This window comes from Neolamprologus multifasciatus, chromosome 11 (assembly GCF_963576455.1).
Source record: "Neolamprologus multifasciatus chromosome 11, fNeoMul1.2, whole genome shotgun sequence".
In the NCBI taxonomy this organism is placed as follows: Eukaryota; Metazoa; Chordata; class Actinopteri; order Cichliformes; family Cichlidae; genus Neolamprologus; species Neolamprologus multifasciatus.
The window spans coordinates 15,056,629-15,344,986 of record NC_140449.1 but is presented as its reverse complement, the minus strand read 5'-3'; the positions used below and the strand labels follow the sequence as shown (position 1 = coordinate 15,344,986).

Here is a 288,358-nt window from a genome sequence, read left to right as displayed (position 1 = left end):
TTACAAAAAAACAGCTGAACATGAGAGGTTTTTGGACCAATTTTGTGTTTTCCATTCTTTAAGCACCGGTTTGGGCACCGTTTAAGCACCGGCACCGTTTCAAAAGTACCGGTTTGGCACCGGTATCGGATAAAACCTAAACGATACCCATCCCTAGTGCTAATGAACTCTGACTCGAGTCAAAAAAACCAGTAAAGCAGTACATCAAAGTAGCACAAGTACACTTTATTAGTTTGTGAAAATATTTCCTATTTAGACTGATGCTTTATTCACACCATGAGTTACAAAACAGCCAAACTTTTCATCATCTGTGGGCTTGTATATGTGTGAAAGTGTAAAGAACATTTTAATAAATCCCATAGTCATGCCTGCTAGCATAACCTGATATTTCCCACTCATCTGACATTGCGCAAGTTAAGAATGATGCTTATTTCTCCTTATATGCATAGTTAGATTAAAAAAAAAAACATACATACTAAAGTTGCAAATGACTGATTACATTTAATGCATTGCTTGCCCTCTTTGTGATGCTGTAGTCGTTTCCTGTTTAGGAGTTTTTCCCTTTAGTGGACAGCACTGCTGCTTTACACACCATTAAATATCTCACTAATATGAAAATGTGCAATCTGCTAACTCTCAGTTTCAAACAGCTCTTTACTAGGTAGAACTAGGAAATGGGAATAGAAACAAGTTTCTAAAATCCAGGTTCCCTGTGATCCCTAACAGATTAATTGTTATAGAAAACTGATGGATTGAAACTTTACCAATATATAATTAACTTTCAAAGGTTCTTTTCAAAGTGTATAATGCATCACATAATTTAAATGTAAATTTATGCTGAATTAAAATGCATGGTGCAAATAGATAAGATAAGATAAGATAAGACTTTATTGATCCCACGACGGGGAAATTTTTGCATTACCTCAGCTCAGGTACAGATACCAGAAGGAAATACAAACATACAAATAAGTACAATCAATGAAAAAAAGTAAGATAATACACTACATACAACGGTAGCATACACAGTATGGGATTATGGATATGGTTGGAAATATGCAAGACATAAACTATATAGCTTAACATAACTATTGTACCACTTGGTGCAGGGATTTAGGATATGCGTGCAACATTTTTTTTCTTTCCACATCTCCAGGAGACAATCATTACCAAACATTACAAAAGCTAACTATTTAAACCCTTGCTCCTATTGAAAGCCAATTCAGAGCGACTTAAGAAGAGGTTTTTTAAAAAAAGGAAGAAAGGGAGGAAAAAAGGAAACAATAGCCAATATAGACTTGGAGACAACGTGGAGAAGAGAAAGAGGACAGGAAAGGAATGACGGAAAAAGCTAAAGATGGAAAGAGTGAGAATAGTATAGAGAAAAAGATGGAGAAGGGAAGGCTCTTTTGGAGTGCACTGGGCTGTGAGACAGGCCCATTCAGTCCGATCTAAACACTGTGTCACACTGCGCATCAGCGCTCTCACCCGGGCAGCCAGCACTGTGGCCACAGACTCAAAGTTAACCAGTCAACTCCATTACAGTGCAGGGGGCGTGTACAGACCTGCCACACCAAAGGGATCACGCCGGCCAGCCAAGAATATTAATTGCTTTTAAATGAAGTGGAAGTCTCTTTATTGGGTGTCTGGTGTTGGTTTGTTATCTGCACGGCTGAAAAGGCCCCACTGCTCTTTGGTCTCGCCGCCTTTGAAAGAGAAACTGACTCTGGATGAGGTCACTGATCAGTGGGGGCTATATACTCCCGGTGGGTTTTTGTGTGTCCTGCCCCTTTAACTACTCCCATTGTACTCTGCCCATTGTGTCCTCAATGCGTTGGGGTTAATAAACATATTTGTTAATGATGCTTCCTCCCAGGCGTAAATCCAGTCGAGTGTGTGTTTATGTACTCATCGTGCGTGTGTTAAACCTGCAACTTTTGATAGATAAGGAACTGATGCATGCTGTGGTCTTTCACACTTTTTTTTAATCGCAATAGAATTTTAATGGAGAGTTGATACTGGCTTGATGTCACTGTGCTCAGCTAACAGAGTGGCAGCCTGCTGCAAGGACGGGAGGGGACAGATATCAGGGGAGAATCTTGAACTTCTACAACCTGTAAGACAAGAGTCACATGATCAACAGAGCCAACTGAAGCTGTCTGTGAGCTAATTGGCAGTTTGCTACTTTCTCTGCTTGTGTTGTAGGCTTGTCATGTGGTGTAAAACACAAATGCAGCTTGGAAAAACAGTCAGTAATTCTCTCTCTCTCTCTGTGTGTGTTGGTGTTAGAGGAAGATAGCTACAGATAGTTGCTACATTAACATAGTCTGATGAAGAATTAGAAAGTGGCAACAGATATAAGTTTCTAAAAGAAACAACCTAATAATCATTTCCATTGCAGAGGTTTACACTGACGCATGACTAGGTGACAGTATTAAAAGGTTAAAGGCCTAGTAAAGTATTATATTTTACTGACAGTTAGAATTGATTATAAGATAAAGATGTAACATGTGGTGCTAACATATTTTTTAAGATGTGGTGATTAATGTAGTAAAGTAACAAGTACTGCATTTTTGCGCTTTTCAGTAATTAGTAAAGAATCTACTTTAATGAATGTTAGATGATTCAAAAAGAGTCAAATACTTTGCTGTACATCAACACTGCCTTACATTCTTATTCTGTGTAATAGTTTGGCTAATGCAGCATTCAGATTAATAAATCTAAAGTGAAGCCTATATGTAGTCTGCTGTACGAACACATTTATAGAGATCCAAACACTCAGTTGGCTATATTAATAGTTTTTTTTATACTTTGACCTTTTAGTCCACATTGTATGAAACTAGAAAGACAGTATCTAAAATAAAAAGGTATGAATTTTGAGTTTTACAGTAAAAAACTTTTTTGTTATCCCTTAGTTTGGTTTCTGAAAGATATTTCGATGCCTTAGAAGGTAAACAATGTAGTGCATCTTTTATGTGATGTTACTTGAACAGTGTCTGCTCTGTCATTTGTTGATTAGCTAGACCTGCTTAGTTAGCTAGCTACTACTATGCTTACAGGCTGAGCAACTAATGATTAGTGATTACAAAGGAATTATGAATTATTTCTGAATAAATTTGCAAAATGAGGTCAGCAAAACCAAAGGTTGGATTGGTTTTCAAGAGGTCATCTTAATGCTCACGCAGGTTTCATTCATTTGATGTGCTCAAATCTTTTCTGGATTTGCATCACCCCTTATCTGTCAAACCCATTATTGGACATTGCTCAACATGGAGGTTTTCCCCAGCTGATAAAAAAGGACTGAGTGCAGAAAGTTCAATATTTTCCTTCAAAAAAAAAAAAGAAAAGGTCATCATCAAAAATTAAGTTACATCCCTTTGATGTAGCAGGAAATAAACGATGTGGACATTTATTTCTAGTTTTAATTTGCATTTCAAATTCATGCATTCAGTTCTGCTTATAGAATGACCTGTAACAAAATGTAATGTAACAAAAGAAGTGTGGGTCCCACATAGCGCACCCACTTTGTTATTACGTCTCACGGGTAACTCCTCGCCACCTGGCTGTGAGTAAATGCGTTTCCACCCGTGAGCCCTGTTGGAACTACTGCCTTCCGAAGCTCAAATAACGTACAGTGCATCCGCCTCACTAGTCCCCACTGAGCTCCGTGTCTGAGGCCTAGCAGGCTAGCAGGGGAAGAGGATAGAAGACATTATTTATAATTCCCTACGCCATCTCTATCTCGCTCTCAAAAGGGGCCCGAGCACCAAACAAAGCCCTGGTGCTAGACATCTCTGGAGATGAAGACGAGCTGAGGTTTCACATCCCTGTGAATAAGGTTAGATATTAATCCAGCTAAGAGAAGAAAAAACATGCTACAGGTTGCTTTCTAAGCTTCCTTTGTGGGAGTATTTCTTTGTGTTTCTGTGTGTCTGGCTTTTGAATAGGAACCCCCTCCTTCTCACTATGTCCATTGAAAAAATTGGCTTCTAAATACAAGCTATTAGAATATTTGTGTAGATGAGTAATAAGTTATTAGTTGCAATTACTGGTCATCTATTAGTCTGGTATAATAGACTGATTAGGCAGTGAGCCTTTTAACTTCTGAAGAAGTAATTTGGAAGACAGCCTACCTTTGACAAGGCAAAGAAAGGCTTCCTTTATTCAGGCCATATCTAGCTATTGTACTAACAGACATGTTATAATGGGATTACTAGCGACTACAGTGGACTGATGAAATCAATGGCGAACGCATCATTTTGTATAATTCACAGGTACTGGAGATGAGAAGAGATTTTGGCTAGTGAGAGGGCACTTCAAACAGGATGAATAGGGAGCAGTATATGCATTACACAACCTATATTTAATGTAATTTACTGCCTATAGAAGACGATGGTGGGATTTTTTTTTTGTCCCTCTGTGTTTGTTTAGGATGACTTGCACAATTTGGGACTTTTAGAGCTTTTGGAGCCATCATCACCCCGACATGTTACATTTTGGCCTGCTTGACAATGAAATGCATTTGACCTCGGAGAAATTGGAAGCACAGCCTTCTCTGTACAGGTTGTACTGGTCTTTTGTCAAAGAGGATGACAAAACCTCCATTCATATTCTGCCTGCGTTTTCCAAGGACGCTCCATTGTTGTTTTATATTCCTGCCTGAAATCTTTCATTATAAAGAACAATTACAGCTCTTGTGGTCATGGTACTTTGACTTTCTCTGTTTTCATCCATCTTTCTCTTGGCTTCTTTGTTCTTTTTGGTCCAAGGAGAAACTGGTAAAGAAAATGTGGCGCTGTAGCAAGTAAACTGCTCCCACACATTTTTTGCACATGAAAAAAAAAAGTGTATCCAATACTAAGGGCGGCAGTGTGAGGGAGAACCTGAACTGCAGCACAAGGTGCTGTAATCTTGAGAAAAATATTAGAGAAACGAAATTTAAGATTTCCCTGAGCATAGCATGACCAGTTTCTGCTCTTGAAGGCTGTGATGCATCACACAGATGGATTTCAGAAGTTTCTTATACCCCTCCCACCCTTCAGTTACTGGCTCAAGTTGTGCTTCCTGCCTCCTTGTTCACCAGTGGCCACAGATGGAGCACCATCATCTTTCCGTACGCACTTGTCTCCACTCTTTGTACCTCTGCTTCTTCCCTGCCTGTTGTTTATTCTAATGTGGTCCGAATGGAGCAGCTGGTGGTGACATGGGGTTGATTATGCTGTTCCCACAGTGACATTTTCAAAGGCGGCTGAGGAAGGCGCCGTTGTTGTCTGTGATCTGTGGATGACAGCCTTGCCTGTTGCACCAGCTCCACATTGACAATTGCATGGTGTGAGGGGAGCAGGGGCGAGTGTGCAGGGACGTGTGCAGAACAGAGCTCAGTTTGACCGATACGTGCTTTTAAAGGGAATTCAGACTACTGCTAGTCCATGTAAAGGATGCACAAGCGTGCATAAAGCTTACACCTATACCTTCAAGCCCACTAGCTCTAATCTGTTTAAAAGCATATGATGATACTCTGCACACAAGCACAGAGTGCAGCTAGTCACTCAGTCAGTCCAGCCCCTTCATTACAAGGCCCAGTTTGGATCATTTGGTCGGTAATTGCTGCCCACAAGTGAGCCACTCCACATGAATGGAAGTGCAGTAAAGCGTCAGCGGCCATGATCAGCGTCTGCTCCCAGGTAATAGCCTTTTCCCTCCCCCCTTTCTATCACTCCTTCCCTCTCCCGGGCTGCTACTCCTGTTGAATGAGAGGATAAAAGTAGTGAGGGTGAGGCAGAAGGCTTTTGGAGAAAGAGGAGGGGGCAGAGAGGCGGTGATATAGGCAATCCATAATTACCTGTAATGAGACTTTTGTCTTGGAGCATTATAGGGATGTTCTTGAAGTCACCCCGGAGGTGGTTTTCAGATGGAGGAAGAGCTGCACACGCCTCAAGTCCTCTCATGCCCCATCTCATCCATATGTGCAGTAATAAGTAATTACTGAAGTCTCATTGAAGTCCATGTGGAGTATTCTCCGTCTCTTTCTCTCGAGGCAGATGAATACCCGCCACTCACCCATTACACAAAGTGACACTCCTGGAGATCCGACGTGTCATCTCAATCTTCCTCTTCAGTCCTACTCGTTCTTCTCTTCCACCCCCATCAGTTTGAGAAAACAGCTGGCACCCTTTGATGTCTGACTGGCAGCTCACTGGGTCACCTCCACTGCTGCATCTGACAGGGTATCTATTCAAGCTAGTCTTGGGACGCTGAAATCATTTTCTGTATGGCACCATGATAGAAATTCTTATCATGGGCTTCCTGTGCTGCTTCCTAACACCCGGAGTGTGATAGCTCTCATGCAGGGACCAAAATGACAGAATTGCCTTGACTGTGACTTTGACTTTAGCCTATGGGTCAACATCAAAGATTCTATCAAGATGAGTTCTCCCACCAAAACTGGTAACTGTTTATTGTTTCCATTGTTGATGGATAATTCTTCACAGAGGAAGAGACTTTATTACTTCTTTTTTGAGGAAATAAGCTGCTGACTAACAGGCCTGAAACAGCACTCTTTGAAAAAAAAGTCATAAAAAGTTGTGGGTTAAAGTTATTAAGCTAACATGTTAAAGTTGCTGATATGGAGCAGACGTGTAGACACATTAATATTCAGTAATTCATTGTTTTATGCAATGTAGGGTTGAGGATTCCTTTTTATTGAGAATTGCAAACCCTCCAAACATTTGTAAGGCTAGTGCTGCTTACACTGTTATTAGCCTATAAAATTTGGGCTAATATGAGCTGAAGACCAAAACATTGCCCTAGGAAGTTGCAAAACACTCCTCGGGATTCATTTTGTAGGTACAAAATGCTGTTACTTTTGATTGATTATAGAGTCAACTGAGGAAATGGGCCGCTAATAACACAGTGCATAAAGATATAATTTAGAGTTGACTTGTTTATAGGGTAGTGATTAGTGGCTCAACAAACAGATAACAGAAACTGTAAATATACAGAAGTATAAGCCTTTGACTTAAAGTGAGTGAAAAAGCAACCAATGTCCAAAGAAAAACTTTGAAAGATGAGGGAACACATCTAAGGACCACTTGAAAAAATGACAAGAAATTCAAAGCAAAATCGAGAGAAATGAAGGGTGGCTCAAGACTTCTGCACAGTACTTGAACTAAGGGTTAATCTTTCCAAGTGATCCTGCTCATCGCATGCGTGGTGATTTTATTTATTATCTATATAAAATGTGGGTGAGTGGAGCTTTAAGGAAACGTTTAAGCACATCTCAATAACATAGCCCTGTTGAAGCTCTGTTAATATGCCATTCTGAAATCTAATACAGTTTCCTGAATGGACACCTCATATTTTCATAATGAGTCTTGAAGTACACTCACAACTTGTACAATAACACAATGTATGTGGTTTCAAGTGCTCATTTCCTATTATGTAAGCACATATCTATGCATTCCCTCTTAACCAATGAACTTGTTTTCAAGGCCTTGGCTTCTTGACATACACCATGAGGACTTACATTACTGCAACACAGTGGCAAATTCTAGTATAAATTAAAATTTTTTGAAAGCTCCCGGAATAATGGCATCATTTGACCTGCCAGTAAGGTGCACACCTCATATGGATATGAACTTGAAAATCAAGCTGAAGGGCTAAAGCTTTATTGTTTGAACCGATAAAAGATATTCATCTTAGCGCCGCTGTTGTGACACAAAGGCACTGAGAGGAATCTGAAAAATAACACGAGCGCAATGAGGGGGTCACCAGTAGGTACTCCAAGCTTCATCTCTCAGGTGGAGTTTTAAAATGAAGTGCTTTAATTGTGTGTGGGTGTGGTTTGAGCTCTTGAGACTTCTACCAGACTTTTTTGTTGCCAAAGCAGAAAGTGACCCTTGGTCACCGCACGTGCTTAGACTCACAGTCGCGCACACTCTCTCTCTCTCACACACACGCATTTGCACACGAACAAACAAAACAGCTGTGCGGGTGGGCCTTGTCGTTGGCTGTGCCTGTTTTGTCTTTCGATTGCGGGAACTTGCATTGCGGTGCAATTCTCAATACATGTTCGAGAGCGATCGTGCGCGCCATGTGGATCAGTTCTCAGTGTCCACTCGGCGCTGGGACTAATTTGCATTCCTTTGTGCGTGAATAAAGGACACCTATTCTGAGGACAGAGTTTACCAGCTGCCATCCAGGACTAGTCCTTATTAGAGTCCTGCTGTTCCTCTGAGAACGCCAGCACATGTTCCACACACGCTGCCGCTCACACACTACCTACACACACGCACACTCAAGGACACGTGCACCCCCTCAGTTATAATCTGTGCATAAATGAAAACACACTAACACAGATGCACAAAGAGAAACAGACACACACTTTCCTTGCGGACAGTACAGGCAGTGATTACAGGCACCAGTGGCAATATTCTGTGGTTGTCAATATGTCAATAACAGGGCAAAGGTCACTATCTCGCTCTCTCTCTCACACACACACACACGCACACACACACACACACACACACACACACACACCATATTTTCATTCTGTTTACTCATATACTGCAAGTTTGGATATGAACAACTATGGCACCTTCAGTTTGGCTCAGTTTTTCAGTGCCCACAGACTTGGATGGAGTTATGGTTAAATCGAGGTAAGAGGCAGTACTCATCATTCCTTTTAGTAAAAGAATAATACTTTCTTAGATAGACAAAAGCCAGAAAAACCCAGTACTCAAGGTTACTTGATTGCTGCCAACAATAACCTGCCATCCATGTTTTTCTTCCATTAAAAATCTTTAAAATGAAATGAGTTGGTAAAAGTTAAATACCAGTTATACAGGTATAAATACCAGGTAGCTCGCTGTTAATTAAATATAAAAATGTGAAGGAGTGAGAGTTAAAGGATGATGAAAAAGACATTTTTGAGTAAAGTAAATGGATTATACTGATAGTTGTCTTCTTTAAACACACATTGCGTAAGTTTTGGTGATACTGCTGCTGGATTGCAGTTTAAATGGTTCTGAATGGCAATATGTACATGCCCGTGCCATGGCGATGTCTGAACATGGTGGTATCCTCCATACAGTCAGCTCATCTCGGGTTTGCAGACACTCCATGCAGAAATCCAACCAGTCACACATTTTTTGTTCTGAATGAAATAGAAGAGATAATGCGCTATTGTAGGGTTTTTATCTTGCAATATACAGCACCTCGGGGTGACTGTTTTTGTGATTTGGAGCTATATGAATAAAACTTAATTAAATTGAACCTTAGAAGTGTTGAGTTTTAGCTTTAATTTGAGCATTTTTCCATGAAGATAGGCAATACTATGCGGAAGATACAGCCCTTTAACACATAGTCATGGACATGCAAGTGTCCAAAAGTAACTGCACACTTGATTATTAACGTTCGCTGAGCAGCTGTGTATCTAATGGTTCCTAGATGGATACATGGATCAAGAAGGATAAAGCCAAAGGGAGCTCACTAATGACTGATGCCTGTTAGCTTGATAACTAGAGCATTCAGTATGTCTATTTCTATGCAAATATACTTCATATTCTGTAGTAATACTTAAAGATATATTCATATGTTTTGTTGACAAAAATGCAGCTTTTGTAGTTTTGCTTGTGTACACACCCACAGTGGACTTTAAGTCAAATAATTAAGGAGTGATTAAAGAGCAGACTTTCAGCTTCAATTCAAAGGTTTTTGAAATAGACTTGCACTTTCTAGGATTTATAGACATTTTTTTTTAGACGTAGACATTTTCAAAAACATTTGGACAAATGACTAAAGAGAAATTTAATTTCCAGGTGAGCACGATCCTCCATTATTCCATGACAAATCAAGCAGACATAAAATCTGGAGTAATTCCAAGTGATGAATTTGTGTTTAGAAAGTTCACAGAAAACTCACAATAAAAGGTCCAAAGAGCTGCTGGACAGCATCGTGGTGGAGTGGCTAACACTGTTGCCTGTAACTGGGGGGACACTGGAGGATCTATTTTCCTTGGGAACTTGCAGATGGAGAAGGCAGACGAAGTTTCCAGGTGGTGGTGACATCGGAGATCGGATTGGCAGAGGATTCACAGGTTTTATGATCGATGGCCAGCTTGGTTTTTCTGGTAAGATCTTCCTTTTCAGATTAAACAACTCAGAGATTTCTTGGGTTGCAATCAAGGATTCTTGATGCAGCCAAAGGGTAATGAATTAATGAGAGACAGGTGTGCTGGCTGGAACAGGAGGCAGGGGCAACCCTGGTCAGGGGCCTGACAAGACCTGAGCCCTGCCCAACGTGGATGTGAGGTAGACAAAGTCTTCTAAGCGTTATATGAATGGCTGATTTTCCTACACCTAGACACTATTAGGATAGTATAAGTATAGAATTCAGTGAGTGAATCTAATCAGCATCATCATCTTAAATGTAAATGAATGCTTACTACCTTTGGTGTAAACCAGTCCAATATGGTACATTATTGTAAATTTCACCACAATACTGCAAACTAACCAGTTTAGCTTACTTAAACGGTGCCACACTGCTTAGTAGACCCCCGTAATTTTCATGCAGAGGTTGAATAACACAAAATCAAAAGGCTGTTCCAGATCATTCCAGCCCATGTTAACAGCTGGTTATACTGAAAAACTGAAAGGATAGATGACACTTTGACACTTTGCCAGAAAAACCTCTAATAGAGCCTGCACAGTTTTGTCAACAGATGAAAACAAGTTGAAAGTGTGGAAAAGGAGAGAAACAGCTCACTTTGTGAAGTATATCACATTATCTGTTTAAAATGGTGGAAAACCTGGAAATCAAAGTGACAATATACATATACATACATAAGTTATAAGTGCGGTGTTGATGGAGAATTTAGGATTAGTATGTAGCGTTTATTTTGTAGTTAGAGAGGCAACAAATATCAACATAAAGAAACGGTATTTGGGGAACATATTGTTATCGTGAATGAAAAAGTGCCCTAGTGAGCACCTTTACCTCTCCATCAATTATCAGCAGCACTTTGTAATTTAATTCAGATGTACTTGTGTAATGAAGAGCTGCAGAAGAACGCCCATCGGTGTCATTTCCCATCACTCCTCTGAATGTAAATGACTTGCAGATCAGAGGATGATTTGGGATTTAAAAGGAGAAATAAATTGCTCAATTTGTGCTAATTAGAGAAGAAGAATGCAGATAGTGACCAGTGTGGTCTTAGGATGAATACCTAATTACAGAGTGGGAAAAAAATCACTCTCCATTTTTTAGTCCACCCCCAAAATCAGGCTCTCCCACCAAAATTACAGCTGAAAAATTAAAAGTAGGACCATAGAGTTTGTATGTTTTATGCATTTGACAGAAAACATACACTTCAGTGTCTCCTGTGGTCATGGATCCATGGGTGTGTGTGTGTATATGTGAAGTGGTTGCTGATATTCAGGCCCATATAATGTTTTTTCAGCCAATATTATGGCACTATTGTCCCAGTTTTCTTTATGCTTTTCTTTTTACCAGTTCTCCTTTATCCATTTTGCATTAATCGCATCTGTCCTAATTGTTCACGCGTTAAATAGAGAGTTAGTATGGCGCACAACAAGTGAGGAAGGACAATGGCACTTCAGAAATGTTGCACGCAAGCTAATACTCAAGCACACTTCAGCACAGTGACAAAGTGCAGTTTTTAGTGCTTAATCAAAAATCATTTTGAAAAATAAAAGCTATGTTAATTAGGTTTGTTATTGCACTGCTATCAATTGGTGCAGACACACTGATCACTGAGGGAAAAAAATTAAATAAATAAAGATGATAATGTTGACCAGTAAGAGCAGAGACATGGAGGAGAGGAAGAAAAAATAATTTACATTTAAATTCTTTGCAGGCTGAAGCAGTGCTGGCAGTCTTTCTTTTTTCTTCTTCTTCCTTTGTTGTCATTGGTTGTCATTTTTCAGAAAACATTAAGGATCTTAGAGGTTGGGAGGAAGCTTGATGTAGGTGAGCCACTGGAATTTCCAAACTCCTCATACCTGCAGCACCTCAAACTGTTCACGCATCAGCACCACATCTTCAAAGGTCAAAAGGTCTGTAGCTCCAGAGACGCTTCGACCATATTTTCTGTGCCGGTCAGAGTGCAGTGCGTGACACAAAAGCAAGATTTTCTGCTTTGGTTTCACGCACATATAGTCTTAAAAAAATATTTAAAAAAATGAAAGGACTTCTGTCAGAAGTTTACGTATTTAATAACTGAATCTTTTTAGATCGGGACAAATAGCTACCAGTCATTCGAGCTTCCCCTTCATTATTAAACATAAATCTCCAAATGATAGATTCTGATTTTGTCTTCCCAGGATGAAGAAAAAGAGGCGACGCAAAATCCTGCAAAAGATTAATTGGATCACCTCAATCAAAACTTATTTAATTAAAAATGATCACCATTGAGATGAATGCAAATGAAAGGCAGCTATTGAACTAAACCCATTCTTCTATTCACGAGCTAAAGGTGGGATGAGACTACATGGTTAATACGCTGTTTGCTCTGCTCGGATTGTGTGTGTCTGAGTGTGTTCACCATTACTCCGATTGTGGGATACTCGTAGCTGAGAGAGGGGCTATGTGATGGAGTATGACCGCTGTCACAATACAGACAACAGAAAGGCTTGGTAAAAAAATGTAATTTTCCCCTCCACTGTGAAGCAGCAGCAAAAAAAAAAAAGAGAGAGGGAGAGAGGGAGAAAAAAATGATGATGAAGAAGGAAAAATGTGGGGGTATAAAAAAAGGACCCAGCAGAATTATTTGCCTGTAACAACTAGGGCTTGTGGTAATTATTATAATGATGTCTCCGAGTCAAGGCAGAGGTAGTGCCGCGATCACACGAAGGCTGATCAGAAAATACAAAATTTCAGGGGGTGCATAACGCAGCCACATTCAACTCATTAATGTGTGCTAATAAGGAGAAATGACAGAATGATGCTGGTTAGCCTTCTGCAAATATGACGGGAGGTAGACAGCTGTGATCGTTTTCTTTCAGTTACGTGCTGAAAACCTGTACAGTTCTCTCTGAGGCTTCTGCTATCTGCAGTCATTCATACATCAATGAAACTAATATTCCATGTGAAACTTTTGGATTGTCGATTGTATTACATGTCATGCAAGTTGGACTTGAGTAACACACAAGCAAAAACAATACATCTGCTTACATTGTGGCATGGGTTTGGATACAGCAGAAAACTTTATGCACAAAAAACAGTAAATAAATGACAAATATGAACAGTTTTTACAGATGATAAAATGACATGCAGAAGCTGATCATCTGTTAGTCGCTTGTAAAAAAAAAGAAAGAAAAGAGAATCAGCAATGATCCTTGTTACACTAAATTAAGTGTGTATCAGTAATTAAGGATACACTTATATACTGGCCAATATTACACTACTATTCAGGTGTATCAGTAGAGTTTTTTGTCCTGGTTATAAATTAAAAACTACTGTGACGAGTTGCTGAAGAACTTTAAAACACGTCATTTATTTTACTGACGCTGGAACCTGGAACAAAGTAGAAAAACAACACAATAAACTTAAAAAAATGTTGGTAAAATATCAGTATTCCTTACCTGACATTTGATCATTTTAAACATTGGTATCAATACAGGCTCAACATTTCCGTGCATTTCTGTGCATCCCTGGTAATTAGTATAATATAGAGTACGAATGGCCATTTAAACACACCAAAAACCGCAATTGCGCAATTTTTAAAAATGTAATTTGCATTCAAATTTTAATCATATCTGAAAATTGAGCTCTATTGTGTACACAGCACGCACGGCTTCATGTAATGTTTCTCAAAGGACTGGATTTATTCAGGCTACATGCTGAAGATCTATTGTAACTTCTCAGGTAATAATGGCGTGCTCTTTTTTCTTGTTCCTGTTTGTCAGATTAGCAGATGTTACATGTTTCCCAAGTATTTCACTGCAAAACAATAAAGTTACTCAAGCAATAACAAGTATTCAACATCTTTGTCTGCTTTCTAAAAGAGCCCGGGCTCTCTTATCTTTTGCAGCTGCAGAGCAGTCATTAAAGATGCTGTTAAAAAGCTGAAAGTCCCCTCACACTTTATTTTATCATTATTAATATTATTGATTTATTAAGTTATTTGAATAACATACTGTAGTATCTGTTTTTTGGAAGAATGCATACATGTTCTTTACAGATGTGCTTTAGATGACAAAAAGACCCTCTTAGAGCAGGAGTCCTTTCATGAGAGGGGAAGATGTGGCGTGCTTGAACTAGATTTCTTTATGGAGGATGGATTTTGGCAAACAATGTTTTGTGACCAAAAGCATTTTCTCTGTGACTCTGCGACTGGCCCAAGAAGGCATGGTGGACATGCAGGGATAGGGTAGGCTGCTGATATGCACAGATGTTCGCCCTCATATCCACGAGCGTGTGACCAGAGTCACTGGTTCATCCTTGCCCGGCGCCCGCTTACGCATCTTGCCTCTTGGTCTCTCCACATTACACAGAGCCCTGTTTGATTCTGATAGGTCCTGAAAGCCAGGAGACATACACAGCTGTAACAACATCAATGCGCTTCGTCAGGTTTTCAAGTCGGGGACATGTCTTATTATAATTACTACCTTTGCATTATTTATTTTGCTCTACAGAGGCAAATTGTTTTGGTGCTTACTGGATGGTTTTGCGTTTTCCTCTTTTCCCTTCCTTCCCTCCCTCCTTCCTGTCCTCCTTTTCCTGCTCTGGGAGAAGAGAGAAAACTGGAGTTTGGGAAGAGGGACAGGGTGAGAGTAGGTGAGGGGAGAATGGTGGGGGTAGCAAATCATTTATTTACGTTTGGCATCTGCATAATGAGGCAGGGAGCCAATGGCAGCCCTGGCCGGCTGGAGACAGGGTGGCATGCCTTCAGTTTTAATGGGCACACTGAAGAAACTTCCAATCCTTCTTGACATTTCTCATAGCGAAATAAACGTGCTCTGGGTCAGAGTGTCTATTAGCAAGATAAGAGACGAACAAGTCAATTATACTTCAATGACTACATAGCCAGGGGACCTCATTAACATGATCAGGGAGGTCCATGCTGCAGCAGCCCTCTCCTGTGTGTAGCCCCTGATTAAGTTGTGGAAGAATGACATGGCCTTTTCCCTTTGCTCCATGCAGGAAGAGAAGAAAAAGCAGCGCAAAGGACGTAAATATATTCAAATATACATAAGCAACCACAAACACAACCCCCCCCCCCCCCCCCCCCCCACACACACACACACACATGGGCATGCACGCGGTGGCAAAGACACAGCAGACATCGCCAGGACGTGGTGTCTGACCAGCCAGCCAGAAATTGTTGACGCATTCAAAAAAAGTAAGAGGCACACTTCATCAGAGGTTTGTGGGGAGGTTTTTTTTTTTCTGCTGATAGGGTCACAGAAGTGGATGCTTTGGGAAAACATTTGTGGCAGGGGATGTAGCGAGCTGTCATGCATAGCCTGGACGCATGGCCTTGGGTTGCGAGTGGAGGGTGGGCTATGTGGGGAGGAGGGGGAGTGCGGCGCAGCAGCCGAGGCGGGGCACAGGCAGAAGCGGAGGCGCGGGTTTAAAAAAAGCAGAGCCTGGGGTTTGGTGGGCGGAGTGGTGCTGTTTTTTTTTTCTTTTTCCCTTCCCTTCTCCTCAGCGCCGGCTTGTTTTCTCGGCGAGGACGCTGCGATCTGTTGACGCTGATGCGATGAGTGCAGACAGGGTACAGGGAACACGGCTTGTCTTTTCTAGTGCTTGCATAGTGTGCATCATATACAGCCACTGCTTGGCCAAGGCTCCAGCTAATTAATTTGTATGCCTATTTGGACCAGTGGGAATTGATCAGCAGTCAGCTTAGCAGCAGCAAAAGTGTCGACTGCTGCTTCCGACTGCAAGAAAAACACTCATTCACCCAACACTTGCAGTCTTTTATCTCGTGAGCTATTGTGGCTCTGCCTCTTGGCTTGAAAAGCAGTGTTTATACATTTATCTTTCATCTCCATAAGTGTGTTTGAAATAGTAAAGAGAATGGCATTGATTTGGTAACCCTGGCCAGGATTTAAGGATTGCTAAACACTGGCAAAAGATCACAAGTGTTTAATAGTATAGAATCAAAGTAAGGCACTAAATGGAGAAACTTCTCTGGGTTGTGTGTAGCCCTGAAAAGTAAGAGGAGAAGGAGAGACGGTAACAAGCCTTTGTCTACAGGCACACCAAGCACACACAAAGGCATCCCACTAGGAAAGGTTCCAGACGTATTTGCTCACATACCTCCATTATTGCTCTGTGAAACATGAATGATTTGATTATTTGATGACAGCTTATTTCTTAAATCTGTTTCGGCACCATATGTGTCTAATATGCGGCTCGCCCGCAATATGAATGCGTTGCCCTGGGGACTGTAAAAGGCCAGTGCAGTTTTCAAACCTGGAGGGAGGATTGGCTTGTGAGCTCAGACAGGCATAGTGTGCTACGCAAAAGCGCAGCGGACTGGATTCAAGTGCATGTTCAAGGAAACGTCTTCCTATTGCCGTGCCTCTTGTATTCTCCCAGTCTTTTTTTTTCTTTTGGATTATGAATTAATAAGACTGCTTAAGGCTATAACTACTGTTTTTGAATATCTTGGCCTTGGCAAGCCAAATAAATCAAGCTGAACAGAGCCACAGAAAGACTCCTTCTTTATGTCCACTGTCGTCCTGAGGTAATATTCTTGTTATTATAATTGGTTCCTGAGTTTTTTTCTCCCCTGGCAGGAATGTCAAACAATGTGTTGCAATTGAGACTAACTTTAACCTGCTTGGCAACCTGTGTCTAATCATTCTAATTGGCTCCTTAGAGGAGCTGACTGGATGACAGTGATGCTCTGATGATAAATCACATCAGGCTGTTCACACTATTGGCACAAATTCGAAATTAATTGAATTAATCCATAATTCTTGCAGAATTTAGTGGTGATCCAGAGCCGATGACTTTGACATTTTTCTGTGAGAGGTGATGCAGTTTCTGCTTTCTGTCGGGCTTCATCAAACATATATTTTATATATTATATATATAGTATATATTTTCATTTTTTCATATTTAGTATATTTTTGGTTTCGAGGTTTTAAAATTACATATTACATGTGATTTATATTTCCAACACTTAGGAAAAACCACTGCTAATTAACTCATAACTAGTTACATTTTAGTAGCATTTGGTAGTATTTTAATATCTGTTACACAATAGAAATACTTTGCTTAATAAAAGTAATTATTTTCCAAATTATAATATTGTGTTATGTATGTCTATTATGTCTACATATATCATAAATTACAGCTTTTTTTTAAATAATTGTGTTCTCTTTATGGTTTCACATGCCTTTTGTGTTTCATGTACTTTAATGATTACCAAATGTTATTTTTTTGTAATAATGTAATTTTTGTACATTTAGTCATTTTAAGCCTTTATTTGACAGCAAGGCAGTGTTGTGTTTTAGTTTTAACTACAATCCTTCCATATCTAAATCTAACCAAGTAATTTGGTGGGAAAAGCCAAAGTGAAAAACAACAGATAACAAAACTGAATGGTTAGAGAAACCAAATATGAACCCCCTCGTCTGAGTTCACAGTTTTACTATTTATATAAACTACTCAATAAATTGTAGTAGAATGAAACTCTATGAAACCCACTTTCATGAAACAGCCATTTTATTGCTATTGTACTCTTGATGCTAAGCTAGAAATCGCTCAGAGCTTAAAAATATCTTCTTCATAATAAGAAGAGCTATATTTTTTAAAATGTGCAGGGAAAACATCCTCTAGATTGGGAGTCAATAGTGCTAACAAAATAAGCTAAACGTGTGCTAACTAATAGTGGCCCTACCTATGTAATACACTTCACTGTTATTTTCCCAGTCTGTTGTTCCACTGAGAGTCAACCTAGTAAGTGTTTTTCAGGATTACATTTGAAGTAAATCAGTAAATGGAATCATAAACCTTGAGTACCTTGAGTGTTTCACACGGCTCTTTAGCATAACTATAGATATTAGCTAAAGTGCGTACACCTTTAAAATACTGCTATATGCGGATTCGTTTATTTATTATTTTATTCCTGAGGTCCCTCTATCCAAAGTTTATTATACCATATGTCAGCTACTACTCTATCTTCTATCTGGAAGTGGCTGACATCCAGAAATCCTACCAGTGGATGGACAAAGCTGCACTGAAGACACCTCTGTGACATAGAGGCACTAATCATGGCAGTACAGGAACAAGCTCTAAGTACAAGATGCATAGAGGTTGGGGCCTATCGCACCAGACTAAACCCCAGGTGCAGGTTGTGTAGAGATGTTCCTGAGACAATCCAGCACATAACAGCAAGGTGCAAGATGCTAACAGGCAGGGCATACATGGAACGCCATAATCAAGTGGCCGGCATAGTATACAGAAACATCTGTGCCTGAAAGTCCTGATGTTAAAATGGGAGATGCCCCCTAGCGTGGTTGAGAAGGACCGAGCTAAGATCCTGTGGAACTTCCAGATACAGACAGACAAACTGGTGATGGCTAAGGTCGCAAACCGGCACTGCATCCCTGCTATAACTCATACCTCTAGCACAGAAACACCTGATGTTATTCTTACTGAAGTGCAAACAGACATAGTTAGCTTTATGTAATGCAAATGACCTTGTGGCACTGAAGCACATTATAGTATAAAATTGTATAGTGACATGTACAAATTGCTTAAGAACTGAGAGACTGGAAGATAAATGCGGTGTTTTGATTATTTTTCTGCTTTCTCAAAGAACCTTTCCAACAATCGGAATATACTGACTTGCTAATTCTCCACTTCTGAATAAAATCAATTCATGAGCTATGAAGGAGGTCGCACTGCGGTCTTGGGATACAAGTCTTCTTTTATCTAACTGCAAATAAAGCCCAGCACCGCTTCAAGGTTTGTGCTACAACAAAATTTTCCAGTGGAGAAAACTGGAAACTCAACAAGGGCAAATTCAGACACTTTTGACCGTACACAGAGATTTTCACAATTAATCTTGCAGTACTTCTGGAAAAGGTAGTTTGTAGGTGTCACAAAGGTGAGAGACATCTGAGGTGGGCTGTAATTCTGTGTAGACGTGTATGTGGTTCCTGTGAGGATTTGAGGGGGGTTGCAGCTACGGGGATTCTTTCTGGCCATTTAGCCCAGCCTCTCTGCCATGCCAAATCACCCTTCTTGCCAAACATTCAGACCTGAACTCCTGACATCCCCTCAGGGGATGGAAGAAGCGCTTTAATTGATATACTGCATCTCAAAGCCTTTGAATGTAAAGGAAGGAGGAAACTGGTGTAACTAGAAGAACAAAAGGCTACAGCACAGAAAGCAGGATTCATCTTCTTCTAAGCATTGCTGGTGTCACACTCGGTGTTCCTGCTGCCTCAGATCTCTACAGCAGGGATAATGCTGGCTGTGCCCTAACAAGACATACAGTTATGGTTGATTTCTTGTTTCTCAGGTCTTCTCACAGACTGGAAGAAATACTCCCTTTATTCACTTCAAATGCGGTAACTACACCCGTCTGCTTGTTCTTTTGACATGTGAAGAATAAACAGAAACCTCAGATGAACAAAAGACCAAAATCACCAGCAGGAATTAATATGCTGGAGTTTCTTTTTGTACAGATTTTCATTTGGATGGTCGGCTTGTCTGTGACTGTTTAACATTGCTTATTACAGCAGGGAAGTGAGGCATGTAATAGTCATCCCTTCAGTAACCTCTGAGCCATACGAAAGCTGTTAAGTCTGGAAGAGAGAACAGCATGAGTGCCACTACGCTCTCTCACGGCAGGTAGTTTTACTGCGAAAATCAATAACAAAGACTTCAAGACACTTAAAGGCTGTGGATTTTATATTAAGAACTTATTGACATTAGATTTGAATACACTCACTAAGGGTTAATATTACTAAGGGTTAGGATTTTTAATCTTTAGTGCTTTGTCCAAACCACCGAGTGAAAGTGATGGCAAAGGAGTGAAAACACATTAAACGAGCAAGTGAAAACAAAGCCCCTAAAAAAGCACACAGATCACAGCTGACTAACTGATAAAGCTTCAACTTGGCCACTTCCAAATGAAGACTTTAGTCCTCTTTAAAGGAGGACTGGTGTCTCTCCGTGTCCTCTGCACAGAGGCACCAAGGCCAAAGGACAGAGATTACTAGCAACCTCTAGAACTTGAGATCAATATGATTCAGCAAAATGTTGCAGAACACAGAACATATTGCACATCATAGCAATGTTGTCAAGAAGAGTGGGTCAAAATTCCTCCACAATGATATGAGAGACTGATAAAGTCATACAGAACACCATTACTTCATGCTAATGTTTCTAAATGTTTTTGCACTAATTTACTCTTAGTTGCAGAACCACAAACCAGTATGTCACACAACGTCATACAACGTCTTCCTTGTCAAACGGTGGATCCTACATTACCCATGATTAGTGTTGGGAAGGTTACTTTTAAAATGTATTCCATTACAGATTACAGAATACATGCCCCAAAATGTATTATGTAACGTATTCCGTTACGTTACTCAATGAGAGTAACGTAACGGAATACTTGGATTACTTAATATATTATCATGCTGTTTACAACAATGTATTATTGTTGTGATTTATTACTGTTACTGAAGGTCCGCGGCTCCGAACCGTAGTAAAGGGACCTCTGACTAATACGGTGGGTTCTGTGTCGAGCTCATAGCCGAAAAATAGCTTTACTTTTTTGTCTGGGTCAACTTTGCTTGCTAGAGACAGAGAGAGGCATTGAAAGACTGCTCCAACGGAACTTATTGTTTCGGAGGAAAACACGAACAGTGTACAGTCGAGTCTTCTTACTTACAACTGGGCTCGGCAGGCACTCTTCTTGGCTGCAGTGGTTATTGTTATATTTACATGTTTCCAGCTTCCGTTTCTGCTCCGTGACAGCTCGTACTTTTCCTTTTTGTCCCTCCCTCGCTCACAGACACATAACAGGTATGGCAGTCCATTCTCCCTGCAGCACGGACTACACTGCCTATGATGCTACATTCTTTAGAGCTATACCTGTAGCATTCTGCCTATTAGCTTAGCACAACAACAACAAAAGAGAGAGAGAGAGCGTCACCCTGTAACCATGGCAACCGTAACGCTGCCGCCTGGAACAACAGAACGTAGCTGTCAAACAAAACCCAAACAGTCCTGACCCGCCACAATATGAAAGAGGGAAGTACCGCAGTGTAATCCATTTATTTCAACAAAGTAACTGTATTCTAAATACCACTTTTTTAAACGGTACCTGGAACGGAATACAGTTACTCATATTTTGTATTTGAAATACGTAACGGCGGTACATGTATTCCGTTACTCCCCAACACTGCCCACTAGACATCTCACTCACCAACACTGCTGATTTAGGTGTATGCTAGTGCATGCTTATGTAGCTTATAGATGAACAAACTAGAAGCTGCACACAGTTGTTAACAGATTTGTCTCTTTAGAATTGTTTGTTTGAAAGATTTTGAGTAATTAGTAACGGAAAGAAAGACCAGATAGAGAACCATGACTTGTATTAAACACATTTGTGATTAGATAATAGTGTTGGAGATCAACATACACATGCACAGACACAGTTGTCGTGTGTATTACGTGCTAAGAAACCGTGGCTCCTAAATATCTATTTGCCGCCTGCAGGCTAAAACAGGTCACAGTGTCATGCTCATTTGGCCTGCTATATTTTTCACACTTGTACACGTGCCGGCTAATTTACCATAATTACCAAATTAACTGGTGAATAATTTCATTTTAATTATTACATTTTTTTCACTTCTCGTTCCTTCATCTACCTTCATAGTGTTGGATTTAAAGACGAGGCCTGTTTCAAGTGTCATGTTCAATAAAGTGGGATGGGAAGGGACCCAATTAATATCAGATAGCTGGAACCTTCAAACAGAAAAGAAAAAAAAACTGACTCTAACAGGGACATTTCCTCAGGACATATCTGAGCCTGACTAGACTAGCTTTAATTTGAGCAGTGAAGCCCACAGGGTATAGGTTTGTCTTGAAGGTAAGCACTTTGGACCAAGAAAAGACCCGAATTAATAATAATAATAATAATAATCTTCCGATAGTAAGCTATGCAACTGCAAAGCTCCTGTTGTTAGCAGGAGATGTAGTTAAACAAAGCAAATCTAAAAAAAATGAAAAAAAGAAAGCACATGCTTCCATACTTTCCCACCATACCCTGTTATATTTGTGTCACTTTAAGGATATCCAGCTCTGACCTGATTAATTATCAAGTCCATGCTCATTCATTGATTTGGTGAGCTAGTTTTTTTGACAGCTACTTTAAAACTCGAACATATTAGATAAATCCACATGACTATACATGGCTACAAAGGTGAACTACAAAGGCAAATTTTTCTATGGGTGGGATGTCACTGTAAAAGAAAAAAAGGAGAAAATGTATATATTTAAGTGTACCTATTCTCTAATAGTAATTTTCTGCATTGAATAATTTTTTTAAATGACGCTTTGACTTACATTTTCAATGAAGGGGATTTTCTCATAACAGGTTACTTCTGTTCAGTGATGTTGTCACTATAACGGAAGAAAAAGACTTCAATACTCCTTCCACAGTTTGTGTGAGCTCCTTCGTCTTTACAAAAGATGTCTGTGCAACCCCTTTAAAACTCAGACAAATATTTTCGGTGCTGTTTTGGTGCAATTATGATTAATTACATAAAAACTTAACTGAACCCTAGTGAAAACTCAAACCCACCCCGTGCCATCAATGACCAGTGCAGAAGTTGCTGTGAATGTTTTTCTGCTGTGCTTCCCCTTCTGCTTCCACGTCCCAACCCTCTCGCCTCTTTCTGTCTGTCACTCTGATACTCTAATAGCTCTTCTGCTCCCTGGTAGTCTTAGAAGGATCTCTGCGCTGTGGTCCTTCAGCTCACATTACCCAAGGCTAGTCCACACTCTTGAAATTGTAACCTTATGATTCTCCAGGCCAAAGTTAATGGGACACCAGAGTCCTAACCCGCCCCAACCAGCACCGTGGATTAGTGCTACTCGGATCCAATCACATCCAGGCCCGTCACAGAGGCCCTTCAGACCAAGTAGCTGCAAATCTGAGGCGGCAACTCTGGGCCCAAGACCTGCCTGAGTTTACCCATAGCCCCAGGTCATGTGGCTTTGCTCACCAGCCTTTGATGGCCTCAGGGGACTGAAAGAGCAGAGGCAGAGAGAGGAAGACAGCTAGACTGACCCAGAAAGTCTAGCATGGTGAGACACATGATGGTCCCATGGTAACCTCCCCTGGTTTTCAGTTGACGAAGATGTGGACTAAAGAACATCTGGAAGGCATCCCCATGAGCAGCAAGAGGCATGTCTGTGGCTGAAGTGGGGCTGGTCAACAGACCAAGATAAGGGAACGCCTTCTGTGGGTCACAGAGGTAATCTAAAGTGAGCATGTCGATAAGGTAATGCTAGCTAACCCACTAACTTACGAAACAGTTAGCCACTAAGATAAATACCTTTAGCCCTATGAGGTGAGTTGGTTGTACAGTCTGTGTCCTTTTTTAAGATACAGTCATGTGACAATACAACCGCAGATAACCCACAAAACTCGATATGTATGCACTGTGTTATTATTTATTTAGCAAAAATTGAGCCAAAATGCAGTAAATAGAAAGCTTAGTAATGCTTCCATTGGAATAGGAATTAAGAAGGTAAATAGCCACCAGGTGCTGCAACATAACCACCCCTAACATAAGCAGAGGATTTGGCAGTTTGTTAAGGAAGAAAGATATGAGCAATGAGTTTAGATAAGCAATAGTTGCTGCCCATCAATCTTTGACTTTTTAAGACCATTTCTAAACAGTTTGAACTCCATTAGTGCAGTGAGAAAGATTATTCACAAATGGAAAACATTTAAAACGGTTGCCAGCCTTCCAGGAGTTGGAAACTCACTCCAGTAACCTCACTCCAAGATCAGACGGATCTTGTTTCCTCAAAGAAACAAGGAGAAAGCCTCATCTCTCTAAAGAACAGTTCGGCATGACTTAGATTTGCAAAGTTGCATCTGAACAAACAAGACTCCTTGAATAATGTCCTTGGGACAGGTGAGACAAAAGTGAAGACGCCCGGCCACAATGCAAAGCAATATGTTAGTTATAAAGGTTTGGGGTGGGCCACAAGACCTGGGCACCTTGCAGTCATTGGGTTGATCGTGAGCTCCTCTGTACACTAAAGTGTTCTGGAGTTAAATGTGAGTATGACAGCTAAAGCTGAGCTAAAACTGAGTCATGACAGTGGTAATAATCCCAATCACAGCAGAGCAATGTTGTCAAGAAGAGTGGGTCAAAATTCCTCCACAATGATGTGAGAGACTGATAAAGTCATACAGAACACCATTACTTCATGTTAATGTTTCTAAATGTTTTTGCACTAATTTACTCTTAGTTACATGGCACTAGAAGTCAGAGGTGAAGTCACAAATGAAGGATAAAGTTGTATTCCGGAGGACGACACTCTTAAGGTCTTTTTGATCAAATCTTGCCAATTTATTCTTAATGAACACAATCTCCAAGCCTTATTTTTTCCAAATACTTCTAAAGGTTCCTCAAAAGCCACAGAAAATGTCAGATGATGCCATTATCTCACTATTACACCTGTTTTGGGGTTTTTTGTTGTTTTTCTTAATGGCGTCCTTAAATCCGTAGACAGTAGAAGGCTGATGTATGCTGCTTCCAGGTCTGTAAAGAAAGGCTATTATCAAAGTACCTTAAACCTTTCGTCACCAGCAGGGGGCAACTCCTGTAGTTGCAAAAAGACTTCCAGTTGTGTACAAGTCCATGTGAAAACAGCCCTTGGCTCACTTAATCCATGCCTTCAAGTAAACACTTTCCTGATGAGATTATAGGCTCGATGACTAGTTTCAGGTCATACTGAACAGAGCTGGATCACTGCGATTGCGAACCTGTTTATTTTCACCACAGCTTTATTAGTTTTCTTTGAACATCCACAGTCCATTTCACGGACATTCAAGTCAGCGTGACCGTGAAGCTCAACAGCTGAGCAGCAGGATCCACGAGATGTCAGATACTACAGTAACCAGCCAGTTGCCTTGAATGAAGGTGCACTGAAGAAACGAGGACAAATCAGAACAGAGGAGCCACTTGGTTACAGAGACAAAGAGATACATTAAGAGAGTACAAAGACAGAAAGGGAAAGCGAGGTGAGGCTGATTGCAAAACTCACTTAAAGAGAACGTCAAAAGAATTAGGTCCATTACATCCGACTGAGCGTAATGGAAGCCAGCGGGTTGACGGGGAGCTTGTGAATATGCGGTGGGCGTGCAACGGCTGAAATATCAGGCAAAACTTCTATGTTGACTAGTCTTTTATTTGACTGGATTAATGTTACTTAGCCCACATGCAATGAAGCGCATGTAATGCAAAGATCTTCATACAGACTGACTTGATTTCTCTTGTTGTTTTTAACATCCTTAAAGATCAAAGTGTAGAGACGTACACTCAATGACCTGTATGATGGACAGTTCAACACTTGTCATTCAAAAGACCCCACAGAACTGTTCTAGTTCTGATTTTAGTACCAGGACGCTCATATTAGGGGCACATTGCTCAGTCAACTCAGCGGGAGCTTAATGCTAGTGAGCTGATTCATAGCATCCACGGTGAATGGCACCTGATTCTGCATTACGTTTTGTTAGCACATCTGTTAAAATCTGGTGGTTGTGGTTGTTTATGTTAGTTGTCAGTGCAGTGTGATACAAACTACAGTTTGAAAATCAGTCATCAGTTTCACTGCTGCAGCCATTCATTTATGGAACATGCTCCCACCTTCAACACATAAAGCCTTTCGTTTTAAAAGCCCACCTCCCTATTCATCAGCGTTGTCATTGTGAGACAACATGGTCATGCTAGGCCGTGTTTTCAATGCTGTTTACAGGTATTGTGTTCAGGGCTATTGGGCCAGCGTAGCCTGGCCTCCAGGCCATTGTGCCTGCCCACAATAGATAATGAGCTATCCACCCATATGCAGCCAGCAGAATATGGACATACACCCACACACGCACGCAGTATGATTTCACCAAGACAGGGACACAAGCACTCAGTCGGTGTTGTCCACAGATTTCATTGATTGAGCTATTCTGCTTACAGTTATTTTCTGTCATGAAATATTCTGACCAGGGCAACTTTGTCAGAGTATTTGGATTGAGATTTGTGCCTGAAAGCATTCAGCGGAAGGTCAAGAGCCCGATCAGGTGTTGTTCACAAGCCTGTGAGACATTCAATGACCAGCACAGTGGATGACTAATTTCAGCCACCTTTGGGGTGTAAAAATGGTTATTCAGGCTGCATGTTTTGAGAAATTTATATTGCAGCAACTTTATAATTAAATACCTCACATACTGATTGTCAGCTTGTCAAGTTCAATTCAATTCAATTCAATTCAATTTTATTTATATAGCGCCAAATCACAACAAAAGTCGCCTCAAGGCGCTTCATAGATACAGAGAAAAACCCAACAATCATATGACCCCCTATGAGCAAGCACTTTGGCGACAGTGGGAAGGAAAAACTCCCTTTTAACAGGAAGAAACCTCCGGCAGAACCAGGCTCAGGGAGGGGCGGCCATCTGCTGCGACCGGTTGGGGTGAGAGAAGGAAGACAGGATAAAAGACATGCTGTGGAAGAGAGACAGAGGTTAATAACAGATATGATTCAATGCAGAGAGGTCTGTTAATACATAGTGAGCGAGAAAGGTGACTGGAAAGGAAAAACTCAATGCATCATGGGAATCCCCCGGCAGCCTACATCTATTGCAGCATAACTAAGGGAGGATTCAGGGTCACCTGGTCCAGCCCTAACTATATGCTTTAGCAAAAAGGAAAGTTTTAAGCCTAATCTTAAAAGTAGAGATAGTGTCTGTCTCCCGAATCCAAACTGGAAGCTGGTTCCACAGAAGAGGGGCCTGAAAACTGAAGGCTCTCCCTCCCATTCTACTTTTAAATACTCTAGGAACAACAAGTAGGCCTGCAGAGCGGGAGCGAAGTGCTCTAATAGGGTGATATGGTACTACAAGGTCATTAAGATAAGATGGGGCCTGATTATTTAAGACCTTGTATGTGAGGAGCAGGATTTTGAATTCAATTCTGGATTTAACAGGAAGCCAATGAAGGGAAGCCAAAACAGGAGAAATATGCTCTCTCTTTCTAGTCCCTGTCAGTACTCTTGCTGCAGCATTTTGGATTAGCTGAAGGCTTTTCAGTGAGTTTTTGGACATCCTGATAATAATGAATTGCAGTAGTCCAGCCTGGAAGTAATAAATGCATGAACTAGTTTTTCAGCGTCACTCTGAGACAGGATATTTCTAATTTTAGAGATGTTGCGCAAATGGAAGAACACAGTCTTACATATTTGTTTAATATGTGCGTTGAAGGACATATCCTGGTCAAAAATGACTCCAAGGTTCCTCACAGTGTTACTGGAGGCCAAGGTAATGCCATCCAGAGTAAGAATCTGGTTAGATACCATATTTCTAAGCTTTTCAGCATCGAGTACAATGACCTCAGTTTTATCTGAATTAAGAAGCAGAAAGTTAGCGGCCATCCAGGGTCTTTTATGTCTTTAAGACATTCCTGCAGTTTAACTAATTGGTGTGTGTTATCTGGCTTCATGGACAGATAGAGCTGGGTGTCATCTGCATAGCAGTGAAAATGTATGCTATGTCTTCTAATGATGCTGCCTAGGGGAAGCATGTATAATGTAAACAGATTGGTCCTAGCACTGAACCCTGTGGAACTCCATAATTAACCTCAGTGTGTGAAGAGGACTCTCCATTTACATGCACAAATTGGAGTCTATTAGATAGATATGATACAAACCACTGCAGTGCAGTACCTGTAATACCTACAGCATGTTCTAATCGCTCTAATAGGATATTATGGTCAACCGTATCGAATGCTGCACTAAGGTCTAGCAGGACAAGCACAGAGATGAGTCCACTGTCAGAGGCCATAAGAAGATCATTCGTAACCTTCACTAAAGCTGTTTCTGTGCTGTGATGAACTCTGAAACCTGACTGAAACTCTTCAAATAAACCATTCCTCTGCAGATGATCTGTTAGCTGTTTGACAACTACTCTTTCAAGGATTTTGATATGAAAGGAAGGTTGGAGATTGGCCTATAATTAGCTAAGACTGCTGGGTCTAGAGATGGCTTTTTGAGTAAAGGTTTAACTGCAGCCACCTTGAAGGCCTGTGGTACATAGCCGATTATTAGAGATAGGTTGATCATATTTAAGATCGAAGAATTAATTAATGGCAGGACTTCTTTGAGCAGTTTTGTAGGAATGGGGTCTAAAAGACACGTTGATGGTTTGGAGGAAGTAATTATTGAAGTTAACTCAGAAAGATCAATTGGAGAAAAAGAGTCTAACTTAACATCAATGGTACTAAGAGTAGCTGTAGATAATATTACATCTGTGGGATGATTATTGGTAATTTTTTCTCTAATGATAAAAATTTTATTTGTGAAGAAGTTCATGAAGTCATTGCTAGTTAACGTTAAAGGGATGGTTGGCTCAAAAGAGCTCTGACTTTTTGTCAGCCTGGCTACAGTGCTGAAGAGAAACCTGGGGTTGTTCTTATTTTCTTCAATCAGTGACGAGTAGTAAGCTGTTCTGGCTTTGCGGAGGGCTTTCTTATAAAGCAACAAACTATTTCTCCAGGCTAAATGATGATCCTCTAAATTTGTGACACGCCATTTCCTCTCCAGATTACGAGTCATCTGCTTTAGGGTACGTGTTTGAGAATTATACCACAGAGTCAGGTACTTCTGATTAGAGACCTTAGTTTTCACTGGAGCTACAGTATCCAGAGTCGTACGTAGTGAGGAGGTGAAATTATTAACAAGATAATCGACCTCTGTTGGGGTAGCGTTCAGATAGCTGCTCTGCTCTGTGTTGGTACAGGGCATTGACGATGATAACAGTGGCTGGATTATATTCTTAAACTTAGTTACAGCGCTTTCAGAAAGACATCTACTTTGATAAAGTCTACTCTCCACTGCTGTGTAATCAATTATTGTAAATGTAAATGTTATCAGGAAATGATCGGACAGGAGAGGGTTTTCAGGAAACACTGTTAAATGTTCAGTTTCTATGCCATATGTTAAAACAAGATCTAGAGTGTGATTAAAGTGGTGGGTGGGTTCTTTTACATTTTGAGAGAAACCAATTGAGTCTAATAACAGATTAAATGCCATGTTGAGGCTGTCATTTTTAGCATCTACATGGATGTTAAAATCACCCACAATAATTATTTTATCTGAGCTCAGAACTAAATTAGATATAAAGTCTGAGAAATCAGACAGAAACTCTGTGTAAGGCCCAGGTGGACGATAGATGATAACAAGTAAGACTGGTTTCTGAGTTTCACAGCTGGGGTGGACAATGTTAAGCATCAGGCTTTCAAATGAATTAAAAGTCTGTCTTGGTCTTTCATTAATTAATAGACTGGTGTGAAAAATTGCTGCCACACCGCCCCCTCGACCTGTGCTTCGAGATTTCTGGTAGTTAGAATGACTCGGGGGTGTTGATTCATTTAAACTAACATAATCATCCTGCTGCAACCAGGTTTCTGTAAGGCAGAGTAAATCATTTGTTGATCAATTATTAAGTCATGTACTAACAGAGACTTGGAGGAGAGAGACCTAATATTTAATAATCCACATTTCACTGTTTTACTCTTTGGTTCAGATGTGGATACGGTATTGTTCTTTCTTTGTAATTGTTTATGTTAAGTTGTTTGTTGCTGGTTTTTAGTTTTTTTTTGTCTTTTTGGAGAGCTGACACAGTCCTCTATGGAGATGGGTTTTTTTTTTTTTTTGGGGGGGGAGGGGGTAGCAGGAGGAGAGAAGCTGCAGAGAGGCGTGTAAGACTGCAACTCTGCTTCCTGGTCCCAACTCTGGATAGTCATATTTTGAGGGGTTTAATAAATTTGTCCATATTTCTAGAAATGAGAGCTGCTCCATCCAAAGTGGGATGGATGCCGTCTCTCCTAACAAGACCAGGTTTCCTCCAGAAGGTTTGCCAATTATCATATGAAGCCCACATCGTTTCTGGGGACACCACTCAGACAGCCAGCAATTTAAGAAGAACATGCGGCTAAACATGTCACTCCTGGTCTGATTGGGGAGGGGAACAGAGAAAACTACAGAGTCTGACATTGTTTTGGCAAAGTTGCACACCGATTCAATATTGATTTAAGTGACCTCCGATTGGCGTAACCGGGTGTCATTACTGCCGACGTGAATTATGATTTTACTGAATTTACGTTTACCCTTAGCCAGCAGTTTTAAATTTCCTTCAATGTCGCCTGCTCTGGCCCCTGGAAGACAATTGACTATGGTTGCCGGTGTCTCTAGCTTCACATGTCTGAGAACAGAATCACCAATTACCAGAGTTTGACCCCCAGCGGGTGTGTCGCCGAGTGGGGAAAAACGGTTAGACACATGAACGGGTTGGTGCTTCCTCCTCACCGTCACCCAGCCGCCGTCTTTCCCCAGCTGCTTGGGATCTGCCGGGGAACAGCTAGCGGGGCCTACGCTATCTTCGGCTGCACCAGCTACAGGGGACTGGCTAGCTAAGGGTGAATGAAGGGTGCGAAGCCGAGTCTCCAATTCAGTAATCCTGGCCTCCAGAGCTGCAAATATGCTACATTTGTTACAGATATCATTACTGCTAAAGGAGGCCGAGGAGTAACTAAACATCTGACACAATGAGCAAGAAAGTGCAGGAGGGACAGGTGAAGTAGCCATGGTGCTAACGAGTCGGCTACGAGCTAAGCTAAGCTAGCGAAACAGTACAGAGAGAGTGAGTGAATACTTTGGCTATAAATTAGGTAGTGAGTACACAGAAAGTGTGCTTCGGATGAGGCACGTGAAGATTATACTCTGAAAAAAGAATGTATTTAAAAGTTGTTAATTAAACTGCTAAGCAAATAAGCTACTCAGAAACACCACTGTGTTTGAGCAGGAACAGGAAGTGATACTCTACCACAGAGCGAGCGAACACCAAGTGACAGCGCCACCAAGTTATCAATAACACATACAAGCTTATGTTTCTGATGCTTCAACTGAGATTAAATTGGGGGATATGATGATCTGATTTTGGTGTTAAAAATATTATGCTAAATTACTGGACACAATTCAAATGCAGCCATTAGAAGTTTCATGTGAAACCAATGGCCTGAATCTTCTTTAAATCTTCATCTCTCAGAGCCGTGTAACAGTGGTTTGCTATTCAACATTGTGACATATTGATTAAAAAAATAATACAGCCTTTGTAGGTAGGCTCTTTAAATTACCCACCAGGTGGACAAACTTAGATCCTCGAGCAGTTAAGGAGGTAACACAGCAAGTGGATTTACATGCCGCAACTGATGCAAAAAGAGAGGCCACCTCGCTCACGGCGGCCACATCAAAGGAAACCTGGTTATTAATGGGCACTGGAAGCTGCATTACCATCACATACACCTCGCTGTCCTCATTTACTCTCAGCAGCACACACAAAATACGCACTGAACATATGTGCGGCAAGACGGAGACACACACCACGACCACACAAGCTACGAGGGACAAACTGGGTTCTATAGTCAGAATAACCAGAAGCTGTTGTTGCTTCACAATTAATTAGGCAACTTATTGAGCTCAAGATGCAATATGCATGTTAATTTAATGGGTTATGTCTGGTTTTAGAAAATAGAGAAAACGCTTTGATGTTCACAAAACTTGGCAGTAAATCACTGGCAGCAAACAATTACAGAATTAATGAAGATGGAGAAGACAATAGCGCAGGCTATTGTTGCAAATACATGCATGTTATTATCTTAAAACGCATGCATGGTAAATGGGAATCAGCCAGTATTGTGCCACCGTGTTTATTCAGGCTTAGTATCAATGCTCTCTTACTGGTCATGAGTGCATCAAGTGTGATGGTGGGCACAGCTTTCCTTGTTGATCACTTTGATTTATTTTGGAGCGGTTTCATACCATAGACTGTATATAAATGATGGATGTGGCCACTGTGTCATCACCCAGTGCTTTGTGAATTGTCATTTTGAACTTTTTCTTTATGTTTATCACCATGTTGTTATTTTTGGAGCCAGACATGACATGACTTTGACACTTGAAGCTAATTTTTCAGCTAATGCTAGTAAGCTAGGTTAGCAACGCACTTCCAAAGATACCTGCTAATAACCAGGAGTAATTTACAGGTATAATACTTGTATTTCAATCATTCAATCACCAATACTGGAACTTAGTCTTCTTGGACAGGTTCTTAGTACAAAACGATAAGAAACCTCCCCCCCTTACACACACACACAAACATTTTCCTCCACTATTCAACCAGACAAACGGAATTGGATTAAAAAATACCATTCGTGCTGCTTGCCTGTGCTCTACATGGACATCGTCAACTCTCTGCACACCTTCCTGGCTGAAGAATTGTAAAATATTATTACTTCTATAGTTTAATAAATATCTACTATATCACCAAATTAGTTACTATTAGCTGACAGTCCTAGGTGGTGTAGGTGTAGGTGTTTCAAACCATTCCTTTAAGAAAAGAAGCAATTAAACCCCACGAAAACACCTCATTAGGTATAAAACTGCATTACTGGAAAATTATGCATAAAATATCAAATATGAAAAATAATTATTTAGCTGGAAAATGATCCTTATCAGTGTTAAATGTATTAATATTACTGCTTTACGTTGCCTGTTTTATTATCATCTTGTTCAGAGACGCTGTCCTCTCTCCATCATTGTCAGAGTGTTTCTTGCTAATGCTTTTTCATCCTCCATCTTCTTGTGATGCTAAATCACTGATGTTCCTTTACTTGCTAATGCTAGCTGTGTTTTCAAATAAAAGTGCCAATCATAACTGATCTCATTTGCCCCAAACCATCTGTGAAAGAACAGAGATTTGTCCACAATGCTCAAACCACCAGAAAACAGATTTCCCAGCCTACCCAACTCAAGTCAATGCGATGGTAGATGGACTCGCCTGTAACACAGAGACAGCTACATTTTCCTATGAACACGAAACGAGCAGAGCTTTCAGGGACAATAGCTGACTGCGGCCACAAGATGGCAATACAGTGGCGGTAAAGGATGAATCCAAACAGGCGAGGAACTTTGTGACAGCACTGTGTGAGATGAAAGGAGAGCGATCGCTTTACTTTGGCAAGATTTAGATTATGTCTATGTTTAGATTTCACTTGCCTTGCTTATCCTGACAAGAGGCCACAGCCCCAACCCAACTGAAAGGTCCAGTTTACTAACTCAAAGTATCTACCATACCTGCCAGTCAGTCAGTGGGCAGACAGTAAGCAGAAAAGCCCGTAACTTTAATAAACTTTAATAAACTTTAATAAGGTTTAAATTGGTAGGCCATAGAGACAACCAAATAATTTAGTTTTTGATCTTACATAGACCTACATGTTCTTACATGTAGATACAATAAGGCAAACCAGTAAAGTTTTAACACACACATTAACATATATCACATAATACCGTTACACTTAACTTCAAATTCAAATTATACTTCAAATTATAGCTTCAAACATTTACAAAAATCATGCAAACTTAAACTATATTTCTTGAATTTCCAAGATGTGCTCTATAAATTCTCTGTAGGTTATATAGGTCTCCATGCGTTTCTTTTATCTGTTTATTTAATCATTTGTATTAGTGTCATTTCAGTTACTACATTAAATGTAATATAGTACAGTATGACCATGTCTAAGCTGACAGGAAGGATGCTAATGCTAATGGCCCACTAATTTTTATTTTTCTCAGTACTGAAAATCTCAGTTTTTGCAATGTTCTAATCCAGGACTTTTATAAGGGTGTCTTTGGACTGACTCGTTTTGCATGGTGGAGCAGAAGTGAGTGATTTAGGTCACATGCAAATGTCTTGCTTGTAATATTTTCAGCATGTGTTGATCCATCTGGAGCTTGCAGCAAAATAATAAGCACAAGCCTGGCTAGCATGTGCCGACATTCAAAAGGCGGCAAAGACATGCTCAAGAGCTAAAGGCAATGTGCTGTAGAGAGACTTTACAGAAGTAGGTTAAAACATTTTCCTCCTCTTGAATTTGTAAAACACTGAACAATGATCAATGATAAACCACACATTTGGACCTGTCACTTGTTGATTTTTGTCTAAAGAGCAGGTTGAACTCGGTAAACGTTCACGTAATTGTTCACAAATACTACAATGTGGTCTATTTTAGTAGAACACTGTTTTGTTTGGTGGCGAGAGCTGCAGGGAATGATGTCTGCACACACTGTGTTGCAACAAAAATTAATTAAACACGACTTTGGGTCGTGATCACACATGTCATGTTAGATTTCAGTGCGAGAATGCCCACGCTGAGCGCAAGGCCTCATCTAATTATGGAAAGGTTGTCAAGGCGTTGGCGCTCCTGCTTGGTATCTGCGCGTGGTACCCGCCCGAGAAACAACAGGCTGTCGGAAACCTGCGCCCACCACTGCCTCTCAGGCTAAAACCTGTGCGACGTGCAGGCCTCACGAACTGTCTGCGAAACAGAGACGTCCCTCCGAATTACTCACAGAATCACTCACAAGGATGGCTGAACGGTAGGGAGCTGCTGAGCAGAGGTTCCTTGATAACGGTCCTCATTCAGTCTACTACCAGCTAGGCAGGGCACCGAATTTGCTGAGGAAATAAAAGTCGGTTTTGGTAGCAACTTGTGTTGACTTGCATCACAAAAGGGGTTGTTTTTGTCGTGATTGCAGGAGGTTAATTTAGTTTTAGCTACTAAACTAAGGCCAAGTGTGCCAATCTGGTGCGTACTGTCCACACATTATGATGCAGATTTCTGTCGCTACAATCTTTTTGTGACACAGTCACAGGTAGGAAACTTTGATATTTGTTGAAGAAGTTTAGCGTTGTTGTGAAGATAAACACAAAGCATTATAGCAAATGAAGAATTTTATTTTCATTTTGTTGCGAGCTTTTGTGCGGTGATCCTTTCACACGCTGAGCAAGGTTAATTCAAAAGGACATAGAAAAGCTGCGTGTTGGTTGCGTCCCATTCTTATTTAGCGGTTGTACTCCACAATCAATACATTTCAATTTTTAATGCAGCCACCTTTATTGAGGAAGAACAAAAAGTGGCATAGTGGTGCAAACAGAATCCTTGAAGTGTAAACTGCTGTCCAGATGACGACAGAGCTGCTTTAGAATTCACATAGCAGATGTTGCTAGCTGATACACAAACAGGTTACACAAACAGGTTTTACAAACCTTCTTCTAAATACTTTATTTTCTTGCCAAGGCTTATAAGTCTGTGAATGACTTGGGGTTTTATACAATGTACTTGCAGACAAATCAAGTTTTGGCAATAGAAAAAGATGCCTATTTGTTTTCTTCGGTATCCACTTTAAGCTGTGAGGTCCAAAAACAAAGTTTCATTGCAGTGTCTTACCTACCAAATAATTCGATTTAACATTTTTTTAAACTAAAATCATCTAAACCTTAAAAATTACAGTTGATAGAGAGGCAATGACACACGAAAAATAGCTTCTATTATTTGATATATATTTATTTAGAAAATCTTTCAATTCTATGGTAAAATACTAAATACTAAAATATAATAAATATACTTTAATATAATAAAATATTGATCAGAATCAATAAGATATTAAGTGATGTATTCTATTTAGGCAATATTAACCAGTTGTTTACCACATACTGTCGATGATTATTAAACTGGATAACACCATCTCCACCACTGCCCTCGAGCTGGTGCAATGAAGTAATCTCTTCATTCTTTTTTTAGACATAGGTGGTGAAAATCATGGAGGACTTTGTTTGTGGGGGATTATTACTGTACGTATAGTAGTCATTATCTTCATGCATTAGCTACACAAGTTGCATTCGATGTAAGGGGAAATGACTATAGAGAAGGTGCTGCTTGGTTGGAAATATAAAAGATGCACTGTCGAGCTCTGCTTGAACAGTGAATAAAAGCGCCCTCTGCTGGCACAACTTCACCTGAGCAGGAGCATTTTTAAAAAAAGTGTATAAACACAGAATAGTAAAGGCTGGTGTATAAGCCCTGGGGAGTGTTTCACAGCATCAAGCGATCTCTGCTGATGCACAGGCATCTAAAAACTCACAAAAAGAATTTTTTATATTATCATTAAAGTCCAAGGCTGACAGAACTGTGGAGGCAAACTCAGACAAATAGGAGAAACTGCATGTCCTGTGAGGAATGAAAGTTATTCTGACCAGTTGTGCGGCCTGGTGGATGTGCAGATGGGGGAGGTTGTTTGGATAAAATGTCAGACAGGCGAGTGGGAGGATGGGTAGACAGACACGCAGGCGACTTTCCCCTGGGGGTCTTTACTGATTGGCACTGATCAAAAGGTCTTAGCAAGGTGCCATTTAACATGAGACTGTAAACAAGGTCAAAAGGATGTCGGGTTACAGCTGCATGTTACCCAGCCTGTGACCAGCAAGGTGCTAGAGAGGGCTGCAGGGTGAAGCAAACATGAAAAGGAAGCAAGGAGCACAAACAGAATAAAGTTCAAACTAAAGTAAATAAATAATTATATTTCACCAGCTATAAAATCTCAGTGTGTCTGTGACAATGTGGAAATCAACTAGTTACCTCAAAGTAATGAAGAACTGTTAAATCTGTTAGCTAAAAGTCTTCTCAGGTTTACCTTAAAGAATGGTTGTAGCTGCATGAAGTAAAATAGCTCAAATCGTTTACAGTACCCAAGCTTATCTTAGAAATTCTGAAATGGCTAAAAGTAACAGAAATACAATGAAAACTGCTGAAATGTAAATAAACAGTTCAGCTAGCTACCAGTAATAAAAAGAGCTATAACAGCTAAAAGTAACGGACAGCGAAAGCATCAGTTTTGTTAGCTCATGGTAACACATGCTAAAAAAATAGAGCTAAAGCTAAAACAGTTCAAAAGTGTAATAGTAGGTAAAAGTATTTGTTAAAAATGCTTAAAGATACATAAAAGTAATGATTAAACAGTATAAGTATAAATAAGTTGGATATTGTTTGAATTGAGACACTAAAACACTAGCTAAATATTTAAATAGCTAAAGGATAGCTAACAGAAATATTACATTTTTTAAAAAGGAGGAAATGTTATCTAAATGTTGTTACTGGGTTCTAATCAATAAAGAAATGATGCAATGAGATCAAAAACAGAAACAATAGACCGTCTTGCTAGATGAATACATTTGAACCTGACAATGAGGATAAAGGGTTTCTTCCTCAATAATAGGAAGTGCTGTTAACATTCGCCATTTTGCACATAACTCATGGAATTACTGGTGTGTTCTGCTTGTGCGATTCTAAGGTTGAATTATATCCTTAAAAATTTTAACCATGTTAAAATTTCCATATTGTGCTTTTATGTTTGTGAAGACACATCTTGAGTAAAATAAGCAGTCAGCAGCGCCACTGATGAACATTTACACCTTTGAACTGCATCAGGAACAGGATTTACTTGCCTTTAATGACACATTAGTGGCTGTTTGATAAAGCTCTGAATTCTTTTGAGTGCTACAACTCTCTGTTAGACTGTCTGGCAATAAGAAAATGTTAATCCTTTTATTTGCCTACAAACCAACACAGCCTTACAAAAGTCAATTATGTGTTAGTTTTATTGCTCCTGGGGCTCGCACAGCCACAACTAATAACTGGATGGTGTTGACATTGAGACATATTGATCCTCAGGTCAGAGCAGTGGTTGCCCAGGGCAGATTTGGGGGTTTTAAATGGAGGCTGGAACAGTGAAAGTGTAAGGGGAAATTTTTTTTAAAATAAAGATTGTCTCTCAGATTTTTGCCCTGGGTGAGACGCTGAACACTGGATGCTGACTGGTCTGGTTGTTTCTTTATTGATTTCAGACTGGGATGGGCAGTGGGCTCACCAAGGCCTCTGGTACTGACTGTCTGGCGAGTGATTGATTAATTAATTCATGTAAAATCCTCCTCAATTTAATTCAAAAGGCACCAGAAGGACGATAAAATATTTGGATTGAATTTGGCTCTCTTTGATACATGTGTGCCTCTTTTTTTCTGCGTGACACAGTTTGTGAATGTATTTCTTTGTTTGAATTTGCTATTAACAAATATGCGCCAAACGAGTTTTCAGCTCGAACCACATCATTAAAAACATACATAGAGAAAGGTGATTCAAAAGCTTGAATGATATGTATAAGCGCCCTGCAATGACATAAGGTGGCCTCTAGAGGGAGGCAGAGCACAATATCATTCAGTGGCAGGACCTTTTACACAGCGATTCTCTACAAAACTCAGTGAAGGTTTTATTCAAAGTCTCTGTCCATCTTTGCCCTTTTGTCAGTACAAATGTGATCACTGAACATGGAAAATATTAATCAAACAATGTTTATTTGAGAAAGAATTTTTTGATTTCCACTGGTACAGTCATAATGCAACATCAGTTTACAGACTTTCCTCAGATTATTGTGAAAAGATGCCTTTGGTACAACACTTCATGACTGCTTTGTCTTCCAGTACTTTTTTTAAAACATTCCAGCGCTTTTCAATATTTGTGTGTTGTCATCCCTTTTTTCACAGTAACGCATATCAATAAGAAAATTCTAAACAGAGCTTCTCTCATATCCCAACATCACATCTTGATGATGACAGTGCACATCAGTAGTCACCATGCCTTCCCAGGGTCTCTATGTCCAGTGCATTAAAGTTTGTATGACTGCACAGTCATACTGTCCTCAGGCCAGCGGTACGAGTCAACAACAAAGTCATCATAGTCAGAGCTGTAGGACAGTGAGCGTATATAGGCTCCTTTGTCGGACGGTTCAGGGCGAAGTGTGGCCATGTTGTGCTTGTAGGCAAACTCCATGATCTGTAACACACAGGTTTTCATTGTTTCATATAACTGGACCCAGATATGACAAGATGTATCTCTTGCACTGTGTGCATCTGCTGAGCTCACCTTGACTGCCAGTTTGAAAGAGACATCCCTGATGGTGCTGAGAGGAGGATACAGTCTTCCCTCTGCCAGGTCCTCCTCAGTCCACCAGCTGAGCAAGAGCCTGTTTCAAAGCAAAGAAAGAGCAGGTACTAACAGAGAGCACAACAAATTGAAAAGGATGCATATAGACTATAGACTGTGTGAGTGAATGTTTTACCTCTGCTGTAATCAGGAATATTTCCTCATTAATGTGCGGTAATGAGCAGGCAGTGACTCCCAAGCCCACACCAGGGAAGATGTAGGCATTGTTTCCCTGACCAGGGTAGAAGGTCCTCCCATCAGGCAGCGTCACGGGATCAAATGGACTACCACTGGCAAAAATGCCACGCCCCTGCATCACAGAAAAGTATTTATAAAGTATTTACAATGCCTGTTTTCATTAGGGATGATCAAAAAAATCCTTCAAATTGGACACGGATTGGGATGCACAGTCTTCAGCACCTCTGTGAATGTATAGCACTGTTCAGCAGTACATTCAGCTTTGCTGGTCGGGTTGCTGAGGGCAAAGATGATGGGGCGTTCATTGAACGAGGCCATGTCCCTGATGATCTGCTCAGAGAAGGCTCCAGCAACAGCTGCTACACCTGGGACAGAAAGCCAGTAATGTGCTGTTTATTCCATTTGGCAGCTTTTAGTCGTTTTAGTCTTCATTTTCAGCATATTCAAAATGACCTCACATTCTCACTGTAGTCTACAAATGCATTGGTGACAGATAACATTATACAATGTTTTACCTATGATAGCTGTAGGTTTCAGTTCCCGCACCACATCCTCCAGTTTCTTCATCTGTGGGTGCTCATGTGCGAAACTCTTTTTCTCATGAGTCAGGTGGTCCCGACCCTAAGAATGAAAATTAAAGGTATTCAGTTATTATTAGAAACGTCAGAGAACAGAAAAAAAATGGGTCTGAGTTAAATATGCATGTTTATAACAGATGTTTGCAGGTTAAGTAAGGTACCTTGACAATGAGACCTTTAGAATCAACCATCCAGATCTTTCTTATGCACTCCTCTTTGGAGAGCCCCTCCTTCACCATGGCCATGGTGATCAGTTCAGCAATCCCCATCGCTGCCTGTGAGCAGACAGAAAGGATAAGAGTAGGATGGTGGGAGCTGATTGGCAGATTTAGTTTCACATGACTAATCCTGCCATAAAATCGCATCAACCTCACAAAAAGAATATTAAACCATAATGTCTTCTTTGTGTTAGAAAGTGCTGCTAACTGTGGTGAAGAGGATTGTGAACAGTCTTGATTAATGGTAATGAAATCACTGTACTGTTCACTAGTCAAGAGTGCTGGTGCTCTCTTTTTACAGCAGAATTAGGTATGTTCTGTCAGCATTAACAAGTCTCTTCTTCAGAATGAATTTTGCACCCACCTCTCCTGCTCCTTGGAACACGATGGTATGGTCGCTCATTTTGCTTTTGGTGATGCGAAGGGCGGCCAGTAGTCCTGCTACTGCTACTGCAGCAGTACCTGCAGATTAAGACAGAGGAACTTTAGTGCTTGGAGATAATGCAGCTTCACAGGGTTGTTTTTTTTTACCGCAACTCTTCCAGTTTTACATTCTGTGTGATAGAAACATGATTCCATAACCAAGCGGGACACATGGGATAAGAGACTTTGTATGCGATCCTGTCACATGATCACGTCATGTGTCATCCAATCTTAGCTGAATGATAACTAAAGTATGAGCTATTGCAGGACACCAAAGTGGTATAGAGCCCAGATATTGAGAGGTGAGGTGTGCATTTAACTTGCTGGGGACACTGCATCATTTTAAACTGCAAAGCCAAGCAAGTGGACAAGACTCTCAACATAAGTCAGCAGAGGCAGCCAGGAGAACTCTGCTTTGAGAGACATTTTTAAATAGAATCTAATAACTATTTTTGAGATTTTCTGACTCATTCTTATCAGGACTCAGCTTATCTTAAAGACCTCATAGTAACATATCACCCCATAAAGCAATCCTCTCCCAGACTGTGGGCTTACTTGTGGTTCTTGTGTATTTGAGCGTAGTCACATTTCTATAGGCCTAGGCTGAGGCTTAGTTCTACTTTACTAACCTCTTTTCACTCTCATTGTATTTATACATCACTCTGCATTTAATTATTAGTTATTATTAATCTCTGGGTCGCTTCGACAGCGTGTCTTTTGTTCTGTCCCTCTCTCCTCATCCCCAACTGGTAGCAGCAGATGGCAGCCCCTCCTTGAGCCTGGTTCTGCTGGTGGTTTCTTCCTGTTAAAAAGGAGTTTTTCCTTCCCACTGTCACAAGTGCTTGCTCATAAAGGGCCATCTGATTGTTGGGGCTTTCTCTGTATTATTGTGTATTGTATTGTATACTGGGTTTTTACTTTAGACTATAAAGCACCTTGAGGCAACTGCTGTTGTGATTCTGCACTATAGAAAAAAGATAAAATTGAATTGAAATGTAACTGAATTCTTTGTTTAACAACACCTTACAGAATCCAAAGAGGCTGTAAGTAGAGCAGAATGTGAGCAGGAGCAAACTTCAGTGCTGACTGATTATTGTTACTGCTTGTTTTTATTCCTATTGACTTAATTTTTTTTACTGTATTCAGTATAAAACCTGAAGTTAAAGTAGGAGTTTACTATCCTTATAAAAGTCTGACTGTTTTTCATGTGCAATTAGCTGCCCTCAGTGATGTAAAAGTAGAGACTGTGCCTCTGCAGTAACATTCCCTTCAGCAGTAAAAATGTACCTACAGCTAAAAAAAAAAAAAGCTGTCCACTTTTTACATAGCGGGCAAGCTGTCATTAACTTAAGTGTTTTTTTAGTCTTCTTGGGGGCTGGTTATTAAGGATGGATAATGAAAAGTCACACGGAAAACTTTTGGAAAGTTAAAAAAATACAAGAGCTGAAGGGCAGTTTTGTTTTGACATCTGGTGTTTTTCTTCAGCTTTTATCAGCTGTACTGACGACTGGTTTATCCGTCCGTGTGTGCGTGTGTTACCTTGGATGTCATCGTTGAATGTGCAATTACTTGTTGCGGGTACTTCCTCAATAGGCGGAAAGCGTTCACATTGGCAAAATCTTCAAACTGAATCAGGCAGGCCATTCCATACCTGTGAACACAAGAGCCGCATTACATCAGGCAGAGCCAAAACAGAGGATGAAAAGGAGCAGGGGAAGGAGAGTCGCTATCTTAACATCTCAAATTCAGCCCACACGTGTAAAGAGAGCATTTTTTTTCACTCCAGAGGGAGGTGCTCGGCAACAGCACTGCTGGCTTTTCGGTGCAAAAAGTTAACAACTGGTTGAATTCAAGGTCTCAGCTTACAGAAGAGCACTGCTTTGTAAAATGTACAACAGCTGGTCACAATGAGCTTCAGTGAGAGAGGTCAAACATCCAATAAAAGTCACGAAAAAGGTGAGATCGGAGCTAAAGAACACCGAGCAGTGTTGGACTCGGGCCACCCTATCACATGCAATCAACACAGGAGTCCGGTGCTTATGAGCTCCTACAAAAAACTTTAAACAACCAACCAAACATCAGCCCAGCTTTTCACATCTGTAAACAAGATATAGCAGCCAAATGGAAGTTTCCATGTCTTTCAGGGATTTCCTGATTTTTGGAGAGCAGAAAAAGGTTTGCAGATGTAGGAGAAGGAAAGCTTGGCCTGGTGTTTGTTATCAGCATACTCGAGCTTGTTTTTTTTTTAAAGTGTTACCCTTATTGCAGTCTTTGACACTTTGGATTATTTTTATGTTAATTTTTGATTTCTGCTTATATTTTATTATTGCTATATGTTATTTGAGTTCTGATCCTCTTTAGTTTTCTAGGGCTTTTTGTACCAGTTTAATTAGTATTTAAATTCTTGGTTTCCATTAAGCATCAGTTCCTAACCCAGCCATGGGGGGCTACAAGCCAGTGTACTCCTCCAGCAGTATTGAGCCCAGGCCTTGGAATCAATGTAGAGGGTTGCATCAGGAAGGGCATCCACCCTAAAATCTTTACTTAAAGCAGACATACAGATCATGAAGAATAAAGATTTCCATACACTGGTTAACAATGAACACCCACCGGTGCTGTTGACCAGCGGACAAGATGCTTTGGTGACCCCTAAAGGGAGCAGCCAAAATAAGTATTACGTTTAATTCTTATTCTGAGTTTCCTCTGTGTTATCAGTTAGTAAACTGGGTGAATGATGCTGCATTCAAAGCTGAACCTTATTGACAGCTCTAGATGATCCAGCTAGTGCTAAAAAGTCAGTCTATGCTGAAATTTCAAGGATATAGCTCCGTAGTCAAGAATCATGAACTTCTCTAATTTTTGTAAGAAACAGCTGTCACAATAGTTTTTTTCCTTTCTTTTTTAAGCATTTTATGTAAAATACAGTCTTTAAAATAATTTACACCAAATTATACTCTCTTAAAAAAGAAAAAAAAAGCATCTCTCATCCAAAAAACTTCAGACTCCTCGGGCTCAATGCAACAAGCCCACCAACTTTGAGTTACATCGCATGAATGGATGTCATAAAAGTGAAAAAAACAAATAAACCACACACCTGCCTAAACACAGATTCATGAATTTTAAATGAGATGGGCACTCTTACCTAAGCACACACTGTAAATAGCTGTGTTTTTATTTGCTCCCAGACATTCGCTTTGCTGCGTTCTTCTGTGAGGAAGAAGACTAAAACAGATACAGATGTATACAGTCACAGGTAGAGAGGCAGATAAAATATAGTACAATGAAGCTGAAGAGCTTTGCCATTCTATTTTATTTTGTAATGGTGTTTTAAGAAGACAGCTGGAATCTATAGTAATGATTGTGAAGCAGTAGCACATGAAGCTAGTAGCTGCTATCCGTGAATGTCCACTAACTCCACAAATATGCGGCTTTTTCTCTTTGAAGAAAAGTCTTGCACTAGGTACATTACAAGTAAGACCCTGCAGCAGACTTTGAAACTCTCACATTAACAAAAGATGTGTGAGATTACTGCATCAAAGTCCTGTTATGCGACTCTCTAAGAGCATTCAAGAACAGCAGAGAACTGTTTGTGCACTAAGTCAGTTTCAAGACCATAGGAACATTAGGAAAGGGTGAGGTTGTCCGAAAACCCATATGAAAGCAGAGCTCATGTTTCAGCAAACTGAGTGATGGAGGAAATTGGGGACAGGCCAAGCAAACAGAGCGGGTCTCTTCTAACTACCTGCAGCCCTGTCAGTGAACTGAGCAGAGAGAGAGGCCAGACATTTTTAAAATCCAAGTTCCTCACTTTCTTTTTTTCTGTCCCTCAGTCATTTCATAAAACCCCCATCTCGGACCACAAAGGTGTGAGATTGTCCTGCGCTGTTACGCAGACGTCTCACTGAAGCTGTTTCCCACTTGTTTCCAGTGGCTGCTAAACTGCTTAGATTTGGAGGACGGATGAGGATGGAGCTGAGCGGAAAGCGAGGCTGTAAAATGAACGCATGAGACGCAAACCTGAGTTCAGCTGTAATAAAACTCGATGTCCTTGTGAGAGAGTGGCATTCCCTTGGTCAGTGGTAATCCGCGCTGCAGCGCACAAATATCTTGTGCAGATACTGACAGTGTAGCCTGACTTACTGCCAAGACTACAGCAGTGCTGAAAGAGAGAAATGTGTTTTCTATAAAGCAGTGAGCAGCATTAAAGCACAGAGAGCCTGTGCAAAGAGGAGGGATAATGAGGCCAAGAAGGGAGCTATAAACTTTTCATTGTGTTTGGGCTTCAGGAAAAAGGAGACAGAGCGACGGGCAAGGATAGATGTGGCCTTGTCCCAATCGCCAGCACAGCGCCTCCTGGTACGGTTTGGTGTAACTCTCTGCCGGGAGAGGTCACACCAGGTTCACGTAAGAGCAGAGGGAGCGTAGTCCTCTGTGAGGGGAGAATAGTGCTCACTCAATGCAACTATTCTCACCAAACCGTCAAAGCGCTGACAGATTCAAGATCTGAATTCAAGACAGGTCTTTTGAGAGATATTTCAGAATGACTAAGCTGAAACACACGCATATTTATGTGCATTCACTGACCATAAACTACAGACTGACCTCTCTGTGGTTGTGGCAGAAAGAAAAGAGCATCTTCCTGCTCCAATAAAAGATAGTTGAAGTGTTTCTGACAGCATGTACTTGTGTGCTTTGCTTAAAACACAGCTCACATTGGAGGCGTTGTGAAAATCTGTTATATTTCTTGATGACCTGCTGAAAACCTGACAACGTACTGCTTTTCCAACTGAATTGAAAAAGTGAGGAAAAAAAACTGGAAAAGAAGCAGGATTTGCTTTATGTCAAGGGCATAAACCTAACCAAGCCCAGGCCCAACCCAAAAGATGAAAAAACACTCGGCATACTCCTGACTGTGCTGTGGAAAAATGCATTAATCTCTGAGCACAACTGGGGAGAGGTGCACAGGCTGTGCTAACGCAGAATGAGCCGTTAATGTACAAAAAACAAAATGCAGATGTTTAAAACAGAAGGTTCCACTGTGGATCCTGTGCCATCGGTTTGTTACGGATTGGCAGCAATTAAATTAATCATCATTCAAGTCCACTTTAAACTCAAGTACACCATCAATGAAACAGTCAGCGGGCATCAGCACTGGAAGAAAGAGCCGTAAAAAAGAAACAGGAGAGTAGTTAAATGCTGAGAACAAGGAGTGAAAAAGCTGGTATTTGAGGGCAACTCACATGTTGTTTTTAATTAAGTGTGTACTTTTTTAAACACTTAAAGGGCCTGTGCTTGGGTACAACACAAAAAAAGGTCAATGTAACGTTGATAATATCTCAGTGTCATTTAGTTTTACAGTTATTTGTATGAAGTATAATTATGAATCCTACTAATAAACGTAAAATAATTTATACGTTTCTTGCATTTACTATTGCTTAAAGTTCAGCTTTGAAATGCTGAAAGATGTAGTGCGTAAGAACATTACAATTCAAAATGAAGAAAACAGGACTTGCTGGGGAGGTTTTGCGACTTGATGCTCATCTACAATTATATAAAACAGTGACTTTTTTTTCCCCCTGTGTTTATTAAAAGATAGAGATGGATTAAGCCTGCCACTGGATAGGGGTGAAAGGTCATGTTTGGGTCTTGGAGCCTGTGCTTTGTCAACAGCAGTGTCTGTTCACAGAGTTTCTGAGTGTAGCAGAATATGGGCCTCGTGTGGAAAGACCCATCAAAATTGGGACAGGAGGGCAGGGAAAAATCAAAACAGCTGTTTAAGAATGTAAAACAAGACAGTGAAAAGTGTCAATTCTCCTATGGCTGAAACCAAAGGCTGTATACAAAAGATGGACTTTAACACCATGAACCAGAACAGTAGCTAACAGCAACTTGTGGCACATAGTCATTGTTTAGTCTGGTATAGAGTTTCAATATGAATTTTACTGTTTTATTTAAATCAGTACATTATTTTCACTGTAGAAGACTAAGCAAAGGACTGTCGTCAGCCCTCATATTTTACATACCATCCTTATCCTACACCACTGGTTGTCTCTTTTATTCCTTGATTATGCTCCTAGAGGTTTCTGATGCTGACTGAGAAAACAGGTTTTCAAAGCTATATTGAAGATTCTGCTATATTAGTGCTAGCTTTAGTGTAAAGCCAATCAATCATCAATCCTCCACTTCTACGATATAAATGATCATGTGAAGCAGGTGTTTTAGTCAATTTAAATCTATTAAAACAGGAAACAACCCACACAGGCAGTAAAGCATACAGCCCAAAGCTTTTTCTTTCATGGGACCAGGAATCTGAGCTACGGATTAGAAAAAAATAGGTCCTATTTTACTTAAAACCTTTTTTCCCCTGTGATTGTGACAAAAATGTTGTCAGAAAACGAAAAGGAAAGACTCTCAGCTCACTGTTTTCAGATTTTATAGTCTCTTGGCAACTTACTGCGAAAGCAGTCTAATATATTGAGAGTAAGTGCTTACGGCCAATAATATTAATGGTTTGACAGTATATAAAAAAGAGAGGACAAGAGCCGACAGACGCATTCCCATGTGGCGAATCACTCAGACGTTTGTGTTATGTCTGTATTTCTGAGGAGTTTAACGGAGTGACCCAGCTCGCCACCAGGAAATGTGATCTGGCTTCATCTGAGACTTAATGAAACTTGACTCTCCACTTAGAGGAAGTAGGTGGAAGTCATTTATGCTCGCACTGGTCGAGGAGGGGGGAGACTGAAAATCAGAGGAGAAGATTTGAACTTCTTTTGGTGCATTCATGATGGCTGCAAGGAGCCAAGGTGGACCTCAGCAAAGAAGGTCACGGACAACGGTGGCTCTGTCCAAAACACAGCTGTCGAACCAGTGTGCATACACGTGTGTTTGTGTACACACACACGGCTGTCTGCTCCCTCCGTCCCTACAGGGGTTTGTGGCTGAGGCTTAATAAATTCCAGCCCCTCTCACTCTCCAGAGAGCAAGCATCTCTCAGCACACATTATTTCCTCAATCCTGAGCCGTCATTAAAAAAAAGGCACATTCTGCATTCTTTCTATTTTCCTCTGTTGGTCCTTTTATCCTATATACGTCCATCAGTCTGTCTGGCTGTTTCCTTAGTCCTCCCGTTTCAAAAATTTAATATATTTTGATTGCCTCCTATAGTTTTTTGCATGCTAGTCAGAATTATCCATGAAATACCCTTAAGTCTATTTCTGTAAAAATACAGCACAGCCTTCCTATGAAATGAACAACACTATACAGTATGTCAGAGAGTACTTGGGCCTCCAAGGGTCTTTTTAATGAAGTCTCCAGGTAGGGCCCTAAAACTATTTTGGGCACACCTTGCAGGTCTCAAATGGAGCTCAAATACTTTGGCCTATCCATTGTCTTTCTCCCCCTCATACGATCCACGCCTTGCTGGTTATTAGTCTGTTTTTACTTTCCATAAAACTGACTTTTATCTGATTATTGTTGCCCTAACTGAAACAATCAAAGGAAAATTGTTTTCCCCATTTGCAATAATTTATGCTTGGCTGTATGGCTCTGTTCTGGGATATCCTCTCACTCTAAGCAGGTAAGCACAGCAGCAGCAAGAACAGAACAGCGTCAGTGACAACACAAACCAGATGTGGATGTGTGTGCATTGCATTGAATCATATGTGTTATTAACCTCTGTCTCTCTTCCACAGAATGTCTTTTATCCTGTCTTCCTTCTCTCACCCCAACCGGTCGCAGCAGATGGCCGCCCCTCCCTGAGCCTGGTTCTGCCAGAGGGTTCTTCCTGTTAAAAGGGAGTTTTTCCTTCCCACTGTCGCCAAAGTGCTTGCTCATAGGGGGTCATCTGATTCTTGGGTTTTTCTCTGTATCTATGAAGCGTCTTGAGACGACTTTTGTTGTGATTTGGCGCTATATAAATAAAATTGAATTGAATTGAGTATTTCAGTCGGCTATCTATTATATTAATTATACATTATTTAATATAATTCATTATCATCTCAGTGTGTTGGTCCAGTACAGGACTGAATTCTTGAATACAGCTTACTTTAGGCCTTTCCTTTTTGAATTCCTGTGTCTAATACTAAAATGGCACAGATGGCATCTAAATCAAACAATTTCCATTTACTTGTTTATCTCACTGGCTTCATCTGACTCTTATTTATTTTTTATTTTTTTGCCCAAATCTATCTTTTAAAGTAATGAACACTTTATTGTGACCTCTCTGGGTTTGGATAACTTTCTCTAGTCTCATTCAGACCACCACTGTGGACAACTGTGATTTCACAATAGACCACAAACTTGCACAAAGGGCAAAGATACTCTTTTGTGTCAACCCCATGTGGCCTTCGTGCTGGTGGTCACCACTGGTGATGGGACGCGGCTGTGACCCACAGACAGAACAACCTAAAAATGTGTTGTGTATCTGCATGCACTTGAAAAGTTGAGATAATTCTTAACGAATCCAACAGAAAAGATGTCTGCCCCCAACTTGGCTCTGTGGGACTAATATTTAAATTGAGATGCACTGTTTTGACACAGTGGAAGAAATCCAGGTTACACCAGAGTATGCAGGTAGCCGTCTAAAAGTAACAGCAGTACCTGAATAATCACAGTAGTTCAAAAGGAGCTGACCTTAAAGTAGAAAGCAGAGAAATTTAAATCTGTTTTGGGCTTTTTATGGCCATTTTTTAAATGGTAATCTTTTTTTTACTCGAGTCTAAAAAAGTTTAAATCAGCTTTTTAAGGAAAAAACCTGTAGAGCTGCAATGACGGTTGCAATGCAATGAAAGTGAATTTCTAAGTTTGAAGCAAATTATCAAAATGCTGAGCAGAAATGTGAAGTTCAGAGTTTCCGAACCTCGGCAGAGCTGTGGCTTACCCTGTGCTGTGGGTGTGTGCAGGAGCAATGAGATTATGAGATAATTACTTTCATTTCTGCTAGCAGACAAAAGCACCACTGAACCTGATTCTTTTGTGGAGTTGGGAGTCTGGCCTGAAATCAAACAGCGGGTTGCATCACCAACCATTTGCCTTCAAACTAAGAAGTATTCTTGAAACAGCGGATTAAAAAGACTTCTCCTTATTGATGATGAGTCAATCTGGAGTATTTTAGTTCACGTTTAGTTTCTTAGAAAACTAAACATGAATATTACTTAAAAGACTGCAGAGCTGTAATCATTCATTGAATCTCTGAGCCCATAATTATTCATTTTCCACCAATCTGGCTCCTTTGGGGAAAAAGCATTGCTGTTCCCTGTAGTTGGGAAGCTACCCGGTTATTAGAGTCGTGGCTTGCTGTTGCCAGCTGGAGGGGGCCCAGACCCAGACTTCTCCCTCTGGACTCCAGCCTCCCTGGGTTAGGATGAGGCTCTACCAGCCGTGTGTGTGTGTGTGTGTGGTTGTAATGGCTCCATGGTACACAGACATGTCTGAGACTCCAGTAAACACAGGAGGTACCAGTCCCAACAAGAAGCAATAGCACGTCCACAATAATTTTAGGTCAGAAAAGCAATAAACTTTAGCTCTGATAATACGAATCAAGTAAGTGACCATACAAGACACTACATAGTTCAGTGCCTTACTGTGGCTCCAAGTGAAAGAAGCCAAAGCTAACCACTAATAAGGTTTTGCATGTCAACATGACATCACAGATCTCAATTACAAATTCTCTTTGATTGGGAATAACACGACCAGATACTTTCCCTGCACTGGATTACTGGGGTAAACACACAGAAAAGGCACATTCCTCCACAAACCAGAGGTCTCCACCAGTTGTGTGAGCGTCTCTCACATCCTTTGTCACATTCTCCAACCATTTAGTATAAACCAGTTTATGACAAACAACAAAGCTTTCCCTTTATCCTTGAAAGAAAAGAAAAGAGCTCGATCTTGATTTATTAATAAGAAACAAATGTTTGTGGACAGGTCCAGAATAGTTGCTGCCTACTCAATAGCTAGTCAGCTGGTTTCAGTCATCTCTCTGAAAGAAACATGCCAATAAAATCAAAAGCTTCACTGACTCTCTGATCACTTTTCAATAAGCCAATGCTGCCACTCAGCCAGTAAGCAAGAGTTTTGATGAATATTTCTTAGAAACCTAAACTTCAGAAAAGTTCAAAGAAGGTGAATCAATGTGACTCAAATTCCAGACCCCTGAATCCCATGAAATTTGGCTGCATGGTAAAGCATGCACTGACCATGCTAAACTGCTTAACGTATTCCCTTTAAGAGCGCAGCGCGCTGAAATGGCGATAGCAGGCCCCAAAGAGGAAGTGGGCAAATGATAAATTGAAGGTAAATATGACTATACCTGTCTGATACAGCCTTCATAAATTCATCCAGCAGGTCATCGTAGGCCTGGCCTCGCACTCTCTTATGTCTCAGTCCAATGTAGAGAGGGTCTTTCAGCAGAGCCTGTAAAATCACAGGAAGGAGAGGAAAGGGCAACACATGAGAGAAGAACGTAAAAATCCTAGGAAGACTGAAGCTATGCAAAATAGCACTCCTAAACTGATACTGCAGAACCAGAGATATTGCCTATTTTTTTTACCCTATTTCTTTGTCAAACTATGCAGTAGTTTGGGGGTTTTTTAACTAAAGATTGTAAAAGCGAATCCAATTAAAAATTTCCACTTTTCCATCATCTAGAATGAAAGATAACACTGATGGTAGAGACAAATGAAACTAAGAATGTAAACGTGTGACTGCGTGAGCTATAAAAAACTGTTTTCTAAATGTACAGCAGCTAAACAGTCAAAGGGACCCTTCAGGCTGAGGAAATGAAGGATTGACCTTTGACCTTTGAGTGAAGTGATAAAGCAAGTATGTGTTTAAGAGATGGGGATGAGAGGGTGACACTGTTGTGTGGTAGGTGAACCAAAATTCCTCACTAGAGTGACAGAGTGCCCACAAAGTCTGCTTTGATGCATCAGGGTATATTTCACCTGAAATGTGACATGGTCAGGGATGGAGGAAACAAATTACAATTGCTCTCATGTCCGTAACAAAGCTGATTTTCGTGGTGTGCACACACAAAAATTAATTGGTAGGAAAACCTCTGTAAAACACTCTTCAGGAGAATTCATGAGCTCAGTTGCAAGTTTTCAGGTCATGAAGTTCATTTTGGTAAATGATCAAGTAAATGAGTAAAGTAGTACTTTTTAAGAACAAACATGACAAAATGTGTTTCAATACAAAATAAGATTTAAAAAAATTGCTTATTGGGTAACGACTTTTCAGCTTGCAATGGTCCTTATTTTCATAGTCAGGCCCTTTCCCATTTGTAAAGTCTATTTCAATACCAAGATGGCGACAGTGAGAAACTGTTTTATCATTAATGGTTTGTTTTTTGTATCTCGTGGTCCACTAAACGACAGCTATCTAGTTTGCTTACTTAAGCCTGAGTTTACACCTACCACCATTCTGGCTTGATTTACAACCTGCTTCAGATGATAGATACTGATGGGTGAAGAGAACTCAAATTTAAGACATTAGTAATAATAATATCCTGTGATAACAAGTGCTGAACACAAGAACACACAAGAACACAACCTGAAGCACAAATTCAGGTCTTTCATCCTCCAGCATGGTGCACCTGTCACATGCAGTGTCTAATAATACAAAAAACCAATTTCTAGCTAAAATCTACACGTGCTGCACTCTATAAACACTGACTTAATTTGTGATGACCAAATTTGGGGGAACTGGTCCACAGTGCAGTCTTGCCTCCGCTGGGACAGACGACCTTTACTTATGGAAAATGTATAATTAAAGGGTGGCACTACGATTCAATGCGGCTTGGAGAAGGGAGAAGCCACCTTTCCATGGCAGGGTCGATAGTCACCATGTCCAAGAACAGCTCAAAAAAGCTTATTTAAGACAATATTTATTTGAAGTTGACAAGTCATTTCCTGGCAGTGGTGGCCAAGTTCAACTGTAACCAAAACAAGCAAAACATTTTCATGTGGGTCCCACAAGAGTTTCTGATATCCCTGATATCCGAGGGAGCAGCAAAAGTTTTTTGTGTCACTCAGTTCATTTAGTAAACTGCAAAAAAAAATCAAACCCCTGCTTTTTAAGGTGAAAGAGAAGAAGTCGTGAGTGATTTTCAAGTGTTCTGACCCCGTTGACACTGTGCTGAACTGTTGACATGAGTTGTCTTTCTGTCCCAGATTATCTGCTGCTGATTGGCTAAGCTGTCCTTTGTGCTGCGCAGGCCCTCTTCTCTCAGAGGGGATTAGTCCTCGTGTATGGCTTTACAGTCTGTGCTTGTGAGACACAGGAGCTCCTATTTCACTCGTTTCCACACTAAAGACTTCAACTTCAAGATAATAATATAGATCTATATTCAAATGACTTGTTGTGCCTAGTTGAGTTTAATATACGTGTCGCATACAACATTAAACTTTGAATAAGAGGTGAAACAAAACTGAACGTTAACACTGCACATCTTCTACCTGTCTGAGCCAGAAGACACTCAAGCGCTGAAGTCTGATAGCCCACCCAGGACTCGCACAAACAGCATATTGTTCAGGATGACATCACACTCTCATTTCAGCATGAGTCAGACCCAGAAACAGACAGACAGACACAATCAGGGGAGATAACAGGGTGAAGCAGAGGGGGAAAAAATGAGACTACTGGAGAAAATGTTTACTTTCCTTCATGCTGTGTATCTGCTTCTGAAACCCTCTCCCTGCAAGCTCAAGCTGCTTTGTTCACATGTTCTCTGTGTGAGAAAGCAATAAGAACTGTCCAGATACAGATATTTTATTGCCGGGTCTCACAATAGTTTACACAGCTCACACATGTGCTGCTTAAAAAATAATAGCAAGATAGCTACAGAGCATGCTCATAAACTAGTCCAGTTCTAGTTATTAGGAGGAGTGGGCTCAACACTTCCTCGCAATCCATCCATTATCTTAAACACTTTTTTAAATTCAGGGTCACAGAGGGTGCTGGAGCCTATCCCATCTGTTCTAGGGTAAGGGCAGGGTACACACTCGACTGGTCGCCAAGCTATCATAACAGTCGCTCACACCTACAGCCATTTTAGAATCACCACTTAACTGGGGGAAGTCTTGGGACTGTGAGAAGAAGCTGGAGTACATAGACACAATGCAAACTCCACACAGAAAGACTCCAGTTTCGATTACAACCAGCACTGCTGTGAGATGTCAGTGTTAAACAACATACCACCAGGCCAACTAAATCTAACATATAAAGAATAAAAGTACATTCTAATTCCTGCAGTGACTGCTGTCCTTCAGTCCAAAGAAAGCAACATACAGCTGCAACACATAAATAATGGAGCCATTATGCTCGCCGTGTTGTGTGCTGAATTTGGCATCACATTCTGTGTTGTGCGCCACAATCTTTGTGCTTTGGCCAATCGTGCACCTCTCGATTTGTGTAAACTGGTACGCTGCGCCGTGGTGAAGACATGAGTTTACAATCGTGTTGCTTCAATGATTTTGCTGTACGGAAGCTCAGAGACATACAGATATACAGAGGGAGATGTTGGAAAGTTTGAAAACTTGAGAGTTTGTGGAAAAAACATTGCAAAAAAACACTCGAAAAAGTCTTGGCTTCCAGTTCTTAATAATAGGGTTCTTAATATTAGTAGGTTGTTTTACAATCCTTATTTGTGTCGTGGATTATATACAAAAAGCACTCATCTCAGGGATGCTACAGGAAACCTCCACCATACTAGTTGGCTGCTCTAACCTCTGGTCTTTTTTTCACTCACAATGCCCACCTAGGGTTTTTAGCTGCCCACCAAAATGGCTAGATTCAGCACTTCTCATAAGGTGAAACAATCAATATAATTTTAGTTAAATTCAGTTTTATTTATAAAGCATTCAAATCACAACAACAGTTGTTGAGCAGATGCTTTGTATTGTGGGATACAGTATTAACAAGAAAGTCCAAATATCAGACAGCCCCCTATCCTCATGCACTTGGAGACAGTGGGAAGGAGAAACCTCCAGCTGAACCAGGCTCAGCCGTCTGCCATGACCAGTTTGGGGGTGAGGGGACTGAGACAGGACAAAAGACGTACTGTGGAAGAGAGCCAGAGATTAATAATAACTAATGATTAAATAAGTGAAAGGAGATAAGGGAAGAAGAACTACGCCCCACAGTAGTCTAAGCCACTCTAACATTTGTTATCAAGACAAATATGGAGCAATAGTCAGAGGCTGGTTAGCTTAGCTCAAGCAGAAAAGGTGGAAACAGATTAAAACACCAAATTTACATGTTGGTACGGATTACCATGTAAGGTGTTGGAGTGGTGTGAGTTGATTGTGTTACCTCTGGACAGACGTGCTTTGGTTTTGCTAAGCTAAGCTAAACAGTAAAGCTGCTGGCCTTACAGTGGCAGCAATCTTTTCATCTAACTCTTGGCATGAAAGCAAATAAGTCAGTGTCACAAAATGTGAACTTTTGGTTTAAAGAAAAAACAGAGGTATGTCTAGCTTGTGGGGGCCTGCATTCTTGACTGTTTGGATGGATGCCTGCCTCTCTCTACCCCTACATCCACTCAAGGACACACATAATCCCATAATAACAGCCATTTTAATAATTAGCTAGTGCTACCACTACCACATAGCCTTCCACCTCCATCTGCTCCCATCATTCCTGCAGAGTGAAGCGAGTTACCAGTGGAAGCAGGCAAGCCTCCCTTCCATATCAAACTGGTCCTGAAGAACCACACATGTACACACTCACATAGCAGTCTATTTATCCTATTACGTCTCATTTATTCTGTCATCTCTTTAGAATAACAGAAAAATGGAAGTCATCCATGGCCAGGCAGACCACAGCAAAAGCTCTTGTACAGCTATGTATAGGTTGAATGAGCAGCAGAAATATATATCTGTATGTTTGTGAGTGTCAGACATGTATAGTAAATCTTATATCTAACACAACATTAAAGGAATGTGCTGACAAAGAAAGACTCTTGAGCTCCTTTTCAAGATTTAAGAAGATTAATAGAAATCTAATATACAGTGGTGGTGAAGTCGCTTGAAAAAGCAATACAGTTTATTTATCAGTGTATGTGACTCAACATGGAGCAGAAACACTCAAAAAAAATCCATCTGAATCCATCTGTTTCATAAGGCCTTCAATCTTAAACATAAAAATAGCCTGAACAGAAATATGAGATATGTGGAGTTCTCCTCTTTGTACAAGCTAACAAAGTATCTCTGAAATAATCAATCAACATCCAACTGAATGAATCAGTAAGACAACAAATAAGCTGGCTTTCATTAATCAAGTCTTAACTGAGATTAGCAACTATATGCTAAAAATTTTCAAACATGAACAATTTATTTATTGGGAGTTATATGCTATATCTATAGAGTGGGTTGTCTACCCAGCACAAATACAAAACTTCTGTCCAAACACAAAAGTAAATTGTGTTTGGACAGAAGCAGCATAATTTTAATTTTCATGTGACAGAAACACTCTAACTTGTAACTGGTTTGGAATTACCCAATCATCATGTTATTGGACCAGAGAAAAAACTTCATGCAAACACAACAGAGCCTACCAGGTGATTCAAACAGGGAACCTTCTTGCTATGAGGTGCCTGTGCTAACCACTGCAGCACTGTACTACAAGAACTCCTCCTTTATAAGATGGCACATACTTAAGCAGTCAAAAAACTGTGTCACTGTTTTGAAATGAGGTTAAAAAGACACTCTGGGATAAGAGCAAGTATGGATCAAGACATTCTATAAAGACCTGTTAAAGCTGTGCTGTGATGCCCATAAATGTCTAAAACTGCTGTCATGTACTCAAAGATCTGCAGACAGTATTATCACCCTAAAATAACATCACTTAAACAGAGCAGAAGATTCAATGTGGAAAACTAGAGTCTGTAGCGATGACAGTACGGGAAAAGGTCAAAAGGTAGAGCAGGCTTATAAAGATAAAGAGCTGAGGTGCAGGACTTGGAAGAATGACTTATTCCAGTTAGAATGGCAGGACAAAGACTAATGTAATATTTTTTATGAGGTTTCTAGGAAGAGAGCAGTGTTTGTGTTGTTATTATGCAGGGGACTTTTGCTCTGAGCCTAAATTCTCTGATGACGACTGCACTGAGTAAATGTCGTCTACAGTTCATCAAAGAAGACAGCACCTGCATGTTCTCAAAGGTTTTCTTGGCCTCTGTCCAGTCTTACTGCTCTTTGAATTTCTTCCTGCTGCTTAATATTTCTTCCTACACTTTATTTGCACACTCCACTACTCTTTGAAACGTCTCAGCCTTAATCCATTTGAGACATCTGCTTGGAATGAAACTAAAGCCCAGGACTGAGTCATCCAAAGATGGTCTTGGAAAAATGAAGGATATCTACTGACGGATGAATCTCAGCTGTGCTGGGCACACAAGCATCTGAGTGTGCCACGCCCTTAGCCAAGGCCAAGAGTTGTGTATATATAGAAGCACACAAAGACTATTCTTAGTCTGTTTAAGGCTACACAAACACGTGCTCCATGCCCAGTTTGCATCGTCTTTCAGAGCTGCTGACATGCAGAACAGGGTCCATAGATGGATGACTACAGCTCTGTTGGCTGCTACTCCCACAAACTGGCAAAGAGGAAAGGTGCTTTCCCAACTGGCACCCATCAATGGAGCTGCTAGCCTTGGTTAGGTAAAGGGTATTTCCTGGTTGTAAAGTGTGAGATTTGTTTTCCTTTCTCGGCTGATTTCTAGTCTTGCCCACCAATGGGGGGGATTAACCGCTCTAGCCCAAGGCTATTTTATTGAATTAGTGCCTGAAAAAAACATACCTTAATTTAATCTGTAAAAGCCCCACACGTTGGACCAACGTGAACAATCTTGGGCTTTATGGATAAATGACATGGGAGAGAAGTTTAAAAGACGTTTTTCACCATGGCCACAAACGAAAACAACTTCAAGAGGTAAATACTTCTAAAAGATGCAAGATACTTCATGAGACAACAACTTAATAGACCCGTGATACAGAAGTCATTCTTCATCATAACCACGTAGACAGCCAAGTGTGCCGTTCTTTTCAATTCAGTAGAGTATTATAAAGTACCAGAAAAGATAGAAAAGATGCTGCTGTAGGGACTCAGTCATATTCATAGCTCAGCTCTTACCTCATTGTCTGTGCCAACGTCCAGCATGACAGGTAGGCACTGCTGTGGTGGCATACCTCCACAGGCTGTGTAAAGGGCCAGCTTGCCAACTGGGATTCCCATGCCATTGCAGCCGAGGTCCCCCAGCCCGAGGATCCTCTCTCCATCCGTCACGCACACAGCCTGTTAATAGATTAAACTGTCAGCCATAAAAACAGCATACAGAGGTCACACCAGAGATCTTATTATCTTATTATTTTTATTAAAAATCTGTGCGTGGTTCAACTACATTCTGGTTAGAAGAAATCCCTCAAACCTTTTTTCAGCAAGAATCAGATATCAGATTCTTGCTAGTCACATTAAATTTGCTTAAATAAATAACTTTGCTTAGCCTTATTTTGTTTCAACTCCAAATTTCTTCATCAATACAAGTCCACCCCACTACCAGAGAACATGTTTTTTTCCTCAGAGTGAGCCAGGCACTCCTACACCACCTGGCTTTCCACTCACAAGTCACTTTACTTATTAAGAGATAAGTTTCTCAGTGGGTTGTTTCCACAGTATATATATATAAAAAACAGTTGTGTAATGTTTAATATCGGCAGCAGAACAGTTTAATGCAAAATGTTCCTAATTCGGAGCGTTTTTCTGTTTTTCTTTTTTTCTTCAGTTCTTTTTTCCAGCACTGCTATGACGCAGAAAACTCTGGCCCAAGGATTTAACAGCCTTTTTCTCCCATAATCTGAATGTTTAAAGAGTGCCGTTAGCTTTCTGAATTTAAAATCCACAGCACCCTTACTAAATACCATTAGCAGCTTGTTTTTTCTATCACTTGCTAATATGTGACAGAAAAGCAGCCAAGTCCTGTCAGTGGATGGCTACCTTGGCTCCAGCGTGCCCTCTGTTAAAGTAGGGCATATTAGGCGAGCTTATCATGAGACCACCCTGACAACGAGAGGCGGCATGTCAGTGCCGAGGTAAATGCTCTGCTGTTGACAGCTGCGAACAGGTGGCTGAGGCTGCAGGTATATTTGACATGCCAAGAATGCCTTCTGGTGTCGTCATTCTAAATATGGCTAGATTATGACTTGCACATAGTTGTGCTATACACAAGATTAAAGAAATAGTTGAGGTTTTTGGGAAATTGGCCAGTAAGACGGGTCAAGGAATCAATGCCAAAGTCTTCCAAGCCCCAGAGACTACTGGATTTAGAGAGAGCCCTCTAATCATCTGAAATATTTAGTGTAGTCATACTGTATTAAATGGATAATCATGCATCTCACCATTAAATATCACCATCTTATGGTTTGTACATGGTCTTATTTTTTAAAAGAAACACCTTCAGTATACTTTAGTAAACAGTTCAGTATTTTATTTTATTTCCATTAGCAAACAGTCAGTATTGATTTAATTGCATAATAGGACCAAAGCCAATACTTCCCAGCTTCACAACCCTGTCATGTAATAATGTCAAGTCCCATCTTTCATTCATCATGAAATCTCCATATAAAACACAATGTAGCCGACACATGGTCATGCACATTTCCATACCTCGTAAATATTTCTTGCCTTATTTCAGTCACCAGTATTCTTCCGTCCAGCTGGTAATCACTTCGCCGGCTTTCAAGTTGAGTAAAGTTAAACACACCACCCATTAGCTTGTTCTACATCAATCACCACAACACTACAGCACTACTCTCTTTCTGTTTTCACAGCCCTTAGTGTTAACACAGCACACAAGCACTACACATTTGAAAGCAGTGGTTTTTTGCTATGCTGTAAATCTCCATGCATTTCAAACTGTCATGGCCCTGGGTCTGTGACCCAGCATTTTATGTTCTGAATTATCATTAATAGTCTCTGATTTCATTGTTATTTATAGTTTCTAGTCTCTTGGTTTCTGTCTCTGTGCTTCCCCTGTGTTCTTTGTGTCACGTCTAGTAAAGGGATGTTTTCATGTCTGTGCTCCGGATTGTTTCAGTGTCAGCTCTGTGTCCTCTGTGCATGTGTTTCCTGTTTACTTTGATAGTCTTGTATGCTATGTTAGTGTTTTCAGTTTTGCTTTCCCCGGTCTCGTTGTGTGTGGAATATAATAACAATAGTACCAGACTTTTTTTCTATCTGGAACACATGACAGCAGGTGACCACAGGACATCAGAAAAATAGACCTGAGTCAAAGATCACTAAAACTAATTACATAATTTTTGCATCAGTGTTTTTATGACTCTATCACTGCTGACCTTATGTTGATTTTAAGTATTTTGGATGTATAACAAACTGATAAAAACTGAGTTAATGCCACTGTTTGAGTTATTACCCTTATGTCCTTTCTGGCCAGTTCTGTAGTATTGAAGCAATGTGACCACAGTCGTGAATAGTGATAAACAGCCCCCTAGAACAAAGAAAAGCAGACATTTTACATTTTTAGATATTAGACAGTTAACCAGAAAATCCTCTTTCTCAGTCTTTAACTTTGACCTTTCTGCTCTATCAAAGCAAAATGTCACTAAGAAAATCTTGGCAAAAAAATGGCAAACACATCAACACTTTGTGCTTAAAGAACGAGCCTGAAATCTTTACCTCAGTAACTGTTTGAAGTGAACAGCTATTTCATTTCTGCTTTCTTTCTTCTGAACAAAACTATGTTGAGTATTGGAGTAGTGTTAAGCCCAGGGCTTCTTCAGCGACTTTGCTTTGGACCCCAAATATTCACTGATCTTAGTCCACCTAACCCACCCCACCCAACCCTACCTCCCTTACCAAACCTCCGTCTTTGTTTTTGTTTTTTTTCTCACTTACATCAATTTCCTTTGCTCCAGGACAAGGATAAAGAGATCTTCTCAATGTGTGGGGTCCCACTATAGTACCTTTCCTATTTTACTGACCCATCTGGTTATAGTATGTAAGGGCAAAACCTCCCTCGTATGCCAACAACAGTAAAAACATCACTATTTATAAGGATCTGCTCATAAAATGAAAAAAAGCATCTCAGATCAGTGCTTATGGTGGAAACCAGGAGGAAAATGCAAACAGTATGAGACGCTGTTAAATGTAAGAAAAAACAGAGTAAGATAAAGAGAAAGACGTAAAAGTGTCAAATAAAAAAAAGGCTGTGATATGGCAGGAAAAAAACACAGCAGAAAAGATTAAATTAAAAATTCAGTGGATATCCCACATGTGAACAGCCTTGAAACAGATGCTTTAATTAAGTGCACTCAATATAGTTGTTTTCCTTATTTTAAAACAACTTTAAAACTCTATCTATGTATCTATTATGTTTTTATCTATAGACAGACAGGTAGATAAACAGATAGATCCACCTTCAAATAATGAGCGTAATACTAATTGTGAATCAGTTAGTGTAATATCTGGTATTATCTGTGACGACAAAGCTCAGACTCAGGGACAGCCAATAAGAGGAAGGTTGGGTTAGTGGCAAAGTGGCAGAGTATAAGATAAATATGCAATATTTTGAACTGTGAATCAAAAGTACTCTAGCAGAGTCCTGGAAATGAGCAAAATGGATTCAATTTAAACAGCTTTAAAACCACATGCTCAATAGCAAATCTTTTAAACCAAACCATCAGCTTTTAGGATAAACTTTAGCCACTTCTGAATTAAGATGTGTGTGTTTGGTTTGAGCAGTTGTAGCTGATCATGCGATGACCACATTTAAATGGAAGAGATGCTTATACGTGGTAAACAACATCAGTAGTCCCGGGGCTCTCCTGGCTCTCCACGTGTCCTTCTTAATCTGTTATTGAGGAGGCCGGGCTCATACACAAAACGCTTTCTTGAACTTGTTGTTTTCAGGCTTTTTGTTTTGTTTTATTTTATAGCCACTACACACAGGGCTCACCTTTAAACATGACTATAAAAATTTACTATACAGCAGTGCAACTACTCCATGAAGCAGACATTTCAAGTGTAAACAGTAGTGTTTTGTTGTGTAGCATGGCAAAAGCTGACATTAAGAGACCATACGTTTGCAAGAAAGTAAAATGTCAAAAAATGTCATACATATTTTTCTTAAATGTTTTTGAGCAAGACCCAATGTATTAAAAGTCACACCAACCCAGTGAGCACTCCACCCTATACCAGCTGAAAACCTCAGACCTGGAGTTGGTAGTTCTCATTCTTACCATTTCACGTTTCTCAGCTACAGACTGCCACAGTGTAAGCTAGAAGTCACCACCTGATGAAGCCAAAAGAATGACATCATCAAACTCCCATGTACCCTAAATATCATGAAGAGGACAAGAGCTGATATAGAGTTCTACAACCAGAACAAAAAACACGTTGTTCCTCTTGAATCTTAGTTCACCTAATGGACAGATTCTCCTCTCCAGTATCTGGGAGCTTCCAGAGAGGGTAGAGGAGTGAGATCCCCCTGAAGTTACAGCATAGCCTATCAGCCATGACCTCCATGTCATATTGGAGAGAAACATCAGCCAGGACAGCCCCATAATATCCAGAGCATTAAAAAAAAAAGCAGGACAACTATCATACACCCCAGGCACCCTGTCACTTAGAAGATGTTTATCTACTTCAGTGACAGGGGGCCTGGAGTGATGGATGAGTTTCTGCATTATGTCCAGGAAAAAGAAAGTTTATTGGACAACAGATACACTAATAATAAATCAGTCAGGCTGATTCATGCTCACAGAGCATGAATGACCTAAGACACTGCTTGTTGCAAAGCCTTTAAAAAGTGCAGTGGTTCCTCTAATAAAAAGAGGTCTGGAGGTCAAATAAAGGTCATATGGCCACAGACATCTGGCATTCAAAAAGTTTCAACTCTTCTGACGCACATCTGCATGCATCTGCACATCTATGCACAAAAATGTTTAAGAGCCGGTTCAAAAGCAGCGCGGAGAGATCATTAAGAGAGTCTGCAAAATGTCTGCAGCTGTAAGGGGCTGTAGGGATCAGGACAAGAGCGAGGAGAAGGAGTGGCCTGCTGTGTGTGTTTATGTGAGGCCAGGAGGACATGAGCCACTGCCAGCAACAGCATTATGATGAATTTTTGGGGAAAGAGAGGTGATGGAGCTGAAAGGTTGACCTCAAAATATGACTGTTGGAAAACAATTTCATACAATGAATCAAAGCAGACAGGCTGGCTGGCAGTAATTCCTAACCTCTGTCAACCTGAATATTACCAAAAACATTTCAGGTTCATGTTTTTCATTATTTCTCTTCCTCCAATACTAATTTTCTGACACTTTGTACTTTCCGGGGAGCTGTAGACCTCATGACCTGAGCCACTCCTTTGAGCTTAATCAGGATTACAGCTCATAGAATAGTAAATAAATGTATCTCATAACGTCACAAGTCATAGTGTTTTAAATCCATCATCACTGTCTATCTAGGATAATACATCTGGAACACTGATTTTACATGGACAAACCAAGCTGGATGAGTCACTGTCAATATATGGCATCTATAAGGGAGTTGTGTACGATATGAAGCCTTTCACCCACAGATCAGGGAACAGTACTGTAAACTGTGTGTGCAGTGGACATCAACAAACAAACACAAGGGAAAAGAGAAGTGTGTCTTGCATATTTGTGTGAGAACATTGTTGCAGAATGAAGTCATTGCTGCTAGTTATAGGTTCAGATTTGGGTTGAGGGTAAAGGAAAATTCCACCCTCTGATAGTTTGATCGTTGCTTAGCTAACAAGAAAAAATAAGGTGGACCGCATAATTTCTTGGCCATAAAGATTTGTGGCCAACACTGATATTGTTTTTCCTACAACAATGATTTCAAACTTTCTTTGTAAGAAGTAAGTCTGCTGCTCTGTCAGATGAATTCAAAATGTCTTGCAACTAAACCTTTCAGCAGTTATTTATTCTGTGTATTTATACCACATTTTTTGTTATATTTGTTTCCTATTTGAATAGCTCATACATATTTATATCAACCTTTCATAGAAAGTTTTATGTAGCCTGGAATTTTAATGTTTATTCTTATCTACATTTAGTCTTTCTACCATAATTTCCAGCTAAGGAATAACTAACGGACTATAGTTGACCCTTTTTTACTCTTTTATTCATTTTATCTAGCTATTTAACTATTAATGGTAAATGGACTGATTCTTATATAGCGCTTTTCTACTCTTTTGGAGTACTCAAAGCGCTCTATACAACATGCCATATTCACCCAATCACACCCAGTCTCACAAGCACTTCCTCTAAACTGAGTGATCCTAATTCAGACATTCATACTCAGCAACTTGGGGTTAGTATCTTGCCCAAGGATACTTGACATGCAGACTAGAGGAGCCAGGGATTGAACCACCAACCTTCCGTTCAGTAGGTGACTAGCTACAGCTAAGATAATCCCTAATGTATGTTTGTTCCCTGCTTTAAGTAAACCATTCTGGCCATCTATCTTATCAATTTAAAGCTTAACAATTAAATGTTTCCTCTTACTTTTTACCTAACGGTTCCTCCAACTTTTAGCTAACTTTTAGCTAAGCAACTTTAGCAATTGCTTTCACCAAAAGATTAACAATAACTTGGCAACTATAAGTTCAATTCTTATTTGATGGGTAGTTTTTCCTACACTCTAAATTCCTGTTGTTTAGGTGTAACACATAAAGCAGTAAGTAAACAACATTTTAAAAATGTTTTCACAGTAGTTGAACAATCTTTATGGCCCATTCCCAACCACTGGAGTAAATATCTCTGGTTAAGGGGCACATTTTCATCCTCGGATTGATGCTTTGGCTTCTACTAAATGATTTCAATATTCCATTTTTTTTAAAGTTTGCTTTTTAATGTGCCTGTTTGTGTGTGTGCGCATGTGTCTGGCTGCTGCTGATATAATGACCACAATGAGTAGCAGACGCCCTATTTTCTAGATGAGAGGACAGCCACAAAGCATTGAGCAGCCACGTCTGGCTCCTCCAGTGTAAGAGTGTGGAGTGAACACAGAAGGAAAAGAAAACAACCTGATGGGCCGAAACAGCCCAACGGCTGACCTGCAGCCCCATACAAAACACACCCCAGGGATTGTGGCTGCTGGACGCCGTCGGGAGGGAAAGCTGCTTTCTTCACCATGACCCCAAAACACACCAGAACCCCACGAGAAAAGCAACCTCCAATCTTTGACCCGTGTCCACACCAAACCAGCCACCATTCTTCACTCCCGCCGTGTAACCTTGATCTTCACTATGCTGGACGCCCTCAGTTAGCAAGGTTCAACTGACACAATGGACACAAATCACTGAGTGTGAAAACAATGTTAAAGGTCACAGCCGCGCAATATGAGAATTTGACAACTAATTAAGCAACAAATCTAGCATGAAAAACTTTTTATGGTTTGTCTCTGGCCACTGAGGAAAAACATTATGACAGGATTTAGTTCTTGATTTTAAAAACTCCTTTGAAGAGTCTAACTGAAGCTGAATGGCGCCTGCATGTTATTAGTGTGACTTTTCCCAGAGTCAGGAGGTAAATGTCCATTCAGTCGAGAGGATCCAGCGGTGACTGTATGACTTCAGGTTTTTCACTTAAAAACTAAATTAACGAGATTTTCTTGGCAGAGCCTTCAAACACACACAACACACAGCATGAAGGCTACTGATTCATTTAACAATTAGAAGTTTATTTAAAAGGTATTAAAGAATAATTAGAGATTAGAGTTAGGTTTTACAAATTGGGCACAGTTTTAAAAGAACTCTATGTAAACCGAATCTTATGTTTCACTTCTGACCCCACCTTTTTTAGCACTGCATTTATTTTGCTGTCTCTAGGCCACAAGATAAAAAATAATACACAATATTTTAGAATTTTAGTCTAGCTAAACCTTCCTTAACTGTGTTCACTGTCTAGTAGGTGCGTAATGTAATATGCATATCCATCGTGGAAAATTCTGGGCTCACCAAAAATGGTAGTTGGTATTTAACCAAAGTTGTGATAAAAACAAATGGCACCAGGTCAAAATGGCATTCCATAAATTTCTAGACTGCTTATCCAACTTGGGTTTGCTAGAGCCTATACCAATTTTATTCTAGTTTTTAGATGCTTATTTTTATATACAAAAGATCGTAACTCGCATGACTAGAAGGCTAGTCATGCGATTTAGTACTGAGCTGCTTGAGATCACTGACATGCAAAAGCTTAAGGTTTATGTAATGAGAATAGGTATCTAAGTTGTATAGCAGTAACTGCATACCAACAGATTCACACTCAGAGGTACAGAAGGAAGACACATTTAGCTCATTAAATGACATAATTCCATGTCACTTTCACATACTGTAGTGGTGCTGCATATGCACTTAATTACCAATGGCTTGCATCCTCCATACACAGATGAGGACAAAATTATTAGCCCCCCTGCATAAAATTTTAAATGTTTGTTAAAGTTAAAGTTTTTCTAACATATTTCCCAAGGAATTTCAAACATTTCTCAGCATATTACTTTTCTTTAGAAAGCATACATTATTTTTCTTTGCACCCAATAACAGAATTATTTCAGAAATAAACAAAAAATACCAGGATCATTACTATTTGTCCCTTGACAAACTGAGCTTTTTACTGAGCCATACTGTAGCACAAATCACTGCTGTGCTCAAAGCAGCTTCTCTTTACACAGTAAAAAAAACCCAAAAAAACTTTAGCAAGTGTTGGAGCTGTCAGTAAATAAGACATCATGCCAAAAACAAAAGAAATTTGTTTAGATTTGAGAAAAAGAATCGTTGATGCTCAGAAAGCAGGAGATGGATACAAGGTTCCTACAGCATTTCCAAGTGTCAAGAATTGGAGTGAAAAGTATCATAAAGAGACCCACACAGTGCATAACAAAACTGGCAGAGGTGGGAAGCCCAAGATTTCAAAGATTCTGGAAAGCCGGAAAACTAGTAAAATATGTGTCTAAAGACCCCAGAACAACTGCCAAGACATGAATGAATAACTTAGCCAAGTCAGGACTGTATTTTCAAAGAAGACACTCACTAGAACCCTGCACAGGAATGACTGCGAGGTTACAGACCAAGAAAATCTTCAATTCTGCAGAAGAAATACCTTCGAGCAAGAATGACATACGATGAGGAAAACCTGGAGAAAGAATATGCATACTGGAAGTGCATCTTTTGGACTGAAGAGAAAAAAAATACGAGCTCTCTTGCCAGAGGAATGGACATACAACCCAAAGAACAGTGTGCCACAGTGAAACACAGAGGTGGGAGTATTATGTTGTGGGAACGCTTTAGTACATCTGGAACTGGGAATCTCATCAAGGTGGAAGGAACCGTGAAGAACAAAGGATGTGTGAAGATTTTGAAAGAAAACCTCAAGCAGTTAGCATCAAAGCTGTGTCTGGGTCATCACTTCACTGTCTTCTAACAACACACAAGTGGAAACATCTCTCTCATGCAGAACTACCTCCAGAGAGCCAGTGAGAACTTTGTTGACTGACGTGCACAAAGCCCTAACTTGAATCCCACTGAAAATTTGTGGGGTAAACTGAAGATCAATGTCCATGTCAGAAGGCCATCAATTCTGGATCCCCTTTGTTCTCTTGAGAGATTCACAAAAGAAGAATGCTGAAAACTAGCCATTAAAAAGTATACACAATTAACAATTAGCATCAGGGAACTAATGACTGGTAGTTTTTGAATATTGTTAAATAAATGTGTTTTTGTATGAAAAGTAAAATAATGGAAATAACTGAGAAGATGTCATAAAAGTTTCTTGTTCTGTTTAAAAGCACTCGGAAAATATAAAAGGGGGCCTGAAAATTCTGTCCCCATCTATATAGGGTACATATTGAGAATGAACAAGAAGATATTCATTAAACTGCAGTTAGCACATTGGGAAACCCATTATATACAAAAGCTAAGGCGCTCCAAAAACACTTTTCACTGGAAAATATTTATTCAGTGCTTGAATTCTCTTGATATCGTTGGCTTTTCAAAACAGATTCAAAGACAGAGTATTTATTTCTGAAAGACCAATGAGTGAGATATTTAAGATATCATTTTATTAAAGTTGGGAAGGTCAACAAATGATCACAGGAACAAAAACAAACCATTTCCCATTTTTTCATCAGAATAGATTAATTAGTTGGCCAAAGCGTTCAAGAGATGAAGAGTTAAAAACACAAAGATGAAACACAAATTTAAATGTAATGCAACTGGATACCAAAAGCACTGCTTTTTTGAAAAACAGTTAAAATAAACTGTTTTTTCTGTTATTTACTCCTGTGAAAGGAGTTATTACTTTATGTTGTTTCGGCGCGATCAGTTTCAGAGCTTAAATTAAACTGGATTTACACTGATGCAGAGCAATTAAGATATTCTACAAATGCACTGACATATGGAGTCCGGTCTACTCAGGGAAAGAAATTATGGACTATCAACTAATTACAATTGGTCCTTTAAAAACTGACAGATTTGTTAATATTTTGAAGGTATCGTGGAAGCCAAGTACACTACATTTATATAACGGTCTGTTCCACATAAGGCAATGTTAAGAAATAAAACAAGAGACTATGGAAACAAGACTAAATGCTGAAATACTTAAAAGACTACCATCCATTTTCAACATTTTAAGGCAGTACCAAACAGGAAATCAGCTGATGACAATTTTGCAGGTATTTGAATTTTTGACTCCAAATTTCATGGTGATCCAATTCCAGATATCCTGGGGTCATATCCATCATCTTGAAAATCCAGCGAGGAACTGTGCAGTTATTGAACAAACCAAATTACATTCAGAAATCCACACCACACACACATTTCCTCCTCTCCAGCTGCTTAACTTGCTTTAGTTGTAGCTCTTCTGACATGGGCGTGTGCACTTAATGCCACAGTGAATCACCTCCATTGCACCTTGGTTTACCAACATTAAAGGAGGAAAACACAGAGACATGAAGGGAATTGAGCCTCCAGCTTCTCATTCGCTACAGGGTCAACCAAAACAGTCAGTCCTGATTGTGACATGAAGATAACAGTGTTTTGAATTTTTCTGCATGTTTCAATTTGGATTGAACATCAGTCTCCTATCGTAATTAGACCAGAAAGACAGTCATCCTTCTCTGTAAGTGAGTTCAGCATCTTCTATGGCACACTCATAGGCGGACAGAGGCATTTCTGTTAATGGATGTGGTACCTAACCACAAGCTGTAGAGAAGGACAGACAGCACAATACTTAAGGAGCAAAACTGCTGGTTTCGACTTACTCGCTTCCTTTGCTGAGAGGTATTTAATAAGTTAATGGCTTTCTAAGAAAAGAGAAGAAGATTTTTGTGGAGAATAGCATTGCACAGCAGAGATTGTTTTTTATTTTATGACAAAATGTATTTTTGTCCTTAGCTGTAAGTTAACTACCGCATCCATATACTGTAAAAGCAAAACAGAAAAAAAATCATCTCTAATGTTTAAAAACTGAGGTCATGCTGTTGGTTTGGTCGACTGGTCATTTCCAGAGCAATTTAGCAAGTGAAGCCAAAAGGAGTGAAGCTGTCGGTATTAAAATAACACCCTTATGCTGCAGCACCTTGAGCAGCCAAGCAACTGACTAATCCAATAGCGCAAAAGAAGAAAACTGTGAGAAGAGCAGGTCTGGCAGACCCAATCAAAAACCATGTTCCCTGCTGCTGCTGACGCCAATGCTGTCCACTATTAAAATAACTAATTGCAATGGAAATGATGACCATCAATGAAGCAGGAAAAAAAGCAAAAGCGCTCTGGGAATGGGTAAGAGAAAAACACAAAAACAACAGGACATGGAATCCACACAATGGGTGAATAGTTTAGAATTATAATGAATGAATTCGAATCAGCTCAACAAACACAATTCCTATTTCCCTGTCTTAGTACAGCCTCTCGGTTATTGTTAGAGCAGAAATCTTTTGTCCTGTTTCTTCGAGGAATTTATCACAGCAGTAAGTGAACTGTGCACAGAACTTTTGTTCAGCACCTCTCTCATGAGTCGAAAATGAAATGTGATGGGAGGGATTCTCTTTCCAGTTCCTTCTTTTTTCCTTTTCGCTTCACACCCATCTCTCGAGGCACTGTGACTCTCCAAAGACAATGCACTCTTCTAATGCTTCCCACTTTCCGTGGCACGCTCACACTTTGACAGGATTCCATCACATTAAGAGTGTTCAGCACGCTGCCTGATTCACCCACAAGTGAGAACCAGCTCCAGTGTTTGGCCTCAGACACTGGAGCTGCCCCCGCTTCATTCCATTGCAGCCCACTGATGTTAGCCGGGGCTTCGTATAACTAATCTGTCATGAAGATTTCGCGACTTGGGAGCTGTGCATGTGGGGGGTAAGCGCTAGGGAACTCAAGTCCAAAATGAACACAGTTTAGCCAATTTGATCAGCCTTTCATCACTCCAGATATCGTGCTGAGGCAAAACATAAGAAGACATGGAATCTCTGACAAAGGCCAACCTGCAGGTGACGAAAATAGCAAGCAGCCAGTGTGAGAATCTGGGCTTTCATAGCCAGTCGTCTGCTCTAACTGTCCGGGTGAAGGACTGTCCAGTTTCTTTGTCCGCCAAGCTTACATAACTAAAAGGGCAAGAAACAGCAGGAAAATCCTGTTCCAGCACAAAGGCCCTGCTAAAAAAATCAGAGGCACAGACCTGATGAACCCAGCTGGTTATTAGATGAGTTTCAGTCCTGTGCAACCAGCTTTTCCATTCATTTGCTACTTTTCACACACATCCTGACATTTGATTCATGCCAATGACGTTTTATGTGGGATGCAAACTCAAATTCAACTGGTTTTGCCATGGCCAAAAAGTGTAGAAACTGGTCAAAGTGTACTGTGTTTATTTGCAAATTCTCTGTCTTAGCAACACTGTGTTACGTGAAGTATGCAAGAAGCCTAAACTATATAAAATTCAAATAAAGAATAGCTTCATGAAAAATCAGACTGATGATTAGACAGAAGTGCACTAAAATCACTGAGCACTCTATAGAACAACAATGATTTATGACCTATTGTATGCTCAGGGTTTCACAGAAAAAAATGTGGATTGTATTTTAGGGATGTCTGGGGTGGTGGCAGACTAGATGCCATAGTGTTCACTATTAACCAGATGGGAAAGTACTTTCAGAGTATCCAATTCTTCATGGCTTAGAGCTGCAAAGATAATTCATGTAATATGTGACATGAAGTGAGAAGGTAAAGCCATTACTGTATATTTTACAGAATATTACAGGGGAATGCTAAATAAAAGGTGCGCTTTTCTCTCCATAGTGATGGTCTCTGGTGCTTTTAAGTCAGCCAAAAGACAGTCCAGTGCTGTGAAATTCATACTGTCATTTGATAATTAACTGGAAACTTCAAATAGTTCATAAACCTGGTTGTCTGGTTTTGGAGAACGTCAATAAGAGACTGTGTGGTTCTGCAGCAGCTCATCTGGCGCATGAGGCTCAGCTTTTACAGATAAAACCATACAGAGTACAAATAAGCATACTAAAGCTGTTCATCCTGACTTTCACTACTGAGATATGGGTTTGTGCCATTTGAATCCAAGTAAATGTGAACTTCTTTTTAGACTTAATGAGCCTATTATTTTCAGTATCTGCTTGTAACTTGGTTAGACTAAGGCAAAAATAAAAAATCTTGGTTTGGTTTAGGAAACTAGAGTAAAAATAGGATGGAAACTTCTGCTTGTTGAGGTTATAAAGCATGGCTTGTTGAACAATTGAAGTTACTCAGTGACTGTCAGATACACTGAATTCTTTTCACATTCTGCGACTAATTGCAAGCAGTTGCAGCAACTATGTGACCACAGTGAGGTTGAGCATCTAACACCTTCAATCTCTGGACACCCACGGGTCTCCAGTCATGGTCTGAATTGGGCTGACTGCCGTCACTCTCAGATAGATTGTCAAACTTTTGCACTCTAATTTAGAAAAACAGATTGCCAACATGTTGCAATCAGTCTGAGTCAGCCTGGATTACTTTTTCAAATCTATGAGGTTCTGGCTGGATTTTGAGTGTAAGGAGTTAATGTGAATTTCTGTGCATGCAGACATCCACAGATTTACAATTTTGGATAATTTATCACAGTTAATTGCCCTATTATTAAAAACAGATTACATGTAACTGCCAACTAAATGCCACTACAAAGAAAACTGATAGCAGACTCTGTCTAACTGTGCTATTCTTCACACACTAAATTTGTTTTGAAGACAGCAACTGGCTACCAGTGACTGTAGACTTGATCCCCACCTTTGAAGCAAATATTTCAAAGCATTATGTTTGCAAGTACATTGCACACAGTTGCAATACTTTCGCTTGTCATGGTTACACCAATAATTATGTGGTTAAAATGTCCCATGTTAAAATCAGATGTTTTGGGTTGTTTAACTATAAAACATAAGGAATACATCAATGCAGCACTTAAGCTTTTAGGTTACATTAAATGAAGCTAATTAAAAAATAATAAAATCCTTTTTATGTGAAATTACACAGAACAAAAAGTATTCAGCTCAGTGTGATTTAACTACAGGTAAAATATTAAACCAAGTCACTAACATTTTGATTATAATTGATTTAATTTCACTTAACATATCTACAGACAGAATTGTAGAATGGATTATACTTGTGTTAAAGAAGCATTTGAGCAATTCTACCCAAAAGAAGAATGTGTGCCCTGTTAATATGCAACTGCCTAGAAGGTGGCATTTTTCACCTCTAAGAAGGAAACTGAGCTCAGCCCTAAATCAAAGTGAACGTTCAGGGGAGAGTTCAAGTGTCCGATAATTAAAACGGAAGAAAGGGAGTCACCTGGGGTCAAACCTCGTTACTGCCGAGGTCACACGGCGTGCTGAAGAGGTGAGGTGTCTGCAATACTGCTTACTAAGATTAGTCGTAATAACCACAAGGTCAAAGTGCATTTGGTGTCCTGTAAGTAGACACTGAAACCCAACACACCTCACTTGAAGTATTAACAAGAATGTATATCACTGTCATAGCCCATGTCGTACACAAATTCAATCTATATAACAAACACTTTACGCAACATTTCTGTGTTTTATGCCACACTCCAGAGGAAATATGAACGGTATGAAACAGCAGGATGGTTTCAAGCAATTGACTTCCAATGAGCTCTGCAAAAATACGCCAAGTAAATCATGTCATGTGTATTTACAGTATACATTTTGGTGTTACAACACATTGGCTGGGATCAAATAGGCTTGAGCAAGATAAACCAAGTTTTATTGTATTTATTTTATCTACAAATAATTTATCCCAGCAGATGCAACAAACTGTGCAGCAGGTTTGCAGAAGCACGTCGACTCATTAGGCGCTCAAAAATAAGCATGCCTTTGCCTCTCATGTCAAGTAATCTTGTTGTACGTTTCTGGCTCACTGCACAGGGCCTTTGAGTGCTTACCATAATTCTTACAGCAATCACACTGAACAATGAATAATCATTATTTATTTACTGGACTGAGGTGCAGTGCTCTGGTTTCCGTTTAAGCCAACTTTCCTCTGATTGGTTGACCTTCCCAAACAGAATATTTGAACAGCAGGTAGGGTGGGGCTTCTGTGCTCACAACCACAGCTGTGTTTCACCTGAGATGACAATATCCAGGATATCAACTCTCAAGCTAACCATTTAGAGAATTTTGACTTTGCTTTGAAAAAAAGAAATGAAGCTGTTGTAATCACTAAAGACCTCCAAACTCTTTGTGTATGCGCTGCACAAAGCATGCTCTTTAATCAATGTATTCTTAACACTTGACCATTCTTAACACATTTAATAGACGTGAGTGTTAGTAGAATCCATTATTGTATCCACAGTCAGATGGACTGAATCATCTCCAATTCCCACTGCCTGGAAGTACCAGAAGATGTGAGTTCAGTCCCTCTGCAAACACAAGTGTTTGAAATGACATGGTTTGATTTCCCAAGAGCTGCATTTAAGGCTGTGTTTATATTAACATTATACTATGTTCTCCAGGACAAGCACCACAGGAACAAACAGGGACAGTTCATGGAGAGCGGTTCACGTTCCTGCACACTCACAGAGAGGTTTCCCACTGTGCGACAAAAGTTTGGACAGATTAATGTATTTTTTTACTGAAATAAACTGTGTTCTGTCTCAGTTGAAAGTGAAATACCTAAAGCCAAAAGCATTCCCTAATTCCCTCAAATAACGCACTTTAATTACAGTACGGTGATTGTGTGTGCAAAGCAATCCAAGTTTGGAAGCCGTTTGACTGATTCCACAACTAATATGGCCCATAAGTGCAGATGGATATCTTCAAATTTTCCGTTTCTAACCTCAGGCCAAATATCTGACAGGTCTACAAGTGCTCAATGCCAAAGTTGAGCTGAGAGCTGATGGAGCTGTCAAAACAGAGAGAAATTAGCCTTTAGTGCTTTCTCACCATTAGCTACAGTAAGCAGAGGAGACTGCTAAACTGGCTAATAAGAAGCAGAGCTGTTTAAATATATTACTGTCAGATACCGTAGTATCTCATATTTCAAGACAAATGGTCTTCTCTAAGTGCAAATATGAAAGCAGTGATTAATGACTGATCTGATTACTTAGTTCTTATCAGTAAGGAGGGTGTCCCATGTCAGAATGAAGCTGACCCAGTTTCAGACGTAAGATGCACGGCTCTAAATTAAGATTTCATACCATTCTGCACACATCGAATAACTAAGGGGCAACAACAGAGGAAGATTCTAGCTGAGATGTAGCAACCACAAACCACTGAATATGAATGAAATTCAGTGACCTTTAGCAATGACAAGCAAAATAACTGTAACCAATGCAAGCAGGCAAACTTTGAGTTTAACTGTTCTCATCTTTGAAAGGTTACAGCTTATTGAGATATGAGGGGGTGTAACACATCATAGGGTTGCCCACATAACCCACATGTTTGTTTGTTTTTCCCAATTGTGAACAGAATATATTTCTCAAGAAAAATGGGTCATTTAAGACCATGACAGGAAATCACAAACATGATCCTTAGTTGCAGGACGTACACAGAGTAATTCTTGGTAAAACAGAAAAATAACTGTATATGTAGCTGAAATTCTGCCACACCTGGAAAAACTCGCATCATACCGAATCAAACAGGCAGTTGTGGTGTACTGTCCACAAACTGTCAAGCAGACTCAATCCAGCTTCATTAGACCAAGACTGAAGTTATATAGTGACACTATCCTTCTGATGTTGTTTGGTGTGTCCCAGTGTTTGCATCATTCCATTTGGTCACATGTTTTTTTGTTTTGTTTTTTTAATACCAGAACAGAATGGGAAAGAGAACACCAGAGATTATAGGTGACAAAATGCAGGCGAGCTTGGATTCAGAGTCTGGGAAATTTTGCTTTGGAATTTCCATTTAATCCAGGGGGAAACAAAGGTGGATTCAGCAAACTTCTCAGACACTTTCCCATGTGTGACGCTAAAGATTTGTATGTACCACCTCTAAGATACAACACCAGTCTGTTTACAGTGTATTCTCTATGTATTTTAATCCTTAACATTAAAAATCTTAAGTATAATTTTTAATTCAAGCTTATTTTAAAGCTGACTGCATTTTCACTCTGAAGTGTGGCTGTGGAGATTCCTTGGACCATTTTCATTTTCAGAAAATAATATAGAAAAGAGTAATGAAATAGATAAAGATACCCCACTCATTTCCACAAATCTGATCTGTCGTGAGATGGCTCTTGATAAGGTACTGCGTTAGATAACATACCTGTCATTATACATTACACAACAGTGAGGCTTGTGCAGGTCAGCTGTGTAAATCAACTCTGCTGAGGTCTGGGCAACCCTCGTATACTAGCTTTGGACCCCTCCAACATCTATTTGGGCATCCAAGCAATACACACAAATTTGAGTCTTGACAGGTATAATAAAGAAATGATATAGTTTTGTTTCAGTTTGCCGTTTATAGGAGCTCTGCGACAGCAGTCTTAGAGAAAACATAACATTGTTAAAACAGAGTGCTAAGTAAGAAGTGGAGGATGTGGGCAACAGTGAAAAATCGGGCTATCCCAAAAGGCGTCGTATATAACTCGTCACCCTCTGCTGCTTTTCACTTTTATAGTTCCACCACGTTTTCTTCAAGAGATGACAGCTGCATCAACTTTGTACTAGCTGGGCTGCATTTAGCCATTTGCGCAACTTCTTTGACTCACTGTCATCAGATTTATTCCTGCAATTTTTTTCTGTCATCCCAAGGCTCTGTGAAATTCCCATTAAAACTGTGAGAGAAGATCTGACCTTTCAATTTGTGTGACATATGCTCAATACATTTTCTGCTGCATGCTGCTAAGGCACCACTGAGTATGCTTTAAAACTGCAAACCAGGCCGAGTGTGATTTACAAAGAGTATCAGATAAGTTTCATGGGGATGGTCAGCAAGTCGTGTTTTCCAGTGTGGGTTGGTGAAATATTACTACTCCATGCCAAAATCTGAACTGTGGAGATGATGTGGGGGGGATAAATGCCAAACACAACTATGGTCTGTAATTTTTGTGTTTAGAAGAATAGGGACTTTTACTAATATGTTATTTGGCAGTTCCAGTAAGGTCGGACTGAAATTGATTTTTTTATTCGGCTCCTTTGGAGCTGTGTGTACACTTCACTACTGATTAGCTAGGAACTGGCTGTCTTTTGATGGACATCAGTAACACCTGCATTTACCTGCTATTTCATATCAAAACGATTGCCTGCAAGACACCTGCACTGTGGTTCCTGTGTTTTTGGGCAAAGACAGTTCATTTTAAACCAAGCCATCAAAATGTGATTGAAGTGCAGACTTTCAGCCTTAATTCAAGAGGTTTAACAAACGTATTGCATTAACTGTTTAGGAACATATAAACATATACACTGCATAGAGAATGTCACATCATATAGTAGAGCTAAAGAAAAATCATCACCTACTGTCATCTCCCGATCCATCCTGTCTCTAACTGCATTTTGAATAGTGTTGAAACCTGTGCCATATTCAACACAGACACTCATACTAGTTTATCAACTGTGTCTAATATTAGTACTGTAAACACCAGCGGCCGTCAATGTCCACATGATTTTACTGAAGGTGGTTATGCATTGAGAGACTGAACTGAAAAACTGACCATATGTCAGTTTCTTCTGATGCCATCTATATACATATTAGCAACGTGTAGAACAAAATACTGCTGATGATTTTCAGACATATCACGATACACTGGCAGTAGTGTGTTGTTCTTTGGGTTTGTGTAATGTTGCTCAAAGCAGTTTCTGAGGTTTGAAATTTGGGCATTTTAAGCAGATTTTTTTTTAAAAAACAAAGTCAGAGTCTGAAAAGCAGTGAGTTCAGACCGTGACTGGATGTAAACCAACAGAGAGTGTGATACTAAAGCCAAACTTGAGGTGAGACTTGGATAGAACTGGCCAGGCAGGCTTTTAGGCTGACAGCCATTAGCCAAACCAAACCCCAACTTAATATCACAATGATTTCATGGTCATTTCTTAAAGACACGGGACAGCAAGCAGACTTTCTAAAAAAAAAGAAAAGGCCAAATCCAACCACCTGGGTTTTTAGGCAGGCTACACTGCTCTCAGTCGTGGAAAGTTATGGCAGTTTAAATTAGCAATGGTCCCTGATAATGCAGGTCAAAGACGATTCAGCCAGGTAGTCTTAGTCCAGTACACACAGTTATTCAAAAGATATATTTAGTTTGATTACTTTCCCCGTTTACACAGTAAATTGTAACACTAAAGTGTATTTAAACTGTATATGAAATCATAAAAAGGGATAGGTCTGCTGTGTCCTAAAATTTCTTTGCTTTCACTGGCTTGAACATTTCCTTGGACATAAGCTCTATATTGTTATACAAAGTCCTCAAAGTCCAGAGTGAAATTATTTCCAAATGTTTGCCGCTTTCTTCGTGAGGTCAGTGTAATTCCAAACCATTTCTCTGCTCCCCACTTCTTCTTTACTTCTCCCGATCAAACAAAGCATATTCTGAGTTCTCTCATGGTCTACCAAAAAGAAAAAATGCAGTAAATAAACTCATCATTAAAAGTCATGCAATCACTCAAAATTTTGAAAGAAATTCTCTTAGACTCACATATGTGGGGTAAGTGAAATTTCTTTTACTTGTGGTTCATCATGGTTCAGTAGTCCTGTGTGGATTAACAATCCAGAAGAAGAATGTAGTTCTTTTTTTTAACTTGTCCTGCATGCTTATCAATCTAAATGCACACGCTTGCAGTGTAACACTGTGTGTGGGCCTGAAGTCACAGCTCAAAAGCCCATAATCTGCGATGTTGGAACACTTCATCATTCAGCACGTGTCCCTTTAGGGGCAGCTTTAAGTCTTCAGCTGATGCCTTTCATTATAACCTCATGTAGCTCGACTTCTGACTTAATCAAAGAACAGCCACTCAAGACTTAGCTTGGGTCTGTTGAAGTGATGCTACAGTACAGTTTTTATTGTAAAGAAAATGTATACACACAATTAGATTTAAAACACAAAGCAAAATTAAGACACAAACATCAGCTTTCAGGTTTACATTTTAATACTTTAAACCACTTCTGTCCCTGCTAACCTCAAGGCTGTCCAGTCATGGCAAAAATAATCTCTTGATCGAGAGCACAATGCAAAAGCACATGAGAAACTCAGAGATCTGGTGACACAACCAACTGGACAACTGTTAGTGATCGATAGGTTTACCTACAGAAACCTTTTACGATTTGTAAATCTTCTAGACAGATCTTTTTTAGGTTGAAATTCAGTGTGAGTGAGTTTGGGCTATCAAGGACTGATGAAAAGTGCAGTTACCTTCCAACTGAAGTCAAAATGAGAGCATCAGAGGAAAAAGAAATGTGAAAAAAAGAATCATTTCATTACAATTAACTCATTTTTACATTGTTCATTGAAAATAAAATACACTCTTTCAGATAGGAAAGGCATCATAACACCATCAGCCACATACTTCTAATAAATCAGATTAGATTGATCTGACAACATGCCTTTCTCACATGCCCTGTCTTTAATAACACAATCCATCTTTGAAAGGGCTTAAGAGCTAAATGTATAGGAAAAAAATAGTTTCTGTATATCATATCACATGGTGCACACTGGTGCTAAGACTTTTAAAAGAAGAAGAAAAGGTTCTTCACCTTGCCTTCAAGAATGCCTCTTAGTTTTAAGAAAGCCTCCAGCTTCTGACAGATAAAACTATACAGATCCCCTCAAAGTGGAATCCACTCCATCTCCATCAGGAAAATGGATTGGTTCATATCGTTTATGACAAGGGCCCCTTGAAAAGGCACGGTTGGTAGTGGTAAAAGGGCCTATGAGGATTTCTTTTTAGACACACCAAAGAGGTCACAGGAGCACTGGAAATGGCTCAGCTAGAGGTAATTATTTTCAAACTACACTTGGAATCGTGTTTCTGCTGAAAAACATTTTCATTTATCACAAGTGGGCTCTTTCAACTGTCAAACAAAAGTACACAACCTATATTTATGGTGAGAACAGAAACAAACTTTGTGTGATGAAGACAGGCTAACATTATCTGCTAAACACTATCTGCTCACAAGCTTACAAACCAACAAAAGTAAGCAGAAGCACAAATCTTCTCATGATGTGAATGTATTCCTTTGTCCGACTGTCTCTGTCCTATCTTAAGATCAGTGAAAAAAGCCTTGGTTTGACAGTTAATAGTGCTCAACTTTGAGCCTCTGCTACAAGTCCTGGTGTCAGAGTGTTTAGTCCAAGAGGTAGATTAGCTGCTAATCAGATGAGACAAAGAGGGGTTCCTGCTTCCACACAGAAAGTCTCATACCTGAATGCCAGTGATTAGAACCTAATCTGCTGCTAGGGTGGTCAGTATAGAAGACATTTGTGCACATATGCACTCACATACATGGATGCATGGTGACATCAGTAATCCATTATGAAGATTTCTCAAATTTCCTCTGAGTAAAAAGCAAAAACAGAAGCATGGATTTTTACACCAGATGTACCCAGAACAAATCTGAAACCTGACCTTATCCTTCAGGATCATAGAAAAAAAAAAAAAAAAACACCAAAATGATGGCCACGTGTCCTCAGCAGTAACACAAATTGTAAAGGTGGTGTAGTTCCTTACAGTCAAGTCCATGGAAAATGCTATTACTCATATTTGCTTGTGGTTTTTCAATATGACACAAAGGACGTGTTCATTAAACTAAGATGTCCACTTTTTGCTCCATAACGTTACAGAGAAATGACAAAACTGGAGAGGGGCTGGAGGAAAACAGGTGAAAGAAGAGTTTATTCAAAGGCTCTTTAAAACAAGCACAGCCCATGTTACCATAAGTCTGTCCAGTGGATGGATAGTACGCCTTTGCAGCTTGTAGACTGGAACAATCACCCTCGCTAATGATTTATGTTTGCCATTTACAAGACAGCAAGACAGCAACTAACCACAAACTGTCCCAGATCTGGTCTCCTGTCTTCAAAGGCAACAATATTGTAGCTCATTGTGCACAGTTGGAGTAATTTTGGTCATGCCACGGTCTTCAACCACTATTTTTACAAGTGTGACTCCAGGATTAGTTGCTTACAGCAATCATCATTATAAGTTCTGGCAAACCTTTTCCCCCTCTTGTTGACATAGTAATTCATCAGTGCAACATGTGTTCATATTTGAATTTTGTGTGATCTGCAAAGGGACATGTATCACCCAAGTTTCTCCAAAAGGCATCACTTCTCCTCAGCAGCAGATTTTTCAGGGTACTTATATGAACCACAGATTACATGAGATCATCGTGCAATATAACCACCTGCAGCTGTTAAGATAAAAAAAAGAAGAAGAAGCTCACTGGGATAGCAAATGCTGTTCACTTATTTAACCTCTGCTGAAGGACTTCTATAAAACTAATGTCTGTAGTTTTATAGAAGTCCTTCAGTTCTTCAAGTCTTTCAGTCAGCATGGGATTTAAAATGCAGTAATCTAGATATCATTGTTCTTTTCTCAGGCTATGTCAGTACAGAGCAGCAACCTGACTGAAAATCCAAATCTCTTAGAGCCTCTTAAAGGCAGTCGGATTCATCCCCGGTGTATTCTGCTAACCGACCCACTGATGCGCATTCAAAGAGGCCAAGCTCCCAACCCCGGAGGCTCTGGCAGCACGTTCTGGCTCACTCTGCTCTGAGACAGAGGGAGTGTATAAAATGACTCCTCCAGGCAGCTCAGTGTGAGAAGAAGGCAAGCATGCTAGGAATATTTTCCAAATAGTTTTGCAAGGATGGGGAAACAGCAAGATGTTGGATAATGTTATGTGCCTGAGAGAATTTTGGTTTCCAAGCACCTTAAATGTACCAGAGGTAGGTGTTTAAAATAAAACTGTTTGGACACAATTTGGAAAACTGCGGTTTCACAGCTCATCCAAAGAATCCGAAGAGTTTGTATGAAACCAGGACTCAATAAAGCAAAATTCTGCTGCTGCTGCAGACCAGATTCCTGATAGCAGGGAATACTGGTAGATCCCCATTGCTACTTGGTATCTTTAAAATATACACGACCCTTCTGACATCATTCTTTGATTTCTAAGGTTATTACTGGGTTTCAGTTTAGGTCAGTTCTGTTACTACACTACATATGTAGCTATGTAGAATAAGACTTTTTGAAAGGTTAGTGTTAGATTGAGTGAATCCATAGTACAGTGTTTTACACAGTCACCTAACAAGTGAAAGCGCTCTGGTTTAGAAGATTTAATTCTCTTTGGGGTTATGTCAGTGAGGGTATCTGTGGTAATCTCCTGAATGAAGTTTGTGGAGTTACCCTTTGTAACTTTGGAGTAGCAGAAAGTAGCTGCTTCCAAGACATTATTGTAACACTTGTAACACATGACTGTAACTGTTGTGGTAGCTACTGCAGCGTGATTATCAGCTGTACATGTTGTGCTTCTGACCACACATAAAACTAGACTGTTCTACAATAAAGGTGATAATTTAACACACATAACAATTCTTGGATAAATGTAATATGTGGTTTCAAGTGCAATCAGGCACTGTTAGCTAGGTAGCTTATATTGGCACAATCATTGGTGTAGACAACATATCCTCCTTTTACTTCCAACTGCACAGCCAAAATGGTGACCTTTGAAAGTGAGCAATGTAAAGCATTTCATGTTCAGCAAATGACTATTATGAGTACTCAAACCAAGTACTTCTGGAGCACTTGGTGTGGCTGTAGTTGACAGTGAGGAGACATCTCTCCATCGGACAAAGCATGTGTAAGTATGGAGGGAAGTAATGTAAGAGCAGCGTAAGTTTTACCATTCTATCAGGTTAACTGTCTAACTCCAGCTTCTTTGTTAAACTATTTTAGTAGTCACCTTTAGTTAACCCTGTTAGTTAGTTATCAGTGATATCAAACCCTAACCCTATGTTTTGGAGACAAGAAAGTGTCTTTTGGAAATATGCAAATGGTTTTTGTGTATCACTTAGAATGATTGTATTTTCACCCATGATGGCCTAGACTTAGGAGCCTACATTTAGAAAAAAATGTTATCCCAAGATTAAGGTCATCATTGATGAAGATTCATATTTGAATCTGTATATTATGAAGGTTTATATTTTTTACAGCTCCTGACAGTAGTTTACTAACAATAAATGACTCCACTCCTGTCATTTTAGTAGCTAAAATTGCTTGGTTGCTTGAGGCTGAACAGAGTCAATAATTATAATTCCAATTAAGTGAGGTTAAGGGCCTGTGGAGGACAGTAAAATGGTGGCCTTTTTCAGTGGGAAGCAAACAGAGCACTTGTAACCACCTGAAAAAGGTTAAATGCAAGGAGGAGCATCCAAGAAAAACAGAACGAGAGTGAAAGCAGTATCAGCTCAATATCTAGTAGTAGCTGCTCAGGGAATTTATTTGTCAGATAGTGAGAGACTTGGACCAGATGAACCTAGGTGAAAGAAAACAGATACAATCAGAGAAATGTTTGTGTGCATGTGTGTGTGTGTGTGTGTGTGTGTGTGTGTGTGTCTGTGTGTGTGTGTGTGCGTGTGTGCATGTGTGCATGTGTGCATTTACAGTAGAGAAGAAAGGGAAACCTGTGAATGTCTACAAGGAGCAGAGCCAGATCCAGATCCAGTCAAGGTAAATGCTGGACTGATTTCAACAGGTTACTGCGGTTTTTCCTCGAGCTGAGCAGTCCAACCAAACTACAACTTTAAGGCCTACCGCAACCTCCAAGTTTGTTTCAGATTTTATAGCATCAAAGAGTCCAGTTCCAACATAGCATACACATAGGTTAAGAGTCTTTGAGCTTCTGGTTTCGTTACAGTGCAACCAGTCATTTGTTGGCACACATTTATATTGCTTTTAGCCTTGGGTGAAATAATGATCTACACAACTGATTAAATCCCAGATTGTGCTATTCAACAATATTATTGTTGCTGCCTGTCAACTTTTTTAGCATATTGTCTCTCCAGTGAATCTCTCATCCTTTTTGAACACCATAAACAATCTGCCATGTGCATTTACATTGCATTTTGCCTTTATCCTTATACCATCAGTCTATGGTATGTTACTAGCTGACACCTGTGACCAGGCACTTCTTTTCAGTGGGACTCGTGTGTAAAAGGGCAGCCTGAAGCAGTGAAATATAGATGCCACACAGCCAGCAGTAAGAAAAAGACAGAAAGAAATGCTCTCTGATACTGAGCACAGCAGCCAGTACCATAAAACTCTTAATAACTGAGTGTTAAAAGACCAACTGAGGGATAACAACATTGCCTGAAATAAGCTGATAATAAATGTAATGTTAAGTGGGTTTATTGGTTTAGGAATGTACCATTTCACAATATAAGAGGAAGAAAAACACTGTGAGAGTGACTCACCTAGGCCTTTGGAATATGAGGCTATACTGCTGGCAGGCCAGACCCACAGTGGGGGTGTAAATGATGGGCATAAACCTTTCGATGTCTGACAACAGCACCCGATAGAAGAGCTTCTCGTTGCGGTCCTGGAGCCCCATTAGGAACACATATCTGGGAGTGACAGAGAAGAAAACAGAGCATGTTAATCTTAAGCATCTTGACAAATGGTAGCTGCTAACCTAAGCTTATTGAAGTCAGATGTTAAATCCTGGATGTTTGCGAGAGACTATCAAGGAGACTTAGGGATGAGAGAACACTGTGTTCACCTGGCTGCAACAGTGCACAAACCAGGGAGATTAAAGGAACTGAAGCTACTGAAAAAAAAATGAGAAAGAAGGAAAAGAAGAGAAGTATTCCCCCTAAAACCTGATTTATGAAGAAATCTTTTACTTGTGTTCCAAATGACTGAAACAAATAAAGTGAATAAAAAATAGTTCTCAGATAACCTACACAAGCTTTTGACTGTGATTGTAGATTTACTGGGAACTGAAGGTTTGCATTTGAACCAAATTAAGCAGAGCATGCCTGAAAGGGCTCTACTCCTGATCACAGAAGTTTCCATGAAGTCAAGAGCACAAGGGTGCCTCTTGTTGAGACGATAAAAAGCATGCGCGGCCTCTCTGCTATAGGTTAGCCCACAGCACCTGCACAATGCACAGTGCTGACAGCTGCTCTTGAAGAAATGTGTTTTCATATTGATGAACCCAAATATAAGCATAGAATGGCTTGCTTTTCAAGTATCATATAATAAAAAAAGTTTAATTAATGTAGCCTTCAATGTGTTATTTACTGAAGACTCAAAAACAGTATGTATCTGTTTCCTACAGTAAGAACCAAAGTGATGAAACTGTGTCCATGACACCTGAGCAAACATGATCTGCTGAGGAGAACCAAAAACTACAGGAAAAAAACTGCCCTTGAGGTTTTCTGGGGGTTTTTGCTCAATGGATTTGTTTCAGGCGAAATGACAGATTCAAAACTTCAAAATTCACAGCACTAAAAAAAGAGAGTGGAAAATGTTACTCTGGGGCTCTTTGTCTGGCCAGAGTGGCATGATGAAAGCTTGTCTCTGTTGCTGAAACACTAGAAAGAGAGTCTGTCTTTTTAAAAGGAAAAGGAAATGGTGACAAAACAGTTGTGAATGGTTTGTTCTAGTCTACACTAAATGGCAACCTCTAGGGCTAAAAAATGAAGAGAACTTGGAAGTGCCAAAAGCTGCAATTCCAAAAGAGCTGATTCCAACAGACTTTCATGTAAAAGCTCACAGATTTGAAACAGAAATTCCTCCATAAATAGTGACAGTTTCTGTAAGACAGTGATTTACCTGCAAAATGACTTTCTGCTCAGCAGACTTGTTGAAACATTGGCAACCTTTCACCAATCTGTTTGAGAATGATTGCAGTCAGTCCAATTTGACCTTGACTAACTGAAGACAGGTTGCTTCCCACCAGGTGACTTGCTTTATCGCCTTGCAATTTAAAGCACGTCACCCACAGCCTGAGGGTGTTGCATGATGGGTGAGCGGTTGGTACCCAGAGGTTACCAACTGCAATTCATTAATTGGCAGGTGTGCTGACACAGTCTATGGTCCACACTTAAAAGACACTGAAATGTTTTTATACTCATATAAACAGCCGTTAGTAATGTCATTTGCTGATAACATGTGAATATTTATTTTTACCTTCAAAAGCTGCTGGAACAGTGCAGAACCCACATCAGTGCCAGGGGGAAAAGTAGGGAGTAAATTATGGACTTGTAAAAAAGGAAATTAAAAGATTTCCTTTTAAAAGAAAATTGAAGCAATGGCTGAGATTAAAGCTATGTAAATTAGTTATTAGAGTTACAGAAAATCATTCACACCCATCAGGTTTTTCAGTTTCATGCAAATAGCAGATAAGCTGTGTCAGACATATAAATTTCCCTCTGGAGTCAATAAAGTTATTATCATTATTATTATTATGCTTTTCTATAAAGCTTTCTAGAAAGTGTCTGATTGGCTCCAGTTTTCAGCAACACAAACCCACTGGTCCTGCAGTAAGAGCATACCTGGGTAGAAAAACACGCAATGGAGCACTGTCAGTCATGGATGGGCCTCCCCAGAGCCCGGAGCTCGACATTATTAAAGCAGTGTTGGATCTTGACAGAGAACAGAAGAAAAAGCAGCTAATGAAGAGTTTTAAATGTCCTTCAAGAAGCCTGGTGAACTATTCCTCAAGACTACTTAAAGAAATGACAAGAAAGCTGCCTCAGAGAGTTCAGGTATTGAATAGAGTTCATGCAAAATATTGACTCTCAAGTTCATTAGAACTCTACAAACTCTGCTTTTGCCTTATACACTGTATTTCCATGTATGTTTCATTGTGTGTGGAATTTAAAGAGAGGCAAAAGTGAGATGTGATGATCACATTTGGTCATTTTCACCATATAATCCTTTCTTTCTTTGGTGGGCTGAGAGAAAAGTAAAAGATTTGAAAGTAAACTGGTCTTCATGAGCAAAATCAACAGAGATCCCGAAACACAAAGAAGGGCACGACTGAGAAAAAAGGTGGGATCTGCGTCGACACGTGGCTTCAGTTGAGCACAATAATAGACATTTTACATTTTTCTTCAACATTTTAATGACTTCAGTTGTGATTGTCAGTCATCAAACCATCAAAAAAAACCACACAACTAGTTACGTCTCCATAGAAAATCCTAATAATTTCCTGTGGGGTGATATGGTTTGATTTGATGCTGGCAAATGTTAAGAAAAAATTCTTTCTCCATTTTTAACCTTAAAAGGGAGCACACTCCCACACCCAGGAAACAGCAATATTTACAGTACACACTGCTTTATAAAGCAGTATCCCTGCTGACTTATTGGATGCATTGTTTCCTTTAAAGTCAACCTAGTGGGGCAGCTGACTTAGGACCTCATCTATCTCTTCCTTTATCTGTCTTAGCATGAGTGATCAACAAGCTCTGCTCAGCCTTGGCTCATTTTAAATATATTAATGCCTTTTAACAACATCACTGGATGTGAAGTTCCCCTTCAGCTGTACCATTTTATGTCCTGCAGTATTGGGCTTGGCGAAGGCTTTGAACATCCATTTCCTGTGTTGACGGTGCAGTCACAGCAAGCATTCGAGTCGCTCCATCATCTCAAATGGCAAACGCATGTGCTCACAGTGCCGTTTCTCTTTTTTCAAAAAATTCAAAACCAAGACAAATTCCACACGTGGGATTAAAATAGTATGGGAAGATGACATTTTGAGTTATGCTCAATAAAAAAATGAATGACAACATCTAGCGTTAAACACCAAAGAAGGATTCAGAGTCACAGGACAGACTATGTAAACACAGCATGCTCGAGCAACGACAGGCAAATAGCAGTCTGTGATCTACGACAGCAACACTCATAGTTTGGAAGACACTCAAGTCCCGGAGGGATTGTAAATGACACCGATAGGGCATGGGAATGGCAATGTCAGGCTTGTAATAACTGTTTTTATATGCTGACGCTGCACTGTTGCTATGGTGAAAAATGAGGAGGCTGTTAAGAAGCTATCTACAGTAATTCCTGCTGACCCTGAATCCTGTCTCACAAGCATTATAGTGACAGCTAACTAGAGCGAGGGGCAGCTTCACAAACACATATTATTCAGCGCGCTGCAGATAATTCAAAACAGTAAACCAGACGATGACTTTGACTGATCAAAGAGCTCGAACTGAAATGTTTGCAAATGGCCCTTTCATTGCACAATGGTAACAGCATTGAGTCTAATGAAGCATGTAAAACTGTCTGCACTTTTCATTTGGACCACATGGAGGGTACGACAACAAGAAGAGGTGGCAGGAGAGATGGGGAGAATAGCGTGCAGGTTTGTTAGGTAACATCTATGGGGTTAGGAGATGGATGTGGACTTTAGAGGGGTGGATCACTAATCCCTTTCGTGTCTTGAAGGCTTCCAGATGTGGAACTCTCTGCGTGCACTAGGAGGATTAGTTGAAATTCAACCCTTCATGGGCTGCTGATTCGAAGCTGATAGAAAATAAGGTGGGTAAGTCATTGCAGCTTGACTGTGAAGAGATTTCCCATCTATGTTAGACTGTGCCAGTCTCACCTGTCCAGGTCATCTCTCTTCATGTCATAGTTCTTGAGCACTCGCAGCAGCTGCATGTCCTGACTGGCGAAGCAGGGAGGCAGCAGGCCGTGGATCCCCACCTGGAGACGCTCCTCCAGGGAGAAAGCCATGCCCTACAAACACACAGGCACAAAATAAACACACAATCAAAATCCACTGTCTGCCATCATAATAACACACACATGACCTTCAGACTGGGTGAAACCACTGACTGTGACTCCCAAACTATCTGGTATAGTAAGCATACAGGAATGCAAAAGTCTGTTTTACTGAGCTCTTAGTATCTGACTCTCCGTTAATGGCAGGTAGGCATTTTTGGAATTTTCTAAATGAATCATAAGAACCATTTAGACACACACTCATGCATCAGTCTGAGTGCATCCCTATTTGTCAGCTTCATGTCTGACTCAGGTCCTCTGTCACTTTTCATTACCCTCAGCAACTTATCCAAAAACATTTACTTATCAGTCACTGTGCGTGTCTGTTACACTGTTACTGTTGACCCTAAACAGCAATACTGTGTATATAAAAACATTTTATGCCATGGTCTCTGTTTCTAGTTTTGGATTAAGATATTTAGCTATGATCCGTGATGGCCGTTCCTAATCCAAAAGAGAGCTCACTCTGGGGAACCTGTGTGTATGAGGCGGGCAGCACTAATCATCATGGTTTGTGTTGCAATACTGCTGTGAAATGTGAATAAATTAATATTTTATGGAACACATTCACCACTTATTTGGGTTAAGGTGGGTTAAACTTGTCCTCAGCTCCGGCTGACTGCTTGCTCTCAGACGGGCTCCTCGCTCTCAGATATGCCGCTGCTAACTCACATTCTGGTGTGATGTCAACATTTACCGACAAAGCCACGTACATAACGGGGCTCAGGCTAATAACCTGTTTCAACTTTGACCTCTGCGTTGTCTTTTATCTTGTTCACCCCCTGACCTGAACTGGAATACTGGAAAAACATGCATGAGTGGAGCATACAAAGAAGAGACTGAACACACTCAGGAGAAGTAATGCATCTTAAAGTGACAGTAGAAAGAGGTGGGGTACTTTGGATACTTCAGCTCCTCTGAAAGCCTGGCTGTCTCCAAAAAACCCATAACAAGCATCAAGCCCATGTTTAAGACTGGAACAGCTTTGACTATTCTCTGCAAGTGAGGCATGATACGTCGAGCATTTTCAATCCATAAAAGTGCAGCGACCCAGTGAAACCTCAGCTTCAGCACGCCAGCTACTGTTGCTGACTAGTAAGACAGAAGCGAAGCCCGACTGTAAACGTCCCTGTGCTGGTTTCCATCCCCGGGCCACCAACCATTTACGTGCAACTCTGCCAAACCTCTGGCACATTTATGTTTCTGGTGGTATTAAAATGGTTCTGAAGTTGTTAAAAAAAAGGCACTTGATCACAGGACCCGCTGCTACAGAAAAGCAGCAAAGCATGAGACACAGAATAATAACATTCTGCAATTTTGACGTCACGTGAACCATCAGTGCTGACCACAGACACGCTTCAAATTAGCTTTGCATTATTTGAATAAAAAAGCAGATGGTTTCCAAACTGTTGGTTTTAGATTTAATCTAAATGATTCTGGGTAATGAGGCGAAAGAAACAAGCAAAGACACGCCATTGCCCTTTTTGGCAGGAGATCTGAAAGAAAAGGATTTTGTGTTTTCTTAATTACCTAGCAGCATGCAGGAATTACTGTATGTAACTACATAAGTTAACAGCATGTAAACATGAAGTCTCATAAATCTGTTTTCTTTTTTTAGTAACAGTACTAAATCTAAACTTGACTCAGGGAAAAACAAGGCATCAGTCATTTGAGATACTGAATTATGCACCCCAATCTGTCCGTCGTTAGCCGAGGCTCTGTGTAGCCTGTACTTAACGGACCTCAAAAGGACAGAAGCAGTTCTGAATTACAACCTTCCCCAATTATCAAAAGACATTTTCTATTTTTCAGAGAGCCAGCTGTTCTCATCAGACTCTATGTGAGTTTGGAGCAGCAGCTGGACATGTCTGCAGCAGCAGACTATGCGAGAGTCTTAAAATACACACGGCAAAATGAGCTTAATATGAGCCTATAAAATCAGATTCCTCACAATGTTCCTCCATTAGCTGAGATTCACTGGCTGCAGCACACACTGGTGTCCTCTGGGGACTGGCTGCTTTAGACACAACTCACATTTGAACACTAAAGTTAAAAACACTCAACACACACCCACATAAACAGACAAACGGGAGCCTTTAATTAGCCGAAACATGCTTTATTTGCGCTGGCTTACACTTCCTTTGGGAGAAATGGTTTTCTTGCACAGATTAACTGAGCAGATTTGCACACATGTAGCTCTATAATTAGCCTGCCCAATTGTGCGCTTACGTCCTACTCAGACTCATTAGATTTCACTTTCACTCACACGGTCAGATTGTATGTGCAGGAAGGGTTTTAAAACAGCATTTGCATGCTAACTGAGTGATGTTTTTGGCTGCTTAATGACTCAAATCAAACACGCCCAAAACTTGTCCTGACTGAGGACATTTCTGCTGTTGTTCATTTCAGGTTATTTACAATACACATGTTCTATTTTTACCACACTTTACAACAGATACACATCAGTCATGAGACTGTACTTTAAAGAGCCAAGATATTAGTGCACTTAAACCCAGCGGCACTTATTTTTGGTACTTCAAAAGAACTTTTTTTACATGCTAAAGTAAGCTGATTATTCCTTTAGTACGAGCAATGCTAACCACTATGGACATTAATAAAGGATGCACTCCATTCCTGCATGCACTTCCAATGTTAGAAAGTAACAGAGCAGTTGTGCTTATAGTCTTGTGTTGAATCTGGTGCATGTAGCTCCACTGAACTGCAGCTGTCGATGGCAGCCAGCACGCTTATAATGGGCATACTTAATCCAGTTCAATTCATTTGAGTTTTATTTATATCACAGAGCCAAAAATAATACAGAGAAAAGCCCCAATAATGGAACAGCCACCTATGAGCCCGCACTTGGCAACAGTGGGAAGGAAAACTCCCTTTTAACAGGAAGAAACCTGAAGCAGAACCAGAATCAGGGAGGGATAGGATAAATGTTTGCCTTACTCTGCTCTGCTGCCTTGGTGAGCTTTGCAAAGCAGCACATGAACCAGTTGTCCACCTACTGGAAGACTACTTCAGTATGGTTCAGGCTGAAACAGCAGTTGAGACCGCCACATCTCGTCTAGTTAGCAGACAGGGAAACAAGAGACAGAGATATAATAGTGTGGAAGGAAACTTTGCAGTCAGATGTGCATGGTGTACTTTACTAAGGTGGATAATAAAATTAAATAAAAAAAAGTAGGTCATCAAATATAATTTTCAAGTGAGATAAAAATTCTGCTTACTTAAACATTTAAGGAAGGAGAATGGCTCATGGCTCCGAGAATGCCATCCAGTCAGACAAATGCAGGAATCCTGCATACACTAACTGGACTGGTTCTTATATAGCACTTTTCTACTCTACCTGAGCACTCAAAGCACTTTATACAGCAAAAATGTGATGTTCACACTGTTAACTCCTTGCTGGTGATGTTTTATTTCCTTCCATGCAATGTGCCAAGAAAATTTAACTGATTAGAAGAATGTTTTAGGAGACCGATTTTTTATTGCCAGGAATCATTTTTGTTCATACTCAAAAATATGCACCTTTAGCCTGGTGCGAAGTTGCTGTGCAAGTGAACTCTGTGACCTGAGAGACATCAGTGTTGGACATGTTTCTTTAAGTAGAGAATCGCATAATGTCTTAATCTGTTCGCTTTAGGTCTCAGGGTCTAAAGAGAAAAGAACAGAAAAAGAAAAATACACCAGAAAAAAGCAAATATTGAATTTAGACTGTACAATATATCACAGTTCTTCCCAGCGCCACGCTTCATTAAGAATAATTGCCGACATGGTTCAGAGGCAACCAGTGTCACATGTGAAACAGATGCCATCCACTAAGTCTGGCCTTAAATGACCAATTAACATCCCTGACAAAGGATCGAGCAGCTCAGCAGTCGGGAAACACCGTGCTCCAGAATCACTTCATGATTAAAGATAAAACCTAGTGGCTGGGTCAGACCTAGCCACTTGGGACGACAGAAGAAGAGTGCAGGGGTGGGGTGCATAAGATGGCTTTATGGTAAGAAAGATTAGCAGTACATGGTTCAGAGAGTTTGGCAGGGCAAAGCGTGGGAACCACTAACACCAGATTTGACATCTTTTGGACTTATGACTTGAATATTGACTCTGCACCGCCCGTGTTGTTAGCATGTAAAAAGAACTGCCAATCTCTTCAGTCCTGGCGTCTTGTTTGTCTTTCCCTCAACATGCTTGTCGATCGACCTAATAATGTATAAAGAAGACCGTTCTCTCAACACGAGCCAGGGTAAATACATTTAAGGAATGGTGGCCTGAGCTTTCATCTAACAGCTGAAAAGTTAAGATAGTTGCACATGGAGAAAAATGTGGACCATTGCTCTCCTTTATTCCAACCGAAAGTTTGCAGAAGAATTCCAACTGTCACTCACATATATAGCTCAGTTAATTATGTAATAAAGTCTCAAACTAAATGACGCAGCATGCTAACAAAAGATCCACATATTCTTAATAGAACAAATATCAACATTTGTCTTCACTATATTTTCTTGGTTTATATTCTTTAAAACGAAAGTACAGTGACAAACGTAGACACTCGTCTATACACACAAACCATCTCTATGTTTGTTTGTCTAAACACAGGTTTCTGAGTTTCACTGCTGCACTCTGTTTCTCTTGTTCCGGAGCCCTAAACTGGGCTGGGCGGGATAAACCCTAGAAAGCTTCCACATGGCCCTAACCACATCTGAAGTGCCCGCACCCTGTGCCAACACATGTGATGCCCACAGCCTCATGTTCCAGAAGCCGCAGTAGCAACCTTAACCTGTAATCTACCCACTGGGCAGTGTCAGCTTTTAACCTTGGACTGGTGCCATGCCCACCCCTAAACACTCAGTGGATAGAGGAAACATCTAATTAGATGCCAGAAGGCTAAACAACAGAGATGAAAGTACAAGTCCTTTGAAGCTGATAAAATGCCTTTCGGTTCTTCCCATGGAGTTCAAAGGGTGGGCTTGGTGCAACTTTTCAGCATGAAGATTTAGAAACCTAAACATTCTGCTGTCTCAGCCTTTTAATTTCCTTCAGCCACTACCACACAGAGTTCAGTCTAACATTGAGCTTCTAAGGTTGACAGTAAAGCCACTCCCTTCAATACAGCCTTCAAGTATTCCTTCATGTAGAAATTCTTTAATGTCACGAGAGGAGAGGGCTTCTTATCACAACAATAACACGGTCCAGAAACACTTTCTCACACTGATATATTTCACTGTGAAAAGCATGCAGTGAATGCTGTATGTTGGAATTTCCTGCACACGATGACAAATTACAAACACGAGTGAAACAAGTATATGATTGTCATGCATTCAATGCAGTGTGATATGAAACAACTGTTTCCTCATGGGGCTGATAAAAGGGCTGTATCTGCTGGGACAGGCGAAGCATTTTAGAGCTTAACAGACTCATCAAGGATAACTTGATTTGAACTAACTTATATTCCGAGGTATAAACAAACATCAGATCCAGTTATGTTACGCAAAGAAACAATGTGATATAATTAATAATGTAAATGTAATGTTGTAGTTCATTTTGGGGAAACTGAGTTCTGGCTGCTGAAGTGAACAGAACATAACAAATCAAAGCCTTCCATCACATCCACCAAGTCAGATAATCATGTAGGAATTGAGCTCTGTATTATCTAGCTGTAATGTGAGCTGAAAAACCAAGCCCACCAAGGAAGCAACCTGAAAAACAACATCAGAAAAACAAACAAACAAGGAAAAACAATTCTCCCTCCTGACATCTGTACATGTGGGAGACTTTTTAACTCTCTTATTTAACTTGCATTACAGGTTAAAGCTGCATTTTTAGCAATGTGACTGCTTGAGTAACAGGTTAGTGCCACCAGCTCTTTCCCATATTTCAGTGTAGCAGAACACAATCTCACAACCATGCCTGTGGTGTTATTGTTTTAGTGGCATTTTTGCCAAATATGAAGCTGTTAGGCTGGAGAAAAAGAGGAAGGCCACAGAGAAGATTCACGGATGTAGGGAAAGATGACATGCAGAGGATTGGTGTGTCAGAAGAGGATGCTAGGGACAGGCTGAGACAGAGGCTGATGATCTGCTGACACCTAAAAGAAGCAGCCAAAAGAAGGAGTGACAGGTACTGAAATTGCAGATACAAGCGGTGGAAATGAGCTTTCTCGAGAGGGTGCCAGGGTTTTCCCTTAGAGATGGGATGAGTAGTGCAGTCATTTCGGAGGGACTCAGAGTAGAAGCAGCTGAGGTGGTTCAACATCAAGGATGTCTCCTGGCTGCCTCCCAGGTATTCTGAGCATGTGCCTCCAGGAGAAGGCCCCAGGGCAGATACTGGAGAGATGCTCCCATGACCCAGCTCAAGATAAACAGCAGAAAATAAATGAATAGATGTCTGATCTATAGCAAGTACAAATATCTTTGGAATATATACATGTGACTTTAAACAAACACATAAATATACTTATAATGAAGGTAAAAAAAAAAAATTTTCCATCACCTTTCCTTACCATCCTTATTTTTCTTTCTTTTGTATCAAAAATAGGGCTTGTATTTTACTGTAAGACTACATAACTGGTCTATGGGGGTAATTTTGTCAATGTGCTGACAAACAAAAACTAAAGAATTAAACCACAATATTCCCTTCCTGAGAAAACTTCAGAACTGTGTAATTGCACACAAAGACATATTGAATCAACGTGTAAGATTCACAGATAAGAAAAAAGGGAACGGGCTGCATTTAATATCATAGACGCACATTTTATTTTTGAATAATAGCCAGCCACACAGACTGAGTTTCATTTTTCTCCATTTCTTATTGTGCTCCCTGAGCTTCAATGTTTCTCCTGCAGAGACAGCCCCTATTGAAAGTGACCAGAGCCTAACACGAAACGGAGGCCTTTCCCCATTGAGCCTCTCTCAACCACAATCACAGATCAGACAGGGGGACAAAAGCCCACAGGCCTTCGACAGGGAAAGGGCTCAAATGTTTGGCACTGAGATAAGACCTGGCAGTGGTGTGTGTGGTCACAGAGCACTTCTCTATTCAGGGCTGTGTGGGAGAGGGAGTGTGAGAGAGCCAGGGCAATACACAACATGGCCTTCATGTACAACATGTTTAGCACATAAACTGCTGGATGAAGGTGGTGTATAGTGATAGACATCTTAACCCCACCTCCTCTCATCCATCTGTTGCATCTTAATGCACATTTTTTTCTGTCTTTTTAAAAAAAATGTTTTTCTTGCTGTTGCAACTAATGATTCAGCAGTATTTATGAGAGCTGCAAATGTAAAGTGAAAAAAATAGGGCAGAAAAGGGTTTGTACATAATAACAGGTAAACCACATCATATACACTGTAAAGCTATAAAGGCAAAGAGGTTTATGAGGTGTTAATGCACGTCTTTAAAAGAAAACTGAGGCAAAGTAAGCTTGATTTGCAAGTCATAAGTACAGTAAATCTCTAATCTGAGGCTAGGGCAGGGAATCAAGTAATCTTTTAATTGCATGTATTCAGGATCCTCAAAGGTTTGATGTTTTGGCACTATTTGACCCTTTAATAAAATAAATACTGGAGCTATTTTAAACATGTCAATAACATTTCATTTGCCACAAGTCATTGAAAAGTAGAGTTTCAAATCATTTTAAAAGACTGTAGTTTCAGAGACTACAGTGCTGTTAAAAAGTATTTGGCCCTTTCGAGTTTTCTTATTTTTACACTTAGATGGTTAACATCACAAAATGCAGTTTTTAAATTATGATTTTATTTATCAAGGGAAAAAAGCTATCCAAACCTAACTGATCCTATTTGAATTTAGCTTACTAAAAAATGAAATAATTTAAATACTTCACAAGGGGGACAATTGCTTACTTGCAATTACTTAAAAAGGGGTCAGGTAGGTTTGGATAGCTTTTGTCCCGTAATAAACAACATCATTATTTAAAAAAACGCATTTGCATTTACTCATAATAATATCAAATCGACTAATTTCAAAATTCTCTAAATTATTATTTTAATGCAAGAAAAGCATTCAATAACTTGTCTGGTTTCCCTTACAGAACTCCTTCTTTTAGAAAGTTCTGGGCTGGATGGTTGGAACCCTGCTAGCATTTTCGTGAGTGGGCGAGAGTGGTAGGATATATTTCACAACTTGGAAAGCAAAGAGCAGAAAAACTTTATCCTGGCAAAAAGGAGACACCCTTTTTAATGGCTGGCAATACAAAAGTTGACTTTGAATAGACCTGAAATAAAACTGCAGAGGGGGTAACATTTGCGTAACATTAAACGGGACTGTGAGAAATTCATCTACAGCGGTTAAGTTCACCCACACTCCTATTACACCATAGACCAGTAGATCTGGATTCACTTCGGCTGGTGATGTCAGAGCTCCTCAGACCAGCGATCTCGCTGCAGCTGACCAAACAGGGAACAGAGGACTGCTGAGGTTGTTCCCATAAACACCACCACCAGCGCCATCTACTCTACCCCTCTATTACTGCCACGTGTGCGCCCCATAATGCAGCTTAGACTCATACAGTTAGATGTGCAGCCTACAGTAGCAAGTAGGACCTTAGTTAACTAGGCCAAAAACAATGTTTCTTTTACTTGCATAAAAAACAAAAAGTTGCCTTGAAGCTTAAGAAATACCCACGTAGACATCTCAATTCCTAAACCTGAATACAATATGTGCCCCAGACGTGCCGAGTAATCCCATTCAGACTCCAAAACACATGCAGGAGACTGGTAAATATCAAGAGTCAGCTGAAACTGAATTAGAAACTTGCTATCACGGGAAGCGTCCTGATGAGTTCATTCGGTTGGCTGACTGTGACCCACACCGGGGGAGACTCTGGCTAACAGCTGAAGGAAAGACTGAGTCATACGCCTCCTTTTCCTCCATCACAGTTGCAGTGTTTAGAAACACACACATACACACACACTATAAAGAAATAGTGATTTTTAATGCAAATTTAAGTAAAATCATCATAAACACGTACAGCTTGTGCAGACAATGTGCACAGGGTTTTGTACGTACTTCACAAACACACACACCACACTCACAACTGTCCTAAGACCTGGTTTTGAGGCACAAAAACATGAGCAGTGAGTCAGTTTAATCTCGCCACAAGAGAAGAACCACGCCGCGTGACGTCGTCATTGTCCAGCAGCGCACCGTGCCATCCTCTTGTTTAATCAATAGAGGCATGTATGTCTAGACGCTGTGAAAACAGCTGGTGGGGGTAAGACAGTGGATATCCCAGTGGAATGACAGATTTATCCCATTGTTATCATAGCTGGGATTAGCAGATAGAATCCAAAGATTAGAAAAACAAGGAAAAGTGACAAAAACAAGGAAAAGAGCGGGAAAAGAAAGAAAGAACGTAGGGGGCACGGCTGCTGTTTTATGAGGTCAAAGGCAGAGTGCTGGGGCAGCCAGCGTTTGGCTGGTGGGGTGACTGGCTCACTGGATGTAATGGGCCAGTAGTCGCAGCTATTTAAGTCTGTGATCAGCCAGCCGACCAGGATCGTTATATAACAGCAAAGCTAACCACCACCACCACCGACACACTCAGCTCAGCCTCTCTCTGGTGCTGCCACGTAGGAAAACAGAAAGAAATTTTATCATAAGCTGAGCTGTAAGCAGAACTGAACTCGTCAAACATCTGCTTGTTAGTGGCAAAAGCATCCTTAGGCTGTCATGGGGCAAAGGGCGTGATACAACCTGGACAGGTCACCTGTCTATTTTAGGGTTAACACAGAGAGGCAGACAACCATTCACACTCACACTTACATTTACAGCCAATTTAGAATAATAAGTTAACGTAACTGTGGCAGAGGTGTGGTCCCGGAAGCGGCTGCAGGGGAGGAGTGGTGCAGTGAGCTCAACGGGGCGGTGCTGGAGACAGGTGAGAACAGCTGATGGCATTTGGACTGATGATGGTTTCCTTCCCTTTTATAGTGAGACGGGAGAGGAGGCTGGAAATCAGCCGAGACCGGAGCTGTCAGACTGTGGTTGGTCATAACATATGTAAACTATAAATAAATGTGGCATCTGGTGACAAACAACTGTGCGTGTGTGTACGTGTGTGAAGTGCATTTCACAGTAACCCATGCATGTGTTTGGGCTGTGGGAGGAAATGGGATAGAACACACGCAAGCATTGGGAGAAAATGCAAACACCACACACAGAAGTACCCCAGCCAGCCAGTGGATTCAAACCCAGGACCGTCTTAAGAGCACCCGTGTGAGAATTTGTACAGCAAAATGAGTATGTGTGACATTGATAGAAGGCCCTTTTTATTCTCTTCATGGACAGAACTTAATTTTGATATAAAAATCCAAACTCTAGGCTCCTTTAAAAATATTAGAAACATTCCTCCTCCTCACTCATAATTTCTCTCTTACCTCCCATCTGACTCCTCTTTCTTATCTATGCATGTCTTAGAAAAAGCAAGCAGTGTGTTTATGCATGTGTGTCTGTTTTAGAGCATGATCATCATTTAAACTCCATATGGAGTTGGCACATAAATGGTCTAGGGTTTCAGAGTTCTTTATATCCTCAGGCAAAAAAAATCCAAAAATCTTGGGTTAGCCGTGGCTATCTGGGTCAGCTGAGCCCGAATAGCCTCCTTCTCCTGCTTCCCTGCACAGGAAATAATCCAAAGTCCGCGAAGTTGCGGAACACGAATCTTAAATTCAAAAAAAGTCACTGAAATAAATGTCCGCTGGGTCCAACATGGTCAGGTCATTCTGTCACAGTCTGTGGGAGGCAGACTGTATGGATGATGAAAAAGGGCCCAAAATGCAGACACCAAGATAAGCGGAAATAACTTGAATTAACAAAAAGCAAGCTGTTTAATATGGCTGATAGAGAAACACAAAATAATACATGGGGCAAACAAAGATGAGAATAAACAATCTAAACTGGTGAAACTAAAAATAAACATGAAAAACACAGAACATGAAACTTAGCATGGAGCATGGAGCATGGAGCATGGAGCATGGAGCATGGAGCATGGAGCATGGAGCATGGAGCATGGAGCATGGAGCATGGAGCATGGAGCATGGAGCATGGAGCATGGAGCATGGAGCATGGAGCATGGAGCATGGAGCATGGAGCATGGAGCATGGAGCATGGAGCATGGAGCATGGAGCATGGAGCATGGAGCATGGAGCATGGAGCATGGAGCATGGAGCATGGAGCATGGAGCATGGAGCCCGACAGATGACCTGACACTGAACAAAGGAGGACAGAGGACTTAAGTACACAGAGAGATAATGAGGGGATGGGGAACAGGTGGGACCACAGCTGGGACAATTCAGACCTAATGAGACAGGGGGAAGCAAAACTAGACACACTGCACATAGGACAAGGACTTTCACAATAAAACAGGAAATAGAATGGAAAGCAGACATAACAACACGAATGTGATAACATAAGACATGCAGCATGAAACACATAAAGGGTGAGGGAAACTTAAATACAGGGGAAGAAAACACAAGAGGAATCTAATAAACAAATGAACTTAGCTAACGTAATGAACTTAAACATCAACATTAAAAGAAACTAAAGCTTAAAACGCTGGGTCAACAGACCCAGGAACGTGACAAGATGTATATATATTTTGTATTTTGCATTTTGTAAACTATAGTTTTATGTAATTTTCTTTCAGTCATTTTCAGCAGTCATCTTGCTAAATGTTAATCTGTTAGCTTGCTTTGGCTGTTGTCCCTATGGTACTTACACTGAAAACAATAAGCTAAAAAATTAGGCAGGCTCACTAACACGTATACATAATGTGTGAGCCCTGCATTCTTTCTCTTATTTAGCTTTTTTTCCAAGCTTTATGGCATTAATCACTATAACTTCAACAGTAGTCTGTAGCTTTGATCTTAAATATTAGAGCTGAAAAGGAAGTAGGTGGAAAAAGAGAACAAAAACAAGTGTTAATACCCTTTCATAGTGCAGTCTTTAGCATCTAGCAGTGCACAGCCAACAACCTGTGGGGCACTGTAGAGGTGTGTGATGGTGTTCTTGTGTATATTTTACATCACTGTAAGAGCGTAAGTGTGTGATTGATGAGGGATGAAAGAGAAGGAAAAGAGAAAGAAGGAGTGAAGGGCTAAATGAATGCATTCATTCATGCCACCGTGTGCATGCATGTGTGTTTTTGCTCACTCTGTGCATTTTAACTGCAAATCATACAGCAACCATAAATTTGGACTGAGGTGTGCACTGACTGGTTCTTGGCCAACACAAATAATGACCCCTTATACTGATGACCTTTTCCCTGTAACTCTAGGCTCCTTTAAAAATATTAGAAACATTCCTCCTCCTCACTCATAATTTCTCTCTTACCTCCCATCTGACTCCTCTTTCTTATCTGTGCATGTCTTAGAAAAAGCAAGCAGTCTGTGTATGCATGTATGTCTGTTTTAGAGCATGATCATCATTTAAACTCCATATGGAGTTGGCATATAAATGGTCTAGGGTTTCAGAAAGGGAAAGTGATGTAGGTCTCAGTGTAAACCTAAACCTGCTGAATACTGGAAACACACTTCACAGGAATACCTTTCCTGATTCTGAGGAAGCAAGGCTACTTGCATCACTGCACCCATTGTTCAAAATGGCCAGGGAAGTCATCCTTTTCCATAAAAATTCTATAAGCATCAGCAATCAAGTGGAAACACCAGCAATATTAGAAAACCTTGCATCCTGAAACAAAGGCCTGCTCTTAGAGAAATGTGACCTAAGCTGTGTCTGAAAACCACGCCACACCCTGATCCTCACTAAACCTTGGTAGATGTCCTCAAAAATGACTGTCTGCACTTTACAGTTTGCATTTTAAGAAACAATTTTTAACAACCATCTGTGAAACCGGCTGAATTTTTAACTACACATCGCTCAAACTGGACAAAAATGCTTATTTGCTGAGGACTATTTTCAGCTTTGGGTGAATACACAAAAAGTCCTTCTAGAACACACACGAGCAAAAACTGAAAAGGGCTGAAAGGGGCCTGTTCTAAAAACAAAGCGCGCCGGATGATTGCTGGAAGTCTGTGCTGCTATTTAACTCAATTCCAATACGTCCATGTTTGTTTCATCACTGATATAAGCAGCAGCACATACCAGTAACCTGCATCATGTTCTAAATGTGTTTCTAAGACATGCCTCTTAAAATAATCTGGATTAGAAGACTGGCGTTGCCCCAAAAGTATGTTTTAAAAAGCTCTAAAACAAGTTGTTTCAGACAGTGGACTGACTGAGGAGCTGTAATTACCTGTGTGGCTTCGGAAAAATAAAAGAAATAAAAATCAATCAAAGAATCCACTGAAATGAAGGGAAGTAGGGATGCACCGATACCGATACTGGTATCGGGTATCGGGCCGATACTGTAAAATGTGTGTGTACTCATACTCGTAAGGTTAGCACATGTTCGCTGGGTTTAGGGGGGGAAAAGACAGCTACTAAAATGCCTGTAAATTTTGGAGAATGTACACAGTGCATCAAAAGCCTGTGTGGTTAGACATTTGCCTCAGTCAAGCTAAACTGTTAGTCTCAATAAACAAAGGACAGGGAGACAGTTAACAAGTCTGAGGCAGGAATGTGATGGCAAAGGTCAGAGATGTCTGTGTGGAGTTAAAGCTCACTCGTTCATTTCAGAACTCCACACATGGCAGATAATTATAGGCTAACTCGACCGACCGTGGACTTCGATAAATAGGAGTGGGTTTCTGTTAAGCACATGGCAGGTGTAACAATCTTTCCCTGCATTTTATAAAGGCCACCTCGAGGACCACTAAAGTGTTTCCTCCCTCTGAAAAGTAAAAGTGAAGGGTTTCTTAAATGGTCCTAAAAGTACACAGAGTGTAAATGGGAAGTGTATTTATGGCTTCTGCCTTGTGCTTGCAGGTGTAACACTGATGGATGGAAAATCTTGCAGAAATTTAAGCTTGAATGTGTGTGCATGTATGAATGAGTGCATGTGCATGAATTTGAGTCCATGTAAGAAAAGCGAAAGGTAAAATGTGTCAACTTGGCATAGTGAGGGAAATACTGAAACTCTCCAGAAGTACCTTGAGTATGGTGGACACTATGTTAGGGGTTTCCTCTTTTAGTAGAATTTTCATTACAAATAGTCATGATCAATCCTATGTGAGCACTTCATGTTAACACAACTGTTTGCTCCAAGTGCCATAAAGTTGACCACATGAAAGTGAAGAGAAAATAAATTTATGTTTCTGCTGCTCATTGCATTTTTTTTTTCCTGTTTGGGTGTCTGTGAAAATACTTGACAGCCAAGGGAAGAGTTTTCCACAGACACTACACAGGATTCACTTCAGTCCTGGCTGTTCCATGGGGTGCTCATCACACCCCTAGACCAATAAGACCTGTACCACAATATTTATAATCCCTTTGCAGGTGCTTAATTTAGCAGGACATAATAAGGCTTATGTAAGGTACTTTCTTTCTATTTTTTTTTTAATTTTACAAAAATTGAGCACACTTTACATTATATCTGTACATAATACACAAAATACACAAAAATTAATTGTTGACATCCTTTTTATTTTTAAATGAAGTAACATTTCCTACATTTCAGAAATTTTATTCAGACTCACTTTACTCAGCTCATTGTTTCTGGTTTCTGTGGTGTTTAAATTTATGATATTTTACATAAAATTATCAATTTAGACCAAGTTAAGGTTTTACAAGAACAGCAGTCCTTTTTTCTATCTTTCCCAGTTTAATTCACCATTATCAGGATCTTTGTTTCTACGGCTGTTCAGGGTAGAGAGGTAGAATTATACCTCAGTTTCAGCTAGGCTTGTCTGGGATTTGAACCCGGGACCACTTGTAGACTAGACCAATGAGCCATGTATATCCACAAAATATACAGAATGGACCCAATCACAACAGACAGCTTCTACAACTTACAGGTTGAAAAAAAATCACATACATAATATAGTTGATGTTGGTCCTAAAAAAAAAACCTCAAATCAGCAGTCTGCTACATTGTTAAAAACAAGGAATGCACAGATCCGCTCAGTAGCACCAAAGGGTCTGAACAGCCAGAGAAGACAATTAAAGTGCATGATGACAAAGTTATTCATATGGTTCAGAAAAACAACTTTACAACATCTAACCAAATCAAGAGCACTTTCAAGGAATGCAAGAGTATCATTGCCCACAATCAAGAGACACCTTAATAACGAACTATATGACCCCTGTGCCACAACTGGAAACAGCCAAAAACGCCCAAAAAATTTCTAATACAACCTGCACAACTCTGAAAAAAAAAATAGATGAAACCATGATGACTTTGTAGCAGAGAAGAGAAAAGTATGGAGAATGAGAGGAACAACTCATGATCTAAAGCATACCACACCATCTTTCAAACATGGGGGAGGCAGTGTTATGGCATGGGCATGTATGGCCACCTCACAGAGCAGGACTTTCAGCTGAAGATAAAACTGAAGGCAGTGAGACCAACAAACAAGCAGCAACTGAAGGTGACTGTAGGGAAGGCTTGCAGAGCTTCTCAAGGGAAGATTTGATGATGGGAGCTAGACCTCAGGCAGAAGTCCAGGACAAATGAAAAGGGTTTCTATCTAATTATTAAAAAACAACAATTATTCATAAAATGATGTTAGTTTGTTCAATTACTTTTGAGCCTCTGAAAATGTGGAACTATACATAAAAATAGCTGTAATTCCTAAACAGTTAATGCAAAAAATGTTTGTAAACCATGTGCATTAAAGATGAAAGTTTGCACTTCTATCGCTGCTTAATCTTAAATATGCTGTGCTGGTGTACAGACCCAAAATTAATAATAAGAAATTTCACTGTCCAAATACCCTTGAACCGACATGTATGACACAATAATGTATTTTTTTAACATACATAACACACATCTTTTTAGATAAATGTGGGACTGGGTTTAAAAAGTAAACTGTCTCATAAATCTCTACTTTCCCTGTCAGCTGGTATTATCCATATTTTGCTATGCTTAGAATTTATAGCTCGTGTCTAAAATTTACATCCACTATTTGTCCATGTTCCATCAAAGCAACAGGACAATCTGCAGCAATGTGTAGGTGATGGACATCACTTAAAACACACCAAAGGACAGTTCATAACTTGTAGAGCATAGCAGCAAGTGTGTGGAAATAAAGACTGTACAATGACTTATAAAACTGAGCAGTGACTTGAACAAATACTACCTTTAACACCTGATGTTGTAGATGCGAATGTCCAAAATTAATGACTGCAGTGTCATTTTTATGCCCATCTAAGCTCTCACTTTTGAATGTCTGTATTCAGTGTGAAGGTAGAGAGAGCATTACCAGCTTTCTTTACCATTTGAGTTTCTAAGCAAAGGCCAGATACCCCCATCTGTTTCCTGCTAAACTGGAAGCCATAGCAGAGTTCAAGAGGATTACCCTCTGAATAAAGCCCTTTAAATCCATCCTTTCCTCTCAGGAGGAAGACAAAACGCACACATCAGCGCCCAGCCGTCTCCTCTCAGGATCTTACAGCCTGACTAAGCTTTTCCTAAAAAATACCTTGCAGCAAATGTGCCATGTCAGGCGTGCATGTGCACCTAATCAGATCTGCTCATTAGCAATCAAACTTTGTTCAGTGGCCCAAATGCATCCATCAGAAAGCTAACTAGTGATTTCTATATCAACATTTTAGCCACATGTTGTTAATAATACTGTCAAAGAAAAGCAATGAGGAAAAAGCAGACTGAGAAAAGAAAATGAGGAATTAATGGACACAGGTGGAGTCCTCACTACACAACCAGAGGTTTATTATGTGAAAATGTTCTTAAATTGCTAACATAAGCTGGAATTGGATTGTTTGTTATGTGCTTGGTAAAAATCACAATGAAACCCATAGAACCATGATGACTGCCACAATTTTTATTTTTTATTTTAAATATAAAACATATAACAATTGTTGCATTGCTTAACATTAAAACCTTAATCTAAAGGACAATGGCAGGGTAATGGCAACTTTGCACTGGGTATGGGTTTTATGTTCTCAAATAAAACTACTAGTAAGAAGGAAAAAAAACTATACAACTGGAAGTATTTCTGCAACCAGGGGAGTCACCCACTGCTGGCTACTAAAGAGAATGCAGGTTTTCAGACTCTTTCGGAAAACTTAAAATCCCCATATTACTATGTCAACGACTGCTGGCTTACTTGTGGTTCCTTGGATATTGCAATTTTAATGTAATTTTTTTTCTTTTTTTTTTCTTTCTAACAGTAGATACTTTTTTAATTTCACCTGTTGAGAGTGAAAAAAGAAAATAAGCAGAAGAAATACATTAAAACTTTGGGTGTAAGATTCAGATAATTATTTATTAAAAGCTAGACATTTTAAACGAGAATAAGAAAGAAAAGAAAAGTCTTTGTGCCCCCTTTTCCCTGTTATTGCCCTATCGGCCCCCCTGGCTAAACTTTGCTAGATCCGTCCCTGCACAGTTACCAGCCGTCAGCTACGTAGAAAAGGATCCTGGTGTAGAAAGTAATATTAAATAAATTCTAACAACAGCTTATCAAGCTTAAACGTGCTGCTGTTGTTCAGCCGCTGGTTTCCTCTTTCTGGTGCAAAGTGGGCCAAAAACAAAGAAGAGAGACGGACTGGCGACAGAAAAGCCGATCAGCTGATCATTAAGCAGTTTCATGATTGAAATAGCAGCAGGAGAGAGAGGGAGAGAGAAGAGGCAGTCGCTCCATATATTGGTTGTTAAGCTTAACATGGGAATGCTTTACAAACATTTAGAGATAAATTTACACACTTTCTTTACTTCTCTCTGGGATAACTTTCTCGGAGATGAAATGCTGTATCGATACCGATACGTAATATCGGATCGGTCCATCTCTAGTAATGATCTGCTAGAGGGTGTGGGGAGCCACAGCCCCGTCCACCAGGGCATGAAGTAGGTATGGAGGAGATCAAAACTCCAGACATCCAGAGGCCCTCAGACACAAGAGACCAAGGAAGACGAAGTGTGACTGAGCCCCAGGCCAAGAGGCCGAGGGCACCCCACCCCCGAAGTGGCCCGAGCGAGCCCCAGGCTCCAGGCCCCGATAAGCAGCCACCAAGGAGTGAGCCAGTGTGTACCTGGGCGCCCATCCCCGGACACAAAGAACCACCAACGCGCCGATGTCTGAGTGCGTCTGCCACTGGTAGGGGAAGTGGTGGGGGAGATAGGCCTCCATACCTTGGAGGACCTGGGATGTCCCCAGAGAGGTGGCATCTGATACCCGACCTGACATATGGACACAGACAAACAGGCACACACAGATACAAACATCCATTCCCACCCTCATGCTCTCATATGCAATATGCGATTTTAATTTAATTTTTAATTCCACTGGCTTCACCGGACTGTATTGTACAGCTTTTAAAAATGGAGTAAAGTAACATATTTCTCTTGCCAAAATCTGCAGACAAATTCTGAGCTCTGAGTCACTCCTTACTTTCATGGGTCATGTACTCCGCCTAGCAACCCTGAGTTCTGAGACTGATCAACAAGGTCGTCTTAAATCCTCCATCTCAAGCAAATATGCAAAAGCAGAGTTCCTTAAATCAGGAGGTGCCAACTTGTGAATGCAGAGACATGTTGGTCAAACAGCCTTGAAAGCGGAGCCGCTGTTGACCTAAGGAGGGCAGCCTTAAAGTGGGTGGAGGCAGCAGACATGCAGAGTTCCTTAAACACATCCAGTTCCCTTGAGACAACCCTTTTCATGCTGCAGAGCCCAGGACCCTTAGGAGCCAGAGAGTTCCTGGAAAAATGCCCAAGGCCCTTAAGAAAATCAGCTCTGTGGTCCAAATGTTCACTTTCAGCTAGTACTGCAGCATTCATCGGACACGTTTGGGTGACAGCATGAGCCTTGACAGCAATGTGCAACTCTGCAAGTGTTGCCACTCTCCTGTTATGAAACTTCATTTGTACTGTTTATTTTCTGCCATAAAAAGCAAGTAATACCCTCAAGCTGATTAATGCAGACAGGAAAACACAAATAAGACAGATGTCTTACTGAAGAGTCCGATGGCTGACCTGTCTTAATGGAACAGGAAATCTCCCACAGACGGCCAATCCAATTTCAAAGTCTGTCCTAAAATAACTGTCTAATTCGTCCGTCAATACCCAGAAGGAAGAACAAATATATTTTAAAAGCAGATTGTGAACAGTCAATTAAAGCAGTCATAAATACAAGAACGGTATACTCTGGGTGAGTCACTGTGTCACATATATTTGTGTCCTCTTTATTTATTTTAAGGTCTATTTATTGATCTGAGTTTCCTTTGTAGTGTCTGCCTGAATTTGCATTTTTTTGTTTTTGGGAAAAAATGGAAATGCATTTAAGTTGCGCCCAATTAATGTTTTTCCAATGTATCACCTGTGAATCAACTGCTCCAGTAAATTAAAAAAAATCTAAAAGTAATTAACCTCTCTTTTTACTATAAAAACACTGATACAGTTAAAAAATGTTGGGTCATCAATAATGCTATATATCATGGTCAGAGGTAACACATGTCTTTTCATTTAAAAAAAATGTCATAGTTTTTTTTTAATCAAGGGTGGAATAAATTTTAAGAAATTCACATAAATTTCACAATTACTCAAAGTTTTTGTAAACTTTATGTGTCATCAAGTTTGTTCGGTGTATGAAGGGATTTGCCCTTGTGAGGAAACCCACTGATTGCTGAGCGAAGTCAGCAATTCCTTTGGAATCAACTGACTTTGCTGCTCAATTTCACTGCTCTATCTGCAGGCGTGACCAGGCCTTTACCCTATTGATTGAAGGGCATTAAAACTAAGCACCTCCTTTTTCATGAAGCTGCAACATCACAGAGCCTGTCAGCCTGCATGCCATCAATCATAATGATAGCCATCTCTTCTGTCTCTGGAAAAAAAACATTTGCACATAATGGTCATACACTCACAAGCTGCAGAACACTGAAACCAAACACTACTCTTAAATTCTGATGCATCTTTGTTAAGTCATGACAAGACCTCCAGCGCGCTAATATAACAGACAAAAGCAGCATTGAGGAGGGGAGGGGAAAACGACAGGCTGAAAGAGGAGGGATGAGCTTCATAGGAGGGTGATGAGGCACAGACAGTCTCCCTCTTTCTGTCTGGGACAAGCTAATGGCTTCTCCGTTGCACTCATGTGAATGAGTAACACAACCCCCCCCCCAATAAAAAAGTGAGCTGAGGAGGGACCGCTGGAAGGAATTGCCGTTAAACACACACGAGAAGTGTATGTGTGTGCGTGCAGACAGTTGAATTGACAGTCTGATCACGTTACACGAAGTTTATTTGAGCCAGCCCTGAAGAAAACACTGATTAAAGCACTCATGGTGCAGCAGGTTAACAGCACAGCATAGACATGTGTGTTCGCCCCTGCGTGTGCACACATGTGTGCGTGTGAGTGTGTAAAGCTCAGGTTAGCGGGGTGATCACTGGAGGGGAAACGAGGGTCCACTTTCTCTCTCGCTGCCCGATCCACTCCAGTCTATCAGAGGAATGTCTGTTCACCCGTGATGTGACCTTAAACACCTGGCCACACCTGGGACAACTCACACACATGCATGTCACACACACATCCGCATAGCAAAGCGCATTAACAAGTGTAGCTGCTCTCTATGGAGTTTAGCACTGAAACTCTTGTACTGTTTTCAGTGCTTAGGCTTGTAATCTGACCGACAACATCATCCCTAGTTTAACCACAGACAGGCACTAAACAGCTTGTAACACCCCCCTCCCATACACACACACACACACAAATCGATGTAACAAACTTTCTCACACACAATATGATCAGGATTAAAATGAAAAAAATATAGAAGCAAAGACAGTTATGATAGCTATGATGCTAATCTGGATACAGAGGAGGACTTTGTAAACCAGTAGCTATGTCCATCTTTGATATACTGTGTATGGTTAGAGGAAGCTTAGTTTAAATTAACTCTGGGTCTTACAAAATGCAGAAACAAGCCTGAGAGAGCCCAGCTAGTAGCTTATTCTGCCGTCTAAAACACTTTAGCTTGAGCTAAACACTAATATCAGCTTATTTACCATCTTGCTTGGTTTAACTTTTAAGCATGCTAACATTTGCTAATTAGTGCTAAAATTACAGCTGTGGCTTATGGGATTTTTGTTTTGGTGGTATTATTATCATAAAGCAAATAAAACAATCAAGCGACCAATAAGAACATAGTTATTTATCCTGGTAAATGGCCTGTATTTATATAGCGCTTTACTAGTCCCTAAGGACCCCAGAGCGCTTTACATATCCAGTCATCCACACACTGATGATGGCAAACTACATTGTAGCCACAGCCACCCTGGGGCACACTGACAGAGGCGAGGCTGCCGGACACTGGCGCCACCGGGCCCTCTGACCACCACCAGTAGGCAACGGGTGAAGTGTCTTGCCCAAGGACACAACGACCGAGACTTTCCAAGCCGGGGCTCAAACCGGCAACCTTCCGATTACAAGGCGAACTCCCAACTCTTGAGCCACGATCGCCATTACACAGTTATTTATCCTGTGTCCGTCTATCCTCAAACCATACAAACGTACTAGAGTAGATATCCAATGATGTTAAGAGTTCTTCATCTTCATCCTAGGAAAACATTGCTGTCCTTATTTGTCTTTTATTTATGTCTTTGACTCTGGGTGCCATCAATCTGCTCATCCACAGAAGCAAAACAGTGCAATTCCCATACTTCTGAACTCCTCATGTTGCAAAAACTTAACATTTGTCAGAATTTGGCAACACAGTAAGTGCTCCTTGTTCATTCCTGCTTCCATCAAGAGATCCTCATGAAATGCCCTAATTTAAACCTAATGCACTATCATCACAAACACTCAAGGATTTCCCCTAGGATGTGAAATGTTGATTCTACAATAGGTGGGTGCTAGAAAGCTATGGTAATGATAAATGCACAAAAATTCCCAAGGTCCATGGGAACCTTGGCTAGCAGCACAAACAAAGCATTACACTAATGCTTCCCCAAAACAGCAAACTGTCAGCATGAAACTTTTCCAAGTCGTGACAATGCAGAAAACAAACTCTGTCCTCGTGTCTCACTGGCACGGTGAATCAGCAGCTATCAAAGTTCCAGACTCCACTGGCTAAAATCAGTGCCATGTCATCACTGTGTTTTCTTTTAAGGAACTGTGACATAACTCGGTTAGAGAGCATGCAGGCTTATGAAAACCTCATCAGGTTTTGATATAGATGCAGAGCGGCTGGAGCTCATTGTGTTTCAAATGGAACAAACACCAAAGCACAAGACAAATGCCCAAAGGAGAGGATTTAGAACCAGACAACAGCAGCAATATTCCCACTTCCGAATTAAAGGCAGTTTTTATTTGTTGCCATTTGTTCGTTAGTTGCTAAATTTATTTATGTCTCAGTTTAAGGAAAATGCAAACCCGGCGAAGGAAAAAACAAAATCCTTTGCTGAAACAAAGTTACAGCCAAATGGGAGAAAATCTAACATGAGAGCTTAATGACTTCCAGTTGCTTGAGGGTTATCAGAAAAGTTGCCAGTTTGGCATACCAGGACATCTTCAATGCCCAATCAGATAGACTGCTGTTTGCTGCTCGCCAAAAACAGGGCTTCTAAATGTCAGTCTTTCATCTGAGCGGCCATCTTGCAACATTATATGTGGAGGCTGTGGTTACAAATGAGGCATCCACATGGACTTTCCATTTTTCTCAGTATTCATGGGCTCAAATGATGCAGAATGTTAGTGATCTTAATGAACTTAACAAACAAAACATTATTGTTTAATCGAGGGGATCAGTGTAGGTTTACGTCAAGTTTAGCGCACAATTTCTCTCTCAGAAGCTAACTGTATTTGAATGCAAGTCTTTGTGAGTCTGCTATTGCTAAGGTTGATAGTTTTTTTATGCAGACAAGGTAAAGACCGTTCAGATCCCGTGGATGAGCATCTGTTAGGAACAGCATCCCTGATTAAGCGCTAAGAGCATTTTTAAGGATGTAGTTGTTGTTGTTGTGTTTTTTTTGGGTTGTTTTTTTTTTTTTTTTTTTGAGGCAGCAGCAGACGGAACCAGCGTCACAGAGAGACGCACTGAGCGCCTGAGATTCACACAGATGCCTCATTTAAGTGTGTTCAAGCAGAGAGACAGAGAACTTCTGTGGAACGAGGCCAGCGCTCTCTTCACTGCCACAGAGGACCCTTTCTACCTCTCGCACCCCACTTCATCTCATTATTGAGTGGTGCGCACACACAAAACATACCTATAATATCCGGTTCCACCTCTGGAGAGAGCACATTAACCATGAAGTAAGTTGAAGCCGTGTTTGTGCGTGTTTGTGCGTGTGTGTGCGTGTGTGTGTTTGTATGTCCATACATCAGCTGCGCAGGCTTACGTGCATGTATGGGGAGATTAAAAGGAAATCGAAGCCTGTCGATGTGAGGACAGGCTGCTTTCAGCGCTACGTCCCCTCAGCATCAATTAACAGGTTGTGCAGTGACTGGCTCCTGTTTGGGGTGAAGCAGGCCAGCTGAGGGAGGTAAACACACCTCATCCCCAGGGCTTGCTCAAATCAGGAGGAGGGCAACAAGGTGCCACTGCCTTAACCACAGAAGCACGCCTGTGTATGGCCACTAACACGCTTTAACAGTCATTTCCTACCTTTTCCTCCAATTTCCTCAACCCCCGGGTCATGTACAGCACTGAGAAAAGTTTAGCTGTCTGCATCATTTTCTTTTCTGATATTACTCTAACCTGAGTGTTTGTGTGTTTGGGTTAATGTTAGACAGCTGATGGGAAGGTTGCTTTGACCTCATACAACCACCAATTAAGATTAACCAAGATTATAACCATGATGTATGGAAGCATTTGTGTCCTATCTTCTCCCCAAACCACCAAGCAAAGTTCCAAACAGTTCTCTCTGAGAAAATGTTTGTGCTGAGTACATTCACAGCAGGCTCTGCCAGTGCTTGCTTCTGAAAGTTTTGTGTTCACATAATGAATCTTATTAATTCTTTCTTCCAAAACAATATAACGCCACAAACTGTGAGCTCATTTGGGATGGCTAACTTTAAAATGAGAAGAAAAGCCATCTAGTAAAATAAAGAACAAAGGACTGGGCTGCTTGTTACATTCCTCCTTGGCACCACTGCAAAGAAAGAGTCCAGAAAGAAGAAGAAAAGGGCAGTAGGCAAAGAGTGTGAGAGAGAAATTATTTTAAAATGGAGATAAGTGTGTTTCTGTGTTACTTTAGTCTGGATTTCTATGTTTAAGGTCTTTGCATATCCTTTATTTAAAGAGACAAACTAGTGCCACAAGCTAAGTGACAGACAGCCTTCTTTACGATATCTCCCCTACACTGGGACCATTTAAGGCCCACATGTGTAAACTGAGTCACAAGCAAACAGTTTACTGGGTCAGCTCTAAACACAGGGCCAGGCATCCACAATGGTCTCTATGACAGTCCTCTTACTATAAAGAAAGGGTTAAAACACACACACACACACACACACACACACACACACACAATTTCAATTTAGTTCTCTGAGAAATTCAACCAATAAAATTCACATTTTTGCAAGAGAAAATGAAACAGGATGTTCAAGATGTTGTTGGTAATAATGACACCCTGAGAAACAGTGCAGCACTTGGCAATGGACATGTAATGGTTGTATGAAGTAATATATTAGTAGTACATAGAAGTAGTATTGTAACAAGGAGTATATTTAAAACACAGGGACACTTCACACACTAAGGTTCTATTCTTTCTGTACAATAATATCTGGGATATAAGAAAGAGCTGGCTGAAGTTGTTAGGAAACCTGCGGAAATATGGCTGACATTTTTTTTATTTTGTGGAAACGTTTTTGAATGAATTGGCTGACAATTTGAATGCAGCACAAGATCTCCTCAATATGTCTGTGGTATTGACAGAGTTTGCTTTGTGAGCCACTGATTTAATCAGCATTTCTGAACCAAGACTCACCCTGGTCAAGTCGATTGCTGCCAGGACTGATGTTAATATTTGATGCCTATTTGGTAAAGCATGCAGACAGCATGTCGGCCAACAGTGGCAGCACCAAAGTTGCCACTCGGGAGCTATCCTGGCAGTCCCCGTCTTCTGTTTGTGAAGAAAGCTATAACTTTAATTTCTCCTGAAGTTGTATTTTTGGCTTTTAGGCTTGTATTTGATAGTGACAGTATCAAACAGGAAACTGGTGAGAGGAGGCGGGTGGGTCTGGTCGCTTGGTGACTTTCTCCAAAAATATGTTTTAAAAGCCGTTTTCCCCTACAATTCATACTTCATAACAGCTTCATTAGTGTCATGTATTTTCTTGTGTAGATGTAAAGATTATGACTTATATTACATTTTAAACTGCTCGCAAAGTTCACTTGAGGAGGTAAAGTGGGACTAGGGGTTGACTCATTGGTGGAACCATTACTTTTAATTTTGTTTCATTGTTAAATTTTTGTTCGGCTTTCAAGCATTGTTAAATTTGGTGTCCACTTCCTGCTTGAGTAGCTTTATGTATCAAAACTAAATGCAAGACTGGGCAATATGGGAAAAATCTTTTTATGACAATTTTTTTCACATCAGTCAATAGTAATATATATCTCAATATACATCAAGTCACTATTTCATTCATATGAGATGAAAGTAGCCTAGTGACATCACTCCGAGATTAGTGACACCTTTTTATCAAGCCTCAAGCTGAACGTTTCCACCCTCACCCTTTATGGTGTTTTTGTTTTGAAATCAGCTAATTTAAGTGGAAATGTATGATTTTTTCCCCCAATAGGTTTACAGTTTTGTTTTTTTAAAGCACATATTCTGTCAATTCACAAATATGATCCATTTTATAATTACAGGACATCCTTTGCAATGACCTATAATTTTACACATTTATTTCTTACAATTTCTGCCAAAATTGTAGTGCACACAGATGTCTTTCTTTTACTACAGCATCATTTCTTTATATTGCATAAAAACTAAGATGTAATCTTAAAATTGATCTTGTTTTTCAATATATCAAGAATTAAATCTGTAACAAAGCTTATTTACACTGACAGAAAGGGGAGTTTCACTGGTTCAGGACACTTAAGATCAATGTGGGCTGGACAATGTAGCCCACAAAGTAAATGAGTTTGGCATCCCTGTTCTTTACCTTAGACTGTCACTTTCTATTCCTTTAGCAGGTAAAGCGATCTATAATTAAGCTGTGCAACACAGCATTTCCCTAAACCATATAACTTATTGTCACAAGGAGGATGTCAGTATATTTATTGCAGTCGAACAGATTTCATACTAAACATGACACTGCATAAAATGACACAAAGGTTGCCTGTTTACTCTGCAGCAGTCTGGTTTATTTTATCAAACACTGTTTGACATTCATGTGGAGATCAGTCAGGGTTACATATATACAAACAGGACTTTTATAAAGGAAGACTAACATGATCAATCTGTGTCTTTATTTCAAAGCTCACAACTACCACACAACAAAGGATGGCCTTTATGAGTCTCGCTGGCCACACCCACATTACAAAAGGTGCCATAATTTATTCTTATTAGTCATATTGCATTTGTGTATGCACATTTCATTTTGCCCAGCCACTCTATACACACTTAAACACACGTACACAGGGTTGACATGCAGCGCGAGGTGCTATCAGGAGTGGAGTGATTAACCTGCCCAACAAACAGGCCTCTGTGCAACCACCATTTCTCCACCCCTTACTTCACACAACCACACACACAGACACTGGCCTGTTTGACCTCCACTATCTCACTTATCAATTGCCAGGCTGGCAACTCCTTCATCTGCAGTAAACCAACTGCAACGTTTATCAGCCCGGAGCAGCTTGTATTTAGAAAACAGGCAGTGTTCATATTTTCAGTGTGTATTATGTATATTGTATCTGTAATTCTGGTCAAATAAATCCAAACAGCCCAGATGTCAACCTCGGATAGGCCTACTGTTTTGAATATTTTCAGATAGTTTCCAAGAATCAGACATATTCGTCTACTGAGAGGCCAGAAAAAACAGGTCAGAGAGAAAAAACAGACAGCAGGAGCATTCTAAAATTAGCCTGAAAAAGGTCAAGTGGTTGTGGGGCACACTTGACATAAGGGCGAACCTGAATTTAGCCAGTCATTCTGAAGGTCAGTCAGCACCATGGACAGAGATCCTGTCATCACAGCCTGACCTCTGGGGCCCCATCTCACCACAAACACCAGGAGAAAACACTGGAAAGGCTCAAAAGCTGCCAGACCCTCATTGTTTACTGTGCGTTTATGGGAGGAATGGACACAAGTACATCCTACTGATGATACAGCAAAAGGGTGGTCATAAGGCTTGAGTTAGGTATGTTTTTCAAACCTTAAAATGTAAAGTCATCCCTTTTTCTCATGACCTGAAAAGAAGCAACTCAGCACAAATTATTTCAAGAGTAAGCAACTTCCAATAGCTTTCTGTTCCTCATTTTACTTTAAAACAAAGAAGAAAAAAACAAGCTTTCAACTTGATGTCTCGTTACATGGTGTCAGCTTCTGTGACTATGTGCTGAATCACGCTTTAGTGTTACAGAAAATGGGATGAGCCGAGTCACTCTTACATATGCAATATGCCGCCATGGCTGTCCGGGTAAAGCGATATGTGACAGGGCAGTATAACAAAAGGCCAGGCTCTCCGTGTAAGCGAAGCCTTTGGTCTCTTTAAATCTAAATATAACCGCGTCTAAAGCTGATACCTAAAGCGCCTAGCTGCTGTTACATTCACTTACTCGTCTATGGCTCCGACATGGGTCCTGTCACATCACGAAGATTGTTATATGACTAAATAAATATATCAAATACACTGGAGCTTTTGTAGTAAAATAACAACGAAACACGAATTGTAGAAAACAATTAAGCTAGGTGTGAAACTTTATATTAGCAGTTTGATTACTCAATACCAAAAAGTCGTTGTGGGTTTGTACCAAATCACTGCCACAATAAAATAATAATAATAATAATAATAATAATAATAATAATAATAATAATAATAATAATAATAATAATAATAATAATAATAATAAGTTGCCGTGTTTCCCCGCCCCGTTCATATCGATATTTGAGAATGAACTTTCCCGCTGTATTTAGGGTGCTAATATTTCCCGTAGCCCCCGAAGGCATCAGCTAACTTGTTAACCTTGTTCATTCATGAAAACTGAAAACTCGCGCGCGGGGCACGAGCGCTCACCTTGTTCAGGTGGGGGTTTCGCGTCACATCGTAGCCCCTCTTCTTGGTGTGAACGAAGTTCTTCCTCTTGTCCTCGGACCTGTGCATCTCCGTTTCCACTGACTCTCGTCTGACTAGTCCGTGTGCCATGTTGTTGTCGCTTTAAATAGAGCGAGCCCCGTGAACTGCTGTTTACTCAACAAGTGGATGCGCAGGTCCAGCCGCAGAGATCTGGTCTTCACGTCTGCCGCTCGGGGAATCTCTCAGCCCAACAAGAGCCAAAGTCTCTTTTATCAGTGTTTTATCGTAATTAACCGAAGGTCTCGTTATCAGCAAAGTGCCTCCGTGTTACCTGACCTGGCAACCGTTACTAGGTTACTTGAACAAAGTTACAGACTCTCATAAGAAGACATCATGTAATCCCTTATAAATGGCGTAGTGACACATCTTAAGACTATGTATAAAGGCGATATTAGGCTATTTAAGGAAAGACTGCAAGGTTATTAATGTAGCCATATAGTCATGTGAGCATTCCTTTATAAATCAGTAAAAAGGCTAGATATACCTCCCCTTTTGTAAAGAATACATTAGTCATAGAGTTCAGGCAAAACAGTTCATATAAGTAGTTATTATTTGCACGTGGTTTATATGATAAATGCACTTAGTGCACTAGCCCATTGATAGCAGCATATATGTAAAACTCCTTACTTCTAGTTATTATGCTCAGTGTTTATGGAACAGTCTGCCCGACAACCAGAGGGCTGCTGAGATTGTTGAGATTTTTAATATCCAGATAGGGGCGTAAGGCTGGTGGGGTGAAGAGAGGGTGTAGTGAAAGGAATTAAGTGAATTGCTGTATAAATAAAGTTTTGCTTGACTGAAGTAGTCACAGCAGTAGGCCCCTATTAGTAGGCCTTGTGGTAGCAATGCTTCTGCAACAATAAGTGTTGCACTGAGCAAATAGTTTCTCAGAAAAATACAGTCAGTTCATAAACTAGCATAAAATATTCAGTATAGATATTGCCTTGGAGTATTTCAGACTGCCCAACAAGTCTCTGAAAGTTGTAGTATTTGTTACAAACACATAGCTAAGATCATTTTCCAGCACAGTAAGTCTGAGGCCCATGACAGCACAGACATTTGAAGCCAAGGTCAACCTCCAGCCTTGACACAGTCACAGAGTTATGTAACAGCAAGCACCAATGACGTCTGACAGTCAGGAATACACCGGCATTCCTGGAGTGAAAGCGAGGTTATTCAACCCTCACTCCTTATGTCTGGTGTTTATGGTGTGACTGCTATCAAACCAGAGCAGACTTTACCCAGAACCGGATGATTTGTCCAGATCGATGAACTTTATCCTAGTAGGGATTTGGAAATTGGACCCATTTACACAAACACAACACATAAATTTTTGTTCCTTAACAAAAAAAAGTTTTAAAGTTATATATATATATATATATATATATATATATATATATATTCACATGACTGCTAGTGCATGTGACTGAAAGTTGAGGTGTTGCACAACTGAGGCTGGTTTTTATGGCACAGTGTTTCGCTCATGTTGCAGGTCTAAAGACAATCAGACTGATAAAGTTATCTTAAAATGCCTGCAGAATGGAAAGTGAAAAACCTCAGGTGAGTATGAAGTGCAGGAGGAGAAAACTCCTTGAGCCTTATGAACAGTATTGGTGTCTTGTATATTGGTGTAAGGTTTTAAAGACAAAAAAAAGATGTGCTTATAGTTATGGGGTTATCTTATAGTTAACACTGCATTGCTTGCAGTCACTTTAAGCCCAGAAATATTGAGGATAGCAGTGCAGAATTAGTCTGAAATATAGATAAAGGCTATTTCCATGAATTTGAACTTTAAAATGCTGCATGCTCAGAGGTACATATGGATCAGCTAAGAATGATTTTTAATTACTTAAGTTAAAAGAACATTATTATTGCACCTTATTCAGCTGAAACAATTAAACAATTACAGCTTGGATAGTTTAAACAGCTCAACAGCCTTTGTCTAAACCAGGGGTGTCCAACTCCAGGCCTCAAGGACCAGTGTCCTGCAGGTTTTAGATATCACCCTGGGTCAGTACACCTGAATCAAATGACTAGTTTGGCCTCTGGAGAACTTCAAGACATGTTGAGGAGGTAATTTACCATTTAAATCAGCTGTGTTGGATCAAGGACATGTCTAAAACCTGCAGGACACCAGCCCTTGAGGCCTGGAGTTGGTCACCCCTGGTCTAGTGTATCCACTACACCCCTCTGTACATTTCTAGACTATCTCAGCCTTGTCTCTCAAACTTTGCCTCTAAAATGCCAACCCGAGCTGTCTCTCTGACGTACTAGTTTCTAATTCTGTCCTTCCTGGTTGCTCCTTCCTGAAAATCTTAACATCTTCAGCTACTGTCACCAAACCATGCATGAAAGCAGGTGTCACAAACCTTCCGTTTCACTAATGCTGCTGTCATTCTGTCACAAATCATCCATGACACTCGTTTCCAACCTCTCCACCCTGCCTGCACTCTCCATTACCTTGGACTGTTGATCCCACATATTTAAAGTCATCCATCTTCACAAACTACTCCTTGCTTCTTCACCTTTCCACCTGTCTCCCTCTCATTCACACACATGCATTCTCTCTCACTTCAACTGACTTTCATTCTTCTTCTCTGTAGAGCATACAACTACTTCTCCGGTCTCTGTTCCACCACTGTTCTCATACATGTCTTGCACTACCCTCCCATATTTCTCTGCGACTCCTGACTTCATCGTGCAGTGCCACAGATCCTCTCTTAGCGCGCTATCATATGCTTTCTCTATGTCCAAAGTGAAGCTCCTTCAGACCTTCCATATATTTCTGCATCCACACACAACTGTAGTGCTCTTTCTCCACATGAACCCATACTGCTGCTCATCTCACCTTCTGAACCGAGCTTCAACAACTCTTTCCCATGGCTTCATGTCATGGCTCATCAACTTGATCCCTCTGTAGTTACTTCAGCTCTGCACATCACCCTTGTTCCCTGTTCCTTATTCGGAATAGGTTTATTTAATATGACTTATATAACCATTTTCCCCCATAATAACTTAATATACTTTATTATGGAAAAATGGTTTTCCTGCCTTCTAGTCTGTAATGAATCACAAATTGAGTGAACTTTACCAGATCTGCACTGTAACGTGAGAAAAGTTAGTTTCCTTTTTTGAAGATGCATTTTTGGCATTTGGCTGAAAGAGGCTGGGGAGAATGACTTGCAGGAAATGGTTTGGGGCACACTCAGACCCAGGCCCCTGCAGCACCCAATAATATATCCCAGCAAGGTTAGTTTTTTAACTTAAATGATAGGTACAGTGGATGTACCTGCACATCTGATTTGCCACAGATTTTACACCAGTTGCCCTGATCATTTAAGGCTCTAATGTCAACTTAAGATAATGGAAACTGCAGATTTTGTAGTGCTTTATAACCCCCGAAATGTTTGTCTGCAGTATCCCAAGAATACCTGGGTATAGTGGTAAAAACTATTGGCTTTCTGCTACATGTTCCTCTCATCAGTTGAGTCACATGGTAATTAATCTTAAATCAGTTTCAGCTGCACTCAAAATATGTTCATAATCAGCCTACTGGGGTTCACCTGAGGTCACACAGTGTTGCACAGTGTGTTGCAGGCAGTGTTTTCATCATGTCAAATATAAACTTGGACACACCTGGCTGAGCTCTGTGACACCATGCATTTGTATTTCTCTGTCATTCCATCATTAATTAAGTACTGATAATGAAACAAGCCAAAGAGTTCAAAGAAAAAAAACTTAACAGAAAGAGTTTAATGAATAGATGCTTAATTAGGACTGTAGGTGTGGCGGAGCACACAAATCAGCTTGCATAATGCCACCATCCGTCATCACATTTTAATTTAAATTGCTCCTGTTTGTGTATGATTCCATCACTTGTAGTAAGATATTAATGAAGACAAGATTTTGCATCATGAGTATTCGAAGACAAATAAGATTCCAGAGGATATAAAATGACCTTTTAAAAAGTGTCTTTGAGTTCAGGTTTGAACTTGATACTGATGAAACAGAAATATTAGTTTTGGCTAAATATAGAAATGCAGAAAAATCAGCTGTGCAGATGTTGAAAAACCAAAACTGGCGTCATGTCTGTCACATGGGTCAGCGCTTGATATTGATCAGTGTCTGCAGCCAAAGTGTTTCCAAACTGACAAAAATCTCCTTTTTTAAAAATCAGACTTACACTCTGTGTTTGAGGAGCTAATCTGTTTAGCAAACATCTGCCGTCTGTTTCTGTATCTGGCTGGAAGTTATTTTGGAGGGTCAGGCAGGATGCCAGTTGGCAGTGTGAGGCATGAGGAATGCATGAGAGAATATGGGCCGTACCAAGAGCCCACCCATTAAAGGTAATCGCAGTGCTGGAACACCTGGCTGGATGTGTTTATGAATAAACAGAGAAAGAAAGCCTACAATATATTTTTTTATAATCCAACATCAAAAAGAAATATGTGCTTGTTATGTGCTTTTACACTTTAGTTGTAAACATACACACACTGTAAATGCCTGTGCCAATTTCCTCTGTTTATTTCAGTTCTGCCACTTGTAATGGAAGTATATATAATAGCCCAACGTCCTAAAATTACCAGGCAACAAGCGTTAAGGAAGCCATGTGTGGATTAAAGGCTTTTTTTTAAAGGGATTGTGTCACTGTAGTGTACATCAGTTACACATAGTTAAAAAAAAATAGTGCCAGCCTCCCATTTCATAAAGAATTGTTGGTAGCACGTTACAGATCCAGTTGTTGATTGAACACATAGACAGCATATAAAAGATAGATGTACTCACTGTTCTGTCACCCAGTGGTTGGCATGGTTCTGTTACAAAGTCTCAAACTGGGCATCTTGCTGTTTAGCTATGGTGCTGCCATTTTGCTGTTTTTTAAACTGGTCACAAAGAGTGAGAGACAGTGTTTGTTTATAGGGTCGCAACCTGTAGGGCCCTAAATCATGGCCTGTATTATCCTCCTTGATCCTACCAGGGAACACAACTTACAAACTCGTGTTGTATTAAGTAAGACTTTGCCACTAGTGAGTGGGGCCACTTAGACGTCTGTACAGTTCTTTTTGAAACCAGAGGACTCGCCCCCTGCTGGTCATTAGAGAAAATGCAAATTTATGGTACTTCCATGTCCGTTTTATATATACAGTCTGTGGTTCACTGTCCTGCCCCTGCTTGCAGGTATTATGAGTTATTAGAGCCAAATTTAATAGAGAGAAGACAAAAGGAAAAAAAAACAGAACTCAACAGATAAAGAAAGACTTTTACCCTTTGGTACAAAACCTTTTTTGGTGTTGCTGTACCACAAATAAGGCCTTCTTGAGTTGGACAAGCTAACACTTCACACAGAAGAGAGAGTAAGACAGGATTTTGCGTGTGTGTTGAAGACAGGTTTAATTATTTATTTACATTTTTTAACTTAGCACCCGAGCTTGTGCCTTTGCCTGTCTGATATAACAGCGTATAATTCAATACAGTGCACAGCTACTCTTGCAGCTCTACTGGCTTGTTTTTTTATCCACAAGTATGCATGCACAAATGATTTTCTTTACACAAATACCCCAAGTAGAAATGCTGTGAATTCTGGGAACATCACAGAAGAATGACTGTTGCTGAAAATTAGCATCCAGCAACAGATGTGGTGAATAAATTTCTTTGAGATCTAACAAAGCTTTTGTTCCACTGGAAAAAAGCTCGTGAGGTTATGCATGCTTTCATTTTTTAGCACTTAATAAATAAATAAATAAATAAATACAGCTGATTTGGATTGGAGTGTCTTCAGCCTAATACTGGTTATAAACCAAAGCATAAGGAAAGACTGCCATTTATTGTTAGGTTAGATGAAAGGCCAAGAGACCACCAAAGCCGGGTGACCACTGACATGTGGATGGATTTTTTAGTAAAAGTCTATTTAAAGTGTATTTAAAGTCTGCAATAATAAAAGTCTAGAGTCAGCATTAGATTAAATGTCATACCAGTCCATCCAATAGATATTGTGATATCTGGAAAGTGTTGGAAATAACAGCTGACTGGGCAACATGTTGACCAATGATAAGGCTTAAATTGCACCTCGGCTAATGATGCGAGCGTTAGATAAATGGCGGTCAGACAGATCTGTGAGAATGAAAGATTACTTTAAGCGCACAGGCTTTGCAGATAATGAAAGACAAAGAATAATGACTGCTTGTGATGTAACATCATAAAAAGTGCTCCTTCCAACAATAACTTGTTACATCATTAACAGAATGATTGTATGCAGTTTACCTTTGATTTCAGTTGCAACACCTCCCAACTCTGTGACCCTGCTGTGCCAGCTGTTTTATCAATATAACCCCTTGTTAAAGCATCTTAATAATGGGCTTGTTTTGTAGAGCTGCCTTAATAGTCACTGTGAACTCATGCAGTGTGCATTATACACAGTAGCCCCTTTTTGTGTGTGTTTTAATTCTAGTTTATCCCTAAGGGACTTTTCTGGGCAGGAAAAGGATAAGACAGCAGACAAAGACAAATACAGTTACTAGCAATCCAATCAGTCAGAAACCCGTGATTTTCTCACTTACCTCCATTAATTCGACTGCACTCTGACATCAACACCTGGCCATACTTCCTGCACAGTAGCTGATGGTAAAGCATTCACAGACATGTCCATTAAATGTAATTAGAGCCAGACTTCGTGGAGTGCGAAAACCCTATCTACTTGTCAGCATATACTGTAGAAAAGAGAGCTCAGATCAAGTTTAATCACAGTGTCTGTAAGACTGATCTAACGGGTGGACACCTTTTTAAAGTAGACAATAGAGATACAGATGAGTTCCATGTCATTTATTTTGAAGGTAAGATCACTTGTAGGATTTCTCCTGGCAGAAAGGTCATCATAGCAGCAGATATAAAATTTAAATGCTGCAAGTGCCTTTACCAATAAACATGTCGGAGGACTATACAGATCTTATATCAAAGATGATATGAACCACACATACTCTTTCTTTTTCTTTTTTCCCCTTTTTTCCCCCCTGCCTTCATGGTGGTGAGGAGCTCATGCATATCAGACTCTGCATTTGACATCGACTGGATACTTGAGGGTTTGTGGGAGGTAGAGTCTGTTTACATGCCAATCCATTTCCATTTCTATTACTATTCACCTTAAAAAACCTAAAAAAGGCAGAAGTGTAGTTTTCTCTCAGATTTCCATATGCTGAAGATGATTATTTTTCACTCATGCACAAACATGTTGCCTACCACTTCTCCTTTTTAAAAAAAAATTAAAAGAAATTTCTGAACCTTGATGGTCAATCCGAAGAGTAGTTGCTGTGACCAGCGTTAATTGTTAAAGCAAATTTTGATTTACAGTAGTTTCACATGTTTTCATGAGGGAAAGAAAGCTGTACTTTTTCCTAAGAGCAGATCAAATGTGTGTGTCTAACCTAAACTTACTACGCAAGGAGTTTACTTCCGATTGGATCACTTCCAAACTTCCTTTCTACACAGCTTCATTAGGTCTGATTGGATCTCATCTCTCAAGAATATTTTCACAATATTTTAAAATCTTGTTTTTGTCAACAAAACTGTCAGTACATTTCATTTTAGTTAGGTGTATTAGATTTTTATTGAGCAGCAAAATCCAGTGGGTGTAACCTTTCATGAATCCTTTTAAGAAGAGACTGTCTATAAATGCTCAAAATTGATATAGATGTTAAAAGACACAACTTCTAAAAATGAGAAATAGATCACTGAATATATTAAAACAAGGAATCGCTTTAACCAACAGATGAAAGATGCAAAGGTCAAAGTGCAAGGCGACATGAGAGCTTCAGGTGAAAATGTTAGTCTGTTGTGTGATGCTGTGCTCACCTGCCTGGGCCTCAAATTCATGTTGACCTTTCTCTCCTCTTTGAATATTTAGAGGCCTGGGCCAATTAACTCTACCTACAATGACCTTTGTGTGGTTTGTTTAACATGAAGAACAAATTTTCCCATAATTAATCGTTCCATAACTCCCAGAAGCCATTCCGCTTTTTAAAAAATGGCAACATTTTAGAGGAAAGTCTGAACAAGAACCACATTTCCTCCTTTGAGGTACGTTTAATAAGCTATAACTGTTGTTGTTTGGACTCTGAACAGAACAGCTCAGAGGCGTTGGGCCTGCTGCGCACCTTCAGCAACAGCAGAGGAAATGGGTGGATGCTTTCAAGGGGTTCCTGAGGGACGCCGCACTTCCAAGTATGCTACATACATACATGACTGCTTTCTTTCGCTTCTACTCCCTCTCCTTTGAGTCCATACATGACCTTCCCCCAATCCCGCAAATCAATGGGCCCTTTCACTGATCACCCTTCATAATGACCCACTGTTTGGTTCCATGGATTTTTGGGGATGTGGAAAAAGAGAGAGCTTTAAGCTGCAGCCATTCTGTTTTGTATTATTAGAAAGGGCTGAAGTGACATGCATATACTTCAAGAAGGAGTTGATCTTAATACATCATTCCATTTCAAGTTGGCCCTGAACAGATCCTGAGGAACATATTACTGAGCCTTACAGATAACATACTCTATGAATATGTCTCAGGATGAATCAATGCTTTCCTGTTTTTTACACTTCCAAATGTCACAACAGGAATCGAGACTCATCAGACCAGAAAACATTTTTCCAACATCATCTTCTATTGTCCACTTTTGCTGAGTCTGTGTGAATTGTAGCTTCAGTTTCCTGTTCATAGCTGACGGAAGTGGCACCCAGTGTGGTCTTTTGCTGCAGGGTTGGCATTGTTTGACATCTTGCACATTCAGAGGTGACCTTCTATGTACGTATGTTGTAACAAGTGGTTATTTGAGTTATTGCTGTCTCTCTCAGCTCAAAGAAGTCTGGCTATTCTACATTTTCTGTCAGTGAAACACTGCTCACTGGATATTTTCTCTCCTTTCAGACTATTATCTCTAAGCCCTAGAGATGGTTGTGTGATCTGCAGTTTCTGAAGTACTCAGACCAGCCCATTTGCCAAGAACAACCAACCAGATTCACTTATATTACTGTTGTCCTTTATTTATTTAGTTTAACCCCCAGCAGGTCGCCTTGACCATGTGCATTGAGATGCTGCAATGTGAATGGCTTATTAGATATTTGCATAAAACAAGCAATTGAATAGGTGTACTTAACAAAGTGGCCAATGAGTGTATATATAATTAAATGCTACTTAGTATGCTTGCTATCACCCATATCAGATGCTAATTTGCTCACTTGCTACTCCAAATGTTTAATGTCTATAAGAAAACATAAACAAAAAAATGTATGGATTTAAAATATCAATTTAATAAATAAAAAATACATAAATTGGAAAGCACACAAATATTACAAACAAACTCAAGGGATACAGTTGCAAATTAGATACAGAGATAAAAATAATAATAATTTTTTACTCACAACATATTGATTTATTAATACCTACATTTAGTTTTAATATCTATTTGCATGCATTTTTAAATGCAACATTTAGTTATCTAATCTTTTTTGGATTTTGGCAGTTTCAGTCCTCCATACAAACAGAGACTGTTTCTGCCACAGTCTGGCTCTCTCTGTGTGTTTCTGTCTGTATGTGTGTGTGTTTGCATGCAGGAACATGTGAATAGGGTTTTGCCTCTTTAATAATGACTTTACTGACTGTGGCAGGGGTGTGGTCTTTGGTTCTGTTGCAATGGAGGGTGGGGGGGTACAGTAAGCTCATGGGGCTGTGCGGGGAGGACAGAGGGGACAGGTAAGAGGGATTACAACAAATGAACTCTGCCCTTTTTAGTGTCTGGAGTCGGAGTGTGTGTGGTGTGGGAAGGAGCTGGAAAGCTGGCTTCCCAGTTGAACATGTACCGTGCAGAAGCGCTAGGAAACGCTGTACTTAAAAATAAAGGCACTCAGATTGACACTCGAACGCTGTGTGGGTCCTGATCATTTCACACTAATAAAACGAGGAGTACCATTGAACTCAGTGTGACTGCAGGATTTAAAACAGGTATGCAGAAGCGAGGCCAGTGTTTCTCATAAACAAGTGAACAGAAGCAAATGAAGCTCCAGCTCAAGAGTCAAACTGCTAAATGGGATTGGACAGAATGATCCAAAGATCCATCATGCATTTCAACAAAACCCCCTTTATTCTCCAGGAAAGACAGCAGAGATTAGTGCGTTACACTACTCACACGGTGTGTTTATAGAACCTTTTTGTTCCTGCATCATGTCCGAGTCTCCTTCCATCAACATACAAACTCTTTTCTAATTCCCCTATTTTATTTCTTACTCTGAAGGTATTTGCATATCATTGCATATTTACAGTAATGTGCAAAAGACTTCAACAACCCCTTCTTTTGAGTTTGTAGAATTCTAACAAGCTTGAAAGTCAATATTTTGTAACATCAACTTTATTCTTTAACACATATTGAACTCTCTTAGGCAAGTGGTCCTCAGAAACATTTCTCAACTTCAAAAGATTACAAGAAAGTCTGACTCCTTGGATGGAAACAAGATCCCGTTTGCACTTGACTTTTTTATAAAGTGTTTTAAAAAGTGCATATACAGTGACATGGAAACTTCTGGGCATCATTGCTTGAGTACATTTTAAAGAGGGATTAATATAAACATGCACATTTTACTTGACCGTGTAAAGCCAGACTGTGCCTTCTGGGGTCATGCGATGTAGGTTTTTGAGTTGTTTTAGGATCATTATGTTGCTGTAAAACCTCTTTTCACTTTTAGCTTTTTAAAAAAAAAAATTACATGATATTGGATTACAGAATTGATCCAATGTACTTCTTCTCTTCAAATATCCCAAATTATACTGGCTTCTATAAACCCATCCTCTGCCAAACAATTAGAAGTGTTCCATAGAAGTTTTCATACCTTTGCCCACTGTAACCAAAACTGTCCTATTCTAACTTCAACAATGCAAAGAACTTTTCAAAATACAACTGTCTCTTTTAGATGCAAATGTCTAAGGATACAGGAAAAGCTCTGTACTGGTCACTCTTCCACGAGCGTCATATTTGTGCAGGTGTGGCTGCACAGCGGATTAGTGTACTATCATTTAAAGGGCTACTAAATCTTCCAGAAGCTGCTTTGCAATCAAAAAGGGGTTTGATTCCCCTTTCTAGAAAATCTCCCAAGCTGCTGTCAGGAAAAATTTCCTTGGACTTCCAGATGTTCCTTCATCTTTCCCTGGTAACAGTTATTTAGACTAAAATTGCTTTCCTATCTTCTCATAGCCTTGTCCTGCACTGGTGGCATTGAATGATTGTCTTCATTTGTGCTGAGCAACTACTCAGAGGAATAACGATGGCTTTTAAAATTTTGAAAAATGACAGTGTTAACACTCTAAACCTTCCCTTTGTGAGAGTCTGTCTTCTTTAAACGTTGCATGCCACAGCAATGTATTCAATGACAAAAAACACTCCAGTTTATTTTAGTTGTTAGGTAGACTTTAACAGCACACTTTCACATCCGAAGCTATGAATGGGTCCTTCTTTGATCAAATTGGTCCTTCTGAATAATAATAACCCCAATCTGCAACACAAATACCTTTTTCTGCCTGTTTTCTCCTGCCTCTCAAATGTCTCAATCTCTGGCAGCGTGTTGGGAAATGAAAACACCTCCTCAGTCCAAATCTCTTCTCTTAACAAGAGGTCTGTCAGAGATAAACTTCACATCTCGCCTTGTTTGTCTCTGCATGTCTAAACAGCTTCATCCGAGCGGGATGCGTCGCAGATCTGTTACCCTCAGCTCAACAACAAGCATGAATTGTTGGTTCCATTTTCCCCCGTGCTGCCAAATAATCTTCACTGGTGATGCGCTATAATCTGCAAAATATATGTTTGCTGTCAAGGTTATTGCACAGAGTAGGTGAGTGATTTCAAGCCAACATTTTGTGCAAACTATAAAGCCTACTCCACGTTTTGCATACACGCTATAACAATAGGAGATAAGGTTTCTTTTTGTATTTGTTTTACTTCCTCTTTGTGAGTTCAGATTTCTCAGCTGTACTCTGTGTATTGACACTGTGGATAAGGACTGAAGTCATTTCTAAAGAAGTTCTCTTAAACTTGCCTGTCTGAAGGGGCTGAAAGGCCATCATCTCTGTGAGGCAACCGTGCAAGAGAGGTCAGTAAAAGCACCGCCCTATTTTTGGTTGCCCTTTTCAAAGGAGACTTGGAACCTTAAATGCGATTCTGTTCATGCTCTTTGGGGCTGACAAACTAACCATGACTGCACAGGAGCACAAATTACAAGATCATCAGTCACAGCTGGAAACCTCAAGTGTCCAAATACTATGCAAAAAGCAAAAGGAGCTCTGTTTCCTACCCTCGCACATTTGATTTTTTTCAGTGGAGAGGGATTAAGGACATTCAAATTGGATGTTCAGGCATGCCATGGACTTTTTTCTTTCTTTCTGCAGGAACAGATTATGAGCAGTCAGTGCAAATGTGAGGCCACACACAGCAACACTCCTGGCACAGATGCTAATGACAAGACTGCCGATCTAAATGTCCTTAATGTCTTTGAGAAAAAATTTAGTGCGGTTTTGTTGTCAATCTGGGAACTGGGCAGACTAACAGAGGCAAAACCAATCTGTCATTCTGAAAAATCACTCAACGCAAACCGGACGAACCAAAAAGAAATGCAATACACAGATCATTGGCAGCGGTTCTTGTTTTCCCCTGACTTCCTCTCATACCATCGTCAGGTTGACAGGTTGTGGTTCTTGGTGCAAACAAAACACAGTTCGTCACACAGTCTGGTGCAAACATTCATGTTCTTTGTGATTTGTCCTCTTCTTCTTCTTTACAGCATCCATTACAGCTCACAAAATCAGTACCCTGGCATTAGACCAAGAGTAAAATAATTGATGATATTCGTGAAAACAATAAAATGAGCAAAGTCTTCCAGACTCACTGAAAAATAGCATTACAAATTCTTTTGTGACAACAATATGAAAGAGTGAGCTGTATAGTATGTGACCTGTCTTCACAAGTTTGCAGGAGAACTGCAGCTGCCTGTTCATTTGCACGATATTTAAAGGAGCACGTGCGACTGCACTGAGCCTTTCAACGTGTACAGTCTGGACTCTGAAAGCAGGCTGACCATTTATCCAAATATTTACTATTAAAAAGGTTATAAACTGAATGGAGATCTAAGAGAGACCTTTGACTAACTGACCTGTTACTATACATGTATACAGTATTAGCTTTTTCATGTGTGTGTGTGAAAGAGAGAGAGGCAGTCAGTCAGGCAGCAAACCCTATCAGATCAATGGTGGTCTGTTTACTCTGCTGCAGTGCTAAAAGGGCGTTCAGTTGTCAAAATAAAACCTGTGGAAGTGAACTGTGGGTCAGTGAGTTTGTTTATTAGTGTGGTTTACGTGGAGGAGTAGGGCACCTTTAATGTGTGCCGCTATATACAGCAAAAAGGGCAACAAAGTTCTCTGTGAAATATGGAGGAAGCCACTGTGCATCACTCACTGGCAGAAGTACAGACTTTCTTTACTTAAGTAAAAGTGAAAAAGTACAGCCTGTATTAATATAATAATAAAGAAATATTAGTACATTAGTCAGTGGGATTTAGAAGGTGGGGGAACCTAAAGGTCTGTCATAGTGGCTCAGCTTAGGGAAAAGAATCACAACTCAGTAACAATAATTTCTAATGGTGACCTGTTGCTCTTTGTGGATTTACACAACTGAATTCAACAAGATGTTATCAAATGCTTCACGAGCTATCTTGGCTTTTTTTTTTTATCTCCTACACTGACACTATACTGTTTATACTATCTTTGTACTCAACAGTATGCACTTGATATCAATTGGAATTAAGGGACTGAATCTTAGCATCAAGCTGAAATGCAGATTCATTGCTGCTACACCTGATGTAACCTAACTCTGACCATGAGTACCACAGCCACTGTGCATCAGTCCAACACAGTGCTTTACTGCAAATCCACCACAGTACTGCAAACTAACCTGTCTATCCTGGACAAAGCGATATTTTCATTAAACATTTGAATAACACAAAATTAGGTCAGCTTAGTTTGTTTTGCAGGAAGTTTCACAATATGAAAATATCTAATTTATCAAAACACATCATATTCAAATCCAATATGTAATTAAAATGATGACAACACATGTAAACTTTATCAAGTGTCACTGAGCAGTCCTTACCTTTAAATCTAACCTCTCTTCTTCCTCTCTGGTCTTTCTTATCTTTCTCTGTCTCTGAGTGAAGTTAGCTCTCATTCTTTTCTCTCCCTCAAAATGAATTTTAAGCTAGCAAACATCAGCAAACTGCACACGAACATTTTTCGTGTTTGCTGATGTTTGCTGAGCTGATAGAAAGCTGCATTTGAAAAAACGTGACACTTAAAAGAACATCACTCCCTTTATGCTTCCTCATCTTGGGTAGCACTGGCTAGATCCTAAAGTACCACAGCCGCAACTTACGGACACCTGCACTGGCTCCTACAATCGGCCCCAATTTTAAACCCGTAGTATAAACACTATAAATGATACTGTCCAATCTAAAGTAACACGCCTGTTTTAAAAATGTGTGAAATGTAAGAAGTAAAAGTAAAAAGTTGTCAGAAAAAAGTACAGCTATCTGAAAATTCTACTTAAGTATATTAACAAAGTATTAGTATTTCATTACTTCCCATCTCTGCTCACTGGTTTCTGGAGTCCACATTTTGAATCTTCAGTGTTGGCATTTTGGCCACGCCCGCTTTCTTTTCCGGAACCAGAAGATACATATTTAGATGAAAGGGTGAGGTCAGGATTTATCGGCTAATGCTAGCAAGCTTGGTTAGCAAACTGTATCTATAAACTCTGAGTAAATGCTGCAAAACTTGTCAATACAAATTGGGTTCAGTTCAGGCCAGCAGTGTAAATGTTGACATCAAATTTTGATTTAGTCATTTAGTTTTAGTCAAAATTTAGTCATCTAAATTCTTTTAATTTTAGTCTAGTTTTAGTCAGCTAATCATTATAAGGTTAAAATCTAAAAGTGATGCACTTATACAAAGTATGAAAGTTAGTTGTGTTGTTACAGGTGAGAGTTGCTCCACGCGGTTTACAAAGTCTTATTTTCATTGGCATCCATGCAAAATATGTCTACTCTTGTCTTCCTCCCGAGCCTTGATATTTTGTTGCATTTTCTTGAGAAACAGGGAACTACTTGTACTGTTTCCCAAATTATTCAACAAATAAATGATCAAATGTGCGTGTCTCTCCTTACTGACAAGAAATTACTTCTGACTGGAAGGCTTCCAAACTCGTCCCGCCTTTCTACACAACTTAAATTTGTTCTGATTGGCTCTCATCTCTTCAGAATATTTTTTATCTCATTTTTATTCACTGACAAAAGCGTGTCTCAAAATACTTTTCAGTTACCATTATCTTGCTGTTGGTTAAAACTATGGCAAAAATTATTATTCAATGAAAAAAACTGGAGGCCAGACAGGGTTATCTAACTTGCATTAACCTGTCAATCAAGACAGCCAAACCTTAAGCTTTAAGACAATGCAAACAGGTGATAGGTCATCCTGCAGATTTTATGAAGGGCAAAAATAGTTTTATACATCAGACTGCTAATGTTTTCATTTCAACACTGAAGCTTGGTATGTTAACATGGGAGTCTATGAGGATTTACCCAATTTTGGATCCAGCCTCAAGTGGCCACTGGAGGAACTGCAGTTTCCAGCATTTCAAGCTTTCAGACTGCTTTGTTTGGACAGGAAACAAATCTTTGTGCTGCTTTTGTTTTATCTCTTCCAGACAATAAATCACTAAGAGCAGGAAATCACCGGCAGTCTCTTAAATTATTGTGTATGAATAAAGGTAAATATTTGCTCAGGGATCAAAGTCAATAAGAAGGAATGTCACCACAAAACTTTGTGTACACCTTTAAGAACCACACCCATATACTGGTTTACTGCTGCAGAGGTTTGTAATGTCTGATCCTGAGCACTCAGGCACACCACTAAGAACCCATCTAGTAATCCCAGTGCAAAGAGAGTACTTCCTGTCAGGGTGTGACACACAACACAAAAGAACCTCTGTCCCCACAGTGCAGCCCTGACCAGGAATATCACTCCCTGCCTTTCTGTTTGGAAGATACAGAACAGGGTACATAAAGCTCTGACTCTCACTCTCTCTCTGTGAGTGTTTTTCCTTGATCTTCTTTGACCTTTGACCTTGACTTTTACTGAAAACAGGAACATTTACTGTGTGTCTTTGTCTTCCTGTGTTCAGATTACAATAACAGCAGTCACAGTTTGTTATGGTGTTGAGCGGCCTCCCAAATACACAATTATAATTATGCAAGATGCAGTTCTACAAACAGATTTGTTCTTAAGTGGCACCTAGGAGGAGTTCTTGAGAAGCCGTGGCTTTCACTAGCTTTTCTGCTGCTAACATAATCCACAAGCAAATTCATGAACAGATAGGTTTCATTTTGTGGTGCAAAGAGCACAGCGCTCTAATTTGCTGTACACTCTAATATTCTGTAGTCAGATATAAAAACCTGGTCCGGCTGTCTTAGCTAATTATAGGCCAATTTCCAACCTTCCACTTATTTCAAAAACTCTTGAAAGAGCTGTTTTAAAACAGCTGAATGATCATGTGTAGTTGAATTGCCTACTTGATGTGTTTCAATAAGGCTTCATCATAGCACAGAAACAGCATTGGTAAAGTTTAGGAATAACCTTCCTATGGCCTCTGATGGTAGACTCATCTCTGTGCTTGTCCTGTTGAATCTCATTGCAGTATTCAGTGCTGCAGATCATATTACTGCAGAGAGCAGAACACACTGTTACTATCAAAGGAAATGCGGTGCAATTCTTTGAAACATACCTAGTTTTGGATTCTACAGACAGACAGCCTCTTTACTTTTAAGATTAGGCTTAAAACTTTCTTTTTTGATAAAGCTTATAGTTAGAGCTGGATCAGGTGACCTCAAACCATCCCTTAGTTACACTGCTATAGGCTCAGACTGCTGCGTGACTTCACGTGGATGCACTGTCAGGCACTGAGCACTTAGTCTCCACTCACCTCTTTTCACTCCCACATGTTTATACACCACTGCAGCATGTCATTATATTTGTCCTTTCTCTCCTTTAGTCTGTGTTTTGACCTCTCTCCCACTTCACTTTTTTCCTTTTCTCTTCTTGTCTTTCCCCTGAACCCCAACCAGTCTGAGCAGACGAGCCTCGTTCTTCCTGCTAAAAGGGAGTTTTGCCTTCCCACCATCACAAAGCGCTTGCTTATAGGGGGTTGTTTGATTCTTGGGATTTTTCTCCAGAATACAGTAGGGTGTTTACCTCACAATATAAAGTGCCCTGAGGTGACTGTTTTTCTAATTTGCCGCTATATAAATAAACCTGAATTGAATCATCAGTCTGAGAGAAGCAGTTCATTACAAGTTTGTCCAGTTTGACGAAGTGGGGCCACTTACATGAACAAGCCTCATAAGGAAAAAAAAAAGAAGCATTATAGTTTAACATTTGCACCTGTACTAACATCTGCCTCATGCAAGCAAGGATGGTTGTTTGAAATATCTGAGTTGAGCAAATATTTGTGCAGTGTGCACACTTTGCTATTGTAAGCCCACATTTACATCACATCTGATACAGAAAAGCATTTTGCCATAGCTGAACTTTACTTCCACAACACCCAGTGGAAACTTCTGCCAGCCACTTTTAGTTACTAAAGAGTCAACCACATTTCACCTTGACCATGACCATTCAACCAGACTCTGTGTGGACTGACACATAAATATTTCCCTGTGACTAATTTTAGAAACAGTTTGTGTTGAGATGCACTTTGGGGCAGGTCGGTGGGTGAGAGTGCCAAGTCACTTTTCTGACCATTCAACCTTTGAGCCTTCTGACAGCCTGTCACGTTTTAAGTGTGTGCTGTGGTGCAGATGGTCAGTTTGGGGTTCAAAATTCCTGTGTTTCATGTATCTCACATGTATTAACTATACCTTGTCTTATCCTGGACAGGGTAGTGAGGGGCTGGAGCCTATCCAAGCTGACAATGGATGAAATCCTGAGCAGGGTGCCCGGCCAGAAATCAGACCATGATCAAACTCTAAACCCATTTAGAATCACTTAACGTGCACGTCTATGGTATGTGAGACGATGCTGAGAAAACTCACACTCAGAGGCATCGGCTGCACCGCCATGCAGTCCCATTGCATCAGTCTAACTCTCTTTTTATAATACAAATTTTCAATTTGTAGGCTGATTAAAGCAGATTAAAGGATGCAATGTGAACAAATAAAATTTTCCATCCATCATCCATTCATTCACCACTTGCCAAACCAGGGTCACCGATTTGGGCAATATTTAGGGAACACCCTTGATAAGGTTAAAACAGAGAGAGACACAGAATAACCATCAACATGCAAGATTTATAGAAACTGACAGTATCCTTCATGAGCACTTCATGAGCTCTGATTCGTTTGCTTTTGTACAATTTTTTTCTCAAAATCCAAATTCTTCCTTTTTCCCCCTTCATGTCTCATTTTACTGCTCCTCCCAGCTAATTACCAAAATGATTTACATACTGTGGCTTCAGTGATCTGAGAGAGATGATGAGCGGTAACCCAACTTAACCATTAAAAAAAAGTTCCTCTTGAGTGATGTCACATGCACTATGTTTTTCCACTGTCTGTGCAGCCCTCTGCTTAACTTAATATGCTGGGCGTGAGCATGACTATGCATAATCATTGTGGAACTGTAGGAGTCACTGGCCAGTGGATCAATCTCTTCTCTCAAAATGTAGCTACAGAGTCTGAAAGAGAAGTGAGGACCACACCCAGATACCACGGTCATGGTTAATACAACTATTGCTGTGCATCCTGCTTGGAAAACATCAGGCTTTGTAGTTGTACACGCGTGTGTGATCACCACCCACAGAGACAAACACCCATCATGATCATTAACATTGTCAGGTGTTGTGGGCCACCCAAGTCTCCTCTGCTTCCAGTTTCAGGAGCAGGTGTAATTCTATATCCAGTAGAAGAAGACTGAAAGCTCCTGCTGTACATCAGAGTGAGTGACAGCGGAGCTTACTCAAAGATCACTCTCTGTCCCTAATGACATGCTGCACTCCCTGCACTCCCTCCTGAGCCACATGTGTATCATCACTCTCCCCTCCAATCCGTCCTCTTTCTCTCTCTCCCTCTCATTACACACATATTTTTCTTGGCTCATTGAGACTTCAACCATATAGTCACAGTGGCGTTGAGACCTCCTCTCATTTTGTCCCGTTTGGTTTCCAGATTGTATAATGCAAAGACTAAACAAGCAGAGTTATTTGAGTGGGTTGCTGCATAATGAAGGCAGCAGACGAGCCTGCCAAGTCAACCAGCAGAGCGAGGTTGTCAGCATCCACATTTACCAAAGTACCTCATGAATTACATGGAAGGAAAGCATGGACGAAATATATAAGTAAAGTGTCAAGCTTTATGGCTTCCTGCACCATATGTGTATCTTTTGTGTACTCAAATGTAAATAAATGGAGTCACTGATAGATAATAAGAGTCCCCTACCTGAGTTATAACCTCAAATCTCAAAGATTAGATGCTTAGAGGACAGAATTAACTTAAATATAAGTAACAGATGGATCTTTTAAGGGGTAACAAATCTATTCAGCTCTGTTCAGTTTAATTTATATAGCGCTAAGTCACAACAACAGTGGCCTCACTAAATCAAAAGGTGTCTTGAAGGGTCAAAAAGTATAAAACTATATCGGTAATCAGTGAATATGTTTGATATATTAAGGTGAAGAAGGAAAAAAAAACATGTTTAATAGCAGCTGCTTATGATATTTTTGTGGCGTTTACACTTCACGCTGTAGAATAAGAGCGCTGCAGATGTGGAGACTCACACGCACCACAACAGAAACGCCCCACACTCTGTAGAGACCGCTTGAATTAATTCCTTCACAGTTCTACAGACTGAGGTGCGTTTCATTTTTATTTTTCCCCTCCTCCACCTCCTCCACGCAGACCGGGTTTGCTGGTGAATAGACCACTAACTTCACTCCCGATTCAGCCTTTTAGTTAGATGGCAAGGTCTGGTCCCACCCATATGTGAACAGCTTTTGTCACAAGTGAAAAAAAAGAAGTCCCTTTCACATTCCCCCCCCCCCCCCCCCTTGCCTCCCTTCCTCCCTCCACAGTCCTCCCTTCCTACCTCCTTCCCTCCCTCCCTCCTCAGCATCAAGTGCAGTGTGAGCGGAGCAACTTTTCTCTCAGCCTCTTTGAAGGAGCAATGAGGAGAAGGCAGCCATCGCCCTGCTGATAGCAGAAGGTCTGGGATGCAGTGAAGTCCCGTTTGTTTTCCAGTTCATTTGTGTAGGTCCTGAGAAAACAAACAATAACGTTGCGGATTTGGTAGATCCATCAATCGAATGCGAGCAGGTAGGAAGCGCTATTGTGCACACTTACCCATTATTACTGTGTCCCGATGGGGAACGCGGGGAATGACTGACTTTATTCAGTCTCTTTCTTTCTTTCTTTCTTTCTTTCTTTCTTTCTTTCTTTCTTTCTTTACAATTTATTTACATTTTTAATAGATTTTCTTTTCGTTTTACTCCGACCTGTTGATGTTTTAAAAGTTGATTTAATTGGATTAGAGTGCAAACACAAACACACACACAGGCTTCAGTAATTTTGAGTATAATTACTATTGTTGTGCGATGTTATTCCCTTAGGGCACACTGAAATACTTTCAGTGCATTCTTAAATAGACACGTTATCAATTTACTCTCCACATACAGGTGATGCAGATGTGGAATTACTGAATATGTGCTAAATATGGGATTTAATTGTAGATTTATTTACATTTTAGTGTTGCCAATGAAAACACAAGCCTCACGTTTTTACTTTGATTTTTTAAACAGGGTTTCAATCGGGCTTTAATGTCAGATTTCTGAATCTTTTATCTCTTTACCACCTGACTGACAGAAGTGGATCTAATATTAAGGGGGAAAACAGGCTTCAGTGAATGCTAACGCTTACTGATTTCATTATACACCATTGTGCCACAGCGCCACCCCTTGGTGACGTTTATCTCCCGGGCGCCCCCGATACTTTCCTGTGACTTCTTCCACTGAGGGACGAAGAGGGCACAGCCTGAAATGAGGGCCTTCTGCTAAGACTGAGAGCCACCATGGCAGCATATCAGTTTCCACTCTCTGTCGAATAATTGCAGGCTTTCTCCTAGATTGTGTGTTTGTGTCTGAGTCTGGCAGCAAGAGTGTGAAGTTAAACACAAAACTAAACGTCATTTTTGTCTTCTCGTTTATTGAGAGAGTTTTACAGCTCTTGTGGGCTTGTAGTTTATTGCTGTCTGTTGTAGGGTGGCTAGATGATGGCCAAGGGGTACGTTTTATTAGAAGCTTTATGGTAAGCTGAAGCCAAAAAGTCCCAACTACAGTTATACTTACTTGAAAGACAGTGTGCTTAATGACAAGTATATCAGCTGGAGGGTTGACTCCTTGACCAGTGAGGTTCTCTGTCTCAGCTGAGTCTCCTGGGAACTGTACCAAACCAGGCAGCATGCCTTTTTCACAACATGTCACACTGAGTTTCAACCCTGTATATTTTCACCCCTGACTTCTGTTTAAAATTTACTTTTGGATTTGCACTTTTGTGCCAAATCATTCTCTCTCCTTGCATACGTGTGACTTCATCGCCACAGCCACGCTGACGAAACTGCTCTGCAGTGAAGTGACGGTCTGCTGAATCTATTAAAATGAACACAAATTGTAATTTTCTTTTTAGGTTCATCAGGACTGTTGGCAACGTCACAGTCGTACAGTAGAAGCACGAGCCAGCAGGCTGTGTGCAGACTGCACAGTCTCAGTGTTTGATGTCATTCGTGTGCATGCAAAGAGTCGAGTGCAGCTAAGGAAACCAGATACTGTCATTACAGAAAGAGAAGGTTAACCATTGTGGCGAACCTCCAAGCCAATGTCTCAGCCCATTCGGAGGATCAGGGTTCATCTTATCCTTTTCTCTCCCCGCAGCCTCCAGCAAGATTCAGAGGATATAAATCTTTCAACCACACAGCTAATGTAACAACTCCAGAGACATGTCTGAGGAGCACAAGATTACTTTAAACTGAGTGCCATTGCTTCTAATAAAAATAAAACTGCATCAATTTGCAACCATTTTTGGCAAACATTTAAATACATAAGTGTGATGTGCTGTCACACTGCTGTACAGCCAACTGTAGTGCTGCAGAACTGCAAGTCTGTTGGACATCTCTAATGTTCTGGGCTATATTGCCTCCCTGTGGCTGTAATGGGACTGTGCATATTGTGATCCAGAGGTCTTAACATTGGACCTTTTCATTCCAGGGAAATCAGAGTGTTCCTATATTCTGAACATACTTAATTATTAGTGTCTGGGTAAAATAAATCTCTGGCAAACAGTACAAAAAGTGTTGAGACATTTCACTTCAAAACCACAAACATGAACCTTGGGGTGACCAAAGTTATTGTGGTTCATAATTTGGGGACCACCAACTTTAAATTGTTATGCTAATTCATGTTGTGGATGTTTAGATATTACAATTAATAAATGGGAAATTTTGACAGTTTGTAGTCCTACATGAAAAGCCAAGGCATTGCCAGTGTCATTATGGTTAAGCATCTGGGAACCATGGATCTCTGCACTAATATTTATGGGAAACCATCCAATAGGTGTCAGCATTCTTAAGTTGAAGCTTAGGACGACTAGCAGGGAATCACTAGTCAGTGGAATATGTCCTCCATGCACTACAATGGCATGTAAAAAAATTGCTTGGCAAATGATCTCCTGATATTGAGGTGTTTTAGTCTGAACCAACCAAAATTCAAAATTCATTCTGTCCAATAGTTCTCAGAGGAACAACCTGTTGGCTACAGCTAGAAGATTATTATGATTTGTCATATCAGGATGATTAATGGTCTCTCTTTTTTTTTTTAGTGTGTCCATGTCGTGAATGTTTATATATTTCAGGAAAAGGGGGAAAATGTTGACATGCTTGTCATTGCAAGCATCTTTATGGTTCACCCTCTGGGGAACACAGATGACTAAAGATTACACCAACCTTAACCTCCTAAGACCCGAACTCTTACATGGCATGCATTTTTCTCTTTGATATTTGGGCTGATTGGGACATGATGAATATAAAAACAAAGAATTACCAGATTTTTTTTTTGTCTAATTTTTGTTTCTGAGAAAAATGAGAGTCACATATAAGGATATTCATTTGAAATTTTGAGTATAATGTCCTCATAAGTGGATATTAGGCCCTTGTTGAGCAAGATTTAGTATTTTGGTCTAAATAACCCAAAATGTGATGTCCACATATGTGGATGCCAGGTCCTAGAAGGTTATGTGTCACCCTCACGATGGTGTGAGTGTCTGTTAGAGAAAAACGAAGGGAGTCACCAGAGTCAGCAGTGTACATCCTGTTGGGACCACGAATATGTGCAGAGAGTTTTATGGCAATTGTTCTTTTGGTGTTTTGATGTTAGCGAAGGATTAAATGTTGAAGGAACATTGGTCAACTCGTGGTCCTACATAACAGGCTGGGTAAGATTTATGGGAATCCATCCAACAGTTCACGCTTGTGGTAATGCTAGCAGGTGACAAAGGAAAAGGCAGAATGTCATCAAAGTCAGTAGGATATATCCTCTGTGCCATAAATATATGGCAAATTATGTACTGATGTTGAGCTATTTTAGCATAGAGTTTTAAGAGTGGAGTGAGCAACCATCAGTGCTACAATTAGTATCATGTGTGGCTAAAGAAAGTATAATAATAATAATAATTCCCTCATATGTTCTTATTTTTCAGAGCCAGGCCCAACTTAACAATGGGCCACATACCCTTCTGTGTCCTGGTCCCAGTGACAGTGCTGGCTGTGGTGGCTGTAGCTGCTGTAGATGATGAGTACACCTGGCCGCAGTGGAAAGTTCCTCTGGTGAGGAAAAGACGTACTGTGCCTCTCAGCAGCCCAAGCTTCTCAGCTCATCCACAGCCAGAGCTAAGTGGGACTTGTGGGATCGAGTGCCAGCGTCGCCTTCCTTCACCTTCCCTGGAAGACTTGGAGCAGTTCTTGTCTTACGAGACAGTCTACGAAAATGGCACACGCACGTTTACTTCCATTTCTGTGCAGGGTCTCAACGAGATGACCGCATGGTCCAGAAATGCCTCGTCTAGCTCTCGCCACAAACGAGAGGTGTATGGCACAGATACCCGCTTCACCATCGCTGATAAACAGTTCTCTACCAAATATCCGTTCTCCACCTCTGTGAAGGTGTCCACGGGCTGTTCTGGAGTTCTGGTATCCCCTAAACATGTGCTGACTGCTGCCCACTGCATCCATGATGGAAAGGATTATCTAGATGGAGTGCAGAAACTACGTGTCGGGATTCTGAAGGAGAAATCCAGGCGAGGGAAAGGAGGCAGAGAGAGAGGAGGACGACGAAAAGGTAGAAGAAGAAAGGGAGACACAGCTCAAGACGATGGACAGGAAAAGGAGGAGAATGGCGGTAAAGGGAGGGGAAAAGGGAAAAGTAGGAAGAACCGGAATAGGCGAAGCGTGGAATCTGAGAAACCATCATTTAGGTGGACAAGAGTCAAAAAGACCCAGGTTCCTAAGGGTTGGTTCAAAGGCGTGTCGGGTGGACTGGCTGCGGATTACGACTATGCTGTTCTGGAGCTGAAGAAATCCTCAAAAGTCAAGCACATGGATCTGGGTGTGATCTCCTCAGTCAAGAAGCTTCCTGCTGGGAGGATCCACTTCTCTGGCTTCGATGATGACCGACCTGGTAACTTGGTGTACCGGTTCTGCTCCGTGTCTGAGGAATCCAATGATTTGTTGTACCAATACTGCGATGCCAAACCTGGCTCCAGTGGCTCTGGGGTCTACATCCGCCTCAAAGAACCAGGCAAGAAGAAGTGGAAGAGAAAGATCATTGGAGTCTTCTCTGGTCACCAGTGGGTGGATGTTAATGGGGACGGGACGCAGCAGGATTACAACGTGGCAGTGAGAATAACACCCCTGAAATATGCTCAGATCTGCAACTGGGTCCATGGAGACTCAGGCGCGTGCCAGGTAGCCTAGCCCTAGGTACAAGCGACCCCAAACCTACACACTCCTTGTCTTTAATCATCAATCAGGGGCCCAACAACTGCCTTCCTGTAACCTCCTGTGCCTCCCAGTGGCTCCTGCTACACTGGTCCACACACACACACACACACACACACACACACACACACACACAGCCATTCAGACTCTGTGTTGACAAGAGAAACTCGTCAGTGCATCAGAACTGTGGCTTTTCAGCTTTTCTAATTTATTTGCTAAAAAGAAAAAAAAAACAACTGAGAAAAATCATATATATTATATGTATTTTTCAGATCATTCTGATCTGCTGTTTCTAATTTGACCTTTTTTTTTTTTAAAGATATGACCTCTTTGGGAGGTTGAAAAGTGTGTATATTATATTATCCCTGGTACATTTATTCTTATTCTAGGCCCTGTATGAAAAGACTGCACTACAAGTCTTCTCCACTAGTGCGCATCAAGTTTGACAAAAGACCCAGGAAAAATCATTGTAACTCTTGTTTCGCAATTGAACTATATGGAGATATGGAAATAACTTTTTTATAAACATTTTTAATTGAACATGTTCCATTGTGTGTATCTATCTTGTTTTTTTGTTTTGTTTTTTTCAAACTACCTTTTGAAGACAAATCGTCTGTCTAAATAGAGAAAGGGTCCTTATAGAAAATAGATATTTTTTCTCTGTGAGTCTTGCAATCTTTTTCTCTGTTCTTGCAACACAGTGAAATGTGGTTTCATTATTGTGAACATAATTGTGTTGGTGCTTATCCAGAAGACGTGGTGCTAATTTATGAAAAAGTAGAAGGCTTTTAAAAGATGTTTTGTTAGCCACATACTGTAACTATATATTTAATGTGAGGCTACAGATTTGGGTTGCATTAAGATGGATCTGAACAATCCGACAATTTACTTGAGCTGCATATATTTTTCCAAATCTAAAGGATATTGGATTTGCTATAATGCTATAATATTGTCATGTAATGGAAGGTTTTAAATGTGGATTTCTTGGGGGGGATTTTTTTTTTTTTAGATTTTCATGTTGCTTATATTCAAAAAGTTCATGAGTATCCTTTTGAAGACCAAATACCTGAAATTAAAGATGCAGATTGAAAACTACCAAACATTAAATCAAGTTTACTACTTGTGTGTATATGTGTGTTTTCAATTACGTACATTCAACCACAGCGATCTATAAAATATCTAAACCATTAAACAACACCGTCGGCTTTGAGACTCGCGGCTAGTGATGACATATTCAACCAAGTATAATGTAAAATCAAACTTTAAAAGTGCTTTCATCATTTAAATTAAGAAAACCGATCAGTTGCACACAGTTTATTGGATGTTTAATCCATAAAATTAAAATTAAATTAGGAAAAACTTCTCCAGAGTAGCCTCATATCAACTGTGAAGCATAGCTTTGGAAATGTGATAGTTTGATGCGAATTTTGTTGCTTTGTGGACCGTGCAGCTTGATATCGTTGATTAAGCTCTGAATTCTGTATCATATGAACCTTTAAACAGGATTACAACCTTAAACACTTTAGCAAATCTACTGAGACAATAAAAAAGAAGAAACAGAGTGTTATGGGATCAAGATTATAAGCCCAGATGTGAATCACTGTAGTGGGATTTAAAAACTGGCAGCACATGCAAAAAGTTATTTTTTCATGAAAGAACAGGGATGAGGAAAATTCTGTCAGATTTATGGGATTGCACTGGCTTCTCCGGTCAAAGGTAAACTTAGTTTATCCACAGACTAATGTGGAGAACCTTACAGATTAATAGGCTTTTATTGCGTAAATGATGGAAAAAGCTGAAATTTTTTTAAACTGTAAAAATGACACATTTCACATTGGATCTGTTTTCTTGTTTAAAACATTTGCAGAAAAGTATTCAATTAAATTTGGACACTGTGGAGTTTAGTTTCTGAATGAGTAAATTTTTTTTTTATCAACATATGGCTTAGAGAAATAAAGTTAAATTAAAAAAGACAAAACAATTGAGCAAAAAACAAAAACAATAAAAAAAACACCAGCTGCTGATATCACTCCATCATTTCATACAAATATGGTCACCTCTGGCAAAAGACAAAAATGCCAGCAAACAAAATACTAACACTGAAGCATTTATGCTCAGAATAAAATCATAATAGTCAGTACAGACTGCACATGCTTCGTTCTGCACCCAGACTGTACAACCCCACATCTAGATTGGAATAACTGGGAAGAGACACCGGCCTAAGATGTGTGTTTGTTGATTATTTTGTGATCATTTCAAATTTTGACATACACGTGTTTTTAAACTCTACTCTTTTAGAGGACAGAGCCACAGCAAAAGACTGTTATAAAAAAAAACCTATAATGTAGCGTTTTCATGTGGTGAAACTGAAATAAAAGCAGTCATTTGGGAGCCAGACAGTTCAATCCATCATTGAATTTATTGCATCTCAAAGGGCTTACATGCACATGGGGAGGGCCATTGTAAATAAAATAAATTTACAACTAAACAAAAATACAATTTTCATAATTTAGTCATGAAAAATGTAAATAATCTCCCATTATTTTCTCTGAATCACATCTGATTCACACAACCAATCCACTAAGAGGACAACACACAGAGTAAGCTTGATAACTGTCTGTAGTTTACAGCACAGGAGAGGGGGACCGGTGTTAAACAATGTCCAAACATATGCATATGTCAACACTGAAAACATACAGATTCCAATGTAAGTAAGCAGGAACAGAAGTGCTTTGGGGAACACGTTCAGAAGGTTCAACAGTGACCTCCTGTGGGTTTCTCTACACACTGTTCCTCATGTGGCCACATACAGAATTACATACAGTTCCACTAAAAAATGGCCGATCGTCAGTACTGATCATATGAAGAAGTCAAACGCAGTGTTCAGACAGCAGCAGGATTGGATTTTTTTCTTCACATTATAACTTGGCCACGTTTGATCAGTGGGTGCATACTGCTAGATAACACTGAAGTTAAAGGTACCATGTGGAGTTTTCCACTGCTAACAGGAGTAAGGTTTTGATGAGGAGGTGTAAACACTGTACATTTCAAAGGTTTTTCTTTACATGAAGTAAATGCTTCGTATTCATAACCATAATCAACGGATCGGGGATACTTAAACAGCTTTCTTTGGTGTGAAATACTGAATGTAAGCAGAATATCGTATGTAAACTCCATAACGTACCTTTAATCCGCACCCAAGTCAGTGATGGGATTTTCTAGTTGTTGCTAGGTTACCATGTTGATTAACTGCTGTTCTTAGAAATGACTCAATATAAATTTCAATCCTTAAATCAACTGGATGTCAAATTGATTAATTTGAGCTGGCTGAACACAGGGTTTGGTATGGCATTGCTATTGAGAAAGTCTGAAAGAAAGAACAGGCACCAGACATTCCTCGTGTGAGAAGTGTCAAAAGCAGACTTACGTAGACAGTTAGACAGGAATAGTCTGAATTTACCTCCGTGCTGAAGAAGTACATTTTAAGATATGTCCTGTAATAGAAATACCAGCAAATATCAGTAGCAGTATGGAGGATTATTCTACAACAAACAGAACATATACAAATGAATAACATAAAACAAAAAGACAAAAGAAGAAATGTAGAAAAATAAGCCACCAGTTAAAAACAAGAAAAACAAGAGAAACAAACAAAAGGATCACTTGCTGGTCTTGTATGACTCAGAAGCCCATAGAAGAGGTTTCTAAATACACAGTATATTAATCATGTAGCGGTAGTCATATTTGCTTCCAAATAGTGTTGAAAGATGATGGTAAATAGAAGGATACTCACACCACTTCTTACAACTTCATGTCTGACTCACATTTATATTTCTCTTCAACACACGTACAGAATAGAGACGAAATCCTCGCCCGGAGAAATCTATGTACATCAAAGAGGACCTTTCTGTAAACAACACACAGCATGTTTCTCAGAAAAATCTCCCGGGGCTTTGTTTGCTTTTCCCACTCTAATCCAATCAGAGCGGGACAAAAGGAGAGCCCCTCCCCCTTTACAAGGGGGTATGGACAAAGAAAGGGGCGGAGACAAATAAGGGGAGGAGCTCAGGACACCAAAGCACATCCATCATTGGACTTAGTACTAGAAATGAATCTGAACACGTACGCCTTCGCTTTCTCGCGCTTAATTATTATTTTTTTTAAGTGATTTTGTTTAGACAAAAGTTTGGTACATCGACATAAGCACACGCTTTTATTTTTTTCTCGTATATTTATATGTAATCCGCTATGGTTCACTTTCACAGTTTGTGCTACAACATCACACAGGAGAAGGGCTGGGCTGGAGTAGGGTGGAGAAAAGAGGCTCTTAATAAGGTTGAATAGCTGAACATCGCTGGCATCCTGAGATGTTGACAGACACCAGGTAAAAAGGTGAGGGGGCTCTCATCCAAAGAGGGAAGCAGCTGGAAGACAGGAAATAGAGAGCATTTTTAATATAAAAGTCATTTTGTTCTGGAGGCAAATGCTAAGGTCTGTACTGGAAGCTGACTGTGATTTTTGTTTTGCAAAGCGATGATCTGAAACCAGCTGATTTTCATGTTTCTTATATTCAAGAAGTTCATGAGTATCCTTTTGAAGACCAAATACCTGAAATTAAAGATGCAGATTGAAAACTACCAAACATTAAATCAAGTTTACTACCTGTGTGTATATGTGTGTTTTCAATTACGTACATTCAACCACAGCAATCTATAAAATATCTAAACCATTAAACAACACCGTCAGCTTTGAAACCCGCAGCTAGTGATGACATATTCAACCAAGTATAATGTAAAATTAAACTTTAGAAGTGCTTTCATCATTTAAATTAAGAAAACTGATCAGTTGCACACAGTTTATTAGATGTTTAATCCATAAAATTAAAATTAAATTGGGAAAAACTTCTCCAGAGTAGCCTCATATCAACTGTGAAGCATAGCTATGGAAATGTAATAGTTTGATGCGGTTTTGTTGCTTTGTGGACTGTGCAGCTTGATATCATTGATTAAGCTCTGAATTCTGCATCATATGAACCTTTAAACAGGATTACAACCTTAATCACACTAGTATTAATCCTAGCTGAAGACGCTCAGTTACACATGGGTTTTATTTAATCCAAAGCTCATTCTTAGTCATTTTATTTTTGTGGATATAAAAGCACAGAAATAAAACATTTATTTAACTTCAGCTAAAAGCAGAAAAAACCCTGAAGATGCTGTATATGGGTTTATTGTTTGTTGATGACTTTCTTAAGCTCTGAACTCAGGTTTGCAGTGGCACTGCCAAGTCACATGATTCCAACAAACGTACAACAAGAATTCTTTCATGAGCTCCCACCTGGGGCGTTATAAGAAGTCCTTGAGGTCAAGTTCTGCCAATGGGTCCTTGGGCTTCTTGGGGCTCTGGCTTGCAGGTCCTGGAGAAAGCTGGAGAAACAGGACACACATATCTTCTTAAATTGACCACAGATATTTTAGATAAGAAGATATAACTAATTAAATTCAAAATTAAGTAACATTTTTTTAGAGTGACTCCCAACATGTAGCTCATTTATGTTGTTTTACATTGTTTTTATGTGCTTTTTAATGCGTTTTTGTTGCACATTCACAGAGAAGTTTACTGGAGCTTATATACTGTACTTTATGTTGTAGTTTTGCTGTTTGCTAGGACGAAGTCCCACAGCTTTGTAATGGGCAAAAAAATTGTTTTCTTATTATGATTCTTAATAATATAAGCAATGTTTGTAAGGAATATCTCTATAGATCTATATGAAAACCAGAACTATTAATTGATACATAAAAGCCAGTATAAATATACATATATATGCACAGATCACGGCACAATTAATTTACTGTCAGACAACCCAATCGATGTGTTTTTAAAAGTTTAGCCACTGCTAACCAGCTACCTTTAGCCCTTCTCACCTAATGTTTCCATATGGGCAGACTGGTCAAGTTGCTGTTATTTCATTTAGCTATCCTGAGTTTCCCACTTAAACAAGCATGCGAAAATACAGCCTGATTTTGAGGGAAAGACTGTGATGTGTTACCGGTGCTCCTGGTGCAGCGGCTCCAGGTGCAACTCCGGCCACCCCAGTGAAGGAAGGTCTCATCATGGGCTGTCCCATCATGGGCTGCATCATAGGAGCTCCAGGGCCTGCTGCAGGAGGCTGGTAAGACAAGGGAAGGACATCAGTCTTGGAGCGATACAATTCCCCAATTCCCCCAAAATGCAATAAGATAGAAAAGCAGCTCAAAGGGGTGTAGTTTTTGGATGTCTGTTTTCAAAAATATGCATTCAGTCAGTTAAACATAAAGTTAAGCATAAAGAAAAAAACATTTCTTAGTTTAGAAGCTCTCTACAATCCTCAGAAAAGATTAGTTATAAATTAAATGAAGCTTACCATGCCAAAGCCAGGCTGTGCACTCATTGGTGGCACCATGGCTGCACCAGGGGGAGCTGCTCCTGGCACCCCAGGAGCTCCAGGGGTGGCACCGGTCTAAAGAGAACAAACAGGTGAACAGGTCACAATAACACATCTTGGTTCAGGAAGTGTCTGCACAGTGGCTGTCTATGTGACCTGTTTTTAACTGTCCAGATTAAATGAAAGTACAGATCAAAAGAAATGTAGTTATTGATAAGCCCATGGCAGTACAAACGCACACTTCTAAACTTAGTTTTCAGAAAGACTGTTTTTCGTATAAAGCGTATTCTGATCTTGATGGAATGAATACTGTTCTTACCATGGGGGCTCCCGGTGTAGCCCAGCTTGTGGGGGCTACCTGTGGCATCCAGTTTGCGCCTCCTGTCAGCTTCTTTTCACTCTGTGAGTCCCTAAAGGAGTTTAAATGTAGGATACAAGTCAAGATATATGCAATTAATGTCACTTCAATCTCTGTCTTTTTGGGCCAAATGAGCTTCATATAATGAGTGATCATAAAGAAAGGGTTTGCAAATCTAATGATTAACTAATTTTTATAGAATTCACACACTTACTTTTTCTTTACTCCAAGGTCTGAAGAGGAAAAAGAAGGAAGAATGAGTTACCTTTCTATGTAAGAAGACAAATAATAGAACTCCATACAGGAAAAGCTACAGTTTACCTCCAACCAGGTTGGCCAGTGATGTGTCCAGATCTCCTACAATGGTTTTGGTAGCAGGAGGGGTGGCGGATGGAGCGGCTGCAATACCCCCCACTGCAACAGGAGTTCCCATGCTTCCTGTAGTGCTTCCAGTAGTGCTGCCCCCAGTGCTCTGGGGCGTTACACTAGGCATCAGCAAGTCACCTAATCCATCAAACACTTGATGGTGGGAAGGTGGGATAAAACAACATAGATTACAAACCTGTCAATCCCTACGTTAATGAACACAGAGCAGACAGTATGATGAGTGGGACAATCTGGCTGTGACAGCATAAGTATTCAGTTGTGTATCACATGCACAATGTCTGGTAATACATTTGAGGGCCAAACTGCACCAATTGAACTCACTTGGTCAGCTGCTCAACCAGTTAAGATTGTCACATCTCATAACTTAAAAACCAGCAACATCTGGAGGACATGTTCTAAACCAGGTGTCATCAAGGCCAGCTGGTTTAATTCCAACTAACAATTACAGAAGCACTGTATTGTTACAAGTTGGCTGTTTGTTGTGGTATATATGCATGTACAAACGATCAATTTTAATTTTATTAACAGCTTCACAGTGTATAAGCAGGAAAGCAGCAGTAACAGCTTTGGCAAAAATTGGGCATAACATTTGCTCCAGAAATGCCAGTCCTCTTCAGCTGATTGTTCGGCTACAAATTATTTGTAATATCTTATATAGACCATGCTCTGAAATTTTGTGAAAGTACAAGTCGATGAGACAGAGAAGCTCATTTCTGTCTGATGTCAACAATACTGAGGTGAGTTGCTGAGGATATCCTGAATTTTCCTGTTCTTAAGCACTGGTGTTAGCCTTTGTTAGCTGCTGTTTACCAGTGTTAGCAGCTGTTAGCTGCTATTAGCCAGTGTTAGTGAAACTTTCTTTGAAGTGTATCTAACATTGCTGGACTCAGACATTTAGTAAATAAACTCTCATGCAATGTGACGGGGTCATCCAACTGTATATCAGAGAGAGAGAAACAGTTGATACTCTGACCTAACATTAGCTGGTACAATGTTAGCTTAACCATCTGCAGTTGCTGTTTAGGCTTGTTCTCAGCTGTCCAGAGACGGGAAAGCCACATTCCTAATCTGCTGTTTTTGCATGTTTTAGAGGCTTGTGTCTTGAGTTTTCACTTCTTTGGTAAAGGAGACCCCTTCTCTTGTTTACCCTTTGACATTCTTTGGATCATGGGTAGTCGACAATGGCAAGAGACATCCAAAACTGGGATTCAAAATCTCATAGAGGTAGGTTCGCAAGGTAAATACTGAACCGTGTAGCAGAGCGGACCTAAAACACATCTACTCAGTAAACGCCATTACCGGAAGTCCCCCAGGAGACCCCTTCTCTGATGAAAAAAAAAAACCCATGTGTACTATCCTTCATATCTCAAGTGTGAAGGTTCAGAAACAAATTAAATTTGCCTCTGCAACACACAAACACCTATGAGTTCTCATCTCTTTGGCCAGTCTTGCCACATACATAACATCCTTCGACAAACCACCATCTGCTCCAGTGTATTTTTAATGTATTAATTCTAAGTTTATGAGAATGCATCAAGTTGTTGGAAAATGTAGTTGCAAACAAATCAATATATATTTATGAGTACATTTTTCTTAATTAAATAAAATCAAAAAATGACGGACCGTACCTTTAAGCTGATATAGCCTAACCAAAGAAGCTGCCCATCTGCAAGTCACTTTGCAATCTGCCTCCACCTAGCTCCTCTTTTCCACTTTTTACTGATCTCCCTGCCTCTAGCTTTCCCTGTATGTGTGTGAAAGGGTGGGGAAGTCCTAAAACAGAGCCATACTGCAAAATATAAAAATCTTACAGATGGAATCATTAACCTTCTTTAGTCTGTAGTGGACCTGAATGAACTGTAACTGCAGGAAGTAGACCATAACCTTTAGTCTTTGACTAATGCTTGCAGTAGGTTTAATCATACGATGCCAATCTATTAGGTTTCATCAGAGTAATGCTTTAAAAAAAGGAAGGTTTGAAAGATGTCGCTGAAGCCTTGATGGCATGTGGTTACTCCAAGAGGCTAAAATCCAAAAGACTGAAGGGAAATGTAGATGCATTAAGGGTAAGCACCAATCGTGTCTCATGCAGGAGACAACATGCAACTTGGGAACAGCTTTGGTAAAGAAAACAGTAAGGGAGAGTTGTCCAAAGGGCATGCTGTTATCCACCGCAGGGTTTAACTCACCAGTTACAGATTAGAAGAAGCAAGCAATGACCCAGCAGAGTGGAAGGAGGGTGATGAGGGAACAAGATGTGTAAAGCAGAGGAGAAACACAGAAAGAAAGCAAGAAAATAGAAAGAAGGGAGAGTGGAGGGGTGAGTGAGGAGGTGAAGAAAGCACAGTATTCGTGAAAGTTAAAGAAGTAAAATAGAGGAGACTAAGAGAGAAAGACCAGTGCAAAAGAAGCAGCGGTGCTGAGGAATAAAGCAGTCAGCAGGAACAAGAGTTTTACGTCAGACTGTGACCCCATCACGTCAGTGTCTCATTCATGCAGAAATCAAGCTGTCAGCAGGTAACAATAACTAGGTCAGCTGTTAAGAGCGCTCGGCTTTAATAAAGCAAACCAAGATTAATGCACATCAAGCAAGACCTGTGCAAATATCAACAAAATATTTCATAAAATTCTCTTAACTCACAAGACAATGACATCAATCACTAAAATGAAGCAACATAACATCCACTTACTTGAAGCATCAAAGCCACCAGAGGGTGCTGATGTGGTGGATGGAGGTTCTGCCGCTGCTGCTGGAGCTGGAACTATTGGTACTGCTGCCACTACAGCAGGTACTGGTGGAGCTGGCGAAGGAAGCGCGCCCAAGGCATCAAAACCCGTCTCCAGGAGGTCATTCTGCACCAGAGCTGGAGCCAGGGCTGGAGCGGCAGCAGGGGTGAGGGTGGGGGACATTAGTCCTGAAGGATATAAACAACAGGACTGTAGAATCATACCGAGTACTGCATCAGCACAATGAAATAAACAGGAACAGATCATCCCTCCGAAAGGAAAACAGATAAAATATTCATGTTCCAACATATCTTTAGAATTCATAGTATCATAATGTCCCAACAGAGCACTTTGCAGTCAGACTGAAGGCTGACTTGTCATTCACAGTTTCCAAATGTACAATGAGAGACAAAGCCTTCAACTATCAGATTCCTCTCCTGTGGAACAAGCTATTAGTTTATGGTTCAGAAGGCAGATACCAATCTACTTTAAAGATCAGACTTCCAACTTCCCTGTTTCATAAAACTTGGAGTTGACGCTGAATCAGGAAACCCTGAACGATCCCTTAGTTTTGCTGCTGGCCTCAGGCTGCTAGTGGACTTTCCATGAACGGTATCCTTTTTACACTAATCCCAACATCTGGTTGCAGGAGATGATTTCCCCTCCCTGAGCCTGGTTCTGGTGGAGGGCTCTTCCTGTTAAAAAAAGGAAGCTTTCCTCCCTGCTATAGCCAAGTGCTTGGTCATAGGGATATATCTCTCACTATTATGGTAGATCTTTACCTTCTGATGTAAAGTGTCTTGAGAAGATTGAACTGATGCCTATAATGATTTCAATAAATACCTTTTTTTCTTCCACAGTTACCTGACAAAATTTATTTTTAGATGGTTCAGTTATAAAGGTATTCAGCAGTACTTAACAGCTGAAAGAAGAGAAAAAACTGTGTAATGTTGAAGGGTTGGGGTTGACTAATGCACAGTGTATGCTGCCAATACACTGTGCATTAGTCTTATTATGACGGTTCTGAAAGCAAGACTTTCACTTAAATTGACTATTTCTATAATGCACTGAAACATTTACTGGGCCAGATCTGCAGAGTTTTCTTTTTACAGTAACATACAGAGAGCCAAATAAATGCTTGCCAAGTATCATCTACTTCTAAAGGTTTTGTAATTTCAATGTAGCTAATGCACAACTGCACCTCCTAGTAGGTTCATCAACTATTCAATAAAGATCTAAATGAGATGGGCAAGACATAGCCAAGATGTCATTGGGAGGTCGTGGGGGAAAGACATATTCCAAATGAGTCCTAAGTTACTCTGGAACAGCTGTGCAATTAATTCAACTAGAGCTGCCAAGTCATTACTTTATTGACGACATCTTAACCAGCATAAGACTCTCCAATCAACCATTTGCCAAAATGAAAAGTTTTTAAAAGACTTTTCAGCACAACTTACTTAAAGTTTTCTGTCCATTCAGTCTTTTGATTCACATGAAACACTGTGATGGAACTCCAAAGAGTGACAACTAGAAGAGACTCACCTCCCAGCAGGTCGTCCTCAAGTCCTACAGGAGCAGGACTCTGCGTTTCCTCCACAGGGCCCCCGAAAGAGTCTACGGGAGCATCCAGTTATCCACAAGGCAGCATGGAGGGCAGAAAGGGGTGAGAAGTCAGCCCTGGTACACAAAATGAGACACGATGAAGGGGTGGGTAGGACACAAAATTATCTTTATAAAAGAAAAAGAAAAAGTGTGAACAAAAAAGGTTAAATTAAATCAGATTTTAAGGCAATCCATCCAAGAATTGTTTTAACAGAAAATACAATGAAAACATCTGTGTTGGTTCAAGGACACATCTAAAACCTGCAGGACACCGGACCTTGAGGCCTGGAGTTCCCCACCCCTGACATAGAGAAATAATTGTTCAAGGATACCCCCCCCAATAAAAAAACCCAAAACAAAAGAAACCCACAAAAAACAAACAAACAAGATAAAGATACGGACAACTCAAATAACATGAGGCACAAAGTACATCAACATCAATTATATGTCACATTTTATTGTAGAAGTGATATACCAGTGTGGGATGTCAAGTCAGTACTTAAATAACATCTATTGAGTGAGCCTACATATGCTTTATGGTATCAGGACACTGATGCTTACCGAATGTGAGTATATTTGAAACATTAATAAAGTGGCTTTACACTTTATTAACTCTAACAAACTCTACAAATCTTATATATCTGTCAGTTGGTGTTGTATGTACAGTACCCAACAGGTCAATGACAGGCTCTGGCTCTGCTTTAGGTGGAGATGAGGTCTCTGCCGCAGGAACAGAAGCAGGAGCCGGGGCAGCGGCAGGGGTAGAAGCAGGAGATGAAAACGAATCTGGACAGAAGAGATAGAAAAAGAGATTTAATTAAATCAGTTTTATTAATCACTGCTTCAGTTCTAGTGACAGACTCCTCTGCTCATGTAGGGTTTTTTTTCCTGCCTGTTCTAAAAAGACTAAAGCAGACATGCAGAGAAGAAGAAGCAGAAGGAGGAAGCAAGCATCCCTGCATCTTAACTGTGTATCCACATCCTTGAAGCGTGCACCCTTTGGAAGTAGAGGTCTGGTCTGCATGTGCATGTGCATGCAGACCCGAGTACCATGCAAAAACTTGTCTGGCTGCACCCCTCATAAAAAAGGAAGGGAAACAGTGATGCAGTAAAGGTAAAGCAGCTTGACTCACCCGTCACAATGTCTCCAGCCGGAGCCGGCTCGGGCAAAGGAGAGGGCCCGCGTGAAACAGCAGGAAGGTCTAATTTACCAACGCAAGCAAGAGGCAGAATACGAGAAAGAAGAAAACCATGGAGGTTGGGCAAAAAAAAAAAAGCATTAGCGTGGCAGGTAGAAAGATAAAGCATAGAAAGAAAGCAGCCACAACGATTATCCGGTAATTGACGAGTGGGATGCATGCACAGTTGTCACATACCACTATGGGGGGACAAACCAAGAGGTGAGGAAAAAGAACAGCTGACAGAGGAGTGGACATATAGAAACCAGAGGAGATGAAGAGGTTCCATACACAGAGAAATGGATATCAACTCCTGTACCTGCACCAAAAAGGTCTACGCTAGGAGTGGTAGCAGCTTTGGATTCAGTGGTAGGGCTTTGCTCAGGCATAGAATCAAACATATCTACGAACAAGGACACACAATCATATGTACATTCAGAGTCCGAAGTCCAGTGCATACAAAATGGATTCAGAAGAGAGATGAGGGGAAAGCATAGAGAGCAGATATTTTGATTATTAAATGGGTAAGTTGCTGTGTATCTATTCAGTGCAATGCAGAATGAGAGTTAAAAGGGAAATATTGCCAAAGTTAAGCATGAAGACAAACTTACATATTTTCTATATAATAATCACTACAATCTGCCATGTTCAAAATTCAAGAGCTAAGAGATAAGAAGACTATCAGGAGAGGTTTTCAACACCTTTGCCCTCCAATAAAAAAATATATAAACATACTTTCATTTAGAAAATCCTGTTTGTAGCTGTGTGGCATTCTGAGCTAAACAGTAATGTTGGCATAATAATATTCTGATATCTGGCTTCTTCGGTTAATTTTATGTTAGCATGTTAGTATGCTAATAATTAGCAACAAACAAAAACTCAGAAGAGGACTGTCATTTACCTTTGTACATTTGCTACATTTGTTGGATAAAACAAAATGCGTTTGATCCCTTCTGATGCTAAACAAATATTATATATATATATATATATATATATATATATATATATATATATATATATATATATATATATATATATGGAGGTTCATTCTGACTCAATGTCCCCAGTCTACCTCGAAATGCTGTCTAAGCAATGCTGTCAAGGGAGTTGAAGATCTCACTATATGTTTAGGCACCCCACGGCTGTCCAGCATCCTCCCCCAATACCTGATCCAACTCAGGTAGGTAACAGGTGGTAATCAGTTGACAACTCAGTGCCTCTCTTCACCCAGGTATGCAGAACATATGGCTGCAGATCTGAAGATACGATTAAATAATTGATCATCGACCTGCTGGTGCCACATGCACTTGTAGACACCCTTATGTTCGAACATGGTTTTTGCTATGGACAGACTGTGGTTTACACATAAGGCCAGTAAGAGAACACCTGTTGGGTTCAGATCTGGCAGGCCGTTCCTCCAAATCAAGCTCCTACAGAAATGTCGGGTACTCTGAACTGTCATTCAGTGCGTAGGCACAGACAACAGTCAGGACTCGTTCCCCGACCCAAAAGCACAGGGAACAAACCCTCTCATTCAAAAACTCCAATGTACAGGCAGCAACCAGATGGGATATTAAGATACCCACCGAGCCTGCCGTCTCTCACCAAGGGCAACTCCAGAGTTAGACAGTCCAGCCATTTTCCAAGAGACTGGTTCTGGAGCCCAAGCCATGCATTGAGGTGAGCCTGAATATATCTAGTTGGTACCTCTCAACCTTTCACACTAGCTCAGGCTTCTTCACCACCAGAGAGATGACATTACATGTCCCAGTCGTTAGTCTTGGTAGATGGGGATCAGTCCGCCAGGGCCTCTGCCCCGGGTCGCCACTCAGTGCACACTGCACCCGGCCCCTACGGCATCTCCTGCAGGTGGCAGGCCGACAGGTGCCCTGGCAGGTCTAAGTTGTCATAGATTAACTAAAATTAATTAACCTTCATGATGAGATTAGATGAGTTATTATAATTAATTTAAAAATGAGTGCACTAAAATTCACGACAAGCAATCCACTGGCAATTTTAAAAAACCTAAAGATTCAACAAAACTTAGAAATCAATGGCTCAGCTCTGCTGAGTTTGAGAAAGCTCAGCAGATGACCAAAGTATACTTATCATGAATATCAGAATCAGTGTACTATCGCTAGCTTAGCTAAGTTATACAGCAAAAACAATTCTTATTTGGGCTTCTTAAGGCCTTTGGGGTATTAGACCTTTCAACACACTGAAAAACAAACATAGACAAATTCTGTTCTTCAATTCTGACATTTAGCGATATTCCCTTTTAACTCAGATGCATAAGCTACAATACAGCATTCCCATCCACCAGTATCTAAAAACTCTGGCCACAAGCAGGAGAAGAGAACACTTTTCTTCCCTCCAAGTTTGGGAGACTGTTAGTAATATTAAAAAAAATCAACACAATTTGAGCCACCTCTGTTAATAAACACAAAACGAAATTTTCTTTTATCCACAGAGATCAAATAAGTACAAGTTTTGGTCCCCGGTCAGTAAATAATATTCAATTTTAAAACTGGCTTTGGAGATTTTTTTCTAATTCACTATATTCATGTTTTTTGAGGTTTTTTTTAACAGAAGAGGTCAAAATGCTTGATTGACTATAAACAATCTAAAGGAAAGGTATCATGGAAAAATATAAAAACAAATCAGAATGTAGGGACTGGGCAAGTTATTGTAATTTTCACCATCATCATCATCATCAATACCAAGAGCAACACAATCATCATAATTATTAATACCATCATCATCACCATTGTCATAATGCAGGGCAATGCAGTGAGAGGCATAATGAGAGCGAGAAGACTTTACCACCAAAGAGATCTAGAGTCGGGGCAGCTGCAGACTCTGTGGTGGTGTCGGTGGTGGTTGTGGCAGTAGTAGTTGTGGTGGTGGTATTAGTGGAAGAAGGGGTGGGGGCAGCAATGGGAGCGATGATAGTCGGCGCATCACTAGAGGTGGGAGGAATAATGGCAGCAGCATCCGCCCCCGTGTCGGTGGGCTTCATAGCAAACAGGTCCAGTTCTGGAGCAATGTCCGCACTGCCCTCCGTTGTAGCGAAGGGGTCTTCACAAAGAGCAGTAGGTTGGTGGCGTTCAGGAGTTAGGGAGGGGGTAATGATTAGAAAAGAGGGGAATGGGTCAGTGGAGAGGGGATGAGGAAGGGAGGGATTAAGGATTTGTTAAAGTGACAAAAACTGCAAAAAGCATTTTTGTGAGGCTAAATACCTCAGAAGTGTCAAGTTAGGGTCAAAGAAAGTAAAACAATACATGGAAACTCTTTAACTTCAGGGCTCCATCCACAAACTTCAGCAGAAAATACAATAGAAAGAAAAAACAGTAATTATGGACTATAGTTAGTAGTGGAATAATTCCATGATGTCCAATTTGTCTCAAACATGCAAGCCTAATCCAAACCATCCATGTGTCCAGGAAACAGCCGGCTCTGTGAACACTGCTAGCAGTATATAAGAATGAAAGGACATGCTATAAATACCTTGTATCTAATAAAAATCAATTTAAACTGTTTTTTTTTCTGTCCTACAGTGACAAGTCTTTCTAACTTGGGTTGACAAAAAAAAAAGGGGGGGGGGGGAATTAAATATTACTTATTACTAAAGAACTACACAGTCAACCATTTGCTAGTTAGCATTAGTTTTTGTTTGTTGGTTGTTTTTGTTATTTTGGTTTATCAATAAGAGCAGGACACCTATCAATACATTCCTGGAGCAAATAACCTAGAAAATTAGCCTAGTTAGCATTAAGTAATTCTGGGTCTAGTCAAGTATACAAGTTAGTATAAGTATTAAGTATTCTTCTTCTTTACCAAAATAGTTAACTATATATATATATATAGTACTTCTTAATCAATCAACGTAAATGGCCTTGATCTTCATTCTTGAAGTAAATAACTTTGGCAGTGCACTGGTAAATAAGCTAAATGCTAACATGCTCATTCTGACACTAGTGACTTGCTAATGTTTGGCAAGTAATGATTTAAAGTTAGCAAGGCAACATGCTAATCATGAACTTAAAACAACAACTGAAGCTCAGAAAAGCTAACAAAGCGCAGATGTATTTTGGCCTAGCGATGGCGTTATAGTGAACATCAAGGTTCATAACACAATTGACAAGGTAAGGAACAAAATTATTTGTTTTATTTAAGTATTTTACAAAGTTATTAGAACCTACGCTTGGCGATTAATGTATTTTGAGCAGTACTGGGGTACGTTGTGGCAAAAACTGGAAAAAAAGTCATGGAATCACTCCAGTCTTCTCATTGTTGAAAAACTAAGCTAACCAATGCACAAAGTTGTCAAAAGCTGGCGCTTCCCTTTTACACAGAAGATAAAGTGTGGATGCAGGATAAAGTTATTTTTAAGGTTAATCACACATAAATATTAAATACTCTGTAATTACAGTAGAGGTAATTGTAATGTAAAGTAACATTTTTGCTTATTGAATGGACGTTATGTAGGTTGCTTTAGTTTCTCTGCTATGTAAGCTGCTGCAGGCCAAAGAGAACAGCTGAATGCAAGTTATTAAAAACCAAAATAAAATATGATTAGTATAACCATCATAATCCAGTTGTGTCATGGTTAGTGGTGTTAAAAAAGACATTTATTTCTGGAATACCGAGAAGATAATAGCTGTACTGTGCTTTTTACTGCAGTATTCACTGGATGAATATTAGGAGGAGAGGGTCCATGACTTGGGCATTAGAGTAGGATTTGGGGTGAGACAGTGGGACCTGAGGGCAGGTTTGTTCTACTGTCTTCTATGAAAGCAGAAGCAGCTTTATTAATATAATAAAAGCAACAGCCTTCACATTCGCACACGCACTCGTACCTCCATGCACACACGTTTGCACAGAAAGCTGTTTTGTCACCCACCAGATCCACCAAATGCATCAGCAGCAGGGCCCGCGGCCACGGCAGCAGGACCATCTCCTGGGGAAGGTGCAAACGCATCTAGGGTATTGCAGACGAAAAACAGCCGGAACGCGAACACAAAACGTAACACCCGGACCAACACACCAACACACACATGGATGTATAGAACAGAAGATGAATAAACAGATGAAATGGACAGGGAAGAAAAATGAGAGGTCAGCATCAGGAAAAAGCAGAGAATACAAGAAATATGCAGCCCAGTAACTGCAATGATTGATCTCATTGTATCATCAGTCACATGATGAGTTTTGTTTTGATGGGGCTGCATAATGCTGCATTCAGTGAGTGCACCACCAGTGCAGGCTTGTGAAATGAGGCATGTTGTCACAAGTTACTTGCACTCTGTGACAAGAGGGGAAATGTCAAGGTCAGGGATGGACAAAGGTCGTTTCTCTTTGGTGTTTTAGTAGTACTCTGAATGTTTGTTAGTATTAACTAATATGCCAAATTATCATTAAATAGCACTCAGCCAGTTTTTGTCTTGGCATATTTAAGAAACTGTTAGTAACTCATAGGAAGAAAATAATTCAGGGCGATAACAAAAAGCACAAATTGACAAATCTCAAATATATGCATCATGATTTTGCACATTCCGGCAGGGGAATGAAATAATGCTGTACTGTACTGGTTAATTTTTGGGGGGCGGATTTGAGATGGTAAAGGTTTTTCCCCTGCCGAGTGAAAAACATGATGCGTGATAGCTGGACACTAAGCCAGCACAACAGTATGTGCGTGGCAGTCACAAAGCAGGACGTAAAAACATGTTTAGTCACATCACTAAGCATTATTTTTTCCAAAAATGAAGTACATCTGTATATCAACAGCAAACATTTCTAGCTATAGAATGAAAAAATACCAGTTTAATTTTGGTATTTTATATTTTATATATACAAAGGAAATCTATCATTATGTAACTAAACAATGAATGGGCTTGTTGCAGAAAAGCAGGCAGGCCGCGTCTGCATCCTACCCTCCACCTACACTGACCTCCGAAAAGGTCGATGTCTGTGGCTGAGGTGGTGGAGGCAGGAGCAGAGATGGGCAGCGAGGTGGGCGCCTGCGCAGCCGCAGCAGTGGTGGAACGAGCAGGGGCTATGGGCGGGGCAGCAACGGGGGCAGCAGCAGCCGCAGCATTGGCATCAGCAGACTCTTTCTTTGCCAGGAGAGATTCAGAAGCTCCGTCGGTAGCGGCCGGAGTCGCTACGCAGATAAACCCCGCAATCCAAACGCCACGACCCAGTCACAACCCCCAAAAGAGAGGAAGAAACAGCAGGAGAGAAAATAGGGAAGAAGGAGCAAGACGGCAGAGTCAAAGATGTCAAAGTGAGTGAAAAGTTCAAAAAGAAAAAAGAAAATTCAGAACTGCAGGTTGAGAGACAAGTTGACCAGGCGACTGCAGGCGACGCTGTCAACAGAGTACTTACCCAAGAGATCTTCAAGACAGCACAAACAAAAACAAAGAGAGAGAGAGAGGTCAGAGACAGTGAATGACTGAGTTAAGAAAGAGATATACTTTTAAATTATGCAGATGCTCCAAGTAATGATTTTTTTTGGTTAATTTGAGAGCCTCCAACCTTTTACAGGAAAAGCCAGAAAAGTAGAGATGGGACAAAAGCAAATCCAATTGAGTGAAAGGGTCATTAATATAACTGAGGCTTTAAAAAGGCTAAGGCTGGACCACAGCCATGGTTAAGGTATCAGACATGTAGGGAAAAAATCGTTAAAATTGCAAATAAAAACACAAGAAGTTTCACAATGTTAAAGAGGAGAGTCCCATTTCTCTTTCTGTTAAAGTCAATGATTTTCAGTAAAAGTTTAAGAAGAATAAAAGAGGGTTTTTTTTATGTTTGTTTCTGCACATTTATTACAAACTATAAATAACTGATGCTGCTGCCAGCCAAAGCATACAGGCAGGTTTTTCCGTTCAGTTTCTTCTTTCTCCTTCTTGGTTTTCATTCATTCTATTTTGGCAAGAACCTCACCACACTGTGTGCTTTGAAAAATGGTGCAAATAATGTAAAGTAAAGCTGTCAGCGAGTAGTTTAGTATCTGAAACATTAAAAAACAACAGATTTATTGAAGAACTTGATGTAAGTGTGTAAAATGTGCTCTTTCACTGAAGTACATTAAGTTAAGGTCATTAAATATCACTAGAAACTCTCCCCTGAATACTGAAGGCTCTGTCACAGCTGAGCGACCATAATGTGACAGTGTGAGTCTGTTAAACTAAACCTAACAGCATGTTAAAGAGCTGGGCATAAGGCTGTAGGACAAGAGATACACAGTAGTTTACACCTCAGGAGGTCTGGTTTAACATGAGTTACAACTTTTAGCAGAAACTTCTCACAGCAGTAGCAAAGGATTATATCTGAAGCTAACATGTACTGGGCAAAGTGGCGGTTACAACCGTTTCCGTGACAATAACACCCAATAAAACTTGATTTCCTAACTAATTGTGTTTAATGCTAAAATAAATTTACTGCTTTTTATGTTTCGTTAATGTCTCTGATCTCCTTATTTTGTAATGTTTAGATTCCAGTTTAATTGAATCCTCCCTTCTGTCCATTTCCTATTTTTAATAAATTCTATCTTTGTCTTTAAAAGAGTAAAATACTAATTAAAATATATTATCTTGTTAGCTTTCCAAAATTATAAGCTATATTGAAAAAAATCTATATTCATAACTAGAAGATCTGATCTAAATTTTCTTTCCTCTGTGTAAGTTTTTCTCACATTGAAAAAGATGTTGATCTGTCTGATATATAAGCAAATAAATTGAGTATGTTAGAAACAAAAAGCTGATCTCACAGTTTAATTCATAACACTCTATAATACCAGGGATCTGATTGTTTACCTACATGGATCATTAGCTTATAGCGATGCTGACTTTTTGCCTGAAAATGATGAATCCAGTTGATTTGAACATTGTATCAGGAGCTACACTGACTATTCTAAGAATTCAAAATACAGCCTTGAAACAGTGCCATTTGAGTCTGTATTGTTCTGTATTGGACAAGCAATCTGATATGACGAACATAATTTCTCTAAAACACTTGATCTTTGGGACTAATGTTGTATTACATTTAAAATCAGAAGTTCCAAAATTCCCAGTCAGTCACTTTTAACTGAAACATCCCCTTACTTACAACTGAGAAAGTTAGGGCAGCCCCGCCAACCCTGACTTTATAATCCAAAATGGCCCCAGTGCATGTAAACGATAACTGAACTTTTAATCTGTGCCACCACTGCTGTGTCTTTGTGACTGGTTAAATAAGGCCATATACAGTGCACTGACCCAGCTCTATCTATGAACTTGATGCACCGCTAATTTAAAGTGCAAGAAAAAAAAACTATTATTGTGCTGCTTTCTAATTATGTATGGCTGCCTCCACCTCCGAAGAAGCAAAACAAATCCTACTTTTCTTTGCTTTTATTACTTGAATGAACCCAACTTGGGAGTGACATCAGTCCCAGCTCTGCCATCCAACTTCCGAGGTGAATGAAATGCAGCATGATTGAATGGGTGTGGGACTACTCTGGGGTCAGACCTGTCTCTAACAGCATTTAGCATGATATCTTTGTAGGCATTAATTTATAAGGTCCCTTTTTTTTAACATTTTAGCTAATGTTAGTCAATCAAAAGCTGCTAAATCAACAATCAGTGTCTAAAAATGTGGGAATATCAGCTTGTACTCAACTCAGAAAAATGAACGGGAGTTTCAAACATTTCATTGGTATATCAAGATGACCTTACCTCCCCATCCAGTTGTGGAGGAAGGCCGCTGCAGTGCCCCCTGCTGATGAGGGAGGACATGGGATCTAGATCAAGAGGAATCCATCATCAAGTGCACTGAACACAGGGGAAAAAGACAGTAAGGGTGTGTTGACAGAGGAATCCATTTAAAATGTGGTATCGATGCAGATAAGTTACAAAACAATCTGTTATATTGATGAGTAATTCTTACTTGCTGGCAGTGGTGGGGGACTGGTGCAGGTGGGAGTGACAGAGGGTGGAGGGGGGCTTGGCAGGGCGGCAACGGGGCGGGCTGGAGGCCCACCGGTAAGCAAGCGGGAGGCGCGGGCTTGGCTGGCGCAGCAGGTGCTGCTGCTGCCGGCAATGCTATTGTTAGCGGTAGCATCCTGCCACAGAGGACAACCCCCATTAGATGATGACCAACATATTCATGTAAGCGAATGTGATTCACGAGAGCTTTCTAAACAGATGAATAACAATAAATCAGCTACCCATCTAAAGTAAAAAACTGGTAAGGGTGAAGCCCTTGATTCAAGTTCTCAATAACTGTATTTTTGTCACACATAAATACAGAGTCCTGTTATCATAGCTACATTATGATTATCATGAAGCATAGCTTACCTTTGTGGGCGACCTGCAAGAACAACAACAGCACATGAGTTAACGAGTTTAACGCTGTACACAATGGAAGCTAATGGCTGCTACTGAGACAGGAGGCAAAGTGACGGCTTAAATATCCCTTCAGGCAGGAAGCATTTCAAAGCAAATCCATTAAGCAAGCATCTTCAATTAATGGATATACAGTGGGGCAAAAAAGTATTTAGTCAGCCACCAATTGTGCAAGTTCCCCCACTTAAAATGATGACAGAGGTCAGTAATTTGCACCAGAGGTACACTTCAACTGTGAGAGACAGAATGTGAAAAAAAAAATCCATGAATTCACATGGTAGGATTTGTAAAGAATTTATTCGTAAATCAGGGTGGAAAATAAGTATTTGGTCAACTCAAACAAGGAAAATCCCTGGCTCTCCACAGACCTGTAACGTCTTCTGTAAGAAGCTTTTCTGTCCCCCACTCGTTACCTGTAATGAATGGCACCTGTTTGACCTCATCATCTGTATAAAAGACACCTGTCCACAGCCTCAACCAGTCAGACTCCAAAACTCCGCCATGCCAAGACCAAAGAGCTTTCGAAGGACACCAGGAAAGAATTGTAGACCTGCACCAGACTGGGAAGAGTGAATCTACAATAGGCAAGCAGCTTGGTGTGAAAAAAATCAACTGTGGGAGCAATCATCAGAAAAATGGAAGACATACAAGACCACTGATAATCTCCCTCGATCTGGGGCTCCACGCAGAAGATCTCATCCCGTGGGGTCAAAATGATCATGATGAACGGTGAGCAAAGATCCCAGAACCACACGGGGGGACCTGGTGAATGACCTGCCAGAGAGCTGGGACCAAAGTAACAAAGGTCACCATCAGTAACACACTACAACGGCAGGGAATCAAATCCCGCAGTGCCAGAGACGTGTTCCGCTGCTGAAGCCAGTGCATGTCCAGGCCCGTCTGAAGTTTGCCAGAGAGCACATGGATGATACAGCAGAGGATTGGGAGAATGTCATGTGGTCAGATGAAACCAAAGTAGAACTTTTTGGTATAAACTCAACTCGTCGTGTTTGGAGGAAGAAGAATACTGAGTTGCATCCAAGAACACCATACCTACTGTGAAGGCATGGGGGTGGAAACATCATGCTATGGGGCTGTTTTTCTGCCAAGGGGACAGGACGATTGATCCGTGTTAAGGACAGAATGAATGGGGCCAAGTATCGTGAGATTTTGAGCCAAAACCTCCTTCCATCAGTGAGAACTTTGAAGATGAAACGAGGCTGGGTCTTCCAACATGACAATGATCCAAAACACACCGCCCCGGGCAACAAAGGAGTGGCTCCGTAAGAAGCATTGAAAGTCCGGGAGTGGCCTAGCCAGTCTCCAGACCTCAACCCCATAGAAAATCTGTGGCAGGGAGTTGAAAGTCCGTGTTGCTCGGCGACAGCCCCAAAACATCACTGATCTTGAGAAGATCTGCATGGAGGAATGGGCCAAAATACCAGCTACTGTGTGTGCAAACCTGGTAAAGACCTATAGTAAACGTTTGACCTCTGTTATTGTCAACAAAGTTTATGTTACAAAGTATTGAGTTGTATTTTTGTTATTGACCAAATACTTATTTTCCACCCTGATTTACGAATAAATTCTTTACAAATCCTACCATGTGAATTCATGGATTTTTTTTAACATTCTGTCTCCTCACAGTTGAAGTGTAACCTCTGGGTGCAAATTACTGAACCTCTGTCATCATTTAAGTGGGGGGAACTTGCACAATCGTGGCTGACTAAATACTTTTTTGCCCCACTGTATGCTGCATTGATGAGTTACAACTTCTTGGCCCCAGCGCCACTTGAACAAAGCTTTTTTATTTTGACATTACACATAGAAAGTAATGACTGACATGTGACTGAATCTTTGTAAAAGTTGGGGCTGACTCTACATGATGATACAAAGGTGTTAGGTTAGTGATGACTTGTGCAAAAAGGCGAGGCCTGTCATCGCTCCAAATGATTTGATGATGAATGATGATTCTGAAAGATGCAGGATATTCAGACGCTGTGTCTATTCAATCACTGAGTAAAATAATGTATAACCTGAATAAGGCAAAACACTGATGAATAAGGGGAAACAATGGTGGTGGTGAAATAACATTTACAAGTCCTACTCTTATGGACAGAGATTACTTACTTATCCTCTCTGAGTTGTGTAAAGATAAGAAGAAATGACAAGTTGGAGAAGTATTAGTGAGTTTTACCACAGATGAGCAAAACCCCTGCAAAAAACCGTTGCTGTTAAGTGTTAAAAAACCCACTAAATTGGTGTTTTGTTTGATCTACTTACGGTTTCTTCCCCTCCAAAGTGTTGAGGTGGGTCTCCAGAGATGCCAGGAAGGCTTTCGGGGGCCTGCAGACAAATACACAGAGAGGGGCTGCTAATTACTCAAACACAGACAGCATGTTGAGTACAGTTAGACAGAAAGGCATAAGAGCAGACCAGGGTGCACAGGGTAATTTATGGAACACATTTGGATTGTGCAAATGCCTCTTTAACATGGTGGCTATAAAATAGAAGGACAGCAGCTGAGGAGATTACTTAATTGCCTTTTTTCTAATATGCTGATAGGCTGCAGACTGGCTAATATCCTGATGGCTGTTCTGCCTTCTCGTATTCCTGCGTGATGCTCTGATAACTGTCCTCCCTGCACAGTTTTATTTTCTCTATCTAATCTAATCAACATTGACTCAGCAGCACTGACTCTTGGAACACCTCACTCTATTTTCATTTTCCTACATCTCTGAATGCACCGCTCCAAAGTGAACCTTAGGCTGGCACATTGCCTTAACTGTGACTTGAGTTTTAACACATTAGGGCTGCAAAATATCCTGACTGGCTCCTTCGTCCAGCACTTAATTAAATCCATAAAAGAAACATGTTCTTTTGGAGTGCTAGCTTCTTCTCCTTTTTGTTTTGTTTTTTGTTTGCTTTTTTAGAAATGGAAATTTCTTACAATAAAAACATACAAACCAGTAAGGAAAAATAAATGTAAAACTGCTGCTATCCAAAATATATATTTTTTATAATGTATAAAATATATTCAGGCACAAATACACAGCTCTGCTCTGTGCTGGTTGTCTGGGACTTTACATCATTTTCTTTTCTTTTTTAACCCTCACAATATTGTAAAAATGATCTTTGGTTTTGATATACAGTACTTAATTGACCTTCTGTCACACAGTGGACACAGATTTATGCATGCCTTCTTCCACAATAGTTCTCCAGGTTTCTTGAAGCGTATTCAAAGCTGTTCTTTGGATGTTGGCTGCCTTTTGTAAGTAAGTAAACTTTATTAAAACTTCATTTATATAGCACCTTTCTAGATAAAAGATCACAAAGTGCTTCACACAAGGATAACAAAGTATAAAACAAAACAGACAACAGTTAACAAAATGCAATTTTAAAACAATGTGTTTTAATTGCTTTTTTAAAGAAGCTACTGAGTCCAGAGATCTTAAGCTCAGTGGGAGAGAGTTCCACAGTCTGGGAGCAAAAGAGGCAAAAGCTCTGTCTCCCTTAGTTCTCAGCCTTGTATGATGAATGACAAGTAGACCCTGATTACATGACCTACGAGACCTGCTAGGGACATAGGGCTGTAGAAGTTCAATGATGTAGGCAGGAGCTTGTCCATGAAGAGCTCTATAAGTCAGTGCCAGAATCTTGAAGTGGACTCTGAATTCAATGGGGAGCTGGGAGTTGGAGGAAGTTGTCAACTTTAATGGAATCTAAGCACTCATTCATTGTTCTGTTCTCTTTCAAGATGATCTGACGCTGCTTCAGTAACGCTGAGGTCCTAAATCTGAGGAGACCAGGTCCCATGATTGATAGTGTTTTATTATTTGTTTTTCAGGTATGGTTTTACTGCATTGGCAGTGTGTTTGGATCACTGTCACACTGAAAAGTGAAGCTGTTGACAATCAGACAGCGCTTTCCCATTGCTATTACATAGTGAATTACAGTCTGGGGGGTATCAAATATCATAATATATAAAGTTCTTGGCTAATAGCTTCTTTGGGAATCAGTTTGTTGGTGTAAAAAATAGGAATGCTTATGCTGGTCAAAACTATGTTGCTTTCATACAACTAAAGAAATCAGAACAAACTTTGTTTTAGTAAAAGCTGCTAGTAACAAAATGCCTAAATATATCATTGAAAACTGTTTTCTTTCTGGGGAACACACCACTATTTAATGCCTTAAAGTTGGATTTTTTTTATATACTTGAATGATTCACGGAGCAGTATTAAGTGCCTAAACAAAAAACAAAAACATAACTAAAACAAACAAAAATCCCGTACAAAGACTGAACTGAAAATGAGTAAAAAAAAGCAGCCAATGTCTAAAGAGAAATCACTGGGTTCTTGGAAGTAAATGATAAAGAAATAAGGGGAGGCTAAAAAAAAAACTTCCATAGCATTATACATACTAAAATGGACAATAAACAATAATTGTTACACAAGCGCCGGGACACCACATGCAGAATAGAGCAGATACAGAAGCATCTTCATGCTAATAACAGCCACGATGCGGAGCTGCATGCTCAATCAAGCTAAACTCAACATAATCACCTAATGATGTGCAGTAAAAAGGATAGTATGATATTTAGAAAAATTCTTAAGAATCTCAGCAAATGTTTTTTGTTCTTCCTATAACACTTTCTTTAATTCTCTGCACAGTTTTCTGGGTCTGTTTATTTATAGCTCCCTTTTAAAACTGAAGACTTACAAGGCAGATAATTTTGTCTTGACACTGAGAAGAATAGATAGATCATTATCACCCTGGGACTTTAAAGTGTCTGTCCTCACTACTCAGTACAAACTGTTCTCTGTGCAGAGGACATTTTTAACTGTTTAACTCCATTATTGCAAAGCTTAGACAAATGCAATAATGGCTCTCGTTTTAAGAAGCCTGAACCAAATCTCTGTGATAGCAAAAAGCTTCCAGGATAACGTATGAACAATATGATCCGAAATGGCTGACACTGCCATCACTGGAAGGATAATTTCTACATCTACTTGCTGCTCTAACAAAAACAACAACAACACAACAACACAAAGTGTGCATGAGTGATGACATAACAACACAGCAAGTTAGTCAATGCTAAAATTATTCTGTCTTGTTTGTGCTGATGTAAATCCTCCTAGAAGGGATGAGAATAGAAATCTGTATTAGATACTGAAATAAAGGTTTCAGGGCTCTATAAGACTCACTCATCAACTGCATTTTAGCACAATATTCTGAGATGAATTTACTGTCTGTAGGTTAGTCTGTAATGATCAGTGATGCTGTTATGGCAATTTATTGCTGATAGCTTTTAACAGTGGCTGGTAAAGGAAAGTGTGGCAGTTTAGATAGCTGATCTAGTACCATTTAATATTTATAGCTTATTTTATCAAACTAACAGAAAGAGATTTGTTTAGTTTTCTTTTCTCCTGCTCAGAACAGTCATAAATTGTTATGAGTTAGTCGCAGTGTCTGGACTCTTAACTCTGTATCAGATTTTCCTCATATTACAATATGGCCACCATCTGAATGGCATTGTCAAGAAAAGTCAAGAAATCCAACCCAAAGGAAGCAAAGAATAAAGAGTTTCTCTATAGGCAGAACATCAGCATGCCATGTTGGGGCCAGATGTTGCTAGAACACCATGTTTATATGCTTCCCACACTTCCTTCACAAGTTATTGTGTAAAATTTACCACTAGAGGTCAGTAGATTGCAGATTGCAGTCAACTGGATTCTGTTTTCTTACCCCTCCCAATTTAAGTTCCTAAAACTTCCTACAGTGGCTGCTATAGGTAAAACAACTCTGGCCGTCAATCATCTGTAGCAAGTGTATGCTGTCACTCGGCTGTTTACCTCAGCTGGCAATATGCGTCTACGTCTCTACATTTATTTGCTCTGGAGGAAGCCATAAAACTTTGTGAAAGGGGTCTGATGTGAGTCGATGAGACAGAGAAGCTCAATTCTGACTGATGGCAGCAATACTGGGGTGAGTTGTTGAGGATATCTTGAACTTTTCTGTTGGTGAACACTGCTGTTAGCCACTGTTAGCTGCTGTTAGCTGCCATGTTAGTGATAGGAGTCGATGAGTTAGTAAGATGGTGTTAGTTTCTCTGAGCTGCTGCCAGCTGCTGTTAGCCGACATTAGTAAAATTGTATTTCGAGTGGATCTAATATTGTTGGACTTGGATACTTAGCAAAAAAAAAATCTCATATGATGTGCAAATGCAATCAAACTGTTTATTCGAGGGAAAGTGTGATTTTTAAGACACTCGAGCCTAACATTAGTTGGCACAATGTTATGTTATAACCAACTGTCGTTGTTGTTTAGCCAGCTCTTGTCAGCTGTCCAGAGACAGGAGGGTTAAAACTCTAATCTGCCGACAATCAGTACTTGCAACAATATCAGGGAAAAAAAATATGTTTATGCACATTTCCGTGTGTTCCCAGGTTTGAAGGTTGAAGAGAATCACATTTTATCCAGATGCCGGTCATGTCATCTCTTTCCTTTACATGAACACCTATGAGTTCTCTTATTCTACACCTCTGGTATACAATATATGTGGCCAAATAAATAAAACATGACTTGGCGTAACAACGATGTCCATCTCGGCCACTGTATTTAGGATGGCTGGACACCATGGCAGCTTGCACAAACTGATGCACACTCCTTTGTATTTTACCTGAGTTAATTATAAGTTTGTGAGTTTGTTGGAAGACGTAATTACACACAAATCGATGTATATTTATGAGTATGTAGAGGAATTTCTTTCACTAAGGTATTAATCACATTATTTCATTGTTTTAACATGTCTGACACTCATACTTAAGACAAATGGTAGGGGGTGTAGTCAGGATGTTGGGGGGGAAAACAGGAACTCCAGAGGACCAGTCTTTTGTCTCTTGAGGATTCTGGGAAGTAGCAAGGGAGTGTGAACCTTAAGGTGTGAAACAGCTGTGTACTGCCTTGGTTCCTGGAGAAGGTATTTAACTGAGAGGTTGACTTTGGCTCAGTGAGACTCTGCTGACCGTCAGTCCCGCGGCCATGGGGGCTCCACAAGCTTGTTTGTATGTTGTGTGCATGAATTAAAAGAATGTTAGCTACCGCTCACTGCTCGTCTGCAGGCTTTATTTAAGTGGAAAAACTTCCACAACAAAATGGCGCTGTGAGCAGGATGGTCCGTGTGGTCGCTGAACAACGGTTCCGTGGACGGGCTGATCACCCCTGAGGGAAAAGGTACCTTTGTCCTACCAGCTGTTGAAGCGAAGGAAATGGAGGAGTCACGGAGCCGTGTGTTTCAGTCACCACCGAGATCATCGATTTTGAGGGGACTCCTGCAGATGGGTGAGTTGTAGCTAACTTGTATACAGTCATGGAGAGTTTTTTGTCTGGCCGAGGGGGAGAACGCTGGCCGACTCCGGAGTTCGAGTCTCCGGAGGGAAAATCCTGGCGGTTTGAGACCCCAGGCTTGTGTTGGGTACGGCTCATCACAAGGACAGTGGCTCGCGCACGTTGTTGGGGAGAAGCCGGCCCAGACCTGTGTTCGGTCCAAGTACGCCACAGGAACGGCGGTTCGGGTACACTGTCGGGGAAAATCCTGGGGTTAGAGTCCCCAGGCTTGTGTTTCGGTTCCGGTGTTGTGCAAAAGAAAAGCAGTCGTCTGCCAGAGTAATTGCAAAAACACCGGGCCATCACAGGGAACGGTGGTTCGAGTCCACCGTTGATAATCACGTCTGCACAATACAGTGTGTGGAGTGACGGTATTTTAGCACTTTTCTGCCGGTAAGGGAAGAAGGCCATTGCAGGGGACGCTCTGAATGTAAAGGGAAACTGGATCCAGTAAAGCGGCAGGCCTTCCACCAGGCGGCCAGAGACAAAACTCAATACGTGACTGTATGGTAAGAATTGAGTAAATGTGTGGTGTGTAAGATTGCAGAGAATGGTTGTGTGGGAAACGTTGATGTGTGTGTAAAAAAAAAAACAGTGAGAAACGGGTTACAAAATGTTGAAATGGGGAACAAAGGAAAAAAAAAAAGAGAGAGAGGAGTGTAGAAATGTGTGTAAAAGTTGTTTCCAACTAGAGGGAGAAGGTGGTACTGCAGGCCACCAGCTCCCCTAGGGTGGACACACGAAAATTTCTTTTTTTAGCAGAATTGTTGATAAAAATAAGCAAAATAGGAAGAGGGTTTGGTGTTTTTCAACGTAGAACAACTACACTCTCTCTGGGTTTTAAGAAAGGGGAATTCAGAACCAGAGAGGAGGAGAGGTGTTGTTTTAAGCAATGAGAAGAATGATCAAAATGTCTCAGTGTGTCACTTGCAGGTGAAGAACAGACCTGGATCAATTTTCCACGTGCAGCAGTCGGAAGAAAATTATAGGTTAACACCATTAGAAACACTCAAGCCAAGCTTTGGCTGAATTGTTTTACAGCTTAACTTCCACGTGTTTGTCACCCTGAGAACACAAGCTCCAAGAATCTCTCCCTGAAGACAAGAAATGCAGTTCCAGAACAACGAGATGGATCTCAAGAGCTCACAGCAGCATCCTGAGCAGTGAAGAAAAGGTCCAGCAGCAGCAGCTGTGCAAGACAGCGACAGCAAGGAGAAAAATGGCATCATCATGACTGGATGGATGGATGTGCATTTCCAACGAGCTGCACCTTCACTGTGTGTGAATGGACTTTTGAAAAGACTGCCTGAGTTGGACATTGCCACTTTTGGCGCAAAAATGGCAAAATGAGACCGTGGGAAACAGGGACAAAGCTGAAAGACAACTGACTCTCACTGGACTGCTGCAAGGGGGAGAGATGAGATGAGACCACAGTCAAAGGAGAAGGGGACAACATGGAGGAATGTTGTTGTAGTGTGGGAATGAAATTTGGGTTTAGGAAAACTGGGAAGGAAAAAAATGACTGCCTTTCGTGGAGAATTGAAAAGTGTCTGGAGCACCGCAAAAAGGAGAGGTACACAAAAAAAAAAAATAACACAAACAGAAAAATGCATTAATCCTACTAACACATACACACATGCAATGAAGCTCATGAAGACCAAATAGCATTTTAAGCATTTCTGTTACTGTCATCTTGTCCGGTTCACTTAGTGGGTTAAGCAGTGATACATAGACTAGTGAACTAGTATTATTTTTGGGGAAGGATGATTGAATCATTGCAGGGGTGAACAGAATGCTGCGGGAGGGTCAGATGAGTGGGGACTAATAGATTATTGAGTTTCTGGTTTCTGATGTGTGAGGGAGGTCTTATCATGACACACATCTGGGTACATGGGGAAAACAAAAACTCATTTTCTAATAGAATATTGCTGTTGTGTGAGGTGTGTGACTGGTGGATGAAAGTTTTGGAGATTTACGTGGCTGATGCATTTTCCTTTTGGTACCACTTTGAACCTGCCAATTAGTTGTTTTGATCTATCATTCTAAGGGAGTATGCTTAGACAACTTCTAAACTAGGTCTTCATATTTTTTGATTTTTAACAGTGCACTGAGATTTTTGTTTGGCAATTTTCTCTTTTTCAAGCAGGCCTGCAAGATCAGAAACGAAAGCGCTATACAACATGTTGAACAATCGCAAGTGAGCTTCTCCAAAATTAAAATGGGCTCGGGAGAAAGCCACTTATTTGGGACAATCAGAAAACAAGTCCCTGGCAAAAAGGATTCAGCGAGGTAATCCAGTCTAAATTCTTTCTTTTTTTTTTCCTTTTTGAAATGACGTCATTGCTGGCAGTAGAAACTTATTGCGACACAAGAGGTTCTGCTATCAGCAATAAACACGGGGATTGACTGGGCTGACAAAAACTTGACTGACTTGACACCAATATGCAAGATTGCACCTCCACCCAGAGAGACAAAAGGGTGGATGTATGTATGTATGTTTCTTTTTACAGGAGCAGAAAGGTGACAGCAACATCCTGGGTTGCATGGGCTTTTGAGCCGTGCTGACTTAACCTTTTAATTGCCACTTTTTGTGTCTTTGTGAATTTACCAGCGGTGTGTTATTCATGACCTTGTATTGTTTACAGTGCAGAGGTCACTGTGAGAAAGTGTGCATACAGACGCGCTGCGCTAACATCTATATCACTTTTTCCACAGCAGAGAGCATAATCATATGATCTAATCACATGATTTACAGCAGGACACACCACTGGCTAATGTTTTTTCTTACAACAGGGCCTGGAGTGAAGCTACTTCAGGGGAGAAGCCCTGAGAATTTTTAAGAGACAATGCACAACTTTATTGTGTATGTCTAATGGTGATAAGCTAACATAGGGCAAAAGAGGGTTTTTTCTGGGGAAGTTTTCATTTTTTAAATTGCAGGAACCGTGACATGAGGGATATGGAAGGATTGACTGAGGCGCAGATGCAAACTGTGACTAGGAGACAACACTTCAAGTGGACCAGTGAGAAGCAGGGACCATCTGCAGGACAACAGACAAACGACAGTGGGCTTCCAAAGGATTGTTACGAGGAGATTTTGAACAGCAAAATCTTAAAATAAAATGAAAGAGTTTCGCCGTTGACGCTGAGGAAGACAACTAAGGTGTACGACGTGCTCTGCCTTAAATCTACAGCTGCGTTGGAACAGAAATCGAGGGATGGAGAGAGCGTGCTAAGCTCCAAAAGTGACAGCGCAAGGAAGATCAGCGTTGGAATTATGACTCTGTAAATGGCACAGACACCAGGAGCCATGACTGTGACAGAGAATGACCACCTAATGCTGTTTCACTTTGCCATGCAAAGTACTTTGACACTCTGGAGAAGACATTTCCTCTGTATCATTGTTGTTTCCATTTGCATGTGAGAGCTTAGATTGTGGGGAAGATTAAAGATGAACAAAGGGTGGTGGGAGAACAGTGAAGTGAGGATACACAGTGTGAAACTCCTTTAAGTGTACAATAATGTTGATGTGATATACAGAATGTCAGGAAAGAAATTCTGGTTTTAATGTGATTCTTGATTTTAGAATCAAAGGGTGGGATTGTAGAGGAATTTCTTTCACTAAGGTATTAATCACATTATTTCATTGTTTTAACATGTCTGACACTCATACTTAAGACAAATGGTAGGGGGTGTAGTCAGGATGTTGGGGGGAAAACAGGAACTCCAGAGGACCAGTCTTTTGTCTCTTGAGGATTCTGGGAAGTAGCAAGGGAGTGTGAACCTTAAGGTGTGAAACAGCTGTGTACTGCCTTGGTTCCTGGAGAAGGTATTTAACTGAGAGGTTGACTTTGGCTCAGTGAGACTCTGCTGACCGTCAGTCCCGCGGCCATGGGGGCTCCACAAGCTTGTTTGTATGTTGTGTGCATGAATTAAAAGAATGTTAGCTACCGCTCACTGCTCGTCTGCAGGCTTTATTTAAGTGGAAAAACTTCCACAACAAGTACAATAACACTTTTTTTTCTATTAAATAAAATAAAAGAAATAACTGACTATATTTTTAATTGAGGCACAATAGAAGAACGTAACATAGTGTACAGATTAATAGGGAAAAACCTGAGGAAAATACAACATTGAAACATTTAATGAAGAAGATTTTTTTTGATGCTTGACATGTGTAAGATGTTTCAGGTTTAGATAAATATGAAGGTAGTGCTAGGAAGTTCTTATTTAGCTTAGCCTAAATACTGGTCTATCCATTAAATATTTCACCAGAAAAAACATAACCTGCTCTTTTTTGTCTTTATTAAAAATAGTAAAACTAATTTAATTCCATGTTTCTAGGAATGAAAGATGCAAATAAGAAACGCCTCATTTTTAGTAAACTGACATGACACTGGTTTTGAAATTCTCAGCTAACTTAATGTAAACAGACAGTACCTGAAATGCAGAAACAGGAGGTTAAAGCTAACACGATAACTTCTTTTAACTCTTATGTGAGCTGATATATTTCACAGCCATCCAACCTGTATCTCCAGATAAAGGTGTTCTGTTTCATTTCAAATGTTTTTTGCAACTTGCTCAGCAATGACCTAACAAGCTTCAGACAGCACTACAGCACACTTTTCATGCAAGGCTGCCATGTCTGAAAGGAACAACCTTAGCCACAGAGTTTCCACAGCAGAACAGAGCTTTAAAAACTGCAACTGATTCAGGAAACAGCTGGAAAATTAGGTTTCTCATCCTGGGGATTGCTTATTATAAATACATCAGGAATCAGATTAGGAAAAATTAATCATGTGACTCTATAGCTGTCATGGAAACTGCAGCACAGTCTGAGGATAGCAATCTGCTCTGTTTTATACAGTTGTTGAACGAAAACTAGCTGTGCTAAAATCAGCCACCTGATCAGCAGCATTGCTCAGCATGTCCTAGCTTTCATCCAGCTGGCTAGTCACATCATCCCACTTTGTCAGAGCGCCTGGTGTATGTCTGCTGGGTCTGCACTCACTGTGCAGTGTGCTTCAATTCAGTGCACTCAATGAGAGTTTAAATGGCTACCTAAGCTGTTTGCTCCCAAAGCTAGCTCTGTGCACTGCTAACTACTCACACTCTCAGCCCGAATGATCGATCTGCATCTCTGAAAGTAAAAAGAGAAGGGGAGCCACGGGGACCGTCAACCAACAAATGAACACAGCTTATTGGTTGTGTGGCGGTTGTGTGGTTCCTGTTTGTGAATTTCTGATTGTTGTCAAGTGGGAGCAGTTGTGGTGGACAGCAGAAAAAACAAATAGTAGCTTTAGACATTCATATTACATGCAATATAGTTAGAAAGACCACACCACTGTTAGTTGGTCTGTTAGCTTGTAGTCTAAAATAATATTATATCTCCCAAAATGGCCCAAAACTCAAATTTGACAGTCTTACCTTAGTAAGCTCAGGTATGTCATTTTTGTCTATTCCCACTTCCTTTAAAAGAAAACAGCAAGAGGTAAGACAACAACTGCCAGAATGTACTTCAGCTACCAGCCAATCAGTGACACCTGCTGCTCAGAAGGTTACCTCAGCAATTTTGAAGAATTCGGAAACTCGAGTCATTCTTGTCAGGAACCGCTTGTAGATCTCAAGCCCATCTTTACACTGGCTTCTCTTCATTTGAAAAAATTTTTCTAGAAAGAAAAGAGGTTGAAATGTGACACCCTATCCCCCTGAATTTCACCTAAAGCTTTTCCTAATACTCTGCGGTATACATATCCAAACATTTCCACAGACAAAAAGTATTTGCCACCCATTTTTTCTTTCAGGAGTAGTGTTAGAAATGAAAAATATCTGCTCACCCATCAAGACAGTGGCGTAAATAAAGGTAAAGTTCAGGGGTGACTCTTTACCTAACAGGTTGATGATGCCGTCATTATAGCAGGCATATAACTTGATCAGATCTTTGAAGAGCAGGAGAAAGCAGGCATTTATCACTCCATTGTTGAGATCCTTTGGATGCACCTGAGGGGACAAATATAGCTGAAGTCAAAATCTTCGTAAAATGTTTCCTATGATCAGCGTCTTCATTTAACATAGTCAAATTAGTATGTATACTTGAGAAAAGTTTAATATCCTTCTTCAAAATGGTCTGGCAAGTTACCCAGCACACAGTCAGGTTTACTCGTTCCGTACGAGTGGATGTACCTCCACATTCATTTTTGTAGCGGTCATGTTGTCATCTTGTAGGTCTTTACCCTTCTAATGTTAGACGTAAAGCTAAACTATGACTCCAAACAATGTGGCCTGATATCATGTATCACTTCTTCATAGATGCTGCTACAGTACACAGTTTTGTTAAAGCCGTTCAGTATCTCTAGGGCAATGTCAGGATGCCTTGTAGTGTGACATTGTCGCCTATTAGCGAGTGTCACTCACATCATATTCCAGCAGTGCATCGATCTGGCTCTGCAGAGTAGGCATTCCTTTCAGCAGCTTCTCTACTGACATGGTCCTCATCACACCCTCAGCTCTGAGACAGAAAGAAATGGAAATTGTGAGGTTTAAGCAGCAGCTCTGTAAAACAGAGCCTGGGGAGAAAGCTATTATGAACAACCCCCACTCCCTTGATTATTGGGGAAGACATGGTCTACTAACCACTGAAATGAATCCAGCCTCTGAACCTGTCACACACACAAGTATCCACCACTGTGTCTCATCTGTATTTTGTCTTTATTCTGAAGTCTATTTCTCAGTGCCAGTTTATCTAGCTAGAGGGACCTTGTGACTGCCAGCTAAATAGAGCAGTCCCATCCATAAGCATGAGTGTTACCCCTCTCTGTATTCATCTCTACATGCCAGTAAAGCAATGCACGTGGTTCAGTGCCAGTCTGGAGGTGATGGAGCCAATCCTACTCATAAACATGACCTTTGTGGCTTTGGGATATGTGCTATTCTGACTGATATGGACAGTGACTTGCATAAGGTGTTTATTTCTGATCTTGGGTAAGAAAAGCATGTTAAAAGATGAAAAATCAATAACAGAGCTGAATTAATCATGCAGCAAGGCCATATGAGAAAGAGAAATAGATACTGCACCCTTTCTTGACACGGCCAAAGTCAAAAGACATCTGTCTGTAGGCGAAGGCCTTCTCGTTGAGATAGCGGCTGTAGCGTCTGATAAATGTGGACATGTCGAGGCCTGAGGACAAAATACGCATAAGCATCCACATGCACAGCTCCCAGTGCAAGAAAGACATTAGCAAAGTGTTGAAAGGTTGTATATATAAAAAATGACACCAAAGTCAGACTGGCTTTTTCCACACACTTCCAGTTATGCTAGAATTAGCTAAATGCCTGTCGCTTCAATCTTCATTTAACCTACATGTCTGTATGCAAATTATAAAAGTGAAGCTAAGAGATTTTAGCTAGGCTAGCATAATGGCTGTAAACAGCGAGGAAAAGTTAGCATGACTGTAAAATTTAGCAATTACAACATTATTTAACATATATATGTGTTTCAAACACATATATATGTGTTATATGTGTTTCAAAAAGAAGGACAACTGATCTCTTAAGGGGCTTATGTTTCAACATCTACTCATAATAGGGCGGAGGTATCTTGTTAAAACTAATGACAGGTGGTAGGCCTCACATAGGCTTCTATGGAAAATACTTAAATAAAAGCTTCTGACTGTGGCCTGGTTAGCCAAGTCACAGATTTAATGTTTAATAAAGATGATCCAGGGAAAGTCAAGTCTCCCCTTGGCCTATAAATAATGCTTATTTCAATATACAGAGTTAAACAAGTCTTAAAATTAGCTCTAACATTAAAAGGGCATTTAAGATCTAAGTGGGGCATACCTAGCTCCATAACCCCAGCACTTAAATATTTCAAGGAGCAGCTGTGGGCCTATATTGGGTAAATCATAACATGGAAAAACTGTTTGGTTTGAAATTGTTCTGTTTTGTTTCACTTTGCGTTTTTTTTAATCAGTTCATTTACTTTTCCATTTCCTCTTCATGTGATTTGCAGTTGAATATTTGTATTTTTTTATGGTTTTATAGAAATTGGATGCATGTAAGTTTTTATCACTTATGTAATTATATTTCATCTCTAATAAATAACAAAATGATACAAAATGTGTACAAATGACCAGTTTTAGTTTTACAAAGCTTGTGCTGTTAGTTATGCTACACTAAACTTAGCACTTAGCTTTAGCTTTATATAGAGTTATCTCAACCTAAAGCTAAACTTTGTATTTGTACTACAAAGAATATGAGCTAGTGTCAGCAGCTGATGAGCTTTACTCTGTTCAGGACTAAAAGTATGAAAGCTAGTCTCATTTTGATTACAAGTAAAGACAGCTAACCAAAAGAGTAGTACAGAGCTTCTGACTTAACCTTCCTAAACCACTTTTAAAGGGATACATTTAATGGGGATTTTGTCAGTGTAGAATCACCATAACAGTGCTTACCTCAGTAAACCCAGATTACCATAATCCTCCTGTTAAACTAATTTAGATTTTAAATGGTCTTAAAAATTGCTTTCCACATTATGTAGTTCAACTAGCAGGCAAAATGCTCATAAGAGCAGCTTTTGGACCTACAATTCATCACAAAAAGACAGAAATAACTTCACTGGAACAAAATTGACTGAAAGGAACAGGGGTTATTGGAAGTGTTGCTGCTGCTTGCTTTTAAAATTCAAGTTTGTTCTGCTTTTGTATCTTCAAATATCCTAAACTGAGCTAATAGAGATGCAGAAATGGGCTAAATCAATTAGTGGTGGGATCCAGGATTACTTAAAGTTAGGGAACATGGGCAGGTGTGTCAGAAATTGGAGAGAGGGAAGGGAACACCACGCACCATGGGAGCCAGTTCTGTCCAGGAAGTTGCTGAGGTTGAACAAGGTGTTTCTAGATGCCAGGAACTGGAGGAATCTCTGCAGGAAAAGATGCACACACAAGGTTAGCGAATCATCCTAAGAGACTTCAGTAATGAACACATGGCATATTCGCTGTTAATTCTATAGCTGATTAGCATTTTTAAACAGATGGTTGAATCTCCAAGGAGCTGTTCGGTACAGATACAGTAAGGCCCTCTGAACCCATTGTGGAGAATAGACATAAAAGGTGTGACTCTATATTTTTTTGATTTTCTTGGACAGAAAATCTGCATTGAAGGACCAGTGCTGCAGCTTTATGAGTGGGAGGGTGTGAATATCAAGGAGAGCGCTGGGAAATAAAGTTTCATGTAATAAAGAGAAATCTGCTCAGAAAGGCTTTCTAAGGCTTTCTAAAATGCTATAAATGTGCAAAAAAAAAAAAAAAGAATAAACAAATAATCTAGTCCTTAGGTAAACAAAGATTTTTGTTTTGGTTTGGGTTTTGGGTTTTGGGGGGGCTTTTCTGTGCTTGAAACTATAATTTAAAGAAGATTGAATGGCTTGTTATGGATGAAAATAACAAAGTAAGCTGTATCTGCTCTCGGATCTCCCTCTTTTTTATGTGCTCCCATGGAAAGTCAAAGGAGGCATCAATGACTGCAGATAAGGCATCAATCAAGTCAAAGAAACCATGAAAGGAGGAGCTGGGTTGAAGTGGGTTGTAAAGCAGCTTGCAGATGGCCAGCAATTGTGGCCTGAAAGAGCTTATTATATCTGTTGAAGCTCAAACAAAATGAAAATAACTGAAAATGTGAAGTTAACTAAGGCTAGAAAAAAAAAAATTAGATTTATTTATTTATTATTTTATGTTTTTGTTTTTGTTAAACCTGGTTATTCAAAACAACTAGCTTCCATAAGGCAAACTTCACTATTAAATCATACAGAAGTCTTGTGCCCACATTCACATCCACATCAGGCAGATTAGAGTAAAAACATGGGGAAAAAATTCCCCCCCGTGACATTATGTACACACTGAGATCCGTTATTAAAAGATGCATGTGCAGTGCCATAGCATCCCATTGTGGCCCATGGTAAAGCAATTACACTTGTCCTTTCCTCTGACACCTGCTGTGGGGACTGCAAGGGTCAATACTGTTATCTTCCTGTTGCTAAATCTCATCTGCTTCCTGTCAGCTCCTGCCGGGAAATGCACTCCCCCACCTCATAATAATAAATAGGAAACGTTAGGGCAGAGAAAGTAATGGCTTATTCCCAATTAGCCACAGTGTGTTTGCTTTTCTGAAGAATGTTTGTGTATCAGTATTTCTCTCTCTGCTTTGTGTCATCTGCTGTTTATTTCTACGTGTTCCCCATTCAGAGAATTCTGCTTTCTTTATGTATCAGGACAACATTTGGGTCAGGGGGTCAGGGCCAGGCCAGTCCCTCGGCTAAAGCACAACTGCCATTGAATGAATGGGATTATGTTTTGCTGTTTCTCTTTCTTTATGGTCGGGAGTAGGGACATCCACGGCCATAGGTGAAGAAATGGTAGTGCTCTGACTGATAGTTTCCAACAAACAAATAAAAATTAAGCACAAAACAAAATACAGCAATGATTTTTGGCGTCAGACATACACAAACTCATGGTGGTGTAAATAAATGTATTAAGTCCAAGAGTAGGTAGAAGTCTAACACATATCAAGCTCTACCGCCTCATATAAATACAAAGAAAAGCACAAACTAAACTTTATGCAGGCTGTCGATATTCACAGAGATATGTACACATGACAATAATAATGGACAATAGTGGATGACTCGACAGCACAAAAAAGCCAAACATTATATTTACCGAGCCAATTCATCCTCATATTCACAGAGCTTTTCGTCTGTCTGAACATATACGGTGACAAAAAGATTTTCATTGCCTCTGTGCAGTTTTTTTTCACAATGTTCCTCCCTTGACTGTAACTTTCAGCTGTGTTAAACCTGTAAAATCCCATTTTCTCTTTCAGTTCCCCTTAAAGAGATTTGAACTTCCATTTATTTTGGCCACTTGAGGCCTATAGACATAGAGCTGACAGAAAGTACTGCATGCATTGTGCATCTTTTTCTCTGGAGTGGATCAATGTTTAGATTCACACCTAAAGTTTAAAACTATTCACACACAAAAAAAATGAAAATATCAGTTCACTAGGCTGGCAGAAATAAGAAAACTACTGATTCATCTTTTCTGATTACATTTTCACAAGGAAAAACATAACTGTTGCAGATTTTACCTGTTGTTATGTCTTTATATTGCTGGATGAACTGAGATCAAAACCAAACCTTGTATACATAAACAAGGCTATTCCTGAACAACTACAGGCCTCTGTTGTGTCTGCGGGGGGCTAAACCCACATTAATGGCCACAAAAAGACTCAAAGTGGAAGCTAAGTTTGCGTGTATTGTGATCTCACCTCATTGCCATGCACCATAAGGTGGTGTGTGGTGATCAGGGCTTTGAAAACCACCACCCAGCTGGCATTGCCAGCCCTCTCTATCAGCGTGTCGGCCATCTGGGGGACGTTCACGTTGGTTTCTTGGGTGGCCTGGATCAGGTCTGAGAAGCAGAAGGGAAAGATGGAACAAGAGGTCAGCTCATGGATACTAGCAAGGGACATAAGCAGCACAGGTACAGACTGTACTGAAAGCCTTTTCATTTTAGGAGGTAATGGCAACTCAAACTGCTACACTGAAAGAAGGAAGATGGGCGAGAAGGGACGAATAAGAGTGCACTTGAATAAATGCAATGACACTGCATCTGGCTGCTGCTACATTTCACAGTCACACTCTCACAGTTGTCACTTAAAATGACTGAATGGTTTCACATGCAAAGCACTCCCTCAAATGGAAAAACACCTTCAAATGGAAAGAAATTTTATACAACCTTTTTTCAAACGGTCTTGTTCTCAGAATGATATTAAGGAGCTGCCACTTTTATAAACTAAACTGCCGTGGCCACACAACACATCGTCATCATTGAATACCATCTTTTAGGGCTATAATTAGATATTGATCTCTGTGAACTCTTATTTTGCCAATCGAGTGTCCATTTTTAGTCTGCAGCAGGCTCATCTGTGCAAGCAAGAAGAGCTCATCTGTGTGAGCAGAGCTGCGTTGGCAAGCTACTGATTTCCATCATATTGAAATGTACTTAGATGAGCTCTTCACATTATGCCACTAGAGCCTGGTGTGAGTCACACTGGCTGCTGCTTTGTTTCGTTTCTGCAACCAGTCATTAACACCAGCAGGCAGAGCGCAGAGAGGAAGGCAGTGGAATATTCCACAGCAGAAAGACACAGAGAAGAAAATGAAGCAAGAACTGCAATTCCAATCAGACGTGTGGATCTATGGAGGGCAGTCAGTGCACCACCAGGAAGGAAAAAAAGTTTTTAAGTTGTTAAGTAGCTGAGCGATATTAAATCATAAATTACCAATATCAATAATCTATGTTAATAATTAAATACATTTCATGATGAGGAACAAAAAAGCATAACTTTCCTGTAGAAGATATGACAATATGTTTTCAGCCTGTCATAAAATAGGCAGTCTTTAAAGTGGGCACCTTTAATTATTAGGTACTTAAATGTGATATGCAATTTAATACAAAATACTATCAAGCAAGTTCTTTTTTCATATTCCACAGCCCGGCGGACCTTCCAGCTGATGCTTTACTTTCTCACACGGGGTGTGCGTAGGCACAGGAGAAGAGAGCACGGAATACCAGCACTTGGGAGAAGGCACAACACAGGAGTTGAGGGAGCACTCTGGAGACTTATTGTGTGGTGTACATTTACCCCCACTGTAAATAAATGCACTGTTCATTGCACTAAGTCCAGCATTTGGGTCCTTTCTCCAACATCCCCCACGGCTTGCCCTGGCAAACCATAACAGTTTGCTGATGAACTTTTGTCTGTAAAAGTACAGACAGCTTTAGAAGACACAGGACATGAGATGGGTTCAACATTTCTTTTGAGTTCCATGTAACAATCCCTAACTCTGTAATTAAAGAATGTGCCATTTAATCTTGGCTGGCTAAAATAGGGTGGTGGCCGTTCAGGATTTAGCACAAGTCAGCTTTTGATCAGAACGTTTTCTGGTTTGATCCCTGGCTGCTCCAGTCTGCAGGCCAAATATCCTTGGACAAAATTGTAATCCCAAGTTGCTTTCTGATGCATCCATTGGAGTGTGAATGCTTTATAGAGTTTGTGAAACAGTTGTACATGTGGTCAGATTGTTTTGTATTTGTGTGTGGATTGAAGCACATGCCTGAGAGCACATCGATCACTACACATATCTTAGTTTAAATAAAGTTTTTGATTATTTATTATAAAAAAGAGATGATATATTATATATATATATATATATATATATATATATATATATATATATATATATATACATATAAAATGCAGTGGGTACTCCACCAGCCAACATGCATGTCAGTTAATTTGACACATAACACCAGTTAGTTCCTCCTTTTGGTGAAAGCTGGGCTCTTCAGTTCAGCATGGTACAGCTCCAAAGATTCTGCAACATCACACCCTCTGTCTGCTAATGTTACATCACCTGGGCTGAGGCAGTCCAGGTAATTTCAACAGTTTTTTGTTTTTAAAGTTTAGATATAAAGAAAAAAAGAAAAGTAACATTTGTCACTCTCTATCTTCACGATGGAAGATTCATTTTCATCTCATAAGTGTTAGCAACAGTTCTAGAAAAGGAGACAGGTTTGTTCCAGTGTGCAGAAATGTAATTATAGATGTTCAAACTACTGCACTGTAAAATCTAATTAGTTCCCAGAACTCAAAAAAACTATGCAAACTCGTTACCTCCAAAAAATTGAGTAAAGTTTACTTAAGATGACTGTTGGGACAACTTATTCATTGCAAGTATGCAGTACTAAGAATAACTTGATGTCCCTGAAGGTGCATTATGAATTGTTTACTCACTGACAAACATTTTGAGTTCTACTAAATTAAAAAACAATTTGTGGTAACTTGATTATGATTTAAAAAGAATGATTAACAACACTTCTTGTAATGGTGTTAAAATCAGCCCAGTGTTTATTTTCAAATGCAAAAAGTAAACTAAACTGCCGCCATCTGTTGGCAACTATGACACGTTTAGAATCTTATGACCACTTTGTCCTTTGATCCTTTGATTCTAAAAAATCCTTAAACAGGGGTGAGACACAACCACTTTTAGTCCGTTATTCGCAGCATTTATGTTCGTAGCGTTCAAACATTTGCCAGAGAAATCTTTTAAAACATTTGGATACTTTTGAGAGTGACAGTTTACAGATTCAAACATGTCTCAGAGAAAAAAAAATAAAGAAATCCTTGAAGAGAACGAACACCTGAAAATAAACCAGAGAGACTTGCTGTGCCAACTCCAAGACATGGAGGAGAAAAACAGAGCGCTGCAGGTAAAGCTTGATGAAAGACCGCACACAAAGGAAGACTTTCTTCAAGAAAAAAGGCTACAGGAGATAAAACAGAAGGAAATGGATTTCAAGCTTCAGGACGTGGAGAAACACAACAAAGGCTTGCAAATCAAGCTTAATGAAGCTCTGCAAAAAAATAAAGAGCTCCTCCAAGAAAAAGATCAACAGGACATGAAGCAGTGCAAACTCCAAGGCATGGAGGAAAAATACAAAGCGCTTCAGGTAAAACTTGATAAAACACTGAACAAAAATAAGGAGTTGCTTCAAGAACAAAAGCAACAAGAAATTAAACAGAAACAAACGGACTGCAAGCTTGAAGACGTGCAGGAAAAATACACAGTGCAGAAAATAAAGCTTGATAAAGCACTGCAGAGAAATAAAGATTTCCTTCAAGAGAAAGAACAGCAAGACATGAAACAGAAACATCTGGATTGCAAGCTTCAGAACATCGAGAAACGCAACGAAGGCTTGCAAGTAATGCTTGATGAAGCTCTGCAAAAGAATAAAGAAATCCTTGAAGAGAAAGAAAAACTGGACATTAACCAGAGAGACATGCAGTGCCAACTCCAAGACATGGAGGAGAAATACAGAGCGCTGCAGGCAAAGCCTGATGAAAGACCGCACACAAATGAAGACTTTCTTCAAGAAAAAAGGCTACAGGAGATAAAACAGAAGGAAATGGATTTCAAGCTTCAGGACGTGGAGAAACACAACAAAGGCTTGCAAATCAAGCTTAATGAAGCTCTGCAAAAAAATAAAGAGCTCCTCCATGAAAAAGATCAACAGGACATGAAGCAGCACAAACTCCAAGGCATGGAGGGAAAATACAAAGCGCTTCAGGTAAAGCTTGATAAAACACTGAACAAAAATAAGGAGTTGCTTCAAGAACAAAAGCAACAAGAAATTAAACAGAAACAAACGGACTGCAAGCTTGAAGACGTGCAGGAAAAATACACAGTGCTGAAAATAAAGCTTGATAAAGCACTGCAGAGAAATAAAGATTTCCTTCAAGAGAAAGAACAGCAAGACATGAAACAGAAACATCTGGATTGCAAGCTTCAGAACATCGAGAAACGCAACGAAGGCTTGCAAGTAATGCTTGATGAAGCTCTGCAAAAGAATAAAGAAATCCTTGAAGAGAAAGAAAAACTGGACATTAACCAGAGAGACATGCAAGGTGTGCAGGAACAACACGGAGCGCTGCAGGCAAAGCTTGATGAAACACTGCACAAATATCAAGAGCTGCTTCAAGACCAAGAACAACAGGAAATAAAGCAGAAAGAAGACAAAGAAATTCTTCAGGACTTTGAGAGGAAAAACCAAAACCTGCAAGAACTTTATAACAAACTGAACTACAAAACAACTGAACTGGAAGAGGAAAAGGAAAAGCTGCAAAACCAATGCTCAGAGATGCAGAGTAAGCTCAATGACATGCTGAGAAAAAACACAGAACTCGAGGAACTTTCAGACAACTTGAAGTGCAAAAACACTGAGATGCAGGTGCTAAAGCAACAACTAGAGAAAATAAACGAAACCCTGCAGTGTACACTTCAAGAAATCGAGAGGAGCAGTCAGCCGTTGGAAGACACGCACAACAAATTACAACAGAGTTATACAGAGCTGCACGAGGCAAAGCTAACGCAGGAGGCAACATCTAAAGAAATGAAAGAAAGGCTTGAAGACAAACAAGCCAAATTGGAAAAAGTGGAGAAAACATGCAAGAGACTTGAGAAGGAGAATGCAGAGACAATCGATCAGCTGAGAACCCTCATCCTAGAAAAAAAAGTGCTCGTGGAAAAGCTGATGGAAAAGAAGAAAAAACGCTTCCGCTTCTTCTGGAGGAAGAACACTCCTGCTTTTTCTTCTTTTTCTACTTTTTCTACTGCTGATGTCACCTCGTCTTCCTCCACCTCCGTCCCATCTTAATTTTCTCCTCTCCTCTCCCTTTCTCTCCTGACACCTCTCCCTCCCCTGTCTCCCTTTAACTCCTAACACCTGTCCCATCTCTCCCCCCCCCCCCGCCTCTCTCTCTCTTTTCACCCTAACCCCCCAACCAGTCCCGACAGTTGACTGCCCCCTCTAGAGCCTGGTTCTGTCATAGGTTTCTTCCTTTATAGGAAGTTTTTCCTATCCACTGTCGCACCTAGTGCTTGCTCAGAGGGGATTGTTGGGGTTTTCTCTCCTCTATCTCTTTCCTTCTTTCTATCCCTTTCCTTTCCCTTCTTCTTTACAACCCCCCCCCCCCCCCCCCCTTTCTATTTCCCAAATTAATAATAAACACAATTGGCAAAATTTTAAAAAGTCAGATCAATGTCTTCATTCAAGAATGAATTGTCTTTGTCACGGGGTCATGTGTATTTTGTGTTTTCCTCGGGCTGGTGATCCTTGCAGTCGTTGAGCCCAGGAGTCCAGATTTTTAGTGTTTTAATCACATTTAGTGTTACATTTTAGATCACAGCAATAGGATATCCACAATTTAGGATTCAGGCATTTGTTTTTTTCAATATTGTAATCCTTCTATGATTGCAGGTGTTTAGAGTTAATTCGTTGATTCAGATGATTAGGTTAATCACTCGTTTAGAGAACCTTTTCATGATATGCTCATTTTTTGAGATAGGAATTTTGGGTTTTCATGAGCTGCATGCTAAAATCATCAATATTAAAACAATGAAAGGCTTGAACTACTTCAGTTGTGTGTAATGAATCTAAAATATATGAAAGTCTAATGTTTATCAGTACATTACACAAAATAATGAACTTTATCACAATATGCAAATTTTTTGAGAAGGACCTGTACACTTTGACACACATTGGAACTGTTAGCTAAAGGAAGAGTTACTGAATTTTACAGGAAAAAATATCATTAATATGTCCCAACTTCATGGAACAAAGATATAAGAAAGTGAGGACAGTGTCACAGGCTGGGTCTCTGACCCAGCGCTCAGAGTTCATTTTGTATTTTTCTCATTTTAGATTTGTGATTAATTTGTGTCATTCCTATTTAGCTTTAGTTAAGGAAAGGCAGTTATTATTTATTGTTTCCTTGGTTTCTATGTTTGAGTTCTTGTATCGTTCATCATGTGTTAGGTCTGTTAAGCTTGTTTTCATGTCTAGTTTCAGTGTTTCCTGTTTTATTTTGAAGGAGTCGTGTGTTCTTTGTTCATTGTATTTAGTTTCACTTCACCTGTCCTGTCATTAGGCTCATGTAAGTCAGCTGTTCCTCCATGTGTTCCCACATCCCCTAATCACCTCCTGTGTATTTTAGTTCTCTGTTTTCAGTGTGTCATTGTCAGATCGTCTGCTTTGTTTGCAAGCCAAGAAGTTGTGTCAAGTTTCCTCATGTCAAGTCCATGTTCCTGTTGTAGGTTTTTAGTTAATTTAGCTCACCCAGTTTAGTTTATTGTTAGCCTTGCCTTTTGCCTTTTGTTTACAGTTATTTTGCCAGCCTCAATAAACGGCTTGTTTTCTGTTATTCAAGTCATGTTTCACATTTCGTTTTCGTCTGCATTTGGGTCCACCCTTCACTCTACACACAGTCAGCCCTGCTGATTGTGACAGACAGGGCAGAGGTATTTGCATGATCAGCAAGAGCCATTTCATAAACTGGAATTCAAGGCTCACGTGTAAATTATATCGTAAACCAGAAGCACTCCATCACAGTAGTTCACTCTCTGGGCAGTATTTACTTTTAAGTGAAAAGCATTATATTCTGTTTATATTCATTGTGTTTTCTTTGTTCTTTTTAATCATACTAGAAGTTTGTAGTGCAGTAAAAATCTGATCAAGGTAGCCGGACAGGTTTTCACTTACACAAGCATTACACAGTATTCATTTGTAAATAACTGGACACGAAAAACTAGAGATAAAAAATGTGATATAATATTATACTGCGGTGTATTTTGAACAAACTAGGCAGCTTATTGTCTTTCTCTTGATGATACTTTCTTTCTTTTTTTTATGGCTCAAAACTATTTGTTATGAAAGCAAAACAAACAAACTGATGTTGTATAAATTGATTCAGGATTATTTACTTCGAGTCCAGAAATCATAGCTGTCTCATCAGATCCAGTTGTGACATTAGCTAGAGTTTCCGCGGAGGGTACTTGGTTCTGTATGACAGCACAGCTTTTAGGTTGAATTCAAGCGCTTGAGTACAGCCTGATAATTAGAGGCCTGCAAACTGTTTGCTGATGAACTTTTGTCTGTAAAAGTACAGACAGCTTTAGGAGACACAGGACACAAGATGGGTTCAACATTTCTTTTGAGTTCCATGTAACAATCCCTAACTCTGTAATTAAAGAATGTGCCATTTAATCTTGGCTGGCTAAAATGGGGTGGCGGCCGTTCAGGATTTAGCACAAGTCAGCTTTTGATCAGAAAGTTTTCTGGTTTGATCCCTGGCTGCTCCAGTCTGCAGGCCAAATATCCTTGGACAAAATTGTAATCCCAAGTTGCTTTCTGATGCATCCATTGGAGTGTGAATGCTTTATAGAGTTTGTGAAACAGTTGTACGTGTGGTCAGGTCGTTTTGTATTTGTGTGTGGATTGAAGCACATGCCTGAAAGCACATTGATCACTGCACATATTTTTAAAATCTTAGTTTAAATAAAGTTTTTGATTATTTATTATAAAAAAGAGATGATATATATACACCGTATTTTCCAGACTACAAAGCGCACCTGAATATTAGTAATATTCAAGCTCAGGGGAAAATCCTGTTTTATACATACATTCAATGTTGACTTATCATATGTAAGAGAATATGCACAAAGGGAATTGTCAGGAAAGAGATGGCTGTTTGGAGACACATCCCTTTTATTAATATTTTGAAAAACAAGTTACGGGTACATATTTGCATAACTTTTTAGGGTATATGTCCAAGTGCCGGTAATTACAAGTACGAAACATGTACTGGGCTTCATAAACGAGTAACAAATGTAGTATAACATTAACAATATATGTTATGTATAACAACAGCGTACCAGAAAAATAGATTCGGCCTACCTTTTAGGCTCAGGTGAAGTGACACGGCTTTAACAAAAAGAAAAGTCAGTCATTCACCACCATCTTTCTCTTCTTCCTGCGCACTAAAACCACCAAAGTCCTCTTCTCCAGTGTCGGATACGAACAGGCTCAGGATGGCTACGTCATCCACTCTCAGCTTCTCTCCTTTGTTGTCACTTTCAAAACCAAAGAAATCCTCGTTGTCAGTGTCAGAGTCGAACACCCTCTGAAGGGCCGTGGCGGTGTCCTCCTCTCCATCATGCAGCAGCCCAGCCCTTCGAAATCCGTTGGTGATCATGGATGTTTTCACACTTTTCCACGCTGTCAGAATCCACTGGTGGAGGTGAGCATTGCGTTGCTTTTTGCAAGTTTATCGCCGCTTGTCATCCACGCCTCCCGCTGAACACGTAGCGCTACTTTGAAGTTTGTTTTTCGCGCTACTTCGTACAGCACTACGTTGCCTGGCGGACAGACATGTGACCAACATACCACTCTTGAACCCTGAAAACTGTGTGTCTGATCACATGCCCTTCCGCCAGGCAACGTAGTGCCGTACAACAGCGGAACAAACAAAACAAACCCTCTTACGATATCACAAAAATCATGGACAATCCATAGAAAAGCCGCACCTGACTAAAAGCCGCAGGGTTCAAAGCTTGTGCAAAAGTAGCGGCTTATAGCCCGACAATTACGGTATATAATGTAGTGGGTACTCCACCAGCAAACATGTCAGTTAATTTGACACATTGATTTATTTATCATTTCTTTTTCTCTCTTAGCGTTTAAGCTCCACATTTTTGCCATTTCTTCCACACTCGACTCTTTTCTACAAGGTGAGCCCACAGTGAATGTAAGAGAGGGCAGGTGGCATTAAGAGATTTGATTGGGCAATCTAGGGGCCAGTTAGTTCTTCCTTTTGGTGAAAGCTGGGCTCTTCAGTTCAGCATGGTACAGCTCCAAAGATTCTGCAACATCAAACCCTCTGTCTGCTAATGTTACATCACCTGGGCTGAGGCAGTCCAGGTAATTTCAACAGTTTTTTGTTTTTAAAGTTTAGATATAAAGAAAAAAAGAAAAGTAACATTTGTCACTCTCTATCTTCACGATGGAAGATTCATTTTCATCTCATAAGTGTTAGCAACAGTTCTAGAAAAGGAGACAGGTTTGTTCCAGTGTGCAGAAATGTAATTATAGATGTTCAAACTACTGCACTGTAAAATCTAATTAGTTCCCAGAACTCAAAAAACTATGCAAACTCGTTACCTCCAAAAAAATTGAGTAAAGTTTACTTAAGATGACTGTTAGGACAACTTATTCATTGCAAGTATGCAGTACTAAGAATAACTTGATGTCCCTGAAGGTGCATTATGAATTGTTTACCCACTGACAAACATTTTGAGTTCTACTAAATTAAAAAACAATTTGTGGTAACCTGATTATGATTTAAAAAGAATGATTAACAACACTTCTTGTAATGGTGTTAAAATCAGCCCAGTGTTTATTTTCAAATGCAAAAAGTAAACTAAACTGCCGCCATCTGTTGGCAACTATGACACGTTTAGAATCTTATGACCACTTTGTCCTTTGATCCTTTGATTCTAAAAAATCCTTAAACAGGGGTGAGACACAACCACTTTTAGTCCGTTATTCGCAGCATTTATGTTCGTAGCGTTCAAACATTTGCCAGAGAAATCTTTTAAAACATTTGGATACTTTTGAGAGTGACAGTTTACAGATTCAAACATGTCTCAGAGAAAAAAAAATAAAGAAATCCTTGAAGAGAACGAACACCTGAAAATAAACCAGAGAGACTTGCTGTGCCAACTCCAAGACATGGAGGAGAAAAACAGAGCGCTGCAGGTAAAGCTTGATGAAAGACCGCACACAAAGGAAGACTTTCTTCAAGAAAAAAGGCTACAGGAGATAAAACAGAAGGAAATGGATTTCAAGCTTCAGGACGTGGAGAAACACAACAAAGGCTTGCAAATCAAGCTTAATGAAGCTCTGCAAAAAAATAAAGAGCTCCTCCAAGAAAAAGATCAACAGGACATGAAGCAGTGCAAACTCCAAGGCATGGAGGAAAAATACAAAGCGCTTCAGGTAAAACTTGATAAAACACTGAACAAAAATAAGGAGTTGCTTCAAGAACAAAAGCAACAAGAAATTAAACAGAAACAAACGGACTGCAAGCTTGAAGACGTGCAGGAAAAATACACAGCGCAGAAAATAAAGGTTGATAAAGCACTGCAGAGAAATAAAGATTTCCTTCAAGAGAAAGAACAGCAAGACATGAAACAGAAACATCTGGATTGCAAGCTTCAGAACATCGAGAAACGCAACGAAGGCTTGCAAGTAATGCTTGATGAAGCTCTGCAAAAGAATAAAGAAATCCTTGAAGAGAAAGAAAAACTGGACATTAACCAGAGAGACATGCAGTGCCAACTCCAAGACATGGAGGAGAAATACAGAGCGTTGCAGGCAAAGCTTGATGAAAGACCGCACACAAAGGAAGACTTTCTTCAAGAAAAAAGGCTACAGGAGATAAAACAGAAGGAAATGGATTTCAAGCTTCAGGACGTGGAGAAACACAACAAAGGCTTGCAAATCAAGCTTAATGAAGCTCTGCAAAAAAATAAAGAGCTCCTCCATGAAAAAGATCAACAGGACATGAAGCAGCGCAAACTCCAAGGCATGGAGGAAAAATACAAAGCGCTTCAGGTAAAGCTTGATAAAACACTGAACAAAAATAAGGAGTTGCTTCAAGAACAAAAGCAACAAGAAATTAAACAGAAACAAACGGACTGCAAGCTTGAAGACGTGCAGGAAAAATACACAGTGCTGAAAATAAAGCTTGATAAAGCACTGCAGAGAAATAAAGATTTCCTCCAAGAGAAAGAACAGCAAGACATGAAACAGAAACATCTGGATTGCAAGCTTCAGAACATCGAGAAACGCAACGAAGGCTTGCAAGTAATGCTTGATGAAACACTGCAAAAGAATAAAGAAATCCTTGAAGAGAAAGAAAAACTGGACATTAACCAGAGAGACATGCAAGGTGTGCAGGAACAACACGGAGCGCTGCAGGCAAAGCTTGATGAAACACTGCACAAATATCAAGAGCTGCTTCAAGACCAAGAACAACAGGAAATAAAGCAGAAAGAAGACAAAGAAATTCTTCAGGACTTTGAGAGGAAAAACCAAAACCTGCAAGAACTTTATAACAAACTGAACTACAAAACAACTGAACTGGAAGAGGAAAAGGAAAAACTGCAAAACCAATGCTCAGAGATGCAGAGTAAGCTCAATGACATGCTGAGAAAAAACACAGAACTCGAGGAACTTTCAGACAACTTGAAGTGCAAAAACACTGAGATGCAGGTGCTAAAGCAACAACTAGAGAAAATAAACGAAACCCTGCAGTGTACACTTCAAGAAATCGAGAGGAGCAGTCAGCAGTTGGAAGACACGCACAACAAATTACAACAGAGTTATACAGAGCTGCATGAGGCAAAGCTAACGCAGGAGGCAACATCTAAAGAAATGAAAGAAAGGCTTGAAGACAAACAAGCCAAATTGGAAAAAGTGGAGAAAACATGCAAGAGACTTGAGAAGGAGAATGCAGAGACAATTGATCAGCTGAGAACCCTCATCCTAGAAAAAAAAGTGCTCGTGGAAAAGCTGATGGAAAAGAAGAAAAAACGCTTCCGCTTCTTCTGGAGGAAGAACACTCCTGCTTTTTCTTCTTTTTCTACTTTTTCTACTGCTGATGTCACCTCATCTTCCTCCACCTCTGTCCCATCTTAATTTTCACCTCTCCTCTCCCTTTCTCTCCCTTTAACTCCTAACACCTGTCCCATCTCTCCCCCCCCCCCCCCTCTCTCTTTTCACCCTCACCCCCCAACCAGTCCCGACAGTTGACTGCCCCCTCTAGAGCCTGGTTCTGTCATAGGTTTCTTCCTTTATAGGAAGTTTTTCCTATCCACTGTCGCACCTAGTGCTCGCTCAGAGGGGATTGTTGGGGTTTTCTCTCCTCTATCTCTTTCCTTCTTTCTATCCCTTTCCTTTCCCTTCTTCTTTACAACCCCCCTACCCCCCCCCCCCCCCCACACACACACCCCTTTCTATTTCCCAAATTAATAATAAACACAATTGGCAAAATTTTAAAAAGTCAGATCAATGTCTTCATTCAAGAATGAATTGTCTTTGTCACGGGGTCATGTGTATTTTGTGTTTTCCTCGGGCTGGTGATCCTTGCAGTCGTTGAGCCCAGGAGTCCAGATTTTTAGTGTTTTAATCACATTTAGTGTTACATTTTAGATCACAGCAATAGGATATCCACAATTTAGGATTCAGGCATTTGTTTTTTTCAATATTGTAATCATTCTATGATTGAGTAGATGATACTTTCTTTAAAGACAGAACACATTTGGGTTCAACTTCAAAATAAAATGTGTGGTATCCTTGGTCTCAGCTAGGTGAGGACCTGGTAGCAGTAGAGACATTATAAGAGAGATACTCTTGCCTGTACAACTTTATTTTTGGACAAAGTCTGCAAACTTTTACATGTTTTCTCTTTATCAGACTTGACTGGATATTCCATAAATGCAGTCTGTATGTCTACCTAATAGAAAATTAATTGAAAGAATCTTTCAAAAAGCTTCCCAATAAGTGCTTCCAGTATGGCTCCTGAATAACAGGTCCTGCTTCTAGAAAGACTGTAGTATCTATTTGACTTTAAGCTGCTGATGTTCTTGAGTCATTTAACAGATTCCACCTATCTACTAGCCTCTGGCCCAGTGTTGGTTAAGTTACTTGAAAAAAGTAATCAGTAACTAATTACTGGTTGTTCCCCAAAAAAGTAATCCCGTTACTTTACTGATTACTTATTTTCAAAAGTAATTAATTACTTAGTTACTTTTTAAAAACACGATTTACAACCTGAATAGGTGATAAAGCGATAGATCTTTCAGCCCAATTCTACTTTTTCTGCATAATCCATCATACAAAATGTAATCAAATGGAAAAGTCTCTTTTTTTTTTAACTTGTTTTATCAGTTTTAATCTTTTAACTTTATGCATCAAGTAAAAATTAAATTATATGCACCATTCTCTGACTTGAAGAAATTAGTTTAACATTTAAACCTATTTTCTGCGTTTACACTCAGTCTTTCAAATAGATGCAAGTAAAACACAGCAGAAAATAAATAAAGTCAAAGACTTGCGGTCCTTTTGCTCTATGTTCACCTGTAAAGCAGGAGTGGGGTAGGCGGAGGTTTGCCCTGGTGCAGGTGTGCCGCAGCGGTCAGTGGAAGAATCCGCGAGTTTCTCTGTGAATTTCCCATTACGTCGTTGCGCACTCGGTGCTTGTTTAGGGGTTTTTTTTTTCGCTGTAAAAAGAAGTTTTCTTCCCACGCACAACGGACGCTAATGTTTTTGTCACTTTTTATGGAATCAAACTCAAAGTAAGGTCAGTACTTCCACGCTTTAAACGCTGCACGCTCATACTCTCTCCCGTACTCGATATATTATCCATTGTTGATCTGCACACAGCTGTTGTCACGAACGTCGCACTCGCTTACGTCATTGTCATGAGACATTCTCACAAAAAAATCACGGTTTTAGTAACGCAGCAACGCAGCGTTCTTACAGGAAAGTAATTAGATTACCGTTTTTGCGATAGTAATCCCTTATTTTACTCGTTACTTTAAAAAAGTAATCAGATTACAGTAACGCAGTAAAGTAACGCGTTACTTGTAATGCGTTACTGCCCATCTCTGCTCTGGCCACACCCACAACCTGTCCACAAAGAAAACACAGAGGAAATTATTATGTGACTTACTTTTATGAAGCCACAGCTTAAGACTGCACTCTCCTCAGCCTTACTTTAAAAGCACCCACACCCCCAAAAAACTCTGGCACACCAAGCCAGTAGTCCAGATCCAGGTGATTAAGGTTAGCAAGTAATTGTTAGCAACATAGTTGAGCACTTTCCAGCTAAAAAGCCACATACTTTGATATTTTCATCAAGATTTGGTGGGAAGCAAAAAAGACTGGAAATGCTTGCTAACACATTAAGTGATAGGTGATGGATGATACATGCTACTTTTGTAGGTTATATAGTTATACAGTTCTGGGATAGGGGGCTTCTTTCCCTAATTGTACTCCAGAGTGGTAACAAAATTCTTATATTTAAATTAATTAAAGCAACTTTAAAGCTCATTTTAATTTCTTAAACACATTTTCAATCAAATACCGTTAGCTAACACCTACATTTTCCACTTGAATATTAAATGTTTGTTGCTCAAAAATAAAGCTGATAAAGAAGACGAAGCACGAAAAGCTTTGAATATCCACCCAAAAATAAGACCAGTGTTTAGCTGTGTTTCCTCCCTCCTGTTTATCAGCATCTTAGAGATAACCGAAAAGCCTCTGTGCAGGAAATCTATTCACTGGCAGACAGGAGAGGCATACCTTCAGCGACAGCGTGAGGAATGAGATAACTAGATGTGTGCTCAAAGTGATGGACAGAAAGGCAGAGAAAAGATGACCGCTGTCATTTTTATAGCCTTGATACAGCAGAGCAAGCCAGACACCAAATATTTCCGTTGAGTCTTGTCGATTCATTAACAGTGTCATATCCATGTCTGCACACTTAATGGCAGCACACCGGGGGGAAAGCTAAGAGGTGTCTATTCAATTTTCCTCTTTGGCTTATTATTGACTAAATGCCACTGCATCTCACACCTGGTACATCGTACAGTAGGAACAATCTGCAACCAGTATTGGGAACTTGTAAGTTTTACTTTAAAAATAAGACTGAATGTTTCAAAAAGTTATATAGAAGATTGTTTTGTTAACTTTTGTATTGCTAGTATAATAGTATAAAATGTTTTTTTTTTCCATATCTATTATTTTTTTTAATCAACAGAAAACTGAAGTGGACACCAACATCTAGAGTAAATGCTCAATGGAGTGTCCAACTGTTGTCATTAAAAAATTGCAGCCTCTGGGGATGAAAGACAACTCCAAAGGGCCCCAAACGGCATTTCCTTGAATGGTCACATGGTTGATTTATAGAGAAAATATCCAATGAACAGCAGTTCTCTGGGAGAAAATGTCTTACTGCTGCTAGAGGTCACAACAGAATGATCAGACTTCTTCAAGATGAAAGGAAGACAACAGTAACTCAACTAATCCCTCGTTAATACCAAGGTATGCAGAAGAGCATCTCTGAATGGACAAAATGTTGTGCCTTGAAGCAGATGAGCTGCAGCAGCAGAAGATCAAACTGAGTGCCACACCTGTCAGCTAAGAGCATGAAACTGAGGCTGCAGTTTTCACAAATGGACAATGGAAGACTGAAAAATGTTGCCTGGTGATGAGTCTCAATTTCTGCTGTGGCATTTGAATGGTAGGGTCAGAGTTTGGCATAAAGAACATGAAAGCATGGATCAATCCGGCTTGTATCAAGGGTTTAGACTCCTAGTGGTGGTATAATAATGTGGGGGACATTGTTTTGGCACACTTTAAGCCCCCTAATACCATCTGAGCATCATTTGAAATCAGTGATGTGGAAGTGATGGCACACAGATTAGCATCAGTTGCTGCGAACAAATCTGCAGCAACTATGTCATGCTTTCAGGTTGTGGACCAAAATCTCAAAGGAATGTTTCCTGCACCTTGCTGAATGTTTGTCAGAAAGCCTTATGGCATTTTAGAAGACAGTACGAGGTCCAGCTTGATACTAGCATACTCTTGGTGTTTGAGGAATTTCATTTTTTTAAGGAATGTACCACTGACAGGTTAGAAAGAAAAAATGGTAAGGCAAATGCCAACAACAACAAAAAACAATTTAGTGACATTAGATATTTCCAAACTGTAGAGGTTTTTGGGTATAGACAAGAATCTTCTGGATTTAGACTTTGTCTTTGTTCACGGAGACTCTGGCTTTACTCAGCATCTTTGACATGATGTTTGGAGACATTGTGTAAGTCTGCTTTGAGCAAAAGTACACGAGCGGTGTAGACAAACATATCTCTGCACTTTCTCTCGATAAAATTATTTATTTCTGGACTGCTGTTAATTTTTCCTCATTCCATGAATAAATCAAAACCTGTATTTATTGGTATGAGTAGCTGGGAGAGAAAATGAATGAATAATGATGTAAAAATTGCGTTCAAGGGCGTTTTGTCTTTGACAGTCGTGTTACAAGTCCGCTGGCTTTTTTGCTTCCTCTGTCATGCTTTCATCATGCAGCAATGATGGCTGTGCACGTCCTCTCAAATAGTAAGGCAGTGCACATGCCCACAGCACACGCACGCACACACAAACATGTAAAGTGTGTGAAGGATAATCCCTACAGGGCTGATGAGTCAGCAGCCTGCATCATCCTACGCTTTTCATCTCTCTGTCTGTCAGTCTCTCTCTCTCTGTATTTCCTCCTGTGAGGGTCAGTGCTGCTGTAAGACAGTGATGCAAAATACAAAGCTACTACATCTACCATCTCCATAAAGATTTTGCTTAAATCTATCCTAATCAGCATGTCAGATTCTAGGTGCAGGTTGTGAACATTAAATAAAGAATCTGGTCAGATCTGCTTGTGTGAAACTGTGCAGGATAAAGTCGAAGGAAATATTTCAAAAAGGAATCAGAAGCGAATCCCAATCGTACAGCAGGATAGGAACGTGGGTAGAGTCTCAGTTCAGATTGAGATTCTTAGCAGCAATTCAGCAGGAACTCCTGACTCATCGTCTCCCCTCCTCTTCCCTTTTAATTATTTATACGTGTGAGTATGAGTAGGAACGAGTGACACAGGGGACCCAGCATAGCTGAGCGCTAGCACGCACAGATAGAATCACCCTGACTAACAACTATTTGCATGTTTGGATCCACGTTCCGTGTACTGTGTGCAGAAATATGCAGCAGATGGAATCATAAATATTTTTATGGCATGGCTGCCTGTCTGCACCCTCTCTGCATGGGAAACACCAGCACAGTCCTAGCTTCTAGTCCAGATTCTGGTTCAAATTTTTTGTCATAGTTTACCTGTTGCAACAGTGAAATTTTACTTTTATGTGTAAAAATGAATTCCCAGGTTTGGTGTTAATAATTAGTAGTCAGGTCCAACAAATTCCAAAAATCTCCACATAATCCAGGTTATGTTAAAATCAGTTAGGCTCACGTCTCCGTTGATTGAGCTTGGCAGCGTGCTATACACCACTGCATCCACGCTTTCCATTGTGCTTGGTGATGTAAGGCTTGGATGCAGCTGCTCAGCCATGGAAAATCATTCCATGAAGTTTTCTATGTGCTGTTGTTGAGCTAATCTGAAGGCCACATGAAGTTTAGAGGTTTGAAGCGATTGACTCTGCTGAAAGTTGGTGACCTTCAGCATCGATTGACCCTGGTCTGTGATTTCATGTGCCCTACAACTTCGTGGCTGAGCTACTGTCTCTCCTATTCCATTCCAGTTTGTTATAATACTACATACAGCTGACCGTGAAATATTTAGTAGTGAGGCAATTTAACCACTGGACTATCACAGTGCAAATCCTATCACAATATTCACTGTGAGCTCCTGAGAGCGACCCATTCTTTTGAAAATGTTTGAGGAAGCAGTCTGCATGCCTAGGTGCTTGATATACACCTGTGGCCATGGAAGTGAAACACTTGAAGTCAATGATTATGGTGGCCGAGTGAATACATTTGGCAATATAGTGTAGCAATCACACACATTTGTGTGGAGGATTCTGGTGTGATGGCCTGCAGTAGCATGGACACACTCAGGCACCTGAAATGCTTAAAGTACAGTTGGGAGGCTTCATTCTGTGGTATTTTGCGAATTACAATCCCAATTTTGGTTTTATTGATTGTTCCTGAAAAATAAATGTAAAAAAAATCTATTATAGCTTAAAAACAGGAGGGTCAGTCTTGTACTGTGGCCACAGTATACCTTATCAGCATACAGCTTGTGTCCTTCATTTAAAGCCTAGGGAACAGTTTAGCCGTTACACAAGGTTATTTGTGACATGAAGATTATAATAGCCTCTACACTATTCCGCACATTTATTATTTTATTTTGTTCACAAATGTGCATGCGCACACAAACACAGATTTTTCCTGCTCTATTTTACGACCACAGCACCTGAGCCGTCTTTGTGCAATGTACCGAACAAAGACGGGAGATGCATGATCATGTTGTTCCAAAACAGGAGGAGAGAAAACAAGAGATCCGCACCTGTTTGAATAAGAGGAGCTCATTCAAACAGGAGCTCTAAATGACGCGCGCATACAGTCCGCATACATGCAGCAAAAATGATAGCAGACTTCTGCAGCACCACCTGAGCAGGTGGTGCTGCTGGATTATATTGACTGGGCTCGATCTTCTCACACTTGGAACTTAACATGTGCTCTGTTGACCTAAATGTTCAGATAACTGTCACAGAATGCTTTATCAGGATGTTCGCAGCATCTGCCACACCCAATAACTCTCAAGTGGCAGGACTCGGATTTCAACTAGCTCTTCCTTTAACGCATCAATAACTGTAAGCGATATCAAAACCACTGCATGTGAGTGCAACTGAAGGCACACCACCAAGCATGAGTGCACCACAAGATGCACACATATATGTGCCATAGGGAGGCCTCCTGCAGCAACAACACCCTCGACATTTTTCTGTTCTTTTTCATAGATTAAATTTTACCAATGTGTCGAGAGACACTTGGGACATGCCAAGGTGGTTTCCTAGGCAACAGGCTCTGGTGTTTGCAGTGACATCAAGGATGCAGCGAAATTTCTTTGAAATCATCTTCACAGTAGCAAAATGATAGGGGTTATCTAGCCAAAGCCAGATGCATGTGAGTCATACCAGCCTGAACGTGGCTGAGAGCAGAAGCGGCTCTGAATCCACATAAATACTCAGCTTTACCCTTCATATAACCAGTGGTTATTTTATCTTGTCATATCCATATACAGCAGCTCCACATTTGAACAGATGATACATAAACATGAATATTGGTTTATTCAGTAAGCAGTGTGAGTGTGTGCATGTATGTGTGTGTGTGTGTACGCGTGTTTGAGTGTTTGAGTGTGATACAAGCCATGCTGCATGAGTGATGCCTTGTTGAGCTACACATGAATGGACCACGAGAGCGCAGTGGTTATTTATAGCTCCTTTCACCCTTCAGCAACATGTAAGGGGAGGGGGGTTTGTACCCACAATGCACTGCGCTCCATAGTAGCATGGCACCAATGTGGTGTGGCAGCCAAACAAAGAGGGAGCCATTGGGATTCAGACGCTGTGGAGGCTGGAAATGACATCTGAGGAACAAACAGGCATCCCATATAATGCTGCAGTTACTGCTGGTGCACACAGATAGCAGCGTCGTGTGGACGCTTTGGCTTTTAGTGACACTTCACCCCGCTGCTGGTGGAGTTTGTAGTTTTGTTTTTTCAGGATCCCACATTCATTTGTTTCTGTATATTAGTGTTTTTTAATAATTGGAAGAACTAATTTTGATCTGGCATTAATGTCCTGATCTTATCTGCTATGTAGAAATATCTACATTTGTGTTGACACTTACAAAAAAAAAAGTCCTGCTATATTCTTATGTTATGATACGATTTGGAATAAAAGAGAAGAAGTTTAAGAAAATGTGATGAAGCACACTTAGAGTGGGAGACAGGCACTTGGCTTGGTGGCGATTAGTAGGTATTAGCATGGTTAACTAACATGGTTTATTAGTTAGTGATATTACCTTTTTTAGCCTGACTGGCACTCATTAAAGTTGTGCGCTCAGTAAAGGTGGCGGATCAATTTAAATATCGATAGCATCCATACCAAGGATTTTTTGGGGGTGTCACACCTATTATTTTGCCCCAGAAAAGTCGTTCCAGATACATGTTTACACAGTACAATATAAATGTGCCCATAGACCTTGAAATGAACCTTCACTGTTCACTGGCCTGGTTCATCGCTCATCATATGACTAATCTTTTCTGTCGGTCAACAGATCTGTTTTTGCCAGCTATATTTACTGATTAGTCTTCCTCTAATTACTCTAATTGTCCTTCCTTTTGCCCACATCCCCTGTATCTGAAAACTGCTGTTGCTATCTGAGATTTAAATTAAACAACAAAAGAAAAACTTACTTATATTAAATCACTTCTGCCTTCTGTCTTGCTGTGGGCCTTTGCTACACTAGTAAGTGTATTAGCTGTTTATTTCCCCTAAGTATAAGGGTCTTCCCTGTGTAAACAGAAAATTGTCTAGCTTGTGGATTTCTCTTGGGTGCAGCAAGTTGTGCTCTGAGGAAGGAAGAAACATTTATCTGTGTGTTCGTTACAGAAAGTGTGCCCAGATGTGAGGAAGCACAGAAGAAACATGGTACACAACACATAAGTGTGCACATAGCATCTGGTGATGTTATCTACTCTCTGAGGTCTAATTCAACATAGATGGCAACTTTAACTATATATGTTGGAGAAAGGATAAACTGACTTTTTGATGTATGTCAGTTAGCATGATGATGATGATTAATGTTATATTATTATTATTACTAGCAAAAATCTACCCAGCTGGAGTCTTTTCCAGGTCAGCCTGTGGCGCTTCGTTAAGGTATTAAGGCAGACATGTATGTTAATTAATCATGTTATTCTTTTTATCTTCATTATATCACTATATGTGTTTCTTCTTCTTTTTCTTTGCAAGCTAGATATTCATTGTGCAGAACAAAGTAATCAGTTACTATTAGCATCACTGTCTGATAAACACTTATTTACAGACTTGCAAAGCAAAACACTTCAGTGACCTCAAACTGCATCTGTGCTACAATTTGTTTAGGAACATTTAGTTATAAACCACAATGTACACATAATATACACGTGATGTAACGTACACGTAAGGTGACAGGTTGTTAGCGGAGATCAGCTAGTGGTGCTTGTAATATACAATATTTGTAAGGATTTGAATGTTAATAAAATAATTCCCAAAAGCCATATAGATACTGATACCGTAGGCAATTCATATATTAAGTTTAATCAAGATTCACTAACAAGGACTTAAGGAATGGACTACATACTTACATATGATAATTATAGTAAGATTATTATTATCATTATTATTATTATGCAACTTCATTGTCAAGATTTAGGAGAACAATTTAATAATAACTAACATGATTACCAAAGGAGTTTTGGTCAGGGTTAGGGCCATTATCAATGATAACATTGAACTTAGTGGGTTAAACTAAACTCTTAAGAATCAACAGAAACAGTAACAAACTACTGAAAACAATCTAGCCTTGAAGTAGTTTTGAAGTAGAGTAGGGTGTGTCAGGGTAACCATGCTAAAAGTGTAATGGGGAAAATTTAGTAGTTCTGTGCCTCTCTTTATTAAACATTTTTCAAACAAGTGACTAGTCAACATCCCAAAATTAACTCAGAAACAGTTTGTTACAAGAAGTCAGTGTAACCACCCTTGCATCACAACTACAGTATAGCTAGCATACCACTGCCTGGAGCTAACTGCAAAAACTTAATTCAGGCAGCAGACTGACACTTTCTGGAGAGAAAAGAGAAGAATACGCAGTCGCCTTATGTCTGACAGTTTTAGCAGCATTAACAAAGCCCACAGCTACAGCATATGATCATTTTCTTAATTAAAAACTGATCACGAGAAGAAGAAGAAGAAGAAGAAGTTTTTTATAGCAAGATAGCAGTCCTACAAGTAGCACATGCTACTTGTAGAGTCTACGGAGATCATTTTAATAGAGACATGGGTGACGTGAAACTCTCAAAACTATTTTAATCTTTTTTTACAACTCAAAATGTTCCCACAGTGCCCCTTACCTGGTGATTCAGTGAGTGGGGGGGGGGGGGGGGGGGGGGGGTACATGTTCTTGTGACACTTTGCTTTTTATTCCAAATGTCAGATCCTGAAGCAGATAGAAGGAGCAGCCTAATAAAACAGCAGGAAACCCTAGCCTCCCTGCATTATTGATACGCAGCCCTGGGTACAGACATGCCCCTTTACTGTGGGAGATTCTGCTGTTGTTTACCTGCATACCAGAACAAAGGAGTCTACGCTTGCATCCAGTCCTGCCCATTTAAGCACAATAACCCCCTCTGCCCCAAAAGATTCATCTTCACTGTAATCGGCATGTTTTCATTCTCAGGCTAGCAAACTCAAGGGCACTGCGACCTCTAAAGAGTATGAGTAATAGGCCTGAGAGGGAGGGTAAGAGGTGGGAGGAATTAAGAGAAAAGGAGCAAATACTTGGTGCTCACATTTAGAGTAGATGGTCGGATAACAGCGGCATGGGGGATCCATAACCCGGCTCATTAATCTGGACACACACTGTTGGTAGAAGAGTGCACCTCCCACACATTGCTTGACATTAGAAAGACTTTCGGAGGCTTTTGCAGAGCCCCGCTGTGCGATCAGTGCAGCAGTACATGGCCAGCCTTCTCAACAAACTCCTTTTACTCTTGCACTTGTTCTCTGCAGCTCATCATTAGGCAAACACTGCACTCGAACATTATACAGAAGAGAAGAAGACCTAGTGGGAGTAGAGATGATGCAGGAGAGTCTGAATAAATAAAATGAATATCACAGTCCATAACTATTTGGACATTGCGTCAGTATAAGAAAAGGAAGAATTGTTTTCTAGACAGTTGGACACTTCTTCCCCAGCTGCACCATTTTAAGCAAAAATCTTTAAGAGTTATAAAGGGAACTGGTCCATCACAATTTCCAAGCACAAGATTACAGAATGGCAAGCTTGCAGGTAGAAATCAGAAAGTTTTTGTTGTTATTTAGCTTTGAAATACAGTGAAATTAGGAGTGAAGTTGAAATGAAACCATAGAGAATGAGTATTGCTAAGTAAAAAAGCAAAAAAGAAGCAGGTAAACAAAATGTAAACACTGTTAAACTTGATAGAAAGAAGAAAGTGTGGTTAAAAAAGAAGGAACAATTCTTGAGATGAAGCAGGCTCAAGACTTGGGTACGTCTGGCTGCCAATGGAACTGCCAGCATGCTGGCACTTTTGGGTGATTGCACTGCGGGCGAAAGCCACAGGACGAATGTAGATGTATACGGGAACATGCTGACATGCTGTGTTCAGCCAAATGTGGCAAATGCTTTGGACAAAATTTCATAATTAAAAAATTCTAAATTGCTAAACAGGCAACTTTTAGCCCTTTTACATTAGTTTGTACTTCTGCGCAGCTTGAAACATTTTTAGGGTTTTCCATTAGGCAGTAATACCTGGTAATAACCTGAAGCCTAAAACCACATTTTGAGCCTCAAAAATGCCTTCAAATGTTTCAGGACTGGCATTTTGTCCCCAAATTGGTGACTGTTTGTCCCAACAGGTATAGTGGCATGCCAATTTTTGGTCACCACAAAGTTCGCACACACTCACACACTGTGACAACAGCAAGCTGTCACAGGTGTCAAAAACAGTAAGATTACAGCACTAGATTGTATTCATAGCTCACAGGATCTAACCGAAGCAGCATGAAAATGTACGCTGCAGAAGCAGCCAGCACTTTCTGTGACGATATCCACACTGACATCACAGGGTCAACAAGTGGAGGTGCTTAAAAAGATGTCACTTTGTGTCAACTTTACTGACATATTTCAGGCCTCTGCTGTTACAGAGAAAACTGAACTGGGCATGTCTTCAGCATTTCCACCATGCTTGGAATGAAGGCCAAGTCTCTGAATCCCACTGAAGATAAGCTAAGCCATGCTAACCTGCCTGTGGTTTCATATTTGCTACAGATACAGAAGTGGTATCACTCTTCACATCTAATGCTATCCGGGAAAGTGTGCTTCCCAGAATGCTCACTCTGGATTAATTCCTCAGTGCAGAGACATGAATCTAAATTGTAGGTGTGAAGGATCACCTGTCTCTCCATGTTTGCCCTGTGAAAGGCTAGTGACCTGTTCAGGGTTGCCATTCTATCACATTTGCACATGGAAAATCATAAAAACAAAGATGGACAATAAGATGGATATTTTACAGAGATATTGTCTGCACTAGACCGCCTTTATTTAGGGCAAATAAAGTTGAACATTGACCATGTAAACGAATACAGACACGCTTCAAGCCCCTTCCCCCATCCTCCATCTTTCGAGGAGGCAGGAGGCCTCTAAAACATGGTAACACATTGATGGTGACTCATGCTGTGGTAACAGCACCATAGCAGCCAAAGGGGACTCAGCACGCTGTTTACGTTTCTCCCCGCCTCCAACACACACACACACACACACACACACACACACAGAAGGTATTGTATCCTGTGTTTGCTCTAAGCAGAGTATAATTGTGTCTCTGGGTAAAAAAAAACAACATGAAAAACCCCCCTGTTCACTAGAGTGAACAGCGGTGGGAGAGCTGGTGATAATGATTGCAGAAAAAAATGGACAGAATGTCAGCTGTGACACTTAATCAGGTCATTATAATCAACATTGCAAAGGTTTAAATATTGTGTAGTAATAGAGAAGCAAAGAGAAGAGAAGAGCAGGCGGAACATGATGCCATACATTTCTGAAAATATAACCTTCAAACTGTAAACCTGTTATAGCTCCCTAAACAGCATGAGGATTAAGAGGTGAGGGGCAACATAAGCAGTGGCAGCTAGAGATGGAGGCTATTAGGAACAGCAGCAGGAGTTGTGGTGCCCGTCCTGTTACACTAGTTATCTAGTTGCTTCCCTTCAGGCTGCAGAAACCCTGCGTGTCCTCTGATCCACGCTCTAGGCCTGTATCTAGTTGAAATTTTTGACCAACTGCGCAAAGAGATGCATTCAAGCACTGCTCATAAACTCCTGATTTCTAAGGCAGTGAAAAACAAAATGGTCTTTGCAGGTAATAACAAAACGGACCAAAACGGATGGTTGAAGTAGTTTTGTCGCAGTTGCTGCGGTGGCAGATGTTGAGTAATCCACCGACTCCAATCAATCCAGGCAGAAAGAACCAAAGCGGCATCTCGAACACGCCCACGATGGAGGAGCAGCATCATGTGCGGTGGCAATTCTCTACTCAGCTGCCGCCTCTTTAAAATTCTAATATTTCAAAACAGCAGCATCTCACCGTCATCCCACACATCTCTGTTTCATACATTGATAAGTGTGGTGAACATGGCTTGCTTGTGTCATTTCTCACTCCACTGTGAACCTCTGAGCGTACGTGTGTGCCAGCGTGGCAGATGGCCACACTAACAACATTTCTACTGATTCATTTAAACTTAAAGTTAGCCCATGTAATTTACTGAAACATTAACACATTTACAAAAAATACATTGTATCTCTTAATTGTGCATATATAGTTCAGGAATTGTATTTTCACACAGATGTCCTCATCTTCACACCAAAACAATGAGAACACCTGATATGAATTCATTTTTATTAAATTCATTTTTATTAAGTTTATTTATATAGCACCGAATCACAACAACAGTCGTCTCAAGGCGCTTTATACTGTAAGGAACAGACTCTATGATAATACAGAGAAAACCCCAACAGTCAGACAACCCCCTATGAGCAAGCACATGTCGATGGTGGGAAGGAAAAACTCCCACTTAACAGGAAGAAACTTCCAAGAGAACCAAGCTCAGGGAGGGGCAGCCATCTGCCATGACTGGTTGGGGGTGAGGGGAACATTAAATGTGCCTGCTTGAGTTTTCTGCTGTTTATAAAAAAAAAATTCCTTCCTCATAAAAGATGGATTTTAAATTAGCTTGGAATCTCTTAAGCATGTTTGCAGTGACTCTTTGTTTATGGCACACATTCAGTGCATATTTAAGATTTTGTGCGACTGACACCCCCCCCCCCCACACACACACACACACACAGAAAAGAAAACTACCAGACTAGAAGTGATCTTTGTACACTGCTATAATCCTCATCCCCTTTAAAACTTTGGCCCATTAAAGCACTTGACTCCCAGCTGCACCTCCTCACTTGGATCCACATGCAAGTCTATTCATGCTGGGATGCTGCCAAAGGTTTGTGAATGCACACATGCAGACACGTGCTTGTGTGGAAGATATCAAGATCCATCTGTAAGACACACTCATAGCATGTGGGGTGTCGGGCAATCTGTGCTGCTGCCTGAGCACTAATCTTTTAAGAGTTTAGAAGACTTCCGATCTGCATCTCAGTCATCTGTCAGGCTCTTAAATTTTTTTTTTTTTTTTAAAGTGATATCAAATACTTGCTAAGCCTCCACAGACACACTTTTACTGAACTATTAATCATTGCGTTTTGTTTTCTCCAGCCTTTTAAAAACCCAAGGTAAAGAGGCATGAACCTGGAGACGTGTCTGCTTATATTCTCATCCCACTCTTTGCTAATACCATCTATTTATTGTGCTTTTCATCCTCAGAAACACTGCAGCACCTGATTCAGTCTGAATACAGTGACTTCTAATTTTCTCCTGTCTCTCTATCTCACTGCACGGTTTGGGGATCACAGCTTGTGGAGCTTACTGCCCTGGATGTCACTTGAACCAAACGAACACACATTTGGCTGTCAGTGGAACAATCCATGAGAGATATTTTTAGACCTTGAGCACACAGCTCCTAACACAAAGTGCCCTTTTACAATTCAGCATGTTTTCTCCCCCCCTTTTTAAATGACTTGCAGAGTGAAGTTAGTACATGTTTAGTGTATCATTTTGCACTGATAACAGACTGACCAACTACAAACATTATCTATTCACTTGGAGAGGGACAAAAAATGTGCTGCTGTCAGGTTTCAGGCAGAGTGAGAAGCAGCGCGTCATATTACAAGCCAAAAAGCTCCCAAAATGAAATACAACAAGGATTTGATATGCAAGAAGGCAATCAGTTATATCATTGCAGCATCTTTATGTTATTAAAATATGTAAATTGCTTCAGTAATAGAGTATCCTAGAGCCAAATACACATACATAAATCCATGTGATTGTGTGGATGACAGAGTGTATTTCCAGGGGTATTAATGGATGCCAAGCATGCTGATATAAAACAGGACTACAGCGGTGTTGGAGGATCTTGGCAACAAGTTTCACTAATGATTAAGATGCATCTTTCTGCCAGCGGTAAAAGTAGACATTTTTTCTCCAAGCAGCACACTGGGTAAATGTCAGCTATGGGTAAAACAGGATGTAATGTCAAACAATTTAACCTAAGGCTGCTTCTCCTGCGCAGAACAAATTACCTTTGTCACATACGATGAAGCAGTTTGATTGAAAAAAAACAGTATGAACTCAAGAGTTCCATGAATTTAAAATGTTAAATTAAAATAAGTTCAGCTAAAATATTTTCAGGTCTTCTTTTTTTTTTTTTAGCATGTTGGCACTTGTTGCAGAAATTTTAAGAGCTAAATGGTACTAGCTTAAAGTTACAGTAAGCTATGCTAATGCAACTTATTTGTAAGAGTTGAAACAAGGAGTTTTATCTCCATGCATGTTCTGCCTGTCACTACCAAATTCATTTTAATATATAGTTTTTATTTATTTTTAATATTGTGGGGGAAGCACGTTTAAAAATGAAATGTTTAGCTTTAACATAAGATAAAATAACCTAACAAGGCTGTTAGCTTAGTGTAGGAGCAAGCTAGGTGTTTTACTTCTGTGAATGGCTACAGACAGGTTTTTATGTGTGCAGGTAGGTCCACAAGCTGTTGGAAAAAGACACATTTTTGTATTTTTTTTGCCTATACACCAACATGGTAGATTCAAACAATCAATATGTGACTGAAGTGTAGGCTTTGCAGACTTTTAATAAAGACTAAAAATTAATTGGACAATTGAGTGACGAGTAGTTGAGGTGAGGCCTGTTCGGGGTGAAGCGGACATAATGTCTGAAGTTGGTTTAAAGTGTTGAATTTGTATTTGATAGCTTATCACTGTATTTCAATATGATGCCAAAAGCACAGGACATAATAAGGCTGAAAAATCAAAATAAACCTATTAGAGAGAGAAACTAGGAAAAACTTTATGGACACAGCCGAATCAACAATCTGAATTATTCTTAAAAACAAGGACCTGGTAGCTCAGCAACACCAAAAGACCTGAAAGACCACAGAAGACAACTGAAGTGGCAAATTATTTCCATTATTAAAAAAAAAACATTTTCACAACATCTAACCAAGTCAAGAACATCCTCACACAGGAAGAGGTATCACTGTCACATAGTCTATAATAAAGAGACACCTTCATAAACAGATATATGCAGAGATTACAACAAGGTGCAAACCCCTGGTTACACTCAAGAACAGGAAGAGCAGATTAGACTTTGCCAGAAAACATCTGAAGGAAAATCTGCAAAAAAAAAAAGAAGAAGAAGAAGAAGAAGAAGACAAAAAAGTGGATGGTGAAACCAAGATGAACTTACAGCTGAATGATGGGAGAAGTATTGCGAAAGAGAGAAACACCTCATGATCCAAAGCAACATTATCTGTCAAACACGGCGGAGGAAGCGTAATGGCATGAGCATGTATGACTGGACACTGACAAACAATGATTTCACCACTGTATTTCCAACCCTGGTGATTCTGTCTGTTTAAAATTACACAAACAATAATTTCTCAGTCAGGGGGCTGGGTCTGTGACAGAGTATTTTGGGTTATTTTGTATTAGTTCATCTTAGTTGAAGTTTAGTCTAGTTTATGTTATCGTCCATGTCTCCTTGTTTATGAGTCTTTTTCTGTTTGTCATATGTTATCTCCTTGTCTAGGTAGGTTCCCCTTGCGTCTCTCTCCTCTTCGTCCCTCTCCCTCTCTCACTCCGACTCTCTGTCTCTTGTATCAGGCTTGTGTGTCCCAGTTCACGTCTCTCCATGTTTCCTGTTTTACTTTGAAAGTCTGTGTTTCCATGTTTGGTGTGTTTAGTTTTGCTTCCCCTGTGGCGTCAGGTTCATTGTGTTAGCTGTGTTTCCCCAGGTGTTTCCACTTCCCTCATTACCCTTCTGTGTCCTCTATCCCCCTCTGTTGGGTCGTCTCTTTGTCTCGCGTCATGTACTTCAGGTCTCAGTATTATTTTCATACTTCGGTTTAGGTTCATGTTTCTTGTCACAGTTTTCGGATGTACCTGTTCTGATTCATGTTCATGTACCATGGCATAGTTTTCATGTTAGTTTTAGTTCATCCCAGTTTAGGTTTTAGTTTAGTTTTTCCCCAGCTCACCTTGCCTTGTTTTCTGTTTAATATCACCCTTAATAAACGGCTTGCTTTTTTTTAAACTTCGTTTTTCTCTCACATGTCTGCTTTTGGGTCCACACCTCAAACACATTGGCCATCCCGGCCGTAACTTTCCCTCCAATAGTTTCTGTCTATATAGATGCCTATAAGCTCAACAATTCAGTGACTTGCACTCACTGACCTCTCACCAGCTTGTTTCAATAACTTCCTAATGTTTCCAATTATTCCAAAACCAAATAAATGCACTAAATCGTTCATTTTGAGGGCAAAAGGTTCCTTGGATAAAAATCCAGTCAGGGATCACGGATTTCATTGGTGTAGGAAGAGGACTGAGGACATTCCATGTATTTCTATTTATGCCAAGTCTTTATGTTTCCCAGATGTGATGCATGGATGGTGTTTATATTATAGACAAATTAATTTTGTGTGTTGAATATCTTAATACAAGCTGTATTATATCATTGTGCAGAAAAAGCAAAAGGCTGTGTTATTCACATGTATGTGTTCTGATCAAATGCACAAGCTTGGTCTGTTTTTTGCATATTTATTGGCAAAAACTACTTAAAGGCCTTGTGTCATTCATTTGCATCCTGAAAAAAAAAACACTCTAACTGAAACCTCCACCTTTGCTGTGTTCACTATTATCTATTCTGCGCATGAGTCATTGGAGAGCTCAATCTACTTTATGTATGGATGACCACTGGGGATATTGACTGTCCCTGAAATTGTGTGTTATCAGTAAATACAGCCCCATTCCACCCTTTCCAAAAAGCTAATAGCCTTTTTTAAAATTGAATTGGCACCGCCTGCTCCTTCATTTGACAACCCTGTTCATGCAATAAAAAACATCAAGAAACTGCACCAAGAAATGAAAAAAGAAATCTGTGATAAATATGTTGGCAGTTTTTTCAGTGCTACCATAGAGGACAAGGTCTCAGGCAACAACCCCACCTGTGTGCTTAGTAGTACTGAAACTACTTTTAGCCTTTTAATTATGCAGTAACTAGCATAAGAGCAGCATTGGAGGGAGAGATAGCATGCAATCAGAGGGACTTTTATCTTTAAGTATCTGGTTGGAGACTTTGTGGTTTCCCTATTCTGGCTCTACACTAATGCACAGTGAGCAGGTGAGAGGCCCTGTAATTATATATTAACTTTGGCTTGGTCAGTTAAGACTGAAAGCAGTTCCTATTGGTGGTCTTTCGGTAGTACGTGTTTGTGTTCATACACGTGAGTATATACTATGACTAGAAACCCATCCAAGCATATTAACACACACTGGAGGAACGGATGTGGGGGTGGGGGGTAACCATCATGGCTTTGGTGCAAGGCCTAGTTGTGCATGAGAAGGATAGATGGAGGGGTTACTTAGACGTAGATGTACTCACACTCCAAGTGTTTCTTCTTCGGGGCTGTCTGTTCGTGCGTGGTGGCTTTGCACACCGCTCGGCACACCTCGGATCCCGTCAGGCTGTACTGAGCCGCGGCGATGCGGTCCGTCAGCGTCTGCCCCGACATCTTCTCTCCGCGGAGTCCAACCAGCAAGCCTCCAATATGGTCCTACCCCCCCTACTCACACACACACACACGCACGCCGGAATGAGCGAGCAGCCTCAGTAATCCCAGCCGCCCTCGAGAACACCACACAGACACAGGCTCCAGGAAAAGAAATATTAGGGCACTTTCTAAAGAGCCGCAATTGATTTGAGTTGCATAACAAGCGGAGAGCTGGTATTCCCACTCAGATCTGCTGGATCTGCATGCGTTTCTGGAACAACATGAACTGACTTTATTCCCTGAATTCCAGTATCCGGTGATAACTACAGTCTATATGCAAAAAAAAAGGGGGGGAAAGGGGAAAAAAGGAGAGGGCAAAAAAGTAAAACGCTAATCCAGGTTTTAATTCAGTGTTTTCCCCTCCGTTTTTTAATGAATTTCTTACTGTTCCGCGTTATGGTCGGACAGCCTCACTCACAATGCCGTCCTCCCTGGATGATGCTTGTCTCTTGCCTCCCCTCCTCCCTGTCTTCCTTCCGCTTGTCTCCTGGATAATCCTTACCACCACAACCAGTCTGACAGTCCCTGATTATCAGCGGGGCGTGCAGGGGAACATCATCATCATCTTCATCCCACACCATCCAGTGCAGCGTTTTTTTCTCTGTTTGTTTGTTTTTCTCTCTCTCTCCTTCTCCTTCTGCAGCCCTACGCTTCCTCTGCGCCTTCCTCACCGTCAGCTCCGGGGATGCGCGCTTCAAACCGGGTCGTTGGATAGCGGTGCTTTCGGTGGACTTACATCCTTCCGTTTATTTAATTATTATTTTATTTATATTTCTCAACACGCCCTGCCCCCTCCTTGGAGTCAGGTGACGCAGTGTTACCAACCCCACTGCAGCCTCTTTTATCGCGAGAGCTCAAGGGAGAAGCGAGAGAGGTGGGGAGGTGGGCGACTGGGCTTGCTGCGTGAGGATGTGAAGGGTTAATACAGCTACTCTACAGGGTTTTGGTGCCTGACATGCTGCTTCCGTACTACGAAGGTCATAAGAAGCGTGCAGCTTCAGGGAGCACGATTTTATATAACCACGCGCAGCCAATCAGGGGATTCGGCCCTGTCCATGGTGCTGAAGTCTTCTGGCGTCGTGCTCTCAATCACATTTTCTGATCAGCATTATGCAGTTCTATCAGTCGTTTTTCATAAAAATGTACATAAAAATGTGTTAATGTACATTGGAAAGACCTACATATAAAACACAATACTTTTTCATGCCACTTAGAAATGTATTTTAAATATATTTATTTTTAATAGGGTATAATAACAGCTGTGACCTTCTCTCTCCCATCCGACAGCGCTCATCTCTCAATTATCAAATCAGACTACTCTGGAGAAAATATGAAGTCTCCTGTATCCCACAGACTGACTGTTGACCTATAAACCCCAGCCAGGTTGAGGACCATGTATATCCATGTAAATGCATTTTATCCAGCTCCTTGTCTTTATTATGTTTCGTGCAGACAATTTTGCCTGATGTATAGTTGAGGATGAAGACCACTATATTTCACTATTTATGATGTGATTGTCTTTCTTGAAGGGATATGAATAGCAGTTTCCTCATTTGGTTCAGAGTCATCAGATTCTGAATTGACCTCAAGATGGACTTTATCTTCAAACACCCTCCTAATCTATGATCTACGTTGAAATCCAGAGCTGTCAGCTGTTTACTTCTGCTGCCCATCTTGTAAAACTCTAACAGGCCACTATATCATACGTAGCTGCTCAGGATACTGTTGTTAGGACTCCCTTGCAGACAATGTTTATATGTTTTGCTCCTCTCCTGCTGAGTGTCTACTCAATGTAGGTGGAGTTGACCAACAGGAACTTAAAAGGGTACCATCTAAAGTCCATACTGATACGGTCATCTCAGAGACAAACTGACCTCTTGATTGCCTTTGTGGTGTTGCTGCTTTGCATCTTAAATGGAATTATCTGACAAGAATGGCTTTCTGTGCAGTAGAGAAGTCTTTGCTTCAGTTTTGGTTTTAGGCATTTTCTAGTATTTTATTACCCCGTTACTTAGCACTAAACCACAGGTAGGTGTGTCTGTGTATTGCGCTCACACATTTTTCTATGTTCTCTAGCATCAGCTGATAACTTAGTACTCGACCTTTTTTGAGTAACTGTTGTCATGGCTGGCTCCAGAAAAACAAGATGCCCATGACGACAAAGCTAATGTGGAAACCAACGGGCAATGCAGTAGTGGCTGTCTATCTTTTATACACAGTCTACACCTGCTCAGATGAGAATGGAGAAGAGACTGAAGAGACTTTGACTGAATGGCAGGGGCGTAGTGTAAGTTCTTTCTTAATATTTAGAAAGAGAAAAACATAGCTGATGTAAACTTCTCATTAGAAATCTTTATTAAGTCACATCGATATGGAATGGCACAGCATTTTCACTTTATCCTAAAGGACTCACATGAAATGTTGAAAGTCATCAAAGCTGCTCCATATATACAAATAATTAAAATCAATAAAGTAGCTTTTAAAAGTAAAATCATTATAAATACAAAAAAAAAAAGAATGTACAAACTCCTCCCCAGGTTTATAGTCCCATATAGTTTTTTTAATGTACAGGTTGAGGTTCACTAGTGTTGATCAGTTGTGTGTTAGTTCCCTCTCCCTCCCCTTGTTTTGACCTCACGTCTTGATGAGCCCCTCTAGAAAGTCTTTTTCAACCATCTCCTCGATGTTTTGTCGAGCTCGACTCCAGAACACTTTCTGGCTCTCCAGTTTGTGGCCCTCCTTGTGGCTGGGGAAAGAGGCATCTGTGCGGTTGTGAGCATAGGCGGGGCCTGAGCGGCTGCTGGCCTTGCTGCTGAACACCTGGCTGAGCAAGTTGAAGAAGGGCAGCAGCTGCTCCATACTGCGGATCACGTAGAGGGTCAGCATTAAGTGACCTGGCTCCCAGGACAGGGTTTGGGTGGAGCAGTCCTCCTCTGGGTTTTTCTATGAGGAGGAGGCAAATAATTTACTAAAGCTGAAAATTCACCTGCCAACCCACAAAAACTACAATTTGCAAAACAGGCTCTTTTAAAAAGCACTTTCCTCTTTGTAAAAGGCACTCATTTATCTTCATTATTTAATAACCTGTGCAGACAAGAGAAGATGAGATACCTTGGCTCGTTTCCTCAGCAGCTTCACTAGTCGGACAATGTAGGGCTTAAACTCTCTCTGGTGAGTCCCCTGACGTCTCACTTCCAACCCCGAATCGTCTGAAGCCTCTGGGATGAAGGCCCAGCGATACCTGTAATGAGGCGTGACATACTCAGAATGACTCAGAACAGCTTTAAAGGAGTGAAATTCACATAACCAATTATCACAATGTACCCTTCCACATCTCAAATACTGACAGACAGGCACACACTTCTACCTAAACAAATTATGTCTGTTATTGATTCCCTGACGATGACATGCAAGCTAGTGTCTGTACTGACATCTGAAACTGAGGCAGGCTCTCGGGAGGCAGCGCCAAGGCCAGATCCAGAAGCTTGCAGGCAGAGAGATAGAGGTTGAGCCAGCGTTGACTGTTGTAGGAGGTGGAGAAGCCGTTCCCTCCAGAATAGGTGGTCTCTAGCCCAGCCACAGATGGCCCGGATGTCCTACAGGTGAACAGGGTTTTGTTTAAAAAACAAACAAACAGGAAGACAGGAGTGAGTTGTCTGTGATGTACATTTACCACCACAGACCAGTTTGTTATAACAACACTTTGTATACCTTGATATGTCCTCATCTGCTGTCAGCTCCTGCTCCATCAGTAGAAACACCTGAACCTGCAACATACAAATGCGTGAGTGTGTCAGTTTGGGTAAAACACAGGCACAGCTGCAGCAGGGGTCAGATTTTATGTAGCCTGTATTGCTAACCAGCTCAGTGATCATGGTGGGCCACAGAGAGGTGAGGTGCTGAGGTGACATGCGCAGCAGCAGCACTCTGAAGAACAGGAACACCTGAGCATGAAGGATGGGCACCTGAGGCAGACGCAAGCTCTCCACGAGACGCTCTGTGGACACACACGTTAGAAGAAAAAATACCTAATAACTTCAGCTGGGCTTTCAGGCGACGGATAATATTAAGGAACTTCAGAGTGGTGTTTTCTGTGTGTGGTTACCTTGTATGTCAGGCAGATATTTCTGATACTGGTCCACTTCGCTGCTGTAGATGGTGAAGGCCAGACGTTTAAGCAGCATGGCCCTCTGCTCCAGCTCAGCATCTCTGTTGGTGAACAGACTCAGGGAACTGCTCTGGGCTACAGCCACCCGAGCTAACAGGAACACACACACACACACAAATGTGACGTGTTATTACTTCTCCTGCCAGTCTTTTAGCTTTTAATATCTGTAACATATTAGAATGTTTTGAGCCGTCAGTAAGTGGAGGGAGTGGTCTGATAAATGATCTGTGACTGCACCCAGTGATACATCTCCAAATTCTAATAGGGAAACTAGCTTACTCATGAGGTCTCTGAATGTGGTCTTGTCATGAGTCATCAAGTGGTCAATGATCGCTCTCCAGCTGCAAAAAGGAGGAAATTATGGAATAATTTCTACAAGCACAGCTCTGTTATATTTGGCAACAGATTATCTTCATGCAAAACCAAAACATAGTGAAGCTTTTACTTTAAAATCTCTCTCTTATGTAGATGAAGTGTCTTTGTTTATAATTCTATCCCCCTTCAATTGTGATCTCTTAAGTGCATTTCTCTCTTGTAATAACTTGCATTACAGCTGTAGAAGTCTTCACCCACACACAGTTAGTTTCCTCTCCTTCCTACTCACTGGCTGACGCAGGAGGAGTCCATCTGGAAGAAGGTGTGGTCCATGAAGAGGTCGAAGGCCTCCTTCTTCCAGGCACGCCGGGTGTACTGATACCCACTTAGACTGCTCAACAGTTGGATACAAGCCCGGTAGCTGGGGGCGTTGTGAGCGCTGACAGAGAAAAATTAGGAATGACCAGGATGTGAACCATCCATGCAGACATTCAATGCGTTTTATTATTGATTATCATTACTAATTTTTTTTTTTTTTTTAAAAAGAAGAAAATACATAGTGTTATTTCTCAATGAGGACAAAAGCAGAACACAATACAAAGAAGCTCATCCACACCTGTGGTTGCGGAGGTAGGGAACTACGTAGTGCATGATATTAACCAGCAGCGGAATCACCTTCTCCTTCTCATCACTGTAGAACACCATGTCCAACAGATGAGCCAGCACCTGGCGGATACAACCAACATTCATTGTGTTGTTTACATCAAAATCTTAGTAAATGGGACGAAACCAAGCAACATTTTTCAAAAGTAGAGAGCAGATAGTTACGGCCACTGAGCCTCAACACCTGCTTCCTATGTTGTTTGGTTGCAGATTAACACTCTGTAGAACTTCAAAGTCCTACCCTTTCGTTTGTCCTCGGGACCAAAAATTGTCCCGCCCCAAAAAGTGCTTTAAAAATGTTATATATCAATATTTTTTTCCACTTTAAATTAGTCAGTCTTTTAAAACTACTTCTGCTTAAAATATCCACATTAAGTTTTAATTATATTTTCATTGTTTTAACCCTTTAAATACCAGTTTGGGTACATGAGCGCCCTGTTTTTTAACAGGGAAAAAAATAAAAAAATTTATATTTTCCATAAAATACATTTAAAGTAATATTTGATTGTTATTATAATTAGGCCTTTAGATGGTCCAAACATTAGCACCAACATTCATTTTGATCAATTATTATTTTTTGTGCAGGAGCACATTTTAAAAAAAATCCATCCTTTCGTGGTCCTCGGGACCAAAAATGGTCCCGCCCCAAAAAGTGCTCTAAAAGGTTATATATCAATATTTTTTTCCACTTTAAATGAGTCAGTCTTTTAAAACTACTTCTGCTTAAAATATCCATATCAAGTTTTAATTATATTTTCATTGTTTTAACCCTTTAAATACCAGTTTGGGTACATGAGCGCCCTGTTTTTCAACAGAAAAAAAATAAAAACTTAAATATTTTTCATAAAATGCATTTGAAGTAATATTTGATTGTTATTATAATTAGGCCTTTAGATGGTCCAAAGATTGGCACCAACATTCATTTTGATCCATTATTATTTTTTGTGCAGGAGCACATTTTAAAAAAAATCCATCCTTTCGTGGTCCTCGGGACCAAAAATGGTCCCGCCCCAAAAAGTGCTCTAAAAGGTTATATATCAATATTTTTTTCCACTTTAAATGAGTCAGTCTTTTAAAACTACTTCTGCTTAAAATATCCATATCAAGTTTTAATTATATTTTCATTGTTTTAACCCTTTAAATACCAGTTTGGGTACATGAGCGCCCTGTTTTTCAACAGAAAAAAAATAAAAACTTAAATATTTTTCATAAAATGCATTTGAAGTAATATTTGATTGTTATTATAATTAGGCCTTTAGATGGTCCAAAGATTGGCACCAACATTCATTTTGATCCATTATTATTTTTTGTGCAGGAGCACATTTTAAAAAAAATCCATCCTTTCGTGGTCCTCGGGACCAAAAATGGTCCCGCCCCAAAAAGTGCTCTAAAAGGTTATATATCAATATTTTTTTCCACTTTAAATGAGTCAGTCTTTTAAAACTACTTCTGCTTAAAATATCCATATCAAGTTTTAATTATATTTTCATTGTTTTAACCCTTTAAATACCAGTTTGGGTACATGAGCACCCTGTTTTTTAACAGAAAAAAAATAAAAACTTAAATATTTTTCATAAAATGCATTTGAAGTAATATTTGATTGTTATTATAATTAGGCCTTTAGATGGTCCAAACATTAGCACCAACATTCATTTTGATCCATTATTATTTTTTGTGCAGGAGCACATTTTAAAAAAATCCATCCTTTCGTGGTCCTAGGGACCAAAAATGGTCCAGCCCCAAAAAGTGCTCTAAAAGGTTTTATATCAATATTTTTTTCCACTTTAAATGAGTCAGTCTTTTAAAACTACTTCTGCTTAAAATATCCATATCAAGTTTTAATTATATTTTCATTGTTTTAACCCTTTAAATACCAGTTTGGGTACATGAGCGCCCTGGTTTTTTTTTTAACAGAATAAAACCAAAAACTTAAATATTTTTCATAAAATACATTTGAAGTAATATTTGATTGTTATTATAATTAGGCCTTTGGATGGTCCAAACATTGGCACCAACATTCATTTTGATCCATTATTATTTTTTGTGCAGGAGCACACTAAATGTCATATAGTGCCATATCAGGTTTATCATTTTTTGCATACACCAAATGCTTATTACCTTGTTTTGTTCTAAAATAAAATAGAAATTGTCTAAATAACAATACAAGATCACTTTGAATCAGAAAAACATTTATTTTAGAAGGATGAACATGAACATTTATGTTACTGGGAATCAGAGAAAGTTGTGTGTCCGCGGGACGTTGCAACACCTCCAGCGGTCCACTAGGTGCACCTTTGCGCGTCACGAGCAGCACCATTGCCCGCTGCCAGGAGATGGGGTCTGGGTCTTGGTGTCAGTGTCCCCAGCACAACACGTCCGACACCACGTGAAAACATTTTTTTTTTGTCGTAGCCCCAAACTGAATGTAACGATACTAATTTTTCACTCTTTTTGCTTCTCGCGAAACAAAGACACTTCTTCGCGCAGCCTAAACCTGCGCTAATTTGGCACGACATAGCACATGTGAATAGTAAGATTCAAGATTATTTTTTGTCACATGCACAGTTCAACACGTAGTGTACAACACGCAATTTAATGTGTTAAAAAGTTCCTTATGCTTCACCCACGAATGGCGCTTCTCTGTTATGCGGCCACGTTGAGTAGCGGCCAGACCCGCGCTGCGCGCCCGCCACCGTGGAGACTACACGGGATACGGGCAGCCGGACGGCCGGGGTCTGGGTCGTGTGCCCAAGATCACAAGCGCAGCCTTATCACCAACGTTTAGAAGTAATTTGCTGCGTAGACAATAAAACAAGAGGATCCACAATAAAACTAGAGGATTTTTATTTGTTTACATCCATAGTAAACAAAGAAATCCCATCGGAAGGACTTCACGGCCATCGTAACATTTAAAAATTAATAATTTTCCGTAATAATAATGTAACAATACTTACGTTTAACTTCTCACGAAAAGATCAGCATTTTTCGTAGTCCCGACTGCGATCAGGGTGTTTATCCCAAAGATTTGGTAGCGCACAGGTAGCCACCAAATGGCTACCTGTGCGCGCCGATAACGGCGGCCAGCCTCGCCATTGTCCGTAAGTTTTTCGAAATTCCACCGTGACGGTTCCCTCGGATCTCCGCTTCGCTCACAATTTGCAGGTGGTTGTGTCGCTAACCGATTTGTGACCGTTGAATAAATAAAAAGAGGAAAAAAAACCGCGTCTCTCCCACATGTGTCTCTCTCTGGCTTGTTTACAAACGCACCAAATGGCTTCCCGTCAGTAACTACTTCCGGGTCATAGGTGATTTAACCGCAGCAGTTTTAAAAAATTGTATTTCAAGGTAAAAAATAATTAATTTTATTTAAGTAATTTGGTTTTGGTCCTTGCTTTTATTTAATTTGTTTACATTGCTGTGTGGCCGTCTGAGAGAAAATACTTTTGAAAGAAAAAGTGTGTTTGTGTGTCTTTTTTTCTTTTTTTAGACATAAAGGCCTTTATATTTTTAAAAAAGCACAGTTACTATTATCTAACATCATTATTCAACACTGATAGTGACACACAACACCAATTCTTTCACTTTTTGTTGCAGAACGACACGCTCAAAATCTTTAATTTTGGCTGAAGTGCGTTCATTGCTTGAAATATGAGAAAAGGGCGCCATCTGATGGACAAATGAAAAAATTACAAGTTTAAGGTCCGGACTCCAAAATGGCACCATAACTGAGACAATTACATTAACCGTTGTAAAAATAATGGTGGTATGAAAAATAGCGTTTATAATGGGTTTCAAAGGGACAGAAATCGGCCACGAGGTTCGATAGTGGATGTATGCCTTTAGCTCAGCCATTTAAGCTCATTTAAGAAACTCAGACTGAAATTTTAAAATAAAATGAAAAAAAGAAACCTGTTTGAAAATTTGGCTATATTCCATTAAACACAGTGGAAATGGCGTGGAATTAAAAAACGCAAAGGCCACGAAATGGTCCCAGGTTCTACCAAGTGTTAAAAAAAAAAAAAAAGCCATAAGACAGAGACTGCGGGGGGGGGGGGGGGGGGGGGGATCCACCCAGGTGAGCAAACATTTTTAAATAACATGCATGTTCTGATGAGTACAGAAGTTAAAGTTAATTATGATAATGCTTTAACCTCTTAAGCCCCAAGCATACCTGATCTCCTGCTTTTTGCCCCCTTATCAGGGGGCGTTGGGGCTTAAGAGGTTAAAATGACTGCTCAATTAAATGCTGACTGATGCTTCCAAAAGAAGTTGTAAAAACCACATTACACCAAAGAGACTTAAACTGAAGCATCCTTGAAGTTGGCTGCCTTGAACACCATCCAACCACTGCATTGTGCGTTTTTTATGCTGGCATAGTTTCCAGTGCTTGCACACCTTAATATTTTTCTTGAAACAGTAAGTTTCTCATTCATTACTTTGTGCATATTAAGGTTTTGGACACAGTAGCATGCTAAACAGCGCTCTTTTCTCACACAGTTTCCCCACTCTTGGTTGCTTTATTTACAAGCCACATCACACATCAAAAATGTTACCGATATGATACATATTTGACTGCATACTTAACTTTATTTCTGCTTAAATAAATGTGTTTTTCACAAAAGTCATGTACATTCCACATTTTGTCACATCCTTTCTGCCATTAGGTACTTTTATCCAAAGAGTGAAAAATAAGAAATGACCATCACACTACTCACCAGCTACTAGATGCATAAACTGCAGTGCAGGACATATTTGATGAACTGCCTTATATGCATCCATCCATCTATAAACTGCACCCATGAAGCATGGGCAATATCTGCGTAATGAGCTCCACTCTGAGCTAAAACAGCCAAAACATTGGAGGTGGCCACCGATTTCAATTATCCACCTCCTCCAAAGCATAACACTTAACTCAGCACATGAATTTATTGGTTCATTAATAATGGTTTAAGAGTTTGAGAGGTGGTTATAAATCAGCTCTAAGAAGTTCAGATGGACCATGGGGGTGGGGAGGTGCTTGATAGCGACAGGCCTAAACATTGCTGGGAGAGCTAGTATGAGCTAGAAATATGAGCGAGAGCAGCTTGAAGCATAATCAAGATGAACAGTGGAATGAAGCAGCACAGTCACTGACTGATGGCTTGAGAAACAAAGACAGGGCTGAACTGAGTCACAGACACTCAGGTGTTTTACCTCGGCCAATAGCGTGAGGGCGTGCACACTGTACACTGATGGAGTGAAGCTGGAGGCCTCCATCACTGTGAGCATTAAATCTACAAAACACACATACCAAACATTAGCAGCAGCTACACAACAGATAATAACACATCCACGCTGAAGCACCCCAAAACTATTCATATTTCACATGTTTTCAGACATGTTAGCTCCTGTGAACACAAGTTTATAAGTGCTTTGCTTGAGCTGAGTTACGTTAAGAATTATTGTCTGGCATTCAGATTGAACCCGAAAATGTTAGCTACATTTATGACTCTGCTATCTGAATTCACAGAATTACCGAAATCATCTTTAAAAAAAAAACCCACCATCCATGGCAGAAGCAGAGAATGTAGTTGGTGTTAAGGCCAGGCATGTTTAGTGTGACTATCAAGCAACATAGCCAACAGCCTTTTCATGTATGATCGTAAAGTTCAGGCAGCGCACCTTCTACATCAGCTTCCAGGTTGGTTCCATCCACAACGATCTGAGGAGAAGGTTTCACCTCCAGGTTCCTCCTCAGCCACGTGGTTTGCTCCAACGAGGAGCCTGCAACCGTCCCAATGGCCTCCACCACTTTATGGGTCACGTCCTGAACATACAAATGATTTTGATTCCCTCAGTGTTCTTGTTGTGCTTAATTTGATTGTATCCAGCACGTTATAATCCAGCATGTCTGTAGAGCATGGACTTGTCACACTATTATCTACAATCAAAAGAACAGTTCTGGCTGCAGTACCTACCTGCAGCTCTCTCTGGTCCTTCTTGCTCTCCAGATTAGGGTTCTTCAAAATGAACTCGTTTAGAACTCTGGAGAAGAAAAACAAAGGAGCAAAGGTATTAAATAAGTTAAAATTAAAAACTGTATTTTGGAAAATCCTGACAGAGACCTTCATTTACCCCAGTTACAAAAGAAAAGAGACATTTTGTTGAAGCAGGATTCTATCAGAGTAAGCTGTATCTTGTTTGCTTAGTATAACTGGTTCCACTTGCCTTGTTAAATTTATAGCATTAAGACTTTCTTTAACTATTTCAAAATAAAAGCCTTCTGGAGCTAAACTGGACAGAAACACAGAAAACAGCTTTATACAAAGAATGACAAAGCAAAGTGAATCATACCACTGTTTACTCAGTTTATGTTTACTGGACTACTGTAACACCCAGGAGAGAAACGTACCCCAATATGAGAAACTGTCCTGGAGCGGGCAGGCCCAGCTGTATAGAGTCCTTCAGCAGTGCCAACAGAGATGGCCAGCTATCAACCAAACTGGAAACAGGAATCCTAGCACAGAAAGAGGCAACATCATAAATTCAGAGTGGTTAGTTGTCGTAATTATACACACAAGGAAAGAGTGTATTCTATGTATATCGGAATTCAACAGATATGGTGTCTAATTATATAATTATGTGAGAAGCTGTGTACTCACCTCTGGACATAAGAATAGAAGAACTGCAGCATGCAAACCTCTAGAGAGAGGTGCTTCTGGAAAGCAGAAAAAAACAGTTATTATAATGACTGAACTCTAACTGAAAGATTTCAAGGTATCCTATGAGAAAAGGGATCAAAATGAAAAAGCACCCCTCTAAAACAAACCGTAAAGCCTCTGAAGCAGAAAATCATGGCAACAATTACCACAGTTCTTCATTTTTACTGACATAAATCATAATGATTCTCTTGATATTCATATGAGTACATTCCTGTCCTAGCATTGTTATGCAAAATTTAGAAGTAAGACAAAAACAGATAAAGACTGGCTTGAGCAACAAACACCAAAACACCAACCTTGTCCTTGGCAATAGCAGGCGGCTGTTTCAGGACCTCTTTGACTGTTTGCATAACAGTCTCAGTGCGCATGGCGCTGACAGAGCGAACCAGTTCAACTAGCAGCAGTTGCTCTTCACTGGCTACAGGAATCACCTGAAAGAAAGTCATTCAGACTCAATGGAAGAAATGCAATGATTTCAAGAGTGTAATCAAATTGAGGCATACTGGACCCTGGTTAAACACTCCTATTAAGAGAAAGAGAACAAATGTGAAAATATATAACTTTAGCATGCTTTTAGAAATAACCACACTTTGTCATTTACTACAGCAAATAGGAAAAATATTTTGTGTTATTTAAATAGCTTCAAATGGAGGCATTGAGACAATCGTCCACATTTTAATTGTGTATACCTTATTTCTGACTGGAGTCTTGACCTGTTTCCTCTCATTCCAAACGTAGGCTATAGCTGCCATGAAATGAGCGCCATGATTCATGGAGATTGGACCCAGCAGCTCTAGGATCTGCTGACGGAGGTTCTGCAGAAACAATGCACAAACATTAACCATACTTCTACCATCAACATCCTATAATTTCAGTCTATCTTGCAGAGCTCTGATTTCCCCAGGATACAGCTGCAAACAGTTTACTTCCCTAAAAGCTCACATGTCATATTCAAATATGTATAACACGCAACTTTCCACAGTGAGCATATAAGTGACACAATAAACTGTTAAAGAACATTTAAACTGGGCCTTGCACTTCGCATATGTAAAGTCGGTTACAAAAGTAACCAAGTTATTTAGTCCTAATTATTCCTCCATCAGGGACTCGGGGCCTGTAATAGTTACAAGTTATTTCAATTGCAGGATACGATTCACCCCAATATCTCTGCGAAATTACATTTCCATCCCACCTCAGTAAAAAAAAAACATGAAATGTTATCTGCAAGGGGCAAATAATTATCTATAACGGCAGAAAGAAAATCCTTAAGCACCAATAATGAGATTCTGTTTTAGTATTGCTTTATGAGTTATAGAGCCAAGCAGCAACTCTTCAGGTTAGGTAACAACACAAGGTTAACAGGCTATCTGGCTTTATTTGGGCCCAACTTGCAGAATTTACTGCGTCTTTGCTCATGCCTACAAATCATTGTTTCGATTTAAACCAATTATTAAGAGCAGCATCACTTCACTAGGATAGATCATCACATTAACTTACAGTGCTTGCTCCAGACCTGTCGACAAACCAGATACTAAATAATCAGATCACTGTAACAGCTCTACTTCTTTCCCACATGAGTTGAACAGGTAAACCAAGAATCAATAGAGCCAGCTCTTGAGTAGTCAGACAACTAAGGAAAACAAGACCAAGATAAAACTCCATTATTCAAGTTTCTGGTCGATACTTGGTCTCTGTGTCTGTGCTGATGCCAAAGGCATTTCAGATCATCTGTGAAAGAAAAAACACTTCTGAAGGTAAGTTATCTGAAATAAAATCTATTAATGAAAATCTTCTAAAAGTCTTAATATTAGAGGCTCCTTTCACCCAATTCAGTCAATTTGAGCAGTCTAACTATGAGACCAGACTGACTAGACAACCATGAATACATTTCAACTTATATACCTTAGTGGAGCCAAGGTTGATATTAGATGTGGAAGCAGCAGAGGCAGCAGCTGGCTTGTCAGAGTTATCAGCCTGGTGGAGGACACTCCAAAGGAGGGTGACAGAAGACATGATGGTGTGGAGGATGGACAGGATGCCTGATCGAGCCTCAGCCAGGTGCTTCTGATCAACACTCACGTGTAACTAAACAGCAGAACATACAGCAAGACACTGAATGCTAGTATACTGCAAAGCTTTAGACAATGAAACAGAAAATGTGTAAAACCTCATTATGATTATCCTCACTAATGTATCAAATAAGGAAACCACTATTTTAAAATATAAGGCATTGCTTTGTGTAAATGAGTCTATGTAAAGGCCTAGAAATATTCACTGAGGTATCAGAATGCAGTCTGCTGCAATCATGTGGTGCATGATGCCCTCACCTGGTGGTACTGGGAGGTGGGATCCAGTAGGCAGTAATGGATGATGGCTGTCACGCCCTCTAGCAAAGTCAGAATCAGGTCAGGAGGAATGCAGAGAGCCATCCACTGTGGTCTAAAAAGCATGGAGAATAAGCAGTTTAAACATGAAATATTTCAAATGAACAAAAAAGCATAACATTTTACACAGTTATAGAGGCATTTTAGAGAAAATTACTTGCAAGTGAATCACTACATAAGATGGTCAAGGCTGCCCTCTGGTGACCAAGCCATGCCATGGCATTTTACTGCACTGTACCGCTGATCTGTTACATAGTTAACAAGATCCATCTAGACATTAATACCTGGTGTCAGTGATCCCAGTCTCATAGCGGTACTGCTGGAGAAGATTATCCAGGTTCCTGCAGAGCTGCAGAGTGACCGAGGCCACAACCCTCCTTAGGACTCTCCCCATGTAGGGTAGTGTGGCTGTGATGAGTCCGATCCACTGTGGGTGCATCTTGCACGCGTGGTGCTGATGCAAGGCCCTGATGACCGAACAAAGGAACATACCCTGTGCTGTGATAGGCTGTCCGTGGAGGTACTGCAGTGATGTCATTGGCTGCTGAGGGTTGACATGCTCCACTTCCCCACCCAATATCTCAAACCCTGCTCCAGCACTGCCTCCAGTCCCTCCACCTCCTACCCCTCCTACTACAGGTTCTGCTCCTTCATCAGCTGGCAGAAGGACCCTGTGCTCAAGCACAACAAGACTCTGCAGCAGTCTGAGCAGCTGGGCCTGGACTGCACTACAGCTGTCTATCTGGTCTTCTGACAGGTTGATAATGCTGTCCTCAGATAGACCTTCTTCCACTGTGGCCATGTTGACCCCTGCCACCCTCTGCTCGTGCCATTTCTGAGCACTGAATATGGAAGAGAGAAGGCAGTGTAGAACCACCTTCTGAACTTTGCACTTAGAGAGGACATCGCTTATAAAACTAGCAAAGCCCTTCGCTGAGCCACCTGTGACTTTGGCTAGCTCGCTGAAAAGGAGAGTTAAGACCTCCACACTGGTTAACTGCATGGCCCGGTTCCCTGCCAAGTCCTGAGGGCCTGCAGGCACATGAGCAGAGTAATAACTTCTTAGGAAGTAGAGACAGAGTGAGATGATGATCTCCAGGTACATGGCACTGCGGAATGAATGGGAGTGGGAGTCCTGGGAAATGGGGCAGTAAAAGTCTTTGCCCATGACAGAAACACGGTGACGGGCTAGGAGGTTTTGAAGCAAAGACAGCTGTGGGGTGTAGGTGTTGTTGATGCTGGTGGTGGAGATGGCGCTCACAAACCCTGAGGGAGCAGCTCTAAGCATGGCTGCAATGGCTGACAGGGCGTGGAGTGCCCGGGAAGAGTCATAAAGCTGGAGGTAGAGGAGGACGTGCTGGTAGAGGGGGTGGATGTTAAAACGAGGTGGGGCAGAGGATGATCTGCGTCCTGTAACGCTGACACCCCCAACAGTCATCCCAGAGCCCCCGCTGGGAGAGCCTGTGTCGCTCTCTATCTCCGACACCTCACCTTCCCCGCAGCTGTACCAGTTTTCTAGATCTAAACTATCACCAAAGAAAATACTGGGCGGGCGCAGTTTGTCTGCTTGATTTGCCTTCCTCTGTCTCTCCTCTTCCTTCCTCTTAGTCTTCTTGATCTTTGGCTTTGCCCCTGGAGACTTGTCTGCCAGCTTCTCCATAATTTTCCCTTTAAGGCTAAGCTGGATGCTGCTATGGCTACGTTTGCGGGCCTGAGGGTCATCCACCTGAAGGGTGTGGTCTGGGGTGGCCGGGTTGGAGCTGTCTGGCAAAGTGACAATGGAAGGAGAGGAACTATGGCGGGTAATGCCCTCTTTGTGCTGTCCGTCTACTGATGTAACAGCTGGTGCGATGGTGAGAAATTCCAGTGTGCCTTCAGCCAACATCTCCGGCACAGTCTGGTGGTTGGAACAATGAGGAAGCCCAGAGTCCAGGCGGGTACCAGTGGATATATCCGAGGAGGTGCTGTCAGTGTCGGTTTGGGGCCAGTTTTCAGGTGGATATGATACTTCAAGAGAGCCCTCATCAACTAGCTGTAGAACTCTGTTGATGAGTTCGCCTAAAACACAAGACACAACTTCCTCTATAGAATCCTCAGAGGGGTCATCTGAGGATCCAGGTTGTGGGTCTGAGCCATTTATCATGCATTTGACTCCCTCTGGTTCCTCAAAGCTGCCATTTTCCACTGTAGAAGAATGAGACCCAGTGGAGTCTGAACTCTGAGGCTCCCCCTGTTGGTGAGCAGGCTGATATTCACCAGCTAGATGCAAGTTCTCACTGCTCAGACTCATTATGGACAGGCTGTCACTCAATGGGTTTACAGTCAGGCAGAATGGCTCCATGTCACCCACTGTCAAACCTCGGAGATCCTCTTGTCCAACCCTCTCACTCTGGATCTGACTGAAGTCTAAGGAAAAGTAAGGAGGAGATAAAAGGAAAATTTACATAAAGAACCAAAGTGAAGCCAAAGTTCAAAAAGACAGTTAAAGGTTAGTGCTCACTGTCTGAGAAGCCAGAGTCTCTGTGGTAAATGGGTTCTGATGGCTCCCGTTCAGGCGGTTCAGGGAATACTTGGGCTAAGTGGCGCTGCGCCTGCACCCTCTGAATGGAGACTCGGTGGGTCTTGGGATGGAGCAAGAGGAGGAGGAGTGGTTCGAGGACCCGGGCAATGTCATGTCTTTGAAGGACCTGATTCAGCCAAGCCCGACCAACTGCACTGGTACATGGATCCCAGTAGCTCAGGCAGTCCAGCATTATAAAGAGAGATCTGAGGGATAAAGACAACAGTAAGACAAAGGAAAAATGAAAAGGAATTTAAGAAAAAGGGGTCATCAAATCTACTAATGGTGGATACTTTCATCAGCACAATTTCCATATGATCAGCAGTTTCACATGTACCTGTCAAATGTGCGACTAAACGGAGAAGACTTGGTGATGTTCAAATCTCGCGTTAAATGCCACAGCACAGAGAATTTAACGTGGGCCTCCAGACGAATTTGCTGAAACAGAAACATGCTTCAGCATGGATTTCTTTTATCTGATTTTTGCCTGGTAATGTGAGCACTATGCTGACCTTGTCCCTGTGCATGAGTTGCTGGCTGATGACATCCTCGCAGATGCTGGAAGAAGGAACGAGGTTGTGAAGCTGGTAGAAAAGTTCCACACTGCGCTGATGGTGCTGAGGGGTTCCCTCACTCAGCTGGTCCCACAAAATCAGAGCCACCGACTGAGCAAAACATTAAATGGGGTTAAAAAAAATTAAAGAAAAAAAGGCCAAATAGTTCCACTGCAATCTGGAACCAGATCTCTACCTTGAAGAAGTCTGTCTTGTCAGCAATGTGCTTTAGGATTCCCTGAGTGAGCGGCGGCCTGATGACTACAGCCACTCGACCCTGGCTTGGACTCATGGGCTGGGTGGACTCGGAGCTGGCGCCAGATGCCACACTTTCAGCAGTAACCATGGCAACAGACTGGGTAAGCCCAACTAGGTCCATGAGGAGGGATATGGCTACACATTGCAGGCTGAAGTCACTGGCCAGGCAACAGGCATCCATCAGCGTCTGGAGCCACAGCGGGAGCCGGACCTGCTCACTCTCTGCATGGATGCAGCAGGGACAGAAAACATGTTAAAGACTTAACTAACATGAATTTGTGTCGACAAACTTTCCTTGTTCTTATTTACAATGATGTACAACTGTATGCACCCATTAGTGCATTTATTAACATAGACTGCACCTACCAAGCAGTTCTTCCTGTCTGGGTGAAGACTTGAGATTCCCCTCTGCGATGTAGACAGGGAAACTGGAGCATTCAAGGAAGAGTTGGCAGGCAGCCGTGAAGGCAGCAATGCACTCTTTTTGGACCATCCCAGAGCCCGAGCAAACCTCTGCATGATCAACATTCTGGGAGCTCTCTGAAACCAGGAGCCCTGATTGTGTCACTTCGCCTCTGTGACCCTCAACTTTGTTCACCTGCCCTGGGATAATGTATAAGGTGATGAGGCGGGAGAGAAACTGCTGGAAGTGCTCCAGGCAGCATTGCATGACTGGTTTGTCCAGAGGTTTAGAATGACACGGGCCTGAGGAGCGACGGCCTGTTCTGACTGTGGAGTGCAAATGAGGGGTGTGCTCTGCCTCTTCAGGAACGTCTCCTTGGTATTGGACAAACTCTGTGAAGCCACTCTCAGAGCGACAGCTGGGAGTGTTTTCCACATCCTCGAAGACATCCTCAGTGCCAGGGCCCTCCAGAGTGGAAGGGAGAGTCTGTCAAAAAAAAAAAAAAAAAAAAAAAGACAAAGGAAGAAAGATCGGCAAAAATGCAGACATTATCCATCTGTAAGTGGATTATTTTCTGAAAAACTCTCAGATTTCCTATTAATGATTTTTTTTTCTATACAAAACCAAAAAAAAGTATTAAGCTGAATGAAGGGTGTAGAGATGTTTTGAAGCATCATCATGGACACTGTCACAGCAGACCCTTTGAACTATAATTAGAAATTACATTTAAAATAGGACATCATAAATTTATCTAATAGCATTTTTTTTTACTCCAGAAGACATTGCAGAAAATGGTAAGACACCATATGGCAAAATTTGTTGAAGTTGCAGTTTTTGCTGCAAGTTACAGAATTCGTTTCTCATTTGCAACTTACTGATATAACTTGGTTTATTACTGATATAACACTGCTCAAGTAACTCAATCTCCACCTATAATATGATCTAAAGACACTTCCATCAAGTGCAGTGTATTGTTCATATAGTGACTTGAGCAGAAAATTACAGCCTTTGTCCATAAGAAATATGCACTCTGTTCAGTAAATAATCACTATGTGCTTAGCTATTAGTTAAAATAGTGGTAGCCTTGCAGCAGACACATAAAGTTTATGACTAGACTGGTCTTTATATAGTAAGGCTGCGTACACAGCTGCTGGGCCTGATCTGAGGGAGCATCCTGTTGCAGCGAGACTGACAGACTGAAGTTCTTACATTTCTTTATTCCGGCCAACCTTTGGGGGCCTCGAGGCTTCCTGGGATATATTTTGAGTGAGATAGCGTGTACATTATGGAGCTTGGACTCAGATGGCATGTTTGCTAGAACGTTCTCTATATGCCCCTCAGAGTGGGTGTAGGGGTGGGGTGTTACAGTATTCAATGGATGTATGCAGAATGTTTCCACTCTGATGGATATGGCAAACCCCAGAGGCATCGCGAGCTAGTTTATTCCTCTACTTCCTCAGAGGAAAAAGCGAGCCGGGCTCAGCTGTTGGGGAACCATCTTCTGCCTTTCTACTTGTCCTCTTTCAAGCCCCTCATGGGTCTCTCTCTCTCTCGCTCTCTCAACAGTCATGGCCCTCTCCAGCTCTGAGCACTGGACTGACTGAACTTTAAATCATGGCTCAATAGGCTTACAAACACTTAAAACAACCAGGTTGTTGGACAGGGACCAGAAGGACCTCAACAGCCGAAAGCAGCATTTGTTCCGAATAATCTTCAAATGACTTGTGTCAAGGGAGCGTGGAATGGCAGGGCCACCCAGCCAAAGACAGCACAGGCCAGAAGGCTGGCAGGAGGCACCAAGAGGCCCTGTTCATGGACCAGGACACACCATCAGAGCCTAAGCTGACGAGTTTTTGGCCAATAACTTGTAGGGTAAGCCAGTCAAATTAAGGTTTGATCCTTGTGTTTGGCAGCAACAGGGTCTATGTTTTTTTAAAGGATCAGAGACTAAACTAAATGATCAACAAAGTCAGAGCTTGGCAAAACACTGACTTCTCTTTTTAGTGCTTTATTTTTAACTTTGAATCTCTTTACTGTCATTAACCCCGACACTTTCCAATAATTATCTTTTTCCCTTGATCAGGAACTCCAACTCCCTTTTACACCCCTGAAACATTTTGAGACATTGTAATCACCTGTTTGTCCTCCGTGTCTCTGTTTTTGTCCCTTGCTGAGTTTGATGGCTTGCCGATAGAGCTGGAGAGGCCCTGAGTCTGAGGACCAGATGGCAGGGCCAGAGGGGAGACCAGTGGAGGTTGCACCTTGCTGAGAATCTTGGAGCACAGACGGAGGCAGTGGGTGAGCTCGCCGAGGCCCAGGGCCTGCAGGTGACAGGTCAGGGCTGCTACCATCCGCAACAGCAGTTGAGGGAGATGCTCTGTCTGGATTTCTATGTACGTCTCCTAAAAAAGTGCAAGGGAACAAAACAGAACTGAGTTGTGGAACTGAATATAATTACTGTGCATTTGAAGGGCTTAGAGGGGAACGTGATATAAAGTTATTACGCCTGTTAGCTATGCTGATGCTGGGCTTTAACTCTACAAAATTGTTAATAGAAGACAGTTTGCTTGATTAAATATTGTTAAATACAAATTCATATAAACAACTGAGTACCAAAGGACAAGTCAGTGGAATTTTTACATGCTTTCTTTTTAACTTACATGAGGTGTGAAAAAAGTTACAGGAACTGGCCCACAAATATCAAAAAAAGTACCCGATTTAATTCGTCTGAGCTCGTTCATCTTCTTGTGCACCACTTCCACTGCTGCTGCTATTTTTATTGGCTCTATGGAAATCCCATAATGACCACCGTCATTGCTCATCAAGCTAAGCTGAGCAGTATTCAGGAACCAGGAGCAGGATTGTTATGATTGTTGTTAACTTAGAGTTTGACTACCGACCTGAGACATCTGAAAAGGGACATTCAGTGAAACCACCCACCACATTGTAATGTTTGTTTACCACTGCAACACAATCTTCGCTCACAACTGGCACTACATGCCACATTATGGCAAGAAATCACTGTTTTGACACACTGGAGGAGATCCAGTACATCACAGAGGCACCAGTGCAAAGGGAGAGAACAGGTCTTCCTCTGAGGGATCTAAAAATAGCAGCAGCACTAAAAACAGTCTGGAAGTGCAGGAAAAAAAAAACATTTTAGACCAGAAAATTTGAATGTTCCTATTTGTTTATGATCACACCTTGAATCAATAAATTTAGTGTTGTATCATTTCAGTGAATGACCATGTGCTAATTCTAAAGAAGAACAAAGTGGAATATGCTATTTGATACGGTTTATCTGTTTATTAGTATATAGAATGTGTGTGCATCTTATATAAAGTCTAAATAAGAAAATAAAACTATCAATTTTTTTTACACATCAGAACAGGACAGAATTGGGTAAACACAACCGGATATGAACAACACATGATGTCATTTATTTATTTTACAAGCAAATAAGCCAAAATACAGAAGCAGTGTGAAAGCCAAAGTATATTCAAATTTTTAACAGCTTGTAAGCTAGTCCCCTTTAGAAGAAAAAACATGAAGAAATCATTTTTTGTCTCATCTGTCTATCAAAATGTGGAGGAATTTTGGCCCACTCTTATTCATAATGTTGCACTAGGTTGTTAAGGTTTGGAGGCATCTATTTATGTACAGCTGTCTTAAAGTCATGCAAAAGCATTTCAATCAGGTTGAGATCAGACTGTGATCGGGCCATTGCAACACCTTGATTCTTTTCTTTTTCAGCCAGTCTGTTGTATTTTTGGGGGGGATCATTATTCTATTACATGCCCCAGTTTCAGTCAGGCTTTAGCTGTCGGACAGATGGCCTCACATTTGACTTTCCCGAGTGTACTTTATTTTTATTTTAACTCGTTTGCATTTTTCTGTGTAATTTGGAATATGAACTACTTTAGGACGTGGTAAATCCCCCCCCCCCCCCTTTTTTTTTTATTTTTTTTTTATTTTTAAATCTGTAGTGGTTTAATCCAGAGCCTGTTTGGCCTTCGGCTTAACCTGTTAAATGCTAATTGGTCAGCTTGTTTATTTGTGAATGTGTGATTGGTCCACTTGGATTCCTTCTGTTTCCTGTTTTTTTATTTAAACACAAACTGTTTGATATTTTGTAATGACCCTGATGAAGGTCACAAGCCGAAACACATTTGTCAACCAATAAAGTTGTTCACTAATAATTTGAGTTTCGTTGGAGTCTTCACGTCATCAGATATTTATATTCTCCATGCACCTTGGAAGTAGTTGCAGTTGTGCCAGAAAAAATTGCTGGATACTCACGTTTGACTCAAGAATACTTTATTATACAGAGGAATTCATGGTGGACTCAATGACTGTAAGGTACCCAGATCCTGTGGCTGCAAAACCAAATCATCACCCCTCCACCATCGTGGTTGACAGTTGGTTTGAGGTGTTTTTGCTGATTTGCTGTACAGTGGTCCCTCGTTTATCGTGAAAAAATGACCCGCGATAGGTGAAATCCGCAAATCAGCCAACTTTATTTTTTATTTTAAAGGTGAACTGTGTTATAGCGAGGGACCACTGTATTTGTTTTTTATTATATGTGTGGTTTTGGGGTTTTTTTGCATTTTTTTGCAGTTTCTCTGAGCACTGCATGGTCTGACATTGTTGTGAATTTTCTGGGACATCCAGCCCTAGACCCCTGTTTTCGCCATCATAGTTGGCAAAAACAGTAAATAGGTACTTTGTTTTTTCACACATTGCGTCTGCATTTTGGGTTAGATTTTACTCATCTAAGATTACATTTACCCAGTTTTAAGAGCTGCTAAGGACCATATTATTTTATTATTAACTTTCTTTTCTTTACCTTTAGTTCAACAGTTCAAATGGAAGAAAATTGTAGTTTTGTCATTAAATGTATTAAATCTATGCAAGTTGGAAAGTATTTTTACTCAACACACAGATTTATAAAACAAAAAATGCTAACAAAACATATTATAGCACAAGCATTAACTCAAAGAGTAAAATAAAAGAGTCATATTTCTTAATAAATATGTGAGCACTGCAGTAGCATATAACTGCATGCATACTTAAGAAAAAAAGAAAAAGCACATACACACTGGGCAGTGATTTCATTTTCACAAGATCCACACCAAACAGCCAGGTTAAGCTTGCAACACATGTGATGGTATGTCATAATCCATTGGGATCATGTTCATTTCATTTGGGATTAAAATGACATTAAGTGACAACAAGTCAGTCAATTTGAAATGATCAGTCAAAGCAGGGAGGCAACAAAGATGGCCTGAGGGATGTTGGCAGGACGTTGCAGAAATGTTATCGTAGCCTCAGTGAAGCAGGGTGAGGTGAAAAAGCAGGAAAGAGCAGTACTTTACCTGGCAGATTACCCTCATGCTTCTAGTAGGCTTCAAGGAGAAAGAGCAGATAGTTTGAACAGACAGGAGCGAGCAGAGAACGGGCAACATAGCACTCTCACAACATTCTCTCTTTATACACATACACCTGCACGCACGCACGCACGCACGCACGCACGCACGCACGCACGCACACACGCACACACGCACACACGCACACACGCACACACACACACACACACACACACACACACACACACACACACACACACAAGCTTTTAAACAGGGTAATAAAAGAGTGTGGGATTTCCAAACCATTCAGATTGGAAATTCAGTCTAGACAAGCATAATTTTACAAAGATGCAAACAATAGTTTTGGCAGGAAAATGAAAAACACAGGCTTTTTGAACCTGTGCAGTGATGGCACACAAACACACAGAACAGACAGGAGGAAGGCACACACCCGAGTGGTGGCCGTAACATCCCACAGACTGGATGTTACAGAAACAGATCTGAAGGACAAATCTGACAACATGGGTGCAGAATTGTTAATGGCAAAAGTACTTGTAGGGGACATACTGGATAAAAAGAAAGTATGTGAGCCAAGAGAGAGAGACTGAGACTCAAAGCCCAGCAGGGTGACAAAGTACTGTAGGAGAGAGACGACAGGTTGTGCTAGAGATGCAACACCAAAGAAAAAACCTATTAAAGACAGAAACTAAAACATGAAGGTACGGTAATAAAAGAAAGAGCACAGGGTGTCAAAGGAACCTAACACTGCTGTAGTATGAAGCAGACAATGGAGATACTGGACAATGAAAATAACATGTAGAAATGCATGTCCAGCTACAGGTCTGCTGCTATACGTAATAATAGGAACAATCTATACAAAAGGAAGACACACTTCAAACTGCAATGTTTCTGCCATCTATCAGAGTCAGCTCCAAATATGAGCTGGGTGCTGCTCCTAACGTTAAGAGAGCAAAGTCACTAACAAATTTGTTTAAATTAAAACCTTGAAATTGTATCTGGTGTCAACACTCATTTAATTTCAATGATATTGGTACGGACTACAAAACCTCAGATCACTGAAGTTTTGTAGTGTTAAATAAATAAATCTGTAAATGACAAGGTAGCACACAGAAAATAATACAATTGATAAGAAAGCATGAAAATGCTTAGAAATGAGTGAGTGAAGGAAGGAAGGAAGGAAGAAAGGAAGAAAGAAAGAAAGAAAGAAAGAAAGAAAGAAAGAAAGAAAGAAAGAATTAAAGAATTAAAGAAAGAAAGAAAAAGACTCACCAGGGAAACAATATCCAGCAGAAAATCTACCAGCTGACAGAACTCAACCAATAAGAGCTCAGGAGGATCTGCACTCCCAACATGCCGTGTTGCAGTTGCACTGCTGTTCACTGTCCTCCTGCAACAGGGAAACATATCTACTTGAATGTTAGGAACATTTTTTTGCTAAAATGAGAAACATCCTGTCTCTGAGTGAAGCTAAAAAACTAAGAAAGCATTTGTCACTTTTAGACTATATAGACTATATAGACTAAGACTATAGACTATATAGATAGAGTCTTTTTTTTTGTTTGTTGGCTCCCTGTGAAATCCAGAATTGAATTTAAATTGAACTTCCTAACTGGTCCTGAATGACCAGATTTATCTCATCATATCTTAAAGAGCTCTTATCAGGCTTTTCTCCTTTTGAACCAGCTTGTAGTTTGAATTTAGGAGACAGAAACCGTCTCTAATTTAAAGATAATGCTTTTTGATAAAGCATATAGTTAGGACTGGAGAGTAGGTGACCCTGAACCATCTCTTAGTTATGCTGCTACGGGCTCTTACTCCTTTTCTCTCTCTCTCCCCCCCCAAAAAAAACCCCAAAAAAACAACAACAATTTTAAATCTAATATTGCACATCCTCCAGTATTAAGCACCTTGAAACAACAGCTGTTATGAACTGAATTAGCTCCCACTACTGGCTGAAGAGAGCTTTACCACCACAATGAAAACCAAACAAGAATGAAGCATCAAAAGCAAGACAGCAAATTTAGTTTTTAACAGATTTACACTTTTTGATATCAGCAAGATGTGCCTCAATTGCCTTAATTGTATTTTGTATGTCAACATTTATCTTAATATACAAACCTGCAGCACTCCTCAAACCAGTGAGCAATGTAGTCCCACATGTAGTACGGCTCAAACGAATTAAACAGCAAATTGGCTGTTTTTATCAGTTCTGCCGTCTTCTTGTTCTCCCGCAGTTTACTGAGAAAGAAGTCAAAATTAGCATCATGCAGCTCCAGCACAATACAGCATGCCAGTGTTAGAGTAAATGTATTAGCTCCGCAAATAAGAATATTCCATAACAGGTCCAGTACGCTCTGTAGTAAATTTTATTTGTCATTCATTGGAAAAAAAAATAAAAAAAATACTGTATACTCACAGAGGGGATCTTATTATCCCACTGACAAAAGTCCTTTCAGCCAAAGTTAACTAATGTGCTCCCTCCTGTCACTGTCTTGCCCTTAACAGTCTGACCTAATGTATCTGACTGGATGGTTTAAAGTGATTTATGTATTTAATGTACTACTTTTGCTGTGTAAGCTTTATATTGTAAGTCATTATTTCACTATACCAGTGTCCACCGTCACTATTAAATGAGCTGACAAATAAATGAGGCTTTATTTATCATCCCTCATGTCTCAACAGTAAAGAAGGTCGAGTAGTGGATCAGACAGACCTGCTGAGGTGTGTGTGATCTTTGCTGAAGGGACTCTGGTTTTGGAGGTCCAGCTCTGTTCTGCACTGTGTGTGCAAAGTTCGAAACACCTCGATCAGAACGTCTTCCAGAATAGCAGGCCCTTGGATGACACACAAGCAGAGTGTGTGGACACATTCAAAAATTAGACTATTTATATGAAACATAGTGCATATAGGACACTAATTAGACTTCTATTATCTCAACACTAATAAACTGGTTACCAAGCTCTGGTTTGTCCAGTAGACTGATCAGGATGCGAAATGGCTTGAGGTCATGCATGAGGATGCTCTCCTCCTCTCCACCTCGAGCCTTACCCTGCAAAATCCCCACCATTGCCTGAAAAAAATAACCCCACGCATCCACACACACACACACTTTATTACTGCAAGAATCATAAAATATAATTTATATTCATTTGATTTTCATATTCATATTTGTTTATTTTCCATTATGTTTGTCAGAACCAATTTTGTCTTCACAGTGTCGCCCTCTCATTTTTTTTTTCTTTCTGTATGTGACGTGTGTGTTTCACGCTTCGTCTGCCACATCACTGGCAAAGCCGTGGAACAGACGGTCCCTGTAGTACTGACCGTATCCCTACGGAGGGAGCTCTGATTAACTATCTGAGCAGATGGCAAAGGAGGAAATATATATATATAAAAGAGACAAAAAAATAAATTTAAAAAATTAAATAAAATGTAAAAATAAAACTGCTGCTGGCTGCTCTCTGTGCCCACTGTGAGTACCAGAGCACATCACTGAGTTGTTTTTAGCATGGCAGGGCAGATTACACAAGAACTGAGCTGTCTTCAAAGTGCTGGCTGCTGGGAATAGTAGCAGGACATACAGTATCTGCACAGCTAGGGAGAGGTGTGGGAGAAGGATAAAGGGGTTGAAAAAACTGTGTAGCACACAAAAAACAACAACTAAAGATTTTCCCCCCACCACACTGCAGACATGTCTAGTCTCAAGAGACATTGTTTGGGGAATATTTCGAAAATCAGTTTTACACAAAAAACAATTTTTCCATTGGTGACCTGATTATGCAGTCAGCCTGAAAGCTCACCTGGACCAGCATGTCCTTAGAGAAGGTGTTGAAGTAGTGGCTAGCGTGTTCCTCTGGATTGCTCTGTCGAGTGCTACGGGGGCCTATTATCACCCCATTGTTGTCAAAGCCTTTAAGAAAAAAAGTCGTACACTTAGATTCACATTAACATTCAGAAAAAATTCTATAAGACTCAAGCACAGGAAAAGGTGTAAACCCTTTGTTAAAAGAGGAACAAATATAGGTTGAATCTCTCGCTGAGATAAACCTGTGTGTTTTATAGCTTCTTTTACAGTTAGTGGTTGCTCAAGCATTAGTAATATTTCAGCCTCAAATGCAGATCAAGATTTACTAAGTGTGACTAGATTAGACTGGGTCAATCTCCAAAATGACTGAATAATAAAACCAAAACAACATAAGTGCTGCTGACTGAATACTAATCACACTCTCCTGTTTACCTCAACATAAGACTCAGCCTGATTTGTTCCTTCATCATTTCTGTCATTCAGAAATGTTTGTATTTAATGCATTTAACATTGTAAGCTTGCACAGTGCTTTAGTTAAAAAGAATAAGCAGATTCACTTAGTGTCGCCTTTTAATCATGCTGATACTTACCAGTGTGTTTGCCCACAGTAAGTTGCAAACAAGAAAAAATAAAGTAAGACAACAGCCAAAGCAGATACAAGCTTAATGTATTTTGTTAAAAACAGCAGAAACATAGTGTGCACACAGAAGGAGAGTGTTTAAAGCTTTGTGTCTCAAGATTCCTGCCACGGTCTGTGAAACTTGTCTGTTAGTCCTCCTGTATTTACATGAAAGTGGATTTAAGAGTAAGAGTAAAAGTAACCATTTCTTAAGAACCATGCACTTTGACAAATACAGGAAAATCTGGAAAATATCCCCCTATTTCTACAATATTCCACAACTGACATGATGAGTACAAACTGTGATGCATCCGAGTGTCAGTACTGTGTCTGAGCATGGATTTCGCACCCAGGAGCCAGGCGTAGAGTCTGCGGTTGAGGGACATGTCTCTTCTCAAAACCACATGCAAAGCTGCTGACAGGATCCGGATCATGTCAGGGCGAGTTGCCTGAACACAACACACAACAGACCACAATATTTGTCATTGTGTATTTGTCCTTTTTGCACAGATTATATGGTTTTACACACAAGCACAAAGACAATCAAGGCCATCCTAGCCCTGCCAGATCCAGAAATGTTTTTGAGGTGAAGAATTTAACAAGCAGCCAGTAATAGTCACCAAGCTAGCTGCATAAACAGCCTCCTCGTGATCAGATACACACACACACACACACATGCATGTGCAGATGAACAGAAAGACCCAAAGAAACACCTTTAGATTTGAAACAACAAAAAACAAGAACAATAATACTAATGTTACAACGGATATCTTATTATGAGAAGTCCATAGATACTTCAGTCTAAAGTAGACCCAGTGAAACGCTGTTATCATACTGCACAGACCACGCTACTTCCCCCTACCTGGCTCATATGAAAGGGGAAGCAGAAGAGGATCAGGTCCAGAGTGCTCCTCTGTACTAAAACACTGGAGTCCTGGACTGACGTACTGACTGCCTCCACCTGGCAAGAACAGAAACAGAATATTATCCAGCCAGTCCAATCCACTCTAAGCTGTAGTGCATTTTTTTTAACTAGTGCTCTCACTGAAAGGGTCAAGACCTATATTTTTAATTGAAGGACATGCAATGCTGTCATGAGGAATTATCTGCCACGTACCATGAGCTCGATGTCACTACCCATGACATAAAGCTGGTCCTCCATGGAGAGCTTACGGTTGAGGTGCAGAAGTACAAAGGATACCCCTGGGAGACGCACAGAGGGGCTGGTCAGGATGCTGCCCCACAAGGCACTGTAGAAAGCCGACTGTTCCACGGCTGCAGCCACCTTTTCCAACAGGGTGTTGGTTCTACAGGAAGCACAGACGGGTCACAGGGACCAGCCTTAGTAAGCACACACCAGCTTTTACCTCTAACTGGACTGGCGCTAGAAATGATGCAGTCCACAATGCACAGCTGGTACTAAGAAGTAAAAGTCTTTGTCTACATGAGCATCTAAATATCCCAAAGTAAAGGGGGTTTATATGAGTTCCACCACAACCAGGAATCCGAGAACTCCAGAAAGCAAGTGTTCACATTCTCACACTACACTTTAATTATCATATTGCCAATCAAGAAATAAGATATATATATTACTAATGCAACTATATACATAGTAGTATTGATAATGTTATTGCTATTTTTTCCACCAAGATTTAACTGAGAAACAATCCAAGTTAAATAACAAACCATCATAATTTATTAGTCATTACCGAGTCTTCTCTGAAGAGAGCATTTACTGAGACACAGCAGATAATACGGCCCAATAGTGGTGTAACGTCTACTGAACTAACAAGAAGGCAGTATATTTGTGTTTCACTTCAGTTTTGTTTCAGTTAGTTTCAAATGTTACGGCTTGCATCGTTCAGTTTAGCTTTCATTGTTATTACATTGTTAAGTACTCTGAAAAAATGTTTCTTTAGAGTAGTTGAAAACAGTCTCATTGTTAGATTTTAGTCTTTTTAATTATTCTAAAATAGCTGGTATGTGTCAGGGGCAAGATACACGAAGTTCTGAATAAATATTACAGTGCCAACACAACACTGTGGAAATAATTTATAATCATGTAAATGATTATAAATTATCATTTACATGATAATGTAAATGATAATGGCTCTTACAAATATGAATTGTAAGAGCCACATTAAGATGCATATCTTATTTTTTGCTTTATAAAACTTTATTATATGCATAAATATATCCACCATAGCCTACTGATAAATTTGTGAAATCTGTTTTCACAGATTTAACCACAATAACAAAGTATGAAGATATGTTAAAGTTATGACTACAGTAAATTTTGTTTATTTGAAAGCTTTTTTTTTATTTCAAGTAACCAAAATATTTTAAAAAACTTTTTTATTTTATTTTAGGTAAAATATAATTGAACTATAATAACCTTGCACACAAGGTATATAAGACATAAGTTAGTTCTTAGGTTATAATGCAACATGAAAGTCCTTTGAATGAGAAAGAAAATACTGAAACAACAACAAAAATAAATACATAAACAACCTCCTTTTAAAAGTAATTTGACAGAAGCAAAATCTGTTCAGAAAGGAATCACAATGATAATGTATATACAATTACTAACAGGCTGAAAAGACAGCAAACATTCAGATATGCCATAAATAGGCACATTTGTATTCACAAATATTAATTCCATACGGTATTACTTACTGAGACACTGTAACAAAATGGCACCACTGTTTGCATTGGAAACACCTATGCGTTTCCTACTAGAGCATGCTGAAAGTCTACTATATATACACTGTAGGCCAGTAGTACCATCATAGTTTAACTGGAACTGGAGCGCCCCCTAGGGTTTACTTTGCACAGGATGAATACATTTCTGAATACCTGGCCTATCATTTGGCAATAAATGCTAAGATAATCTTTTGATTTGATTGAACAATGAAAAGAATAGATGCCTACTTTCAGTTTTCAAGACAATCTTAGGCTACGTTCACACTGCAGGTCTTAATGCTCAATTCCGATTTTTGATCAGATCCGATTTTTTTGTCTGCTCGTTCACACTACAAATAAAATGCGACAGCAAACGCGCTCCAGTGTGAACGCTCAAAGCGGCCCGCAAGCGCAAAAGAAGCCGTCCCACACAACGCGCTCTGTTTAGATCCAGAGCAAACAATATTGTTTGACTGATGGCCCTTAATATAAAGACTTCGGACTTTACGTTTCCTAATTTTTGCTTTAAGTTATTTTGTTATTTACATAATAATGTAAATAACCTAATAATTATCCTTATTGCTGTTTTAGAGGAGCGGTGCTTCAAAGGATAGTTGCAGATTTCTGTCAGAATCGGCAGATTATACAGTACAAATAAAATGTTCACGTTTCTCCAACGTTGTCTTCCCAACAGTTTCACTAACATCTACACTGGATGGCCAGGAAGCGATCATGATGTCTTCGCGGGCGCTTCTCCAGAGCTGATAATTGGCGTCTGTCTTGTGTCGGTGACGTAAAAGACGGATTTAATGCGACATGACCATTCAAACAGCAGTCGCTTTCTAAAACATTGGATATGTATCGGATTCAGTACCACATACGAAAGTGACCCAGATCGGATTTGAAAATATCAGATTTGCGCCGTTCACACTGTTAGACCATGATCGGATATGGGTTGCATAGGGTCAAAAAAATCGTATTTGATGCGCTTTCACCTGCAGTGTGAACGTAGCCTTAGACTGTTTCAGTGATCATTATGAGACATGAAAATACATCGGTCTAAAGTCCACACTGAGGGTACTAAGTCCTCAGGCTATCCTCTGTTAATAATAGTGATGTTGCAATGACTCACATACCTCATTTATCATTCATATGATCTATTATCACTTCCTTTCCACATTAGGCAATAAAATGCTTTCTTGTAATGCTATCACAGCAATTTAACTCTTTAAAGCCCAGCATATCGTATTTGATATGTGTGTTTTTGAGAGTTTTTGAGACTTCTATATATCATCAGCGGGACTTTTTTGTACCCTTAAAAAATTACATAATTTGCATGACACATTTTAAATACTAAATTGCAAAAATATGCCTTGTGTAGCAAATGTTACACAAATTAAAACTCATATATATGCAGCTGAAATTTAATATATTTTCATATAGTTTGTCTAAAGGTTCAACAAACACTCCATTATCAAAAAATTAAAGATTTCTGGCAGTTATTTCATGGTTTAGTTAAGGGCTACTGTGCACGTCACCATCATTCCAAGTGTTGCTTTTTGTGTTCCTATTCTCACCTGTCATAGTACTCAGAGCCCTCCTCCAGACCAGGTAGGACCCCAGTCAATAGTCCCTGCAGGCCTGGCTTCAGGGTCTTTCCCAGGGGCAGGTAGTAGGTCTCATACAGCCCCAGTAGAACAGGCTTCACTGACATAGCAGCATTGGAAAGTAAAGGGAAAAGCCCAGCACTGTGGAGGGAAACGGCAGATGTTTATTGCTACCCACCTAAAAACCTTGTGACTATCTTGCTTTCTGAGATCTGACAGTGCAGTATTACCTATAAAGAAAAAGGTCTTTGGCCAGCCTCTTAGGTCCTATGATCTTGAAGATGATTTCATAGGTCTCCAAGGCCTTGCGGTGGACCCGCTAGGCAGGGCAGGGTGGAGGCATTGGGCCAACCGTTTGCCTATTGTCAGCTTCTTAGGAACCACTTGGTATTTTGCATTATTCTGCAGAACCTGAGACAGGATTTGAAAACTGACAGCTGGAAGGCTTTTCCTTACAAATCATAGAACCAAAACAAGTGAAACTAAGGCCATTGTACAGACCTGTATGCGTTCCTGTTACAGATGCAGTTAGGCACAAAGCAATCTTTAGAAGAAGCTGAGCCTATAGAACTCTTACCTTATTGAGTTTGCCCAGTGCAGAGATGAGGTCTGCCCACTCACTGGAGTACTCAAAGTTCTTGAGGGCCTTGTCCACTGCTGCGCCATAATTCCTGTACTTGGAGTCACCGAGCAGCTCCAGTTCCTCTGCATTCATTCTCCTGGATGGTAATGTTATGCTAATGTAAAACACCAGCCACACATATGTACATCACACCTGCAATAAAAGAAAGACAACACGAATGGTGACATTAAGCCAAAGTGTTATCCTCTCCGTGCCTCATCATGAAACAAGAAGCCTGAGTCTGCAGTATCAATTAAATGTTCAGATAGCTCCAGAGTGAAGCTGGAGCCATTTTATCGAATCAGTCTGACATGAGTAGCCATTATCGTATTTACTCTTAGGAAGGAAACACGGCAGCAGACACGGTGACCTCCCCACAAACATCTGCAGAATTTAGAGAAGGAGATGGCACTGCTGCTGTGAGTCCTACAAGGCAATAGTTCAAGAAATCCTATTGTCTAAAAGGAATGGGGTTCCAATAAGCAGATTCCTGAGGCTGGTTAACAGGAGAGGGATGAGTCTGACTAGAAATTTATAAGTAACGGCCTAACCGTGAAATGGCCTTTTGTTTACACACAAGCAGCTGTCAGGTCTGCTCCCTGTGTTACAAAGCACTATACAGGCTGACAAACCACCATTAAATCATAAACACTGTTAGACCGGGAACAATTCCCTTCTCTTTATATGGCATTTTATACATAAAAATACCTAAAAACCCTAATAACATTCAAAATGTATTGCAACATTAATAAGCGCATCCTCTCTTTCTTAGAATACACCAAAGCTGCTGATCACACTCTACTTAAATTTGGATATGAATGCATCTGACGCACACATTCATCATATAACTAATCTGAATATTTTGGAGAAAATGTAAAACAACAACAATGTCGTCAGTATACACATTTATACATATGCTGACTAAGCTGTACATAATAAAACTAATAACACTGCAATATGCCAATACCTGCGCAATAACACTCATCTTCTGAGTTACATCCTGTTTTTTCCTCTGAAATTTGTAGTGTAGCAGCTAAAAGTGACAAGTGGAATCAGTGGGAGAAACTGATGTTAGACAAGTCATATGTTACATTAGGAGCTATGTGTACTATATGGCTATCTGCACTTGTTTATTTACATCTATAGTGGGTTTAAAGCCACAGACTTTTTCTAGACCAGGCCCTCTTGTCTTGTTAGAGGAGGGATTGTGACACAAGTATAGGCGTATAGGTGAGCCTTCCTCCACAATGCGGTCATTACTAATTAATGTTTTTAATCACACCTGTGTTTCTTCTGACGTCACGTCGAACCAAGTATAGCTGTTTTTCTCCACCTAGGAGAAGCAGACTTTCACTTGGGCTGAGGTAGCTGTGTAGTTTAAATTTCAGGGAAATGTAACGTTACGATAAGGAGCTAGCTCTGAAACCTGGAAGTTGTGCTCTCAGACAAACTTCTGTACAGCTTTCAGCAATGAAAACAACAACAACACCCCCACAGTGGAACAGTACCTCTCTCCTGTGCGATGGTTGCTGCTACCAAAGTATGACAACGTAATGCTACCTGAATAACTACCCTTTTACACACGGAATATTCCCGAAACATTACAACTAACCCCATTACCGTTACTGCCTGTTACAGTAACCCAGCAGCCACAACGTCATTAGCCAGGTGAGGTTATTTCAGCCAGCGCAGGTCGTGTGACACTTTATAACGTTGAAATTGAAGAACACATAAGAAGCTTACCTTTGTAGGGCACTGACAAACGACTGTCATTCATTCGTGTATCCCGTTAAACGAGGAAAAACCAGCTGACAGCATCAATAATGAGTCGAAAGCTAGCTAATGTTGGTAGCACGTTATTTTAAATGATGGGCCCGGCTACTGTATCAGGCGTTCATGCGAACAACAAATCAGACCCGTTGACAAGATGGCTTTGGAAGCAGACAATAGGTAATTATATTCTACATATTCTTTTTTTTCTCTTAGGGTTGTCCCGCTGTGTGAATATAACCGCGGCGAGCGCATCGGTGAGCTCCCAGAGCCACAGATACAAAGCTAAACGACTGACAGTTCCCAGACTGCACTGCAGATTAGCTGTACGTCCAACCAGGGCGTCCAACTGGTCTTCCGCATGGACGTCTTCCGCCTCTCGGCTCTGTGGAGTCACCAGCCGTCACGGCGAAAAATCCAGGAAGTATGCAAGCTTTGTTTTCAAATTAAAAGCTTAGTATTGTATCATTTGAACAGAGTATATGGCATTTGTGTATGTAGAGTACACACAATTTACGTTGACTTCCAAACAGCTCCTTACAGCACATTTTCTCCCTCTAATAACTGTACACAAACATTTCCACTAGTGCAAGTTTAAAAAGGGAGGGAAAATATTCATAATTCACACTATACCACGTCTCCAAATTTAGATTTTGCTTATTCATTCATATTGATAAAATGAATTGGGCAGTGTTGTGTGAATAGAAAGATAAGAAATGTAAAATAAATAAAAATAGAAATAATAACAGTTTCATTTCAATAAAATGAAATACAAAGTTTGGTGAAGAAGAGTACAGGCAGGTAGAGTGGGTTCAGGTGAGTGTCAGAGGTGATTTGTGACAGAGCTGGAGGCACTAAAGCTGAAAATACTAGGATTTTCCTTGGGAGAGTGACCAGGATGGACAAGATTAGAAATGAGTACAGTTTGGGGTGAATAGAATAGAATAGAATAGAATAGAATAGAATAGAATAGAATAGAATAGAATAATCCTTTAATTGTTCCACAAGGGGAAATTTGGTTGTAACAGCAGCAGAATAAAAGCAAATATACAAACAGAACAGGACGCAGAACAGAAACATACATAGTAAGTATACTGCACAAAGGCTGCTGAAGATGGAACGTCTAGGCAGGAAGAAAGGGGGAAGACCTCAGAGGAGGTTCATGAATGTAGTGAGAGGGCTTGGATGAGATGGAGGCAGATGATCTACTGTGGCTGCCGAAAAATAAAAAGAATTAGACAGAATCTTTAAACATCATCTCCTAATCATACAACATAATTTACCCTAAAACCAAAGACTACACGAAAAAATGTGTTCATTATGGGCGTGGTGTTTTAAAAACGTTTAACCTTTATTTTGAAATCGTTACAGGATGTTGTTCCTGCCTTGTCACTCTGTTGCTCTTGGTCTTACGTACTCGTGGTGCCGTCACGCCGCGGACAAACATAGAACCCTGTACATTCAGTTTGGTACATCAGGCAGATAGGGTTTTGTGTTTACTCTGCTTTGGATTCTGTGTTTCTGATTAGCGTCACCCAGCCACGCTCGTGTTTTGATAAGCGTGTCATCTCTTCTGGATTCCTCCTAAACAAAGCGAATGGCAAACGAGGTGCCAGCCAAGACACATGGAGTTGGAGTCTTCTTGGAGCTGAGGAGAAGGCTTCAGAGTGGACTGCTTATTGTGGGGTAAGTATGCAGCAGACATCGTAAGTACCAAGTAGTCAGAAATGCATGTTTCTTGGGCAAGTACAAGCAAGCCTAGCTAACATTAGCTAACTTAGGTGATGCTACAGCCCTACCATAGCACCGAGAGCAGGCAGGCTAAATGTAATTCAGTGTTTCAGCGAGATACTCTAACGTTTACTAATGTTTGAATTTGAAATTAATACAAAGAACAAGAACTTTAAAAGAAACGATCGTAGAAAGTAGCAAATTGTACTGTGAAACGCCTTTTTAAAGTAAGTGCTTAAAGTAACTCACCCGTGTAAGATAGTATTTTGAAAATGAATTAACTTTATTGTTGTTGTCTAGACTAAAACCCTATGAATGCGTGGTTAGAAATGTGGCTTGAAGTCTAACACTTTGAATAACCAGTGAAACTGTAAGTGCTGTAACAAATCCGTGTGTTACATTACAGTTACATTGCAATAGAGTACCTTCTATAGAAGGTACTCTGTTGCAGTTTTCTATAGTTCTCTAATTCATAATCTTATTTAAGTAAAACTGCAAACATTTTAGTATCAAAATGTAGTTAAATTACTAAAGTGGAAGCATTCACAATGGATAATAGCCTTTTTTTTTTTTTTTTTAGAGTTTTATGTATTATTGAATCATAATCCTTCACCCATTAATGTTTTGTGTTTTAGTTAGATGGGCTGAATGAGTTTAATTGCCTATATAATGTTGGGTAGTGTTATCTATAATAATCCATTATCATTTATTCCATTCTCTTAGCTATTTGTCCGGCCTAGAGTTGTGCAGACACTGGAGTCCGTCTGAGCAGTCCTAGCACGAGAGGCAGGGTACACCTGGACAGGAGTGTCCAGGGTGTAGCAGACAGTTAACCTAAGTAGCATGTTTTTGGACTAATGGAAAAAGCCAGAGTGCCTTGATAGAGCCAACATAGGGAGTGAGATAACATGCAACCTGCACACAGATGCCCCAGCCAACCAGGAGGTTCGATCCTGGTGTACCACTGTGCTGCCATATGTATATACTAAAGCTTTCAGATTAGCGATTCAGGGTAACAAGTATAACATTTAAAGTTACTGTGCAGGACAAATAGATGACAGTGTAATATAGAAATACTTAAAGCACAAATACACTGAAGTTTTAATATATTATATTTAATGAGCGATAGCGTCAAATTCCACCACTAGTGTTATACACACAGATTTTTTTTATGAATATTATTATTATTATTCATAAATCAAACAATAAAATTATATGCTTAAAACACAGAAAAAGCAAACTAAAAAACACACAATTACAATAAAATAATTAAAAATCAAAACCAACTGTCATACTATGGCCAGTGAAAAGAGGTGAGTATTAAGAAGTGGTGTTTCTTACCTTGAGGTGGTATATACCTGAGTATATACTACAAAGCCACTAGATGGGGCTAATGAGATTTGAAATGCAGCAACAAGAGCCCTAGTCCTTTGCGGTCTTTCATAGTATTCAAATAATGGTTGACAGGCTGTTCTATTGTGTGGTTTTACATATAACTACATTATGTAGCACTGTACAGACCTGTGATCGGTAACAGCAGAGCTACCCTCTCTCCAGTGTTTGCCTCTAAAGAAAAAAAGTCCATAAAATGGTTGTATATCCATGTGACTCAGGAAATGTTCAGGCTTTTGACTTTGAACTGTTTTTATTAGTGTTTATTACTGCAGTAGTGTTCATAGTAATAGCTCCTAACTGTGCCACTTCATATATAGTTCTCATCATTTAACGTACCTGATTTCTGTTGTGCAACAAAGGCTCGCTCCTTTCTCACTGTGAGGAATGAAGCTAATTCTGAGTCCATATGTTTTGAACAAGGGAAAAAGATTAATTTATGCTGGATTGTGTGAAGTTTATGGGTTGTTTTATGTACACATTATGTGAAAAGAACAGAAAGTACAAAAGGAGTCAGCCTTTGACATTTTTCTTTCATTCAAAAAAAAAAAAAGAAAAATGGTGCTCCAAAAGATGATTTGGTCTCCCTCCTGAAGAAAGATCACCAGAATTATTTTTTTTTTCATTTTGTTATCATGCGGTGACCATAAGTACAAGGAAAATGTATTATAGTAACCTCTGACTTAATGAAAGTATTGTTTTGATAACTTTGACTTTTAAAAACGTCAGAATAAGTGAAGAAAGCCTGTTATATTATCAACAGCCCCAAATCCCAAATATTTATCATTTTTACTTGGAAAATGAATTTTTCAAAGTTGCTAACTAATTATGGTAATATGGGCTACAGATGTGATTGGTCACAGCAGATGGTCGCCTTTCCCTGAGTCCGGTTCTCTCAGAGGTTTCTTGGTAAAAAGGAGTTTTTCCTTCCCACTGTCACCACGTGCTTTCTCAAAGGAGGTTGTTTGATTGTGTTGTCTGTCTGTTATTGTAGGGTCTTCACCTTAAAACCTCTACAGGAGTCCAAACAGTTTGTGTTTATTTACACTTACAAACCATCTGCTCTTCAGGAAAGATGTGGCCCAGACGCCTGCAGATGTGGCCGTAACAAGTGGAGATTCATCCCTCCACATCCGTACTCCCAGAGGGGTGCTGTACCTGACTCTGCCAGCAGGAGTCACCTTTGAGCAGGGATCCTGCATTCCGACACCTGCGGGAGAATCGTGTGGAGAAGAGCTTCATTTCAGACTGCGCATCAGCGTGGAACGAAGCACGGATGAAGGTAATGCCCAGGGAGACCTCCCTCTGAGTAGCTGCGCTCCTACGTGCCAAGACAAGAACAAAGTCTTTTGGTAGCTATTTAGAGCCTTGCTGTCTATTCTGATTTAATTGGGCTGAGTCACTTGGTCATCTGAGAGAGTGAAGGTGTAAATTTTCCTCTCAGGATCCTTAGCAGCGCACAGGCAGCTAATCATCAGCCTGGGAAAGCTCCCTTTAAGTGGTTTGAACGGACTCATCTAAAGCAAACCCCAGAGCCGTTGCATAATATCCCCAAACTTCCATCTTTTGGCGTTCTGTTTGTTTTTGCCATTGTAACAGAAATTTACAGCCAAGCCCCATCAGTGACAGTCCAATCAAACTCAGATTGATCGCCCGCTCTCTATCCAGCCACCTTCACCACCCAGTGTTTCATCGATTTATGTGCCAAGTCGTAGAAGGTTACCACCCTCTTACCAAATCCGCCTCATTTGTTTGTTTTTTTTGCCTTTTGTTCCCCACCCACTTCCCACAGATTCTTCTGCCAGCATGATGAAGACGCTCCGGGCAAAAAAGGCTTATTGTTTCTACTGCCAGGGCTGCATGACAAGGCTGCTCGAGGACAGGTGAGGAGAAGACGGGACGAGGAAGGGCACTGGTGGAAATGGGTTTTTATTTACTCCCTCCTGTGTAGGAAGAGGAGTGATTCTTTATTGATGGCGTGACCCAGCTGTAGGAGTGATAGTCGGACAGCGAGAGGGGGAAAAATTGATGGATGGGAGCCTCTGCGGAGAGCACAGCTGACAGCTTGACTGGGTTAGAGTTATAGAGTCTGTGTGACGTAAAGGTCTGTGCTAGCCATTAAAAACACAATTGTGTTTCTTACCTTGAGGTGGTTCGACTGGACAGCGGTATTGTTCTTATTGCCTTGTAGCTTTCTCTGGTCAGCAATGTGACATGCTGAAAATTGCAATAGCTGCATTATGGAGACCCTTACCCTCAGGCTATGTTTCTCAGCTGTAACTCACTAAAAGTTGGCAAAATATATATATATATATATATATATATATATATATATATATATATACTTTTTTCTCTTTTTTTGCAACAAGGTGTCGGCAAAGGTTGAAAACATCAGGGGAAGAACTCAGTGCAAAATGAAAGTTATAATTTCCACAGCATTATGGCTCATTGTGCTTTGTAAAAAAAAATGTTCTATTTTATATGTCTGCTCTCAGGTATTAATGGCTGGACTTGCCACATAAAAGACTTCTGTGTAATAAAACAGGACTGGAATAAAATAAAGAGTAGTATCTTGTAGCTTTAGGTGTTTAGGGTGCATAGCGTCTCTGCTGGCTTCAGTCTTTTTCCAGTTGCAGTTGCCAGGTGTTTTTATTTATTAAAAAAAACAAACAAACAGAAAAACAAAAGTTCTGGGTCCTGCCACTCCAGCACCCAACAGCAATTTACAAGTTAGTGGACAGTGGAAAAAGGAAAAGGGCGAGGTAAACACCACTCATCCAATGAGCTGTAATGTGCGCTCAATTTACTGTAAATGTTGCTTACAATCATTGTCATTTATTTACCCCAGTTGGAAAACTCTATAGTTACAAAATGAAGCCATCTGGTTACTGGAGTCAGGGGGCGTGTGACAGGTGGAGCACATTGCTCTCCGCGAGGCTACACGCCACATAATTCGAGTCACTCAACTGCATCTTTCTGCTGTGCTTGTGATTTTTGTGCCTTTTGGACCATTGTGCTGGAATTATGTGACTAATATTATAACTTGCTGTCTCAAGAAGTTTGGGCTTAAATTTGGTTTGTGAAATTGTGTTTTTATGTTGTTGTTTTTTTGTCTGTTACTAATTAGCCATTATTTATCTGTGCATTAAACCCCTACAGTTTAGCATGCTTTAGCTGCTAAGTTGGCATGCCACCCTTTTCCAAATATGGCAAACCAGTGTCCAAAGCCAGTGTTTGATGGTTAGTAACCGGTGTAGTTCCAGTTTTTTACAACTAAAGGCCAAATATTTCCTCCTTTTGAGCCATTTCCATGGCTCAAGCTTGTCCTCTTGCCACCCTGTGGGATCTGGAGACTTTGGAACCTGGGTCAGCTCTTTCAGGTCTTTGTCATATTCCTTGAGCAGCTACAACCAGGAAGTGCCTGTGCTCTGGGGAAGGATATTGACTACATTTAAGAAACTCCTGGAAAAAAAAAAAATGTAGTTGGATGACCTATCATCATTTTTTTTTTTTTTTAGCTAATTATACTCTTCTGTATTTTGATTTTTCGCCAGCTCTCTGGGATCTCTGTGCTTATTGAGAGATAACACCTCTCACTGCGACAAGAACCAATTAGCACCGTGTTTAAATATCGCTGAACAATAAACACTGTAATTGCTTTTTTCCTTATTATTTTTCCTCTTTTTCAGAGTGTTTAAGCGAGTTCTTCCTCTCCCTAATGGTAACTGGAACGCCATCGTGGATGACTGGTGTTGTCACCCAGACCCGTTTGCTAACAAGAAACTGTTACCCCGAGCAGAAGATTGTTTAATGGGCGATTCCTTTGTGCTGTTAGCCCGAGATGGCAGCTGTGAGCAGACTCTGACTGAGGAAGTGAGTCCTGTTGGCACAGATGACAGCCAAGATCCAAAGGTGAGGGACGTGCAACAGAAATGGCTCCTGTTTATGCAATTAGTACAAAAAGATTTCAGTAGATTTTCCATCCATTCATATATGCATCCAGACACTATCTTCTTAGACCAAGCAAAATCAGATTGTGCAGATGAAGATTGATCCCCCTCTTCGTCCATTAGTCATTCTCCACACAACCCGCTCAACACAGGCACAACTGCATGACTAAAGCTGAGAGAGAAAGTGCAGGAAAAACAATCTTGCTGCTGTAAATCTCTCTCTCTGTTATATCCTTTTCTGTCTTCCAACCTAGCTATATCAGCTACTAAATTTTAAAACTGCTGAGTTATAGGTGGCTGCTTTGTGGTGATCCGTTTCTGGATGTCTCTATCTATGGTGTGCACAGAAACCTTGCCGCAGACTGGCCCTCATCTCCTGTGCGAGCTGTTTGTCGGTGCTCGGAGAGGCCGTCGCACCAGGTAGGGGACGATTGTTGCAGGTTTTTATAAATAAACAGCATTTCAACAAGCATGTGCGAGCCCTCTCCCCTGTGGTGTCTTCCAGAAACGCTGAAGCTGTACGTCACACAGGTGGTGGTGGAGCCTGCTGTGGGAGACAGAAAGCCAGAAGCTTCACTGAACAGGCAGGTTTTTGTTTTTTTCCTTTCAAATCCATACGAGGGACTGTCGGTGCCAAAGATTCTGTTCGCATGCACATTGTCTTTGTCGACTGAACACGTGACAGAACATTTGTTGATGCCAGTGCAACTTTACTTCTGAGCTTCCTTTCATTTTAGCCACGTTGTTGTGAATCTTGTGTCGGTGCATTGTTTGGCTCCGTTATTGCAATTGCCATCCTGAAGGCACTGTCTTTGTTATTGTCCCATGCTGTATAAAACTGAACTAGTGTTTAAAGCATGAAAAATGTTTGTCATCTGCAGTGCAGTGTGGATGTGAATTCTTGGCACAAATGGAACCTCATATTCCACAGATGACAAGAAGGCATCTGTTGCTTTTAAATTACACTATTTTATAGAAAATAATCCTTTTTTTCCCATTTCAGGTTATTTGGTGGGGGGGGTCGAGTCACACAAGTTCTAGTCAGGCTTTACTTTCTCTATAGTTTCATCATTATGACTGCTGTTGGATATTTTTAGCCCTTCACAATAAAATCAGTACGATGACTATAAATCAGTTCAGGTCCATTTGTATGTTTTTCTCAAGTATCTGACACACCGCTGATTGGATTTTACTGGATCTTGGGGGTGAATGAGGCATATCAGCACTGTGTTCAGGCTTCTTCAAAAATGATTGCAGTCTAGGTCTGAATTAAACACTTTAATAACCACATCTCCCACTGCACCAGTCTGAGTAATTCAAAAAACCTGCACATAAGCATTTCTCGTCTACGGCCTCATGATTTGATTAACCGCCTCATAAAAACCAACTTTTACCAGACATATTTTATTTTTGTTTTTTTGTTTGTTTTTGTAAACTTTGATCAGGCAGGATCATCTTCTCCTAAGATGAGTGTTTGCTCCAATCTGTTTTACTGCGAGTGCTCAACCACGATCGAATGCCTTTTCAGGACAGAATATGTAAAGTGAATGAACATCGTGTCTCTCTTGGACAGATCTCTGTTTGTGGAGAGGACGGTAGCTGTTAGGTTGCTGGAGCTGTCAAACTCATTGAGCACCTACCACTTCTCTGTCCAGACTCCCGATGGAAAAGCCTTCCTGTTGGTAAGAACCACCCAGCATAATCAGAAAAATAAATGATAAAAGAAACGGAAAAAGATTGACTGTGATTGTGTTGTGTGTCGCATTCCCCCAGTGCGTCCAACAGAGTGAGTGAGTAAATTTTAGATAAAAATGCTTGGTTAAATAAGGTTTTTGGGGTTATTTATTTATTTATTTTTTTTGTGAATGAGGATTATAGTAGAAAACACAGAATACTCAAGTTGAGTAGTAAGGTGCTATAATCAGTTTATTGTCTTGCCCAAGGATGCATTTTGCTCTTCTCCAACAATGCACTGTTCTGTCTTTGTGATATTCTTCTAGTTTTTGGAATAATATCTGTTATGCTATCATTTTGTTCCTAATCCATTGTAAGAAAATCGTGGCGGACAGACTCCTTATGCTTGTAAATTTCTTGTCATAGCTTCTAATAGTTCTATGACACCAAGTCTTGTTTGGTGGAAATGAGTGCAGCTGGTTCCAGATCAGGCATCATGTCAGTGGAAAATGTGTATCTGACATGTGAACAAGTTTATTCATAAAATTGTGTTTTTGTTTTTGTTTTCTCAGTTTTACCTGATGTTTGAGTTGAAACATTTTCACAGTAAAAATGTCCAAAAACTATTCCAGTGTTCTGGTTGTGTTCTTGGCAGATATTAAACAGCAGCACATTAAAACTCATCAGTAAAACTCGGGATGGCAGTAACAGTATAATTAATCTTGTGTGAAACTGGGCTGAAAAGGAGCATATTCCAAATGAGAAAAAAAATTATTGCAAAAATCAACGTTTCCACCTCTGTTCTCCCATTATTACACATCAGTATGAGGAATCATGTTGCAGTAGTAACCCTTGATTTACACTGAACTTAGAGAATAGAACTTAAACCTGTGTTATCCTACAGAATAAAGAAATATTTTCATCTTTCATGTTAAATCAGCTATACCAGAATAGACCATTTTATTTCTGAAAATCAAACTAATGAATGTATATCATCTCTCTGCTTTGTGATGTGTGACTCCTCACCCACATATGTCTCAAGTGTTAAGTGACCTGTCTGCTCCTCCTGCAGCTCTGGCTCTTGAACAGCGACTCCATCATAGCATCAGTCCCGGAGACGTGTGTCGGGACTGAGAGCTCCAACGGCTCCCCTGCTCTTCACAGTCCATCACCCAGAGCTACGAGAGCCCTGAAACTCCTCTACATAGCCTGCTCTGACACGGGCATCCAGCAGAGAGAGTAAGAGAGGACACTTAACATATCCCCCCCCCTTCCCCTTCAATCTTTGTTTTCCTCCTCCTAATCTTATCCTTTCATCTCTCTTGCGCACCTTCTCAATCACCATCTCTCTTGGCTCACCGTGAGGGATGAAAGCCTACTTTGTTGGTGAACAGACTTTAGGTGTTAATAGAACACGTTGCTCTAAGGGTCCCTGCTCGGATATAATTGTCTGTTATCCTGCGAATGAGCTTCCCATCAAAGCTGCCTCAAAGTTGTCAGCAGCATGTTTGTTGCACGCATAAGGGGTTATTATGTTGTTTTGACTGTATTGAGGCTCTGTGTGCCTTGCTGTGATGCATTAGAGAAGTGTAGGTGGATGTGCTGCATGTGGTTCTCCATGCTCAGTACAGCAGCACCCCACTGGAAGAGCCTTCCACCCTCATTATTTTCAACAGAATCAGAGCTCAGCAGTTTTTTTCCCCCCACCCTCCTCTTTCATCCCTTTTTCATTCCCGCTGCCGGGGAAGAGTGAAAGCAGAACAGAACAGGTTTTGTTGTTTCAACCGTTTTGACAAGTTATGATGGAGAAACGATAATTAGAGACAACACTAACCCAAAGGAGAAATAAGGCTGGTCTTCTCAGCCATTGTAGTAAGAGTTAAGAGGAATACTGTAATGTACTGTTAAGCTGAGTGATGCATGGGTACAGAGTCGATTCCTTTTACACAAGCTATGAAGGCATCTTCAGGGGAAGTGAGAGACTAGGACATACTTTCAAAACAATCTGCTCCTTTCTTTATTGTGCTGTACTTTGTCCACCTCGAGTTTACCCAATAACTCCTACAAATAAATAACACTCTCTCAAACAGCCCATGTAAGCACTCCTCAATAGAAATATTAGTGATTCACTTTATTTAAAAAAAAACAAAACAAAGCAACTGTTGGAGGCTGAGGCACAAACACAGCTAACCTTTCACAACAAGAGTGGTGTGGTTAAGTCTAGACAACGTCCTGATTGTTTTGTTTTAAGAAAAGATCACGGTTTCAGTTAAAAATACACCCTTTCATAACATTACAGTCATGTTGGAGAGCTCATGCTTTGTCAGCACAATTTATATTTACTCACTCACAGTCTTAAAATGGCGCTTAACTTTAAGACCTAATTATAGGTAGTAATCGTAGACTGTAAATAAAAGATCAACACTGCCACTGTGACATCACTCAGTGGTTTATAGACTTCCATTTTGAAGCCTCCATTTTGACTGCTGCTGTCTTTGTTTCTTTGAAGCAAAACGTAACCATATCCTGAGAAAAGAGTAGAAGAGGGGAGTAAACAAGAAAGCAAGTTTCTTCAGCGATATCAGTAAGCATGCACATGCCGACAGGAAGTCCATATCCGAGAGAAAGAGTTGTGAGCTAAAGAGGCTTCATCCTGGTTCCTAGACCAGTAGGTACATCAGCTAAGAGTTGAATTCCTACATTCTGAGACACCCAAAAATGTGGAGTTGTAAGTCACATATGTTTTTACAGATTCAGGCAGGGACCATCATACTGCTTAGCTATGTTAGCGTGGTGAGCTCGGCAAATTGGACGCCATTTTTCACTGAATGTCACTAAACTCTGTGCATTTAGGATATAACACAATTGAAACTTTTTATGACAGTTTACCTCGCTTAGAGTTGTCACAGATGGGGAAATAGTTATTACTCACAGTTTTTACTCACTTTTGGCAGATGCCTCAAGTGGCCATTTGAGGACATGGCGATTTTCAATTCAATTCAGTTTTATTTATATAGCGCCAAATCACAACAACAGTCGCCTCAAGTCGCTTTATATTGTAAGGTAGACCCTACAATAATACATACAGAGAAAAAAGCCCAACAATCATATGACCCTCTATGAGCAAGCACTTTGGTGACAGTAGTAAGGAAAAACTCCCTTTTAACAGGAAGAAACCTCGACAGTTACTGCTGATCCATCAGTTTCTCATTTTTATGCTTATTAAGTGGCTTGTACACCATATTAATTACAAAAAATAAGGTGACAAGGCTTCACCAGTCGTTTCATTGTGTCACACACGTACTCCTTTTTTATTGACATGTTGTTTATGTTACATGGCTTCAGCAGATGCCAAATATTACAGGGACCCATAATAAAGTTATCACAAATAAAGATTATTTAAAAAAGGATCTTTTGTTGTGGCAAACTTGCCAAGAAATAGGCTAAACAAGATATTTTGTTCTTAAAGTAAACATGTCACAACTCTCTGGTTGCGAAACTACTATTTAACATAGTGAAACTGTATCTGAACAGTTTTAAACATGCTTTATTTTTCACTGCAGTCACCTATTGGGCAACATCAGCCCAGCCAGTTTGGGTCTGTCTTTAATTTTCTTTTTTTCTTTTTCAACTGTTCTGTGTTTAAACCTGCCGTGAACTCCACGTCTTCTTAGAGAATAAGCTTCACGTTGGTGGGCTGCTTTTTAGAATTTTACCCATTTCTGACATTTTAATTTTTGAAGTTTAGCGAAGCTAAATGCCGGTGTGACTCACACTTCCATCCTCCCCACATAATTTACCATTCACCCTTCATCACTCATCTCTGACATTTTTAAATTAAATGTTATGCCTGGGGAGCTGAAGTCACAGGATGACGGCCCTCTTATTCAGGATACGGCTGGTTACAGTTGAGTGCAGCCAGTGGTTGCAGTACGCGTTGTTAAAACTGCCAATAATTGGCTAGAGAATCAGTGAGCCAGTGCCTAAGTGGATTAGGCTTGTCACTAATGGCAGTTATTTGATTATAAATTGAGTGAAAGTCGCAGGCACCATCACTGTCCCGGTACAATAGAGAAACAGGAGGTCTAATAGATGTGGAAAGTGAGTCTAATGAAAAACACACATGCACAACTTGTTCATAATGTCTAATCAACTCCTACAAAGCGTTATGATGTCGGCTGGTTGGGGTTCAGTACAGCCACTGTTGCCTTTCTCAAACCCCCAAAGCACAGTAGTGTTTTGTTTTTTTCTTTTTGACTGTCTTTCATCTTAAGTACAACTGCCAAAACTTTGAGGAGACTTTACCCTTTCAGAAACTGCACAGACGGCTAAATGTCACCCAAACAAACTGGATCAGCACCTCACGCTGACAGACCATCAATCTTGGTTCTCTCAATCACTCTTCCTCTTCTCTCTTCAGCCCTTCCCCTTTCTTTTTGTCCTTGTCTTGAACGCACACTTCATCAGGCTCACAAGACACGTATAGCGACACGCGCTCACACAGGTTATAAATCCATGTGTTTGTATATGCGGTTATCAGTTTACAGTTTAAAACTAGTCAATTAAAATGGCAGGACGACCACTTCAACTTGAGATTTACGGTAGCTTTTCTGGACTTCATTTTGGTCGTAAAATGCTAAGGCCGTCACAATAAATCATTGCTTCTCTCTGTGTTTTCAGCACTGTAACTAGTTGGGAGGCCAGTGTCATAGGACATCCTGTGGTGCTGCCACTAAAGGTGTGTGAGGAGCTGCTGCAAGTGATGGATGACAGCAACTCAACACTTCCCGCGTCGATGCGTTGCATGAGGTCCTATGAGGTGAGACGTTTACCATGTATTGTAAAGCCATATTCATTGGTTGCTTATCTTTATTACATAAGCAAAGAGAGAGGGAACTTCATGTACCTTTAGCTTTCTACCTTTTGTAAAAAGCTGTATTAGCAGCACCACAGGCTTTGTTTTAGTTGACAGCGCTTGCTTACTGCTCCCCCTTTTTCCATACAGCGCCTTGTTTCTCCATTATTCAGTAGTGCTTGACAGTGTTTTTATCCCGCCTTAATTAATTTCATGATTCAGAGCTTTCAGTTAACAGCCTCGCTTTAGGGATTATGTGGGTCAAATGTAAGACTTTTCTTTTGTCAGCCTTATTTCAGCTCCTATACACCTGTAATTGTGCAAAATGTGTATATTTAGCCCGAGTTGCCAAGGAAAGCCATGCGACTAGAAAACGGGAGGCGTTAACTTTGCTGACAAGTCTATTCTCTGTGAGGCTTTAAACAGTGATGGGGTAATTAGTGCCATTATCCTCCACTTACTTCTCAGAAAGTTTGGGAAGGGACTCCTACCTCTTAAACAAGTCTGCTAAAAATTACAAAGGCTAGATTTGAGCCTCAAAATCTACATTCTAAATCTCATTCTGATGCTTGGTTTGAGCTTGAGCAGATTACTGAGACTATAAGCATATGTGCCTCAATGCCAGAATGCTTTGATTGGCTGAATAAATATTTTCATTAGCAGTTGAACAGGTGTACCTAAGAAAGTGAACGTCTTTATATTCATTCATTTTTAATTCCATTTATTTCTAACACAGCCTGATAATTAAGATGAGACCCAGATAAGGTAAGGTTTAAAGAAATAATCATCAAAGTCATCAATGACTAACTGATTTGTGACTTGGAGAACCAGTGGAGAACTGAAGAACATGAGTTAAAGCACTGATGAAGATATAATTAGGAACTTGTAATTTCACACACTCAAATCTCTGCTTATTGCCTACGTGATAGGTTGTGGTATTTCAGCGCTACTTTAAGATAAGCTAATAGACTTGGGAATTTACAAGTGGATGTTTACACTTTTTTTTTCTTCCCCTAGCTCAGGAAATGGAAATGCCATGGCAAAGGCCCAGATTGCTCTCTGGCCCTGTCCATGTAAACCACATTAAATTCCCATCATCCACATATAAAACAATCTGCTCAGCACTTATCCCTTTGTGGCTGATACTTGGGCACTACTGGAACCCAGATGCTGGGTTTGTAGGTACCCCACACTCTGTTATGTCAGTTACCAGCCTCCTTTGCTACTACTGATGTGTTCTCTAGTTGCTTTCCTCAAATGAAGATTAGTTTAAACTGCTACCTGTCCACTTCTCCTCACATCATTGCTACTAGCTACCAAACTTTATAGTGATTCCAAAAGCTCTGCTCTTCAATTTTGTGCTAGTCTTTTATGGCATATGCCATAATCAGGATATCCCCTTAAGGCATAAGGAAGCCCACTCTTTTGTTCTCTTTGATGGCTGCTGTTTGTCCCTGGCTCCCTAATGAAATGCGCTGGGAGGGAAATCTTAAGACTCTGCTGTATTATTTTTGACTCGTCTGCTTTCATTCCTCACGCATAAAAACTGAAGTCCACTAGTTTACATCAACACTAACATAATGTTAAACTTAGATGAAGCCACTTTTCCTTCTTCCTTCTTATGAGGGTAGTGGTCTTTAAAGCTTAAACATTCCTCACTATGGAATTGCCGTCTCACCACAATGCTTAAGGGTGAGACACAAATAAAAGGTCAGATCTATCTCTCACTTCCCCCCCCCCCCCCCCCACACACACACACACACACACATTGTGGTACAATAATGAGCAGTATTTTTGTTTTCTCTGCTAACAACATGACAGTGGTGGGTGGAGCGGAGGGAAATTGGGCCCTGTTGAAATGGAGAAGGTTACAGAGAGAGCGACCCAGACAAGAGACACAGGATCTGTCTGGTGGTAGAAGCGGTTGTAACAGTAAAGAGAGTGTGATAAATTGACACAGTCAAACATTTCCGGATAGTAGGAGCCTCTTGTGCTGTAGGCGGCAGAGTACGGGAAGGTAATGTGATCATAGGGTTATCTAGAATTACCGGAGACTGTCTGAGAAGAGTATGTGAGACTCGCTGTTTGAAAACACAACAGAGTATCAAAGCATGTAGTGTGGCATCCACCAATGAGCTGAAGAACTATTTCTGCTGCTTAGACTGTTGAGTGAGTAAAAGTATTACTGTTATAGTTATAGTTATAGTAACATACACTTGGCAAATGGAGGGTCACTGGTTCAATTCCAGCCAGATATGGTATTGCATATGTGGACCTACCTGCTATGACAGACAAAAGTACATTTTGACTATATTTAAAGTAAATTAAAGTGAATTTTGTGTTGTGTTCATGATCTTGGTCAGTATATGTAATGGCTACTTTTCAGGTAATATATTACAATACCATGTAATATGTAGTGTCTGTAATGTTGTTTCCAGTGCAGCTGGAATTTTTCAAATGCATCATTTGAAAAATGGATATTTCACAAGCCTTTAGGTAGCTCTGTGAAAACTAAGTCTACTTTCGCTCCGTCTACTCTTTATATAGAAAGTAAGAGAATAAGTAAGCCTATAAAGGCAGAAGTTTTGGCAGTTTACTGGTCTGAAGCATGCATGTCCTAGGAAGATGGGTGCATTGTGTTAAGTGTGTTAACAGAATGCCAGTATTTCCAAAGGAGTGGACTTCCCATCAAATTCACCCCCAAGTCAGGTTGTCAAATGCTCAGAGAAATTGCAACAAACCCAAAGATTTACATCTCAGATTCTACAGGCCACAGTTAGCATGTTAAATATTAAAGTTCATGACAGAACAATTAGAAAACAACTGAAGAAGTATGGCATGTTTGCAAGAGTTTCAAGGAGTAAGTCCCTTGTCTATAAAAAGAATATGGTAACATGGGTGAGATTTAGAAAGTTGCAAGACTTCTGGAATAGTGTCTAATGGACAGATGACATGGAGCATAATTACCTTAAACTGAACACCAGCATAGCAGCACAAGAACTTCCTGTTAAGCTGTTAAGCACAGTGGTGGAGGGGTGATGTTTTTTGAGCTTGTTGTGCAGCAACGTGATCTGCACTCAGTGAAGCACTCATTTAGTTAATCATGAACTCTATACCAAAGTATTCCACATTAGGTCATCTGTCCTGACAGCTAAAGCTTGGCTGTAATTAGGTCATGCAGCAGCAAATCTACAACAGAACTTCTGAAAAAGAAAAGAATGAAGGGGTCGCAGTCACCAAGTCAAAGTCCAGACCTTAACCTGACTGAAATGCTGTGATGGACTAAAGTGATGTTGTAAAGAAGAATGGACCAAAATTACTCCCCAATGATTGATAAAACCAAGACTGATAAAGTCATACAGAAAACCATCACTGCAAGTTAATAGTGCTAAAGTTGGTTTTACAAGTTACTGACTCATAGCATGTACTTACATTTGTGTGACTATAGGAAATAATAATGGCTCTTAAAACTCAATGTATTCACTCATGCAGAGCTTAGGAGCTAATAAAAGACCTTTTCAGCAAGTCATAGTTGTACAAGTACAGGTAACTAATGAATATACTGTGGGACTACACATGCTGGATCTTTGGAATGACTTATCACAATGCTTAATTGAAACTTCATTAAAGTTAGTCATTCTTTCATGTGTCGTGCCTACATTTAACTTCTCAGCAGTTTACTAACTTTTACCTACACTGGCTTCCATTTACTGAGCTCACTTTCAAAGTTCTGGTATTGTGCATGTTGGCTCACTGTCACCCTGTCAAGGCTGACTGGGACACTTGAATAGAACTGAGCCATTGTTAATGTGATTAGTGACAGCACTTCTTGTGATATGACAAGTGAAAATGTTCGCTGTGAAAAAGCTTTTTACAGGGCCCGGGAACGGCTCACCAAATGGAATGAGCTGCCATTGTCATTAATTACACCTTTGTTTTTTTTTTCTGTGATGATGCCAAAATCTCTGCCATGAAAAAAGAAACGTTCTTTACAGACTGAAAAGACAACGTTCAATCGGATTAAAACAAGTGCCCATTATTATGCTACATGTAGAATGTGTGGACTGCTGGGTTCCCCGCCTTGCGTCCCTGGGCCTGCCAACGTAATGGGGTGTAAAGTAGATCGAGCTCGGAGTGTCACTCCTGAGCCTGCAAACAGACAACGCCTCCCTCCTCCCCCTGTGCTTCATTAATCTCCCTCTCACACACACTGAGATGGCATGTAGCTCAGACAGAAAAGTGATCCAGTGTTGAACAATGGAGAAGCGGGAAGATCCATCGATCGTGCAGTGTTTCTGCAGTCCACATGCCGTTACATCAGGAACACAGCTGCACTTTGAAAGAAATGACTTCATCCGAGATGCACGCGTAGTGATTCATTGAACAGGGAATTAACACACGGGGGTGTGATCCTGTTCTCAGTTAAATGTTTACATCACTGGACTCTGTTCTAAACATGAAGATATGAATAAAGTTGATTATATGTTGGTTACCTCCAAACTTTATTGGAGACCTAATAGATGAGACTCTAATAATAATGAATTGGATTTATATAGCGCTTTTCAAGGCACCCAAAGCGCTTTACATTGCCACTATGGTACGGTTGTAGCCACAGCTGCCTTGGGGCAGACTGACAGAAGCAAGGCTGCCATATCGCGCCATCGGCCCCTTAAGACAATCGGCATTGTCTTATACCTCCTCACATGCCCCCCCAGTTTTTCTTTTTTCTTTTTTTATGAAATCCCTTAGTTCTCTAGTAACTCATGAATGGCATTTTCTATGACAGGTTAAGAGCATCCTGTATTCGAGCTAGTAATAACTAGATAGCAGCTATAATGTAAAGCGATAAAGAAAAACATGTCATGTCATGGAGGCACACTAGACGTCGGCAGTAACAGTGCATTATTACAGAGATCAGCAGATTTGCTCATTTTGTCAAAGTTATTTATTTATCAGTTTTAACTTGCTGTGTTTCTTTCATCACCTTCGACTCTTCTAGACCTCTTTCAGTTCTTCACAGGCAAAGACATGTCCCCAGTGCTGCTGGCCAAGTTTGGAGTGTTATGATAGTAGAGCTCTGGCACCAAGAATCAAAGAGCGTGTTTACGCGAGTGACTTCCTTAAACCAGGCTCCTGTTATTGTCTGACTACCTTTAATACCCACACTTTAACTGTAAAAGCCACTGAACTAAAGAGCTGTCGTGTAGAGATGAAAACTAAAACTAGAAAAGGTGGTCTCTCACCACAGCTAGGTGTATTACTCTGAAGGATTTGCTGCGCGATGATGTATAAACTCTGAATTCTGATAGATCAAAGACACCCTTAAGTATATTAATGAGGCAGATCTGCTGTCAGCATCCAAAAGACTTTCATTGATCTGAGAAGCTTTTTGTTTTTTAAATTCCAATAATTCTAATAATAAAAATGTAAATTGTAATGAAAGGTTCTAATTAAATTCTAACAATATAGACAAGTGACTTTAAAAGGGGGGAGAAAAAGTCAAATCTGTTTACCTCGACTTGGTTACCAGGTTTTCAACCCACTTAATTTCATAGTTGATGCCAAAGATGAATAACAACAAGCTGTGGGCCAGAAAATTGTTAATGCTGGCAGCTTACCTTTGTTATCTATATGTGAGCAATCACTGAGTCCCTCAGACTGAATTTGACGCATGTGGTAGGTTTGTTTTCTTCATGTGGGTTGCATATTTCAGGGTTCCTATTATATGTGGAGTCTTTCTGAAAGATGTGTTATTTTCTCAAATAGTAAATGAGGGATCTCACAGATTAATAAAAGTTAATGTACGTGTTTTGTCCAAGCAGGGGAAACATTTAAGCATTTAATTTAATGTCGCAGAAGGGAAGAAACCTGCAAATAGTGTTTTATCTCTTGAATAGAAATTTTCACCCTCAGATTTTTCCTGAAGGTACGACAGCTTTTTCTTTAAACGTTCTGAAAACCAGTGTTGTTTTAATCAGCTTCTCACACTGAGGGATGGCGCCCCTCCAATCACAAGTCTGTCTCTGCTTCGTCTCCTTTTTCTTGGACTTAGCAGCAGCAGCAGCAGCTCACCTCTCATTGCCATTTCTTATCATTTGTATGAATTACCACTGATGCGCTTGAGCAGTGAGCAGACATTGGCACAGGGACGGAGAAGACAGGGCCTTGAGTGAGGCAAATGCCCTCATCTATCATCCCAATATAGAGCCCTCAGTGGAGCACAACCATTGTCTGCAGCAGGCACACACCCAGGAATAGCAGATGGAGGGAGAGAGGGAGGATGGGGCGAGCTGATTTGTTTTCTGGGCTTTGTTTATCTGAATGTGTGTTTTTGAAGTTGATTAAATCTCTACCACCTGTGGGTTTTTTTTTTGGTTTTTTGCTGTTTGAAGACAGTAATTGCAGATAATGTGTTCCTGAGCTGATCAGTGGACTGTAGAGATTGAGTACATCTGTGGTTTGGCCAACAACAGAAAAAGAAAAATGTACAATTGCCCATTGCAAACTGGAATTTGACCAAATGCTGAAGTTCCATTTATTTTTCCATGTTGTGAGTTTCTTCATAGATTTTCACTCTTTACTAAACTTGTGCTTGTCATTTCTAGGTGGCGTACTTAAGGCTGTGAGATCGCAGGTCAGAAGGCTAGGTGGTCAGGACTCCCACTCGTCACCCTTGGTTACATATTTCAAGAACTACTGGGAACAGCCAGGATTACATGTGCCGTTTCTTTAAGTTAATATCCCCCAGTGCACTGAGAGAATGGGAATGGAATTTACTGCAGGAGGGGGAGAAGTGCACCAAGCAGGCTGTAGCTTGTTAAGCACGTCAAGTTGTGGATTGCGGTTGCTTCTGTCAGAATATTTTAGTGTGTCATCACCTGCACTTAGATTCATGTTGAAACAGGATGATGGCACACTACATTTGTAGTTCCAATGATCTTGAAATGTATCCCAATGGTACAAAAGCCTGTGTATATGTGTTGGGTTTGGGTTTTTTTGACAATTCTTAGCAAAAAACCTGAATAAACAGTTGCTTAAAAGAATCACCTCTCTTTTTTTTTCTTATCTCCCTGAGATGACTGCTGGTTGATATGTGGGACATTGTTCTTCAGTTGGCTCTTGATGAAGGCTTATTATGGGAACACTTCAGCCCCAGGGCACAGCAGCACATCTTCCACTTGAGAGTAATTACAGCTCATGGAGCTAGGTGATTATTTTTTTTTGTCTTGTTGTGGGTTTGTTTGGGAGTGTGTACCAGTTATTGATAGTATTTATATAATGTTATGAGGAATTATTGTCAAAAAGGATGTTTATACTTTGAAAGTGGTCCTTTTCATTTGAAATAATTGCTCTACTTCCAGATGGATGGAAATTCATGCAGATGGTCAGGATTTCCAACAGAGAAATCTTTGGTGGTCCCACAGATGGTGTGATGTTTATAGCTTTGACAAAAAATGTTTTACTATCACAAGGATTACCATGTAGCCTAGACATGTGTTAGTTTGTTACGTCCATCATTTTGGTTTATGATCAAATACCTCCAAAACTAATAACACTCCCATAAACCTCATTCCTCTTAACATGCTAGCATTTTAAAATTAAGATGCTGAACATAATTAAAAGGTTGTCGGCGTGTCAAGTAAGGATAAGTAACAATCAGGGATTCCACAAATGACATTTAACTTGGGATTTACTAACACCTGCCTGTATTGGTCACCCTTTTGTTGCCCAGCCCTGACCCACTGAGGCATGGACTCAACTAAACCCCTAAAGGTGTGCTGTGGTATCTGCACCAAGATGTTTCGCCACAGATCCTTTAAGTCCTGTAAATTGCGAGGTGGAGCCTCCCTCGATCCAACACGTGCTCGAATTTGGAGGCCAAGTCAACACCTCAAATTCCTTGTGTTCCTCAAACCATTCCTGCTTTGTAGCAGGGCACATTTTCCTGCTGAAAGAGGCCACAGCCATCAGAGAATACCGTTTCCATGAAATGGTGTACACGGTCTGCAACAATGCTTAGAAAGAGGTACGTGTGAAACTAACAGCCACCTGGATAGCGGGACCCAAGGTTTCCCAGCAGAACACTGCTCAAAGCATCACACACTGCCTGCACGACTTGCTTTCTTCCCACAGTGCATCCTGGTGTCACATGTTCCCCCGGTATGGTGGAGCCCATGCACCGGGCCATCTATGTGATGTACATAAAAGGTGATTTCTCTGTTGTCCAGTTCTGATGCTCCCATGCTCATTGTTGGTGCTCTTGGAGGTGTACAGGAGTGAACATGGACACCATGACTGGTCTGCAGCTATGAAGCCCCCATAGACAAAAAACTGTGATGCACTGTGTATTCTGACACTTTTCTATCAGAGCCAGGATGAACTTTTTCTGAAATCTGAGCTACAGTAGCTTGTCTGTTGGATGAGACTACAAAGGCTAGCCTTCTCTCTACGTGTGTATCAATGTTTCTTGGCTGTTGGATGAGCCTGTTGCTGGTTCACCTCTGTTCCTTCTTTTAACCACTTTTGATAGATACTGACCACTGCAGACCAGAAACACTCCACAAGAGTTGCAGTTTTGCAGACGCTCTGGCCCAGTCATCTAGCCATCACAATCTGGCCCTTGTCAAACTTGCCCAAATCCTTATACTTGCCCATTTTTATTATATTCACTTGCTCGCTAAACTATCTCACTGACTAACAGGTGCCATGATGAAGAGATAATCAGTGTTATTCACTTCACTTGCCAAAGCGAGGAGTAGTTCCCATGGCCCAGCTTTTACACGCTGAAGGCAAACAGCATAGAAGGGTCTGACAGTGAGAAGGAGATCTCACTGGCTGCATTCCTTTTCCTTTAGCAAAGACACAAGCTTGCAAGAAATGAGGAGAGAAAAGGGCAAAGTATGGTGGCCCTGAGAGGCCAAACGGACTGCAACTTAATAAAATACCAGCAATAAGAAAAACGCTGCAAAAGCACACAAAACACAACGGAAATAGGAAAAATGACAACGGAAATAGGAAAAAACAGATTTCCAAAAGCACAAGGGAAGTGTTTCTGGGGAAACAATAACCCGACGGACCAGTTACAGGAACCAAAATATACTACGAATTGCGCTGGGAGACAGAAGTGGAGGATCGATCGGTTTTGTGAGGAAAGAAAAGATGAGAGGTAAGTGTGTTAGCCTAACTATTAGCCTAAAAATCCGTCATCAGTATTATATGAATCATGATAAAAACACACCTACCATGTTTTGGGTTCCTGCGACTGGCAACTAGCTATACAGTTGTATACAGTTGTTATGAAAGGGGAAACTGTCCATAGACGCTGGAACCATATTTTTTATTAGGTTGTAAAACATGTTTATTAATCCTGTAAAGTTCAGAATTTTAACATGGCAGTCTATGGGGACTTACTCTCTTTTTGATGCAGCGTCAAGTGGCCAGTGAAGGAACTGCAGTTTTTGGCACTTTCATCTTACCTTTTTATTTAGATTTTATGTTTTGTCTTGTATCAAGAAGAGGGCCTCCTCTTGATACCTCCAATGAACAGCTACGAAATACAAGTCCAACATGTAGAATCGACTTCAGCTCTTTTGTCTGCTTAATTTGTTACTGAATAACAAGGGAACCTGCCTCACCTGTCCATGAAACTGTTTAGCAGTTAACTGTCCAATTAAATTTGAGCCTCTAAAAATGGTTAACTGTAAATAAAATATATCTATAACTCCTGAACATTTAATGCAAAACTTTTGTTAAACCCCATGAATTAAAACTGAAACGCTGCACTCCAACCAAGTCTTGATTGTCTGATTTAAAATTCACTGTGGTGTCGTGAATAAGATACCTAGAAAAACTGTCCTTGTCCAAAAACATATAGACCTAGCTGTATATTCTCCCTTATGTAATGTCAGAAAGCCATATCTTTCACTTAGCTGTCACTTCAACTGCTCACCTCAAAGTTGACGCTAGTTTAACTCATGTATCCAGTTATTCTACCTGTCATCACTACCAGTCACTATTCATCCCTCAACTCTTTTTTTGCCTGTGAAAGAAAGGTGACTTATTAATTTGACTTTTAATTCATATTTTCAAATGTTGTATGGAGAGCATGTCATCAGTGTCGCATTTGAATGCTTGAACTTGCCCCATAAATCAAGAGAGAAATACTTTTCCTTCCTGCTTATGAGCAAAACTGCCTCCAGAGGCCAGCCAGATGAGTAAAGCAAAATGATCTATTACAGATTACTACTGAAGCATGTGATGCACACACCTCTACTTTACGGCTCATGAACACGGCACCCAGTGTGCATAGGTTATCTCCGACCAACAGTGCAGCATAATATCTGTCTGCACGTCTATTTTTACAGGCTCCTAGTGAGGACAAGGGGACTTTTTCTCCCTCCTTCTCCTCACTGCATGCCTGGATCTGCTTAATGCTGATGCGGCAAGTGACAATTACTTTTAAAAATACAAAGAAGCATTGTGCCCACCGAGGCAGCAAAGCAGAGAGTGAATTGGCTAATTAAATACATCCAACACTGAACCGTCAAGGGGTTCTCATTTCCTTACTGCCCTTTCTCCACAAGTGCAAATGAAGTAGGCTCTAAATAACCCATTTGTTTCAAGCCCGCTGAGCAGACGGAGCTACTCCACATTACTGGCTACTGCCGCTGCTTTGAACATGCCAACAGGCACAGTCACCCAGAAGCCTTGAGGAATTCTCCGTCTTCCCCCCTCTTGATGATAGACAATAGAAGTGTCAAATTAAAAAAAAGATTTTGGCCAGTACACCACCGTCTGTTGACACTGTGTGGCTCATTAGCCTTTTCAGGCAGTTATCCCATGAATAATATCAGCCTGAACAAAGGTCTACTACATATTCTGACTAATTAATTACATGTCCATGTTGGAGGGCTTTTTTTTAATGGTTGCTCTTCTTTTACGTGTGCAGTAAATTTAAGGAAAGAAAAGAAGATGAGACTCAGCTGCAGCTGGCAAGGATTCTAATAAACTGACATTGTTGTGCATTGTTCCAGGTGAAAAATGTTCCTGTGGGATAGTTCTGGCTCTTTGCAGAGATATCACTGTCATTATTACAGCCCAACTGATATTACCATGCCCATAATATTCTTCTTTTTTTTTTTGCCTGTCCCATTTGGCACAGTAGCAATCAGAATTATTGTTATTATTGAAGGCCAAGAAAAATGCCCAACAGATTTATTTTCCCAGGTGGATAAGCACCCCTTCCGTGGGCACCCCCGTTTCCTGGAATCCACCAAGAGCAGGGGGCCCAGACCCATCCAGACTGGGGCCGATAGTAGCAGCACCGCCAAGCCCCACAGAGCCCGGCAGCCCACATGACCCCACCGCTTTTTGTTTTTTTTGGATGGGTTGGAGTCATGTGGCGTCTTAGGATAATTTACTGACCAGTTTTACTGGAAAGTTACTAAACATTTTCAGAGATCAGCCTTGCTCTGTACGTTTCTGTGAGTAAGATCCACTTGATTCCCAGGAACCACCATTCCCCAGCAGAACATTGCACTATAACCACCTGTCACCAGGTTTTAATATAAACAATATCAAAATCAGCATTAGGGGTGGGGGGGAATGATACAGCAGTGTATCTAAATATTTTGCGTAGCAGTATTGTATGGGTGCAGGGAAACCAAATATCAGTATTTTATGAAATAAACTGAATACTCTGGGAATACTATGAACAAGAGGGCTCACCTCATGTGCCACTATCCTGAGATAACGTTAGCCAACACTGGACATACTTAGCTTGACAAAGCAAACTCTTAAATCAGAGCAAGCTAATGGCTCAGTCGCATGAATAACTAAATGGCTGCCCAGAGCTTGAGGTTGTTGCACCTCAAGCTGCACTTTTGATATTAAGGCAACTACACAGACATCGCCTGATAGGACCTGTCCTGCAAACAGTCACAGTCTGACTTGGACCGACTGCAATCAGTTTACAAATAATTGATTTGCAGACAGATTGCCAATATGTTGCCATCAGTCTAAATGAGTCTTTATCAGTAAGGACAACTCCCAGGGGCTCAAGTCAATTGGCTGCCAGCTGAATGTATTCTGGTTATATTCCTACAGAACAGGAAGGTTACTGACTGACACCGGTCATTTTGTATTATTCTGATACATCATTCGTCCCAATTTATGTCCTCAAAATGTAACATTTGAGGACTTAAATTGCAGTTTAAAAACTGTGATAAATTGCAATATTTCATTGCAATACTCACAAAATGTTAAAAGTCACAATCATGTAGTATTTTGATAAGTTAATGTCATATTGTGGGGTGTAAAAATGAACTTTTCAAGTGCCAACCAATCAAATTTGGTTTATTAAAATGCTCCATTGGTGCTCCTGGCCAAACTAATCACCTTACAAAAATGTCCAGAGAAAGCAAAGTAGCTGCTTATGTGTCCTGTCCATAAAACTAAACCTGATTATTTCAGTGAGTAATCACTCTGTGGTAAATTAGTTACTAAAGTTAGTAACAGGGAGCTAGCTGTGGTAGTGTGCCTTGTGAGTGATGGTGCATAGCATAAGCACATGATGTTTTTATGTGCAAATCTTTTTTAATACATTTACGAACTTCTCTCAATATGTCCACACTCTGATGCTGTGATTATTTCAAGGGCGCCAGACTCACCGAGAAGCGATGTCACCAAAATAAATAAAATATAATAAAATCATAGTAAAATGCTTCATAAAAATCTTCTGGCGTTCTAGTGGTTTGGTTAGGCTGTGTTTTGCACAGCAGGGATTCAAAAACAATAATCCTAGCAAAGTCTTTTTTCAACCTCTGGAAATTTGCTAATTAGAAATAGAAGTAGTTTTGCAAATATTCATCAGTAGTGAGCAAGAAAACAAATTAGCCTGATGATTACGATATATAAAAATGTAGTGCTGAATTTATCTAGAAGGGCTCATTGGCTATAGCTGTCCAGACACTTCACTGAAAATAACAAATATCAACCTCACGCTGGTGCTAGAGAAGAAGTCTGGGATCACTATTTGAGATGAAGATTCACAGTCTCAGAATTATGTGTTTGTCTTCCGTTTTGAGGTAATCTATCTGGATATTGACCTGTTACTACATAAGTGAAAATGTTGACCCGACAGTGGCACTAAATAAAAGTTAGAGGCTCATCAAAGTCATTGATGTTCTTAGACTGGGACTGAGAAGTAGAAATTAATACATTTCTTCGTCCAGAACTGCTTCACCCATCTGGAATAAATGTCCAGTAAATTGACACGTGACATCACACGTGTGGAATGATCAGGTCTGCAAACACCACAGTATGAATTTCAAATTGGATTTTCCAGGTCTGTGCCTTTGCTAATGGGTGTTGATATTATTTTCGGATTAAGCAAGACAGCGATGTGTGAGATTAGAGTATGACCAGTGTAAAAAGAAAGAGATCCCTTTGGGAGAGTTCAAGCCATAAAGCTTGTCTCATCTCTGAGGGGCAATGAGGCATTAGATTGAGTTCCCGTTTTAGTCACCCAGTCCTAATGGGTCATCTATCCTGAGAATCTTGGAGTTGTTCTGCCAAAGAGGGATCACACAAGCTTTGCTTCTCCTCTCTCTCTCTTTTTTGTCTGAGTCACTGTGAAGGTGACCAAGTAAAGAGAAAAACATCTTGAAACAGTCAAGTGATGTCCATCTGTAGTTTTCATAGGATTCCAATGGGATGGTGACAGATTGTTATTGGATTTGAGAATATTGCACTAATACAGAATTTGACCCTACATCACCCACTGGATCATCCATCCTCTACTGCAGAAGGCAGTACCATTTAACTGCGAACTTAGACTCATATCCACCGATCAAGCATACAATTATGAATAACACTGACTATCTCTTCATCGTGGCACCTTTAAGAAGGTGGGATATGTTATGGATCAAGTGAATATTTAGTCCTTAAAGCTAAACAATTAGAAACAGAAAAAATGGGCAAGTGTGAGGAGTTCAGAACTGCAGCTCTTGTGGGGTGTTCCCAGTCTGCAGTGGTCAAAATCTACCAAAAGTGGTCCAAGGAAGGAACAGTAACAACAATAACATGGTCATGGCTGGCCAAGGCTCATTGATGCATGTGGCCCCAAAGGCCCATGTGGTCTCATTTAACAGACAGCCGACTGCGGTTCAAAATACCGAAAAGAAAAAAAGTTAATCCTGGTTTTGACAGAACAGAATATACAGTGCTTTCCTCTGCATAGCTGCAGAGCAGTCCGGGTGATTATGGTGACCCTGTTTACCGCTGAAAACACCAACGGTGAGCTAGTGAGCATCGGAACTGAACAGAGGACCAATGGAAGAAGGTGTCCTGCTCTAATGAATCACATTTTCTTACATGGATGGCTGGGTGCATGTGTTGCTTACCTGGGGAACACCTAGCATCAGAATGAATTATTGGAAGAAGGCAAGCTGGCTGAGGCAGTGTGATATTTTGGCAATGTTCTGCTGGAAAACCTTGAATTCTCCCAACCACGTGGATGTTAGTTTCACATATAGACCCTTACATAGAAACGATATTCTCTGGTGGCCGTGGCCTCTTTTAGCAGGATAATGTGTTTGAGGACCACAATAACAACACTTTATTTCTTTATAATGTACTAGGAAAATGGGAAATATGTGCAGCAGTTTATCGAAACATGCACAAACACACATGGATATACAGTATACATTATGACTATCCTTATTTTCTTTAACACAGCCTGAACTGTGTTAGGTAGCTTTCTTATATAAGTAGTCTTCAAGATTAGTACTTCTGAATGCCATATATAGCACATGTTAGTGTGGTGTTTAATCTTCCTCATAACTTCTGTGACAGTTTTCCAGTATTTTTGGTTTCTAACTAAATACCTGCAGGACTTTAAGTCTTAGCTCTGCGTTGTATTTGTGTTAGTATCTTAGCATGCTAATTCATAGTTCTCAAAAAAATTACCGTCACTGTGAGCATGTCAGTAATCTTATGTTAGTGTTCCAAACACTGCTGCACTTAACTAATAACCACAAAGAGCCACTGGCATAACTGTCGTTTCTTAGTCGTTTCTGTGATCCTAATTTCAAAGTCAAGCTGTCTTTCCCTCTGGCTTTCCTGACCCCATAAATATAAACCACCCAACCTTTGCATCCATACATCTCCCTCTGCAACTTCCCCATCTCTGTGATCTAATCAAACCTTGGGTCATATCCATGACTCTTCAGGGGCTCATTAGTTTGTCCATTGGTCTCAACAAGCTTCAGTGCTAACCATGGAGCAAGCCTAAACCAAGCCTTAAAGCAGGCAAAGGCCACAAAGTCAACATGCTCCCGGGGAAGAAGGATGCAGCTGCTTCAGCAAGCATAAAAAACCCCCCATCTCAAAACAGACAAACAGAAAGCACTTTTAGAAGTTATAATGCTTGTGACAGCGCAATGACAAACGGAAAAGTGCTTACTGTCATGAGCAGTGGGTCCAGAGTGAGAATACAGTGGTGAGAATGAAGCTTGTCAAATGCATCAGCAATATTTCAGTTGTTGGGGTTCCAGGATACACATTGATATTCAGCCATAATGCAAAACCTCATTTCTAACTTTGGAAAGAAAGTGAGGTGGTAGGTGGGCAGACAGATACGGATTGAGCTGAAAGCTGTGGTGTGACAGGCAGAAGACATTTTGAGCTGACAGCTGGCAGAGGAGATGGAAGCCCTGCTGGAAGTGGGGTGTTAGGATGCTGCTTCTGCTGCCGCTGCAGCTTGATATCTCCTCCAGCCCGAGGGAAGATAAATCGTCTGTTGCTTCTCAGTTTGGAGACAGAGGAGCTTTTGCCTCACTGTCGGGGGGCAAAATGCTTATCAGTGGTTATGTTCAGATGTATTATGGTAAAATAAGCAGTTAAGTTTCCTGTTGCTGCTAATCTGCACTCTAGGGGTAGATGCACAGTGTGCTCTAAAATCCCAATTCAAAAGGAACAAGTTTGTTTACCAGGTAGAAACAGGGCATAAAATCAAGGGTTCAAACAAATGAAAACGAAACATGACTTTTTTTAGAGGTTGCTCCTGGATGTCGATGGAGTTTAGTTCCAGACCACTTTTTTTTTTTTTTTTTTTTTTTTTTTTCTTCTTTTTTGCCTGTCCCGTTTGGCTCTTTTGCCATCAGAATTATTGTCTAAAGGCGAAGAAAGATGCCCAACGGTTTTTCTTTACCAAATTGACCATCCCAGCTTTGCCGTAATGGTCCATTTGATTCACCTTTTATTCTTTATTTTATTTTCACTTGCTGAATACGGGACAGATTTGACTGGGGGAAAGAAAAGGGAGAAAGAAAGAGGGAAAGAAAGACAGTTGAGAAGAGGGACGGGGGAGAAGGGCAAAAAACAAAAACCAACAGAATAAGCAGAAGAAAAAAAATAAATAAATAAAAAAATAAATACATATATCGATCACCTGGATCACCTGTTGAGAAAGAAAAAAGAAAACAAGCAGAAGAAAACGAGAGTAATACAATAAACCACATCACAATGATATATGGGAATATGACAGTAACTACTAAATATTAAACATTATTGTGCAGCACGTAAGATCGACAGCACAGTGTGCATTGAGGTAGGAGCCAAAAAGGGTGTAGTTTGTGTGTGTGATCACCCGTGTGTACACCTGTGAGCATGGACGCGCTTGTTTTCTTAAAAGGTTCCCTCATGTAATGATCTGCTAGAGGGTGTGGGGGGCCACTGCCCCGTCCTCCAGGGCATGAAGCAGGTATGGAGGAGATCAAAACTCCAGACATCCAGAGGCCCCCAGAACACAAGAGACCAAGGAAGACCAACAGAGGGGCAGCCGCGCCACTGTCCCAGAAAGAGCCGAGGAGAGTCCCAGATGAGGGGTCACCCAGCAGCCACGGAGCAGAAGCCAGGGGGGGCTGCAGTGACGTGCCCGTGAGCTCCGCCGGCAGCCAGCTGTGCCTGAGTGACCGAGCCCCAGGCCGAGAGGCCGGGGGCACCCCACCTCCGAGGTGGCCCAAGCGAGCCCCAGGCTCCAGGCCCCGATAAGCAGCCGCCAAGGAGTGAGCCGGTGTGTACCCGGACGCCCACCCCCGGACACAAAGAACCACCAACGCACCGATGTCTGAGGGAGTCCGCCCCCGGCAGGGGAAGTGGTGGGGGGAGATAGGCCTCCAAACCTTGGAGGGCCTGAGCTGTCCTCAGAGAGGTGGCATCTGATACCCAACCTGACATATAGACACAGACATACAGGCACACACAGATACAAACATCCATTCCCACCCTCATGCTCTCATATGCACTTACTCCACACTCAACCAACGTGGAGACAGACATAAAGAGACGCTGTACACACACTCACACTCCCCAAGCGTACTCTACGAACCGGGTCTAGGTACCCTTGCCCCTGGAGGGGGGAACTGCACCCAGACCCAGGTTGTGTTACCCTTTTCCCTGCGGTGGGGAGAAGCAGACCGCCCCGACTCCGCAGCAGCAGGGAGGCCCCACATTCCGGATCCCAGTCGGACGGCCAACTCCTCCTCCTAGCCCCCCTGCTCCAGCAGGAAGCAGAGAACGAGGGTGAGAGAAGACTCCTAACCTCCCTCCACCCGCTCATTGTAGTGTTGATGTATGTGTGTTCTAAGGTGCATTTAAAACCCAGGAGGGCATGGAGCTACCTGCCAGAGAGCAGCAGGTAAGCGCATAGTCCCTCCTGCTAGCCCTCAATGTCTACGTGTATTTAAAATTGAGAGGTGGGCAACGACGCCGGGGGTGAGGTGTACACCCTGATGGTAATTGGGATTCCGTGTAGCGTGCCCACCCCCAAGATCCTATATGTATGTGTAATGAGAGTGTGAGTAATGTGAATGTCTAAGTTGCGGGATAAAATTGAGGCAGAGGCAGCCAGAAGGGGACAGAGGGGGGGGGGGGGGGGGGGGGTTACCTCCTCTGCACCCTGGTGACACACCCCTACTCCAAGGCCCTGCATGTGTGGGTGGTTGTGGTGGAGCGGGAAGAGGGAGGCAGCTGGAGATGGGGAGGGAAGGAAGGGAGGGGCAAGTGACCCCTCCCTGGGGCCAGCTCCCCCGCTGACCCCAGTAGGCACCCCCATACTCCGCGACCCGCCAGGGAAGGGGGGCCCAGGCCCATCCGAACCGGGGACCAGTGCAGCGGCGCCGCCCGGCCCCACAGAGCCCGGGGCAGTCCACCCAACCCCACAACAGAGAAAACTACACCCACCCCATCATCCACTCATCTTCCAGACTACATAAGACAATAGACGCCCAGGCTGAGATCTTCCTCCACCTCTCCTGTATCTCCCCCTCTTGCAGAGAGAGTTCCTGAGAGAGGAAAGCTCCTGCAAGATGTGACAACCCCCCCCCCCCCCACCAGTTGAAGAGCCCCCCAGGTGGCTCGGCGCACCGGCGGCACCCTGCGCCAGTGGCGGGCCCCCATATACCCACCGGCCCACAACCCCGGCAACACACCAACCAGGACCCAGGCCCCCGAGGCCCGGCCAGGGCCCCAGGCCAGAGCCGGAGCGCCCCCAGAACCTCACGCCCGTCCCGGACCCACCCAGGGGCAGCCAGGCTACCAGGTCAGTAACCCCCGTCCGTCAGCACAGACCCTCCCCTAGCCCCGCTGCACGTAGCCACGAGGAAGCCGTCACCTAAGAGCCAACAGAGCCCCTAATTGGCCATGACCGCTACCCCGGGTTGAGCCCCCCAAGGAAGATGCTCCCGGGGAACCGCCTGACGCCCTAAGCCCGACCCTACCCCCACACCAATCACAACAGTGAAGGCGAGACCAAAATATGACCCCCCACCCCCACTAGGTGATGGAGGTGATCAAAGGAGTCCAGAGCAATTGATCTGATGTGGTGGCAGAGGCTGTATCAAGACTAATGTAATCTAATAGATAATTTCTATATTGGTTAGAATTAAGATTGTTTTTATTTTTCCAGTTCATGAGGACTGTTTTCTTGGCTATGCATAGGGCAGTGAAAACCATATGGGCTATATTCTTTTCTGAAGTGACATTATCTAAGCTGCCCAACAAACACACTAAGGGGGAAGTTGGAATGTTACATTTCAGACACTTTGATAAGTCTTCACATATCTCGCGCCAAAACTTCTGAACTGGTGGACAGAACCAAAGAGCGTGGATATAATTGTCCGGTGAATTGGTTTGGCAGTGTGAGCAGTTGTTGGTAGATGCAAAGCCCATCTTGAACATCCGATGACCTGTATAGTGCACTCTATGTAGTATTTTGTATTGAATTAATTGAAGACTGGGATTTCTGATTAGATGAAAGGTTTTTAAGCAAATCTGAGACCAGAAGTTTTGGTCTAAGTTAACTGATAAATCCGCTTCCCATTTTGCAATAGGAAGTGATATTGATTCATCTGTTTTAGAAAGCATTCTGTACATTTTGGATAGTAATTTGGGGGTTTTAAGAGTAAAAAATTGAACCACACTTGGTGGTGTTTGTAGTTCAACTTGACCCAGTTTAAATTTCTTTTTTATTATGGATTTAATTTGTTGATATTCTAAAAATCTTTTCTTGTTGATCCCATATTGTGTAACTAGTCTGTCAAATGAAATAAATTCTGTTCCTTCTAGTATATGTTCTACATATTTGATTCCTTTACCATTCCAATCTGAAAAGTTTATCATATTATTGTTTTGTAATATGTCAGGGTTGTTCCAGATAGGTGTACGTTTGCATGGGATTAATGAAGACTCCGTCAATTTTAGAAACTCCCACCATGCTGTCAGAGAAGAGCTGATGTTGATGCTTTTGAAGCATTCATGTCGTTGGATGTTTGAGCTGATAAATGGTAGATCTGAAATCTCTAGATTATTGCAAAGTGCTTGTTCTACATCTAGCCAAGGTTCATCTAAGAGGGTATGTTTTAGCCATCCTGAGATAAACTGAAGCCTGTTGGCTAAGAAGTAGTGCTGAAAGTTCGGTAGTTCTAATCCTCCTTTATCCTTGGTTTTTTGTAGTGTTTTTAAGCTTATACGTGGGGGCTTATTTTTCCAAAGGAATTTGGACATATATGAATCTAGAGATCTGAACCAATCTTGCGGCGGTTTAGTTGGGATCATTGAGAATAAATAATTTATTTTTGGTAATACCATCATTTTTATAGCAGCAACCCTTCCCATGAGTGATATGGGTAGACATTTCCATCTAGCCAGATCACCTTCTACTTTCTTTAAAAGTGGGGTATGGTTTAATTTAGTTAGATCTGCAAGCTTGGGAGAAACATTAATACCTAAATATTTTATATTTCCCGATTGCAGTGGAGTAGAAGAGGAATTATGGAAGCAGCAATTAATAGGAAGGACTGTAGATTTTGACCAGTTAATTGAGTAATCTGATATTCTTGCAAAAGAGTTTATCAATTCAATCACCCCAGAGATATTGGTTTGTGAATTTTGGAGAAAGAGTAACACATCATCAGCATAAAGGCTGATTTTATGTTCTACGTTCTTGCATTTTATGCCCTTAATTGCTGAATTCTGTCTAATTGCTGCTGCTAGTGGTTCGATAAAAATTGCAAACAGTGAAGGGGAGAGTGGGCATCCCTGCCTGGTGCCCCTCAGGAGACATAAGCTGGAGGATGTCTGGTCATTTGTTCTGACACAAGCTGTTGGGGAATTATATAATATTTTTAACCAGTTGATGAAAGAAGATCCAAAACCAAATTTGTGTAAAGTTGCAAATAGAAATTTCCAGTTAACTCTGTCAAACGCTTTTTCTGCATCTAAGGAAAATATTGTAGTTTCAAGGTTTTTACTGTATGAGTAGTCTATCAAATTAAGTAATCTACGTGTATTTGTTGATGAGTGCCTACCTTTTATGAAACCAGTTTGGTCAGGATGAATTAAGAGGGGGGTTATTTTCTCTAGTCTCTTCGAGAGAGCTTTGCAGATTATTTTGAGGTCTACATTAATAAGGGATATTGGACGATAGCTTGAGGGATATACAGGGTCTTTGCCTGGTTTTAGCAGGAGATTAATGTTTGCAGAATTCATATTTGATGGAAGTCTGCCCTTTTCTTTGATTTCTAACAACGTTCTGTAAAAAACTGGTGCTAGAATCGTCCAGAATTCTTTGTAGAATTCTGCAGGAAAGCCGTCTGGACCTGGAGCCTTATTATTGGACATATTTATCAGGGCTTCCTGGAGTTCACCTGATGTCAGTGGCGAATCCAGTGCCATTGCTTGAGAGTCTAATAATTTTGGGAGAGTTATGTTGTCTAAAAATTGATCAATTTCCTTTTTAGATGGGTTTATTTGTGGTGAATACAACGTTTTATAGAAATCCCTGAAAATGTTGTTTATTTGTTTCGGTTCATATATTGTGTTCCCAGATGAATCTTGAACAGCACATATAGTTGTTTTTTCTTTATTTATTTTTAACTGGTTTGCTAGAAATTTACCGGATTTATTACTATGTTCATAATTTTGTAAGCGTAGTCTTTGTACTAAGAATTTTGTTTTTCTATCAATTATCTCATTTAATTCTAGTTTTGTTTTGCGTATTTTGTTCAATGTTTCCTGATCTTGGTGGGACGTGTAGGCTTCTTCTAGTGATTTGATGTTTTTTTCTAATTCCTGAATATTTTTGTTTTCTTTTTTCTTTTTATGTGATGAGAAAGAAATTATTTTACCTCTCATCACAGCTTTCCCTGCTTCCCATAAAACAGAAGCTGATGTTCCGGGAGTGTCATTAAAGTCTAAATATGAAGTCCACTCTTTTTTAAAATATTTAATAAAGTCTTCATCTTTAAGCAGTGATGTATTAAATCTCCAGTTTTTACTTGGCATAGTATTATTCTTGTGCATTAGTGTTAAAGATACAGGAGCATGATCGCTGACAACTATAGGGTGAATCTCAGTGTCTGAAACGTCACTCAGCAGTGAGCTGCTGACCAAAAAATAATCTAGACGAGAGTAGGAGTGATAAACATGTGAAAAAAAAGTATATTCCTTACTGGTGGGGTGAAGGGAGCGCCATGCATCGCAAAGACCAAAGTCGCTCATATACTGTTTGATTATATTTGTGGACTGCCAATTACGCTGAGTTCCTGCTGTATTGAGCCTATCCATTTCTTCATTCAGTCCAAGGTTGAGGTCGCCTCCAAGCACAAGTGTGCCATCTAAGTGTTCAGAGAGTGCACTGAAAAAAACCGTGAAAGAATGAGGGATCATCAACATTTGGACCATATACACTTACAATACATAGCTTTTTATCAAGTATAGATAGTTTAATGATTAAGAATCTGCCCTCTGGATCTATAACTGTATCGAGTACTGTGAAATTAATTTTTTTATGAATTAAAATTGCTACTCCCCTTTGTCTAGAATTATAACAGGCTGAGAACACATTAGGAAACTCAGGTGTTTTAAGTTCATTCGAACCTCTAAGAGGTCTGTGGGTCTCTTGTAAAAGGACAACATCTGCCTGTAGTTTTTTGAGTTGGTTAAATATTTTTAACCTCTTTTCTCTGGAGCCAGCTCCATTTACATTCCATGTAACGAATCTTAGTGCACCCATAGATGTCTGTGCATAACTAGGGGTGTACTCTGTGTGTGTCGCTTAGACAGGTGGAGAGAATACCTCACTTGTTCATAAATAAGGAGAGGGAGAGAGAGAAAAAATGTGTGGCGAGATGCTCCCCGAGTCTGACTATGTGTTTGCATATTTACTAATATGAGTATGCTTGGCTTAAGTGTGTGTATCCCATAGGTCTGTGTGCGCTGTCTGACTGATGTAAATGTGCTGCCGTTGAGCGCATGACTGTGCGTGATCGTGCAGTGAGTAAGTGTCGAAATAAATGATGTTGTTTGTGGATGAGTGTGGAAGCAGGTGATCGAAGCAGTGAAAGAAATAAAGAAAGAAACCAAGGACGAGGGTGAGCAGCATAAAAACAAGAGGGGGAAAAGAGAGAGAAAAAAAAAAAAAAAAAAAAAAAAAAACGAGAAGAGAGAAAAGAAAACGTAAACATTCCAATTAAATCACTGACGGAGAGTGACGGTGTTAATACTGCTATGAAATCACACTTAAGATGCGATTTGATACCGGTAAGTTAAACAAATGTTAATCCAAGTTAGTGTGAGTGGATAGGGAAAGGGTGTAGCGGATTCTTATCTGGTCTGAAGTTAATACAGCCACGGAGTGATGTTGGGGTCGCGGTGGAGCTGTCCGTCCACGTACAGCCGGTCCACAGCGATGACAGCGCGGGAGCCCTTCTGGATGAAGCCGCGTCGGATTGGGAAAAGGACCCTGCGTCGTTCCAGGATCTCTTTGGGGAACTGATCGTTCACGCTGAAGTCCGTTCCTTTTAATTCCCTGCCGCGGCTTTTCACATGTTGCTTTTGTTTGAAGTGGCCGAATTTGGCCACGATAGGACGTGGTCTCCCGGCCGTAGCCCGAATGGGGCCGAGGCGATGCACCCTATCGAAGACGATGTTCTTCACCGTGTCCTCCGGCAGCTTCAGGTGGGTTTTGATGAAGCTTTTTACCGTGGTCTCCGCGTCCTCTCCAGCGGCTTCTGGAATACCAGAAAATACTAGATTATCACGCATGCTACGAGCTTGTAGATCAATAACCGTTTCTTTTATTTTTTTATTTTCTCTATTGAGCTGGGTAACATTTTCTGTGAGAGATTTCACCGACTCCCTTAGCGTGGCATTTTCAGCAGCGAGCGTTTCCACTTGCTGCTGGCTGAACTCCAGGGATTCTCGCAAGCATTTAAATTCCCGGTGAAGAATCTCCACCAGGGACAGCCTTGCGTCGAAACTGGACAATCGCTTGTCGATTGACTCCAGTATGTCGGCAATATCTTTGCCAGCTGGCGATGTTGTGCCGGGGGAATCTGCCGGGCGTTGTCTTTTCGACGACGGCGTCTCAGATTTGGCCGGGGAAGCTGCACTCTGGGCCTTCTTCATCACGAGATCCTGAAAGCACTGATCAATATAATCTTGGAGAGCGTCTAAACTCTCCCCGTTGTTCTCCAGGGTGTTGGAGATAATTTAGGCAAATATTGTTAGTTATGAGACAATTGAAAAGTGTATTTGGTAATACTGAAGCTTAAAGAAATTTGTTCAAATCTAAACTACCATTTGCTTTAATTTTCCGCCAAAATCTCCGGCGTCTGACGTCAGTTACAACATTAGTCGCTTACCTTGACTGTCACTTCCGCTTACCTCTGCCGTCTCCTCCTCCAGACCACATTTGCCTGATAATAGACTTCTGGTCTTAATTGAACTCGTTCTTGTATTTAGTAAAGATGAGCATGAGAATGATAGCTACGTGAACTGGTGGGAGGACCTGAACGAAGGAGGTGCAGAACAGAAAGAAACAGAGGGAGGGACAATAATGACAGAACAATCTGTCAGACTTAAAACGTTCCAATCTGCCCACAAATTTGATCTTGTCTTTTTATTCATGATAGACAACAAATAAGTAGTGAATTTTTCTGTGATGTTGGGATCAAAACAGAAAGCCCTGCAAAGGTTTACCTCACATAACTGTGTTCAAGTGAACTGTCCTTATAGTAAGCTACCAACTATCTCAACTTTTTCCTTGTCCATAAGCGAGGAAAAATGACCATCTGAAAGTTAGCATTGCTAATACCTTATTACTGCAGAAAATAAGTCCTGGCAAAAAATGTTTATTACCCTTGTAGTTCTATTTTGCCAGATAGTCTCCACAATTAATGCAACTTTTATAAACAAAAATGCAATTTCCAAAATAAATTATGAACCTATGGTATGTAAAACCTTCAAACTCATCTAAACCCAGACCTCCTTCTAAAAACAAAACCAAAAAAGGTACATGTACTTTGACTCTTCTAGCTGAAAAGTCAGGAACATCAATGATATTATAATTAGGCCTCAGGGAAACGACTTAATTCACTAAAATTCCACCCAATAGTTCTGGAGATGTTTCAATGAAAACCAAAATCATAAACCTCAATATTTCAGTCTTGACTAAAACATTTTTTTTAAAAAACAAAAAAAACAAAACAAAACTGTAGACAAAATTGAAGCATTCATCTTTTCAGCAGTTCTAGGACACCAGAAAATCTGTAGCCAAGGAGAGAAGAAAAGAATAGGGCACATACGAAATTGCAATATTGCTCAGCACATTTCTCTGCTGTCCTCCCCCTCTTTTTCTCCAGGAGTTTTAGCTGATTCTAGCCTCAGGATAAAGAGGCCTTCTGTTTGTGTAGCAGACCTGACCTCTGAAACCCTGCAGCAACACATCCTTCACATGATGAACCCAAGAAAAGTGGAAACCTGGAACCAAAGCAAATAATAGGCAGAGACACATTCCCACTGGCCAACCAGGATGGTCTCCACAGTTTCTGTGTGTGCCTTCATGCCAGTTTGTGTGTTACCCATTGCTTCTTGCCAAAGCGAGGCTTTTTGTCTGTTCCAATATATTTCCGACAATCTGTCTTTAGATGGCATTCAGTTTGATGAGTCCGGTTTTCTGAATGGTTCCAGGATTGTGCACATTATGAGCCTCTTGAGGTATTGATGTTTTGAGGTTCGAGATTCCCATTTCCTGGTACCTCTCCCAAATTATACTACCTTCCACATGCAGGTGTCCCTAGACGGCCTGCTACATCAGACAGAAGCCTTTATTCAGTTGGGGGGCTTATCGCTGAGACTGAACAACGACCCTCGTGTCCACTGAGTTGGAAGGGAGGACAGTTTGACAAGTTGAGAAAGTCATTTCATTTCCTTTCTGTCAAAGTGCCGCTTTCCTTTTCTTTTGCAACACTTTCGTACCTTCCAGAGAGAAAAAAATATTTCTTTAAGTGTGCTTACCTTTCTTTGTCTATTTTCAGCAATGGAGGGTGACAGAAGTTCAAGCGAAAGACCTTGAAATCATAGAGGATATATGGGATTTGTCTTAACTAGCCCCTTCTAAAGTTTTTAGTAATGGTTAAAATGCAGGTTGCTTCACTCGAAAGAAAACCTCGTAATTCCACAATCATGAGAAAAACAATTCCTGTTACATTTTGGACACAGAGCATATCTTTGCATTGTTCTCTCAAAGAAAAAAAAGCACATTTGAATGTTGGACCTGCTTGTCTCCACTGCTTCTCATCTATAAGAGAGCCTGTCCATGCTGTGCCTCTGGCTGGGGATCTTGCAGTGCATTGTGTCGACTGTAATAGCTTCTGTAACAAAGTAAGAAATGATTCACTTCAATTTGCTGAAGGCTACATGCGTTGTACTGTGCTGTATGCGGTGAATGAATCACGGCCACGACACGCAGCATTTAATGTAATTTTTGTGGAGGAAAGAGGGCGAGGGAGAGGTTTTTATATCTACTTTAATTGCAGTGCACGTTATTATCAAGAGCAGTTAGCAGGGACTTTTTCAACAGTGATGGCTTTATAATTACTATACAGCAGGTTTGACTGTCACCCTTGGCAGTACCATACAGTGGCCTCTGCACATTTTTATAAAATGATCATTTTAGCACATTGACAAATCGAACCATTGTAAGAAAGTAGGAGGAATGTCATTCGTCACCCACACTGAGTAGAAAAGGCCAATTAAATTCATAAACAACTAGTTGTTAAAGTTTTCCTCTTTCCAGCATTAGGTAACAAACAAGCAATATGTTTTTACCTAATCTTGACAAACATACGCCTAGCTCAGTTTTAAAAGGGATGAGATTTTGCAATATTGAAAAGTAACCGCGGTGCTCTATGATTAATGGAAAAGAGTGCATGTCTTAAAGGACCTGTAGTTATAAGATATGCTGTTTTGCCAGTGGAAACAGTCCTATGCAACTCTAACTGACCTTTGTAAAGAAATAACCCAGATGATTTTATCAGCTTTTTTGCAGTACCGCTGATATCATCCAAAAAGAACTGGTATTTAATTTCAAGCATAATGAACCAAGCTGCAATACCTCAGGATGAAAAAGTAAGCCAATGTGAAAGGGACCAAAAGCTGTAGATCTTCAAACAGCCACTTGAACCGGATTTCTGTTTGTGCTCTTTGTGCCTTTTGGAGCATTTAAAATTAATTATTCATTTAATGATATGGCCTATAGTGTTGTACAAACCGTCCAAGAACACAAAAAGCTAACTCCCCTGCTCCTTGCTCCCAAGGAAGGACCAATGATGCCACAGAGTTTGCAGTTTTACAACCGAATATTTTATTTTTCTTTGAAGGTAGGAAATGTCAGGGTGGGTGTTGTAGACCGTGTTGTTGTTAATGTATGTTTGGGGGCGTTGCACCCCGGAACCTTCAGAGGTTTTTCAGGGTTTTCCCTGTCGGAATGTTATGTGAAAAACATTCCTGTATGTGTTGCGACTAGCTG

At 40.4% G+C, this 288,358-nt stretch overlaps 6 protein-coding genes and 1 long non-coding RNA gene across 7 annotated transcripts; 3 read left to right on the top strand and 4 right to left on the bottom strand.

The window, feature by feature from the left end:
* Positions 1–38,504: 38,504 nt before the first annotated feature.
* On the bottom strand, positions 38,505–116,479 carry me1 (malic enzyme 1, NADP(+)-dependent, cytosolic). The gene is given in 17 exon segments (XM_085177290.1): positions 38,505–39,001; positions 39,092–39,172; positions 39,174–39,191; positions 39,288–39,461; positions 39,572–39,714; positions 39,865–39,970; positions 40,089–40,202; positions 40,510–40,607; positions 42,108–42,132; positions 42,135–42,219; positions 50,881–50,984; positions 57,702–57,863; positions 59,998–60,011; positions 60,014–60,072; positions 83,512–83,661; positions 87,654–87,787; positions 116,119–116,479. Coding segments are annotated over 17 exon segments (1,764 nt in total). The 5' UTR covers positions 116,248–116,479; the 3' UTR covers positions 38,505–38,833.
* Positions 116,480–136,379: 19,900 nt separating this feature from the next.
* On the top strand, positions 136,380–144,984 carry prss35 (serine protease 35). Its single transcript, XM_085176481.1, has 2 exons — positions 136,380–136,617; positions 140,047–144,984. The coding sequence occupies exon 2, from the start codon at positions 140,066–140,068 to the stop codon at positions 141,317–141,319; it is 1,254 nt and encodes a 417-aa protein (XP_085032607.1). The 5' UTR covers positions 136,380–136,617; positions 140,047–140,065; the 3' UTR covers positions 141,320–144,984.
* Positions 142,299–212,956, bottom strand: snap91a (synaptosome associated protein 91a). Its single transcript, XM_085178113.1, is given in 31 exon segments — positions 142,299–145,767; positions 146,681–146,769; positions 147,393–147,512; positions 147,747–147,842; positions 148,087–148,177; positions 148,340–148,358; positions 148,447–148,644; positions 151,203–151,427; positions 152,782–152,853; positions 153,511–153,627; positions 153,975–154,043; positions 154,339–154,422; positions 156,843–157,097; positions 158,923–159,000; positions 159,970–160,224; positions 162,737–162,758; positions 162,760–162,832; positions 162,948–162,970; positions 162,973–163,044; positions 163,047–163,100; positions 163,102–163,122; positions 163,358–163,370; positions 165,689–165,751; positions 176,211–176,260; positions 176,354–176,460; positions 176,680–176,791; positions 177,206–177,299; positions 177,866–177,968; positions 179,636–179,711; positions 182,111–182,253; positions 212,720–212,956. Coding segments are annotated over 30 exon segments (2,916 nt in total). The 5' UTR covers positions 212,850–212,956; the 3' UTR covers positions 142,299–145,767; positions 146,681–146,688.
* On the top strand, positions 184,676–189,801 carry LOC146507998 (uncharacterized). Its single transcript, XM_085176480.1, has one exon. It carries the CDS (start codon positions 185,002–185,004, stop codon positions 187,060–187,062), a length of 2,061 nt encoding a protein of 686 aa, XP_085032606.1. The 5' UTR covers positions 184,676–185,001; the 3' UTR covers positions 187,063–189,801.
* A 554-nt stretch (positions 212,957–213,510) lies between the features above and the next one.
* Positions 213,511–247,494, bottom strand: dop1a (DOP1 leucine zipper like protein A). The gene is given in 39 exon segments (XM_085176479.1): positions 213,511–215,831; positions 216,000–216,129; positions 216,320–216,484; positions 216,600–216,655; positions 216,749–216,885; positions 216,994–217,146; positions 217,336–217,397; positions 217,661–217,810; positions 217,988–218,097; positions 223,228–223,307; positions 223,696–223,840; positions 223,992–224,058; positions 224,426–224,530; positions 224,676–224,731; positions 225,032–225,166; positions 225,425–225,550; positions 226,638–226,820; positions 227,063–227,174; positions 227,404–229,525; positions 229,620–229,885; positions 230,017–230,117; positions 230,192–230,344; positions 230,430–230,713; positions 230,858–231,380; positions 233,030–233,296; positions 236,270–236,299; positions 237,551–237,668; positions 238,400–238,519; positions 238,995–239,115; positions 239,237–239,351; positions 240,082–240,191; positions 241,055–241,154; positions 241,568–241,666; positions 241,823–242,012; positions 244,965–245,135; positions 245,225–245,309; positions 245,312–245,405; positions 245,572–245,769; positions 247,360–247,494. Coding segments are annotated over 38 exon segments (7,488 nt in total). The 5' UTR covers positions 245,710–245,769; positions 247,360–247,494; the 3' UTR covers positions 213,511–215,522.
* LOC146507996 (uncharacterized) lies at positions 218,851–222,054 on the bottom strand. The gene is made up of 2 exons (XR_014876704.1): positions 220,989–222,054; positions 218,851–220,829 (listed from the first exon to the last, which is right to left on the bottom strand). It is a non-coding gene; the product is annotated as an uncharacterized LOC146507996 (long non-coding RNA).
* A 199-nt stretch (positions 247,495–247,693) lies between the features above and the next one.
* On the top strand, positions 247,694–268,031 carry ube3d (ubiquitin protein ligase E3D). Its single transcript, XM_085176482.1, has 11 exons — positions 247,694–247,810; positions 248,916–249,072; positions 251,580–251,791; positions 252,302–252,392; positions 254,199–254,421; positions 254,807–254,879; positions 254,965–255,043; positions 256,033–256,141; positions 257,206–257,372; positions 260,814–260,952; positions 267,594–268,031. The coding sequence occupies exons 2-11, from the start codon at positions 248,984–248,986 to the stop codon at positions 267,612–267,614; spliced, it is 1,203 nt and encodes a 400-aa protein (XP_085032608.1). The 5' UTR covers positions 247,694–247,810; positions 248,916–248,983; the 3' UTR covers positions 267,615–268,031.
* Positions 268,032–288,358: the final 20,327 nt, after the last annotated feature.

What these genes read in the sequence shown, in the direction of transcription:
- prss35 (XM_085176481.1), top strand. Translation starts at nt 140,066, where the DNA reads ATGGGCCACATACCCTTCTGTGTCCTGGTCCCAGTGACAGTGCTGGCT.
- LOC146507998 (XM_085176480.1), top strand. Translation starts at nt 185,002, where the DNA reads ATGTCTCAGAGAAAAAAAAATAAAGAAATCCTTGAAGAGAACGAACAC.
- ube3d (XM_085176482.1), top strand. Translation starts at nt 248,984, where the DNA reads ATGGCAAACGAGGTGCCAGCCAAGACACATGGAGTTGGAGTCTTCTTG. An exon ending in ACAAGGCTGCTCGAGGACAG is followed by an intron (nt 252,393 to 254,198) that starts GTGAGGAGAAGA and finishes CCTCTTTTTCAG; the next exon opens with AGTGTTTAAGCGAGTTCTTC. An exon ending in ATGGAAAAGCCTTCCTGTTG is followed by an intron (nt 256,142 to 257,205) that starts GTAAGAACCACC and finishes CTCCTCCTGCAG; the next exon opens with CTCTGGCTCTTGAACAGCGA.